This window comes from Molothrus ater, chromosome 6, assembly GCF_012460135.2.
Source record: "Molothrus ater isolate BHLD 08-10-18 breed brown headed cowbird chromosome 6, BPBGC_Mater_1.1, whole genome shotgun sequence".
NCBI lineage: Eukaryota > Metazoa > Chordata > Aves > Passeriformes > Icteridae > Molothrus > Molothrus ater.
The window spans coordinates 50938105-51226462 of NC_050483.2; the positions used below are offsets into that span (position 1 = coordinate 50938105).

General features: G+C 39.1%; 1 protein-coding gene across 10 annotated transcripts; it reads right to left on the bottom strand.

The window, feature by feature from the left end:
• Window positions 1-17913: 17913 nt before the first annotated feature.
• On the bottom strand, window positions 17914-176485 carry BEGAIN (brain enriched guanylate kinase associated). Of its 10 annotated transcripts, XM_054515207.1 has the most exons (11): window positions 176355-176485; window positions 173130-173259; window positions 131010-131038; window positions 128806-128895; window positions 91219-91308; window positions 77550-77711; window positions 75916-75972; window positions 71265-71331; window positions 27030-27137; window positions 23289-23372; window positions 17914-20026 (listed from the first exon to the last, which is right to left on the bottom strand). In XM_054515207.1, exons 2-11 carry the CDS (start codon window positions 173178-173180, stop codon window positions 18653-18655), a joined length of 2112 nt encoding a protein of 703 aa, XP_054371182.1. In that variant the 5' UTR covers window positions 173181-173259; window positions 176355-176485; the 3' UTR covers window positions 17914-18652. The 10 variants fall into 10 exon arrangements, with proteins under 10 accessions (XP_054371182.1, XP_054371184.1, XP_036240103.1 ...); XM_054515209.1 differs by lacking the exon at window positions 91219-91308 and having other exon boundaries at window positions 176355-176484; XM_036384210.2 differs by lacking the exon at window positions 128806-128895 and having other exon boundaries at window positions 176355-176483.
• Window positions 176486-288358: the final 111873 nt, after the last annotated feature.

Consider the following 288358-nt stretch of genomic DNA (forward strand, 5'->3'; position numbering starts at 1 on the left):
AAAGTTCGTTAGGCCATATTACTATATATTTACATACATAGAGATTATTTGTAAGTGTACTTTAAATTTGTGTTCCCTGCAATTGTATTACTTGATTCTAGAAAATATTTTATGTGCATATGTGTGTATATGTATGAAAAATAATATGTCTGTTCATCACATAAACCATATGTACTCCTAATCATGACTCCATATGTTTATATGGATTTATATGTTTATATGTATTATCTTGTATATAAACATTTATATGTTTATATGTATTATCTTGTAGTGAATGCTGTAAGCTTGTCTTGTCTTTGGTCTGGTTAGTCTGTAAAGGTGTTTTAACATACACAGGATAATTGTGCTGAGTAAATTGTCTCTATCATGGAATCCAGAAACTGTGTATGGTAGCAACTTCTCCTCTGTAGCATATTTTTATTCTTCTGACTTTTCATATTGGCACAAATGCAAGAGGTTTCTATCCACTTTTTTGCATGCTCAGTAAAAAAAGCTTTTTCAGAGAAAAATTTTCAGAACACCCTTGTGAACAGCAGATTTTAATTATTAATGAGCATAATGTACTCCATTGGTTTGTAGTTTATGTTCCTTATTGCCTGTAGTTAGACATAAGCCTGTACCAAGGCTGTGGCTCCAGTTTGAAGTCTGGACCAAGATTTTATGGCTGCATGGTTTTAATCACCTTACCAATGGCTATGACAGGCTTTTACATAGGGCATTAAATTTACGTGAGTCTTGCAATGAAAAAGCAACTTTTTCTTTGTTTCCCAGAATGCCCTTTATTTCTTGCTTCCTTGTTCAGCAATGAGCTGCTTAACAGGAGCCTGAAGTTTGCACTTTTCTTCACTGTGCCTCTGGTATACAAGCCAGCTGTACCTTTAAATAGAAACTTGTTTGGTGGTTTTGAGTTACTCCTAATTCAAGCTGTGGGATCCTCATAAAAGTCAGGAGGAGGTCAGCTGGAAGTGAAGTAGCCCTTGCCTGTTGCTAGGCAGGCTGAATCCCAACTGCACAGCATTTTCCAAGGGGGTGGCTCTGTGTTCTTCCCTCCTGGTGTTTTAATTCAAAATGTACTGTTACCACTTAAAAACTTTGGGCAGCCAGGTGTGTCTTATATGAATGATGGGCAGCACTGTAATTGTCCCTGTTACAACCTGGTATCTATCTCCATGGGAGATTATCTGTCATTTTGTTAAGTACAGCCTTGAGAAAGGCCTCTGAAATACATGGGAGCTCATGGTAGAAATGTTTTTTTGGAAGAGGCCTGAGCTGATGGGAACATTTCCCTCTCTGTGAGTGAGCTCTGAGGACACTCAGCCTCAGTGAGAGCACATCTGGATAGAGGGAAGGTCCTGAGAGAGAAGACTTTGGGAATCACTGCCAAGAAAAGTAACTGCATTTTGTATGATTATCCATGTTGTTGCTTAAGTTTAACTCGTGTTAATGTGTGATTTAACTCGTGTTAAGGTGTGATTCTGGTGTCTAGAATTTATCCCTCCTGAAATTATCTTGCAGGTATAAATTGTAGGCTATTTGAGGGGTGGAGAGGGAGACAAAAGCTTAAATTTGATTAAAGGTAGTACAGAAAATAAAAGAAACTTGAAACTGTTCAATCTTAAAGAATATTGAAGTTAGAATTGGATTTGTGTCAGATTTCCAAGATGGCTGGAGTTTAATTACTTAGAAGATCCAGTCAAAGGTTTTATAATGCAATGATATTATTTTCACAGCATTATCTTGTTAAAATCTCTTTCTAATATAGAACTGATTAAGACACAGACTGAAATTTAGTCATTGAAAATACTTCAGAAGAGTGGTGTCAATTAAGTTTTCATTATGATTCAAACACAAATTCTTCCTTGTTATCTTATGTAATGAACTGTAATCAAAAAATATCCACATTATTCCATCACTCTGCAATTACCAAATATTATTTGGGCTGCATACAAGGATTATTATGGTCAGATGAAGCTTTTAGAATGTAATAAATTGTTGGTTAATTAATTTTATTCATAAAATTGTAATGTATAAATTTTTGCATCTTGCTTTTGGAGAAATTCTTTTAGATTTATATAAAGGTCTCTAGGGTATCATATGTTAGAGCCAAGGCAGAGTTTTCCAGCATTTTGAAATGGTCTAGACTGTGTAGATAAAGAAGCCAGATTAATTTTAATCTATTTTGTACTGTACCAAAAAGTAATAATGACAGTCTCTATCACTTTATTATTTGCTACTGGAGCATTATTAATTCGGGGTGTCAGAGGATGCAAGCTATTCAACTGTCTTTATCTCAAAAACCTGCTAATTAGCAGACAGTTATTAGAATCATTGTGTTCACTCAGCTGAAATACTGTTGGTGAGTCACTATATTTCAGCTATTGGCTTCATCATAAAAATAAGGTATGGCATTACAATGGGATTACTTGTTCTGTAGGGGACAGGCAAATGTAAAGGTACAATACTACAGCAGAACAGAACAAAGCAGGCAGATCAAAAAATTGTGGGATCTCAAATTACCCATTATCCTTACAGAAGGGTTTGGCCTGCACTCAACTGAAAATATTTGCTCTTCTTTCTTCAGCTAGCCTTGATCTCAGTCTCTGAATCCCAGCTCCTCCTAGTCACTGCTTGCATCCTCACCATTTAATTTTCATTTTTTCTGTCCTTGTCTCAGCACCTTGTCTTCTCCATTTAAAGGTATAGCAGTCTATGTGCTTACACTACATTCATCTTCTCTTTTTTTTTACTCTGCTCTGACTTGAGACTTTCAGGCTTTCATTTTAGCTGTCATTAGAAAGGCAGGCAGAAATCCCAGAGCACTGTGCACTCCATTCTTGCCTGTTTTCCAGTTTTAATGAGGCTTATTATTTTTGGAGAGTCTCCCCTTTTCTTAGCCTCTCCTCTGTCTGCTTCTCTTTCTACCTTTGATTACTGCTCTACTGTCTTGCAGATCCTTTTTATTATATCAGTTCCTACAAGGTTTGCCTTGTCAGGAGTGCACTTTTGTGGAAAAAAAAAAACAAAGAAACCTCACCCACTAAGTCTCAGGGTTATTGCCACTTAGTGCTTTAGCTCACAGAGTTGCAAACTGTGTTGCCCTCAAATGCATTTAAGTGAGGAGATGCACTCTAAGACCATATTTAATATGTCCCAGCTGGTGGAACTGAACTGGAGATAGTTCAGAGTATCCCCTACTCCCCCAAATGCTTGTAGGTTAGATACTGTGATTTTAGAAGTGAGACAAACTACACATTTCCTCCTTTGGGCCTTCCTACTTGCAAACATGAACGTAGCCTCAGGAGCTTCAAAGAGTCTTTGGTGTTTTCCCCTTTCTTTGATAAATTTCTCACTGCTCTCTTCATTACTCACCTCTCTGTGCAGAGTGGCCACAGTCTGATGTTTTCACACTTCAAAGAATTGGAATGCAGGGAGTTGGTTTATGAGGGGGGAAAAAAAAGGCAATTTGATCTCCAGTAAGTTGAGCTGGCCATGGCCCAGAGCTTGATGAATCCTTCCACGTGTGCAGAATGACCCAGCTGGGACAGAGCAGCCTGGCATGGGTGGGGGTGATGGGTCTCTGGAGGGGGGTAGGACTCCCTGGACTGGATTTGGGTGGAGGTTTAAAGGAACTCAGCTTATTCACCTCCCTTTCCCATCCCTGGGTATCCTACATAAGCTTATTTAGAAGTCTACCAGAAAGTACATGGGCACTGCACAGAGACGATAAAGTTTCATCCAAAGGTAATTCTCAGTACATTTTCACAATTTTGCATAAGTGCCTCTTAAAATCAATCTAAAAACTTTTTCAGGAAGACTTTGGAGAAGGTTGAAGTTCACCAAGGTTAAAAGTGCCTGAAGTTATGCTCCAGACAGTTTCAGCTAGATCCATTTGCCTCCAATTTCCATCAGCAGGGCAGCAAAACTCAGGTATCATTCTCAGGAAGATTTCTACTGAGAAACTGTTTGAAGCGCATCCTAAGGAGAGCAGCTTATGTAACAACTTGTGTTTAAGTGTACCTTCTCTGGTTCAAACCAACTAACATTGAGAAAGCAATTTCCCTATGTTCAGATTAGTACCATTTGTTTACAAGCAAGTAGCAAAGAATTGCCTCTGAATATAATTTAGCTATATTTCACCATGAACTATGTTATTTTTATGTTTTATTGTGTAACCACCTCCTTTGTTGGTTTGCTGCTAAGAGTTGTAGGTAAATTCCAGAGCTCTTCCACCTCATGGTCCATAGGAAATTATTTAAGTTGAATATGAGGGAAAGAATGTCATAGCTTACACATATGTTAGAATTTATATATATATAATAGAGAAAATAAAATATTTTGATTAATTCTCTTTCCTTGCTTTTTTAATCATTGCTAAGGGAAGTTCTTGTTTTTAAAAACGCTTTCTTATAAATCAAGATAAAAGATCTGGATGGTTGTTTGCAATCTGGATGGTTAGTTTGCACATATTTGCTGTTTGTTTTAATGCGTGGAACTGCTTGAAATGTAGACATTAGTTCAAATCATGTATTGCTTTTAGTACAAAAATGAAAATGTTTATTATGCCATTGATATGAGACATGCAATCTGTGAACTGTAGGCGTGTCATGGACTAATTTTTCTTTGTTGTAACCTCAAACAGGTAATGTTTTGACCAGATATGTCGCCTCAGAATCTGGGCAAAGCCATGAAGTGAAATCTTAATCATATCCAAAGTCTCATCTTTACCTTTCTCTGGGCAGCAGCCTGGCTGAGCAGAACTTCCACTTGTCCAAGTGTCCCATCACCATCCAGGGGTAACTTCCTGGTCCATTTCAGATGGGGGAGCCTTGCTGCACTCATCCTGTGACCTTGCCAGAGCTGTGAAGCTGCAAGGTGGGACTGGGACAGCCTCTAGCTGATAAACCTGCCTCCCTCCCAGCTGTGTCGTTTGCTCAGGCTGCATTGCCATGCTAGCCACAGCCAAGAGCTTTTCTTTGGCCCGTACTGCACTTCTAAAAACCAACATAAATTTGCTGTAATTTGTGGCTGAGCTTGCAGGACAACTTCTCAGTGTTCAGTTTTTAACTCCGGCACTGCTGCAGCAGTCTGGTCACAGCTGCTTCAGTGACAGGTGAATTGCAAAATTCACCTGAGAAGCTGTGTACTTCCTTGGATAATTGGCATTTTGGAGCTTTACAGAGAAGGCAGTGGAAACAACATGTCATTAGTAAAATAAAGACAATGCTTTTGGCACTCCAGATTCTGGTATAATTTACATTTGGACCTCTGGTCTCTACTTCAGAAGAGCAATTTTAAACAATCTTTTTCTTAATGAAGTATATAATGTTTTCCTTGTTATTCAACATCATAGCTGAACTACCACATTAATTATGCATCTTTGGGGATTTTTGTTATTTGGTGCATTTTGAATATCCTTCAGGGAGAGGGAGGTTTGCAAGTCTGGCAAGGTTTCTCTGAGGGAATAAGAAATTGCTTCTCATATTTTTCCATTTACTTATAATAAGTTGAATACTGTCTTTGGTGCAATTGGACTAAATCCACTGGCGCAACAGAAAACGTGTCCTTTTTTTACAAAAGACAAGTGTTACCTGGACCTGGGCTTAAATGCTTGCATTTTGGCCAACAGTTATGGGTCAACATTTTCATACAAAATCCTGCATTCAAATTTGGATGTGCTCACAGAAATGAGTCAGGGGAGGCTTCGTTTAGATATCAGGAAAAGGTTTTCCACCCAGAGGGTGGTCATGCACTGGGGCAGACTCCCCAGGGAAGTGGTCACAGCACCAAGCCTACCAGAGTTCCAGGAGTGCCTGGACAATCTCTCAGGCCCGTGGTGTGACTCTTGGGGATGGTGCTGCCAGGCGCTGCACTGCGATTGTGATGGATTCCTTCCAACTCAGAATATTCTGTGACTCTCTGATTCTGTGTGATACTTGGCATGTGAAGTGGCTCCTGGACTTGATGTTCCACCAAATGAAAACTCCTCCTTTCCTGGTTTGATGAGTCTGTTTGGGCCTTGGCACTGCAGAGGTTTCTTTGCTCTTCACCTTATGTTGCTGCAGGAACATGTAGCAGGGAGCCCTGAGCCTCCTTTCCCCCCCTATTCTCTACCCTCCCATTTTCCATATATTTTAAATGATGCTTAAGCATTCCATTGGGAACTACAGTCCTAAAAAATGAGGATAATGACATTTTCATTGTGTTTTAAACTGCCTTTTACTTAGGTGTCTGTCAAGGGAGTAATTTCAGAGAAAATTGTATTCTTCATAATCTGCCCTGAGACCTGATGGTACCATTTTAATTTGAGTTAGGAAGCTTAGCTGTACTTAGCTTTTCACCAAACTCCTCTAGTTTAATAAATTCACATTTAGTTTTGCATTAATTATTCCTGAACTGAGATCTTCTTGAAAGGTGATAACTGAATGAAAAAATACAAAACAGTTTCATGAGAGAATTTGTCAGAGGAAAATTTTGGCAGTAATTTGAGTAAATTATAGAAAAAATATCAATGGAGTCTTCAGATATTTTCTAGAGGGATGTTATTTTTTTCCATAACATATGGACTCATCATTTGCTTCTGAAATTAATAGCTCTGTTTTTATTTTTAACATTCATAATTAGACATTAATTTGCTCTCTGAATGCTTACATTTCAAATTCTACAATCATTCCCTTTTGAACAAGTACTACTCTGAATCTCTGGGAGAAAAAATCATGAAGATTAAGTGTATTTGAAGTGTTACAACATTATCTGGGTGATTTATTTTTACATTCACGTGGGACACAGTCCCATCCATGAAGTCACTGTAAGAGTGCAGGAATTCCAATAAAGGCTTCCACAGAACATCACTGTGCAGGTCTAACCCTCACAACATCCTACACTAACCTCTTCTTTCTGCTTTTAAATATAGCTTTTGCAATACATCTCAAGAACTGTTTTTCATTGCCTCATGTTTCCTTGGGTGTTTTTCCCCTCTGCTTGTTCTATTTTTTATCTGTCATTCCTCAGTTACTCTTCAGGACAATGATTCAGGATGTTTTTGGATGCCTGTGGTGCACCTTTCTCTTCATGGGCACAATCACAAAGAAACCTGAAAGACTTTGGGCCATCAGATTTTTTTTCTGGCCTGTGGAGAGCATGCTGAAGTGTGGTGGAAGTATTTGTGGCTGGAACATTGTTAAGTACATATCAACACAAGAGCAGCATCCCTGATCCCTCTGTTTGGAATGCCATCTCCCATCATCAAACAAATAACATGATGCTGCTTTGTGAAGCAGGCATACATGAAACACATTCTTTCAGGTTCATACAGGTGTGGTGTTTAGTTTTTCAGAAAGTAGTCTGTCATCCAGGCAGCTTTTTAGGAACATTTTCTAGTGCTATGATATGTGCAACCAGTGAGATGATAAACTTGATTTCTCTTTGATACCTCTGCTACCTATTGGTGCATCTAGGATGTAAGTGATAGGCTTGAACCTCTTCTGCTTTATCCCTGTAACATCCTGTAAAGTTAAACAAAATGTATTTTTTAAATTGGAATGATTATAGAAGAGAAGGTTCTGAAGTCTTGCCCACAGGATGCCATTTCACAGGAGAAGGTGTCAGGGTGAGAAAAGCATAATGCATTTGCCACTTGTTTCTGCAGCTTCCCAGAGGTGGGGTTTCAGTTCAGATCCCATGTGCTGGGAGGCTGAGTGCCAGAGCAGTGTCCTCCTGGCAGCAGAGCCAGCTCTGTCTGAGCAACCTGCTGTGCCTGGACAGCTCTCACAGGGCTCCTCAGCACTGTGCAGGGGGAAGCAGGAACCAGAGGAGGCTGGAAGGTGAAAGTTTGAGTGTTCAGCCCCCTCCTGCACCATTAGGCAGTTGAAATACCCTTGTGGTGGCTGCAGGGGAGACCCTCCACTGGGCTGGCCACAGGTGTTTGTAATGGAAAGTCTCTGCTGCATTTGCATCCAAAGCTTACTTTGGAAATTGTTCTAGCAAAGTTTTGAGAATTGCAGAAAGGCTTGGGTTAGAAGGGACCTTAAAGCCCATATAGTTCCATCCCCCCTGCTATGGGCAGGGACACTTTCCATAAGACCAGGTTGCTTAAGGCTCCATCCAGCCTGGCCTTGAACACTTCCAGGGATGGGACATCCACAGCTTCTCTGGGTAACCTCTTCCTGTGTCTCACCACCCTCACTCTCTAGTAAAGACTTTCTTCCTAACATCTAATCTAAATCTCTCATCTTTCTGTTTAAAACCCTTATTCCTTCTTGTCCTATCACTGCAAGAATTGTTGTTCTCCCTCTCTTATATAAGACCCCTGTAAGTATTGGAGGGTCACACAGATCTCCATGGAGCCTTCTCTTCTCCAATCTGAACAGCTCCTGCTTTCTCAACCTTCCCTCAGGGGCTCCAGCCCTTGGAGAGTCTCCATGGCTGTCCCCTGGGTCTACTTTAACAGGTCCCTGTCTCTCGTGCTGAAACCAGGACATACTCCCCACTAATTGTGTGCTCCCCATGGTCCCAAGGCACAGGGGGAAGTGTTTATTTACACATCTTGATCCAAGATTCATCTAAGCCTGTGACAAAAACTGTCCCTCTGCAGAAATGCTGGGAAGCAGAAAAAAAGGTGCTATTTGGAGAAGGAAAGGCTATACACTTTATATACACTATACACTTTTGTAGTGCAGTCCTGTTTTCAGGAAGTGTTTTGGACACTGTAGTGCAATAAATAAAAGAAATAGAGCTAATAGGTTGCCTTGAACCTCTGTTATGAAGAGGGAAATAATAAGCAGATCTCATATTCCAGGAGGCTGAACACATCAAATGTCAGCCTGACATAATGACATCTCTGCTGTGGGCTGCACTGTCTGAGGCAGGAGTGCCTCCTGCAAAGACAGCAGCATCCAGGGGAACCAGTCCTTCATCTTTCAAGGAATTACACTGCTTAACAGACATTTGTTTCACACTATAGTGTTATTGTAGTTTTCTGGACTGATTATTTTCAGTGTTTAAATGGGGCTTTTATTTGTGTGTTAGCTGTCTGAATTTAATGTCTCTTCTGTTCCTGGGGTAAGAAGTGTATACCTTGCTTTTATAATGCAGCCAATTCACCTCAGGTTTCAGACCAAATGCTTTTGCTGGAGGATTGGAACTCATCTAAATTACTAATTTTAATCAAAATGAAATTGTCATAATGTAATTATATAATAATATATATGTATAACTATTGGGAATAATTCATATACATTTGTGAGCTGTATGGTGAGAAATATCTTCCTCCTATTAAAGATGTGGGCACACATGCAAAGATAAATGACTGGCCCAGCAAAAAATCTCTGCTGTTTTTCTAGGCAAACAATCCCAGCACAGCAGTCCAAGGGAAAATCATTTATTAAATGGAATGCTGACAAGGATCAAGATCAGTAGTATATCTACAGTTTATATTCTAATTTGTCCAAATTCCTGAATAATTTCAAAGTTATTTAAATGTGTAAGGCAGTTAAATGTGACAGTTCTATAGCCAGAGAGCACAGTCTGTGTCTTCAGTAGGTTTAAAATGAGCCCTAAAGCCTGTACAGGACTTGGTGTGTGGGAAGTCTCTAGAATGGCTAGAGGCATGAATTGAATGTACTGTAAATAAACTGTGGCACGAAAACTTTCACTAGTGCTCAGGGAGGAGAGAAAATGCTGATGAATGTTGAAACCATAAGATTTGAATGCAGTGGGTAGCTCCTGCCTGACACACACAGGGCTGGAGCAGAGAGAAATTGATTAATTCAGCCAGCACAATGAGGGAGAAGCCTGACTCTGACACTGCCATTAAATAGGAAAAATTTTGGCAGGTAAGTCAAGTTATGCTATATGGTTTTTTCATCACTGTTGTACATTTCTGAGGAGCTGCTCTCCTGCTGCCTGCTCTGCAGATGTGGTTCTGCAACATCAGGGGACACCACGATTTTCTCAGGTCTGCCCTGTGAGCCCACCAGAAAACAGAATCCTCTCCTGACTTCCAGCCTCTGCTTGGACAACAGGAAGCAGACTCAGCAATATTAATGGCAAACTGTAGCCTTGATCCTGAAGGTCTGGGAGGTTCCCAGGCTGGGTTGCTGTTTCTCCCTTATTTTCTGATGGGTCTGACTTCATTCCTTTGTCTGTTTGTCACTGTGCAATGCTAGGCTAGGATTGTGTACCCCAAGACATGAAATGGAGACATGCCTCTCTCTATCTTCAGCTCTTGCCTTACATTTTACCTCCTCTCACCCCACCAAGTATTCACATCTGTCCTTTGCACTTTGCGTGCCACAGATTTCAAAACCTGCCCAGGCAGCCCATGGAATCTCCATCACTGAGGTAATGAGGAAACACTGCTGTGTGGGTACAACTATTCCTGCAGCATCTGTGTAGCAACTGAGAACCTTAAAGGCATCATCTGAGACTGGTGCTGGTTCAGATGGGATCAAAACCTGACTGTCACCAGCCTCTGAAAGAGTAGCTGAGAAAGAGACTTGGCTGGTTGCTGTCTGGCAGCAATGTTGGAGTCATGAGGCTTCTCCCAGGCTCTTCCAGCTGTGCAGCTCCTGCAGGGAGTGAGTGTGCTCTGCAATGAAGTGGAAAGCCTTTCTCAGGTGGGGGAGAAAGGCTTCCTTATCACCTCCTTGGCAGCTGCACCAGTCCAGTCCAATGGGCTCTCCAAACAATCCTGCTTCTTTGAAGTCTTCCCTGTTTTGTTGTTTGCTTGGGTTATTTTTCTCCAGTTAGAGCTTTTTCTTCCAACAGCTGTGTGAAGCTTTATCTGCTCAGCAGGAGAATATCCAGAGCAATTCCTAAGTATCAGTGTCAAGATAATGTGGATGGCACTAATGGAAGAAGGTGCTGATGTGCCAAGGAAGTTTGTGGCCAGGATGCCTTTTTTTGAATAGAACTTTTTTTGTGTGAATTGATAAGCAGCTTTGGCTTGCAAGTGAGTATAAATATAAACTGCACAGTGTTGAGAAATATGATACATGCAGTGTCAGTGTCTGTGGAAAAATGAGGTGGATCCCAGCTGTTCTGTAGTGATTTCCAAATTCTGTATGCTGAGGCTTTTGCTCTTTCAGTGTAAGAAGCTTTGCAAGGAGAAAGGCCTAGCAAGGGAAAGGGAGAGCCCAGGGTAAAGGACTTTCTTCAAATGCTGATAGTTCAAATAGTTCCCTTCATTTCTCTGTATGATACATAGGTGTGAGCTGAGGTATTGTAGCCCAGGGGCTGACCTGGGAATAGGAAATGTTAATTTCACATCCAAAGGGGAAAAAAATACTAAGGGTAAGAAAATATGGTGTTTGGTAATGGTAGGCAATGTAATATGCATGGCCTATGTAATTATAATCAAGGGACTATTCTGTCAAGTACTGTATAATCAAATAATAAAAGACAATCCATCCTTCATAAGACTAAAGGATAAAAAGATAGAAGAATTATCCTAACTTTTTATAAGGATAAAATACAAATGTTGGACAAATTACCTCTTTGGTAGGGCTTGGGAGTTGTGTGTGCATTTTCATGAGTTGGAAGTTAGGTTGTTTGAGTGGGAACAACACTTTCTGTCTAAACAAAGCAGAAATTTAAAGCTCAAAATAAGGTAGTCTTAGAAGTCAGAGACAAGTGGAGTTATGAGCTGAAGCAAGAAATCAAGTTTAATTGGTGTCATCTAGAGTGCCAAAAAGTGCATTTCATCTTTATCATCAATAGAGAATGAAAGAAAAGTAAAAGGCAGTCCAAACCTATTTTAAATAAAATAATTGTTTGGGGTCCTTGCAAAGTGTGACTTCACTGGATTTGTTGTGTTCCCACAACTCGGCTTTCTGGACTCTGAAATCTCAGTAATGAGCTGTTTACTGACATTCTTTTCAATTAGACCATTTCTCCTTGAGTAGCAAATGTTATTCTGTTAAACTGATTTAGTTTCAGGATTGTTTTTCCCTACTGACACAAGTCGGGTGTTTATAGGCAGGACTGACAGCTCTAGCAAAAGCACCCCCCTATCACTGCAGCTTGCAAAATACAATTTTGCTTTTTCTCTTTAAAAAGAGATAGGGAAAAAGGGCAAAATTAGATTGAAAGAAAACAGCCTGTTTCTAAAAGTCTTTTCCTGGGACTTTTTCATAATGTACCCTAAAAATCAGGGTAATACAGTAAATGTTGTGACTGGAAAGTTTTACTGCATTTAGTGCTGACAGAGCAATCATCCTTCTCTGCCTCCATTCCCCTATGTATCCTTCCAGCCTGTCAGGAAAATCCAAGTTGGTTCCAAACAGCAAGATGCAAGTTCTCAGCTCAGTTACATACTTTCTTTGGCAGTGTATGTGTTCTCTGGGTAAAATATGAAAAAAACCCCAGTTTTATTGTAGACAAGCATGACTGTCTTAGAAGTAATTTGGCCTTTTAATAGTTTGGATGCACAGATTAAATTTTGAATTTTCTTTCTTCTAGTGTCAGCTCTTTCCTTCCTCACCTTCAGGCTATTATGGACTCTGAAAGCTCAGGTAAGTGGGGATGAATCAGAAAACAATGATTCAGTTCCTGTGCTAAGGCTGAGCTTGAGAAATTGAGCTTTTCTTCTTAACTGTTTCTCAAGTTATAGCATGAGCAAAAGGCCAAGAGCCTTAAAATCTGCTAAAACTAAAATAGCTAACTCCTTACTATCTCTCTGGGATTAGGCATGTCATCTTAGTGTAACTCCCAGGGCTTTGGGGATAAGAGCATTTCCCTCATTTTTGGAGGATAAAGAGTGTGAAATGCTGAAGGTCCATTGAAGTAAATTGACAAATTTAAGTCAAGTGAGCATAAATCTGGATTTACCTCCTTGCCAAAAATAATCCCACCAGAGTCAATACTCATGATTTATCAGTTAGAAGTGCTGCTGCTGCTGCTGCTGTTGTCCCCACTTCCTCAGGTTGGTGGCACAGTGGTTTCTTGAGGTGAGAGGTTTTGTGCTGTCTGGACATTCAGTGTAGGTCCCCCTCCTCATGTCACCCCACACAACTGGTCTCCAGATTAAGAGGATTTCTACTGTAACAATAAAATCTCTAACAAAACCTCTTGAGTGGGAACCTACTGAAATTTATAACCCTTATGTGCTGAGGATGCTTTTATTCCTTGTGATCTGTTTTTCAATGTCACATGTGAAAACCTGGAATGGGAAAGGACGCTGGCTGACATTGACGTTACAAATTTAATTATTCTGGGATTTGCTGTTGTTTCTCTTCTTCTAAATCACAGAGCTGTCGGTGTAGTAAATTGTGCTGTGGCTCTGCAGCTCATGCACGTCTGCTCTGACTCATAAATTGCAAAGCAAAAATTGAAATGGTTGAATATATTTAAATATTCATTCATTAGAGCTAACTTTAAAAATTAGAATTTTTCTGAATAATCACAGAGTATTAATGTATATCTATCATGATGGGTGTGTTGATGAGGAGGCACTTAACTCCCATCAGGGATATTTTCCAACAATTACATCTTGTATCTATGCAACTTGTTTTGGCCCTTGCAGATGGGGTTGTTCTCCCTACTCTGGAACTGTCTGCAGGGACAATCCTTGCCTCAGCAAGGAGGGCTGGGAGGGGCTTTACCACTCCCCACAGGTGTGGGATGTGGGGCTGGCAACATCCTTAAGGAGCTCCTGTCAGGCAGAAAGCAGAGGGCCCTTCTCTGCAGCACAGGGACTGCAGGAGCCTAGGGAAGAGAGAGCTCAGGGGCTTGGAAGAGCAGCATGCCAAAACCTTGGTGCCTTGGGCAGTAAGCTGGTGTCTGAGACCTTGTGGGGTACAGAAGGAGCAAAACCTTTCATTGCATGATTATTCAAATTACTCTTTTTAGCTGCAGCTAAACAAACCCTCTCAATTACCAAAATACAGTACAAAGAAAATACCAAAGAGAAAACAATGTGGGAGATGCTGGAATGAACGACTGGTTGCCAACGAATAACTGAATGGCCAGAGCTGTTTCTAACAATGAAGTTTGTTTTCAAAGACTTGGAGGAAAGATTGGGAAAACAATGAAAAACTCTGGTAATGTTGATCTAAGACCATGTAGACAACATGCCATGATTTGATGCACGCAGATCAGCAGGGAGGGTCAATAAAAGCTGCTCTAATCTGTGTAACCCTCACCTTTCCTTCAACTGCACTTTGGTTACAGGGGCTTGGAACAGCTCAGTGCTCATTGTAAAATGTTGTGGTGTTCAGCAGCAGAAAGGTGAGGAGGATTCCTTGAAGAGAATAAGAAGCAGTTAGTGTCCTGAAAGGAGTGTCTTCCAAGAGAAAAATCTGAGATGGCCACATCTACACAATTTAAGGAGACATATAACAATAGTCTGTAAAGGTTACAAGGTTGCAAACATGAACAGAGGGTAAGAATTTTATATGAAAGTCCAAAGGATGTCAATCAGTACTTTAAAATTAAACAAGGGGAAATTAATCTAAGGAGCTGCATAATCATGTTCTGTGATAGATTATGGATTCTTTTTAATTAAAAGTGCTGGAAGGGAAAAGAATTATTTTGATTAATTTTGTAGTTTGGGTGAAGAAGTTAGAAACTGTTGAGTTGAAAATAACCTGTGTTATGGCTTGCCATGATTTAAACTTAAAAAATTTTAGCTATTTTTAGACTTCTAAAAAGTTTAACAAAAGTGACCTGCATTATTCATACTAATTGAGATTTTGCACAGGTTTTTTTTGGGAGTGAAAAAACATCTCAAAAAAGCATTTTCTTTCCATGACTTCATAATAGTTTTGCACTGTTATTGCTGGTGAATTATAACCCATATCCCTAGTAACATTTTGTATTCTTTTCTGTTTTGATATGTGATTCAATATACTTGACTCTGATCTCTTTCAGCCCCCTCTGTTTTCCCCTTGATCGGCATTGTGTGTCTTACTCATTCTGCTTTTGGTTTTCATCATTAAAATGACATTTTTCATCTTCTGCTTCACTGCACTGTTAGAGACTTGCCACTTCTTTTACTCGCCCTTTCTGTTCTTTCTCATGGCAAATGAAATAATTAATCAAATAAGAATTCCTGCCATAGTTACCTACAAATCCTGCATATGAAATTTGATTTGGGAAAGTGAGGTTTTGTGGCAGCATGGAGCCACCTTGGCATTCTTATAATGCTTAAGAGAAAGTGGAACATTTTTCCATTCCACGTCCTTGGGTAAAGGTATTTCATGGTAAATTCTCAGCCACTGGAGTGGAGGGGTCTGTGGCACTTTGGCTGAAGATCTGTTGTTTTACTTTCTGGAGACACTTGTAATTGAATGAAATAAGAGTAGAGCTTATCAAACTACACCTACTTGAATGAAAAAAAGGAATCTCAGATCTTTTGAGAAGGATCTTTCAGGTGCTATTCTCTGTCAGAAATGTCCTACAGAACCTAAGTGCTCCTTTTTTAACAAGGATCAATCCCCTAAAATCTCAGTGCCTGTAAGTCTGTACAAACCAGTTGTCTGATGGTGCAGCAGAACTCTGTTGGCTGTTTTCAATACCTCCAATGACATACTTCAAAACTCATCAAGATTTTTCTGGATTAGTTCCTCCTGGTGTGAAAACTGAAGGCAAGAAAAAAATTAAGACACTATCACAAAGAAAATTTGAATCTATTGTGAAAACACTTATCATCATTCTGTCCTTATGCTTCAGATCTCTCCCTGTGGTTGTCTCGATAAATCTAAACTTATTGTGACAAAATTAACCCCAAAATCCCAGAAAGAAATCCTTTATTATAAAATTTCAAAGTTATTTTTTAAAAATTAAACTAAACCATAGTGTATCTGTAAATCTGAGAAAATGCTGGCGAATTATTGGAGCTTTTTCTCATGTTCATAGGAAATTAGCAAACTTACCATCAGTTTTTCTAATTAAGGAGAAATTTAAATCGACATATTAAAGCTGAAGAATTTTTATAGCTATTTTGATTGATTCAGTTGAAATTCATTAATATATTTTTCTGTAACAGAATTCATTACAGAAAAATGTTACAAGGTCATGGGCTATTTCACAAAAAACCCTGTACTAATTGGCTGAAAAGGCTGGGTTTAGTCTATGTTCTCAGTTTATGTATTAGTGCACATAAACTGAGAAAAAGAGTTAAGTCAAGCATAGAAGCAGACTTTGAAACTGCAGTAGTATGAAAGAATATAATAGAACAGGATATTAAATAATCAGAGATATAATATCTAGAAGAAATGTAATTTTGTATAATTGCCAAAGTAGCACTTTAGGTCAAATAATGAACAATATTATAAAAGGATTAGTCTGACACTGTGTTCCAGTTCATAAATGACACAATTTACTGTTTCATAGCTTACATATTTTCTTAGGTGAGATAACAGTTAATTTTCACCTCTTCCATACAAATCCTTATATTCATTGACCAGAGAAATTAATGTTTTTCCTTAGGGATTGTCTAAATTTTATATACCTGAATGAGTCAACAGTGAGGTTTTTTTCATATCTGTTTTCTGTCTTGGTGTTTCAAAGGGGAAATAACAGCTCTTGTGGATCTCCAAGTCAATTTACTGCAGGTCACATCCTGCCATAAGTAGCTCTTGGCCTTTGGAAACCTCATTGTACGTGTTTATTATCGACTTCATGGAATTATTTGCAGCCTGCCCTACCTCTCACACTCACTGTGAGCAAGTTTGGGAGCATAAAATCACAAGGCATGTGACAGTTTTGTACTGAAATGAGCACCACTTTGGAGCTATCTCGTGCCTTACCTGTGAGATATTATTTGTGACCATTATTCTCCACAGTGCTGCAACAGACCCTGGAGGAACTGCAGGGACTTGACGCCTGGTCTTCCAAAGAGCACAGCAAGTACTTGCACTCATCAACAATGGACAAATTTTATATTGTACATGGTGGAAATAGAGAGCAATGGGAGTTATTCATGCCAAGTGCACTGCATGTGTGGCCCCATGATGGAAGATACTTATGAGGGAAATGAACAGTTCTGTACTCCTGGTTTGTGGTCAGTTGCCAGGTAACTGCTTTCAGAGAATCAGCAGAAAAAGTATATTTTCTTAATACCTATTGAGTAGATCATTATTTTAGCTTTACAAGGAGCTAGTTTATATTTTCACAGTGATCCCACTGATTACCATCACGTACTGCACTAAGCAAGGTCTTTCCCCATACATTGAGCTGTCAAGAGTCAGTATTTAAAGTATAGGATATGTGAACATGACTTAAAATAATTATTAAATATTTATTGTTGTATTCTACCTCTCACCAAGCAGGAATACTGAAGCTGGGAAGAAAATCCTCAGGATTTCCCTTTCTCTCCTTTTTGTTTTTCTCCTCCTCTTGTTTTGCTCTCTCCCTTTTCCTCCTGTCCCAGTTGTATGCTCCATAATGGTGAAATGGTGAGAAACAGAAAAATTGCTGGAGGAAGTGCCAGAAGTACAGGTAAAAATACAGCTTCTTGGACTCAGGAGTAAAGGCTACAGATTTTCCAGACTTTCCTTAGGCTTCAGAAAAATCACTCTTAGAAATACCAAGCTGCATAAGAAGAAAGGCCTAAAAGTCCTAAAGGCATAAAAGATTGTGTCAAGTATGTGAGTAATAGAGGAGGAGCTTACATCACTGGTTTTTGAGTAATTTTCTGTTCTCATTCAGTATGCAGAACCCTGTCTAGTGAACTCAAGACTGTGGATAAACATTTTTTTTTTTCCTTGCTTACTTTCAACAGACTGATGAGAAGTCATCCTCCCACACCCAGATGCCATGGGCTGTGAACCAGTTAAACTCTGGAGCTTACAGGGAAAGAGAGACTCCTTTAGAAAGCAATCCAGTACAGGAGCTTTAGCCATTAATTTTTGCTGGACTGATGCCCCTCAGAGCAATTCCATGTTCTATTGAATGAAGGGAAAAACAACCCCAAAATATATCCACTGGTGTCTTTTATTAAGTTATGCAAAATACAGTATTAATTATGACACTGCATGCATTTTAGACAATATAAATGCAAGCCTACAGAAAATGTGACAAAGAAACCCTCAATTACTTTTGAGGTAGTATACAAGGAAAAATAGGAAAGCAGAAACACAGTGGATTAAAAGAACAAAATATTAGTATCACTTTGTGCATACATTAGTCACTCATAAATACATTTGTATGAAATTACTTAAGATACAATTCCATTCTTGTTAAAAAATATACTTCTTGAAATTCACCATTCTTGGTTTTTTTTTGATTTCACATGACATTTTATGGTATTTTATCAGGTGGGTTTATTTTTTTTTGTCACTGTCATCATGATTTTACCCTTTTCCTCCAAGAATTTAGGCACAGATGGCCTCATGCACAAAAATAAATAAGAAACCTGCTTGAAGGGAAAAGAATTCTGCTCAAATAGCTTAGGATAGTCTAATAAATACATTTTTGTTTATAAAAATATTTCAGGTTTATAAAAGAGGGGAGGGGACAGTCTCCCGTGTGGAAAGGATGTCAAGTGAAAAGTGCTGTATAACGTTTTTGAAGAGATTTTGTTTTAAACATATAGTACCGTTATGAATATATATTTCATAATAATCCTGTTTCTTAGAACCTTATTGTTCACTAGGAGCATCAAATGCTCTTTCCTTCCCTTTGTTTGCTGTCTTATTGCCATGTGGGGAGGTGCCTAGTTCAGAAGGGTTCCGTATAACTGTGCTTTTGTAAGGCTGTCCTTCCGACTCAGGCCAGTGCTCCCCGTCCGCTGGAACTGCGGCTGTTTGCTGTGAACCCCCGGATGGCTTCCTTGATCCATGGAAGACTGGTGCATTTCTGGAGCCTCCACTGAACTCTGATTGAGAGACTCTGCTGAGCTGTTGGGGCTCACATCCACATATTCTCTTTTCAATACCGGGCTATTTTCGATGTTTTTGCTACTGCATAACTGGACAGTGATCCTTTCGTTTTTTTGGTCCCTTGATTCTTTTGTTTTGTAAGTGGGCAATTTGTCCTGCTTACAGCTTGTGCTGATGTCAATGTTCAGGCCACTGTCTGTTCTCAGGAAGCAAGAATCCACAAGTCTGCTTTGGCAGATGTCATCTCCCTCTGAGCAGCTGTCTGCTTTGTAACTAGCATAGATAGGGCTTGTTCGACTGTCCCCCTTCTTGATGGGGCTGCTGTAGTACTGCTCTGAGAAACTGCAGGGCGACAGCCTGCCAGTGTTCCTGTAGGAGTACGCTCCAATGTCCTCCACACTCAGCTGCCTCCACCGCCCTGGCAAGTCTTCTTCTGAAAGGTGGGTGCTCCTGCACTCATTCCTCATTTTCTGGTTTGCCAGAGCCTGCTGTGGTGTTATGGCTGAGAAATGAAAAGGTTCGTTTGCATATGGGGGCAGAGTCCTGGTAAAAGTGGGCGAGTTCTCGTTGTCGTCAGCGAGCTCCATGTGCTGCGGGGGTTTGGGCTTGGCGAACCTGGGGCTCCCCTGGTGCTCGTACCCCGCGGGCGACTTCCTCTCAAACAGCTCCTCGCGGTTGCTCATGTAGATCGCCTGCTGCGAGGCTGTCAGGGTGTTGGCTTGGGCGTTCTCCTTCTCCTCAGACGTGACGCTGAAGCTGGAGTAGGAGCTGGAGGTTGGCAGAGAGGTGATGTACTCTGGGAAGGCTTCGTGGGAGAAGCTGGAGTGGAAACCATCTTCTTCCACAGTGCTGTCCGTGGAGTTTTGGGAGCGCAGGAACCCCACGTCCTTCACCTGCGTGTCCACACTCTGCCGCCTCTCCCTCCTCCTCTCCTCAGGGCAGTAAAGGGCCGTGTCACTGCAGTAGATGTCAGATTTGTATTGAGGTCTTTGTCCCACCTTTCCAGCAGGGTCCTGAAAATTGAGATCCCTTGTGGATGGGCTTGACAGGTGTGAGGACAAGCTGTGTGGGTCTGGTTTCTCCAGCACTTTGGCAATGACGCAGGTGGGAATGGTATCGGCGTAAGAAGTGTGGCACAAGGGGACAGAAAGGCTGCAGCCGTGTTTTTCCAGGTGGATGCTGACTCTTTCTTGAAAGTCAGTTGGCAACTGAAACATAAAGAGATGGCAAGGAGAGAGGAGAAAAGGGTACACGTCAATAGAGGTGTCAGATGAGTGCTGTTTATGACATTACATAGCTCACCATACCTAGTTCTTTATCATGGCCACAATCTTTGTGCATTTCTTGAAACAAATGTAATCAAATGAATTTTGTTTGTTTACTTAACATTTGTACATCTTCATCTGCTTTTGCTCATGGATTACACTGTGAAACTGAAATGTTCCCTTCCAAATTAATTCAGGTTGGATAGGAATGATCATAGAATTGCTCAGGTCAGTAGAGGCCTCTACACTCCTCATGTCCAGCCATTAACCCAGCACTTCCAGGTCTATTTTACTGATGTAAATAAAGTATGTAGTAAACAACAATCTTAAAAAGGCAGGAAGGGAATTACAGCCTACAGCAACACTTTCCAGACTGTGTGCTTGGGTGTGATTTGCAGTTGGAGTGTGGGTGTGCAGAGGTCTCTGTGGGAGTGAGGAAGGAGGAAGAGATCATATCTATTCTGTTCTTCTTTTGTCTTTCCTCAAGCTTATCTTGTCTACAACCCCATGCCAAATTGGCTCCTGCCCTCCAGCATCACCTTTGATAAACAATGCTGTTTGAAGATGCAGAGAAGCTGACTGACACTTAGAGAGGAGGTGCTGGCTGCTGTGACAGGATTATTCCTGTGCTGGGAAGTAGCAGATCAAGCTGCCTTCCTTGGCCCTTCAGCTGGACACTGCTTGTCAGATCAACCATCCACATAAATCCTCAACACACTGACAGACAAAAGCACCTGAATTCACATTGTGACTCCTGTGACAGAATTAATCAATAAGTCTGTTGTATATCAGAAATCATATAGGTTTTTTTTCAGAAAGTCAGGACCAGGGTGGTGGATGATGGTTCCACCTGCCATTCTGTCATGTGGACCAGAAGAGAGAGAGAGAGAGAGAGAGATGATATTCTTGGTGAAGCCTACTCAGGTATCACCAAGCCACACTTTCCTGTCAAATTTTATCTGCCTTGCTCACTTGAGATCTCTAACAATGATCAGAAAGCAATATGAGAGAGGTTGTCTCTCCCTATTTCTTGCTGGAAATCAGAATATTTGGATTCATGTTTGGAATAAGTTTTGAGTTTGTGATTTTGTTAGCTCCTTTGATATTCCTGTTGATTTATGCCACTTGGGAATTAATCCCTTCAGTGCTGGGCTAAACTGTGATTTACTCAGAACTTTGTTTTTATAACTAGAAATCAAGTTCCTCTTTACAAACTAGTCAATGGTTAACCTTATGACCTTAGCAATCTCACCTCCTCCTTAAATTTTTTCCTCTAGAGGAGAGAACACTACAAATACCTGCAGTTGTTCTCTCCTCTGTATTTTTGACACAGGAAATTTAAGGAATTTATAATAAGGAAATAAAATAAGGAATTTATTTACCTGCTCCTTGCCATGGTCTCACATTTTGTAAAATATGGAGATCCTTTTTTAATTTCATTGGGAAGTTTTTAAAGCTATTTTAATTCCCAAACCTCACTATGTTCAAAATATGGCATGTAGTGAAATGACATTCCTGTTATTTGTAGTAGGATGAGTGTTTTTTCAACCAACAGACCTTCCAGGATATTTTAGATTAATCATTATATTGCTAATTAGCTCATATGTCCTCCATTGGAAATAAATGATATTGCCAGTCTGCTGGCAGGCAGCAACATTAGTCATAGTAAGTACAGATGCAACAAAGATTGAATAAACAGGTTGTAAAATAGGCCTGGTGTAAAAAGCCATAGAAATGAGGAAAAAGAAATACAGTTAATTTAATGTGAAAATGCTGTATGGGGAAGCTCTTATTTTAGTATCCTGTAGCACCACTATTTGATCTATTTTATACATTTTATTAAGATTATGAAATGTGTTAAAAAGAATGTTATTTTGTGGGCACTGCACTGGAAACTGGAATTACTAAAATGATACTGCTATCACATTACTATGTTTTACTACAGTTTAGGTTTCTGGATAACATACAATAATTTATCAGGCAATATTTGCATTTTTAAAGAATTTATTGGCTGTGACAGCACATTCACACATGCTAAACTAATAAATGCCTTGGACTAATGAGTGGAGACTGCCTATATAACTGAGCATATAACAGTCTGGGAAACTGGGAGGAGATCTCACATTTGTGATAGTTCTCTGCAAATAAACAATTAAATGCTTTTAAGGTCCTAATTTGAACAGGTAGGGTGCTTTCAAGTGTGAGTAATGTAATGATAATTCCTTGATACAATTTGCTAGGGGAAGGAAAAAATAACAGGGCCAAGATAATGGTTAATTTGGAAGTTCTGTCTCTGTTGCATAAAATCTTTGTCTGGTAGACAGAAGAATCTTGCTCCATCTTTATTTGCCAGGGTTGTTCAGTGCTCTGAAGCCATCTACTGACTTAGAGATGGTTTTTACATTCCAAATTTAATTTTGCAATATTCCATTGCAGGATTGCACAAGAGAGGCCCTTTGGGGAGATGCTGACCTGATGGGACTGAAGAAGGAAAGGCTATTCCCTGTAAGCCTTCACTGAAGCAATATGTATGAGGAAGGTGCTATTGCTTTGTGCAGGGCCTGGATCCCTAAAGAACTGCCTTCTTTACTAAGATAATATTTGCCTCCCCTTTATGGAGCCTATTCCTCAAGCCTCGTTTCCTTGGAAGCGAGGATTATTAATTAAAGTTTACACCTTGGAAATCAATCATTCCGTGCTCTGGTTTCTTTAGAAAAAGATATTTGTTCTGGCACTCCATTTTAAAGTTGGGGTTTGGAAACTAGCTGGACTGGAAAATAGCTTCAGGAGGAAAATTGATTATATCAGAATCTCTGACGCCTGTGGCCTGTCATTTCCCTGCTCTCACCCCACTGCTCCTGCATGGCGTTCTGCATTCTGGAGTTCACAGCTCTTGAGTGTTTTACAAAACCTTTGCTTTACAGGCAATCAGTGCAGGCCCATCCTATTGGGTAGGAGAGGTTTGGGGAGAGAGTTCCTGCAAGTTTCATCATGGGTGGAACAAGATCACATTGGTGCTGTGATTTTGTCAGCACCTCCCTCGACTGCACAAACACCAGCAGGTGCACGAGACCTCCTGTGCCTTAAAGGAGGGTGTGTGGAGGAATAAAAGCCTTAAGGGCAAACAAATTCTGGAATTGATGCATGCAAAATAACCTGTTTTCCATACAATATTGATGTTATAGAACAAGTTTGGTCACATTACCTCTGAAAGTTTATGTGCCCTGTCATAGTTCTTGCTGCACTGGAGAAGCTGAGCAGCTAAATTGCAGTCCTTCCTGTAGAGCTCCTGGAAAAACAAGAAATAACCTCTTCTTTAAAGCTTGCAAAGTGCTTGTGGCTTTCAGCCTTTCTCCCATGCCTGATCAATCTTTTCAAAATTCACTTTGGGGAGATTTGGAGCATACCTTGATTTCTAAACACAATAAGATGCTTTGTTGTTTCTTGCACAACCTAGAGATATTTCCACCTTCGCTCTGTGAGGGCTGCTAAAATTACTAAGAATAAACTTTTGAGACCTGTTACAACAGAACAGTAATCTGCATTTCAGAAGATGGATATTTACCATTAAGAACTGAATTTTATACTGTTAACACGCATGGTACCATGAAGGCTAAAAAACCATGATCTTTTAAACAAAAAAGAAAATTTTTACTGGGTATTATCCAGTTGAGCACTAAAATACTACTTTAGAAAGGGCTAAAATAATCTTATGAGACTGTGGGAGAAATTAATTACAGAAATATACATTGTGTTGATTTTTTTTAAAAGGGAGACTCTTTCTCCTTTTGATATTTCTGGATGGTTCCTGGCTCCTTTAATATCTTGCAGAATGCAGCTATAGAAACATATTAAATCTCACTGCAAATATTTGATGCTGCAGAATAGAATATTTTCACTGGGCGAGAAATCACCGTGAGAATTCCACACAAGGAAGGAGGGAATTTAAGCAAGCTTCTTACACTATCTTGGTATTGAATGGCTCCCACAGCCTATTTAATGGGAAAATTCAGCACACAGATTTGCCCTTCACTTAAATTTGATTTAGCACACATGACTGTGTAACTGTATCCTTCAACCAGTATCTCTGGCTCCCTGAAGGTGGGAGCTGTATTTTGTTTTATCTTTTCTTTATCTAGTTGCATTGAAACCAAGGTTGGCTTCAGAAGCTGCCTTTATAGGTGGGTAGAGATGAGATATACAAAGCATGAAAGTGCTATGGGCACTGGGCTGTGTTAATCTGTAAAAGTTAGCATGTGTTTGTAGACAAAAGGTGTGGAATACTGATATAGTTTGGATTTTCTCTGATGTTAATGTCATAATTTTATTGCACACCGATTTTTATGGCTACATTAATTCTCTTAAAAACTCAAAAAGAAATTTTCTGTGAAAAAGAAAGTTCCTCTGTTTTAAAGGACAATTTTAAGGTATTCTGTAATAAGAAAAGCAACAAGATATTCTTGTGAGTCTCTCAGTGATGGGGATAGCTGTCCTGTGAACATTAGTTCATGTTTTTTCACATTCTAGGACCTTTAGACACATTTTTTTGGTGATTTTTTTAATCTGTCTTTGTGAGATTTTATAAATGCCCTTTTTGCTTCAAATGTACTGTATTCATTTATGTGGATCTTAAATTTTATATAAGGACACACTATTTTCATTCTTGAAAAAGAACCCAAGAATTCAATTTAGAAGTAAAATCTGTTCCATGTGCATGTGACTTGGATATGTTGCATATACATTAAACCCAATATATATTGCTGCACAATGTACATCAGAGACAGGTACCCCAAGTCCCATATGGCATTCCCAGGCACACAAAAATTATCTCTCTCCAGAACCTAATCCTTTCTTCAAAAGCTCTGTGCCTCTCTTTCTGCTCAGTGGTTGTCATGGAGAGCACGAAAAGCATTTCTGACACTTTATTTTTAGCAGCTTTAAAAATTACTACAGAAGAAATTACATGTGAGCTACATGTGCCACGTGTACTTTGTTCTCAACCTGCTGGGCCAAGCCATGTGACTGGGGTGACCTTCTCTCCTTCAATGTTTGCCTGAATGGAAACCAGCCATATCTGTGGCAACTGGAACAATAACTGGCAATTAATGCCAGAAGGGTTTCCCACAGTTTAAAATATGTTTTTGTATCAAAAGCATCATTTTACATTTCTGTCAGAAGAGAGAGGGAAAATATAATTGAAGAAAGAAATATTGCTGAGACAAAAACATTCTCCCCATGCAGAATTCTTCAGTTTATCACTTCTGTACTTATTAGGTATAATATTAGTGGTTTGTTTTGTAGTTCTTTATTTTAAAATTTGGAATATAACCTTTACTCTTATTAGTGATATTAGACAGAATCATAGATTATCCTGAGCTGGAAGGGACCCACAAGGATCATCAAGGCCAACTCCTGGCCCTGCAAATCCCCAAGAGTCACACCTGTGCCTGAGAGCTTTGTACAAACCCTTCTTGAGCTCTGTCAGGCTCGGGGCTGTGAGCACAGCCCTGGGGAGCTGTTCCAGAGCCCAGCCACCCTCTGGGGAAGAACCTTTTCCTGACATCCAACCTAAATCTCCCCTGACTTAATTTCATGCCGTTTTCTCAAGACCTGCAAGGGCAGAACTTTGTCCATGGGCCAACCCCAAGGCTGAAAATGTTGTATTGTTATTTGAGGCCTCTGGACCATATTCTAGTGCTCAGAGTAAAACTATGAGTACTGAAAACACCTCAAATGGGCATTGAAACCTGACTCCATGAAGAAGTATAAATGCATGCATACTTGAAGGGAGATTTCTGCAACTTTCTTCCACCTCTATTTTAAATTTAAAAAAAACCACAAACCTCCAAGTGATTTCAAGTGAATTAATTTGGAGTTGTTCCTGTGCTTCCAAAATCTGGATGTAGCCCATTACTTTTACCATGCTCCATTACTTATAGCTGTTAGAGTTATAAAGTAACTCTTTCAACTCAACTTCTATGAAAGTTAGGGGTCAGATTGGGGACTTTTTACTTCAGTTGGAAAGCTGTTAATTGCACAGGCAGAGTTCACATCAACAGGCATTTTAATGAGATTAAATGCTCCCAGCTATGATTAAGAGTTCATGTGAAATACGGGAAGATTGAATGTAAGATGCTGGAAAATAAGTACTAACAGAAACATGTCTTCTGCAGATGAATTTTTTATTAAATGTGGAAGGAATGGCACAATAATGAACTAAATGCCTGCAATATTCCTCTCTTTGCTGTCTTTGTAGGTTTGTCTCAGGAAGGATTTAATGAGCTTGTTGCCAGCTGTGCTACTCATGCCATTTTTCAGTAGTGTTTAATGAGATGGAGGGTGACAATTGCCAGAGATGTTCTCTGTTTTGTCCCACACAGAGACAGCCCCATTTTTACACGTGAACAGCTGCTGGGGAGAGCCTGGCTCCTGCTCCCTGCAGTAGTGGTCTGAGTGACCAGGCTGGGTCAGTCCTTCCTGCTGCAAGCACAGCCGGCCTGTGCTGCGCTTTTTGGTGAGCAAAGACCAAAAGATCAAAGAGCTGCATGAAATGTAGGGCTCTACTCTGTGCCTAAAATCCTTCTCATGAGGCCCCACTCCACACGTGTCCCTGCAACAGCTCTGACCATGTGCTTGCACCAATTTGCTGTACTGATGGCAAAATCAATGTGGGAATATTGCCATCTCTTAGAATATTTTTTTCATCAGTTTCAGGCTAGACATAAGGAAAAAAAATATCAATGAAAAGTCTCACCACAACCTCATAGCATAAGAGCTGGATTTACAAAATGATGGGAACAAACAAACAAACATGAATTTTAACTGTTGAGGTGACAGGTTACATTTTACACAAATATAAAATACTATTCTATAATTTCCATAACGGGAAGTGCAAGACCAAATTCGTTTCTGAATATAATCTCAAAATGAATAATTAAATACTTACATTGTCTTCTGACAACTTATCTATTGTCACCTTGGCTTCTATTAAGTGATTATTGAGTGCAATTATTTCATGGCTCAAAGCCCGTTTTTCCTCTTCGTAATGTTGACCCTGCATAGAAAATGGAGTAGTCAGTGTTTTTTCTACTGTCAGAATATTTCAGATAAAGGTCCACTGGTTGATGTCATTCTCAAATCCAGAGGAAAGCACAACAGACCAACATTTCTTTTTTCTTTCTTCCTGCCCCCTGTCTTATTTATTTTCTCCATTATTTTGCTTAGGAGATGAGGTAAAGTTCTTTAGAACTATGGAGTTCAGACTGACTCATTTAGGAACCTTCACAGAAGGCTCCAGTTAGCCAGTGCAAAAGCATTCTATTGAGCACCAATGATTAATACATCCCTTCTTAGTCACAGGACAGGGTCTCTAACATGGAAGGGACGGGAGCCGCTCTTTTACTACAAGAATGTTTCACTTATGCTATTATTACCCATCCGTATAAGGAAGGAAGAACAATATTTAAACAGAAAAGCAGTCGTGTTTGAGCCAAGTTCATTTTAGCTGTTGACTGTTCTGGCTGATTTAAAAGCCCTGATTAAGGTTGTTCATTTCTCAAGGTGAATGTTTACCTGATTGCAGGGTTAGCACTCATTAGCAGAACACAGCCCACTGTGGCATATCAGGAAAATAGTCTGATTCAAATTTCTTTCTGCCCACTAATTTAATCTTGTTACTAGTAGGATATAACTCTTTATTATAAATGCAAAGAGATCAGTGGAAAGAATGAAATGCCAGTGGCCCTTCCCACCTTTTGTTTCATTTTGATACTCAGTGCTTATTTACTGCTTCTTGTATCAAAAATCATTGTGTACAGTCGTTTATAACCCTGCCTCCAGCCTTACATTGGCGTTAAAAGGTATGGCAGCTTCTGGGTGCTCTGAGATCAAGGCATCCTCTGTGCACTCAGAGCTACAACAAGAAGGTTTCAAAAATATCTTGAGGGTGTTTTAGAAAGGTACATTTTCATAAGAGCAGAAAGTAGGGAAAACCCTAATACTTGTCTGTTTTGTTTAGTGAACTCAATCCAGGGACAAATTCACACTCTCAGTGGTGCTGAGCAATAGGACAAGAGGCAACAGGTGGAAACTGGGACATGGGAAGTTCACCTGAATATGAGGAGGAAGGAATTCTGTACTGTGAGGGTGGCTGAGCAATGGAGCAGGGTGCCCATAGAGGCTGAGGAGATATTAAAAATCACCCTGGACACTATTCTAAGAAAAGTGCTCCAGAGTACTCTATTTGAGCAGGTAGATTGGACTAGATCCCAAGTGGATCTAGTGGATCCACTTCACTAAAAGAGAAGTGGTCCCTTCCAAGCTCAACCATTCTTTGATTCTGTGGATGTCACTTCCCATTTTTAGTTGTGAAGGACTGAAATTTCCCAAATGCTATATTGCCAGGGTCACACAAAAATCTTCTATCAAGACACACTTGACATTGTCAGCTAATTGACAGCAATGGGAATTGGGTGTTTTGAAGTCCGAATGAATATCAAGGTTAATTATCCAGCTGCAAAGCACCAGCCTGTATTAAAGGAGGGTGATTAAATTGGAAGTGGCAGCTCTCATCCTAAGCTGCTATTTAAAGAAAAACACCTTCTCAAATGGTCAAAGCAAACCCACAGCTTGCTTTAAACTGTGCAGATATGATTGAAGTGTCTTTGTGAAGGTCTGGGCTGGCCTGTTTTAGTGTCAGTTTTCTGTGGACTGTCTGCTCCTGCTGATGCCAGCCCTCTGTCCTGACAGTCCAGGTCTGGAGGCTGGCTCAGGCTTGACACCTCTCCCCTTCTTGTTCCCATTGATCAGGCACTCCTGCCTGGGGACTTCCTCATGGAAAGCCAAAATGCAGCTTTGAGAGCTTGCAAGGCTCCAACCTTAGTGATTTTAACCAGACACAGGGCTATGTTTTTAATCAGGCAGAGCAATGTGGTTTTATATGAGACCCTTAACTCTCGTTGATTTTATAGTGAACTAAACAACCAGACACTTTGTAAACCTCCTGGCCATCTGTGCACCTCTAAAAATCTGTCTCCTTTGAGACTGTGACTGAAGATTACATTTTCAGAGGTATTTAGCTGTGTAATGAGGTAGACAAGTGACTACCTAAGTACCCACAAAAAATATGTCCCCTCAATTTTCGAAGTAATTTCATGCTTTTGAAGGATCCAGGTCCACTGAGTACAGACATAATCTTCCAAATAACCACTTGTATGGAAGATTTTATCAGTCCTTGTATGAAAAGTTGTCATACCAGGACAGCTGATTTGTAGAACTCTGTTGCTCTAAATCTCTCAGATCTCAGTAACTGCTGCTCTTGCCTAGCCAAATTGAACTTTACTCATTCTATTTTGGAGTTCAGGAGAGAACATCTGATCAAGGATTTATAGCTTTCAGGAGAGAAACTAATAAGGCAGCAGATTCAGGCATTGAAAGCACTACTTTCCACTGCATTTGAGTAATGCTGAATCTGAGTGAATTATGATTTCATTTTATTTCACTTATGATAACATTTGGATGACATTTCCCAGACTTTTTATCTGCTCAAGTGGGACTTTTAAAGGTATTCTATATTTATTGAACTGTAAAACTCGCCTCAGTTCAGATTTATGCTGTACAGGTCAGCAGGTGGACACCAAAGTAACAAACACCTCAGCAGTGCTGTGGAGAAGAGGGAGTAAGAAGGAAAGGCCAGTCCCAATCTTCTCCATCATTATTAGTTCACATCTTTCTCTTGAAATCAGTGTCATTGACAAGAGCAAAGAGTCTGTTTCAATGTGGCAAAATGAGGTAGCCTGAAGGTGGGCAGGACACTGAAATCCTTTGGCATATTGGCCACACACTGTGTGTCCATCTTTGGAAGTTCAGGGCTTCAGCCAGACATTATTGTGGCTCGGTGGTGGCAACAAGAGGACAAAAGCTTAATCCTGACACCACCCATGGGAGAACAGTGCAGCTGGAGGAGACAGGATGGTAGTGTTGGATCACTGCATTAGAAGGATTGCTGGTCACTGGGGGCTGCAGCTTTGAGCTCTCCACTTGCAGTCAAGCAATCATTTTCAGCATCAGATGGTCAGAGAGGCATGAAAAGAGGATGGGAATCATAATATCAATGCCATGATCATGAGTTACAAATATAAATGCTTATTTTACTTGTAACCACTTTTGGCAGATCCCTCTATTTCTGGTAGCTTATAGAGGCTTGGTCCTCCTACTCTGCCATAAGGCTTGTGACCCCTCCTCCCTCCTTTTGGCACTGCTTTCTGCTCTGCAGGTGCTAACACCCAATCTCTCAAAAGTCAGTAGTGAATTAAATCAGTGGTGTTATTGATTTGCCAATAGCTTGCAGCTGGGCTGAGGTTTCCCGAAGTCCACTCCAAAATGCCAGAGCTGCAGACTGCAGTGGCTGCTGGATCCTTGCTCAGAAATCTTTGTTGAGTCAGCTCTGTGCATCTTCTGCCCCCCTCATCCCCTGACACAGAGCCAGCACACGAGAACACAGCTCTGTGGTGTCTGACTAACACAAGAGAGCTACAGTCATGTGCCCACATCTGAGTCACACCAAATTTGTTCTGCTGGGTGAATCCAGCAGTCACAGCACCTAGGCCGAGGGCACCTTGCCCCTATCCTGGATTTAGCATGACCCTCAGTGCATCCTTACCAGATCTGAGGAAGGAATTGAATACCTGTTCTTCACAAGGGAACCAAATTATATCATAAAATATATAATCTCTGTCTGGAACATTAGGGCCTTTTTTATAATTTGCATCTATCACAGTGAAAACATCTCTCATCTATATAGAGATCCATAAAAATATAAGTTGATGCTTTCAGAAGTGTTTGGTGCCATCTAGTCTCTACATCTAAAATCTGTGATATAAGTGGGGTGAAGAGAATTTTGCTAGGTTGATTCAGCATGAAATAATTAATAGAATTATTTATTAATTCTAAAAGTAACAAAAGCTGGATGAAAAGATTTGCTTATCTTGCATATTAATGGATCCATAAAGGTTACTACTCTAGTCCTTCAGCAGAAATGGGCAGGCTAAAAATTCTCCCTCTCTCTGGTAATCTTTCAGCCTCCCTTCATTGCTCTCCAGCAGCTGGAGCATGTCCTACCATAGAGCAGTGTCAGCCCATTAGTCAAGGCTTGGCTGCTTGCTGTGGTCTCTGCTGTCCTGAGGGAGCTCTGGTGTGTAAAGTCCTTTGGAAAGCAGCCTCAGATTTGCAAATGGGAAGTGCTGGTCTGTGGAAACGTCAGACTTTTCAAACACGGCAAAGTAAATCTTGATGCTCCTGTAAGGAACATTTCTGTGGATGCAATTTCAATGCTACACTGACAACAATGTAATGGTAGTGCTGACCATCAAGACATTAGTGGGAGTACTTCTTAATAAGTAATGCCCAAATGACAGACAGAAAGAGAGGGAGAGACTTTTTCTGTTACAAATACTACCAGAGTGATACTCAGGTATCCCATCCTGAATGCCTTGATAGAGGTTTACTACAGTGGTTTTGGATGAGGAATACAGGCAGAATTTTGCTCCCTATTTTCTCTATTACTCTACTTGTCCAGGAGGAACATGACACTCTGACAGGAGAAATTCCCCACCTCTGTGGACCAGTGGAACACTGCTAACTCAGTACATTTCTCCTAGACCAGCAGTCACAGTGTTTTCACTGCTCATGCTTTGAGGTATCTGCTAAGAAAAGCAGAGGGTTGACTGTCCTGTGGATTGTAGTCAGCAAACAAGGGCTGACTACACAAGTGGGGATAAGCTTTCAAAACAAACTAGGTATGTTTTATGGTGATATTTTATAACTTCATTGCAATCATCTTATGAAGGACAAAACTGAGCAGCTGAAGATGACAAACAGGGAGGAGTGGTTGGTACAGCAGTGCCCAGGGACCTCACAGGCTGGAGAAATGGCCTGACAGGACTTCATGAATTTCAACAAAGAGAGGTGCAAAATCCTGCACCTGGGGAAAACAACCCCTTGCACCAATGCATGCTTGGGGCCACCCAGCATATCCTGCATCTTGTCAGAAAAGCATTGGGAGGTTCTGGTGGAAACCAAGTTGAGCACAAGCCACCAGTGTGTTTCCTTGCTGCAAAGAGGGCCAAAGGTTACCCTGGGCTGCATTAGGCAGTGCTGCCAGCAAGCTGAGGGAGATGATTCCTCCCTTCAGCGCTGCTGGGGCCACACCCAGAGCACTGAGTGCAGGTCACGTTTCTCAGTACAAGTGGATAAAGATTTACTGGAGAGAGTCTTAGAAATGGCCAGAAAGACAATTAAGGGATTGGAGCATCTCTGTTCTGAGGAAAGACTGAGAGAGCTGGGACTGTTTAGCCTGGAGAAAACACACCCTGAGTGGGGTCTCATCAAATGTGGATAAATATCCAAAGGGAAGGTGCAAAGAGGACAGAGCCAGGCCCTCTTCAAAGGTGCCCAGTGACAGGGCAAGAAGCAATGGGCACAATACCAGAGGCACAACACACGAAACTTCAGCAGTGCCATCTGAACATAGAAAACTCTTAAACTGTTGACGTTGACTGAGCACTGAAAAGATTGTGGAGTTTTCACTCCTGGAGATATTATGTCTGGACGTGGTCCTTAATGACCTGCTGTAGGTGTAGGAACAGGGAGTTTGAAGCAGATGATGCCCAGATATCCCTTCAAACCTCAACCATTCTGTCCTTCTGTGAGTTCTGTAATGTATGGCTACCACATCTCACTGGGCTGCTGAGATCACTGGGGTGGTTATGATATGATAGTTTAAATTTCTGTTGTTAGCAAATGCTGGTGTTTGCATATAAGTAAATGCTCTTATTGTTATGGAGAGATGATTTAATAAACAATTAGTACATCTCTTGGTCCTAATAAAATTGAGAACAAGGATGCATGGAATATGGTACAAGTTCACTTCTGTTTTTCCCTGGCATTCCATCAAGATTTCAAAGAGTTTGAAGTCTTGGTGTGTGTGAATGCCTGTCTTCTGGAGTCAGTGATGCAACATCTAGTTATTACTGATAATTACAGCAATCATGGAGGACGTGAGTGTGTTATCTACCATGAAGAAAGGGCCCCCAGATGCCCTGTGCATTCCCAGTGATAGCTCAATGATAGCACTTCAGTGATGAGTGAGGATGAATTTGTTTTATAGCATCTGTCAGTACATATCTTGTATTCTGCTGAGAAATTAATAAAAACAACTATTCTTTGTGGAGTGGAAGATTGGGAGATTATGCAATGATCTCTCCCAGCAGGTGTGGAAACTTTTCAGTGTTGCAGAGGGTACTAATGTGGGTTATTTCAAGGTTAGGTTCACTCTTCCTCCCATGCAGATGTGTTGTGGTCTCAGCTGAGCAAGGCAGTGCTCAAACCAAGGGACCTCTTATCTTGTAAGCAGAGCCTTAAATAGAAACATATGTGGTGGTGGGCCTGGCTAGGCCAGGGTTATAGCCAACAAGGCAAAGAAAACAAGAATGAGAAATGTGGTGGAAATAAAACCTTTTTTCCTCCTGTAACTCTGAAAGTTGACAGCTGCTCTATTTGCAGTACTTCCCTGCAGACCATATGCATAACTTGTTTTATCAATTGGCTCATAAAGAAGCAAAAGATGGTTTAGATTTGCAGGAATTACTGGATATTCTCTGCAGTAATTCCTGATTTTAAGCACGTTAGTTTCTGTTCTGCAGATCTTCATGTTTTTATGGCAGATGTTATGCAGGCAGATGTGCCTGTTTATGGATGCTCTGTGTGAGTTTATCTGCCAGTGAAGAGCAGTGGATATCCCCTATCACACTCACTTGCACTCATGGGCAGGAACTGTAATAAAAAGAGTGAACTGACAAGATCAGAAGAGCAAATAATAATGAAAAACTTTTCAATGAATAATGAGATTGTATCAACTGATACCACTTCACTACATGATCCTTGGGGTGCAGGATTTGGTGCTGATAATTGCAGCATGAAAGCAACATTTAATATACATTAAATTTTTAGTTTTACTTTGCATAACAATCTTATTTTGGTTTAACAGTAAAATGAGTATCCAAAGGAGCTGTTCACTTTCAGATTCACTGAACCCACAAGTCTATTTAAGAATGTGCATCTTTACAAGCAATAGAGGAAAAGAGCCAAATGTTTTGCAGATTTATGAAGTAATTTTTTATCAAGTTACAAACAAAACTGCAGGAATGTGCAGGGATATAGAGGCTGTGGCAGCATCCTGGTTGCACTTCATCATCTACCACTGTCTCATCTTTGCTTCCCACTGCAGTAATCCCCAGGACACCCATCCTTGTCTCAATACCTCTTCAAAATGCTAATAGAGCCTGGCTTTCAGGAATTCTGCTACGTTATGGTAAGGAGCAATGACTAATTCATTATATTTATCCTAAAGGATATTAGATATTTATTTAAAGTGATTTTCTGTTGCCAAGCTGCCAAGGTTGCAGACAAGGCTGCATTCTTCAGAGACAAATGTATGGCACCATGGATTTGAAAATACTCATTTTCACGGGCAGGTCAGAGAAAATATGTTGTTGATGTGTTTTTTGCCTTAGGCTTTACCTACTGCAAAAATCTATGTCATGTTGGAGTTCTTCCACATAAAGAAGATAGTGGCAAGAACATTATTCCAATGTGACAGGCCTTTCTTATGATGAACACATGGGATAAAAGGAAGTGACAGATGTATGACTCTTGGGTTGGCTCAGGAAGAGACTGGATTGTCTGTCCTTGCCCACAGCTGAATTCTTTTTTTTATTTTACTTTTTAACTCCTTCTAGGAGCTCAGAAAAATAATTTAAAATAATTACATGGTCACAGTGAAATGAAAGGAATGGAGACTTCAGCTGAGCTAGTGGTAAGGAGCAAAACATTTTGCAAAAAGCAAAAGAAGTTGTGTGAGTGGGTAGAAAAGGAGAAGTTCCTCTGCTGCAGGCCACACAAGGAAGGCTCTTCAGCCTTGTAGCTAGCTGTCACTCTAAGGACTGATTGCCTGCCACTCAACCCTTCTGGTCACAAAGGCTCCTCTGTGGAAATGGAGAAGTTACTGGAGACTGGATACTACTTAAATGAACTGCTTAGATCGTCTAGAAAGAGGAGGTGGCATTAATTTCTAGGAGTAAATAAGTAAAATGATCTAGGAGGAAAAATGTCATGTTCTGAATTTTGGAATAGTCATTCATATTAATTGCAGATTATTTTAATATGCAAGTGACTTCTAATTAGAGTTGACTACCTAAACAAGGACAATTTCCCAACCAAATAAAAATAATAAGGGCTAGATTATTTACAGTACTTCACTCTTTAATAATTTGTTCTGCTCTAGGAATTTTGAAATTCACATTTCCTGTCACCTTTTGACACTTCTTTTAATAATGAGTTGTTTAGAAGAAAACTTCAAGTCCCTTCCTTTCCACCTGTGACTAAAGGAATGGTTTATCTAAATGCTCTCTGGGGAGCTAAAGTATTTCTCTCTCAGAAGATTTTTCTCTGCTGTATCACAGTGCTGTGGCAAGGCTGACTTTTCCTCTCTGGGTTCATGCTTGCCCCTGAGTGCACAGAATCTGTTCTTGCAGTGGGGAGCTGTGATGAGCTGGGTTTGTGCCCAAGCCCTGCTTGGACCCTGCACAGCCCAGAGCCAGCCCAGCAGCTCTGCCCTCCCCCAGAGCTGCTCACAGGGGCAAACCTGCCATCATTGCTGCAGCAGTGCCATGCCTTGGGCTTCTCTCTCCTCACCACTCCACATCTTGGGCTCTTCCTCCCGTGGACTTTATCTTTCTAAATATGTCCATGTCCAATGTGTGCATGTCTTTATACTCTGTTCCCCTAATCTCTTGTATCTGTTCAATATACATTGAAACATCCCCTGGGATATTGATTGGGAAGATCTGGTAAGCTGTCTGAAAAATTGTAAGTGTAGTACAGGGAATAAACATAATGTACTTGTGTCTTTTCTGTGTGAATTAGTCTCTCCTTTTTTTATTAAAATATATCTCTGCTATTTACTTTGTAAAATCTCATGTTGGGTAAAGGTATTTAAGGTTTGGTGTTTCCCCCCCATCCCAATCAACCCCAGATCCTTGAGAACATTTTGAGAAAATCTCTATAAGCTCTTTTCAAGGCAAAGCAGGGGAGATCCATTAAAATAAAATACTCTGTTCAAATACCCAGCCCCTCAGACCCTGTTAAATTGTGTCTTTTTGGCAGCATCCCAATTCAAACTGCCACAACCAAGTATAATGACTACATTAAATAACTATTAAAAAAAAAAAGAATTATAGAAAAGGAAACAGCTACTATGCAAATTCCTTGAACAATAACAGAATTTTGCTTCCAGCCCTGCTAGTACTCATGACTTTGTCACTTTGTCTCTTAATGCAGTTAGGGGGGTTGGTGTTGTAGTTATTTTTAATATGAATTTAATTGTGGCTCTTTGGAATTGCTGAGGAGCCCTGCAGGGAGGGACAGGTGGGGCTGTGCCAGAGCTGCAGTGGTGCCTGCTGCAGGCTGTGCTCACAGGAGGCTCTGCTGGATGGAGCCTCCACATTTTATCCCCACAGGTGAGGACTCTGTTCCTGCTCACAATGTAAACTCTCCTGGCAGAAGCAAAGGCTGCAGAAGGGATTGCTTGCTGTAACTGATTGAGTTTTACTATAAGGAAGTGCAGCACTTCCTTCCCATCTGACTGCTGGGATCAAATCCAAGGAAAATTAAAGATGGATATATTTTTGTGAACAAGCAGATAGAAAACTCACTGCAGTGTGTTTCTTGTGCTGCTATTCAGGATGGTCATTTTAGCTGTTGCCCCCAGAGTTTGTGTAGATGGGAGAGTTTACCTTTTGATCAAGAGAAATGTCACAACCTTTGTTCCATGTCATAAGATCAGCTGCCTTGAACCAGCACTCCTCTCCTGTGCCATTTCAGAGCTTTGCTGAAACTTCATTCAGCTCCTTAATATCCTGAGTTGTACTGTAACTCCACAATCTTCAATATTTTTTTTTTCCAGTAGTGAATCAGGTGTGTTAAAAGGCCTTTGCTGCCACACAACAGTTCATGGCCCCATCAGCTGTGCTGGCACAACTTTGGCCATCCTGAAAACCAGACTGACCCTTCAAAATTGAAAAGCCCTTTGTTTGGGAAAGAAGTATTTTAAACTATTTTTTCCATTAAGAAAAGTGTACATGGATTCAATATCCTCAGTATTTCTCCATGGCATTCAGAGGTCTGGCTCACAGTTTAAGTATTTTCCAACGACATCCCAAGATTCAGTTTTCTTTTGCCCTGGAGCCTGGCAAAAATTTGAACACTGTGATTTCTTAATTCCATTTATTTTAGCTATTCATATATTTCCTAATAATATTAAGTCTCTCAGGTATTCTTTTCACAGCAGCTTAGAAATATTAATATCCTCTTGAGAAGAGGCTAAAGCAAACCTTCCCTTATTTATATGTCAGGGGTGTCATTGCCCAGGTCTAAGCCAGCCACCTTCCTGCCTTCATTCAATCAGCATAGAGACTTCTTCAAAGCATGAAATTCCTCATTGCATGGTGAACTTTTTTTTTTTGAGGAGCAGCTCTCCAATGGAGCCTACTTCTCTCCACTGTGTGATAAAGATGCTGAGGATAATAATGCTTCAGGCATACATGTGTAAAATAGACATCTAGCATGTAAATATTTAAAAGTAGGTAAAATGAAGCTTACTTTGAATAACTAGCTCAATGACACACAAACCATGTTTGACAGAGGCAAGGACTGAATCCATATCTCCCAAGACACAAATCTAGTAATTCATAGGAAGTTTGATTTTTCTGGGTCTGTAACTGTCCCAGGGAGGGGCAGCGTGAAGAGATTTTGCAACTAATGTGACTCTAGCTGAGAAAGGCTTTCAGTAAATTGATTGTAATGGCCTGTTTGATAGGAAAACCTCAAGAAATGAAGAATATGCTATTTCCCTGGACACCAGGAGCTCTATGCCTCTGCATGTGCTAACAGCTTTCTCCCTTTGAGCAGGTCTGGATCCTGAGTGTACTTCTTGTTTTGCCTGATTAAAAAGCTGTCTGATATTTAGCATTTTCTCTCTGTGAAGACATTTATATTAGACAGTTTTATTTCTCCACTGCACTAAACATGTGATCTGCCTGAATCTCTTGCTGAGGCAGCTTCTTTACTTCTCAGTCTTTCCAATTTTCAGACAACTTGAATGACTTTACAAACCCTCTAAAAATTTGTAAATATCAAAACTTCAACCACTGTCTTCAAACTGGACTTTCTTTTGTCTGAAACTGTGGCAAAATTATCATTCTGCTCTATCCACTTCTGTCATGGTTATACAAATACTACTTTTGTTATTTCTGTCATGGCTTGCTGCTGGGTGCTCATGTGGAGTTGTTCAACCAGCCTGAGTTTCAGAGTCAGTGACCCTTCCTGAGTCCCTCCTTTCCAGAGCACAACCCACTCCCTTTACTTATTTCTTTCCATTTTTTGCATTATGGTGTTCAAAGCACCCTCATAGGATTTATACTTTTAAATGTCTGGTGAAAAACATCTTTTAACTGAATGGGAACCTCTTATGGAAGGCACTGGTCATTTGAATTGATTTGCTTATCAACGTTCAACAACATTGCTAATCTTTTTAATCTCCTTTTGTGTTTACTTTTAGGACACTGTTGAAAACACAGGATTGTGCTGAGACCTGTACCAATCACTGAGCTGTCCTGATCCAGCCCTCTGAACAGACTCTTAAATGGAAATACCCCAGTGCCTGCTACTTTTTGAGGTGACTTCTTCTGCAACCCTTCTGCTAACTGCTTTTGATATTGTATCATGTTTATTTAGTAATCACAATCATATGAAGTGGTACTTCTCAATTCTTACTATCCAAATATATCTAGTCAATTGTCTTTACAAAAGAAATTGTGGTTCATTTAATGATTTTTCCTAAAAATATGCTGACTTCCATTACTTATACTCTTCTGATTTAATTTTCCAGTAGCTGAACAACATAAAGAGCGAGTTTGTGTTTTCTACAACCTCTATTTGCCCCATTCTATGCTTGACCTCTTGGATGTTGCTACAGTTGGTTCAGAATTATCTCTACATTCAGAATCTTATTTAAAATTAACATCAGCTTAACACATTAGAATGTATTTCTAATTTAGTTTGGAGTAGGAAGCTGGGAATCTGTCCAGCTGGTTCTTTTCTGAATCTTAGGTGGAAATTTATGTAGGCTCCTGTTTTTTATAAGAAGGATTTTGCAAGTGTTTGCTAAGACACATTGCTTAACATTGTAGTTTCCATTGAATTTGGAAGTTGGGTTGCAATCTGTAGTAAAAATAATGTTCAGCCTTAAAGCAAAGAGTGGCACAAGGGCTCTGCCTCCCACCAAGGGCAGCCAAGTGGGGAGGGGAAGGTGCTCATCTGTTTTCTGGCTCATGTGGCAAGGCAGGGACTTGAAATGCCATGAAACGGCCCAGTTAGGTCAGAATGAGGCATTTCCTTGCAAACCTGGTGCAAGGAGCACATTGAAGCTACTGCACACTCAGGAGGGAGCTGCTGCACCTTTGGACTGCACCGAGCCAGAGGGACAATGTGGGGGATCTTTGCCCAGCACAGTTGCCCTTGAGGTTTGAGGTACCCCAACAGCAGAAGCATTTAGTAAGTCTCTGGGTGCTGCATAGAGGGATTTTGGAAATTTCTTCCGGAAAACATCAGAGATTAAAACTGTCCGTAATGAACTTCTCTAATTTTGGCACCTTTGATTTCTTTTCTTAACTGTGGTGTCTGTCAGGTGCCACTGATTTGAAAGCTAATTGCTGCTTATAACCAATTCATTTACTTTCGGAGACAGCTCTCCAGAAACAGAGAAAAACAAAAACCCCAAAGAGAAAAATCTCAAACCCCAAAACAAAATGAAAACCCTAAAACTTCCTGCTAAACACACAGTACTAAAATTAATTTTTATCCTCTCTTTTGGTAATTTGGGTTATGGACACTGAAATAATTTGACAACTATTTCCTTCCTGCCAAAAGAATACAAAAAGCCCTGGGAGCCTGGGAGGTAAACTGTTCTCTGCCATTAAGAAAATGAGATTTAATGCCTTAACCAAGCCCTCTTGCACCGTGAAGGATACAGCTTTACTGGTTTATGGAAAACACAAGTATTGGGCAGGATGTCAGGCCCCTGAACCTACCAGAAGAGGAAGGAAAAGGGCTCAGAGTTGTGAACACACTGTTTAACCCTTAGGGCTTTGATCTTAGGAAAGAACTTTAGAGAGACTCTTTTTAATCATAGTTGAGGATGAAATGAGAAATAATTGACAGTGAATAGACTCTACAAAACTGAAGATTAGAAGCCAGACCCCAATGCACCACTCTACAAAGCCCTTATCCTTCTGGTCCTGTTGATTGTCTTCTGGTTCCTTAAGATGTTTCTTAATTATGTTCTAGGAACATAATTTCAAATTCAGTGAAACTTTTAATCAGCTTAGTCTGATTTTTGTCCTCATTGTTTATGACTTTTGTTTATGATTTGGTTATCGGGTTTTGTTTTCCTTGTGTTTACACATTGTTCTGTTTGAATTTATCCTCTACACAATGTAGTACACTGCACGTACTAGTTGTCTTCAGAATTGACATCTAATTTACTGGTCCTTTTTTTAATGCTTCCTGTCAAAACATCTTATGCTTGAAGAGTGAAGATATAATTTGCTTTTCAGCTTCTGAGGTTTATTTATTGAGAGAAATGTGCTAGTGTGTATGGACACTGAAGAGCTATGTTGATTCTCATTAGTGATAAAAAATTTATGTCAAGGCTTTAGACAAAATCTCTGATTGTTAAAATGGTTCTTTTATCCCAATTTTTAGCTCCATCTTTGAATCTTAACAAACATCCTTTCTATTCTGCCACTCCAAAATAAGAGAATGAATGCTTTCCCCAACCATGAGTATATTTTGGGTAGAGGCCAAACTTCAGGTAACCTGACAGCTGAACAGCGATGTTGGATGCCTCTGCACTAGTCTCAAGTTTCATCAGAAGTCATAAGAGCTGTACAAAGAGATTAGGAGATCCTGTTCATTCTGAATAAAAACTTTTAAAATCTTCTTCTGTAACGTGCTGTGGTAAGGAGACCTCTTGGTGTGCTCCAGAATCTAGCTCCAGTGAATGTGTAAAGTCATCAGCAAAACAACAGTTTGGTTCTCTCTCAATTTGTCTTAAACCACTGTAGGAAAATATAACTTAATATATATATTTTAATTTTTTTGAAGTATATTTTAGTCAACATAGGTAGGAGGAAAAAACTGCTTTCATTGAAGGCAGTAGAAGAGTTATACTATTTAAACCTCATCACAGCCTGTGCTAACTGGTTTTGTTGCTAAAACTAGTCACTACTGGAAGGTACAAAAACACTTCCTACCACTCTGGCAGGATTTCAAAGTCCATATTTTCCAGCAGATTAGATGGTTGATTCTAAGCAATGTCTTAATTGCTGTTTGATATCTAACAAAGATGCAGTTTAAGAGCTGGCAGGAGATGCCATGGCAGATTTTAGGTTCTCCAGATCTGCCTGTGTGAAGATCCAGGCATTCATAAATAATTTAGCCAACTCAGTCACAACAACTTGTTTTTTTAATAGTTTCTCTATACCAGCAAGAAGACCACTGTGATCATTCATCTGATCCATCTAGCTCATGTAATAAATATTTCAGTCAGCAATTCCTGTACTTGAAGAATACAAATTTTGTTTTCTATTGGTAAGTAACTGCCAGAAGAACCTGCAGAAAGCTGGCTGACACTTCATGAGGAAATTGTTGCCCAGCTGGGGAAGGCTGAGGCTGACACGTGTCCTCTGCTGTCCTGGCTCTGTAAGAACCACCCTGGAGGCATCTCAGTGCTCCATGTGGCTGAAGGTCATCATCACGTGTCTAGTCCTTGGGCTTGGCATCTTATGAGACCTTTGAGCTGTGGTGCTCTGCTTTGAATGAACATGAGTCTGTCCAGTCTTCCCTGGGAAGTTCTTGTCAGGGTTTACCCCGTGCCAGCCTCAGAGAGAAGAAAAGCTGCCCTTGAACAGTGGCTTAGACCACTGTAGGAAAATATAACTTGGGTCTTAGGTTATTCAGGGCTTTGTCATGAGGGTGGATGGGTGTCTGAGGACTATAGGAGGAATGGAAATGAAAAATGCAAGTCAAACAGTGAGATATTTAAGCTGTACAACATGTCATTGTCACTGTTTGTCACTGTCAGGTGACCATGGACTTGTTAGAAGCTTAGAATTGAAAACCTTAATGTATTCTTTATAGGAACAAAAGCCCCCGAATTATGCAGCAGCCTAAAATGTTCCTACTACAGGTGACTCAGCTTCTAAATGCATTATTTAAAGAGTCCTATGATATCAGTCTGCTGCTATGGAAGTGCTCCCTTTTCCACTGGTGAGTCTTTACAAATCCTCAATCTAATCACAATCATCAAAAAAGTCCTACAGAGAGACTTGTGCAGTTTGCATTCATCTTCATCCACCTTTGCAGCTGCCTCCAGCAGTGTTTTCAGTATACACCAGAACTGATGCTGACTCCTTTCTAATGAAGGCTGGAACCATATTTGCATTTCTAGTCTATGAAAAGACATTTCAAGCACACCTAAACTCTGCTGAGGGATTGTCTGGAAGATATGGAGCAGCATCAGAACAGCAGTTTAAGATGCTCACGTGCTCTGTGAAAAGGAAGGGAGAGGTGGAAACAGAACCTTGCAAGCTTGAAATATCTCCCAAGACAGAGCCCTGTGCCTTGTCTCAGGGCAGGGTTTTAATGATTATGTGATGCAGGTGCAGCAAAAAAAGCTTAAATTATGGCTTATCTTCAAGATTCAATCAGTAAACCACTGAACAGAAGCTGCACCTCTCATATCATTTGAACAACTTCTACTCCTCTGGAAGATCACAGAAAGGCCTGGAAGGAACTTCAAAGATCATCTAATACAGATGTGTATTTCTTTTTGTTGTTGTTGTAGTGTTGCTCAAATAAAGTAGCCTGAACATATTAAAATATTCAGGGATTATCTCTAAGGCTCATTTTACATTATTAATCTGTTACTGTGAGGTTTTTGTCAAATTGACACTATAAAAACTCTGATCTATATTTCAAAATACAATGGACAAATCAATTTTAAAATAGAATTTGCTTTCCAGGTTTAAAACTGAAAGTTATTACCCTGTGCTTATAGCATGAATGAGATGCACTACATTTCTTTCAAGAGAGGATTACAAATCAAAAATCTCATTGGGATAAATTATGGTGCCAGAGCAGAGCTGATGAGAGAACCATTTTATTATTGTACCACTTGTTTGGAGGATGAACAGGAATTTCCAAATTAAAGAATCAAGAGTGTGTGTGAGTAAAATCCCTCCAGCCTGAACCTTTTCATAACACTGATGTTAATTTCCCTCTTCTCTCAAATTTCATTTTTAAAGTCACTTTTAATGGCACTCCTTAAACTGGAAAGAAATATGTCTGGCTATTTCTACAGTGATTGCAGATGATGCCACCTCCTGACTACTGGGATGAAGTGTTGGATAAGAGTCAGAACAGAAAATGTGTTCATTTTTCAGCTCCCCAACTACATGAAACAGAACTTCTTGATGATATTTACAGGCCCCATTCTCAAAGTTACTCTAAATTACTCTGTATATTAACCTGAGCAGGATCCTGAAAGCCATATAGTTGCCCTGATATTTCCAACTATGGAAAACCAAGGGTTAACTGAATATATTTGGAAAGTGAATGGCATGAGAGTGCAGAGGAGCTAATTAATGCTTCTACCTTTTCAAATGCCTGTTGAGATCAGGACAAGAAAAATGTGTTTTGCCCTTTAAGAAAAAATTGAAAACAATGTCAATTATGACAGTAGTATTGGAAGAAAAAAAGCAGCTGCCATATGGTGCTATGGCACATACAGGCACTACAAGGATGGTTGTTCACCAAAATGAATAGAAATTTACTGATGGGATGTTACTGCTTTCCCTAGTATTTCAGAAGTGCTTGAGAGATTTATTCATGAACCAGGACTCCAGTAAAAAGCAAAATGCTATGTAGAGAAGAAAAATGAACAGATCCCAGGTTCAATGGGGATCAGCCTAAGCATACCTGAGCCAAATCCTATGTTCTAGTAGAAAGGAGCCTGGTTTTGTTTGTTAGAAGAGCCCTTTAGGATTTGTTCTTCGACATCTGCATCATTCTTTTGAATTCTTCCTCGAAACACGACTCTTGCCAAAGACAGAGAATTCTTTGACCTCCTCAGCTGCTGGAAAATCTGTCAGGTTTCTGATATGTCAGCTGATATTTATACATTTTGTATGAACAGAGCTCAAGAGTGATAGGTGGGGAGTGCTGCCTTGCATAGGAGATCTGTGCTGTCTCAGAGATGCTGATGCTTATCTACGTGTGGTTACATGGTCATGCTCAGATGAGGAAAAATTACTTTTTGTGCTCTATTTTAGGCATTTGTCTGTCTTTGTCTGGATATAACAACTCTGTATTAAAACTGAGTATGTTGGTAACTCTTGTTGTCTCCTCTTAGCCTTCCTCTTTGCTTTGCTGTGGTGGTGTTCACAGGGGTCCCAGGACCAGGAAAGAGACTAGAATGTTGACTACATGTCAACATTTCAGAAGGCTGGTTTATTATTTTATGATATATATTATGATAAAACTATACTAAAAGAATAGAAGAAAGGATTTCATCAGAAGGCTAGCAAGGAAAGGAAAAAGAATGGAATGATAACAAAAGCTGCTGACTCAGAGTCAGAGCCAGCTGACTGTGATTGGCCATTAATTAGAAACAACCAACATGGACCAATCAAAGATGCACCTGTTGCATTCCACAGCAGCAGATAATCATTGTTCACATTTTGTTCCTGAGGCCTCTCAGCTTCTCAGGAGAAAAAATCCTAAAGAAAGGATTTTTCATAAAACATGTCTGTGACACTTCGCTTTGCTCTGTCCCCCCACTTCCTCCTCTTTCAAACAACTGGCCTCTGTCACTTTTGCCTTAGCCAGACTCAGCCTGCAGCCAGCTGGCTTTCAGCTGACTCCGTGACTTCTGCAAAATATTCTTTGGATTCCTCTAGCTTAGATTATTTGTTGTAAGCCCTCAGCACACCTTTATTTTCACTTCTGGCACAGAACACGGTCCCTGAAAGAGTACATGATATGAAAGGAAAGCTGTCATCTGCTGCCGAGTCAACACACTCAAGTGTGTGAACCCAAGGACAGAAGTCCTACGACTGCAGAACACTTCCAAAAATTTGGCCTTTGTCTCCATGAGGCATGAAGGTCTTTGGAAGTCTGTCACTGTCCATATAAAGGCATTGAATACAGAGCAATGCTTGGAAACTGCTCCGCTCCCAAAGAGAACTGGTGGAGGCCAAAGGTGCATTGGGCAATAGAGGACCCCAGGAGTTAATGACTCTCCCTCCTGGCTGTTCCAGCTGGGCTGGAAGGGCTGACCCTAAACTGATCACACTTCAGCATCATTGTGATTAAACAGTGGAACTGATCCTAATAAAAGTTGTTCTAGTCCTCTGGGGATTTGCAACCTTTGTCTAATATTCAGGCTAAATTTATTAAAGGCTAATGAGTATCCATTTGTTATTGCAGCAGAAGTGTCGTTTAGTTTAAATAGCTTTTAGCCTCTGCTAAGTTTACAGAAACTTGGACTGATGAGTTTATAGGAAGCAGTCAGAATCCCCACAACCTTTATTCTCTTAGGCCACACAAGCCAGCATCTTTTAATCTCATCTCAGAAGATAAATTCTTCATTTCCTTGATTATTGTAGTTCTGTTACACAGTGAATTAATCTTCCTTGCATCTGGATGCCTGAGACTGCATATTGTATTCCAGATGGCCTCATCATGGTCTTGTTCTCTAAAAATGCCTCACAAGGGACATCTGAAACCAAATGATTTTTCCAACTATGATTGACTAATCAAGCCAGAATTTTATTGCTTTCTGGCACCTCCAGTGGGCAATCCCCAATTTATAGCATATTTTTTTCATTAGTTGAGAGCACAGTTCTGTCCTGCCTGTGGGTGGGAACATGTCTGAGCAAAGTGGGGAAGAAAAGTGCCTTTGCTGCTCAGCAAAGAGGCTGCAGCAGTGGAGTCACAGAGACAGTTTCTCCAAGAAATTGATTCGTGTTCTATCTGATGCTGAAAGTGCCAATCTATTCCTATTGACTACAGAAGCAACAAGGGAATTTCATGTTCCTAAATTTGGTGACTTAGATAGGTGGGCTGAGCCTGGCCAAAGATGTGCACTGCAAAATTTCATCCTCTTCCTATGAGCCAGGGGCACCCATTCTCTTCTGTGCTTCCCAGGTCCCACCAGAGCAGCACAACTGCTGGAACTGATATAGGACTAATTGTAGGAAGGCCTTATTATATTTGCTTTCTCTGATCATACAACTCAGTTCTCTAGAAGGACAGCGGTTCAGCTGCCTTTTCTCCTAGCATGATCACATCCTGTTTCCATGTGGTAATGTTCTGTTTTGTATCTTCTGTATGACTCTGCTTCACTTCTCTTTGGGCTATCCTGAACATCAATTTCTTCATTCTCTTTTAAAGAACTTACTTTATTCTTGTGCTACTATTTACACAGACAAGGTTTTTTGCTACATGTTTTGGTTTCCCTTGTGTAGTCTAACATGCCTTGGGTTTTGGTAATTATTTCTAAGATTTGTGACATACAAGTTTCTCCTTCCAAGACTCTCAGATTCTCTGTTTATTCAAAATATTACCTGCATGGAAGTTGTTCATTCAGTGAATCTCAGAAATGTTCTGTACAATTTTTCCTTTTAATCTGCAGTGCATAATCCTGTATCCTTGATTTCAAGAGCTTTCAGGCCTTTTCACATTCCAGATTGCTGAATTCCTTAGTCCAGTTAAACAGCCCTTTTAATTCTCCTGAATTCTATCAGTCTGGATAAATATTCCTTTCTGATATTCACTGTTAAGTCCAAAGTCAGATCTGCACATACTAAAATAAATCTGATTACTCTGCCACTTTGTTTCTGAGGTCTCTCTCAAAAGAGAAAAGAGTGTTTTTCTATACATTATTTCTATTTCAACCATTTGAGTGTTTCTCCAAGCTAGTACTGGTTGAGATTCTCAAGCTACCTTTCCTTGGGGTGGATCATATCCTCTTTACAGCTGCATGGACCTTCCCTGTGCCATGGTAGTGACTAAGCAACTTCCTTTAACTGCATTCTCTGCTCTCTGTGGACAACATATCCAACATTCTGATAAAAATTAGAGTCAAATAAGGAAGAAAAGAAATGAACTTGCATTCTGCTACACTTCTAACTGTGGCTGCAACTGTTCCCATGACAATCAGTGAATTAGTTTCAGTCTAACCAGTATCACACATTTCAATTTACTGGATTTTAGTTACTTCTGCTATTTTATTGGGAGAAATGTGGAAGAAAAATCTTATATCGTGGAAACTGTTCTTTCAGGCCATTCACATCACTGTGAGATGAACAATTTCTCAGTTCTCCTTCCAAGTTTATAAATACAGTTCAGACAAGATTATATCTCTCGTGGGGAGAGAATGAAATAAAAGATAGGTATTTTTTACCCAGAACTCAGTCATCTAACTGTGTGACTTGCAACTAGATTGAAGTAATTGCACTGAAATTATGAGTTGCACAACAGCAGAAGGACTTGGAAAATTTAAGGATTCATTTTTTAGGTTTACTGTGCTATCCACAGCAAGTGATTATCCCAGCTCTGATTTTTCTTACAATTTCTTACCCATTCCTTAGGTATATGTGTCATTCCTAATAGACCAGAGACTGAGAAGAGCATCTTTAAAACTCAAGATTTGAGCTAAAAGTGATCCTGTAAGGGCAAGGCTTGAAGCAGGCTTGTGTCTCCTGGTGGCATAGAGAGGATATATTTAAAATAAACCATGGGCTTTGGACTTTGCTTGACAGCTTATTTGGTTGATAGTTTTAATTTCTGATGTTCTCTTTTGTGCTCTCTGTCTCTTTCTCCTCCTCTTCTCCTTTGCTCCCCACCTCCTCCCCACTGAAATTAGAGGTAGAACCTTGAAGATCTGTATTTGATCATCCAGTCAAACCTCCCTGAGATGTGATTTCTTTCTCAGTTTGTGTCTTGGGATGTTTGGCTGAAAGTAATTTTATCTCCTTGAACCATGTTAAAGCAGATTTGGGATTTCAGCTATGCTTGTAGGAACTAATTAACAGGTCATAAACATGTTATTGGAAGGAAATGTTTACCCCTAATTTTGAAAATACGGTAAATCTGAAGATTTCTTCATCCTCACAGGAGGAAAAAAAGTTTGCTGCAACAGCACTTGTATGTACCTTTTAATTAGATTATTTAATCGAGATGATTTTGATTTGAACATTATTGTTTTGTATGGCAGTCTGGAGGGACTGATCAGTCTGAGATTCAACTTCCCATGGATATCCAACAACCCTTGGCTGCAAAGCAGGATGGTCTTGTAAACTACCTGGAAAAATTTCTTAAGGGCTGCCTAGAGCATGGGGATTAATCTTGAATTTATATTTCAGCTCCATTTCAATTCTTTAACTCTTTGCTAACTGAAAAACAAAATAAACCTTTACTGCTGTTCTGCCATTCTATGCAGGCCTCTGTGTATTTCAAGCACGTGGGAATTTATGTAAAATACAAGCTGGTGATTTAAATTGGGTTGTAGGAAGAGCACTGGGAAAGGCTGAACAAATAAAATGGAACTAGTTCATTCATCATTTTAACAGCATTTAGCTTGGCTCATAAAGAGAGTGGCAGCTTCTATTGCTCATACAAGGACTTATGCCACTATTAAAGAATGATGCCTCAGCTACTTCTGCTCTAAACTGCAGAGTATGACAAACCCCAGTGGACAGAATTCTATTTAATGGTTAGCACCTAAATGCTAACTAAAAAAGCCAAGTGCAAGGGTAGTGCTTAGAAGCAGCAATTGCAATAATAAAACCTGATTTTAGGGAGAACAATATTACCTTAGACAAAACCTTTGGCTCTGCATGTTAAAATGTTAGATGTATCCAGATTAAAATCTGTTGACTTTTACAAATTCATATTGCATTAAAACAAAAAGATGTAATAGGATTAAAAATTCATTGAAACATGACTTCTGCTGTAAAAATTTAAGTGATATGACTTAGTCACTGTGGGGAATTCTTGCTAGATATTCTCCTAAGTTTTCCCAAACTTGTCTCTGACTTTCACCAATCTCTGCATCCAAGGTTTTAAAGAATATCCTATCACATAATTTAGGCTCCCACAGATTCAGGACTTCTGCTGCAAAAATGAAGGATGAGTGAGAGAGGCAAACTCCCTGGTTTTGGCCAACAATGCCCTTTCAGAACTGTTCCCTCCAGAGAACTGCAGTGTAGAGAGCTCCTGCACATTTCTCCTTTGTGAAATGGGATCCCTGGGCTGCTGATGGATCCTGTAGTCTATTTTTGCTCTGAATCACTGTTGTACCTCATGGGAACTGTTCATTCAAGGCAGACGGTGCAGAGAAGTCATCCAGACAAGGACCCTAACGGCAAATCCCTGAGACACTTTGGTGCTGTTTCTGACACAGAGTGTTCAGTTGAGTCTGCAGTCACAAACTGAACACCCTTCTATTCTAGAAAACTATTTTCTACATGAAAAGCTGAAGTTTGCCCTTAATAATCTGACACTGCTTGAGAAAAAGAATTCAACATCATCCTTTTGGAGATGAAGCATCATACTGGGTAATTTTCCACTGAAAAGTAGTTTAACCAAAGCCTTTCTACCAGTTTTGTAAAAAGCCTTCTAGGCTTTTATTTTCTGTTCCCACTAAGTTAAAATTACTCCCTCAGAGAAGAAGGTGAGTGTCTGTCTATCTTGGATGTTCCCAAATCATATCAAACTCTTATGAATCTTTACTGATACCTTTATTTTTGTGTTTCCCCCTTGAGAATAGTTGGGGGTAGCTCCTAACTGGCTGCTGAGGCCTCCAGTACAAATGGAGTTGTAATTTGCTAATGAGCTATGTGGAAAAGGATGGGTCAGAAAAGGCTGTGGAAGGTGAATATAAAAATGGCCTGGTAATGTATCTAACCAGGGAGGAATGAAATACAAGCTTTTTATCTCTCACATTTGTTGTGTTTTCATGGTTCATCCTTCTGGCCTAAAGGTTGCATCAGCTTATGTTTTCCAAACCACTAAAAGGTTTAAACAAGAAAAGAACTGTATTACTCAAGGCAGGGGCACATCTACCCCACTATCTGCTTGAGAGCAGAGGTGCCCAGAGCGTGTTCAAGAGCAGACAAAACACAGAGTCATTATTTCCCAGAATATCCTCCAGACTGTAGGAATTTTTAATTAAATTACTTCCTTACTTATAGCTGATACTATAACAAAGTAGTAATTTCTTATTGCTTTCTTAATCCAGATATGATTTTAATATTCATAGTATCCTGTGGCAGAAAGGTCTTTACCCAGGTGCTATGTGGATAAATGCCTCCCCTATTTTATTTTGAATCTATCACTTGTCCCTGCCATTTGATGCTCTTTGGTTCTTTTATTGGTTATGATGAGAAATAATTTCAATTTACTTGTTCCTTGCTTTTTTAGGCATTTGATGTGTCTTTCCCAAGATCTTCTCTCTCTGCCATTTCTTCAAGAAGCTGGAGAGTTCTGTCTGTGTATTTGCATGGAACATGGTTCAGTATTCTCATCCTGTTGCTCTTCCCAGTATTTTCTTTTATTTTACATATTTTTTGAGGTGGAGGGACCTAAGTGGCATACAATCATCAGCTTATGGATGCACCACTGGCTTTTACTAAAGGGGTTAATGAGAAAGACAGGGACAGACATTTTAGTAGTGCCGGTTGTGATAGCACAAGGGGTGATGGTTTTAAATTAAAGAGGATAAACTCAGACTAGACATAAGGAAGAAACCTTTACTATGAGGATGAAACTGTCATAGGTTGCACAGAGAGGTGACGGATGCCCCATCCTGGAATCAACCCTTCAGTCAAGGTCGGGTTGGATGGGGTCTGAGCAACCTGATCTGGTTGTGGATGTCCCAGCTCATTGCAGGGGGCTTGGACTAGATGACTTTTAAAGGTGCCTTCCAACTCAAGCTGTTTTGGGACTCTGTGATAGCAGTCAGAATAGTTTTAAGCTGGTGTTTTATCAGAAATATCTCTTATATCTCAAGCCCATGAGTGGTAATAGCTGGTTATGAATCTCTTAGGGCATGTGTGAGGTTATTGCTGTTCTGACATGCTGTCAGTCACTGCTTGGAAACCCTTCTGGGGATTCGTGCCATCACCTTTTAGCCCCACCTGACTATCTCACTGTTGTCATTGCACTGATCAACTAATTTCTACAGGTCATCTCTAAATCCACACAGACCTGAGATTGAATCTCATTTTTTTCCCCTTACAAAATGGACTGCTTATACATTTCATTTCCAACCTCTCAACATTTCTTAACAAGAGAAAAATACAGATTTATAACCAACATTATCAATGAAACCATAATTTAAATGTAACCACTCATGTCTTTTGTACCTTTTCTACACAGAACATTTGTTTCAGGTACAGTGATTTTATAACAATAACAACTTCAATGCCTTTGTTCTGGCTTCCAGTAAGCACTGTAAGGGACATCACACATTTCTGGGGCAGACAATGTATGGGTATGGAGATATGGATCTGGAGTCAGCCAGTTCGCTGAGATGTATGATTGTGTCATGTCTGTCCATGTGCCCTGTCTGTGTCATGCTGTGTCTACTCCCTTCTCTTTTTATTTTGGAGAAGTTTTGTCTTTAGCCATTGAAGACATTGCTTCTGGATCCAGCAGTCTGTTTGATATCCTGTTCTGGTTAAGTACGCGCACTGCCAGCTTAAGGGTTTAATTTCCCTGTTTTGCATAGTGTTTGGTTGGAGAAGAAGTAAGAATAATTGGGTGCAATAATGGTCTGTTCATGCCTGCAAAGTAAAATGAACACATTCACAGGCTCACTTCCTTCTGCTGTTGGTGCAGACTGTTTTGCCCAGGCTGATTTGCAGTGGAAGCTTATCTCTAGGTTCTGGCTGTGAGAGGAAAAGTAAATAAGCCCAAGCAATTAGCTTAATGCTCATGCAGGTGCAAAGAGCCTGCATAAAGCCCTATTTACTCTTGTCTTCAAACCCCTTTAATCATCATTGTGGAGCTTAAGTTGTACATGAGGCTTTTGGGTGGTGTATTTCCCAGACAGAGTATTTGAGTGCTTCTATTTCACTATAGAGATCCTCAGCCCTAGAGACATATCTGGTACCAAAATAACTCTGAACACATCTTCTCAGTCCTTGATGGAATGAGCCACTTCAGTAATGAGTGGACAAGCTGTAGAGTCTCCAAGGTCATTTGAAAGTTTATAGTACTGCTTAGTAGCACTATAAAAAAAAATCAGATCTATGTAATTCTACATACAATAGATAAGTGTGACAAATGTAAAGTGATAGGAATCAAAACTACTGAAAAACATCCACACTACCTTGGTAATTAGCAGCACATCTAATGAAGTGTAAACCTTTGTGAAATCAATATACAACTGGGATTGTATTTTCTGTAATTTAATATTTCTTATAAAATTATTTTCCCCTAAATTCCTGGTGGAATTTACTTTTGTTCGCTTGCCCTAATAATATTTTAAAATTGAGCAGTTAAAATGTTGTTGAGAGGATTTCCCAAAAAAGCTGTATTCATGTTACTGAAATTCACAATAACTGGTTATTTCTTTCTCATCATCCTAAAAGTGAGGGAATTATCTATTAGGTTTAGATTAGTGGTGGCCCGAGGGGATAATCTCAGGAAAAAATTCTATAATATTTTCTGCAACTCAACTCTTTCTTTAAGGACAAAAACATCACAAGGCTATTGAACTGATGCTTGTATTCTCTGGTAAACTGCAACAACAAAAAAAGGCAATTTTAGCCCATTTATTAAGAAAAGCTTTAGGTGAAAGCAAATAGTTGAACAATGTGAACGCTGTGTACTTTATTTTTGGATGAAGGATTTGTACAATTGACTGAGTCATAGATTTTAGAGTTCAAAAATAATATTTAATCAGCTAATGTAATCTCATCTATAAATTAGTTCATTGAATTCCAGTCTTGCACTAAGACCAAAAGATAAGTTGGCTGAGGAACATCTATGATTTATGCAAGTTTATGTTCTTGTGTGTGTTTTTCTTTTTTATTTTTTCCCTAAACATGATGTATCTCAGACACAGAATGTAAAGGTAGATGAAAATATTGGGTATTTATCATCATCATCTTCCCTGGTCAGTCATCAAACTTTGACTCCATCTGCTACCACATGTCTCATTAGTGTACATGTTTTTCCCTTGTGTCTTCTCCTCCCAGACTGACAGAATAACACATTTTTTGCCCCCAGAGGGTATTTACAGGGAGGACAGAGAAAAGGGAGCTGGAGAAATAAGAGAGAAGAGCCATCATCAAGTAAGTCTTTCCATTCCCCCTGTCCCTTTAGGAATTTAAGGCCAGCCTCGTATCTGAGTATTGAAACTGGTCCAGACATCTCACTGAGGTGGGTGATACTGGGATTTTGGAGGAGTTGTAGATGATGGGATAGAAAGAGGTAAGAAAGTGTTCCTGGGGGATCTACACAAGGGCCTCAGGCTTCTGAGCTCTTACTCCCACTCCTCAGGAGTACAGGACTTCATCTCTCCTCACTGCCATGTAGCTGACAATCCCTAGCATTCCCCACAAAATCCCTCTTGGTCTCCCTCCCTCCTTTCCAAATTCCTGGGAATGCATAAGGAAGGTGGAGAGGTGAAATGGGAAAAAAAAGGGAAAAAAAGATAAAGGACAGGGAGGGGAAGAGAAAGGAAACTGTGGAGGGCGCCATGTGTAAGGCTTCCTGATTCTGGTACTACAGATAGTAGCAGGAACATATGGCCTCTTAAGGAGTGTATTGACCACTGTCCACATCCTCCATGGGCCACACCATAACTGCATGCCCTGCAAAGCATCTTCTGTTTCCCATGTTTGCACTCTTAGCCAGATCCCCAGCCAGAAACCTTCAAATTTTTTCTAGACTCAAGACTTCAGGTTTGGGTAATTTTACACTCAGTGGTATTATTTACCTAGAATGATGACTGAACCCTGAGAAAATGGTAATTTTGATGATTGTTTGTCAAGCAGTTGTTTTCTTCTAATTACTTTTACGTCTACCGTTCCAAGTCTATCCAATTCCAAACATGCACTAATCTATATTGTTCCAAATCTCCCCCACTGGTGCATTCTGGGAAGTGATACATCATGTGCCTGAAATCCATGAGTATCTCAGGCACATTTCTGGTGTAGAGCTGTATGTAAGCAGATCCAGGTATAAGGAACACTAGCAAGAGCACCTCACTGGGTAGCTGGTTCTATATTCAGGCCATGAGTAATATCTGAATCACTGTATAATTGCTTCAAAGAGATGCAGAAGCCAGCTGCTACGGAATATGGAGGGTAGTAACTACTGGCCTTCTGGGAGTGTTCGTAGTTCTGTACTTAATGTATTTTCCCAGTTACAAGTTCATGTTAACTTGACATGTGAAATGTAAGGTTTACTTGCCCATGACTTTGGCTTTGTACAAATATGTTCAAATTATCTCTTTTATTGGTAGTGCAAATGTAAGGTGTGGTTTCAATTATCACGAAGAAATTGATCTTGTAGACCCCTGATTGCTAAATCTTTTGAATTACTTGATTTGCACACTTGTTTTAAAAAAAATTAAAAGTTAGGGCAGATGTAGTTGAAAAACAAATATAAGAGTTGTGAGGTTGGAAAATGAAATTGTCCTTTTCCATCTTGGACATTTTTCATTCTTCATTATGGCAAAACAGATGTCTGACTTTCAGCGGAAAACCTAGATGATTTCTGACAGTCACTCATGAATAATCACTATTATGCTCAAGAAAAGGGTGAGGGTTTTGTCTAGAACACATTTAACACAGGCTTAATACAGCTCTGCTGAATTGAAAAGCAGTGACTAAGTTGGAGTTTTTCTTTGTGAGCATACAGCAGCTGCAGAGATCTGTTCTGGGAAGAAAATTTGGTGAACATGGGGAAAAGGTGGAAAAAGTCCAGGAAAAACAAACCTGGAGTCCATGGAGGTGATAGGACAGCCACAAATGGGAGCTGGAGAGTAAGACAGAGATTCTTCAGATCTGGTTAAGAGCTTGCAGTTCAACACCCACACTTTGAAATAAGAGGAAATGCTTTGCAAACTAGCATCTCCATAGGATAGATCCCTTCTATGGAATGCATTTTTATCTCTTTTTGTAGGAAAATTGCTGGTGAAGTCGCACAAGATAGCAGAAGAAGTCTTAGGCTGGATTTAGGTGAAGTAACACTAAAACTCTCATGGAGTGCAAATTAATTGGAATGAATTTAATTGGGACCACCAGTTTATGGGGATATCTCCCAGGGAACAGATTTAGTCTAATGAGAATGGATGGCAGTAGCTACTGATTAACTGGGAGAGAGTTAGCATGTGTTGAGCTTAATGGGAAGGGCTCTGGCAAGTCTCACAATGTGTTCAAGGCTTTTCCTAGCTCAGAAAGATAAGGACTGCTTTTAGTTACTATTGTCAGAAGAGATTTTATTTAGGAATGGATCCTATTCACACTGTTTTGCATGCAAATTCTTCCTTCCAACAGCAGATTACATAATAGTGATATAAAGAGAGAAATATATATTTTTGAAAAATCCAACCATCTCTCTTCCTGCAGTAAATATAATTAGAGATAGATATGAGGTACTTTAGCAGGGGAAGGAAAAGCAATCCTGCTGTCAATGGGCATAGCAGACAAGACAGGATTGACAGATGCTTGTGATATTTTAACAGCTATATTCCTAGACTTCCTTCACTGTCTGTATCCGTTTGGTGCTAAAAAATTATTCCTGCTCTGATCACTTTAGGGACTTATTATATGCTTAAATTTATAGAGCTATTGAAACCACAGCTAAATCATGTATAAAATTTTGCCTTCAAAGTTCCTTTGAGTCCCATGTCCAAGGCACATCTCCTATCCTTGCTTGTACTGACTTTTTGTATCGTTTTCGCTTTGAAACAAACTGTGATCCTCTAAAATTCTTGGCATCCCAATTTAATATAAATCAGAATTTCATATGCAGTGTATGATGTCATGACTATACCTTAATATCGACTGATGTTGCCCTTTGGTTATCCTTAATTGCTTGTATGAATTCACTTGAAGAGTTTTACTTTGAGTTAAAAACTCTCTCCTAGTAGCAAAATGTCCTGCTGAGAAAGTTTTGGTTTAAGATTTCCCTCTGTTTAACTTGGCTCATGCTTAAATATTTGTACTGTTGAATTTTAATTCTTTGTACTGTTCCCAGGGATCGAGGGCAGAAAAATCTGAGTACAACAATAATATGGATGATTGATACAGCCTCGATCAAAGTTGCCAAGTTCCTAATCTCAACATTTGCAATGTTAATGTTTTCTACAAAATTGTCAGTTATCTTGTCTATTATGGTATTAAATAACTCTGGCTGCCAGAGCCAAACTGTGCAGAAGTCAGCTACACAGTTATTAAACACATTAAAGTAGAAGATATCAAAAAAAGAGCCTTTTCCCTTCCTTCTGGCACCTTTCGTTTGTTGCAGGTGTTTGACTGTATTTCAGGAGTTCTAGTAGAAAAATCCATGTAAACAGATTACTCTCCAAGGTCCTGTTTTACTGTAAAGACAGTAGTTTACCCCACCATTCTGCTCCTTTTTCATTTCTACTGTCAATTCCTGTTACTTCTTTCCACTTCACAATCCAGTGCACTCTTCCAGTGTGAGGCCAGACCTCCTGCTGACAAACTGTGGTCACAGAGAAGCCATTCCTATTTTTTCCTAGCTATCATTTTCCAGACACCAGGCTGATTCCATTAAGGCTGTCAATCATCTGAAGACTCCTTGGATTCAACCCCTCTATCTGGACTCTGAGCTTTTTCTTCCCTGTCAGTGATGTCCTGCTCTCTCCTCAGCCCACTGTAAGCATGATTTCTTTACTTTTGTATCCACACTGTCCTCCTAGGTCAAAAACCAGTCCTGTTTGTAACTGGGCACCTACTGAGGCCATTTTTATTGTGTAACTCATGCTCTGCTTTCAGCTTTCTGACTCTGTGTGTTACCAGGAGAAAGGTACAGCACACATTTCTAATCTAGGGGGAATGTGAAAATACAGCATTTCCTACTCCATAAGAAGTGGTGTAAAATTGCAAGGATTTTCAGGCTTTTTCAGCCTATTCAAATTATTTGCCACAAAAAAATAAAAAAAAGATAAAAGCAGCAACCCCCTGTAGTGAGCCATCCAACCTACTATTCCCTTCAACAGCTGAATGCTGATAGAAATATTTCATACTCCAGAAGGAGAAATGTGAGGTAAGAGTTTGTGATTTGAATAGAAAGTAGGGATCTCATTAAAAAGAAGAATTAATCCGATTACTGAGTGATTTTCAACATGAAAAAGTTGCATGTGAAAGTTATGTGCCTATATCCATCCCCCAGAATTTTGCTATTGAATCCCATACAATATGTTTAAAAATAGCTGTTGAATTTATAATACAGGATCTACCTTGACACAATTAATCCTGATTGTGTAACTCTTCTTCTTCAGCCAAATAATTGTTTGAAAATCACTTGATGGCACAGTAGCCATTTAGAAAGACAAAGTAATTTAGAAGACAGAGTCAGGATTCTTGGTCTCTTAGCTGTGTTAGAAAATTTTGGCATCATGAGCAACAGCTTCCCATCCTGCAGTATTAGAGATCTCTGCAGAATTGCTGAGGGCATCTGTTGTTGGTGCAGGAGGGGGTAAGAGAGTCTGAGTAGGATGGGAAAAGATGTTTGGGCACACTGCAAACTCATCACACGCTATAGGATACAGCAACTCCCTTCAAAACCCAAGAAGCTGCTACAAAGCTGAGCTGACTTTACTGCATTTTGTAGAAGGAGGACTGCAAGCCAAGATGTGAGAAAGTGGAGAGGCTCAGAACATTTTTAAGAGGACCTTTGTAGAAACGATCTTTCTCTGAACTTTTCTACAACAGTTGAGACCTTAGGAGAGGATGATCAAAGCCCTTAGAGCTCATCAGATTTTGATTTAAAAACCTGCAGGCTTTAGGATATAGAGACACACTTCTGTGGGTGTGTAAAGTCTTTGTTCACTTCAGGTTAAATCTGAGCTCTACTCCATAATGAATACAAGCTTTTTTAACTGCCAGTCTTGGTAAAGGAACTGTTTTGTTTTAAAAATCACTGCTGGAACTACAGGAACAGCTAAACTAGGAATGACCAAAATATAACTTTCTAAGCCATTAACCAGTCCAGTTACAACAGAATATGTTTCGAGATGATACTTGTACTGTCATCTATATAAGACAATGTCCTCTCACCCCACTATGTTACCAAGCACTTATTGACATTAAACTTGGAGAATCATACCTGGGATATGACTATATTGTTTAGATAATCTGTGTAAAAAGAAAACCCTGTGAAACTCTCCTCATAAATGCCACAATGCTGAGCAGCTATCTGCTACTGCTGCAGTTCTTAATAGAACACAGTAAATATGAAAAATGTATTTAGAAAAGGAAGGATCTTCACACCCTTGAGAAAAGCTCTGCATACTTAAGTAATGATTCTTGACTTGCTTTTAGTCATTATGCTGCTATGCCCAGGTTGAAGCACAGTTTTCAAGAAAATAAGATTTCATGGCATAACTTTTTAATGTCTTGGACTATCTGCTCTACTTAAATTTTGGAGGTCTTTGTCTTTTGTCTTGTGGATTTTTTTTAGTTTTATTTTTTAAAGGATTCTTTTAAGTGTATTTCTCCTCTAGGACAAAAAGAAGAAACATAGATATACAGGGGGAACATATGGATTCATAGCTTTGAATTATGGAATATCATCACATCACAGGAGCCAGGTATTCATCTCCCATAACTTAAATTCATCTCACCATCTAAGAGAAAGACACTGGATAAAGCTGCTTCCACTCTAGTCAGTGGAAGAGATGTGCCCAAAGGATGCTTCTGTCTACATGCTTAGACACCTGTTTGAAGGTGGCAGTCATGCTGTAGAGGTGTTTCTATCTCTCATTGGAATAGATGGGAGCCTAGGGACCAGCCGAGTCCTTATACTTAATTAATAAGCCAGAAATAGGAGCCATGAAGCATAAGTTTTGTCCTAAGTTCTGACTACTCCTTCCTTGTATTAATTTTCCTAAACCCAATAAGCTCATTGACTTCACTTCCATTGGAGAACTAAAGCCAGTGCACACTCCTCCATGCCTAGGAAAAATATCAAAGTTATTGTTTAAATTTCTTCTAGTTATATCGACCCCAGCTGCATTATTATACCAACCTAGTATTTTACAGGTTATTTTCCTGCCCTTTACCTATTCTCTATAATAAAAGATATTACCTATCTTTTTCCTTCCTTTACCTATTCTCTATGTTTCAGACCTTATGACTGGTATTGACTGCTACCAGTTCTTTCTACTTGCTACTTGTACAGCTTCCATTTTATGCAGAATTTTTACTTCTTCTCCTAAAGATTTTTTAATTATAGGTTTCTAGTCTTTTATTCCTGGATGTGAGATTTGTTTTTAGCAAAACAATGTGAACAGTGATTGATAAGTGTCTAAAACCTTTTTTTCCCAGATGGCTTGGCTCAAAATAATTTGCAAGATTCACTCCTTTGCATTGAAAACAGATATAATTTGTTTGGACTTTATTCTGTATACCAGTATCAAATGTAACAAATTCATAATCTCTTTCTCTTAAGCTACAACTCATTTTAGTTCAAAGATGAGTCCCTGTATTTATTGTAATGAAGGCAAGGCGCTTCATGTTTAATGCATCATTTTCATAATCAGGAGATTGTAACTATAATTTTTTAACCACTGGTAAGAAGCTGTGTACTGGCTGTAAATGACCATTAGCATAGGTTGTTAAGGTAAAGATGACAGAATTTTCCCTCCTGTGTGCTACAAACAGCTCTTTATAGAGATTATGCACAACTTGTTGCAATGTTATAGTCTGTGGCAGGCTGAGACCAACATGAAATCTATCTCTGCTGTCTATTAATATTTGAGTTACATTCAGGACTACTATTTTAGAGTTGCCAGGCACAATACAGAGTGCTGTTCCCAAGCTCTGCAATCCATTTAGTCTATCCCAAACAAGCCATGCAAACCATTTTAGTTGCACAAGTCTTTTCTGTGAGCTGAAGTAATTTTCTGTCACCAATGCATATACACTGCTTCTAAATCTCCTAGAGAATTATTGCTTTCTTAGTTCTGGCATATAGGCAGCTGAAGAGGCCCTTTTTATACAGCTTGGTTGGTTTTATCCTTGACACCTTGTTTGTATGGCAAAAGAGAATACTTCTTCACCTTTCAATCCCTTTTTGTTACCTAGGTTGATGCCTGGCTGGTGTGGTCCACCAGTTTCACAGGCAAGTTTTTCCTATTAGCTGTAGATGAATACAGCTAAACCAAGCATCTTCTTTTCCTCGCAGCAAATGGATGAGGATTCCACAGAACCTAGATACTCCACCTAAAGCCATATGCCTTGCTATCAGCTCTCTTCCTGCTTTCTCTTCTGTTTTCCATCTAGCATAGGCAGGCTCTCTGAGCAGGACTTGTATGAATGGCTCCTGTCTTTCAGCAGTCTGCTGGGAAGGGTTTTAGAGACAAAAGAGCAAGCTGGCATTAACACCTGTGGGGGACAAACCATTCAAGCTCCTCATTCTAATCTCTGAGCCTTTAGAACTGCATAAATCGGCTTAAGGGAGGGTGTATGTAGTTAAAATGCTGAAAGAAGCAGGCAGATTTGTGCTTCTTTAGAACTCACTTCCAAAAGGGCTTCTAGCTTGTATTTCTTCCTCCTCATGGAATATATTCTCACTCTTTATTCTTTATCTCTGCCTATTTAGCCAAAAGAAAAATTCCTGGAAGTTGAGCAATAGAAAACTGAGCAAGACCATGTAGTGAGGATTTATGAAAAATCTCATTGCAGCAGATAAGGGCAATTACATGTGTCACCAAGGAGTAAAATAATCCCTGCTCAAATGGAATTTCTTCCCTTGATGTTGTATTTACAGAGCTCTTGCGTCACTGTAGCTGGGAACACTGGGATGAAGATACATTAATATAACAGCATGAAAATTCACAGAGGAGCAGAGCAGGTATTGGGGAATCATCCAACAGGGAGATAATTCTCCAGTCACCCTGAGAAGGGAAGAGGAGACAGCTGCTTTCCCTGATGCTGCACGGGTCTGGCAGCGTCTCTCCTGCCTGCAGTCTGCTTCCCTCCTCAGTGTGCTCTAGGAGGAAATGTGTAACTGCAAAAAACATAAAGTGAATAAGCAGAGACATTCAGACTGAGGAGGAAAAGATCTGCCTTCTCCAGCTGCTGGCAGGGGTCTCTCCTGGTTGCAGGGTTCCCAGGACTCCAGCCAAGGAGAGAAGGGAACCACTGCCCTTGGGATGTCTCTGGAGGAGAGTTTTGCTCGCTCAGCTTCCTTCTTGTGTCAACCCCATAAAGTCACATGGATTGAGCTTTACATGTCAGAAACTTTAGTGCAGCAGGTTTTGCAGCCATATTTTCAATTCTTTGCATTTTCTTACAAGATCTTGGAGATCTAACCAAACTAACTTCCCCACTGAGACACCTTTCATTATCATCTTGAGTTGGGTATTGAATGACTGCACCCTATTAGAAGAAATTCAATCTATCTTTATAAGATAGATTTAATAATTGGTAACTTAAACTATAATTTGCTTTCCTGGCATCTTGTATAGAAATCATAATTTTACTTTACTAAGCATCTTTTGTCTATTTAGTCACTGAAATATTTGATATTTCTTTGTAGTTATACTAGAAATTTGAAAGAAAAATAGCTAAAATACTTAAACAGGAAAGTACCAGAAGTTTTGATAGAAATGTTAAATAATCAGATAATTTGAGACAAAAACATGCCAATGTTGTACTGCATTCACTTCAATTAGTCCCTTCATACAAAAAAATATATTTTGGTACAAGACAGAACACATTACCACTTCAATATCACCCAATATTGGAACAAATTTCATTGAAATTACTACAATTGGTGTATAAAGATCCATTCAGTAAATTATGCTTTAAAAAATGCATTGAGAGACTTGGGCTAATTTTATTAGAGGTTTTAATTCAGATTCTCTGTCTAGTAGTTGGGTAACTGTGAAAGAACTATTTATTAATTTAAAGCTCATACAGCTGATTGATGCATGCTAATGCATTTAAGATTTAATAATCACATCTTCCTTAATTGAATTGTATTTGCTCAGACAGAACCTATAATTAAATCAAGTCTTTTGTAATCCTTCTCATGCCAGATTATTCTATGGTACATTGGGGAAGAATAGCCAAAAGAGTGAATTAAGGTAATTTAAGCTCATTGAAAAAAAAGCTGTAGTCATGTGAAAGTTTATTATATCAATAATTTTCCAAAATAAAGAGATTTATTCTTCCATAGAAATGTTTTGCAATAATTAAGAAGTGTATGGATGTAGTAAGACTTAAAGTACAACTAGAAAAGAATCAGTTGGAAGAAAATCCAGAAAATTTCTACAGCAGGTAGTGAAATCCTTACACCACATGACCAGAAAGGCACTTTAGACAGTTGCTCTCAAATGATTTTATGAAGAATGAAGATACCAGAGGGCAGACAGAGAAAACAAAGCCAAGATTTGCCTAAGAAATCAAAGAAGAGAGGAACGAGATAATGCTTTACTGGATACTTCATTGTGCTTGTGTATACATTGTCAACTGTTTCCAAGAGCCTAGAAAGGGTATTCCAAGACTATAGGATAAAAAAAGTGGTTTCAATGAGTGGGAAAAATCAGTTAGAGCTGGGGATGGATTTCAAGAAGACATGCCAAGGGAAAGACAAAGCAATAAAGGTATTTTTCAGGAAAGAAATGTATCTGACAGCTGAAATTTTTGTAATCTACTTTGCCTCTTTACTAAAAGAGTTGTAAGAGGAGGAGGATAGAGTTTAGGCATGCAAAGGTTTACTTATTGAGCAGCTTTTTGTGATTGCTGGGGACCTTTTGATAGGATAAAACTACAGCAACATAATTCATAGTGTGATGTTCAAGCTTGGCATTTTCTTCTTTTTATGACTGATCAGAGGAATTTAATAAATGGTTGTGCTACAAATGTATCTTCTGTGCCCATAAGATTTTAGAAGATCTATTCTAAAAAGCAGTGATATGGAAATAAGCAGAATCTTCTTCTCTGATAAATGAGGTGTTACCTCAAGTCTGAATCATTGACCTGATCTAATTTGTCCATCAGAGTTAAATTATAGAATTTATCCTTTGTAGTTAGCAATACTTGCTTCTGATTTTCCTGATTAAATATCACCTGCAGCAGAATCTGATTTCTGTCCTTGATTTCCCAATACTATAATTTTGTTAAAGATAACATCGTGGGGCTGTAGTGCTTTGTCTGAGTACTCTGATATCATGCTCTATGGCATTTCACTTCAAGAATGATTTGCTCTTAATGTCATATTCAACCTTGTATTAGCAAAGGTCTTATAAAGATTTGTTTCCTTGACTACCCCATGAAACATAATTCCACAGCTGTAAAAGGAAAAAGAAACTTTGACATCGGTGTTTAATTAATAAAGTATCACAGCGAGAACTTTGTTTAACAAATGCTGTCAAGGTTCTGCTTGTGAAGTAAAAACATGCTTTTCTTTCTGTGCAAGTGATTTGTAAAAGAAATGCAGGATGATTACTTTTCTTCCTGGTACAACAAGTACTGGTGTTGATTTTAATGTTTCTTCATGGGGGAAGCCTGCACTGGCTGAGCAGGGGATGTCGCTTCAGTCAGCACTGACAACTGCAGGGTTTGCTCCCAATGGGAAATAAGGCCAACCTACATGACATACAATGTGTAAAAGGACATTATGATAAAATCTTCTTACAACTGCACCTCCTGCTAAAGGTCTTGTCACAGTGTCATCTTGAAATATTCCTGAGGTTTTCAGTTCAGTGCATGTCCTGCATCTAACATGAGCTCAGGGTAAAGGCACCTGTCACCTCTCATTCAGCTTTTTTTGAAATCTGAGCAGCAAATTTAAATTATAAATAGGGATACTTTATCTAAATTCAATGAATGCCAACAAACCTGGCCCTAGGCTGGGGAAGGGTCCTGCCATTCCTGGCCTGGGTTCTGCTTAGTTGTGCTCTCTGACATAAAATATGGATGAACAGAGCATCGCTACACAGGCTGATTGCTCTTCTAAGCAGGAATTAGCTGGCTGCTCATCCTTTTCAAGTGCTCAGGAATTTGCTCCAGGCACTGAGTATCTTTTGTGACAAAAAGTTTTTTCCCAGTTTAGAACTGTTTTATTTTGCTGACTCAGGACCAGTTCTTTGGGAAACCAGCAGTGCTGAGGATTTGTTGTTTACAAATGAACATAATCAGTTCATTACCTAACCCCAATGACAGCAGGACAAACTTGTTAGAAGCCAGAGGGTAGTTTTACTTGCCATCAACTTCCTTGGTCTCCTACAGCATTGCAACTGTGCTTGGAAAAGGTGTCTTTCCTTTCAGCTCCTTAGAAGCCTCTCCAGCCAGCTAGGCAGCTCCACAGCCCTGCTTTCTACTGGCACTATAGATGAAGTTGACAAAATGTGCTTTTAGTATTTCCTTGTACCTATCATCTGCCACATTTCACATCAGTGGTGTGCCTTGCCTGGATAGAGTCTTTCCTGATAATAAAATTCTAAATAAATTATAGCTGGAGGGAATAGAGATGATGTTGACTGATACTAATTCCCAGAAGTCACTGTAATAGTATCTTCTGAGACTATGTTAGTGACAGGAGGCTGAAAGAAGAAATGTTTGTTTCTGGAGGAAAAAAAGAAAAAGAAAGAAGTACAGGATTAAATATTACACCTCTAGTGAGCAAAGCACATTATGCTGGGGGTACATGCCACTTGTGATAATAAAGAAAAGGTCTTATGATGTTGATGATCCTTCATATCTTTAGTACTGTTCTGTGAGCACAAAGTATGCAACCAGAAAAAGAAAATGTACTAATTCATCTTTCTTCATTCCTCTCTTGATTTTCACCTCACAAAAGTCATTGTCTTATCTTGATGAATTCTGCAATCTCTCACTTACAGACTAAAGGAAATAGTTTTGGACTCTGTAGATAAAATGCTATTTCAAAAAAAGACTTTTTTTTGTATTTAGAAAGGAAATATATTATGAAACAGATGATCTATGGTGACCTGGACTAAATGGTATTTACTCACTGACTACCAGTACTCTGCTTTTCTCTTTTCTTTTCTTTTCTTTTCTTTTCTTTTCTTTTCTTTTCTTTTCTTTTCTTTTCTTTTCTTTTCTTTTCTTTTCTTTTCTTTTCTTTTCTTTTCTTTTCTTTTCTTTTCTTTCTTTCGATAAACCCTGTCTTTACAATTTTCAATTTATCTGCAATGGGAGATAAGCAGTTGCTATTGTAAATTGGAACTAAGAAAATCTAGGAAGTTCTTTGATAATTTTTTTAGGCAGTTGATTTGGTTAGAGAAAACCTAAAAGTTATTTATAAACTTGCTTCTTGATGACCTTGGTCAAGACATGTCACTCTTCTATGCCCTGTTTTGCACATTCGTATGTGACACCAGCTTTTGTGAAGGACTGAGATTTGAAACGCCTGCTACAGAACAACTTTCCAGGCTTATTCTTGTTGTTGCTTTCCCTGCCATTGTGGTAAATTGGCAGATAATCACAAAGGACCGAGGCACTTACAAGAAATAGGTCAGAAACACCCACATCCCATAGATATTTCTGGTTTTTTATCTTCTTTTGAAAGAACAGATTTTTCTGTTCCCAGCTAGTCAATGTGGTATCCCAAGGGGTTGTCCTAAGAGACAAACCATGGAGATCAGGATGAAGAAAATGACTGAAAACCTCAGGTATTAGAAATGCATGTCATTGGCCAAGAGATAAGACATATGTTAAGAAGGAGCTTTGCCATCATGCAACAGAGACAATGTTGGAAGTGAGAGTTTATTGTCACTTTACAGCTTCCTCAGGTTGCTCACAGTTGTGGAAGATGTCCTACTGAGAGGAAGAGACAGAGCAGAACAGTCATATGCCTTTTGGAAAAGTGGAAAGTAGTTTCCAGAACAGTCTGTCAAGATGTCATATTCATGTAGAGCAATTTGGGAGCGGCTGGGCTGCCTTAGGTGTCTCTGGGAAGAGGACTGGGCAACTATCACCAACCACATAACAATGGAGCAACAATGGGAGTGAATCTCTGTTCAGAGAGAGTGAAAGGGCTGAGGATGTCTAAAAGGCTGTGTGCTCATGCTCATGTTCCCAAATTACCCAGGAGAATTCATTTATTTGACTGTAAAACTCATGAACCTACTCAGTCAGAGCTTGTGTAGTTCCTACAGGTGTTAATGTGTGTAGGTCCTATTGCCTATTTGGCAATATTTTTAACTTGGAATACGAGTGTGAAAAGAGTTGGTGAGAAATGGACATCTTTAGCACAAAGTGCCTGTAAGCATAAAACCATGTAGCCTCAAGTCCTCCTAGAAATGCATTTCTTCAACTGCTATTTTTATAAATGATTTGTTCCTGTGCCATTTACGGTCATTTCCTTCCATAGAAATATTATTTTGCAGTTTAGTCCACAAAGCACAAACCTTCTCTGGCTTCTGCCTTAACTAACCAACCAGTATAAATTTCTCTTGAAATTCACAGCTGTCTTCATTGAATGTGAGTAAATGAGCCTGCCAGGTTGAGCTGACTCTAAACTTTCTTGTCTTTGGGATGCAAATCCTTTTAAGTATATTTAGGCCATCTCTATTTGATTTTCATGGGACATGGGGGAGGGAGAGAAACGTCTTCTTCCATAAAGGAAAGAAAATGAAAAAGATGGGCTTGAAATCACTCTGTTCAAAGTCACTATCAAAGTCATCATGTTCCATTCAAGAACCCAAGGATGCTGGGCTTCTGTCTTCCTTATGTTTCTGTAAGAAAAAGGATTTCTCTCCATTGTTTTCATCTTTCACTTATGATTTAAACCATGTTGGGGTTGTGACTGGTAGGTATTGAGAGAGACTTGTGTGCATTCTAGTGACTGGTTCAAATTCCAAAGCCAAACAGCTGGTACTTAGATTTTAATGCCTGACTGAAATTTTTCATCAAATTCCTCACCACTTTCCATATTCTTTACCTTCCTGGCCTGGATAACCAGCAATCTGCTTCTTTTAAAAAACACTTCCCTGACTCAAGGTCTCAGAGCAACATTTAAAACTGCCCAGCTCATATTTAATTCATATTTGGACTTCCCCAACTGGAGGTGCTTAAGTAAATATTATGGCCAGCAAACTGTGAAACCCCAGATATTCAAGAGCTTGATAAATAACTCTTAATAACATAGAACATAAAGTATTTGCTGTACCTTTTAGTCCTCCTCCAACTCATAGGCATAGGCATAAATGGGATAAAAACCAGTGCAGTGCTCAAAAGGTGCAGAATTTCAGACATGATCATCCTTAATACAAATCCCTCTTTACTGCTTGTTTATGTAATAATTTCTTCCAACTTTATGGCAGTCTCACTCCCAGCCTGCCTTAATGTAAATGAAAAATCAGACTTTGGTGTATAATATTCTGAAAGTTGTACGGTAAAATTTAGCTGTAAATTTTGTACATTTTTTATTGCAAAAATGTAAGAGTTTTTCATCTTGACAGATCATAAAATGTATAATGCACTGTGTGCAGAGGGCTGGTGCTGGCTTTGCAGAGGTGGGAACCAGAGCTGATACGATCCAGCAGTCTGTCTATCAAACTTTGTAAAAAAGGCATATTTTAGGTTGTTTCTGGATAATAAGGTCTCCTGAGCTCTTTGGAGCTGGATTCCTGTGATCATGTTTTCAAGAACATTCAAAATGCAGATGGGGGAGGAGAAATGGGTGCAATTTTCATTAGCAGTAGGGTTTATTAAGCAGCTATTATTAGGCACCAGTTCTTCCCAAAAGAGGATACTGTTAAAAATCTGGCTTATGGCATTAAAGGTAAAACTACAGAACTAACTGCAACCAAAAGCCTTAAAACTTCAAAAGCTTTTTAAAATACATTGCTTAACTCTAGAGAGGATCATATGGAGAATAGAGCTGGATTGAGATCATATAAAGGATTTCTTGTGGCTGGGATGACTTACATAATCTACTTGTAATTGCTGTTTGTGAGCAGCAGGACCATGGCAGAGCAGGCTCCAAAAGCTCAAACAAGTGTAAAGGAAAGTGAAGATTACTGATGACAACTGGAACTAAATATCATAAAAAATTATTTGATTGAACAGTGCTGTGATGGAATCCCAGTGCAAAATGTGAGGACTCTGCTCAGTCTTTCCCCATCTCTTAATGGAGAAAAGAATTATTAAGATTAATTATTTAGACAGATAGCCTGTATATTTCACTCCTTAACCAGTTCTTATAAGACTAAAGAAATCTTCTTCAGTTGAAGACACTTACTGTGGTAAGAACAGGGGTTTTATGAGGCATTACAGCAGAATTTCAACTCTGTGTCACATTTCTCTACTGTTCCAAGTGTTTAGTCTTGCCCAGTTTAATACAGCAAGCTCTCCCTCGATTTCAGGATTGCATTTTTTAGCACTTAGCCAAGTCAGACACCATGGTTCATATTTTATATTTATACTTCAAGTTCTGATGTGACAGAAGTTTCAATAGGATACCATTTGCTGTGATCAGAAGTGTGCTTTCAAATATTTTTAAATATTTTATAGATTAGCACCCAAAAGGAAGAGCCTAGAAGAAAAGCAACTGCTGCATCAGCTTCTTTTCTGTGACTGCTGATAAATTAATGATTATTGTTTTAAATATCTTATACCAATAGCAGGCATGAAAGGCTTTAACATTCAGGATACCAAAAATGTTAGAAAAGGGAGGTTGCAGTGGAGTCCTGGATGAGTTGAAATGAGCAGGGAACAGTCACAGGGAGAGGGGGAACTGTGAGTCCCCTGTAAGGGCAGGGAGTAACTCACCTCCTGGGAGCATCCCATGCTATCTGCAGGCAAGGGGAGCAAGGAATCCCTGCCTGGGGGTCTTTCTTTTCCTGCTTGTTGAATTTGAGCCCACCAAATAGTAAAAACATGTGTGGGTGTGTGTAGGTGTGTATTCACATGTGTGTATATGGAGGGATGGGATAGGGGAGAGAGGGAGAAAGCAGACACATGGTTTGTATATTTGGATTTGTATAAGGGTAGAAAAACCAGAAGTGTTTGATTTTAGAATGACAAACAAAACAAAACAAGAAATACACACAGCTGTTCCTACTAAGCAGGAAAGGGAGAGAAAGGTATCCAAGAGCCCAGTCCACCATAAGCTGCTGATCAACCAGACCAGCTGTTATTTAATTTAACTGTCTCTGAAGTATTGAGGGCTCTTGGAGTGCCCTGAAAATCAAAAGGTTTGACTTATCTAAATCAGATATGGTACTTTCTTCCTCATCTTTTTCCTTTAATGGAGTTTCTATTTGACATTTGTTTTGGTTTGTTTTGTGTCTTCAGTTTCAATATTTCAGAAAGCAAAGCAGTCTGGAGTTAAGTGGTGTACAGAGCCTGATTGATCTTCTTCAAGCCTCTAAAGCTATCTTCAATGACTGTCATATTAGTGGGATAAAGAAAGGCACAGTGCTCCACAGGACTGGTTTTCAGTTTTTCTGTGCTGTGCTCTGAAATAATTTCTCAAGGATTTAACTGGATGCTGAAACAGCAGTTTAAAAATTCTTTGCTTTGATCTGAAATACCTGATAAAATACCTGGATTTTCTGGAGTCCTTCTTTACCTCTTTCTATTATTTTTATTTCATTTACCAGCCTGAGTGACTCTATTTATCTTTTGTGGTGCATAGGTAATAAATGTTGGACTACAGCTGAAGACAAAATCCTGAAGTGATTTATGAAAAAAGAAAAAGCAAAAAAGGACGAGTGGAGAAAAAAAGCAATAACTTGAGACCAAATGTTATTTATGCTTTTACAATGTTTGTTTAAATATATATTTATGAACAAAACTCAGCTACAGCCCAGCTAATTTTGTCCTGTTGTTAGCCAGTTGCAAAAGCTCAGTCCCCTATTCATTGTTAGCTGTTGAAATAGAATTCTGAAATAAGAACAATGACGTTTTCAAAAATTTGTTTATTAGTAAAGGCTGGTGCCTCTCCTGTATGCTATAGTCTGTGCCTACCTGAAATCCACAATTAATTATTCCCCCCAGTCCAAGCTGCTCATCCATGCAATTGCTACCTGAGATCTTTGGAAGTTCTAAACTGTCATTCTTTCCTCTCTAAACATTCTACTCACATTCATTTGTAGTTTTACCCCTAACAGTGAGCACAATGCCCCAACATCATCAGCAAAGAGCCAGGGCCCCAATGGCTTTGCCATTTCTTTTTGACATCTTCAAGCTATTTTGAACCAGTGGTGCTGTGTCTTGCAGTCCTTGAGCCCACAAAGGCTGCAGTATTTTCCTCACTTGGTTATTAATTGGCCTGTGACAGTGACATTGACATTGTGGTGGCAGACACATGCAGATTGGAAATTAATATACTGAGCTTGATAGTTATGAAGGAATTTAAAAGTCAGGCCACCCAAACTCTATTAAATCACTTAATAAAAGCTGAGTGGAAGTAGCTAAGAAGCATGAGAAAACCTTGGATTACCTTATTTAAATTTGATACTTAATGAAAACATAAATATTTAGATCCCATGAAGTTATTAACTAAATTAACCAAAATTATTTTAAAGGTACAATTTGCTCAGCTAGATCATCAATCTAGGCAATCTCTATTTAAATTGGTGGAGCTATGTCGTTGTACACAGCTTGAGCTCTTCATCATAATATCTTTTCTAAGCATAACTGCTTTTAGAGCTTGAGGGTGTTTTTGTGACAGCTACATGCATGTTTTTCCAATGACTTAAGAACCACAAAACCACATTTAATATATTAAAAAAAAAAAAGTAGTTATGATAACTTACCATTCTGTAAAGTTTATCCTCCAGATCCTGATTAATTCTTTGTAAGGCTAGGTAATTGTTTTGTATCCTAAAACAAAGATGATATCATGTAACTGAATGCATTGCTTTTCATGTTGTTTTTTTACCTGTATTTTCACATCAGTACAAAACCTTGGCTTGCACTACTCGAATTCCATTTGCTTATCACTCCTGTTACCAGTCAGTGGTTGCCTTTGAAATGCAATTACCACCTGCTTCCTAAGCAAACTTCCCAACTTGTCATATTTTCTTACTATATTTAGCAGCACATTCCAGCAGGAAGTGAAGATATGTTGGTAGTTCTGCACTTGTGTGCAGATACAAGTTACAGCCTAGGAACTTGCACAAGGTAATTACAGTTTTACATCAGGCTAGAGAATAGTATGTAAGAGAAGAAGCTTGAGCTCTAGGCTGAGGCAGCACAAAAAAAAGATTTATTGTGAAATTGCAGCAGAATCCTAATGACTGTAGCAACATGTGGGCATCAACATGTGACTTAGAACAGAATATTTCTTCTTTCAACAAAAGTTCAAGAAGTTGCCTATTTTTTCCAGGAAGTATATTTAGATAGCTTAACTGAGAAAAGATGGGTATTTATTTTTATCAGCACTTAGGGATTGAATGAACTCACAAAATTATGAGGCTTCCCTACTTATTCCAGAGCAACACACCAAAGAAAAGTTTCAGCCTGCACATCTTTAGGTTACTTAGATGGTATTGTAATGAACAAGCTGCACAGCCTGTGGGAAAACCACTGGAATTTTGCTAGTAGCTGTAGTTTTATCTCCACAGAACCAAAGGAGGATAGCTCCTTGCTCATTAGTACTCATCAGTACCCACCCATTAGTACACCTCAGCAGGATGTATAACAAATGTAAAGCAAATGTTAGAAGCTCAGCTGTGAAAACTTTGAATAAATCTATATGGCTGTACTGATCAATAGGTCAAAGTATTTTCAGCAGTGAGGAGATTTTAGGAAACGTGCAAGTGTTTCACTGTAAGAGTAAACTCAGATGTAATCCACATTTACACAGCAAAACACACTTCCTCTGAGAAGTCTGGATCCTGGTGTAGTTTCTGCAATTATCAGGATGGGACTGGGATTAAAGAAGTCTCTTTGTTTATCATTTGGTTAGGAGTGGCTGCTGAAACTGGAGTGATGTGTTTTCCAAACATGCCATAGCTGCAAATCAAAAGGTCCAGCCCACCCCTTCTTGGCAATGTGATGCTTATCTTGGCTTCTGTTGCCATGGAGATTTCCTTTCCAGTGAATGATAAGAATTCTCCATTCAGGGCAGACCAGTGGGTTGCAGTGCCCCTCTCAAGGGATGCAGAACTCTGGCTGGGTCTCCCAGCACTGCAATAACATCTGCTGACAGACCTGTGAGGGGATGTCTGTGCCCAGGACATCTGCTCTGTGGGTAATAATGATTAATAATGACATCCCCATTGGTGAACCTCCTCAGGGTACCAAGGGTCAGCCCAAAATCAGGGCAGCCATTCCAATATGCTTTGGGGCAAGTCTCAATGTTGCCAGCTTTTAGGGAGCTGCTGAGCAGAGACTTCCTTCCTGTGAGGAGGATCTGTGGTAAATAGTGTTTGCTAAGGTGGTGACCCAAATGGGCTGAAAATCTCTGAGACTTGAACTGTGAGACTTGGTCAATACTCACCAATTCTCATAGTGCTATTGTGTTTGTGTCCAGGTGACTTAAAGGATTGACTGAAGTTTACAATTCCCTGCATTGTCCATGCTCCTCACAGCATTACCGCTAAGCCTCTCTATAGACATTGATTTGTGCAGCTCTAGGTTTACTTGGGAGTTTCCCAGCCATTTGGCTGTCAACACAACAGAGACAGATTTCAGGATACTCTGCACCCATCTTTTCATGGTTCAGAAGAAAGCAGAGATGATCTTGATACAAGGAGGCTTAAAATGGCTTTGCCTGCAGCTACTCAGTAAAAATATTTTGTTTTGCTGGTAAGGATGCATGCCATGATGCAGGAAGAAAGGATTTAGAGAAGTAAAATAGTGCTTTCTGGCTGAGCCTAGAAGTGCCCCAGCATCTTCTCTGTCAGGGTTTATAGCTTTTGTCTAGTAAAGCAAAATAGAACAGGTTAAACTTGCTTTTCACCCAGGCAGTTTGGGGTTCAAGTGGAGGTGGTGTAAAAACTGATTTAAACATTAGCACCTGCAATGCCATAAAAGTTTGCATGGGTTCAAAAGCACTTGCATAACTTCCTGAAAGTAAAGGGGAGAAAAAATTTGGTTCAGGGTTTTTCTAGCCCAGGTGCCCCTGCACCACAGGCTGTTCTGCAGTGGTTACTGATGTGGACAGCTCGAGGGAGAGCCTGAAGGTTCCCTTTCCATAACTTTGAGACCATGAATAAAACCAGCAGTAATTGCTGCTTGGATAGCAGACTTATCATGGTAACAATGGGTTTGTTCCTCAGCTTCTGTTTTCATTTTTTCTCTTGATATGGATGACTGAAATGTTAATTAACATTAATTATTTTTCAATGACAACACTTCCACACCATAGATGGTGGTAGAGGGTTTTGAAGGAGTTTATACAATCTGTTTCTCACTATGTAGCTTCTTTTGCCTTTACCCATCAAATTTTTGCCTGTTGTATGTCTAGTTAAAAGTAGCCCATAAACTCTAGCTCTCTAACACATTCATTTTGGACTGAAAAAATGACCACCTCCCAGTACAATCAAATCAAATCTAAAAAAAAAATCCACAGTAGGTAGGAAGCTGAGCTCCAAAAAGTGTTTCTATTGAGAACAGTATGCAAAAGTAGTCAAAATAAGCACAAACACATACACATGTACACAAGCACATACACATGCACGTATATGTATAAACCCCAAATTGGAAATTCACTGTGCCAAAAGAAGTGTCAGCAAATGTAGGTGGCAAGGAGAGAAATGGACCCAGAAATACATCGAAGAAAGTGTTTAAGGGACAAAAGAGGAACAGGGTCAGATCAATCTTTAGACAAAACTGTAAGATAAAGGGAAGGGGAAATAAAAAGTAGGAAAAATTATTGAAATTGGAAAATGATCTGATGAGCAAATGGTAACTTAACCCTGTTTGCAGAAAAAATATGCCCAGACAGGCTGAACATTGTGAAGTATGAAATATTTTAACCTTGTAAATCTAGTCTTGAAAATAAAATGAAGGGTAGGCTTTGCTAGGCTGCAAAACTGCTATAAGGATAAAGTCATGTGAATTGATAACCTATGATGGTGTGTTGACGTATTTTTGTGTTGTTCATGTCATTAGGAGATACTCATGAGTGACTTCAGGTGCACGCATGTGCATCCATTAAACAAAGGTTTAGATTCCTGACCAAATGAGGGCCTAAGGAAAAATATTCTGACCATATGGAACATGTCAGGTGTCTGTGCTCCAACCCACCAGACAACAGCCCTAAGGCTGCAGATCACCACTGAAGAGGGAGTCTGCAAAAGCCTCTATTTCTCTGCTTCCACTCAATCTCAAGCCCTCTTAAGGCCAATAAATACATCTAAAGTAAGACTTAGTCTTGGGTTGACTTTCTTTAAAGAAGAGAATTTCTTCTAGAGTGTAGTTAGCTTTGAAAAGTGACTCTTGAAAGAGTAGCTTCTTGTTCAAAAAAATTTTATCTCTCTGTTATAACAAGTTATAGCAACATTCTTATAAAAACAAGATTCTGTTTTTCCTCAGGATTCCTGTTCAGAACACCCCTTCAGTCTGTGAAATGTCTTGCTTTTGGTGAAATAATTATATGTGTGGGCTAATCTCAGTGTTAAATACACGCTTTTATGAGTTTACTTCTCATGCCTTAAAATAACTCTACTTTCTGGTAAAAGATATAATGGGGACCTCATCAAGTTGCTACTGAGTGCAAGGCCTCAAGGAAGAAGTTCAAAGTGAACTTTAGAGTCCAGACCTGCTTCCAAGTTTGGATTTTGAAATTTTTTAGATTTTAACATATAAAAGCTGTGCTGACCAAGTCAGATAAGGGACCACTGTGAGGAATATGAAATCCCCTCTCTTTTCAGTCACTTTTCAAAGCTGAACCTATGCTTTACAGCTGTAATTCTCAAATCTAGTTAGCACTGTTCTCCCATTGAGAAAAAAAGAAAGAGGCCATCTCTGAATGTTTGTAGAGAGGTTGAAAACTTGACTATTGAGCCACACAAGTGACCTCCTCTCTTGAGTAAAACTGGGGAAGCCTAGCAACAGCACAGGCAGTTCTGGATAAATTAAGACAAAGACTTTCAGAAAGGTTTACAAAAGGATTGTCATTCAGCCTCTTGGAAAAAAAATAATTGCACTTTACAGAAAAGGAAATTTAATAACAGAAATGTTCTTCAGTGTACAAGTTGGATCTTGTTTCACAGGGCCTATTCATCTATGGGGGGATGAATTTCTCTCCCTGTGCAGTGAATAAAGGAAGAGACACATAATTGAAACTAATTCTACTTCTTTGTTTTTCTCACATTGATTTTCCTCTGTGACATGTTGCTGACAAGCTTTTGGATGACAGGTTTTTTTCAGACATTATCCTTCTCCAGGCTGACAAATCTAGATGTTCAACTTGCAGGATGCCTTGCTATTCTCAATAGAAACATTTTTAAAGCTCACCTCGTAAAATATTTTTGGCTTCCATTATGATATGTCTTCAGGGGAGTAATCACCTGCCTGAAACATAATTTTTAATATAAGTTTTCTTCATAATATGGTACAATGTTCCATTAGAATACTGGAAAGTCAGTTCTGCTACTGCGGTGTTCTGGTATGAGTGCTAGACTTGGCTGTGAGCCCCTGGCCTGAGTTTCACAGGGTGTTTAACTCATTGCTGCCCAGTGCAGTTGATAAGAGGCTTTCTACTGACCAGGAAGTGGGATGGACAGCCCCTCTCTGCTCTATGGCAGCTGCCCAAATTGATGCTGCAAGAGAAAAGAGCACCACTGTTCCCTGTCCTGGAGTATATTGAAGCAAAACTACAAGAATGAAGTTACTTTCAGTGGCTCTGCTCAAACTCAAAAAATAGGAAAAATATTGTTGACAAGAAAACTATATGGAGAACCTCCAGACTGCTCTTGATAGATGTGTGTAGATTTCAAAATCACCACAAGACCTGCATATTTAAGTCTCATTTTGAGAAGCATCCCCAGTTAGAGAAGCATTTAAGTTATAAGAGCACACTAGGCTGTTTCCTAATTTGAGATCTTACAGACTCATTCTGTTTAAAATTTGCATAAAATGCTTTGGTTGACTCAGTTTATTGGTGGTTTGTGTCATTGTTTTGGTTTGGCTTTTGCCTTCCACAAGGAATGAAAAATATTTCTTTGGGTATTGCCCTGGAATGATTTCTTCTGAATTTCATTTTGAGTCATCCAATGAATTAATCAAATTGTTCCATTAAGATATCAGTTTAAGAAAGACTCACAAGACATGCAAATACATTCCTGTGTAAGCGGATAATTCTAGTTTCGGAAGTTTTGAGAACAAATGCAAAAGTGGATATTAAGAATCATGATAAATTTCAGGCTAAATCTACAGACCATTTTAATCAGTGCCAGTAATGTCAGGAGCACAAGCTTAACATAGTTTATCACTAACATTAACTAGGTTCCCGATTTGCAGCAGCACTGTATCACAGCTACAAAAGTTTTAAATAATAGCTTTTCAGCATCATTCCATTCTGCTTGAGATTAAAAATGAAATTATTTGCTGTACTATAATGCAAAATGCCTGAATGTTGTTTCAATTGAACAAAGTCTCAGCTTTGAGTGATAGAGAGCCAAATTCTCTTCTCTTGTATCAGCACAATGAAGTCTAAATGAAGAAAATTTGCAAAGTCATGAAATAAAAGATTTAAAAGATTTATCTATATTTAGAGAGTATAAATAATAAATATATATATATATGTAGTGGGTTTATAACTTTTGTACGTGTAATGCCATATGGCACTACCCCACATGTATGTTTACATATAAATAATGTCATATTTGCGCATATATAGGTGCATTTCTATTTGCATATTTGCTTTTAGTACAAAGACATCTTACATATCCCATGTAAATACCTTTTTGTGGCATGCAATATATGTTCAGGTTAATGAAATCTATATATTAAATACAAAACACAATGTGTAATTAATAAATAAGTCATGCATGTTTCCAACTGTGTTTGCTTTTACATACATACATCTTCAATACAGTCACTCTTAAAATTCCAGTAACTTTTTTTATTTCAAAAAGTTCATTACTAACCTTCTCAGTTTTTCAGTTACTTTTTCAAGTTCCTCCTGAGCACGTCTCAATTCTATTTCAAGATACTGACGTGTAGAGTCAAACTCTGTTTCAAGCATTTCCAGCTTATGGGTAGTGTACGATAGGCGCTTTCGTAATTCCCCCTTCTGTTCTTGCAAAGTACTAGAAAAACAAAGACCACAGCTGTAGAATTTAGCTGCTCTCAAAAAGCTTTTCATGATCCACTCTTTGACCAGTTCCCTAGAGTATAGCTTGGCCTCCAGCCAGAAAAGTGTGCTTCATTTGTTTACTGCACTTTGAAAATCTTCTGATTCAGACAGCTGACTATCTTCCATCTGTCCTTTCTGGTGCATTTATTGCTACTATCTCATTAGCCAGAATGGAATACGTTGTGAAAGAATCTTCATTAAAATACAAAACACAGTTCAGAGTTTGGTTTCGCACAGGACCTTCCATTTAGAATTATCTTACCATACTATGACTGAAGCAGCAAGTCTCTATAGAGCAGCAACAATAAATTATGCAAAAATATTTCCTTGCCTAAAATCCAAATTAAAATTCAGTGGAGGAAGAAATTTTTGTCTTATTTGGTTCCTTTTTTGAGACCTTATTGTCCAGCATTTCATCTGGAGAATGGTAATTAATAATATAACAATTTGAAGTTTGTAGATCTTTCCCATTTTCCCCCACTTATTTGGGAGCCAAGGCTTTCCAGACTCAGGTGTAATCCCTAATTTTTCACAGTTCTTTCAGCACTTATGCCCTGATTGTAAACTATCTTCAGCTACAGTCTTACACAAAACAAAGCAGGAGACTCAGGAGAGCCACTTGGCATATGCCTTCTTATCTGCACAATGGAGTTTTTGTATCTTTGTCTATTTAGTTTGCAAGCTCTCCAGTCTTGTAGCATGTTTGCAGTTGAACGGCAGGATGGGATTCCTGCAGAGTTGGGATCTCTGGAGATGACTGGAGCTTGGTTCATACACTGCAGCCTCATTGTGGAGCTGATCTCTTGGCTCCAAGAGGGACCCTTGAGGCACTGTGGAACTGGGGTCTGCCAGCACCCAGACACAAAGTGCTGCCATGGGATGCATTGTGAATTGCCTTGCTTTTTTTTTTTTTTTTAATCATATGGTAAAAATAGTTCTTCATAAATGAATGGCAAATCTCGATTCCCTTTGATGTCAAGTGAGTGCTGCCATCAGCTGCAGTGGAATAATGTTTTGGGTCTTTAATTAGACAAGAGAGTTGGGAACAACATGTCAGTCTTCAAGGAACACTTATCTGAGCTGTCTGCAGCGTGACTGGCTGCTCCTCTACAAGCTGTGGTAGGAGCTCAGTAAGTTAATGCAAAAGCCTTACAATTGCTGCTTGCTTGATCCATGCAGCTCTGAGCTAGGAAACAGCCCAATGTTTGCCAACACGGCGCTCTATTTCAGTTGCACATATTGCGTGGTTGCAGTTATACTTAGATTACCCCTTGTGGTTAAATTCCCTTAAAATAATATACTCTAATTCAGACATTTAATGCAGCTCCACTTAATGTAACCATTTAATTTTTGTATTTTACTTGGTGAATTAAACTCCAAAGTTACCTAGGGAGCTGAGAACCCATGGTGCTCATTGATACATGTCCTCATTGATACATGTCCTCATTGATAATGTTACCCCATCATACCACCTTTCACTCGCTCTGCTTCTGGCCTGCTCCTGCTACTCCTCTGCTCATCTTGGGAAACAAGAGTGGTCAGTTTTCCTTCCTGTAGCCTGGAAACTCAGAATTTCTTCTGTAAAGTGGCAGTTACAAGGTCAAAACTGTTTAGAGTGAAAAGAGATATGATCTCAAGTCTTCTGTTGCTCTAAAAATCTAACTCCTAGGACTTGTACAAGAAAACAGACTGCAGGTCCTCCAGCTATGGTTTTGGATAAAAATGCCCAGGCTGAGGCTGCTGGACAAGTGCAGGTGATGCAAGTTAAGCCAGATCAGGGAAGGTTGGAGCATCCTGCTGCACTGGGAAGTTTTGGACACAGGGAGCACAACCTTTGTAAGGAAGAGGAGCTATTGGGGTACAAATATCATGGTAATGCCAGGAATGTATATGTTAGTAATAGCTGGAGACTACTTAGCAAAAGAGGAAAAAGGGGAAAGTTAATCACCTCCAATAACTTTGTTTTCTGCTTCCTCATGTGGGTACTTGCTTTAGGTCTCAGTTGAGAGAAGAGTAAGCAGGAGCAATGAAGTTGCTTCTGCATAGACCAGTGTGCCTAGGCCTGTCTATGTGGGGAAATTTGGGGTTAAAAATCTGAGTTCTCTGTAAAGCTTGATCCTGAAGTGGAAGGCAGTGCTGGTCTGGAATGCCAAAATGTGCTTTTAGATTCAGATCTGGACAGTTTGGTAGGTTTTTGCAGGCTGAAGCTTATGCTAGAAGGATAACTTCCAGCTCACTTTCTCCCTTGAAGTTCTTTGAAGTATTTGAATTCTTGAATTCTTAGCTTTCAGAATGAGATTATTCAATCCATTAAAAACAAGACTATTCTAGTAAGGTTCACTGAAACAGTCTACATACATGGACTCTTCCACATGATGTTTTGAGTGGTAAACCACAGGTGTAACTTCATTCAAAAAAAGAAAAAAACTCCACTGATTAAAGCATAACTCAGGCATCTTCAAAGATGAAAGTTGTTCACAACCAGCAAAACATAATTTTGAAAAGATCTACTCATTTCCACCCGTGCTGGAAAGATGGGGTGACATTTTAAAAACTCTCCCAAACCTAGGAAAATCTCTCCTCACTGTGTATTTTGAGTCATCCGACGCATGTTAAAACAGCTGATTGTTTTTAAGAGGATATCTAATTTTTAGATAGGGAATAATCCCTGATTTAGGATGGGATTTTTTAGGACACAATAGTAGATGCATAACAATGAGTCCTTATTAAAACACAAATTATTAGATGGAAAGGCAAGAATTTGAGAAGGAAAGAAATTATGTTCTGACACAAATATGCTGAATGGCAAAAAACCTATAGTCACTTTTATGGAAGAAGAAAGACGAAAGAGAGAGAGAAAAGACCCCAGTTGGGAAAGTGTTAAACCATCTGCTTTAATATACATCTTGAGTCAACCAAGTTCTGGAAAGAGAGCTAACTTTAAGCAATGGCACAATGAAACTTACACTCGTGAACGGCACAATAGGGAAATTTTCCCAAATCTTAGAGTGTAACCATTGAATGGGTACTAATAGCTGTAACACTGAGAGCAGATTTCCCAGGATTCCCAAGATGGCTTTGATTTCTGCATGATTTGATACATTACCAGTTTGAGGTAAACCCTGTTGTTTTCTCTTGATTTTGGTTCTATATGAACAAATGTCTGAGAAGCAAAGGCAAAGCAATGACTGAAACAGCAGGAAGAAAAAGAGGATGTAATGTATCAAATCCTGCATCTCTAATAACAGGATGAGAGTTTCAATTTTTGTTCTGTACTAATCTAAGGTATTTAATGAGATTTTTCTTTGTTTGTTTTGCTGGGGTCTTTTTCATATATCATGAAACAGATGTTCTTTCTTTGGAAACCTTCCCCTTACCATTATCTTCCAGTGTTATCACATAATGACATGCTTGGATTCTCATTCCTTATGCTGTGTTGTGTTTTTTGTTCTAGAAATCTGAAGTTTTCATGAGGAGGGCTTATTTTGTTCTGTACCATTGTAAATTTGATAGTGGTAATTTAATCAGAGTTGAAAAGAGGGAAAAGATGAAAAGTCAAAACATGGAGTCACAAAGTCAATCATTTAGCATTTTCCCTTTTCTTCAATCCAACCAACCAACTCCATAAATTAGCTGCATTTTGTTTCTGCTTTTCACATACCAGTTAATTAGAAAAGTTCATGGCACAATTTTTTAATGCTACTAAATCACTATATTTTGATTAATAATTTATGTCCATGGGGATAGTTGATCCCCACGGTTCTTTAGTTTTATATATATGTAAAGCTAAGAAAATAGTTAAATGGAAAAAAGTACACCCAGGAGAAAGGACAGGACTTATTTGCAAATAAAAAGTATTCTGGTAGTTCTATGTCTTAGAAAACACTAATCCTGTATTCCATGGTCTTCCTGAAACTCTGACAGCTTCAAGGAGTATGGAACTACAGGGCAGGCTCAAAGGTCCTGTAGATTATTCCACCTTTAGCATAAGGGGTTGTCTATTTCTTTTAATGATCTCTAATATTCTGCTCCTGTGACAATCAGTGGTCTGCAAGTCATTACCCACTTTGCTTCATTAAAATATTTCTTTAATAACAAGGACAGTAAATACAATATTAAATATTTAGACTAGTGAAAGCTTCCCTCAAGGGAAGCTATTTTCAAGGTTAATAAAAACAGGTCTTTAAACTTTCCAAAGTGTTATTTTCACTGATTAGCTCTGTTTATATTCATAAAAAGTATAAAGTAGATGAAACATATATTTGCACAGGAAATTGTGCTCACAAACATTATCTCAGCCTGCAGCTGTTGGTCAGAGTTAAGCTGTAGTGCTGGCTGGAGAAGCTCCAGGTGAACACATTCCCACTGGATTTCAGACAAAGCTGAGATGCCACATGATAAGGGCCTATTCTGAGGAAGGTGTGCTGGCAAACAAGCAGGTTTTCATTGTACCTGTCTGATCTTCTGCCAGCTCATCTGCCTGGCAGATGGGCTGATGACAAAGGAGTGCTGGCATGCAAAGCTGGGGCTGCTCAGTTCCCTGGAGGCCAGATGATTTCTGGAGCCTTCTGCCTTCAGGTGGCCCACAAAGAGGGAGCTCCCTGAACCTTTACTCCCTAGAGTGATGTCTATGGGTCTGCTGGAGCATTCCAGCAACCCCACTTCTCCACCTCACTGGCCAAACTGCTTCAGCAGCCCTTTCCACGTCTGCCTGCCAGTCCAGGGCTCTGGCTTTAGATGGTTCTGCAATGTTGTTTAAAACCAGAGCAAACCCTTTTTTCTGAACTGGGGAAATTCTCTCTGAATGGACTGATTACATTCCTTCACACTGCTCCTGGAGTGAAAAAAAAAAAAAAAAATTGATTAATGGTTTTAGGAGAGAAATTAGCAGTGAAAAGAATGTGAAACAAAGGCAAGATAGATGCCCATGCCATATATACTGAAAAACACCCATATCAAAGGTTTTGATTTCTGGCTAGGGAAACAGTCATTGTAATGCAGCTGTGGAATCCTAAGTAGAAGTAGTTGCATTTTGTGGGTAAAAAGCCTTTCTTGAAAGAAAGAATGTGTAAGAAGGAACTAACCTGGACTGGGTTTTGGATCTCTGAGTTTTGAACATGGCTTTGACAAAGGCTACACCACTCAAGAGAGTTAAGGCAAGACTGAGTTTGCCTACTACTGGTCATGTCTGGCTCCTGTTCTTAGTCAAGAGCAGGCATCAACAGGATGAAATTAATCTGACCTATTTTAGAAGCCTACTTTTAGATGAGCTGACGCAAATCTGGAAGTCTCCATTTCCGTTCCTTACAAAGGGAATCGAGTCAAGTATCTCAGACGCAGACAATCACATCTCATCAGATAACTCCCCCTCTTCCTGACTCAGTTCTGTGTGTATGACATGAGGTAACAGTATTTCCTTTCTTGTTTGCTTAGATGGCGTGGGGGCCCACAAAAATGAACCACTAAATGCTTCTAAATTGTTTATCAGATCTGCCTCATGTCTGTGATGTGTCACATTCTAATAAAAAACACTTCATAGGATCAGGAGTATGGAAGAACTGGAGAAAATTAAAAAAATGTATTCTGAACAGAATTTCAAAAATAATGTTTTCTTCTTTCACCCTGTGGGGTTTTGTCTAAGGAAAGGTCAATAACAGTTAACCCTATGAGGTGTTTTCTGTCAAACATTATAAAGATCAGGAGAGGGTCTCTGGGAAAGGCCAAGGGAGGACCTCTGCACCCAGTCATGCCATGCCAGCTTGGGCCACTGATGACAGACAAGGCAGGCTTTGAGGCAGCTTTGTGACCTTGGAAGCACTTTCCCAACACTGTGAGTCTGCTGTGGATCTCTGCAAAGACATGGGAAGTTTAGCTCAAGGAAAACAGCCATCCATACACCTGCTTTTGTTTCTGATTTTTGGATGCAACTGATCACCACAGAGAAGAATATCATCAGCCAGGCGAGAGGCACGGCTCTGGGAGACACCTTCCTGACCTGTGGCTCACACCCCAGGGAGCAGCAAGGTGGGAGCAGAGATCTCTGGGGATGTTCACAGCTGGCAGAAACACCAGCAGGTCCTCAGCACTACTGGGTTACTACTCAATGCAGCTGGACTGCATTGACAGCTTGATTTTGAAACTTCCCAGGAATTTTGGCTCCAGGAGCTCTTGATGACCCATGTCTGGTAGTCTGGATTACCCAGGATTTTTCATTCCAGCACATCTTTGTTTGATATGACTCTGGAATGGGTCTGCATGCTGCCCAAAGTAGAATTGCTGCAAGAATGGCACCCAAACCCCAGCTTAGGAGGAATAGCTTTGAGATGACAGTTGTGACATTGAATCTGACCCCTCAACAACATTTTTTCAAGTTGTAGTTGTTGGGAAATGAAGTCAAAGCGTTTTACAAGTGTTTTCTAAATTAATGAAAGGTTTTTAATGAAGCAGTAATTGGATTTCTATGTTAATCAAGTTTTGATTATGTGTTACATGCTGAGGGTCACCGTTTCAAAAGGTTAATGCCAAAACTATCTGTCTTGTCTGCAGTTTTTGTGTCTAAACTTGCACTTGCTTCGTCTGATCAGGAGGAGGATGGGATCAAATTACAAAGTCAAGATCCAGTCTGAGAATCCAGCTACAGACTTGAGATTACATATTTTATTGGGGAAAAAGATTACATGCTGCAGCTCAGACTCAGAGTCAAGCTTGCAAATCCCAATTTTCTTGCACTTTTTATTCAGAAGTTTTATTTGTACTTGTTTATGCAAACATGTATCCAAGTTCTGCAATAGGCATTTTCCTGTAAATTCAGGCTCACTCAGACTTTGTTCAGCTTACCTATTTAAAAAAAAAAAATTACCAAGGTCTGTCAGGATTTTTTCATTACAGCACATCCACCAATTTTCTCCATTACTTTTGAAGAAACTACTTATATTTGAAACTTTGGAGCATGAACAGTTTGCCTGTCAAATTGCATGCAGATCTCTCTTTCCTGTAGATATATACACAAACATTTAGAAAGATAACTTTTGAAGGAGTTTTTTTGCAAGTATTAAATAATTTGAATTTTCTTTGCAGTATGTGCTTTCAAAATAAACAACCTGAAGCTGGGTTTGGATTATGAGAAGGAAGGCCTGTACATATGTTTCAAAACAAATGTGTGGGTGATCCAAATCTGGAGCTCAGATAGTTTTGAAATGACTGATGGACACATAAAACAAGTAATAGAGTCCTTTTCTTAGGTTCCAGGCATTCTGGCAGAATTTAAACCAGAGAAGAGGGACCCTTCATTAAAAAATTTAAAGAGAGTCATTTGGAAGGGAGGTGGGGAAAGGAAGAGATGTTTAACAGTTGAAGTGCCAATGCTGTGGGATTGATCCTTAACATGAAAACCTATTTGAGGCACCTGTAGAGCTCATACAGCTACTTTAAAACAAATACATCACTGGATATTGGAAGGTAACTTTTCTTTACTTTGGACATGAGTACCTCACTCTTTCATAATTCACACAATTAAAAATTCAGACCTGACAAGATATATCACATGGTAAATGTGTCTAAACTGTACTGGCCTTATTCATAAGAGGCAGAAAAGAGTGATCTCTCTTCAAAATGAAACTGCATTATGCTTTGGTTATAATGACCTGACAGTCCTCCCTTGCATAAGGGTGACTCCTGTAACAAATATCAGAAGCCCACAGACACATCTATCCAACACGAGCATGAACTGTAATATCAGGTGATTAAGATACAAAAATTCAGTTATGTGTTGACATGCAAAAAACCCTTAGAGGACCATCTGTCAGCACTGAGTTGTCTTAAGTGAATGCCATTATTGTCAGTGAAACGTGACAAGATTTTTAAAATGTACTCAATAATAAAGGCATACAAGTTTTCCTTTATTTAAAGGTGCTATCCATAACCTAAGGCTCTGAATGGGTTGAATAGAAATGCCACAAATAAAATTTCACCTTTCAGAAATAGACACTAAAGGTGTTTTGATTATTTTAAATGAAGTTTTTCAGCAGACATTTTTGATTCCCCCAGTATACTGAAAAATACCAAGGGCAAATGAAAATGAACCATGAGAATCCAGACCTGTGACCAGGGAGTGTGTAAATGTGCAGGGCACTAAGCAAGGGTACAGAGCAGCCCTGGAGAAGGAAGAATGTGGATTTACAAACCAGCATGTGCACTGTCACTGCTTGGTGCAAGGGCTGAGCAGAGACTGGAGGGCTGAGCCAGCTCTCTGAGGACTGATTTAATGCCTCTGCTAACTTGATTTGGAGCTGGAATCTTCCAAACACACTTCTGTCTCCTGTTAATGAGATGACCATTTTTGCTTATGAGACACTTCTGAGGTTGAATACCTGAGTATGTGAGAAATGAATGCAGTGCACAGCAAAACAGCAGGAGTCCTGTGCCCAAATTCAAAGGCGACTAAAGCAGAGGGAAAGAGTGGAAGCAGCAGAGGTTGTTAGTATGTTAGCAACTTCTTCCAAGTTGCCTCCTAGTGCCTCTGTTAGGCTCTCCTTGAAGTGGAAACTAATTGTTTTCAGCTCTGGCAGGTAAACTCTTAGTAGCAGTGGCTTAAATGCAAACCTTTAGGCTCAGTAAGTGATCTTACAAAAGTTTGAATAAGGACTGTGTCTGTTCAATTTTTTTCTCTGTATTGCTAGAAAATGAAGGGATGGAGAGCTGGAAAATATGGGTCCAAGAGAAGAAAACCAGCATGGGATTCCAGAAGGAATACATGCTTTCTGGCTTGTTCTCTAGAAGTAGGAAGGACATGTTTATTTTCTTGCCATAATGAAGGACTCCGTTCATGTTTGTGCCCTGCTTCATATTTTCTGCATTGTTCAAATGTTGCCTAGTGCTTAGAGAACATCTGAAATGGATCAGCTGGTTAAACTGGGAGAGAAGGAAGGAAACTTCTGGTGTGGCAAACTTCAGACAGCATTTGTGCAAGAGAGCAGAATCAGAATGACCCTGACCCTTCCTAGGGATTAAGGGATATTCACTGCTTTCTGTCCAGACTCTGCTGTTCCCATGAGTCTGGAAGAAGGTTCACCCCTGTAAGAGCTGCTATTTCCTGGCTTCCCAGAGGCTGATAAATTTGCACAAAATGTTTGGGTAGCAGAAATTGTGAGTTGCAGTGTAAAGTTTCAGAGTTCAAAAGGTTAAGAAAACCAGCAGCAAAGGCTGACTCCAACAAATATGATGTAACCCAGGCCACTGAGGGGGGGGTTGGCTCAGACAGAAAGTTATTTGAAGTTGTTGAGCAGTTGTTGTCTGCTTTTTAATGTCTGTCAGAATCCTACCCTGTCTGCATTGCATCTCACTAGGGAATACAGACTACCAAGAGGTGATAAGAAAGGGGAAAAAAATAGTAAGGTATTGAAAAATTGAGGAAGCAAAATTAGAGGTAGACTTCAATTTGTGATTAGAAAGCTAAAGAGAGCTCTCCAGATGATTAAGCAGGCTGCCTTCAGTTGCAGTAGCTCTCCTTACAGCTTTGAGTGGCCAGCTTCTAGATTGCTTTGGTTTGTAGTCATGGATAAGCACTCCCTCTGGAAATTACTGAGAGCAGCCTGCCACATCAGCTCACAAGCTTATAAAGTTATATTTTAATTGTGTTATTAAACCTTTCTCACTCTTTTTTTTTGTCTGTTTATTTCCCCAATTCATCTGGATCAAGCTGTGCTGGAACAGAAGTGTGGCTCCTCCTGAATTGTGCAGTTTATGTGTAATAGGAATGTAATGAGAATGGGTGAAGCCCACTGGCCAGAAGCAATCTGAAATTGATCTTACTCTTTCTATTAAAGAACTGAGGTTGGAAGTGTGGTAGAGGAATACTGGAGAAATGTGCTCTAGCAGTAGGGATAGAATTTTGTTCCTATTTTATTTGGTATAAAACACCCAGACATAGGTTAATGGACAGAGGTTATAATCTCTGTTCTCATATACACTATTTCCTTCCTTTCCCAATCCTTTTCTCTTTCCTCTGATTTGAAATTCATCTTTGTCTTGCTCAAGGGACTCATTTAGGTGTGTTGGCTTAACACTTTCATCATAAAGGTTATGCTAAGCAGCTGAAAAAATCAAATGTACTCTTCTGGCTCGTGAACCAGTCAGACAGAATTACTACTGGGACTGGAGATGCTACGGCTGTTTTCCTTTATGAGCAGTGTATATTGCATTATTTGAGAAAATTACTGAATTCTCCTTTTAACTACATCTGTTACAGTTGTGTTCTGATCCTCTTTTGTGACAGAAGTCATGCCAGACAGAAGCTCCTGTTGTGTCTCTATCTTGAATCCATAGGTGCTTGCCTTTAAAACAGTGCCCATGCTTGGCAGATGTTCCTCCTAAAGAGCCCAGGAGGAAATGCTGCCCCTTCAGACACCTCCAGAGGTCATGGGTGCAGTCAGTTCTGCGGCAGCCTCTGCTCCCTGGCACTTGGCTCCCCTCACACACAGTCACTGTATGACATTGCTCAAGTGTCCTGCCAGAGAGGTGAGCTCTGGGCACTTTTCTGGAGGGCTTTCTGGCAGTACAATAGATCATTGGTTTGTTAACACAAGCAAGCAATTACATTAAATAAATTAGCAATTTGATTTAATAAATTGATTAAATAATACTCCTAAGCCAGGACACACCCAAATTCTCAGCTGTGCACAAGTAATTCAGGATCCTGAGGGAAACTATTACTACACATAGATTCATACACAAAGTGTTGAACAATGAGAGCTACTGGCTCATACCTGAATGAATTTATTTTGCCTGAATATTTCAAGATATTTTTAGTTTTCCTACAATAACAAATGATCCTCAGCTCTTTGATCAACTTGATATTACAGCAAAAGAAAAGAAGGAAAAAAGAGAAAGGAGTTGCCGTCTGTCATCTGTGGCTAATTATTTCAAGCCCTACCTTGTTTTAACACTGCAGCACACTATTTTGGGACTTGTTAACTGAGAAGCCTTCTACTCTGCAAGAGCATAAATGAGTTCACCTCTAGCAAGTTCCCATGGCTCAGCATGTTGTGCCATCATTTCACACAACTTTCCTCCCAGCTGAATGTCATAATTTATTAGTTCAGTATTTTATCCTGCTCCCCTGGTTGCACTGGCTTTTCAATGTAAGACTCTGGTTTGTCACCTTTTTTTTTCGTGGCTGTTGGGAAAGGAGAGGGAACAGGACTGCATTTTTCCAAACTCTTGTTACCAGCCCTGCACCTTGACACTGGCTCTTGGGTAGTTTTTGGAGTGAGCCAGCAAATGAAAGATCTCTCTGCAAACTTGGAGGGACCAAGTCAGGCAGCAGATGTCCATGGAAAAGCTGCTCACACTCTTCATGTGGAAAGCAATGCACAATGTGCTCCTTCAGAGGGGACCCAGGAGCCCTTTGATTCCACCTCCCCAGCAGATGTAGCACCCCAAGGACCTGTACAAGTGAGGAAGCAGATTCACTACTCCAGACTTTCCCAAAAATTCCTCTCGTGCCTTGAGATGTGGATTGCATAAACATAGGCCATATTTTTTTTTCTTTTTTTTTTTTTGGACATCTTATAACTGAACTACTTCAGCATTCTGGGTTAATCAAAACTTAGGTTTTTACTAGAAATCTCTTGCTGATACTGTTACTGCTTTCTCATTAGTTTTTAAAGGTTAAGGTGCATCAGGCTGGCTAAAATAGAACCTATCCTCATTTTGTAAATGCTGACACTTGTCATACTCGCTATTTTTCATTTTATCAAACGAATGTTTGGGTTTTTTATGAGTTCCTTCAGCCAGTTGGGATTTTTCAATATAACTAGAAAGCAAGTTTCCAGATATTGTTTTACAGTCTGGATATGTTGAAACATTGAGATTAAGATCTGAGTTACTCAACAGGAAAGAAACAAGCCAGCTTTCAGGAAATACAAAAATTTCTCTAAAAATTTAGATCCTTGTGAGCTTTTCAAAAAAGCATATAGGAAAATGAAAATTGTGTTTCAATGGCTATTTATTTTTATTTTTTTTATGAAAGGGGTAAATAGGTTGAGCTAAAATCTTGGATTTGTGCATTTTAAGTTGTATTACGCTTGGACATAAACTGTGGTATTGTCCTCTACAAGAGTGAGCGTTTTTTATTCCGTAAGTAAAACTACAAGTAGACTGTGGGGGTAGGAAAAAATTATATTTTTAGTGAGCCCTACGGAAGGACAACTAAGTATCATCCCAAGACTCAAAAATTCCATGTGGACATCCATTTTAAAACAGAATGTAAGATCGCACTTAGTGATTACACCATGGATGTGTGAATTTCTTCCGATTTTAAAAGATTTCCAAATATTCAACCAAGTTGAAATTAGGGTTGAATATTTTGTAAAAGAGTTTGATATGCCTGGATTGTGTTTCACTTCACTGGTCATCTCTTGGTTTTAGCAAGAACAAGCAGCAGAGCAAAGCTATTTTTGCATCAAGACTTTGTAAACCCAGGTAAGAGTAGAGTGTACCTGCAGAATCCTAGGGGAATGAAAAGCAGAATTCAAACCACTTTTCCAAGATTGCTGGGGTGTTTTTGCTCCACAGAGTGTAGAACGTGTGAAAAAAAATCAAAAAGAATCTCACTTATGTCTTTCTTACACTATCAGCACTCTTAGGATGAAATGTTTCACACATTATTATCTTGTATTCAGAGAAAATCAATAGACTGCAGGAACCAATCTGAAGCTTACTCTGTCTTTATTTTTTTAACCTAATCACTTTTTTACTTTGAAATATATTACTGTATTTCATATGTCATTGAAAGGTATAGGACTAGTGAATGAATTTCTTCTACATACCTGCCACTTGAAATAAAGTCAAGCAAAAAGAATAGACAGTGAATTCAGGAGAAAAGTAGAAAATAATTTAAGCAGAATACAGAAAACTGAGTCATTACTTAAACTTATACTACATGCTGCATAGAAATGTAAACCAAAAGCAGTCATAACTTAACATAACAGTCATCCTTTCAGTGTACTGTACCTATAGCATTCAAAAATCCTTAGTTCAGGAGACTCAAGATTAATGTAAACCTGATAAAGGAAAGAGAATATATATACATACCAGCAATCAAGAAAGGTGGGTGAACTGCCCAGATAACTGTGGTACCAACAGTGAAATGTAATGCACCTGCATTGTCAAACTACTCCATCAGAAAAAGAGATTCATTGGTATAAGGCAGCTGTGGATTTTGCAGCTTCTCAAACAACTTTCAGGTTTTATGCATGTTAGTGACAATTATTACAGGCTTGGCTGAGGCAAGTATCTAGAGTACTATAACAAACAGGTCTGCTGTTATATCCCTAGTCCAGAAAACACAGTGGAGCTGAACAATGAGAGACCACAGACTAACATGAAGAAATGAAACATTTTTACGGACATCAGAAAGTTAGAAAGAAAGCATAACTCACAAAACATCACTTATTAGTTACCTGTCCCAGAGTGTAGGTGAAGATTTTGCGAGCCTGCCCTGGAGAATTCTAGGTTGCCATAGGCAGGTTGGCACCCAGGAATTTCGTACCCTGTAGCATGAATAGAGGATAAACCATGGCTAGGTATGGCTCATAAGACATAAGAGTGATAACCCAGCTAGATTTGCTTTGTATCAGAAGTCTATGGCATAATTTGGTACTAATTATTGTTCAGGATATCTTACTTTAAAGCAGTGTTAAAATTACAAAACAGAGTGATGCTACAGCACACATATTTAGTAACTTGGCTGAATTTTTTAGGGCAGAATAAGCATTTACAATTGACCTTTTGATGGCTCTAAATGGGTGCTACTCCATCTATTTTGCTGCAGAAGCATTTGGTCTTAAGATTTGTGAATCAAGCCCTTATATTTTTGCATTCTGAAAACATCAGCTTAAACAAATTTGTGCTTCACTGAAAGAGGGTCATCAAAATTTCTTCTGAGCACCATAGTGAGAGCATTTTTAACAGTGTTAATTGAATCTGGGCTGAGGTTCAAGTCCTGTATACCAGGTTCTGTGCTCATCTACCAGCAGCAGAACAATAGCTGCAAAACATTTGCTGGGAAAGAAAAGCACAAAGAGAAGCAATCTGAACTAGCAATAGAAGCTATGAATAACACACAGCAAAAGCAGATCCTGAGCCCAGGAGAAGGACGAGGCAGGGAAATTAGCAATGAGAACTGTTGCCCAACATTAGCATCAAGCAATGCTGGTAAGATTCACAACAGTCTGTGCAGTCCTTAGTCAAGCAAATCCTCACTGAGGTCAAAGGTGGTTTTTCCTGAGTAAATTCTGAGTAAGGACTATAATATTTGGCCATGCAGAATACCTCATACAGTATTGCTCTATTCATTTTCAATATCAGAAATACAACATAACATTCCTTAAAGGACAAACTCAGTAAAAATCAGTTTTTCCTGACGCAAGCATATCTATATTTATGAACCAGAATCTTAGCATAAACTTTCCCTGTGGTCAGTGATCACCACACATGCAGAAAATCCTACCCTCCAGTATTCTCCATCAGTGGTTACTGCAAAGTAGGGACCTTCTGGGAAACACATGTAAAGATGAACACACCGTTACATACATGACATCTTTCAGGAGTGCTGCAGAGAGCAGCAGAGAATCTTAGTGTTCATGGGAAAGGATAACCCTGCTGAGGCTCTTGCCACTGCTCTAAGTCTGCCCCAGGTTTGGCTTCATGTCAAGGACTGCTGGCAGCAAGATGATGGTCTTTGAGACACCCTGAGGAAAAGCTGTAAGTGAATGCCAGCATGTTACTTTAGTTATACCACTGAGTTGTACCTATGGAAAAACATTTAAGTATCTTTTAACTTCCATATTGGACTTGGATTTAGTATGTGAAGACACACAAGGAAGACAAAAAAAAAAGCAAGGGCCTAAGTATTAAGTGTTGTCATCACATGAATTTATAGCAATATCAACTTTGAAATCAAACCAGAGGTGTGAATAAATCTTTGCAATATAACACCTCGATACTGTTGGTTCTGCAGTGAACTGTCAGTATGACTTTGGATTATCCATTTTTAACAGCTTTTTTAATGTTTTCAAACTGTAAATGTCATAATCAATAAGTGTGTACACATTTAATACACACAGTTCTGTAACACCTTACTGTGCATTTTCATTCTCAGCTATGGATATTAGGAGAGCAGTTGTAGAAATACAGGTATGGAAATGGTCTTTACCAAGACCTCCATTTTGTATTTGCGTACTTTTGGGTACAAAATTGTAAACTACTCCTAAATATCACCTGAGCAATCTTAATATTGAAAAAAAAAATCCCAATCAAACAAAGCAGTATATTTAGCCACAGATTTTTCCAGAATGAGCAGAGATTTTTCAAATCAGTACATTTTGCATATTTCTCTGCACTCTACTAAGAAACCCTCTATAGGAGTGTTTCTAATGAAAAACAAAACTTGAAAATCCTGAGGTGGCTTAAATGAAAACATTAGGCTTTTCAAGCCTGCAAAATTAATTCAATTTGGGCTCCTGGTGCAAAGAAGCCATTTGAGTGCTGAGAAATCTCTGCTGCCTTCATATCCATTACAAGTTCTCCTCCATGTAGTCTTGATCCAATATATCTCATACCTTTTGCTGATATATAGCAAATGGCTTTGCTCTAGGTAACCTTGACAATTTTTTTTAAGGCAGTGAGATGTTTTGACAGAGATGGGAGTGGTGTAAATTCCACTTGAGCTGTTTGTTCAGTGTGTTTCCTGTCATCGTTTTTGTAGTAAGTCACATGTAATTGCTCCATAAATGAGCTAAGACAGAGAAAAGCTCTCCTCTCTAAATGTGGTGGATCTTTCAAAAGCTCCCCAAAGGGATTTAATAACATCCTGTCTCACATAATCAGTGTCAGTTGTAGTCAGTCTAATCCTATTCTCTTATGCAAGGTCAAAAAATAATTAGTAATTGTAAGATTTATTTGCCTGATATTAAACCACAAAAATTAATTTGTCAGCCTCTACAGTTTACATGGGATATTGTTTTAGCATAGGCAAATAAGAAATCATCAAAACAGACAAACATTTTTGTCAAAAGCAACTGCAAATTTTAGAGGAAACAAAATGGGAAAAGCTCCCAGTTCTGTTACTGTGAGGTTTCCTTTCTGATACAACAGTTATAAGAAATATTAAGGTATTGCAAATAAGAAACCAGCCTATTAAAAATATATTGCAGTCACTCCAGACAATTAGTAGTTTACTACAGGAAAAATATCAGTCTTGAACCACCTGATGATAAAATTTTTCAGATTATAAATTTTTAAAACTACTTTTAATTGTGCCAAGGCAGGATAAAGTAAGTAATTTTTCTCTTGTTTCTCCAGAGCTTCACTTATACTTCACTGATGTGATTGAGACCGACTCCAGTGTCAAGTGAGGTTGGAATTTGGACACACCATTGTAATAGTCTGTGTTTCCTTGTCTTGTCCTGGAACATGCAGTATGTTACTTCAAATATTGTCTGTGGCTCATCTGGCAATAATCTACTTACAGAAATACAGAGAATTTGAAAAAAAAAGACATGGATTTCTCAGTGAAGCATGATTAACACTATCCAGAGAAGAACAGTTCATCATTTTTGTTGCCAGAAGGTCATTGGTCCACTGTGCCTAGAACAGCAGCATGCAGACTGCTGTACCTATTTAAGAAATAATTTTCTTAAAAATTAGGAAAATAAATGCAATGCTTCTTATGCTACCCTCTCCATATTCTATAGATGGTGAACAATATTTTTTTTCAGTTCTCTTTGAAACTGCAGTTGAATATGGAGGGGTGAGAATCTGTGAGAGAAGCCATTCCACAGATGCCAAGGTCAGTGCAGAAGGAGGGGCAGGAGGTGCCCCAGGAGCTGCAGCATGGGCAGCCAGGTGCAGGCCATGGTGAGAGAGCTGTGCCCCTACTGTATCCCAAGGGAGGGACTCCACACTGGAGCAGGGAGCATGAAGAGTCCTCCCACTGAGGGGGAGGGAGTGGCACAGACAATAAATCTGTGATGAACTGACCACAGCCCCCATTCCCATCCCCCTGTGACACTTGAGGGGAGGAGATAGATCAGAGTGAAGGAGGGAGGGGTGGTGGGAAGGTGTTTTAAGACTTAGATTTTATTTTCTCATTATTCTGCTCTGATTTTGTTGGTGATAAACAGATCTCCACAAAACAGGTCTGTTTGGCTCATGATGGTGGTTGGTGTGTGATCTCCCAGCACATGAGTCTTTCAAAATATTTTCTCTCCCCTCCCTGTCCAGTTGAGAAGGGAAGTGACAGGGCAGCTGTGGTGTGCACCTGGGGTCATCCCACAACAGGATCTATTTTACAGTCCACATGTCTATTTTACACATTTCAAATACAAAGCTGAAAGATTTTTCTGAAATGTGTTTTTAGAAGTTGGATAATTTTGTGGTTGCTCCACTTCTGAGTGGAAGACATAGAGAGTAGATTTAAGCAGTCTTTAAGCAAAAGTTATCCCAAATCTTACACCTGTTAAAGGGAGAGGGTTTACTGTAAAGCAGGAAGGAATGTATCCTGGTCTAAATTTTAGCTTAAAGTCAGTGATTTTTAAGACATGAAGGGGATTTGAAAGTCACCCTTAAACTGGGTTGTGCTATTATGATTTCTGTTCTTGCCCAATTTAGCCCTATTTTACCCCGCTACGAAAAACTTAAGTGCAGGAACTGCTATTTTTGCTTCTATTAACACCATGAAGCTATTTTAAGGGCATGCTTTTATAAATACTAATAACCTGAGATGAAACATTGAGAGAGCAAGCTGGGAGAACCACAGGGACACCTCAGAACATACTGTCACGACTCTACCTCTACATCCCGTCCTCATTGAGAGGGCACGTGGCTCTGATGCTGATTTAGCATCACAGGCTTGCAAGATGCTGTCAGCTGTGCTTTCCTTCTACCTACTTTCCTCCCAGTCATGCCAGTGTAGGTAACTGGCTGTCATCTCCACAGAACAAGGGGTGAAGCTAATAAAAATGTCAAACAATCCATTTTCTGTGAGGGGGTGGTGGTTCTATTCCTGGAGTTACCAGAACTATCCATGACCACAGCATTGAATAGTGTAAAACTGCTGCAGGGTCTGAACAATGTTCAGTTAGTGAATATTTTCAGTATAACTCCCTGGCTGACAAGAAGGGTCCTATGGAAGCATGCATCCCACCAGCTGGGGTATTTTGCAGGGACTGGACCAATAGCTCTGCAGTGCAGACACAGATGCCAACAGAGTGTGTGAGAATATAAGGAGGCTGGGAATGTCCATGAAGCAGAAAAGGGAGGAAGATGAGGACACCTGTAAGCAGGGAAGTTAATATCTATTTTATGACAGTATAGGAATACAGAGATGTTGCTCTGCCAGCTCAATTTTACACATTTTAGGAGAGGGTGTTTCTATGAAAAAGGCCTGCTGGCTTCCACACCTCTCAGTAACTTTCTGATGAGGCAAAAGCCTCCACTTTTTTTTAACTCATCCTATTTCTTGTCTTTTTTTTTGCCTCACTCTTCTAAAAAGCTCCTGCCAAGGCTTCTCTCCATCTCCAGCTTTGTCCATCAGTTCAATCCCCAAATTAGATGTTTCCTGTATGGCCACTGGCTCTTCTTGGTGCATCATCACCTGCTGCTCCTGGCAAGAGACCACTTCCATGTGCCCTCCTGGGAAGCCAGACACTAAAAAACCTTCACCTGCCATAAAGGGTTAGGGAGAAAGTCTTAGTCTTGAAACTCTGGGATCAAGAACACCTGACTGAGATTGAGCCTATGTAAGATCTAGTTTAGAAACTAATGCTTTTGAAGTGCACAACTTCGAAAGTTTATAAAAACCATAGAACTACAGAATGGTTTTGGTTGAGAGGGACCTTAAAGATCATCTAATTTCAACTCCCCTGCCATAGTCTGGGACACCTTCCACTAGACAAGGTTGCTGGAAGGCCCATTCTACCTAGCCTTGAGCAAGTCCAGGGATGTGGCAACCTGAGCCTTCTTTGGACAACCTGAGCCTCACCACCCTCACAGCAAAGAATTTATCCCTAGTATTTTATCTAAAATTATGCTTTTCCAGTTTAAAGCCATTCTTCCTTGTCCTATCTCAATGCTCTTCTCAAATGTTCCTCTCCAGCTCTCCTGTAAGCTCCCCTTAGGGTCTGGAAGTCCAGCAGATCCTTCTCAATACATTCCATGCCCAGCCTGTATTTGTGCTGGGGATTGCCCTCACCCACATGCAGGACCTTGCTCTTGGCCTTGTTGGACTTCATGAGGTTTGGGGCCACCTCCCAGCCCTGGGGCCTGTCCATGTCCCTCTGGATGGCATCCCTTCCCTCAGCTGTGCCAACTCCAGCTTTATGACAGCTTGGTGCTGTCAGCAAACTCGCGGAGAGTGCGCTGAATCTCACCATCCATGCTGATGGCAAAATGTGAAACAGGGTCTTCTCTATTCCTCACAGAGGTATTTCAGCTGGCCCCATGTTAAAGCCAAACTACTGGCTGCAGGGTCTGGAATTCTTTTGTGCTGCTTTTCAGGTGATCTCCTACTGACATGTGATCCCCCTTCAGGCTCTGTTAACAGCGCCAACATCAAACTGGTGGGACTGGGATGGATTGAGATTCCCCTTTCCACCAACTTGGCAATTAGCCTATGCTAATTATAACACAAATTCTTGACACTCTGGAAAGCTCCTTGAAATATTTTAGCTGCAAAGTAGGCTGGTTGAGGTCTTCTTAATGAAGAAAGTAGTTGGCTACTTTTTTTTGCTATGAGTTAACCCACCTTTTTTTCCCTGGTTATATTTTCTGAAATACCTGAGGCATTTTAACACAGAAATGTGGCTTACAACACTCCCATTGACAGAGTCAAAATTTTGCAAAGCATTAAGAAATCTGTCAGTGGAGCATTTTGGGTGGCCTCAGTGATCAGTAAAGCTGCTGGGTCATCACATCTCCCTTTCCTACCTATTTCTCCACCTAAATTTGTCAAACCATGTGGGTGGCCTTTTGTGAAGTAAATGTGTATGAATACGCATACACATGTGTGTATGTATATGTATGTACATCCTTTAAACTGACCTGTTTCAGGAAATAGATGAGGAAAATAGTGTGTAAAGGCTTTGAACTGCTATCCTGGGGCTATAAATATGTGAATGAATAATTATTACTCTATTAGGCAGGTTGACAGAGCTGCTGTGGTAGAATTGGAACTATTTGCAATGTTTAATTTTGTTTGTTGATGCCTTCGTATAATTGTGTTGCCAAAACACAAATTATATTTCATTCAGACCCAAGGCAGTCAGTTCAATAGAGGTGTATGAACAAAATATAGGGATTTATGACTAATGAATAAATGAACTTTCTGTTCTCAAAATGCTAAGATGACTTATTCTCTGTGTGATAACATAAACTAATCAGTTTTCCATAAATTTCTAATTAACAACAGGCTCTTAAAAGTATCTGTGGAAACAGCTCATATTTTTCCAAACTTTTGCTTTATTTCATTAATGAGGTACTCTAGTTTGTATATTAATATCCAATATTGGCTTTAATGTAGTGGGTTATTGCAACAAAATCCAAGATTGTGAAGCTTTGTCTGCTTGGTGACCACTTTTCTTGGTATCACTGTGGCTTTATACTGTGGCTATATGACTTCACATTTTGTCAGTCATTAAATGCATGAAATATACCAATAGATCTGAAATTTCATCGCTGGCTGAGTACAATGTTACTGATTATTAGATTTGCAAGAGAAAAAAGAAACAGGTGCAGAAGCACTCCCTCCTGCAACTGCAGAAAAATATGACAGGAATTAGTCATTCAGTATCTGCATGGAAATAATCATAAATTGTTAATAATATTTCATTTTGAGTCTCCTTGAGAAGCTGATCATCTGCATATTGTGAAAAACATCAGCTGTACTGACCTACCAGTTATAAACCATTGCTTTAAAATAAAAAGTCACTCTTTTAAGGGTTAGAGATCATCCTTTCAATATAATTCAATGATAGCCGATAGCTTGTATACTTTTAAAATGATTTTTGTTATTTCCAGTGGGAAGCAATAACCATAAATGCATTGTATAGATGCCAAAATATACCTGTTGTTTGTGGACATTTCCCATTGGAAGTGTACTGCTAGTGTTTTTTATATGTCTCCAGAAGGGTCAGTATCAGCAGTGGCTCTCCAATGCTGTCAGTGATAGTGCACAACAGCTTCTCTGAGTATTTATTTTTATGATGAGTTTTTGCATAATGGCAGGAAACAGCTCTCATGAGGAATGGCTTTCTGCATGCAGGAAAACAAATATCAAATTGACCTAAGGGCTGTTCTTTCCTCCATTTACATTGGGTCCTTTTCTTCAACCAGCGGAATAAGAGTTGTTTCTAATGTAATTAGGCCATCACAAATAATTTCCTCCCTGCCTTTTCTCTATCAGAAATGCTTTGTTCCAGTGTCCCAGCAGCAGATCCATTTTTTTCACCCTCTTTTTATGGCATTACTTCAGGCAGTCTTTACAGTACTGCAGCTGCCCTCTCTGAGTGCACTTAAAGCTTTGTTCCAGAGTGGAGAACTTTATGGGGTAGATGTCAGTAAGTATCAGGTTGAGAAGATTTCTATGCCTATGTGTGACTTTTTATCAATCTGAAGGACTTGGATTTGAAAAGATATTTTGGTTTCTTAGTATGGAATATTAAGATGCTTAAGGTATTGGCTGCATAAATTAGTAATATCTTAAAAGCTACCTTCTAAATCCTCTATTGCCAGTGTAATTTTCCTTTTCCCTCATTTTTCAACAGTCTTCCTTGGAGCCTCTAAGTTTGGGAGCTTTAGATAATCACTGACTCATTTTGTCATCTAGGAATGCAGTATGTAAGAGGTCTTTTCTAAATATATTGATGTATTTACTGCCTACATCTACTGTGCTTGTATTTATATTTCATACCTTTTCCAAAGTCTGCTGTGATGATTTTAAGTAGGGGGATGTGAATGTGTGAATAAAATCATACTGAATATAGAGTAGGATTATCTTTACTGAGAATAGAAGGTCTTTTGTGCAAAGACTTGTCTGTGCTTTCAGAGTTCCAGCAATCCATGCCTGGTGCCTCCAGAGAATCTAATAATTACAAGACATCCCTTTAAAACCACACACATTTTACATGGTGAGTAGAGTAAGGCTGACACTTAAGACTCAAACATACCATACCCTAAAGGTGTATCCTAAATTATATCTGGTGGCTCAGGAACTTTCATTTAGTCACTGAGTGCAGTGCTAAAATGGCTTTTAGGCAAAACATCTGTTTTCTAAGCAGGTTGAGTAAACAGTGATGTGAGGTGTTTCAGCAAGAGAAGGAACGTTGGCCTGCTGGGGAAAGGCAGTGATGGTTTTGGGAACATAATGCAGAATTTCAGTCACCCTTTTTCAAGAGAGAGATTCAGTCCAGAAGAGATGCACAGAAAAGGCTTTTTCTGAGACCTGAGGCATCTTAGAAAACAAACTCAAAATAAAGTTTGTCTAGATCAGTCTAAAAAAAGAAAAACTGAGTGGGGATATGGCTGATGCTGTAAATGTAACAGGGAAGGGCAAAAATTATTTCCTCTAAAGAAAAGTGGAGACTTAAGAAGAAATTGATCAAGATTGCATCTTCTACTGGAATTTTGAAGCTTTCTAATGATAGAACATGATTCTGAAACAGCCTTTCAATAAGAGTAGCAGATAGAGAACTTAGAAGATGGAGTATATGGCTGCCTGTAAATGCAGATTCCTGTCCCCAAATGTCCAGGTTCCTAAATGTCCTTTTTCCTAATCTGATTTTCACAAAAAGGCTATTGTTAAAAGATTTTTTCTAAAAATGGATCTCAGCCCTTTAAGATGTCAATCCCTGCAGTAATTGGTACTTGTGGGAGAACAGAATAAGGCACCACAGTAGTACTGCCAATGACTGGAGTCAGAAATGGAAGAAATGTCATTGGAAAAAACAGTCCTACCTTTCAGAACCTGGTGCAGCTAATGAATTTGTCATTTGATCTCTGCTAGCAATGCGTTTATCAGTTCAACACTTTTATGTGTTTACAATACAAATGCTCTGCTACAGAGCAGTTGAATTTACAATTGAGAATACTATGATTACAGAGATAATATCTAGAGAAACATTCCCAGGAGATGCTTCTAGGCAGCTTAAAATCAATAGACATGATGAGTATTTTACATCTCTTCAGACTTTGCTTCGGATTTGACTATCACAACCCTTATCTTTTACCCCTGAAGAGCATGGGTGCTTTCACTGTGGATAGATTTCTGTGTTCTTTTTGCTGAGAAAATTAAGCAGTGAGTGATCTGCTTCAGAAATCTGCTCACTGGAGAATTGGTAAATATGCATGAAAACAACTGCCCTGGAGTATAATCTGAGCTATTTTTATGTTACAGTTTGGTAGGTTAGGAGAAGGAATTAATTAAAACAAGAGAGATTAGACTTCAGAACTTGTTTTTCTGACTCTTCAGAAAACCAGTTGAGGCCTCCTCTTCTGCTTGCCACCACAGCTTTATATTATTTTTGCTAAATTCTGATTTTATTGAAGAATTTATTCAACTGTGACTGTACCTCTGGTAAAATAATTCAGTGAAATTTCCTGGGCTAGCTGGCATGAAGTTTGTCCCTTGTATATCCATGCAGGTTGTCGCTGTCCACCTTGCACTCTGTGGGGCTTTTTGAATTGATTCTTTCTAGTTTTATGTGCCTTTCATTATACAGGGCAGATTTTCTGTTGTCTTAGGGTACACTACATTCATTTTGCAGACACTTCTCTATGCCAGGCACTGTTCTGTTGGACCCTTGGGTATGTCAAATAAACAATACAGCTCCCAATATAGAGACAATCAGTTCACTTTTCTGTTGCTTGACTTGCTCCCTTACCCTTTTCCTTCTTCTCTATTTAAAGTATGAGTTTATTTAGGGAGAGGAAATCTCTTAGGATCATGGGACAGCAACATGCAGTGATGATGAATCCATATCTCAGGATGGGACCTCAAATGTAAAGAGGAAAAACTGAGAGGAAAATTCTGATGGGGGTCTCTTGAGTGGAGGATCTTTTGAGAAAGCAAGAAAAAGACTAAAAAAGCATCCAAGGGATGGCAGCCTGAAGGTGTCTTGAAACCATCCCAATACTCTCAGATCTGTTCAGTGTTATATTTCAAAATAGTTAATGGGGAGATTTCAAAATTATTTCATTATCCTGGATACCAATTTAAACCAGACAAATATCAGTGAAACATCTGAATCCAGAATAATGCAGGAAACAGCTGACCCAGAGGTAAAGAAAATGCAGAATTTCACTACCCTGTGGGTGAGTGCTGTTGAGGGAGATGGTAGGGCCGTGTTGAGGGCTGTGGAGAAGCAGATGTGGTGCTCCTGCTTGTGCCAGGACAAGGGGCCATGACCACTGCTGCTTGCAAGAAGGATGAGCAAGAGTTTTTAGTCTACTCAGAGCATCCTTTCCTTGGGCAGTAGCAGGGGCAGGTCCCTGGCAGAGACAAAGCAGAGAGCTGCCCCGGCAACTGCAGACTTTGTCTATGCCTAAAGCTGCCTCTGCAAATCCCATTCCATTTATTCCAGGGCTTGAAGCTTGTACTGTACCAGGCCCAAGGGAAAAAAGTGCCACAAAACAAAATTGCCAATTTTTGTGCAATCAGAGCACAATTAAATCTATTATGAATAAGTTAGCTCCTTAAAAAAAAATCTTAGCTGTTGTGGAAGGTGTCTTATTTAGCACTTAAAAGATGTATATGATCAGGTGAGTCTTATTACTGCTTGGCTAACTCCTGTCATGTGCTTCTTCAAACTTTCTCTTGCCAGAACAGGCTGTGTGGCAGAAAACAGAGTCAGTTTTCATCCAGATGTACATCAGTGAGTCAGGGGCATGAGACTGCTTTCTTCAGTGTAGACAATGTCTGACTAGGATAACAGCTAACTGATGTTGTTAAAATGGATGCTGTTAAAATTAGAGAAACAGAAATGCAGAACATGTAATGGTGAGAATCTGATCACATGGAATAGAGCTCCCAAAGGGAGGTCATTGAACACTAAAGGTGGGACAGGCTCAGAAGCAATACCTGGCTGAAGTGCAGGCCCTGTTTTCAAGCCATAAGTACAGAAGCATTATTCTCTCTAACCAGTCTCACAGACACACAGAATTTGGGGTTCTGGAGTGCCCTAGGAGGTTATGCAGACACTGATCTGCCTGAGGACAAGTGGCCAAGCTCCACAGCATTACTGGGATTTCTCTGCAAGGCAGGAAGTTCAGGTCCTTGGTGGAGCTGGACCCATTCATGGTGCTTCAAATCCCCCTATCCCACAGGGATGGGAAGTATAGAGTTAGCACAGACTGTTCAGCAGCTGTGAGCTCGTATTTTAAAAACCCAGTGGTAGTGGTGTATATCCCACGCTGTCAGTGATTTGAGCAGAGAGCACTGTTTTATTTCAAATTGAAGACCTTAATCTTGTTTCTACTTTTTCTCAGGATATACCCTTACTAGGTGGCTATTAGCTCAGATTTTCATGCCTTCCACTTGAGACTTGACAGTAGATAACCAGGAATACAAAGTCATGAATCCAGCAAGAAAGGAAGCAAAAAAATAAACTAAAATAAAAATATCTTCTATATCTCTCCTTTTCCTAACTATACTGTATTTCTCTCTTCAGCTGTTTAAGGACTCTGGGTTCCTTTTACAGGAAAGTACCTCTGGACCCAGGGATCAGTTCTAGAAGCAGTGCCATGCCTGTATTTTGTGCCCAGAATTCAATTTGGCTCAGGCAGCAGGAAGAGCAAGCACGTGTACTCTAGGTGCAGTACACTAATACTGGATAGGCTGTGCAAACAATTTAAATTTTAACACATTCCTTTGGACTTGGATGCCAAGTGCAACCAATTGTTAATTGGGCCAAAGGTTTGCAGCAATGTTAGCTTGTTATGGTACAAACATGGGAAGCAGAAGGTCTGGTCTGGGAGCTGGTCCCCTCAAACAAGAACACACAACATGCACAGGAAGCCAGAAAAGCAGAATTTCCAGTCTGGTAGTGGGGCCAAGACACCGAGAAATCTGGTTCCTGCTTGTGCAAGCCTTACTGGTCAACAGCAATTAAAGTGAAATTACCAGCTCGAAGGGTAACATTCTAACACCTCCCTGAAGGATACTGAAACTCTGGGCCTGTCCTCAAGGGCTTGCAAGACTACCATGTGGCCCATTCAGCCAAATCTTTAGGGCTGCGGATGTCAAGTGAGCCTGTAAATATCAGACTGTACTTGCTTTACTCTCGTGTAATTTTAGAGTCTCTAACTCTCCCCTGGTCCCTGCTAAAAGGTATCATTATCTCCTTTGCCAGAAATGTGCTACTGCTTAGTAGCTGAGTAATGGGGGTTGTCTCTACAAAATAACAGCTTTAGGATCCTGCCAGCTCCAGACCAGAGCTGCATCCTCTCGGCTTCTACAAATGTAGAAGTTATTGCATGAAAGCAGGGTACATTAAAGGATTGTCTCTTGCTTGACTTTTGAACTGGGGAAAGCATCAAGCCTGGTAAACAGACACCACAGCTGAGCTGATGCAAATGCCAGGAGTTGGGTAGCTCTTGATGATGAGGTAAGCAGTCCTCCCCAGCCCCCATCTGCTGGGTGGCATTTGCAGAAGCTGGTGACTACTTAATAATGTTATAGTCTGCAAGGGACCTCTGGGAATGTGAGATGAGAGAGGAAGTGTTTGTGGGAGAAAGAAGCACTGAATAAAGATAGCTCATGTGAGAAAACAGCAAGTCCTCAATTATCAAGATAGTGTATTCAGAACAGTTTGTTTTTTTCTTTTTGATCTGACATGTTCTCCTTGCTTTATAGAAAGAGAATTTTGGGAGCTGAGAGGCCACCTCCCCTCAGCTTCACTTGTACATTGCTTGTACATTGCTCATTCCTAATATCCCTTTGATTTCCTCCTGCATAATGAGAATTGAGAGTATAAAATTAAGAGATTTAACTTTCTCAGGTCCTTATATTGCATTTGTGCCGGACAAGATCATGGAAAGGACTGGAATTTCTGTACTGCCTGAGCAGTAACTATTCTGCAGGAAGGTTGACAACTTTGACCATCAGAAGAGACTGCTCTAACTCACTGCTAACCAGAGCCCTATTGCAACTAGTGAATATCTGATCTCTTGGTATTAGAATGCAGAAATTTCCTCACAATGTATTTTTTTTTCTATTTGTTTTGCCTCTGAGCATAGATAAACAGTGTGCTCCATTACTTATTTCAGCAGCTGCTAGTCACTTTCTATCAATCTATGGTCTTTCAGAAAGAAACTGCACTCCTCCAGTGCTACTGGAAGACTTAGGCTTGATCCTGGCAGCTGCATTGCACTTTTAGATGAGCAATCTTCTTGAATACTTACAGAAATATCCAGTCATAGCTTGTTCTAACAGAATCTTTCTTTTTTCATTCTCTTTCTCCCTTGCAAAGTGTATTTTGGCATCATCCCTGAACTTCCTACTGGCAACTACCTTTTTGCTGAGAAGTGACATCCTTTCACGCTCTAATGCCCAGTATCTTGTTCCTGTCTTGTTTACATGTAATCCACTTTTAACAGCTCCAGACATCTTGGCAGGAGGGCCAAAGCAGACTCACTAGCTGTATTTCTTGGCCTTTTGCTGATAAGACTTAGACTCGTTCTGGTCCCGAAGGACCCTCTGATGAGTATGGAAGGGAAATTTAAAATCCTATTCCTTTTCTTCCTTGCTGTGTTCCAGTGCAACAGGAACGGCAGTTCCTGCACTCTGGGGAATACAGACAAGCTAAACTGTTTGGATAGCAAGGGGGTGGAAGGGTATGGGGCCAGCAGTGCCCCATGTCTGCATTACTGGCTGACACCTGGGAGAGCACTGTAGGAGTCTAACCACAAAACTCTACAATTTCTCTTTATTTGCCTTTGTCTTAAAGGCACATTTTGATATCTTAGGATTAGTTTTTGCCCTGGTGTAGATAATATTGAAGAGACAATGAGAATCTGGGATTTCTGCTTTGATTTCATGTGAATTTTCTGGCCAAACCTATGGCCAAAGTTAAACTTTAATAGTAACATCTCATTACATGACAGAATTTTTATGCTCTTAGATGACTGCTTAATATTATGTACTTATAACCCAGCAGAGCCATGATCTGCTACCTTCTGACTCCTGAAGACTAATCCAGGCAGATGATCAACTCTATCACCTTATTATTCAGACCTGAGTTAGCAAAAATCCCTCACATATTAGGAAGTTCTGACAGTTGGCCCCTTTTTGATTGTTTTTTACTCTCAGTATATTACAGAACCACTGCAATCAACCATTTGTCTTGGACAATTACACAAAGATAAGACTATGGAAATGGGAAAGGAAAGAAGAAAAAGAAAAAAATTAAGGTTAGTTATGTTTTCAGCTAGCACATTTCTGGTTTATAGCATGAGTTATAAAGAGTTAGTACATTGAATATCAGTATAAAAAGAGGGAATAGGTCACTAAAACTGATGTCAGTCCTGTGCACCTTGTAGAAAGCTGTGTGACCACTTCAACCTTTGCTAGATACTTCATTAAGCGTTAAGGAAAACAAAATAAACAAATAATGTCCATTTTGTAAAGATTTCACATCCTGGTGTGAAAAGGCCTTTCATTTCAGTCTAGTCTTGCTTTCTGATTAACTCCCATGGGTAGTGTAAAAATATTAATAGGTTTTTCTATCCTCACTGTACTGATGTTCAATCACAAGCTTTTTCCAACTCTGCACTTTTTTAGAGGACAGTAATTCATTGAAGCCATTCTTAGCAAGTTGATGTCAATCTGATTACAATTAACAATACATTCCATTTCCATTTCCCACTTTCAAATGAAGTTGAATGATGGCAGTACAAGTCAGAAAAGGGATTTAAAATAAGCTGAGGTCTCTCTAGATTTCTATGAATACAAGGTTCATTCTTTTATGGTAGGCAGCAATTTTTTGTACATATCCCAACACTTTTCTGTTCATTTGGACCTGACAAGGTAAATGAGTAATAGAAGTGAAAAAGGAAAAGTAGATGCAAAGCAAATGCAGTTGTCTGGATTTATTGAGCCCAGTTGATGGTGTTGAAATTATTTTTTCTTATTTTTCTAGTAATTCATTTTGTTCAGGCCTGCTAGTGTATGTCAAACACAACATAAATGAATAAAGAAACCAACCTTTCTTATTCATCAATAGATAAAGAAATAAACCTTATGTGTCAATAAAAACCATGTACTCTAAAATTAGTGTGTCTACTGCAGATCAGAATAATAAATAGAGAACAATTTGTTCCCTTTTATGTAAATTGAATTTAACTATCAATAAGAAATATAGCAGCTTTTACTTAAAATTGACAGTCCCACTTATTTAGAAGATAGAAAAACATGGGTAAGAAAAACAAGGAGTTGGCAGGTGAACCACTCCTGTTGTGGGGAGGGAGAACACATCTGAAATGTTCTTGGGGTATACTCCCAGCAGCACATGTGGCAACCAAATCCAGGCTGTGATGATGGCAATGGGCCATGGGAATGCTTTTCTTGCAGTCTTTGACTAGAGAGAATGACCCCAAGGAAAGGAAACTCACTCCCAGCATTGACTCCCCATAGCATTTTCTGGGGACTGTCTGAAAAGTTCTCAAGACATACCATGAGGTTTCATCAGGCTGCAGAAGGAGGTGCCTGAGAGACCTCCTGAGCAAGCTACTGGCAGCCTGTGCTGCTCCAGATGAGCAGGCATGGGGAGAGGTCAGAAGAATCCCCATTTGGAGAGCCTGGACTGAAGCAGAAAGGTTAAGGTGTAGGAGACTGGATGCAAAGAGAGAAACCGAGCACACTCTCCTTTCTCCAATGATTTGCTAGGTACTCGTGCCTCCTTGGACATCACAGCTGAGATGTTTCTTTCCTGGGGCAGTTGTATCCTCACCTTTCATTTGTAGCCAGGGAAAGGAGCAGTGAGTGAGCTCTGTCATTCCATCCCTCCTAAAGCAGAGACCTGATGAGCCTGACACAGTAAAGCCCAAGGTCACTCGCAGAGAAACTTCAGGATGAGCACTCAACTCACAGGGCTGACATTACAGAGCCCTCAGTCACTTGTACCAGGCATCTCTTGGCTAGTGGTATTTCACTCTGTCTTTGAGGATTGTGTTATGAGTTTAGGTTTTTCTCCTCATTCCATTTATTGAGTGTGACTGGAAGTACTGAGAAAAATCTGAGATAGAGATACTTTAAGTATCAGCAGGCTTGGAACAATAACTCCACAGTGAAGCATCACTGGTGTGAAATACTCCAGTATGCTAATTTAGATGTAAAGCTGTGTTAGAACTTGGGTGCTTAAGGTCAGGGTGATGTGCAGAACCTTGGGTAAAATCTGTGGGTTTAAAACTGAAGTATTGGTGGCAGACTGAAAATACTTCTCTTATGGTACATGCCAGACATGAAAGTTTTAATTAAGTAATGTACCATGGACCTTTTATTTTTCCAGTTATGTGCTTTTTTTACTCTGTTTGGAAACTATACTCGTGTCGCGCTGTTGGCAAGGAAATCTCTGTATTTAACAAGATTAATGCAGTGTTGCTGGTTCTCCCCTGTGGCCTTAAAGCACTTTGGATGTTTGCAAATGCCAAATGAGCCACATGAAACACTTTCAGGTATATGCTGTGGCAAACAGGCTGCAAACACCATATTTGGGCCAAATTAGCACTACCTTGTTGGCTAGTGAATGAGTACATGGACATTATTAAAAAAAAACCCAGTACAGTGTGTTTACCTCTTTTCTATCCATTGGAGAATCCCGTACTCACAGAGGACAGATAATGCAACTTCTGCATAGCAATTTATAGCAGAAATATAAATTTCTGCTATAAGTAGAGTATGCCTCATTCTTGTACTTTACAAGTGAGATACACTGTCACAGGAAGTATTTGCAGAATATGAAGAGGAGTGGTTACTTTTCCCAATCTCTGCCATCTTTGACATTTCAAAACCAAAGCAAGGAAGGCAAATATTTGGACCCTAAATTATGAGTGCCTTCTGACCTGCTGTTTTACAAAAATGGGACATAGCAATGAATGTGTAATGGATACTCAGTAGTGAATTAGTACTGCTAACAGTGCTAAAGGTAAATGGCTTATTGCCTTCATCTCCCTTTTCTTATTGTTCAGGAGTAAAGAATCATCATGCTTGAAGGTAAATCAAATCTGCCTTCTATGTTGCACTGTGAATAGACTGTGGGTTATGCATTTTATCTCCCTCTAGGCTAGATAATCTGCCCTCCAATGTGGCTGTTAGGCCACTGCACTTAATATGTCTTTTTCTCTTTCTTCAGCTTCTCACCTAATCTCACAGACAATCTAAACAGCAAACAAGCCACAAAGAAACAGTTAGAGAAGGTATTACAAATTTTACTGTAATGCAAGACTGAAATAAGTACTTTGGGTCACAGGGATGTGCTCCCTATCGTGTTCCGTAATCCATTTAATCAACTGATCCGGATTTTTCTTAAAATTAATTTCATTTTAGCTTTTAGCCCCATTTTTATGGTTACAAATAGTCTTTCAACTACAAGACTAAATGTATACCTGCTCAGTTATTGCTCTTCTTTTTATTTTTTTGTACCCATGATGTCCTGGAGCTTAAAGCACTTATCTACCTCTCTGCTCACTCACAACTTTTGTCTACTCATAAAGGAAAAGATGGGGGTGAGGGGAAATGGCGTAGTCAGAAAAATTACTTGTGAATAACTGAAGTTTAAGAAGGAATTTCCTTGTAATTGAGATGATAGGTGAATTTGAAGATTGACCTTTTCATCTCCTTTGTTCTCCCTGTTGCCTCAAGTCAGTTGCATCTACTGATTTGTGAGACTTGGCTCCAAAGAAAAGAAATTGAAGAAATCCAGCTGAGGGAAACATAAGGACAACCTGCAAGATCACCCTAATATCTCAGGGATGAGGTTGGAGGGGACTGAGGAGGTCAGGACAAGTCTGGGCAGAAGGGCCTGACCAAGAGATATCTCAGGTGAACAATTTTGCTCTGTTTCTACCTCAAGGATTGATCTCCTTGAACTCTGGATGTTTTTTGCTCTTGTCACTAAAGCAGTTTTGTATTTTCAGTTAAGATAGAATAGTTATTTTGGTAGTTTTTTAAACAGGACTTGCTGATGGCTGCTGTTGGCACCTCGCTCCCTGTATTTCCCAAAAGAAGGGTGTGTTTGTTTACTGTCCTGAATACAGAGCACCAGTAACAATGCAATGAGGTTTTTAATGCCTCGTTTCTCCCAGTAAAGATGAAAGCACTGAGTCAGAAACACACAGGCTCAAAGTGCAGTGTCAGAGCTAAGATTCCTCTGCCCCTGAACTCTCTGTGCAGTGGTGGTGTGCCCCTTGCCCCAGGTGCCCATGGTTTTGCCATGTGTGCAGGTAAGGCCTAGGGAAGTGGCTGTGAAATTGAAAAGGTATCAGCAGGAATCATTTCTTTGAAGCAGGTTTTCTGCATAAACGTCTGCATGTTCCTCAAGAAGAGAAAGATCCATCCCTTGACTTAAGCTAAAGTGGTTCCAAAGAAGAAGCCTGTTCTTCCTTGTAGCAGAAACATCTGTGTTGTAAATGTCAAATCACTGCAAGATTTGTATTTTGATGTCACTTGTAGCACAGAATACAACTATTTTTCATTCAAATAATATATCTTGGCTGGGAAGCTGATAAGCAGTCTCTGAGATTTAGTTATCTTTTTCTTTCTACTCTGCAGATACTTTCTGTGTGATTTAATCCCTTCCAGTCCCAAGGAAAAGCTTTGAACTTCTCATGTATTCTTATGAGTTGCACCAAATAATCTGAAACAGATTTTTGGAGTCATGATCTTTGCTAGTGTTCAGTTCTCTGCCTTTGCTGGTCAAGTGAAGGCCTCCAGGGCAGGTTCAAACTTTTGACAGTGGATGGCTCTACTTCTGTGCTCTGGGTGACACAACTTGCCTTCATACAACTCTCCTTCCTAGTGGTGCCACTGACTTTTCTTTCATTGTTGCTCTCTGATGTTCATTAAGTTTTGTTTTTAATAGTTCACTTCATCCTCTGGCAGGGATTTTTATAGTGCTAAAGCCAAATAACCTTCTTTCCACTTGTAGTCCGAGCCCAGAAATGAGATGTTCACAGACTGAAAATGTTCAGCTTTGCATGTTGGGGAAACAGCATTTTTGTGAGGTCAAAAAGTGGAAAAGAATCTCCATTAAACAAAATTCAAACTAAAGGCCTACATCTTCCAAATCAGCATGAAATATGCTGTATGAAATATGCTGCCTGGGCTCATGGCATCTTGAACAGGGATTTTTAAGATTTCCTTACAATACTGTATGAATATTAAGATCTTTTAGGAAGAGATTTTGAAAAGCCTCTGGCTTTCCAAATAGGTGCTTCTTATAAACTGAAATTCATATGAAAAACTTACAGTGAGAAGGGTGTAAGAAGGCACAGTGATGGACAAGGCTGATTACACTATACTGGATGACCTATTGATTGGGCAGTGCATCCAGTTCAGCATGTTTAATCATTTTCCACTTTGCACAGGCTGCTTTATTGCCCTGAGCTGGCACAGCTCTTGTCTGCACATCAGGGTGATGGAATACAAGCAAAGGGTTCTGAGCAATTCTTGAGCTTGAAGAAACAACATGTACTGCAAGTAATAATCAGTTCTGTACTGGGTAGGTGTCTACAGGTTGGTGGTGTTGCTTTTCTTTGTTTGTTTCGTTGGTTTTAATTGTTATTTCATTTTTCAGTATCAAAACACTTAACAGCACTTAAACACTGCCTGAAACCACACTGTTCACATCCTTTCATAAAACATGACTGTCATCTATTTACTAGTAGTAATGGCAGTGCCTCAGCAGTGCTAGCAGAGATGATTGGAAAAGATGCCTGTGTTAATATGATAAATGCCACTGTTCAATTTCAAGCAAAAAAAAATTTTACACCACAACGTCACACATCAATTAATTTTCTCCCTTGCTCCAAGCTGTAGCTAATCCATGTATTTGCAGCACACCTATTACTGGACTATTTATAGACATTTTCAGGTTTGGTGTTTAGAAGGGTTTGATATTCATTTAACTAATTGGGCAAAATAAAGACTATCCAGTTTCATAAATAAAAGAACAAAAATGAAGAGTAACCATGTTATTCTGAAGTACTAGATGACCTGAGTTAAAACGGGATTCTACACAAACATTAATTATGCTGTGCGCTTCCTGCTGAGTAACTGTGTTCAAGAAAAATTGCTCCTTACATGTCAGTGCAAGCTGTCATTTCAGTGAGTATGTAGGGGTTTGTAATGGGCTGAAATGTGCACCCTGATGTTTTATACAAGTGACTTCCACAACTTTGTTCCTTTTAGGCTCTGAGAAAAGACTTCTGTATGTTCACAGGAAATGTGGGGCTGGCTTCCCTGGCTTTTTGAAAACAACAGTGATGCTTTACCTATGGGGGAAAATATTTTTTTCCCTGGGCAGTGGCTCTCAAAAGTTTGGTTTTTTTTCTTCTCTCATCTAAGTGCACACCATATTTCATGCATGAACATAAGGATATGATGAGATCTAACAGTGGCATGTGCAGACATGGAATCGGTCACCCAGATGACCATGGCTACAAGCACAAGTATGGTATCTACACAAGAGAAGTGAATTTGTGTGTATGTTCATGTCTGCCTACCTCTGTCCACAGCCTAAAATTCCTAAAGGAAAATAAGGAACTTGCCCCAGTCATTTTGATATTTCTGTATAGAAACACTTTGTCTCTTTCTGGTAAATGCTTTTCTTTAAACAATAGAGTTACAGATCCATATAATTATAATTGATTGACTCAGTGTTTATCAGAAATTATTCTGCTGGATGACATCTGTTACAGGATAAAAAAATAAATACTTCTGTCCTCAAATTGAACCACGTAAAAGGAAAAAAATACTGAAATTAAGTACATGTACAGTAGATACAGATGTTGTCCTTTAAACTCTCATTCCATCCAATGGGAATTTCAGTGTATAAAGACTGGGAGTCTATAGAATCATAGAAAAAATTAGGTTGAAATGTGCTTCTGAAGGTCATGTGGTCAAACCTCTTTTTCAAAGCAGATTCAGTCAGACCACGATACTTGAGGCCTTGTCGAGTCAAATTCTGAATATCTTTAAGGATGGGAATCTCATAATCTCTCCAAGCATTCTACATTACTCTTCCTCTCTCCTATTGTCTGGTCTCAGACCATTGGTACAACCAGACTTAAATTTGACCAAAATGCACACCAAGAAAAATGTTCCATTTAGAGAGGACCAAAACCAGTGGCACTCCAAAATTTTTGTCTCTTAGGAAAATCATTAGTGAGAACTGCACAAGAGGGGAAGGATTTGATAGCAAAGCACTGAATCTGTTAAAGAATTTCACACTTTAAGGGCTGCCTTGCAATTTCCAGTGAAAAGTTTTAGTGGAGTAATTCTTGCAACTAAAGCCCCTGCAATGGGCAGGAGCATCTTCAACTACATCAGTTCAGAGCTCCATCCAACCTGACCTTGAATGTTTCCATGGACGGAATATCTACCACCTCTCTGGGCAACCTCTGCCAACCTTTCACCAACCTGCTTGTAAAAAAAAAAAATATATTAAAAATTTCCTTTAAGGGACAATTTAATTTTGTTTAGCCTAAATTTAGCTTGAAACCATTTATCCTTGTCTTCTCGCAATTAATCTTCCTAAACAGTGTGTCCCCTTCTTTCTTATAAGCCTCCTTTAATTACTGGAAGGCTGTAAAAAAGTCTCCCTGGAGCCTTCTCTTTTCCAGGTTGAACAAACTCAGCTCTATCAGCATTTCCCTCTCCAAGAGAACATGTTCAACTTATGACTAATTGAACAGAATCAGTTTTCCAAAAGAGTTTATCTGGTGTTTAGCTTGCTTCTTCTTTTCTCCACTGACATTATTAATAGTTTCTGCCTGGCTTATGGCTCTTTTTTCCTACTGAAGAAAGGGGGGCAACTCTCTTATGGTGGAACCTCAGAGCAGTTGGCCATCCCATTGCATGACAGAGGTGATTTCTAGGATCCAAATCTGCAGACATTGGTTGTGGCACTACTAGAATAGGAATCAAAAAAAAATCACTGTGTGCTTGTCCTCTCAGTGCCTTTAATAGCTGCAGCACAACTGAGGGTTGGGCATCCTTACTTTTTTCACTAATGTAAAACTTCTCTGAATTCAATATAACTACACAGGACTAAGGAGGAGGCATGTCTGTAGCCTGCAGTAGAAAATCCAGTTTAGTCTTTGTGCTTTACTATCATCAGTGGTGTGCTGCAGGAATGGTCAGAAGACAATAATTCTTCCACCTGTGTGTTTTATAGGTCTTCCCAGTGCAGCTGCAGTACTTATTCATTCTCATTCCAGTCTTGTCGCCTTCGATATCCTTTTAATTTGATGCACGACACCTTCTCTGCCAGAGCAAAATGCCACAAGCAGGCAAGGTGCTCACTTCTGAGGAAAAGCAGCCTGATCTGCAAGTCACTTTTTTCAACCCCACAGATTTTTAATTTTTTTTTTAACTCTCTCAGTTGGAAAGATACAGCTTACTTCTAGTATTGCAAGTGTAAGCAGCTCTGCATAACATTAATTTTAGGGAGAACTTTTCAGAGGGTATTTTAGGAAGACTCAGCAGCTGGAAATGGATGTGTCTATAAGCACACAGACTCATGTACAATGTACCCAAGCCTGACACATGAATAGATGCAGTGCTGGTTCAGTTTTCCTCTTGGAAGCCATGAGAAGCTGGGGTTGTCTGTCTGGGAGCCACAAATAAAGAAGGAAGGCAGGTGAATGCCTTGGCTGAAAGCTGTAGCTACAGAAAAGGGACCTGGATTGCAGGATTCCCACTGCAGAACCCCAGGACCAGGTGCTCTCCCATGCTGTGTGATGGCTTTGGGCTTGGAACAGTCACTCACAGTCTCTCAGACACTGGGCTAGGGGTGCTGCAGTTGCTGAGCTTATTCATGTAAGTGCTGAATGTTTTGTTTCAAATTACATGCTGAAAATGTCCATTTGTTCCCATTTGAATATACTCCATTCAAACTTGCCAAGATTTATGTTCTAAAATGGGAGATGATGTCCCATTCTTTACAATCACTGTATTAGCACTCAAATAGTCCTGCTATCCAGCTGGAGAGTCCTTTGAACAATCACAGCACCTAAATATGGGAGATCCATATCAAGAATGCAGTTTATAATGCAGAACTTAGAGTCCAAACAGCACTTCTGACAATGGGAGCAAAAGATGCAAGGGTCAGAAAAAGTAAAATGCAGTTTCTTTCCATGTCAAAGCAAAGAGTACAACTTCAAATGTGAACTACAGAAACTGCTGCAATGCCTTATTTATCTAACGAAGACTGAAGTAACTCATGAGCTTTTAATGACGTAGAATCAAAGAACAAATATTAAATCTTATGCAATGAGTCATCTGCAGATCTGAATCTTCCTAATCAATAAACTCTCTTGTCCTACCTGCAACTGGTGTATTTGAATTAGATAAGCTTATATAGATAGCTTTCTATATCCTTACTTCATGTTGTCTTTTCAGTCTCAAAAAAAGCTCTTCACCACTCCCATTTTACAGATGAAAACTGAGGCCTAAAAATGTTAAAGGTAACATTCATACAGTCCTTGAAATCTTAAATCTCCTCTGAGAGATTTGCAGTATCTTTTTTGCATCTGTTTTTGTTTTGAGAGATAAAATATTTTTCTTAAACTGGACTGTTTCATAGACTTTCCTGTAAACTTGCTTCCAGCATGGATACAAAGTTCCCTCTTACTAAACAACCTTCTTGGTTTCTTTTACCCTTGCCTTTCAGACCTGTAAGGAGTGTGTGTGTGTGGTGTATCCCATGGCATCTCCAGATTTCTGCCAATGTCCACCTCTGCTTCCTGCCTCTCCTGCCTGGGTGCAGGATTGAATGCCTCAAGTTTTCCCACATGGCAGAAGACTCTCTTGGTTTTGTTACATCCCTCTAAATACCTGCTTTAGTTGTCCCTGCAAAAAGAAAGAGATCTGAAAGTCTTTTTGATTGATGTCTCAATCTGTCTTTTCATCTCTTCTGCTGCTTGTTTCACCTAGATTCTGTCACTGATGATTTGCTTTTAAATGTAATGGATAAGCTTTCCAACCATCCATCTCCTACTTTAACTACAACTCCTTTCCATGCATTAATGACTGAAAAGTTACATTTTCATTTAAAGTGAATTTGCAAAGCAACCTTTAGATAATAGGCAGTTCTAATATTCTGACATTGTTGAAGCTATTAGAAGAATAAATCAGAAGAAAATTCTCTTACTGCCTGCACAAAATGGGGGGAAGGATAGAGCAGAGGCCCCAATACTGTGATGCTACACAACAGCAATTACCATAAACTGAAAAGGGCATAGAAATGGTAGCTAGAATTGGGCTTATCTCCCTGAAGTTGAAAGGTGTCAGAAAGAGGGGGGAGGAAACTCCACTATTGAAACTGAAGTCATGGTAATTGCCTTCATCTCACACTGTTTTTCATTCCTGATTGGATGACCTTTTTTAATGCACAGGAAAACATCAGAATAAATCATTCTGAAGATTACCTGTAGAAACAGCAGTAAGTATTCTGATCTGAATGCAGCTGAGTCTGCTCATACTCATGGTGGATTTAGCTCAAATATACTTCTAATAATACTTTTCTTGCAAGAATATATGCAATGATGCTTATCCAGTATCCCCTAAGTGATGTTAGGAGCCTCTATCTGTGCAATGAGTAGCACTGATTTTGTGGGGATTATTTGTACTTCGGGTCAAGTTAAGAACAAGCCTTTGTATCTGGATCCTTCTTCACAAGGGTTTTCTGCTGTGGAGAGGAAATGAGAAGAAAAACCAGTCTTTTTGAAATAATTTGTGAGACAGGGAAGAAGTAAGCAGTTCCTTGAGCATTTTGATTTGGCTGAGGAACGTTCTGCTTTGGAACTTGTCCCTGCTCCTTGGCAGACTGAATCCCCTCATTTCAGAAACAGTTATTCTGCTCCTGGAGCAAGAGCTTTGCTCCCTTGTTCCATGTTCTCTGCCCTCTTTATCTTATTACAAAAATATCCCTGTATGTGGTCTCTTGGCTTTGACAGAAACCCCTCAAAGAACTTGGAGAAGTCACTTACTCATTCTCAGCCTTGCCTTTAAGAGGGCAGCAATACTTGCAGGAGCCTCAGAGGGTTCTTGAGAGAGGGATGACATCTAGAAGTGCAAAAGTTCCTTTGTTGGTCAAACAAACCTCCACAGTGAAAGCAATGATTTCAGATTGCTCTCTCTCACTGCTGAGCCTCTGCTCTTTGTTCAGGGAAGGATAGGCAAAAAGGTATGGCTTTTATTTCCTTTACACTACATTTCCAATACAACATTTACAATATGAATGCTTTGCATGCTGCTTTAGAGGGTTTTTAAAATGTGACTGATGTTCAAGTACTCGAATGCTCACTCACATCACTGTTATTATGCAGGTAAACAATGTCCCCACCTTCACAGGGCCAACGCTGCTGTACAGCTGGTGAGAATCATTATTAACTTGACCTTCCTGTCTGATTTGTACTTATGCATCTAATAATAAATAATCACATGTGGAAGAGTCAATAGAGAAATAATGTAACACACTCCTTTTAGTACCCTAATTCAGCAAAATAAACCATGAGAAGCATATCAGTAATGTACTATAGTAAGTGCCCTCAGCAGCTTCTGTATTTCAGCTGTTTGGTGCTCCAGCATGAAGAAAATTATTTTGGTATTTAGTTATATTGTTATCTAATAGTTCCCAGACAATATTCTATTTTCTTTTTGAAGGAACAGGCCTTTCCTTCTCTATCTCCCTTCCCCATTACAAAAAAAAAAAAGTTTATCTATGAATCATTCCCCTTGCCAAATCACCTTTTTTTTTTTTTTCTGTTTACTACTTTCTCAAAAAAGTTCACAGTTATTGAAAAACAGCTTCTGATCCACAGCTGAACTGATGGAGCTGCAGGAGACTCCCTCTTCTTGCATCTCTCTGAGAAAGCCACAGGAACAACTGGGCTGGCACAGGAGCACAGGTGGGAGGATCAGTGGTGACAGCACTGCAAACAGACACTGCAGAAGTCTCCTATGAAACCTGGGTTTCTGATCACCTGGGCTTCAAGGGAAGTAGGAAAAGTGAAAAGGATAATGAAAGAGACTGGCATTAAAGCAGATAGTAAACCTCAGTCTCTGAAGTTAGATGAAAAATAATCTCTGTTAAACTTGCATGTCCTTAGGCATGGAGTTTTCAGCTGTTTCTGAAGTAATATGGTGAAAAATAATAGTCTGAGGGTCAAAACTAGGGTGAGAAGGAGCACACTACTTCCTGGAAGCACTCAAGCTGAGATGACATAAATAAGAGAATAATCTCTTAAAAACTGCTGGGTTGCAAAATACCAGAGGCTAATCTTCTGCAGCATTAACATTTTGGGAGGGAAAGGGTGAAGCTCTTGATGGAACGGGAGGAGAATCCCTCCAGAAGGCGAATGGGTGGGAAACACATGAGAAAAACACACCAGACTAAGGAGAGGTGGGGAGAAAGGCTGGAGACTTCTGCATTTGAGTGTAGGTGGCTATGACCTCAATAAGAAAGACACTTCCCCCAGTGTCACCCTCGGTCTCAAAGTGATTTTTATCCCTCCTGTTCCAGAGGAACAGACTGTCATCACTCTTTTTTTCTGTCTCACATCACTCCCTCTGTGGTACTATTTCTTACAGCCTTAGCAGGAAGCATCTTGTTTGCATATACCTCTTATAATAAACAACATAATTCCTAGTTTACTGAATGCCTCCAGATTTTGTGCTTTCTCAGTACTGGCCTTGTTGCTGTTGTCCTTTCAAAGTACTCCAGTTTGAAGAAACCAAGATTTTGTCTCTAACTTTTTGACTGTAGAGATATTTTGGTTTTTGGGTTTTTTTTTTATTTACTTAGTGACTCAAGCTTCACAAAGTACCATTCTTACTTCTCACCAGCTGGTGGTCCATATGCCACTGCATCTCTACTTTTGTAAATACACGTTTGAAGTCATGCTCATAGATCAGACTTTTGGTGGTTAATATGGCAATATGTTAAAATGTCAAGCAATGCAGAATGAGTGAGTCAGGGGAAAAAAATAGAAGCAGTATTCTGCACATTTATAAAATTTTCCTTCTAAAGGGCTCCAAGTGGTCTGCAGACATCAGGGGATTCCTGCTAATCTGACAGGGTCATCACAGGTCTGGGATTCGGGATCCACAGCATCTTGATAGAAGCATCTCTGGGAGGCAGTGGCTCCCAGCTTCTCACTGTCGTCTACCAGCATGTTTAAACTAAATTAGGAACAAAAAATACAGTCTGACACATTGCCCATGAAAGATTGCCAGCTTCTAACTCCAACTCTTCATTACTCTGGAAAGAGTGGTGAGTGTTCTGTGAGGAGATGGTAATTTGTGACTTGGTGCTCAAAAAATGAAAAGAAAAAAAAAAAAAGGAAATCCTTTGAACTTTGACATTGCTTTAGAGAGCATCCTAATGACTGTGGCTGCAAATTGTGTCTGCAGAGCAGACCAAGACCATCAGAGGCTTCAAATCTCTGGACCTCAGTCCATATTTTCAACTCAGCACCTTCACCACCTGCATCTCAAGCAGAGGTACAATCTTTGACCTCTCATACTTCCTCTTTTCATTGCATAATTGCCCTTTAAATTTGGCAATGACTCTGCAAGCCAATACCCTCATTTCTAGTGCTGAAGAAAGCAGTCAGGGTAAGAGCAGAAAATGCAGCTAAGAGCTTTCTACAAAAGAGATGCCACTAGTAAGGGGGTAATAGTTTTTGTTGATTTTACTGATTCCGCTGTTAATAACAATGCCTTCTCTCATTGTGAATGTTGTAGTTAACCAGTCTCCAATTCAGAGGCTCACAACAAAAGTATAAGGAAACAATTGTGCCATAAATGCATGCTGCAGTTGTATGCCAACTATGGGTGCATGAATGCAGACTTATAGTTGGAAACATTCTGGATATGAATGACAGAGCATCACGTGAGTGATTTATTGTTTACATGAATGTTCAAAAAGTATAAATAGCATAGCTTTATAGAAAATAGAATGTGTTGTTTTCTTCAGTCTCTTACCATTTACATTAATCTCTCTGCAAAGCTGTAGTGAACTCTTCAGCTTCTGTGTGGTCTGTGCAAACCAATATGTAATGTAGCTAATCTATGCATAATGAGGTAGATAACACTCAAAAAGGAGTTGTGGTTCTGGGAAAAAATTGGAGTCCTCCAAGGATGCAGTAATGGATTAATTCAGTTAGTTAGAATTCAGCATGCAGCCATATCTATGCCTATTTATATCTCAAGATGTTTCCCAATATTGTGCCTATAGAGATGATGAATAAGGAGATGGGATGGTCTACAAATCCAGGCTGGCAATTTGATCAGAACTGTCTGCTCTGCCTGCCTTGATAATTAGTAGTTCAGTGCTATAGGAACCTTGAGATGAAAATCCTAATAGACTTTGTTTTTACTGTTTTAGGATTTGGAGTTCTCTTTGGGGGATGCAGATGAGAATGCAAAGAACTTCATAGACACAGCAGAGAAGTCCAGTCCACATTGTGTTACTGAAAAGCATTCATTAAAATTTTATTATCAAAATTGTAAGTCAAACTTTCCATGTTCACTGAGTCCAAGTAAAATGATGCTTATTTGCTTCACATTCTTAGGTTATAATAAAAGTTGTTTTCCACACTGGGCTATGGGAGGGTTATCACTGCATTAAAAAAAATGGTTTTAGATGAAAATAAATGTTCTTAAAAGCAAACTATATTGAGCCAAACTAGATTAACACTGTTTTTCTCAAACAGCTCCAAGTCACTGTGTGCTGGAATTAATGGGACATCTCTCTTGGAGGTTTTTTCTGTTACATTTAGATGATATTCAGTTCTAGTTTGTAAAGAAAACCCTCCAGAAGCTCACAGCATGTGAAGCCCGTCAGTCCCAGTAAGTGAATCTGCTGAGGCTTTATCAATTTAAAAAGCATAACACAGTTATAGGAAAGCAAGTTGAAGTCTACAGTTACTGTAAAACTCTGCATCAGCAGCTTTGTCAAGGCAGAGAAAAAAAATGTTCTTATTTTCAGAAGTTACCATTATCCAGAACTTTTGGCATCATATGCAATAGACAAGACAGCTTTAGTCCTCTGAACTGACATTTGTTAGCAGAGTACATGTTTAGTGCTATAATTTAGTGTATTTTTAGTTTTTCAGAAAAAAAAATCATGACTTTTAGGTTGTGATTTCTCTTGTAGATTGAGAAGGAGGGAAGTGGGGCAGGGAGGGAGGGAAGTTGCTTTGTTGCTAAACAGTATAGGTCAGCTAAATTTGGCCCAAAGAAACTCACGTCAGTCTCCTCTACCTATGACTCATTTCTTCCCTCTCCTGCTCGTATGGTCTGTTGCCAGAGCTACCCCTTGAGTTATACAAAGGACTAATTAACCTTCTTCATGGAAAAGCCAAGACTCTTGGTCCTTCCTTCACGTGGAACTGTGGTTGGCTGTGTATCTCCTAGAGGCTTCCTGCTCTTGGTGCCTTCTGGAGTGAAAGAGTTTAATAAAGAGCATTTGATGTAAAGACAAAACAATGTCAGCATCTCATGAAGAAATAAAACAGGCCCAAGCAGCCATGAAAATATGCTTTGGGAAGGCTCCACTGCTGGGAAAGTCATTTTGTCAAGGGGGCTGCAGTGGTTCCAGCTGCAGAGCAAGGGTACTCTTTTGCCTTCCACGAGTGAGAAAACAGAAAATTCCATCATTCTCATTTCCTCCATCAGCCCTATTTACCTGGGGACCTCTGCAAGCTTGTCAGATATGTAGGGGCTCCAGAGCAAAGACTGGAATTAACTGGGCTGTTCTAGACTACATTTTGAAGTGTGGGCTGAAAATCCACCTGGAAACCTGCCCCTCATACTCGCTGCACTGGGTGACATTGGTACAGCAGGGACAGGGATAAGCCAGGAAATGTACTTTTTTTTCCAAAAGGTTTGTGAAGGCTCAGAACTGAAGAGGAACTGGAGAGGTTCAGACTTGTCAGGGTCACACTGTTTCTGTGGCTTGAGACTCCAGATGTTTCCTTCACTGTGTGGCTCTGCCCAGAGCTGTGTTTGCAGGGCTGCAAGGAGATGGCAATGTGGGATTTGAGGGCAAGCTGCTGTGCAGATTTGGACAGAAATCACCCAGGCCAGTCATGCACCCCTTTTAGCAACAGCCTGTCTTTGAATTCATTCAGCATTGGGAAGAAGTAGGACAGAGGATCATCTGGGGATGTGTAAAAACTTCCTGGTCAGTTTTGTGACTGGGACAATCAAATTTTTCTGTGTGTTGAGGTATGATGTTGCTTTGCAAGTAATTACTTAAATATTATTGCTGCTCTGTCTTTCTTCACTCTGCTTGCATTGCTTTGGGCTAGTTTGCTGTTTTTCTCATTTTTACCCAGTCTTCAGAGTATTTGACTCAATCGTTCCTTCCTATTTCTTGGTCTCTTATCAATCTAAAACTGAATGCAAATACAAATAAAGGCATCATTTTTATTCATAAGCTGAGTGTCAAAAATAAACATACTGTTTATTTTGAATTTGAAGAGAACTGTTTCAGTGCTATAAATTGTTTGAATGTAGCCTCAAAAATCCAACTTCCCGACAGAAAACAGCACTTGCCCCATCATTAAGGATGAGTTTCTGTCCATGAATGCACCTTGTTAGTAGTTTCACAATGAAATGATAAGAATATTGGACAGAGTTACAAAATATTTATTTTTCAGCCACTCATGGATCTGCTCTAAATCTTGGAATTAACTTGGTACATCTTGGTCTGGACTGTTTCTGATTAACTCCTTGGAAATACTTCTTCCTTTTTACAAGACAGAGATAGGCTTCATAAAAAGAGGGAATCATATCTCAAAGGGCAAGTGACCCAGCAGTTACAAACTTAATTAAATATGCACATGCAAAGTCACATGCCACACATTTAGTGCTACTTAAATTGTATTTTCAAACACTCACATCTGTAGAATTTCTTAGCAGTAAGACCAATTATGCAGATATATAGGCAATTTCTTTTTTTATCTGTAGACTACTCTGTGCAGGTAAAGCATTGAATACTGTGTTAATTTGTGCAATACCTTGGTTAAACCAGCATACCTGAATTAAATAGTAGCAGAAAGATTTAACACTAGAAAGCAAGATTTTTTAAACTAGAAAGCAAGAAAAGAGGAGTGCTGATTGCTTTCCTCTTCAATTGGCCTTTCCTCTTCTTGCTTGCTGCAAGAATGAGCTCTTAGGTGGTATCAAGGGAAAAGATTAAGTAGCCATTCATTGCTGGGAATTCCAGTATAGTTCTTGGAATACCTTAAAAATAAAGCAGTTTCTTAAACTGATCCTTTTATCTAAGTGGCAGTTATAGCTAAGAGAAACATAAATTGAGCTATTTGCTTGACCTGATTTGTATGTAAGCTTCAGCGTTAAGGCCCTTTGCTCTGACATGGATATGAAACTGGTCTTGAACAGCAGGCAGCAATTTGGAGCTGCTGAGTCGTGAGAGTTTCTTGTGAACATGAGGGTCTTTGTAGAACAGCAGTGACTCCCTGAAGAGCTCAGTGTTCCCCAAAAAATTTGAAGCTCCTCCTTTTTTCTATGACATCCTCCTCCTCTGTCTCATTTTTTTGAAAGTGGGAAAAAATCAAGGTAAGGTGGTAAAAATTTGCATTTTGCTCTGAACAGCTGAAATGGAATTGGTGTAGTCATGATGTCCCATGACATCCTACATGATGTCCATCATGTAAGTCAGTCAGCCACTTCTTTGCAAACAACATGCTGCTCAAATACTGCTTGCCCTCTGAGATGCAGGTCTGCTGCATGAGTTGTGTGTGTATGTTCACTTGAAGACAACTTCTCAATTTTGGTTTTGCTGACATGGTGATGGTTGGGCAAGCTCACAATGAAAATTTAATTTTTCCATGACTTTCAGAGCTTAAAAAATGCATATATGGAGAAAGTCATGCTTTAAGGAACGATAGAGCTGCATGTGGCATGGAGGCCCTCACTTTTATGCCAGTCCAAACATTACTACAAACCAAGAAATGAGCAGTGACTCTACACTGTTCAGTGAGGCAGATCTTATTTCTCCTGGAAGAGCTGAATAACAACAGTTGTGCAGTTCACACAAGCAGCAGGATGATCATACACGAGAGAAATCCTTCAAGGAGCTACTTATGATCCCGCTGTTCTGCTGGAGGACTCTGTATATTATACAATACTCCCATTCTTGAATTCCAAAAAGCATGGTTACACCTCACTATCTACTGTCTGTTTTCAGCACATTGTACTTCATGCTAAGCTGGCTTTAGATCATCACTAAAATATAAAGACAACTCAGTCTTTTCAATTTTTAATATGAAAAGCTTAATAGTTTTGATATACATCAGATGCTTTTGATTTTTAGAGAACACTGCATCAAATGTGGTGATACAGGTTTTATTTGAATGCATTCTAAAGTCAGTTGTGTGTAAATCAAGAACTGATTGGTAAATTAAATTGCCTAAGCCATGCCAGCAGCAGCAGAGCTGGAAATTGCAAAAAGCCTGTAATAAAGTGTTGCAGATGAGTTATCTCCTTTCTTTCATCAGTCTGTGAGCTGTAGCAGCAGCAAGCATTCAAAATCTACTTGATTTCACCACAGAGCACACTTAAGTGCAGTTCACAAACTGCACTGTCCTTGAACCATCTGGGGTCCATAGCATGAAACCTCTTATGTTCTTCAGCTTATAAGATTGTTTTGTTACTGCTGCAGTGGCTGCCACTGTTTGCTTTGCAAGTTGCTGCTTTCAGTGCTCAGCACACACCCCTCAGTAGCTTTGGTAAAAGTCCTTACATAAACTGAAACCTAATTGCAATAAAGGGGAGGCATCCAATTTTCCCACCTTTGAATTTCTTAGAATAATGGATAATTGTGTCTTTGGAACTTGAAGGGGGAGAACCCAACAGCAACAAAAAAGAAACTGTTCTCTAAGTTCTGCTCCTTATGATACAAAGTTCTGAACTAATCACAAGCACTATAAAAAATGGAATTTTCTTTCCTTTTTTCTTAGATATTTGTCTGAAATGCCTCCTTTTATTTATTTTTCTTTTCTGAGAAGCTCATGGCATTGCTCAGTGATGCATTTTGCCTTGCAAGAAAGGGGTAGGCAGATCATTATTTGTAAGCTAGGCATCACTGAGGTCCAGCCTCTTCCCCATGACTCACTGCAGCTCCTGGCTGATGGCATGGCTCATCTACTCCTACCTACTTCCTTGGTCTCTTCAGATGTTTGCTCATCTCCCACTTGTCCCTGGAGGCCACTTTACACAACTCTACCTGGTTTCATTCAACTTGAATCTGTTCTGCCCTCTGTTTCTGTCATGTTCCTTGTTTGGTGGATGCTTTTGCTTCTCTCCGTATTTATCTAGAACTAAAGGATGCTATAACACAACACTTGTTACATCAGCTGATGGGAATGGTTCCTTGCATACTGACATCACTGCCTTTTAGATCATTCTCCCAAGCAGCAGACAGAAGCTCAGGGCACAGGATTGTAGCATAGCATAGCAGCAACACTCCTTCCTCAGCTGAAGTAGTGCTGGTTTGACTGATTAGCACAGGGAATAGTAATAGTGGAAATTAGGTGTGATAAGCTGCACAAGCATACTGTGCCTCTGACAGCACTAACAAAATTCTCAGAGGTACTGGAATAGGTAGATCAGCATGGCTCTGTGCCTCAGCCAATCCCAGTTCCAGGGCTGTAGCTCCCCTGGGGGCTGTGACTATATCTGTGTGTGTCCATTGCTCCCATTGCTATGTTTGACAACCACCAAACCCAAAGCTGAGTGTAGTCTCAGGGGGAGAGAGAGAGAGACATGTGCTTTAGCCACAGTCACACCCTGGATGGCAGCAGGAACAAACCAGCTGTGATGAAAACAGCATGGCAGGGCTGTCACTGCTGCTGGGGCTGCCCGGCAGATAAAAACAGCTTCCAAAACAGAGAGGAAATGAGAACCTGGTTTACCTGTTTGAATATATGTTAGGCAGCTTTTTTTATCCTTTTCCTTTTCTCCTCCATCTTTCAAAATGCACCCAAAATTCACCCAACTTGATGACTTTTTTACCATCACCTCTAGTGACCCCAAACTCATGGCCCTTTCATGCTAGCATTTCCCTATGCTCTATTTCTCCTGAGCTTGCCCCGTTCCATCTCTTTGCCTGTGTCCACAGCTGGGGTTTCACATCCCAGCATCAACTAGAGCCTGAAGACGCTGCTGAGCAGATGGTGGAGCTGCTTCTTGCACAGCCCTGCTGCTGTCCTGTGGCATTTTGCTTCTGTACAAGGCAGTGGCTCCCAGCATATCAGCTGTGGATGTGAAGACCAGACCTAGGGCAAAGTAAATCATGTTTGTTGGTTAACTTTCTGGGAAAATAAATCCTCCCCTTTGTGTTCAAGTATGTGGTAAAATTAATGTAGATACAGGCTGAGAGAGAAATAAGGACAAGGTGGGGATGGCAGGAAATTGCAGTGTGTTCATTAGCATATGAAGAGGGCTATATTTATACCAAGTGCAAGGAAGGCAGCATGATCAGGTGGGCATTTAGGAAAGTATTTACATTTCCAGAAAACCATGGCAGAGGCTTTTCCCTAGAACTGCATGTGCCTCTGATGTTCCTTTTGAAGAAACCCATATTCCTCCCTTACCACAGATGAACTCAAACATGCTTGAGAAAAGTCCAAGTCTAAAAATTCAAGAGACTTGGATCAAGCTGCTGACTTTCTACCAGCTGTGTGTGCAAAACAAACCACTTTGCTTTCATATGTTCTGAAACAAGGACTACAGTGAAAGGAAAATGGTACCTCACAGGTTCCTTGAGACACTTTTATCAGAGATCTCTGGGTACTTAGTTAAGTGCCCCTACTGATGCTACCAAAATAAAGTAATCCTCAGTTGAGGAATACCAAGATTGTATTGTAAAGTGGAAAATCAGCCTCCTTGGAGGAGCTGTGAGCCTGGCTCACACATGGTGATGATGTGTACTGTTTTGTGTACTTTTAGATATACAGTTCAGCCTGTAGTGGATCTTGAAAGCTTAGAACTAAGACTATTGATTTATACAGTTTCTGAATAGTCACTGAAATTTTAGGAGTGCGTAAAAAAAAAAAGGAAAAGCTTTTATTGAACAATAGCTGTCTCTTTAAGTGGCATTTCCTGTGGAGTGACATACTCTTCAGTGTAAGGAAGCTAAGAAGCTGATCAATGTTTGTGTATAAAGTATTTCTAGAGATCTGTTTTGCCAAACGTTACATCATCCCCACTCAGAAAGTTTGTCTATTACAGCCTTTATTTCAAGCAGGATGGAATGGAAGCAAAGAAAGAGTAGCCAGGAATCTGTACTGGAGTTGCAGTGGAACTGGTCTTGCATTTGCAATTTTTTTTTATTGAACCCATAGAATGGTTGTTCTATGGGTTCAATCTGAGTTAAAGGAATACTTTCCAGTCTACTGGCAATTCCATGTGCCAGCCACCACAGACATACAAGGTCTCAGGCTTGGAAGGCTTGTGCTTCTCTTGCATATGTGCACCAAAGATGGCACACTGCTGAGTCAAAATAAGATAGTATAGGTATGTTTGAAATTCACTATATTAACTAAGATTTTCAGTCCTTGTTTATAGACATGAAAAAGAACCAGATCCAAAAAACTGTATTTAAAAGGCTGGAGTCAGAAGTAATTAATGCTTAAAGTGACTCTATAACCATACACAGCCAACCTACATAAGTGCAGTTCCTCAAGAGGTTTGTGATTAGTAGTTAGCCTTACTCCTGCCTAATATATTGGTACCTTGAAATATTATAAACACTGTACTGCTAAGAATCATTTACAGTGAGAAGACTTCATTGCAAAAACTGATTATTTTCAAAGTTATAACACAAAATTGCATGTTTCTACTTCTAGAGGAAGGTGTCCCTGTGTCAGGCTAAATATTGACAACCTCCCACCCCTGCTTCCTACTTCTCCTTCCACACATAGCTCAGTGACAGCAAGCCCCTGCTGCAAAGGACAGCATGTGACATTGCAGGTCACAGCAGCTCCTGGGTCTGCAAGGGGAATTATTGCTGCCTTATGTGAGACGAATCACATTGCTCTGGACAGATTCTCAGTGAAGGAATGTGACAATCAGACTTGTATTAGTTTGCACTGCTGCTTGTGCTGCCTGGCTCAATGAATTTTATGGCTGAACAAAGCACAAGCTACCAGTGGACCAATTTTTCATTCACCCCTCTCTCTGAATGGGCCTGGCTGCATCAGTCCTTGGAGACACCCCAGATGGATCCCCATTCTCCTGGGCTGGGAATGTACAAAGCTCACCCAAAGACTTACAGAGCTGCCTTGATAAAATGTTTGGCCCTGTGGGCCCTCAAGGACTGTCATCTGTTCTAATTTAAAAGACTTTCTTCTCTTGAAGAGCACTGTGGAATGCAAACCTGTATTACCCTGACCCTGAGAGTTTTCAAACTGGCTTCACTGCCCTGTGGTTATGCATCTTCCTCCTGTTGTCCTGTTTCTTTAACAAGGTTTTTTACCTTTTTTCTCATTACAGAACCCCTTTTTCCTCCTTCTTTTGCAGGAACCTTGTACCCTCTGTGCACCCCAGCTCCACAGCTGGGGCTCTGCAGCTGTTGGTCCTTGGGCCAACACATCCCAGGTGATGTGGAATGCAACATCCTCAGCTGGTAGCAAAAAAGAGCGGGGAAGGAGCTGGGCATAGGAGATAGGGCAGAACACAATGAAGTATCATGTGGGAATGGCTTTTCCATATTACACTGCTTTCTGCATATAACAAAAAATACCTCTTTCCTCCCAGCCTGCCATTTTCCTCTCGTTTCTTTCTTTCTTCTCCTAGCTTCAGGTTATCTCTCTTCATGACCTCTCTGAAGCCACTGTGGTTAAAACACAGGGTAATTTGTTTTTTTACCTGGGTACCACACTTTGATAGGTTTAGAAAAAATCTAATTCTCTCCAGGCTATGAGTTTACCTTACTTAAGATAAGGACTCCAGATAGTTTCCTTAAACTGCCAAGGATTCTGTCAGTTTGCATCCAAGGGAATGAGACAGGAGCCTAGAAAAGTTTGGGATGGAGCAGTGCAGCTTTTGCACTGGGTCCTGCTGGAGCTGCCCCAGCCTGGCTTGCTGCTCTGCTTGGGAGCACAGGGAGCTCTGGAACTGGCCTTGCACCTGCTGGGCTGATGGGGATAAAAACCTCTGCCAGAATCAACTTTTGCACACAAGAATTTTTATCAGAAAATTTCTTTAACTCCTGAGAGAGACTGACCCTTCTCTTTGTTGAGTTAATAGTGAAGCTCCTGCTTCATTTCAGTGGGGCAGGGTCGACTTCTCCATCTGTGCAGTATTCAGGGAGTACTGAGGTAAAGACCGGCAAGCCTGACAGCTGCAAAATTGTGGTGTTTGGAAAATGGAACTTTATGAATGTTTATTCTCATTGTAAAAAAATCTTGGTTTTTTTTTTCCACTACATTCTGCTCATTCTCCTGGGCTCTGCAGCCCATTATTGCAAAAGAAGCAAGACTAAAAGCAGAGGCCAAGGCATGCTCAGGGAAGTATTACAAGGATTAGACTGCATTTGTGCACACATGCTTATCCAGCAAAGATGTAAATATATATTCACTTGCATCTTCCAAGAGAGTCATTCATGACAGAAGTGTGCGTACACTATAGGTTATTGTTTGGAATTTTTATTAGACACCAGTCCACATACTGAGGCACTTTCTCAGGCATTACTCAGGAAAAACTCACAGCTTTAACATTTTAGTTCTTAAATACATGAAAATCCAGAATACATTGCACAGTGCTTTTCTTTCAGCACAAAAGTTACAATATTTCTGTTGTCATGAGGCTCTACAAAAGTGTATAAGTGCTTTAAAAATACATTCTTAGTAACTTTTGGACATGAAGCTTCAAATCTACTGTAAGAGACTTAACCTCCTTCTCCTCAAAAGAAAATCAGGATTCTGTTTCCAGCCCAGAATTCATTAAACACTTGATCAAATTTCTGTTGTTTTGCATTTGCCCAACTATTTCTTGAATTCCAGAACTTTTCTGCATTTCTAATAACTCAGGATAGCCATTCCAAACTGAAGGAATCTAAAAAGTTTTTCTTGGACAAGAGTTGTCACTAACCAGAGTAACCGGATACAGAGAAGGAATTTAGGCTTGTCCAATAAAACCAAGTATGATCATGGCCAGTGTATTTGATTATGAAAAGAAATTCCATAAAGTATTTAAAGGGTAGTAAAAAGTTAATCTCTTACCTATCACTTTGATAATGTGTTAGTAGACAAGGTTTTACTAATTTTTAATTCATTTATTAAAAAGGGCTAAATGCTTTCTTCTTTCTTTTCTTTCTCAACAACATACACAAAAGCAATATCCCCCCAAAGCAGACTTGCACTAGGACATGAGATGGAAAACTTATGTTATAAAACCCATCTCCTTTTGCTTAAAGCAGAGAGATGTGCTGAGAAACTGGTACAGTATGACAACATTTTAAACACAGAGGAGACGAGATTTATCTGGCTGGTATACAATATAAAACAAAAATCGAACAACAATGTTGCAGTGCTATATTGAAACAAACCACATTAATTAGATACTTTGAAGTCAAGCCTATATTTTCTTCAGCTTTTTCATGAATTATTGATCCACTTTCCTCATTAAATGGAATGGCAGGCTCTTGCAGTAAATGGACAAGTGGCTACAACATTTATATAATCAAATACGCTCTGCATCTGGCAATAAAACATGTTTGTGTGTAAAACATGCTTTCTGAATTGACATCCCTGCAAAACAGATTTACTAGAACAACCACATTCCTTTTCTTTTGTCTGTAAAGCACAGCTTGCCTTGCATCATCATGCAATCCAGTATTCTACTCTGATCTCATTAAGCAAAATATTTTCCAAGAGCCTGTATTGTCCATTGTGCAACAGAACATTTCTTCTCTATAACGAGATGTAAATAAACTGTCTCACTTACCTTATTTTCTCCATTTCTGCCGCAGAGGCCTACAAGAAATCAAATAATAGGAGCAAGTGAATGAAAGAAAACATTCACTCTGCAGATTTATGCATAGTTAAGGCTTTCCGAATGCTTCTCGGCAAGTGGCTACAAAGCGCGGGCGAGCCAGCCCCACATCTGCATCAGCCGAGAGGAGCAGCGGCGGCTGAAGTGGGGAATGGAGCGGAGCGCAGCGGGAGCCCGGTGTACCCACGAGCCATGGGCACCGGAATGACTCAGTTGTAGCGCTGAGGCAGAGAACGGGGAGGGGAAAAAAAAGAAGGAGAAGGGAAAAAAAAAAAAAAAAGAAAAAAAACCCAAAGCAAACAGCAGCAAGTAACAGGTTACTGAGCCTCCTGGGTTTCCCAGGGAAAGTTGAATTGCGGTGCTACCCTCGGTGCGGTGGGCATGGCAGCGGGCTGGGCTGGCGGGGATTGACAGTGACTTCATCACACGTGAATTCGGAGCTCAATTCATCATCTTTCGCTGAGCCCGACAGATGGAAGGACACCAGCTCGCCTCCTTCGTGGGAGTTTCGAGTAATCAAATTACTTTCCTCAAGTAATGCACTATCTTGACAATTAGCATCTCAATGCACGGAGGCGTCGGGTTAACCCTTTCCGTGCCGCTGCCCCGCCTGCAGCTCCCGGCCCTGCCCCGCCGGGCTCCCGCTGCCCCCGGCCCGCGGCTCGGCTCTGCCACGGAGCGAGAGGCTCTGCCCGCATCCCCACAGAGCCGGCACGGTCGTGCCTGCTCACTCCATCAACCTGCCTCGGGTTCTCTTGCCGTGTAGATGCTGCCAATTCCTGCTTGTCTATAGCACGGAGATTCATTAATTTCTCCAGCATTACTTGTTGGCATAGTCTTGTTAACCCTTTGGTTACTTTTTTGTCATTATCTCGTGCAGATCCTAAGTAGCTGCTCCCATTTCATTTCAGCACAGCACCGGCACAGAATCTCATCAATTCTCCCAGTCCCACTTTATTGTAACTAAGGAATGAGCACTCAGAGCAATCCTGCAATCTCTAGAGCCAGATAAATCCCAGCATCACAGAATCTCTTATTTATACTGAAAGCATTGGCCATTAATCATGAGCACTTTAAACCTTATTGATTAATGGCTAACAATCATATTTGAGTATGAAACAAATTAAAGATTAAAAATAGAGAATGTAAATTTAATCAGTTAACCAGCAGGAAATTTATCAAACTGCCTAATAAAACATCCCAAATGACAAATTGTTGGTTCTTCATTGGGTCACTTGTCTTCCCTTTTTCTCATTTACTTTTGATTTGCCCATTAGAGAAGTTGTCAGTCAGGTTGGTGTTTGCACAGCAATTTCTGATGTCAAACATTAAGGATTTTAGCCATTCACCGTGACTTGATAGGCAGGAAGCCAGCTGCAGGAAAAACCCTCCTCAATTTCTCAGTAACATATGAAATGCTAGTTTACATGGTCCTTGCTATGTAAACATGTATTGCATACCTGCTGTGTTGGAACCACAATGTTGTGTGTGGAATCTTGAGATTAAAAATGTAACCCAAGGACCCATAATTGCTTACTCTAATTTGTGTCTGTCCATTGAATCCTGCATATACTGTAGTACACAGGAAATAGATTCAACATTGCTGATCAGAAAATTAATGACAGAGGCTTTCTCCCTGGGCATGAGAATCTACTGGCAGACCCACTGCTTTGCCAGCTTGGCTCTCCAGACGTGAGCTCTCCAACACAGCCCTGCTCATCATGTTCCTGTAATTTTTGGGGAGATGACAGTTCTTTTGCATGGTGCTCACTATTTCTTTGCCTTGAACTCTGGGAGTTGCTGTGAAGACAGGGTACTTAGAATGCCTGATTTTAGAGCTTCTATTGTGGCAATATCTGCAGCCATCAAGGGAAGATACCTGGCCTTGCTTTTGCCTAGTGTTTTGAATAATGCTGCACTCCTGGGGTCAGTGTGGGGGTTGCTTTGTGTGATTAAATCAAAGTATTGAGAAGAGGAGCTGTAGACTAATGTTTTGGTGATACTCATCTGTGAGCGCAAGTGAGTCATTGGCTGCCAATCCTGACAGGAAATTAGTAGGGAGAAAAAAGCTCAGCAAATGCCTAACACCAATTCAAACAAGAAAACTAAACCAAGCTGCAATTACTTTTCTTTCTTTTTTTTTTTTCCTGGTAGGGCTGGGATTTTTACCTCTCACAGTGAAAGCTCTTTGTTCCACGTAGTATGGCCAATTTTCCTTTGGACTATTGAGGATGTTCTACTCTGCCTTTCCCCGGCAGGTTGTGCAGTAAAGGAATGTCTCCTCTCTGATGTGGAAACTTTGGGGTCAGATCAAACCTCCCCAAGGAGGATGCTCTGCCCCAGGTCAGGGGCCTCTCTGGGCTGCAGCACTGCAGTGCTCCATTACATCTTTTGACAGGGATCCACTTCCAGTAAATAAATAGGAGCACAGGACAGGACTAGAGCCTGGATGTTCTTCAGTAGATTGCCCTAGCTTTCAGCCTAGGGAGTCAAATGAGTGTAACAGATATGAGAAGTGGTGAAAACAAAGACAGCAGCATCTGTAGAAACATGGCTTTCATCCCAAGCAGTTTATTTTCTCAGATAGCTGTGTCCCTTAGGAAAGTAATTTTTATACCCTTTTTTCCTTTTTCTTCTTTTTCCATTTCCTCCTCTTCTCCACATTTTTTCTTTCTTTTTCTTTTTTCCCCCCATAAAGCCTGAACAACTCACAACTATTTTAAAAATCTGTGGTTTTCTGAAAAAGTTCTGTAATTACAAGGTGACATTTTTACTAAGGCAAAATTACTTCCCCTAGCCAGATCCCTGCCATTGATTTAGCCTGTGGAAGTTTAGAGGTTGCATCATCCTCCCACTGTTGTCTATGAAGGCTCCTATCTGAAACCTCTTCCTGAATTGATTCAAAAATATAGTCTAAACAGCTCTGAATTGGCCACTTTAAGGACAAATCTTGTCCTCAAACTCTTATGGGACCTATTTCAAGCAGATAGACTGAAGTAAAGGCTGGTGCAAGAATGTCCTTAATGGTAAGTCATCCATAAATTGTTGCTTGCTAGTGTGTTGATTCATTTCAAGTGATTCTTGATGCCTAAACTGAGCAGTGATTGAAGCTGTATGATTTTTTTAATTAAATATTTTAAATTAAGATCAGTAATTACCTTTAATTATAAAAATATCAGATGTGATTTATTTACATGGGATTTTTTTACAATATCAATGCAGTATGACTAAAGAATTTATTTAATTGGCCTAAAAATAACAATTTTTGCTTTTAATAAAAAGTTTGGTCTGAGTAACTCAATAGACTACATTTCTATATACAGTCTCTTTACTTAAAATACTGAGACTTAAAATAATGAGGTTTGAACATTTTAATTTTTCAGACATGGTGAGGCAACTATCCCTGGAAGCACTTTTGGGCAATGACTAATAATATTAATAGAAACCTGATTTTTCCAAGTGTTTGAAGGAAGCAAATGTGATATACCAAAAACTACCGAGACTCACCTTTTTTGGAAATGTTAAACATTTAAAAGTACATTTTTGGGCAGATATTGAAATAGAAGTTAGTTACCTTTCTCTTTTTTTTTTAATTTGTTTTTTTTAATATAATCCTCCACTCCTCACTTATTCTAGACTGCAAGTTGACATTCTTTGATATTCTTTGAGAACAAAGTCATTTGCTGGCTTGAATGAAAACATGGATGCTGTTAATGGAAACCCCAGGAAATTTAACTGAGCTTTTCTCCCTCTTTAGAATATGGTTATTACTGTTGAGACAGCATGACAACCTCTGGGTTGTTTTCAAGTTAGCAGAGTGAATGAAGGATACTATGATCCCCTGATTTTTTATCTTTCCATATTTCATTAATGAGTCAAACAAGCTCAAGACAATGGCAGAATATTTTTAGTCATTGACATACAAAAAGCTTAGTGTAGTGATCCAGTTATTTGGGTTTTTATTATAATCAGGGGCTATAGTACTGATTATTGAATCTAAATATTTTTTAATGAAAAAGTCATGTTGATGATCTATCATTCTATTCACTTCACCTTGTGTTTACACTTTATTTCCTTTAAGATCCCTTTTTGAGGGATAAGCAATCATGGAATTTCAGATCTTTCAGATGTCTGAAGAAATTTTCTTCCTCTAAGATCTTGAGGTTAATTTTCATCCTTCTGCATCTGCCCAATGTATGTGTGAAAAAGAAGAAGTACCCTGGACGTGAATTTTAAATTTTACTTATTGTCTTTTGTTTTCTTGGAAAAAGCTTTTCATTTTAAAGGAAGGGACTGGACCCAGGGTCTGGCTCAGTGCTCACCAAATCCTCCCACTGTGTTCAGTGACTCTGGAGTTGCACATTGGCTTGTTGCTACCAGAGGTACCAGAAAAGAAAGTGTAGCAGGAAGTTACTGCCACTCATTTACTCTTACTGTTTACTCAGACTTGTTTATTATTGTGGAAGTTACTTTTATTTCTTTGTTGAGGAAAGCTGTAAATGAGAGCTCATTCACAACAAAAGCTGTCTGGATTTCTGGCACATTTGTAAACTGTCACATGTTTTCAATCCAACTATTTAACTTCAACATTCTTTTCTTCTCCCTGTTGTACTAGAGTTCTATTGGTAGAAACTACTGTGGTCCTTTTTCCTTTCTTTTCCAACATAGGACAAGAGTTAGAGATTGGATTAAAGAAAAATTACAGGACTACGTAATTTGATAGGATCAATCTTTAATTAGATGTTAATCAATTTTTAGAGATTTCTTTTATTGGCTTTAAAGTACCACTCAGGCAATGCCTGAAGAAAGAGTAAAATTTAATCTACAGAAACTTTAAAAGAGCTGGAAGAAGTGTCCATTTGCATTTGATTGTATTGAATGTATCTGATAGATGTTTACAAAAGAAGGATCATCTTCCTGTAAAACTCTTGCCTGAAATTTTCATGGAGGTACATAGAGAATTGAGTCCAAGCCTCCACAGTTGCCACTGTAATAGATATTTTGCTCAGAAAGCATGTGCTCCACACCATGGGCCATAAAACACCTCCACTATGCTCATCTGAAGGTATTTCATGTATGAAAGGTGAAGAGGTTTAACACTGAGGGAAGAAGGCAGAAGCTGCCAAGGATAACAGCGTTTTTCCTTTCCATACTATTGAACTTGTTGGAGCCACTCAAATGAAAAACATTTTCTCTTGGGAAGAGGAACGTCACATGTATTAGAAAGAATGGGAGGGTTCCATTAAGCTGTGGTGGGTTTTGACATTGGACACAAGGAAAAGCATGTGTCAACCAATTTAGACTTAGCAACCACAGGTAAGGCGTAGCAAATCTCTCCACACCAGCATCCTGCATTTTTCCAGGATTGCCTCCCTATCTGGGACCAAATTCTGATGTTTCTTGGGAAAGAAGAAATCCTCCACAGTAACATTAAGTTACAAACGAAAACTCAGAAGTTTGGGACAAACTGCAAACAGCAAAATATGGCTACGGACAAATGGACCCAACTCAGAAAACAAGAAGGTAAATTGTCTTTTTAATTCTTTGAGCAGATGATTAAGTTCAACATGCAGAATTTTTACACTGCATCGGAACACCAGTACTCTGTCATGCAATGTCCATAAGGCTGCTGGGATCCATCTTGAAACAGTTAGATTTACCCTGTTTTTTCTGAACACTATAAAATTGATTGAAATTAGAGGGTGATTTTAACCATTTTAAATTTTGTATGACCAGTACTCTCTTTGATCTTGTACCAATTTTATGTTTAAAGCTTATTACTCCCACCCTGTTTTTACATTCCCATACACATTTATGAAGAGATGTTTTATCTGAGCAGGAAAACAAGATGTGGTTCTCTGTTGTCAGAAGATTGTACTCATTTCCCTCAGTCATTTCAGTATACCTTCTCTGGATCTGTTCCAAATTACCGTAAATCTGATTTGAAAATGGGTGATCAGAATATACATTATGTACAAAGCACCTTGGCAGCACCTTGTATGGTGGATGTATGCTTCAGTGACTCTAAAGAAAATATATCTGCAGTGCATCTCAGGCTTGTCTCAGATTTCTTGTGGTTCTCTCTCATTTGAGGCTCACACTGTTTTACAGTCTAACACACACCTGGATCTCTGTTTCTTTGCTGCTGACAAATGATGAGCTCCACAAAATAAAGTATTGATATGGATATGTTGTGTTAAAATTCCATTACTCTGCTTATAAATAAACTAGTTCTTATATGAGCTTCCTAATTGTTGTCAGTACCTCAAAATGACTTTATTATTTAACCTGTTTATTGGCTCAAAGTCATTAACAATTATTTACAACAAAATGTGTCTAAAATATTCTTTGAAAGTTCCAATAATCCCCTTCCAACATGACAGTCTTCCATTTTAACATTTACATAGACTTTTCATTCAGATTAATCATCTTGAATTACTCTCTATTTTATAACTTTTAGACAGTAATTCTCAACTGAGCATTTTATGAGCTACTTTCTGCAAATCTAGATAGATCATGACTTGTTCCCTGAGTGTGAAATTGCTTCTCTTAACAAAAAGTTACTTTTGCAAAAATTGTCATGTTTTATGCCACCTCTCTTCATCCTTGATTGCTCAAGTTGCTTGACCATGAAGCCTTTGTTTCGCTTCATGTTACTTTTTCTCTTCACCACTTAGGATATATTTGTACCATTGCACACAGAGAAAAGTTTTGCTTCTGAGCTTGCCTATTCATGTGTCAATTAAGTGAGATTTTAGACTGGGGATTACTACAGGATTCCTGACATCAACAGAGTGAATAGTAGTGGTTTGCCTTAATTATGACGGTTCCTGTTAAACCTTCCTCATCCTTCCTCAGATATCCTCCAAATACTCCCTGTTCACTATCATTCATACTGAAAGATGAGGCAGAGAATCTCCTTAATGACTGGACAAGATCTAAGCTATTCTGAACTTCTGTCTGACCTTCAACATAAGTCTGATCTCACTGAATTTTGGCTGAAATAAACTGGGAAATAACCATAAGAAATAAGATAAAAAGAAATATTGGGAATTTTTCTCACAACAGGCATTTAAATTCTCCATGACACATCCTGCATGTGTGAACATGTATCAAATAGCAACATATTAAATTGAAACTGTAACCTAAAGGCTTCTCTTTTGCATGGTAGGGAAAACATAGCATTCTCAAGCTGTTTTATTTCCTAATATTTTAGAATCTTTATTTTGCTTCCTTAGTTTCTTTTTCACTCTGTAAAGTCTCAAAACCACATTCCCAGCAGGGGTAAATTAGCAGAGCTCCACTGAAGTGAAGTCTTGCTGATTTATATCACTGGAGGTTCTGCTTTTAAATGGCTGTTTCAATGAGTCAAGCTGATTTCTGTCATACCCAGTACCCCCAAGTAGCATGAATGCTGTAGTTTCTCTCAAAAAATGGTCCCAAAAGAAGCTACACCTCTTCTCCATGTCACTGGGCAAACCATCCAGTGAAACCTGAACAAAAGACCATTGAAAACAGTGGGCTTCCTGCCTTAAAACAATAGTTCAGACTCCACTTAAATTATTCGGTATATTTTTGCTCAATCTTATTATTTGAACCTGTGCATGTAACTACTGTGATTAAATGCTTTGTTTTTATGAAAACAGTCCTTGTAGTCATCAGCAGAGATGAGGATCCATAGTGCTAGGAGCTGTACAAACTCTTCAAATGAAAAGGAAATGTTCCATGACCTGACCAACTCAAGTAGGGACAGATATGTACAGTGATTTTGTTTCCTTTATGGTGCAGCCACACAGCAGCACTTGTGACCATGGATTGAACTGTTTTCTCTAGAGTTGTTCATCATCCTCTGATGCAGTAACATTACAAAAGATAAAAACAGTGAGGTGAAGCCACACTGCTTGCCCAACCAGTCCTCTGTACTCTTCAGTCCCATCCAATGTGACCCCACCAGCAACTGTGTAGCTGTAAATACTTTATGTGAGACTGAGGAGAAAGAGTAAAATGCAATCTAGTTGACTAAATTGACTCTATGTCTCCTAAACTAATGCATAACACTGCCAACTGCAGGTTTCCAGCACACATATGTGGCTGTCTGTAACACAGAATGTGGTAAGTGCCATTACACGCATGATATTAAAGCACTTAGCTACAGCAGTTGTCATTTTAAAAGCTCCTGTTTGTCAATAGATAATAAAAAGTGGTGTCTGAGACACTGAGACAGTCAGGAGTAACTCCAATGTCCTGGTGCGCTGACTCCTGCCTGGGTAGGTGTGGATTTGTACTGGGTGGGACCAAAGCTTGGCTCACCATGGATGGCACATGAATTCTAACATAGCTGCTCCTAGAAACTTCTGTGATTACATCTTTGTATCTCTACATATGTCCCTGCATAGTGAGGATGTTTTGTTCATGAATGTTGAAGATGGGAAGTGGGAGCAAGAGATGGAGTGGGAGCAGAACTGCAAAATTCATACATCCTACACTTGTGGAACTTTGTTTGTTACAAAACATGCATTTTGTGCTCTAACTGCATCCATACCTGTCTAGGTGATAAAAGTAATCATATGGAGACCTGTTGAACAAAACTTCACCTTTAAGTTCTGTTGTTGTCCTTAGTTCTGTGCCCTGTGTTCAGAACCACTCCTAAAGTAAATGTTCAGAGGAGGGCAACCAGAGTCCTAAGATGCCAGAATTCTTCAAAGCAAAACCAAGATTGCAATGAATAAAGATATTTATTTTTCAAACAGGGTAAAGGTAGCTGTAGAGAATGGAAATCTACTATTTTTTGTGTTCAGTGTGGATTAAATAGGAAATAATGGATTCAAAGTGAAGACAAAAAATGTAGAGAAAGTGTTGAGGTATTATTTTAACCACGGAGATAGTTATTAGCTGAGGAGATTTCCCATAGTAGCTGTGGCATGTTCTATAAAGACTGGAAGGATTTATACATAACTTTGCTTTCTTGGGGCAGGAGGACAGACTAGACACCTTTTATGGTTTTCCTGACTGTTCTGAGTCCATGAACTAAGGCCAATATAAATCAGTGAAAATTTTTCTTACAACAAATGGAGTTTTCTCTCTGCTTTACTGCCTTTGACATGAGTCAGTTCCCAAGGCACCACTGCTTCCCTGGGACCTGTACACTGGGAACTTGAGCAGGTCTCCTAAAAGTAGGACATTTGTGTTCATGACTTTTGTCACTTTTGAACTTGTCTATGGACAGGCAAGAGTAAACCAAACAAGGTGCACCAATACATCCAGGCAATGTCACAGATATTTCCTTAAATAAAGGCAAACTTCAAAGCTTTCACTTCTCCTGTCACAACACTGGTGGAAAACAGTATCTGTTTATTGATTCACCTTATTTTTCATCCTACTTCCAACCAACAGGAGTGGGGCTTCAAAGTCATACCAGTGGTGCTACATCTATTTCTGGAACAACAGTAATTCCAGGGAATAAAAAGCCATGGCCTGTGATGGATCATTTGGATTTTTGCCTGTAATTGTTTAAGAGAACTTTACTTAAGCAATAAAAGAATGAGGCCAGAGAATAATGCTAAGGAGATCTTTGATCTTCCTCCTTCAAACCAGTCTTCACCAAAGGAATAGGAACTTCCCAAAAGATAAAAAAAATCTCCCCAAAGCCAGAGCAGTCTAGAAGGGAATTAGGATGTTACTCGAATGAAATGAACTTGTTCTAGTCACAACTTTGACTTATGTGCCAGGAAAGTATAAATATGGGGAAGCAAAAAGATCATATTCCTAGAAGTGCTGTTGGTTGATGCTGCTTTTCTTTTTATGCCAGTGCAAAACCTGCCTTGCACATTTGTGCCCTCAGTTGTGTTAGTGTACATGCAAATTATGCACCTGTAAAACAGGCATATCTCAGCCCTTCTCTGTTAAATTGTAGTGTTATCTGCCATCCACATGGAGGTCAAGAAGTGAAGAGGGATCATCATATATTCCTAATATATATCTATATTATAGGTGGATGTATTTATATGGATAACTCACTTACAGCCTTAAGATGGTGAATACTAATTACCATAAAATTAATCTGCTAGGTAAGATAGGGCTTAGAGAAGTACCTGTTCTAAAGAAAGCTCGAGTTCCTTAAGGGAGTGCCAAGGCCAGGCAGGGTCAGTTAAAAGGCAGAAGAGACTTGAACTTTATTGTCCCAAGTTTTTAACTAATTTGCTAACTACTTCATCTATTTACTACTTTCTAGGCAGGGTATGAAAGTAAGAAAACTCCTTTTTCCAGCTTCCCTCTGCACTCCTGCACGAGCCAGCCAGGTTCTCACTCCAATATTGTCTAGGAAATTTCTTAAGCTGTAGTGATTTTTGTTTCTGCAAAGCCCCACTGTTACTGGTGTATGTCAGCATTGCTGAGTCCACTGGTGCCACTGTAATAATTTGAAGTATAATATAAGGTGAATTTTGTGTTGGACTTGGATGGTGTCTTAATTGCTACAGGGTCATCAGAGGTCTTTTTATTTTCACTTCACTGTGCATTAGTATTCTTCTCAGGGGTTCTTTTCTGGGAGTTTAAAGAAGTCTGTTCTTACTCCTACACAAAACGTGGAATTGCTAGGCTTTACTGTGGAGACATTAAATCAGACTCTGGAGATTCCTTTGTCAAAAAGGAAGCTGTATTGTTAAAATTACATCTGGCTTTTGCACGTGTCACATTTCACAGAAGCATTGAGCTTGTATTATCTAGTGGCTTTGCCTGCAGTCTTTCTTCACACAGTGCTATTTTTAGATTTTCATACTGTTGGAATTCAATAGTCTAGTTGTCAAGGCAAGCACAAGAAGATAGTTAAGGTTGAATTTGTCAATGATTCAGCCATGTTCATTGCTACTATTACTATATAATCTTACCATAGTGGGGGACAAATACCACATTTAGGACATGTAATTGCACGGAACTGTCAGGTTTTAGATTGAAATTATAAAGTGCTTAAATATAATTACAATCCAAGTTTGAGTCATTAGAGGGTAAGTAGAAGGTTATCAGAAGACTCTGGGGAAGCTTTGTTCTGAAAGGAGTGACAGTCACCCACAATGTGACTTCAGCTAATATTTTACCCTTTGTCCTCTCTCCTGCCACTTTTGTCCCCATGGGCGCTTTCTTTCATATAGTCTTTGTCTTAGTACTCTCCTTTGAAGGAGAAAAGAGCCAAGGTGCTCTAGCCAAGGTGCTAGATGAGGACAGTGAAGGATCAGATCAGAACATTGCTCTGTCCTGGTGCATGAGGAGAATTGAAGGCATTTGCAGTTAAATAGGATCAGGATTAAAATCCACAAAAAGGCTGGCTCCAGTCACCTACAGATTGGGGTTTAATATTGTGATGTTACACTGAATAATTGAAAAGTCATGAATGAGAAAATAGACATTATTCTTCATAGGTGGCTACCTTTGTAGCATATACCTATTTAAACCATGCTAAAGGCAGTGATCCAGTAGAGCATAAAACTGATACAGAGATCTGACCACAAGTGTTGTTTCATTGAAAATAGCATGCTCTTGTGCCTAGAAGAGCTCCTGGGTCATAAAGAATATAGAATTTTAAAAATCACTAGATTATAGACCTCAGTAATTTCCAAGATTCTTACTATGCTCTCTCAGTGACCACAATAAATGACTCTGATTTAGCAGGTATGGGATATTTCCTCTAATTTAGTTAATATTAAGAGATGGAGTCAATGTAAAAACTCCACTGTGGCACCCTGCCTCTGCCTGCACATGTTCTGGGATGTTTGGGTGCCAGGGAGACCAATGCACTTCTGTTGCAGTAGCTGTAGCCTGGGAGATGCCAGAGGTACAGGTGGTAAAGGATGTGGTTTGAGGGTGCTCAGGGTGCATATTGTCTGCCTGTAAGGCAATGGAAATGGTAGGGCTGGGGAGGGCCAAACTCTCCCTGTGAACTGACTTAAATGAGTTCAGCTCTTCCTATACTGGCAAAAACTTGTCACCGCATGGAAAACAAGATTCTAGATATCAGGCACCCAAGGTAATATTGATTAAAAAAGGATGCAAGGGTGCCATATTCTAGATACAAGATAAATACCTACTTGGAGAAATCCTAGGACTCTTAAATTTTCCTGTTGTACAAACTTTAGTTTAAATCACAATTTTTAAACAATAAGCCATAAACTTCAGTTGTTTGAGTGCTGTCTGGCAGGAAAATCCTGATTATTGCCAGTTTGCTCTTTGCAGTGTGGAAGATTTGCAGGATGAAACAGCAGTCTCCTAGCAACCACAGATCCTGTAAAAATCTTCTCTTTGATAGTTCTTAAAATATGTTAATGCCACTAGATATTGCAAAATAAAACATTGGGATCCACACCTAATGAAAGAAAGAATTTTGGTTTATATCTTCAGTCCAGAATAACAATGCACTAGTCAGCAACAGTTTTGACAGTGACTCAACCCAGTTTGGGTTCCTAACCATTTTTGTTTTGTTTAATTAGATCTGCATTACTAAATCCCAGTAGTGCAAATGCTTATACTAATAATTGTTTATATGAGTAGTCCCAGTGAACTTCATGTGACTATTTATGTGTTTAATTACTTGCTGGACAGAAGATTTACTGTCTGAATTTTAGTGGGCAATATTTTAAAGGACTGCTCCTCTCTCTTCCCCTGGTTATCTACAGGCATCTTATTAGGAGATTATTCTCTGACAATTTTTTATGCACATACTGAGAAATAGAGAATTTAAATCTTGAAAGCAAAGTTCAAAGCTCACATCCTTATGGGAGATTTTGATTCAGCAATTATCTTGTCCTCAGAGCATCTACAGAGTGCCTTACCCCTCCAAAGTGCAGTAAATCTTTCAGGGTGAGACCCTGGGAGCAGGAGAGAAATAAAAAAGGAGCAAGCATGTTAATCAATTCAAATGCCTACTATGAGGGACAGCTGCAGTGGTGTGCCAACAGACATCAAAAGGGCTACACAGATGTAAGCCAGCCCAGGATGCAAGACTCTGCATTTAATGTAGAATCCCAAAGGATTTATTCATGCTGCTGCATTGCTATTTTTAATGAATGAAGCAGGAAGGACCATAGTGCCAGGGAGAACTTATTGTAAGGCAGTGAAATTCCTATTTCTGAAAAATAAGGAGGAGAGTTCACAAATGGTTTTTTGTCCCCCCTCAACCATGCCTTTCTGAAGAGACAAAAGAATTAAACAAAGAACTGCATGAAATAGCTTCTCAGGAATCTCAGAATTAGCAAAAATTTATCTTCCCATATGGAGCTAAGCTATAAAGAACACATGCATGCTAAGTCTCTGTAGGGCAGTGGAGATAGTAGACAATGTACAGCATTTGTCATCCATTACTACTGATTATTGTTTAAGTGCCAAAGAATCTCATTAGTGTCATCTTTATTATGTTCATTATAGAGGCTTCACAAAGATGAAAAACACTTTTCCTTATTCCTCTTACAGGCAAAGAATAACTGACCATTTGTGGTCACAATATCTGCTTGGCTTATTTTAGAGTGAAAAAAGAGGTGATAGAACAGAAGTGAAGCATTTGAGAGGCAGTATCATGTCTGTCTCCTCCAGAGCAGCCCTGCCTGAGCTCTTGAGTGCAAGAAGGGAACTTTCCTTCTGTTGAAAGCATTTCTATTTGTAGCATATTGAAAAGAGCTGCTACTAATTTCTATGCATGCAATCAGTGGGTAAAGCTGGAGCAAAGTGGAGGGGCATTCTCCAGATAATGAAGTTCTCTGTAACTGAGGACTATGGCCTTATTTTGAGGAGTTTTAAGCAGGTATTTCGAGATCTTCCAGACCTCTTATACTGCTAAGAAATATTGCAGATATCTGATTGTGCCCTTGTATGGAGTTCTGACATTCAGAATCTTTTTAGAAGTTATTGCAAAGGCAAGGAAGTTTCTTTCTGTGAGTTCACTGGTGTGTGCTGTCTACAGATACAGCCACTCAGATGGCTACTGCAGTGGTCCCAAAGGAAAGCTTTTTACAAACTTTATTTATTTATAAGTGAGATTATAAGCAAAAAAATGAAGATTGTAAACAGACCTAAAATAGTTAGACAGTGTATTGCTATTTTTATCCTACTCTTCCTCTATTTTTATTCTACCCCTTAACTAGCAAAGAATGATGATGGAGTTTCATGACCGTAAAGAAATACCTTTTTTCTCTACTCAACAAGAGTTTGTTTCTTTATGCCTGCATCACTGTTTAGCACCATAGTACAGCTTGTCTCCAAGTCTGAATTCTTGTTATAAGGCAGACAGATTAGGCAAACTGTACTCTTTTGTGACCCCATATTATTTCTGAGCCACAGACCATATGTCAAGCAGTGCTATCGACCAAGGTCAGTCAGCCACTTATTCACATCCCAGGTGGCTGCTGTTGAGATTATAAAAAGGGGCTGAAATGTAAGGAGAGCCTATCAAAAGTCTACAGAGAGAAGAAGAATGGAGAGGTATCAAATAATGACAGCGTACACCTGCAAACTTGTCATGTTGCACTAAATAAATTTGTAAGAGAAGTATTGTGGCTTTGAAAATGTGTCTTCCAGTGCTTTGCTAGGCTAATGGTGTTCTGATGAATACCTGACAAAGAGTTGGGGAGCAGAGGTTCTCACTTTTCCCGACCTGCAGAGACATCACAGAACTGGCTCTGTCTCAGGAGGTCAACAGAAAGTCACCAAACACTGAGTGTTTGTAGAAGAAATGCTTTCAATATGGGCCAGGGAAGGTTCTCCCTTACTAAGTGTCAATGGAAGAGACTGAGCAGAGCCACATCCAAGTGACTTCAGCCCCAGTGTCCCTCTTAATTATTTAAAAAATACTTCTGGATAGATATAAATGGAAAAAGAGTGGGACGTGAGAGGATTTTGCTCCACTGGCAGCAGAACTGCTGTTCTGAGGGTGGGTTTTCTTTAGCTGTCATTATTTCAAAGGGGCTGGGCAAATTTTGAACTCCCATCATTGCTATAGGAGAATGGCAGGTTTGGGCATCAGAAAGACAAATGGGATGAACAAGAACAGTCATGCAAAGACTCAAGGATATTTCACAGGCTTGGAGAAACAAATATCTAAACGTGAACCTAATAAATTAATGAATAGTGCTTTATAAATAGTGTCACCATATGCTGGCTTTCCAGTCAAGGTTAAATGAAGACAAAGTGACTTTTAAGAAGTCAGCTAAAAAGGGAGATTGTGATTCAAGATGCAAAGAAACTTTGTTAGAAACCTTGATTCATTTCCTTCATCTACTTCAGATTTCCTTTCCATTAAGCTTCTCAAACCCTACTATCACCAAGATAAATAATTGGAGGTTTAGGGTGGAGGTTTAGGGTCTAAGTCTCCACCTATCCTACAATTTACAGTTTACCAGCATCATAAATATCATGTTTCTTCCTGTACATTTATGTCACAATCATACAGTGACAATTACAATCACAATTTTATTTCAGTTAGGAAAGCTGTATTATGCACTGATTACATGAAAAAGACAAGGATAATACAACTAATAAAGATTCAACTAGTTAAGCTCTATAAACTGAAATATATTTTGTATCTGTCAAAGGTTTTATTTTGCATTTAAATTGATTTTTTGTATCAAAGAGGGAAGATATTACTGTGGTTCAAGACTTCATCTAGTTTCACAAATCTTGCTTTTCACTTCATTCTTTGAGTGGCAATGGGACTATCCAGGAGATGGATTTGTGCCTTAGTGTTTCTGCATTGGTACAAGTAAAACAAAGATTGTAAACAAAGCTTCACAATATCACAAACAGGGAGAGAGGAAAGAACGAAGGACTGTGAAATCTTCAGAATCAAAAGAAGATGGACTCAGTTAAAAAAAACCCACAGGCAGTATCATATCTTTAAAACTTACTGTGGCAAGGAAATGGGGCATTAAATTAGATATAAATTAAACTGAAGGTGCATTTATGTTGGTAGTGGTCTTTGATGTTACAATACCGTTGTGAATATAAAGCTGTAAAATAATAGCCCTTGTCCAGAAATAAACAAAGAGAGGCTATGCATCTGCCAAATGCTTTGTAGTGAAGTAGAGGAATTTTAAGGCTGAGAATCTGCCTGAGACATTAATCAGGGATAGGCAGATCAATAAAGAGTAAAGCATATAAACACCTTCAAGATATGTAGGGGCAAATAGCATTCTCAGTGGACAAAATAGAAAAAGTCACTGGGAGAACTTCAGAGTAGAGAATTGTCATCTCATACAGCTGTACATTTCTTCTTCAAACAGTGATAACATGAGGAACTCAAGTAAGAGTACCAGAGAAACCATTATCCCCAGTGTGGCAGAATACAGAATCCATTGAACCAAAAAAATTATATAAAGCATAAAATAAAAGGGATTGAGATAATTAACTAAATTAGGGAGAGTTAAAAAGAACATATCTAGAAAATCTAGGAACAAATGGAAAAGATAAGGCTTAGCAGAAAAAATTTTGACATATAATATTTTGACATTTTTGAAGTCAACTTATCAAGAGACTTTTTTCACAAATACTGTAGGAAAATGTCAGAGCCAACCAAAGAAAGCCCTTCCTATGATATCTTTTACAACTGGGAAAGGATCTAAATTTACAGACTGAAATTCTGGCTCTGTTGATCTCCTGTGTGATTTTTGCTGTTTGATGCAACTGCTTCCAGCATTCCCTCCAACAGGCATATTCCTGTAGGATGGAGAATTCTCTTTAACTTCCAGTTTGGTATTAGTATTTATCAGTGAGAAGATGACATCACGCTTCTCTCTCTTAGACCAAAGGGAATAGCAGGGATGTGCCTGTAAGCCTGTACTTCAGACATCACTAGGAAAGGGCTGTTGGGATCATCTCTTTAAGGCTGCAGTGAAGCCAGTCTAGCATCCTGGCTATGACTACAAAGCCAAATGTACCCTCTGAAAGAAATATTTCGTGTTGCCAGGTCATTATTTCAAAAAGAAAAGCTGCTTTTTTTCCTCTTTAGAGCAATAACTGACACACATGAAATGAGCCAGTCAAGTTTTATAGGGAGCATTCATACTTTTTATTACACCAGTTGGTACATTTCTGAAAAGCAAAGAGAAAAGCCATGACATCATTGAAACTTTATTTGGGAGAAACAGAGGTTTAAACACAAAGAGTCTTCATTGTTGTTGCTTTCTTTCCCCAGGTATATCACTTGGCCAATAGAATTTCTCTCGTTCTGCAAATATTGCATATATCCTTATATTATGAAAGCTAGAATAACTCTGCAAAAATATGTGGCATTGATTTATATCCTTCCATATTTTTCTACCACTGGATACAGTTGAATTTGTCTTGGTGATGACCTAAACACTCCCCTCCTTCATAGTTTTCAACATCAATGATTTCCAGAGTTGCCCTTTGGAATTCAATGTTCCTGGTATTGTAGCATCTAAACGAAAAGTCCTACCGCTAATGTTGCACAAGAAAATGAATGAAGTGACATAGTGAGTGATTGGAGAAGAACTCATAAGTAGGAACTAACTTTCAAATTCCTGCCAGGTAGAATTTGGATTATGCCGTGCTGCCTGGGGATTTATATACTTTCAGATGAATGTCTGACTTCACTCTGATTCCTATTGATCTTTTCAGACCTTCAGGTTGTTTTGTGACAATAAGCTCCACATGCAACTTACTCTATTTAAAAATCACTTTTGATCAGTTTTGATCTTATTGCCTTTCTATGTCATTTAAGTCTTTCATTCTTGCTTTATGAAAGCAGAAAATGGAGCACCTGACAATCATTTTTCTAACCATGGTTTTGTATATGTTTCTGCTAAAGATAATGTGCTCTTTTTGCTGTCTCTTCCTAAAGGAGTCTTTTAACTTTTAGTTCATCTTTCCTACAAGCTTTCTTTCTGATTGTTGTTGGCAAGGTGATGATCAGAATTATTTTCTGCACTCTAGACCACAGTTATATGGTCAGAAACATTAAATTTTTTCCTGCCTGTGTAGTGTTATAACTACAGCAGTGTTCAGCAGATCTTACTAGTGGGTTTTCCATGAGGGGTTTTTTGTTCCTGTCTTTTCCCCCACAATAAATTTAAACTTCTTGTGACCAAGCACACTTGGATTGTCAGTACTGAACTTTGCCTTGTGCTCTATCTTCTTCCAGGTCTGTTATTTCTCCTTGAAATCTTTTATCTGCTGATTTTTCTGAATAAGTTTGTGCATCTTTAAGGGTTTTTCCTTCACTTTTTGTCTCCTTTCCCTACATTATTGCTAAAGTATGTAACATAAAGTCCCCTTTATGTTTAGCCTTTAACTTTTACTAACCTCTTTGAACATTTAGCCTTAAAAATTATTTTTCCTAGGTTGTTTTGAATAACAAAAAATTTTTACTTCTCTTTTAGTCATTCCTGACTTCATTCAGCTGGTACACATCCCCCTGGGACCTACCAAATGTGGCATATGTAATCTTTTATGACTTTAAAAAGCCTCTGAGAAGGAAAAGTTGGAGAATTACACACCAGTCAGCCTTGCCTCTGGTCTGGAATAGCCATGGAGCACATGTTCTTTGAATCCATTTCCACACACGTGAGTTTCTTCAGTCACAGGATAATTGCTGTCTTTCTTCAAAAGCCTGGAATTTTTTCAGTCTTTCTAAGGCTGATCTTGCTTTACTCTGTGCACAGAGGTGAATGTACCTCTTTAAAATTCCATCCCATTTAAGTTTCAAGTCCAAGGTTGTGTTAGATTCTTTTCAGCTAAACAGAACTCCTCAATCCTCAGTCGTCTCTGTTTTATGGTCTCCGAGTCTAAAAGTATGATCTTAGCTTCCTACACCTGGGTATATAATTTTATCATTGACTATTTAAATAATAGTCTATTTAAAGACTATTTAAATAATAGTTCAATAAGTTAGAAGTGATATCACTCTGTCCTGATACAATAGTTTATCACACTATGAGTATTTGCATTAACCATGAATTAATCATGAAAGGTTTTCCTTGCAATCACCAATGAAAAGGCTTAATACTCTTAGACTTGATTTTTCAGATCTTGTAAGGTGATTTCCTTTGAAACAATTCTCTAAAGAGTTGTTAGTCTGTTTTGTATGCACTGCAAAAGTGGTTTACAGCCATAGTATAGCTCCATACATTTTTCAAAAGAAATCATCATGTCATATTAAATCAAATATCTGTGAAAGACTGTTACAGCTGTTCTTTTAAATTCATCAGTCCTTCAGGGAACTTTGGCCAGAGTGTGAAGTTGACACTGTCTACAGGGATGGCAACATTACAGCATTTCTTATCAGAGTGATGGCATTTTATAGAACTTTGAAAAAAATGCAGTTTAATTATTTCCTTCCAACCTGCTGTGATTATGCAAGACTCAAACTGAGAAATCAGCTGTTACAATTATTTAGCATCATAAGCTGAGAGTCAGGCTCTGTGAGGACTTCGCAATGCCTTCTTTTGGGGGTGTCCTTTGGTCCTTGCTGCTAAGACTGGGGACTTGACTGAAGCACATTGTACTTCTTTCTGCACTGGTCAGCTGTGTTTTGTTTTCCTTCCCATTAAAAGATTGACAGGACAGTGGTAGTAGAGGAAATAGAAACCAGTCTCAAATGGTACAGAATCAGGATTACTGGGCACTGGAAGTTTACTTGGCTGCCAGGCTGACCAGTTCACAGGTGATGAGATTCCAGAGAAACATCACCATTTTTGTCCTGGGAATCAATCCCAAAGATACTCCCTCTCACCTCCAAGCAGCACCTGTCACATATATCTCATCCAGTTTGGGAATACATCCCAAGAATGAGGACAAGTGGTGACTCCAAGCACTGGTGAGTACTCTCCTGCCTGTTTGTTTCATTGCCTGACACATCAGGAAGCATACTCCCTCACAGTGAGTGTTTGCAAGATTAAGTTCTCAAGCCCTATTGCTTTGCCTTTGACTTCACATCTCAGTAATGAGTAGTTCCACAGTGGCTATAATGCATAATACATTGATAATAACAGCACATGTAGCATTAGACTTCCTACTTGCAGTATTTGTCATAATTCTTAAATCACACTTCATCACAAATAAATAAAACCCAGCGATAGATAATTTCAGGCTTTTATATCAGAAGTGCACAAAAAGCTATAGTTCTTTGAGCACTTGGGGTTTTTTTTTTCCCTGACTTCTCTTTTAATATTTTGAGAGGTAAAGCATTAATATAAAACAGTGACATGTCAGTTAACTTTTAATGTATTTTAATGGAGAGAGGTAGAAATGCATCACTGAATAAAAAGAATTTATTTGAAGAGCTGTAGGCTCAAGGTGAACGTGCAACACCCCATTGCACCAGTGGTAAATAAAAAATGCAGAAATATTAAAGGGAAGCAGAGCTGTGAAAAAGGTCTGCTAGATCAGGTATTTGGGGAAATACAGATGACAACTGGAAAATATTTTAAGGGTGCACCTATCATCTCTGAAGGCAATAGATAACAGTGGAAAGCAAGATAATAAAAAGGTAGATTTATTTCTCACAGTAACAAGTTCTGCTGCACTTCTACTTAAATTAATACTTTACAGTTAATCCAGACACAATAATTTAACTGCAAAACTGCATTACAGAGGTTTGAGTGCTGTACTTGACATAGAAATGCAAGATATTTTTAGTTCTGAGCTATAAAAGGAAAGTGCAAATATAGAAAGTCTGCAACGGAACTAAGTCTGAACCACAACAGCTTTGCAGGCTGCAAGTCCTGCCAGTACTGTCTGTTAGAAAAGGCACTGACTGCTGGAAGACTCAGGACAAACCTGAGACAAGACAGTAACACTTGCCATGACATGCAGTCATTCCACATAGTTCAGAGTTTTCAGGCGTTGACAGTGCATTGACATTCTACATGGACCTACTTTAATTTATTAATAGGAATAGGTTGCCCAGGGAGTTTGGAGAGTTACCATCCCTGGAGGGGTTCCAGTGGTATCTGGGTGTGCTGCTGGGTGTGAGGTTAAGTGGTTTAAAGGTTACAGGGCCAATGATGGGTTAATGGTCGGACTGGATGATCTTAAAGGTCTCTTCCAACTTTGATGATCCCATGGTTTTACGATTCTATTTTATTTTTGTTGCACCCACCCCAACTGGAACTACATAAGTACAAAAGCATAATTTCTGCAGGGAGAGAAATTTAGATGGTACACAAAGGCGTTAATATGTTCAAGATTTAGATGCCCTTAAAAAGACCAAGGAAGACAGCATAGCAGATTTACTTTTACACATCCAACACCTTTGTTGGAAAATCCTGTTATACTCGATGCTCAAGGAATTTCCCTAGAAAACACATTAGTGCTATTACTAATGTTTACAGAGTTGATGCCCTAATCTGGATGAAAAATAATGAGGTTATGTGATAATAGGGTGTAAGTAACTTTGGAAATAATCAGTCTTACTGGTTGGGAGCAAAAAATTATCAACTGCAATACAGAAATTTTCCTTTCAACAAGCTGAAGCAATTGAGAAGCTCATCATTCCCTAGTTAACTTAGAGGGACACATACATGTTTTTGTAAAATTCTGTTATGACTAGGAGGTTCATAAGCTATGCTAAGCGTGAAATAAAAATGTATTAGTGACACAATTCAGTGTCAATCTAGGTGCTCTAGTAAAAAAAGGAAAGTGTACAGTCATTTGTGGAAAGAGGTAATTATTTTGGTGAGTGTGTGTCTAATTTAGTTGATCTGGGAATGAGGCCTGCAAAACTGCCCACTGGAAAAGGACCGCTCACTATAAATAATTTTAGGAAACTGAGGAATGAAATAAACATATGTTCATGCCTTGGAGTATTAGGGCAGCAAGCACAAGATTCTGTTGTCCCTCAGTGCCTCAAGAGGGACTCAAGCAATACCAGACCTTTACCTTGCTGGTCAGATTGCCCACAAGGTTCAGAGACTATCCCGAGCTGGAATGGACCCATTAGGTGTCCAACTCCTGGCCCCGCACAGGACACCCCAAAGACCACAGGAGGTGCCTGGGAACACTGTCCAAACACTCTCATGGGCTTGGTGCTGAGTGCCCTTCCATGGGGAGCCTCTTTCACTTAGTTGTTTTCTCTCAGATATAAAGACTATATGATATTCTAACACTCATCATAATGTAATTATCTATTTAAATATCTATATAATTATCTATTCCAGGAAAAGATCCCATGTTTTCAGTTTCAGGCTACATCTTAAAAGTTTTTAACAAAAACCAAAGCAAAGCATAAACACTTCAGAATAGCAAGAACAGAAACACTCCTAAATATCATAGATTTGATAAGTACTACAGGGGGCTAGGAAAAATTTCCAGCATACATTAGAATAAGGATTCCTCATTTTTCTAAGGATGTTTTTGCAACACATCCATTTTATGAGAGGATCTTGAAACACTAAACAAACTGATTAAGAGTTATTTTTATTTTGCAGCTGGAGAAACTGAGGAACTGCCAAATTTGACCCTTACCCAAAGTTACACAATAAAGCAGTGGAGACAATTGTAAGAAAAGCCAATTTTATTCCCTATAAATCTGTATCTAAATTTACCTACATTTTACCACAATGTTTATCTGGAAAATAATTGTTGGCACAATAAGTAACAATCATTGGAACAGCTGTGGTGTTAACAATTGTTGTTCCACAGAAAGTAAGGATTTAAAAGACATTTGTTAGCCAGTTCATCCTACAAATTACAGCAGTGCATATGCACCTTCATAAAATTCCATTATAGCTTAAAGGACGCATACTAATATTTATTATAGCTATTAGGCTTCATAATTTTGAGAAATGTAAAAATCAAGATATTGATCAGTGGTACTAAAATAACTGAGTTACTAGAAGAGTTACCTCCTGTTTTTCTTCCGATGATGGAAGTTCATTAGGAGTGGGAAATACTCAATCCCTGCTTGTCATGATGTTTAGCTAATTATTGCATTATTAAATAGTGACTCAGCCAGAAAGGTTCATTTGTTTCTTCCTTCTCAACTGGAAGAACGTGAGAGCTAATGCAATGGGAAAGTGAAAGCTGAAACTTTCTTCTCAGCATCCCACTCCTTGTTACTCACATTTCCCAACATGGGGGAGAGATGTACTTCCTTCAAGGAAGGAAGAACATTTAAGATGTGAATGAATGCAAATACAAGAAAAGCAGGAAACCAACCAGAGCTGTCAATACACAATTTATAGAGCTGCAACACTGCTGGGGTAATATCAGTCAGAGATGCAATCACCTGTAAATGGAATTCCTGCAGACCTGAGCTCAGAAATGAGACATTAGCTACGTTAGTACCCAACACTTGTTCTGAAGGCCTGGTGGTTGAAGAACAAAGCCTCTTTCCTTCCTAGGTTGCTTCCTGCAATGTTAGTTTCTACACTCCAGAACGATTATGAGCAATATGATACAAAAAAGCTGCCAGTAGCTTGTGAGTGGAACAATCTCACTTCTTTCTGCCCTTGCCTATTTCCAACATAAATAAACGCATAAATAATAATTTGCCAACAGCTTCCCTCCTGCTGTAGGAAATGTTTCATGTTTGGTTGCAATAATTAACAGGCATTTTGTTATTTTCTACTACCATATGCTGCTTTTCTGCACTGTATTTGCAACACCTCAGACCAGATCCCAATTTTGCAGCACTAGGAGTTGAATGGCAGATTGCTTGTGGAAGGTGTGTAGAGAAAGGGGAAGGGGGGGAAGATCTTATGCACTTCCACCTTAACACTAGAAGAACTTGGGGCTGCAAAGGTCTACTTTTGTAGCTATCAGTGTAGCCATTGTAGCTTTTTGTAGCCATTTATTTTTAACTGGGGACTGAGTGGCTCAACAAAAGAGCCAAACTAATTTTGTTTTAATTATTTATTGTGTTCCAATTCTCATGACTGATTCTGTTTTAATTGTATTTTTAATTAACTGCATTGATTACAATGGACTGTACACTTCCCTCACGGAACTGCTGACTGGTTTAGCTTCCATTTTGTTTTCCTACAACATCACAAAAGGAAGGAAGAGAAGACAGGTTTATCCAGGGAAAATGAAGGGTCTTTTCTGAATTTTGCTGGTGAATATAGGCACTTGTGAAGTTAATTTTAGGAGGTTTTTGTTAGCAATTTATTAAATATACAACTCCATGTACATTTGTTAGCCATTTGTTACTCCATGAGTAACTCCGTTTTGCTTTGCATGGGTTGCAATATGGTGGTTCTGTTTCCTCCTTATGATAATTGGGCAATATTTTATCTTCTACTGCTGCTTGGGGATTGACTGGGTGGGAGTGGCAGGAGGGGAGTTCTTGGCACAGCACTGCCTCCATCTCTGCTCCCTTGGCATCCCATTGTGGGGCTGGGGACTCCCCTGGCTCTGCTGGGTCAGCCACGGGTACCAGGGACAGCTCCAGCCCCGTGTCCTGGGCACCTTCCAGTGTCACCAAATTCTGCTCATGCCCTCCAGCCTCTGACTGCTGCTCCTCTGAACAGTTTGCTCTCTTACCAGCACTCCCAGTTTTCCCCTTGCAAGCCTGTGAATCAGCCCTGACTCTCCAGAAATAGGATGTGTCTGGTGCTCCCCTTGCAGCACTGCGCAGCATCGCAAGCAGAGCCAAGGTCTGGCTGGCTGCTGGAGAAATAAGTGGTTGTGAACCAGCTTTGGAATCCTCAATAGCTGCTCATTTTAGCCATGTTCACACAGCAGGTTTTTTACTGCAGTTATCCAGGGATAGCTGCTCTTTGGAGGAAATACCTCTTAATTTTTAAGAGAGCAAGTGAACAGGCCTGGTATTTATTCCTCATTCTCTTTTGTTTAAAATTCTCTCTCTATCCAAGCAGGGAGCAGAGGGCTGAGACTGCCATATCCCTGATCATTCTTGCCCAGCTAACATCAAATATTAATGCGAACAGCTCATAAGCTTGACAGATACAGATGTGATTTGAATAATTTTAGTTTGTCTTTGCAGGTATTGAATTTACTGCCAGAAATTGAGAGCTGTTGGCCAACAGTGTCACAAGAGGCTCTGCAGACTAGTCTAGGAGCTAGTTGTCAGCAAGAGGTGCTCCAACACTGGTGTATCCAGCTCCCTTGGGTTCTTTCACTGTTAAGTTCTGAAGAAGGTTTGGAAATTCCCTTTTGGTAGTGAAAAAGGAAAAGGAGTTGGATGTAGATACACTGCTGATTTGAGAGATGGAGACAACTGTGGGATCTTTAAACAATTTTTGTCCATTCAAGGTACTGAATAACTGTGACACAGAAAAAAAACCAAAACACTTGAAGGCTTTTCAACTGAGAGTGAATTTCAATACAGGAAAGGTTTCTTTAAACTTGATAAATAGCTGCTTACTTTTGGGAAATCAGCATTTTTGGAATTTCAAAAGCATCCTCTCAAGAGTATTACACAGGGGCATAAACACACTACTGTAGATTCCAACTCAGATAAAGAATCAGAATTACATGTTTTATTTACTCTCTGTTGATAGAAAGCAATGGTATCTCAAAAGAAAGGCACTGCTTGCTAATAGCAAATAGTTTTGGTACCCCTGAGACCCTGGTCACAACTAAGGATCATGAACTTATCTCTCAATAAGACTTTCCTATCAGTTTTGCCTCTACCTTTTAATATTTCCCCCCTTATCTTCCCAGCTTAATTTTGAGAATATCATGTTTTAAACTCAAGATTTATGGCATCTACTTCTTCCTTATCCACAAGATGTCTTTTCCTGTCACCTAAACCTCCTGGCACTGAAGAGTTTCATCTAAGAAGGTCAAATTTAAGCTGCTTTGCAAAGAGGAAGTGATTGAAACAAATGCTTCTGCTAGTCAGTGAAAATACCATTTTTTTCAGCTTTACGAAAAAATATATATTTTATAAATATAAAATTCCCAAATGGGTCCTTCTTCTCCTTCTTTTCCTTCTTCTCCTCCTTTGACCTGAGGTCAAAGCCTAAAGTTCCTGATATTCTGAGACATGAGTTACGCTATTGGGGCAGCTAGGCTTAATTTATAGGACCCACATTTAGTACAAAATCCTTTTAAACCACCCTATAATTCATAAAAGTTTATGTTCTTTGAATTTGTTGGGATCAAAGTTTTAATATTATGTTTTCTGATGGGAGACCAAAACCCATGGCTCACCAAGCCTACAGAGGAAACAGAGTAATGCAAATGCAGCTTTAGCAGATTAATGTAATTCTGATTCCCTCTTTTCTGTCCCCAAAATGCTTGCTGTGGTGGGTTCATATTAATAAGTAAACTTTTATTTTACTCCAGTTAGATGTCAGAACACAGTGGGAGTGCTGGAGCAAAGTTACATCTATGTTTCTATTAATTGCATGCAGTACATCACTGAGCAGAATTTTAATAGAGCTGAAAACCTTTCGATGACTGGGAAAAAAATATCAGTCCCTAACAACTGAAAATTAAATCAGAGCAACCTCTGGCTCTGGGCAGTGCCTTGCACTTTGATCTTTTCTTGGTAGAGTTCAGAGATTTTAACTACACGGACCAGGAAAATGCTTATGTTAAGTATTGCATATGGCTGTATGAGAGAGTCGCTGCGCACCCAGGTCTTTGCTTTTATGATCTACCACAGCCATGCTATGGCAGGGCAAAACCCCACATTTTGCAAACATGACAAACACAGGCTGCTGGATGAAGGAAGAAATGAAAAATGAGTCGAAGCACATTTAAAATCTTTGTCATAAATAACAGTTGTAGACCAAAGCTGGACCAGAAAAGAGAGATCTATTAATCTTTTCAACCTCTTGCTCTTTCACCTTCCCTTGCCTGGCTTTGCAGTTTTCAGGCATCTCTGCTTATGCTAATTGTCCTAAGGCTGTTGTAGCTTCCAGTACTCTGAAAGTACCATTTCTATCTAAAGGCATTCAAAGATAAAGAGTACAATTGAGGAGTGTTTTTCAAACTCAAAGGAAGGGGAAAAGTCACGTTAACAAAAATCACTGGGAAAGGAACACTAAACATTTCTGATTGCAAGTTTTGCTTTCCTGTTACATGTGCCGTAATATCTTAAAATCAATGGGAACTGCATGGACTTAGATTTTTCTCTGTCTGAATAGTTGCCCCTCTGAAGGCAAATAGTAACTTTGGCTGGAAAATGATTTTGTTTTCTGGTTGGAGCTCTGAATCCTGTGTAGGAATTCACCATTGTTTGGTTTTTTTTTTCCCTTTATACAAATATCTCCCTCCTGACTCACTTGCTGCTCTCCTTCTCTAAAAAAGAAGGGGTGAGAGGGCAGAAAGGGGAGGACAACTGAATTAAAAACCCTAACTATAAAAAACTTCATGGTGAAACACTTAATGTCATTGAAAACACATTCTTGTTATTGGGAAGCAGCTCAGACTGTCTATTTTAGCCTGTCTTGAATAAATAGCTTATTCTTTTGAGCAATGGCTTGTAGATGTCTGTGCTCTGTGAGGAAGATTTTGATCTAATTTGTATTTGATGAGCTGGGAAGCTGTAAATGACCACATGCGTCATCCTGGGAGCGCTGTAGCTTTGCGCAGTGCTCGACGAGACCAAGGCTCCATTAGTGACCCAACGGAGGTGTTTTGGAGCAGGCAAGGAGAACTCTCTAAACACCATCTGCTCGTTCTGTTGCTTGTAAAACGATGTCACATCTGCTGCTCTAAAAACATTATGCTGATCTCTCCTACAGTACAAGGCTGCTGCGCTCCTCAGCTCTGGGAAAAGGAGTCAGCGCCACAGTACTGGGACAAGAGGTGTTAACTGTGGATGAAATTGCACATGGCCTGCTTGGCTTCCACATCTTGTGACCAAACCATAAATGTAATGGAAAAAAAAAGGAAATTAGAGAGAGGATCCAGCACTCTGCACTTAACTGGTGAAGCTGGTTAAATACTTTGACTGTTAGTTTTTGCTGAGCTACATCTTGCCCCTTCTTGGCTGCTGCTGGCACAACTAATACTATTGCATGCTTCAAGCCTAACATGGCTAAGTCTTCTCAGAGACTAGAAAATATTTGAGATAACTTAATTGGTGGAAAATGAGATTTGTTTGTGATTTCAGATGAAATGAGCTCAGAAGGTACTACCATTTCCTTTGGCCATCAGATTTTATAGCTTAGACTATTTGGCTGCCTAACACTTATGAGGTGTTATAACTGTTTTACTACAGTTATCCAGGGATAGCTGCTCTTTGGAGGAAATATCTCTTAATTTTTAAGAGAGCTAATTTACCTACCCTGGAAGCTCCAGGTGTACACACTGGTGTATACTTTTGCAATGCTACTCATTACTACTATACCCAGAGTGATCATTTCATAAGGGTGGTGTATAGGAAAGCAGTGTTGGTATCAGAGGAGAGAAGTTATAATGATGCAATAGAAATCCTTGGAAGTACCAAGGAACAGCAGCTCCACATAATTAAAGATTTAGTATTTGTCTTTCCACACCCATATGCAATTGTGAGGACCTGAGATTCTTTTTCAGTATTGCCAGACACAGGGACTGCTTTCAGGAATCTGCAGATGCAGGAAAAATAACAGTGAAGTTGTTAAGGTGTGTGTTGCTTGCAGTTCAGTGGCTATGCTCACTTCATATAATAATGAGTTTAAACTAGTAAGTCTTAAAATTGTTGTATTTGCCTGGTATCTCTGAATGGTGAAAAGAAGTGAGCACCATCTCCTGTCAATCAAGATTATGTTAAAAGAATTAAACCATCTATTTTAATACCCATTTTGACAAAAAAAATTTAGGCTACTGATGACCTGACGGTCACCTCCAATTTGCAAAGCAGAGGGGAACAAACTGTGCAGTGTCATGTGGAATACCATGGCAAGAAAGAGGCCAGGATGTCAGGAAAGGTGGCCGTGTGACATTTTTCACTGCTCTATGAGACTCATAAAGGGCCCTAATTATATGCCTTGGCATGTAGATATCATGCTAAAGAACTGAAACATCTGATGTAGTTCACTTTTTTACTTTCCTCTGATAGCCTAGAGATACCACAGCTTCACTATATCAGCTATTGAGGGTAGTTCAACATTGACCCACCTGTCTGGAAGAGCAGGAACAGACCAGAAAGTAGGACACTGGAAGAGTTTTCAGGTATTTGGCTGCTGGCTTGATCCCTGACCTGGGCAAAGCACCTCATTACCCTTTCCTTCTGGTCCCCCCTCTTACTATTTATTTTTTAGCATATTGAATGCATGAGTCAGTGAAACAATATATACTTTCCATTACAATGCATTTGGACCCAAATCTTACTTGTAAACATCACTGTACTGTAAATAGAAATGAAAGATTTGGTATTCATCCAAGGACAAAGCAAATGCCTATTTTTACATCATGGTGGTAGGCTGGAAGGGCTGAAAGAGGACTCAAAACCTTGTACAAAAGAGCTTTGACCTAGAGCAACAAAATCTTGTCTGCTCTTTCAGCAAGATTCTGTTAGTACTCAGGTGCCCTAGAAAATGAGAACCTAGAAACTGCCCTAGAAACTTTCCTTTAGAATGGCAGATTGGTGGCATTTTCTACTGCTGTGGAATTCTACCACAGCTTTTGCATGACAGTCTTCCTCTGAAAATCTGTATGCTTACACATTTTCTAGTTTTCACAGAGTATTCTGAGTTGGAAGGGAACAAGGACCTTTGAGTTCAACTCTTAAGAGAATGGAGCATGTGGGGATCAAACCTCTTCATGCCTGTGAAGTTCAGGTGTGTGAGGCTGTGATTTCTAAAGATGCTTGTGCACCTTCAGGAAGCCATCCCTGTGCTCAGACATTTGTCTTGCAAGAGATAATGAACAGCAGGAATCCTCGCGGACAACAAATAGTAATAGAGCAGCAATTAATAAAATTTTCCTTGTTTTTGTTAATGTCTGTGACACTGTGCTTCAGTGGCTACCTACAGGGCTCCTTAGGAATTAAGCAGCCTACCTGGATTAGAGATAAACATGAATCTTTGAATCTTCTCAATATCCTATGTAAATGTCTACTCTGGTTGTATTTCTTCTTTACAATAGCTATTGTAATAATGATTTCTTGTGAGAGGAATGAAAAAGGGTGTTATTCTACCTTCATCTGCATTTTATAAAGATGTCATCCTTTGAAGGAGGCAATTGCCCCCTTCTGTCTCAAGGGCTATAGAAATTAAATCCTTTAGGGCATACATTGCTTGAAATCAGAGTAAGAATGAATACTTTGTTTTCAGCTGGTTTTCCTAAGGCTACAGGAGGGAATTGAATTGCCTATATGGGGTCAAAGTTTGGCCCTTGAGACTAAATCACACAGGAGGGAGTACGACAGCACAGTGACTCTCCAGGTGGCTGAAGCACCAGTCTGAGCCAGGTGATGCCTAGGAAATAAGCAATTACCATTGCATCTGTATTCACTGGTGCAGTTTTCCAGGCCCAGTAAATCATTCTCAGACTTGAAGTTCAGAAAAGTGAAATGCAAGGTCCTACATCTGGATCAGAGCAATCCCAGGCACACCTGCAGGCTGGGCAGAGAACTGATTGAGAGCAGCCCTGTGAGAAAGGCTTTGGGGTCATGGCTGATAAAAAATATGAGCTGGCAAAGTGTGCTCACAGCCCAGAAAAACAACCATGTCCTGAGCTGCATCCAGAGGAGTGTGGACAGCAGGTCAAGGAGGGGATTCTGCCCCTCTGTTCTGCCCTTGTGGGACCCCACCAGAGTGCTGCATCCAGCTCTGCTGTGCCCATAACAAGAACATAGAACTGTTGGAACTAGTCCAGAGGGGGCCATGAAGATGAAAAAAGGACTGGAGCACCCTTTTCTACAAAGACAGGCTGGGGAAACCGGTGCTGTTTAGCCTGGAGAAGAGAAGGTTGCATGGAGAGCTCACAGCCACCTTACAGCAACTGAAGGGGCTACAGGAAAGCTGGAGAGGGACTCATTGTGAACTGCAGTGATAGTACATGGAATACAAGGTACAAACCAAGAGAGTGGAAATTTATTTTAGATATTAGGAACAACTTCTTCACTGTGAGGGTGGTGAGACACTGGAACAGGTTGCCCAGGGAGGCTGTCAATGCCTCAACCCTGGCAGTGTTCAAGGCCTGGCTGGGCAAGGTCTTGAGCAATGTGGTTTAGTGAAAGGTGTCCCTGCCCATGGAGGGGGGGACTGGGACTAGATGGCCTTTAAGGTCCCTTCCACTCCTTAACATTCTTAGCTCAGTTGGCTAGAGCCTGGTGCTAAGAATGCCAAGGTTACAGGTTTGATCCCTGTGTGAGCCTTCACTCAAGAGCTGGACTTGATAATCCTTGTGGATCCCTTCCAACTCAGAATATTCTGTGATCCAAATATATTAGGGTGTCTAGGGAATGATTATGAGGATTATGAGGAGTATATGGCTCCATAAGCATGGTAAATTCATGTGGAGCATGGCCAAGTTTCTGCCTCTCACCACCAGCCTCATTCCGTCTTAGTTTACAGTATGTGAAGTCTTAACTTCAAAATGTAGAAATGACATTATCCTACCCAAGCTTGTTTTCTAAGATAGCCTCTGCAGATTAGTAAGTCATTTGTATTGATCAGGTTTGCTTGTATTTATTTTGTATGATAAAAATAAATGTTCTTAGATGAGAAATGCGCAATTCCTGAGGGTATGTATACACATAGCTGCAATGGTGAGGTCAAAAATTGTTTCTAAGACCTCTCGCACACAGAATGTGTACTACCAGCAGTTAAATGTAAGATGGAAAGATACAGCTCTTCTAAGAAAGAAATTGATTTCCAATGACCAAGAAAAGTCAGTGTCTAATGTTGTGTTATATGGTTCCTTGTGTAGGTAAAAGTAGGTATGTAAATATGAGACATAGCTGGAAATTTGATACTCATTCACGTATTCCTGAAGTTACTGAAATGTAATTTTCAGGTTGATTCAAATCCTAAGGTGCTGCAGACTTACACAGGTCTGAAGTCACACTCCTGTATGATTATTTAAGAATTAAATTTTAACCTGTATTTTCTTCTTGGAAGAGTAATAGTGGTATATAAAGCTTTCCTGAAGGTACTGGTTACTTGGAACAAATGTATTTGAGATAAAATATGTATTAAAAGACACAGGCCTTTCATACGTGGTTTTCTTTGAAACATACCCTAAGAAAAAAATATGTATTGTTTGGATCCATCCACATTTCTCTCTGTATTGATCTGTCCTTTGACAGAGTCTGACAAGCATGCCTTTCAAGTTCTTAGAAACTTTCCATTGTGCACAACCCTTTTCAGACATTTCCTGCATTTTTCAGCCCACTGGACTGGTCATATCATTTCAGTCTGGAAGTATGACATAGTCTCGAGTTGCACCCCTTCCACTACATTGGTGTGGATTCAGAGGTTTGCTTTCATTTAATTTATCATTTTCCTTTCCTGCTTGTTTGTCCAGTGACTTCAAATTTAGATCAATACATAGAAATGAAAAATTATTTTATCCTGCTGACCAGCTTACTAAAATATTTAGACCACACCAAGGTCATGTCCATTGTATTTTGGAATTGCTTTCTACCTATCCTATCACAATTCCCCTTAACTTCAGTTACAAAAGGAAGCATCTTTTTTTTTTTTTTTTTTTTTTTCTGCTAGCTGTCCAGAAATTCCTCTGCATAACTCTACAGTGACTGTTGGGTTTTTTGTGAGATTTCATTTCAGCAGCCGCTGTTTGCAAAGCAGTAAGCACTTGCTGCAGAAATGGAACATTTTGACCAGTTCTGAGAAGTCTAAAAGTTGAAAATCACTTTAGTGGGTCTGGATCCAATCAACAGTAGCACAGAGGCAGTTGTGGACACCTCAGGGGTCTTCAGAAAACAGAAGAGACAGGAGGCAATGTCACAGCATTCATCTTCTGAGTCACACTTTTTTTATTAGGTGCAGCTTTTTTAATCTCAAACTTTCAGGCATGTTCTTTCATGCTCTTCAGGATGTGTTCTTATACCTCTACTATCCAGTTTTTATATTTAAATCAATGTAATCTTATAATTTCTTTCTCTCAGAGATTATCTTCAGCACACGAATAATAACTTGGCAACTAAAACATGGAACAGTTAAGCAATGTTCTCTATGAGCATTCAAATGAACATTATATAACCAAGAACCTCTAAAGTATCTTTACAATAATGACACCCAAGGCTATACAGTTATCCTTTTGCTCCTTGCTAGGCATGCTTCATGTGAGGACTTGGCACTAAATAAATTAGACTGAAGTCAAAGTTTTTTGCGTGTAGGAGACATAAATCTGTAGATGAGGCTGAACATGTTTTGCTCTTGTATTTTGCCCTGCCACTCCTTTATGTTCTCATGTTAAGCTCTGCAGTTGGAGGCATTGTTTGTTGAGGTAAAATGTCAGGTAAATACTGTGTTTAATTTAAGTGACTAGGTTTAGAGCAGACTGATTCTTCAGCTGGAGCAGGCTGATGCCTACACTAACTGTGTGGAATTACAGAGCACTGGCAGCGCTCAGTCAGTCAGCACTCAATCGGTTGGAAGTTTCAATCTGCACATATAATCAAGTCCACTGGAAAAGATGCTCTGACATGCTTAATTGAAATTTGAAAACAGCATATCCTGCCATGGGCTCAGACTGAAGCCTCTTCAGCCCTTTGTAGGACAGCTTTCATTGTGGAGCTGTGACACAACACAGTGTGCAAATTCTCTCTGTTTCGTTACCTTTCCCCTCTTCTCCCTCCAGATAACTTTGATAGATGGCAATTAAAACATCCAAGGACATAAAATCCTAAGCTCAGGTTGCTGAAGTTTGAATCAAATTCTTAAGACTGGGATGTTTTCCTATTTGCTGCAGTCCTCTGTGAAATGAAATAACTTTTTGTTTCTTTGTTTTTAAATTGAATAGAGTTTTTAAAGAATAATGCAGTTGTAATAGCTCCCAGTTTAGCAACATCAGTGTACATGTGTATAGTCTTAAGCAATAGTTCCTGGACCTTTATTGTTTTAGTGGAATTGCAAATACTACTCTGGAGACATACCAACATATTATATCAGTGCAAGGTTTGGCAGTTCAGGATTCCAGACTGTGCCATGCTAGCAAACAACAATTTCCCTTTGCTCTCCTTCACAGGCACAAATACCTCTTCCTCATCCAAAGAAAGAATCTCATAAGAAAAAATTAAAAACATAAATATTTTTTACCAGACCATAGAAGAAAGCTTCAGCCTTTTTTGTTTTGTTTTGTTTTTTTCAATTCTTAAGGTTTTGCTTGGGTTGTTTTTAGCACATCAAAATAGAAATTATCGACTGATATGTATAAATGTATTAACTGATATGTATTAATTCCAGACACACAAACATTCGTAACACTTTTGGGAGGTCAGAACCCTCAGTAGTATTTAAACACACTAACTGAGCATTCTTGTTTGGTGTAGAGATACCTGAGCAAGTTCTAAACTAGTGACCTTGAATACCTGAGTGGTCTGCCACAGTGCTCTCTTCACCCTTTTCTGAGGGTGCCTTGACTGCTGATATCAAGCTGACCTGATTATACACATGCTTCATTGCAGTGCAGGAATAACCTTCTTGTTTGACCTTGTAAAGCCATCTTCCAGACATCAAACTAAAAGGATTAAGGAATTTTATTCTGTTTTTCCTTCCTCCCATACCTTCTACAGCTGATTTCTTGAGCTACTAAAAATAAACATTCCCTTTTTGTTCCCACCCTTGAGAAAAATTTGTTTACATGGTAAGAGCCCACCCAGGAAGACGGAAACATTTTTCAAATAGTCATGCTAATGCAAAAGTCCTTGTCATATATCACCCAAAGAAAATATTTGAGAGAGCTCACCATGCTTGTACTTCTAGGAAGAGATGCAGATTTTGTGGCTGGCACTCCTTTGCTTTGTGAAATCATAATTTCTACTGGCAAGCCGGGTCTTGTTCTGCATGAGACACCATTATCAAATGACCTGAGAGAGGGACTTGTATCCAGGGACAACGATTTCTCTAATTTGTGTGGTCGTGCTCCAGCCACGATGTTGTCACTTCTCAGAGTCTCTAAGTCTACTTCTTCATTGGTCTTCCCATCTAGAATGTTTTCTTTCCAGTTTTCAGGAGACTTTCTCTTAATATGAAAATCATCTAGGCTTCTCACACTGGATGGAAAAGTATTTTTCAGTTTAGCAGCTCGGTATGCCCTCAGGCTCATGGGATCAAGCACTCTGAAAGTAACTTCATTAATAAATTGAGAGAATTTGAGTTTAGCTTCTATTTTTTCTTCCACAACAGACAATGAACTTGATGATCCTTGACTCACCAAGCTCAAGTCAGATGTAGAGGAACTGCTTTTCTTGTGGGTCTTCTTCTGCCTCTGGAGCTTTTGGCTTGTGTTTCCCACTTCTGCTGGATACAGGGAAGAGTGTTCCAGTCCGTGAGTTTTTTCACCCCCTTTCTGACAGTGCTTTGATCGATGGGGTCGATAGCCTTCATCCTTATTTTTGCTTTTAACAAAGCTTTTAGCTTCTGACCTTGTGCTGCCCTGTAACTCAAAGCTGTCCTCACTGGAGCTGCAGCGTTTTGAGTAACTGTTCATTGTCAAATCTCCAGAGAGGCTCCTCTCTGCATCAGTTCCTACTTCTGGTGCACATGCAGTGGTGCATGCACTGCATGCTCTTTCTTCATTCACCCTGCCACCCCCCTCTTGCTTGGCTGGTCTTCCAGGCACAGCACCCTCTGGCTTAACTGGGGAAATGGAGCCTTTCGACAGCAACTCCATTTACTTTCATGTCTGTGTGTCAAATACTGGCACTGAAAGAGGGATTCCCATAAATCCTCCTCTAACTTGTAAGACAAAAGGCGTATCTTTGGAAAGCATAACAATGCACCCACCACATTTTGTCCCATATGCACCCCAAATCATGCATATGTTTCATCATTAATTCAATAGCAAATTCTCATCATTTTAATTAACCATACTAATGAACAGAATCTATAGGACATGCAAATTTTCCAGGGTATTGAGTGTTCAGTGGATGAGCATGGGCTTTCATTGACCCAAAGCAACATATGATATATCCCTGTTTGTTGAACTGGAAATCAAACTACCATGATGTAGATCAATTCTCACTAAGTAAAGTCTGGGTTGGTTCTGTTTCAGGGCTTTTTAAAATCCAATAGTAGAGAAGGTCATGCTATATTGTTCTAATGCTACTAGTGTTTGCTGTTCTATTAAAAAGTTAGTGACAAATCTGCTAGATCTGCTAGAAAAGCAAACCAAACATGATTCGCACTTTCTACCTGCTTGTTTTTTGCCATAACTTTAATTCCAAAATAATTTTTAAAGGTTAGAATCCAAAGAAAGGTACAAAATTCAACATTGTCAATAAGCTTGGAGTAGTAAAGATAAGTTGTTTCAGTACCTTGTATGTGAAGTTCTTCTCATTTTTCACTGTCTTTATAGACAGGCAAGTCTGAACTGTAAAGTGAAGAATTCTATTTTTGGTTTGTATATACAGGAACCTAAGGAATAGTTTAAGTGAGATTAAAGACTATAGTCTGACTTTAAAATCAGTGTAGATATTTGTAGTGTCCCAATGGTGTGTTGACAGAGGAAATGACCAGAGGAATGGCTGAATGATAAATTTGAAAGAGTGCTTTTTGGTTTTTTTGCATCTCCTTACTTTAGCATAAGGGTGAAAGGAAGTGATTTACCCCTTTTTGTGTGGTTGGATTCAGACTCTGCTTACATCACTGTCAAATGCAGCAAGTGGAGAAAGAGAAGAGAAGAGACTCAAGCAGAAAACTGAGTGACCTCCCTTAAACACAAGAGCACATTTAAAAATATCATGCATAGCTGACAGGTCAACAGCAGCTTGAGCTGAAATGTAGTTACATGTGCTTTTGAAGCAGACATTTAGGTCCCTCATTACAAGGCACTTTACTTACTGCCTAGAATTTATTGTCTCCACTTTGGTAATTCCAACACTCATTTAAATCATAGTTCATAAAAGCTGCTGAAGTGTTGCAAATCTCTCAAATTAACATAGTAAGTACATTAATTTTGCAAATAACAGGGGAACATGAAGATCCTTTTAACACATCAGAAATCAATTGCTTTTACTGGAATTACTTTTTGAAATGCTTCCATATTTCTATGGGACTGTGCCATTCCATTGCATACTACAAACATTATCCTGATCACAGAGATAATGTGGATGAAAATGCATAAATCTTGCTCACACTGTCTTGTTTTAGATGAATTTATGCCTCTCTCACTTGAATGGGAATGCTAACACTTTAAAGGGCTGGCAAATGCTTTCAACTGTCAACAAAAAGATTTTCATGACCTTTTCAATGCAGTCAGGCAACAATACAACACCACTCTCTTCTTGCAAAGCCAGAATTCAGGGATTTTTCAGTATGTCCAATACAGAATTCTACGAACTTAATGTAGCTTTTGAAGCAAACAGGATTCTGAAATACATAGGATCTACGCTAATCCATCTTAGGTCTTTTGCCTTCCAGATCCATAAGAGCTTGGCAAAGTGTGAGTTCTGCAGTTTTAATGGACTTTATTAATAATGCCTGCTTCAGAAACAAAGAAAGACTCACTGTTGTGCCAGAACCTGTAATGACTTGTACCTATTTGGACAAGAGCTTTTTTATTCATGAGAGATTGGGCTCCTTTGTATATGAATAAAGCTATGTTAACTACAAGCATAAATTCAGCTATCCGTTGCTTATGTGCAAATGTTGAGGTATGAATTTAAAAGGTCTGTGTCACAGCCAATAAAAATGGATCATATAATTCTCTTTTATTGTCAGAAAAGAGCTCTTTTGTTCAGAGAGATTTTATTTGCATAGCAGTAAAATATATGTGTAGGTATAGACATAGATAAATGGTTATAGGCAATTTAGGTAAGGTACATAACATTTGTGGGTGTCATACTGCTTATACTGCTGCTTCCCTTTTTTCAGGTGATTTCTGCTTAATAACTCTAGACATATGACACAGACATACCTGGTTATTAAGAAAAACAGTTATCACAGCTGCAAAATTAGAAATAATTCTTCTTACTTAAATGATACAGATCGTTTCACATTAATCACTTTGAATCTTGGTCAGAACAGGTGCTAGCAAAGTTTGTAGCAACAGTAACTATTCCGTGTACTCTCTTGAGCAAATTCACCAAAATATTCTCTAGAGATGAGCAGACCTGCAGAAATTATTTCCATTACATGTACAAATAGAGAATCTGACTATTAAAACAAAATATGCTTAAAAATCTGAATGTTTGATATCTTGAACTTTTTTAAATAATTGATGTTCATGATTTATTTTCCATATGTAAAGTGACTTATTTTTTGAAGTGTTCAAGTTATTTTGCCTTATACATTTAAATTTAAAGACATTGTGGATATAGGGAATTTCCTGTTCCAATGCAAGCAGGTGTGTCTGTGAATAGCAATACTTTGCTGCAGTTGTCTGGGCTGTACTCTTGAAAAAAATAACTTCAGAGAGCTCAAATTCTTCTGTTATTTATTACTACAATATGCCTCAGCTAGGTGGATGCTTGCCAGATTAGTAAATTCTTCTAAACCAGTCATCTTAACACTAAAATAATCTTAAGAGAAAAAGTTGTGCATTAATTTTGCCCTACTCTGGAAAGGGTGGGGCACCATTGTTGGAATAAAACAGCATGTCTGTGCAAATCAAGTGAAAACTGTCTGACCTAAGTGAGACTTCACTGTAAATAAGATTGGCCTTTATCAGCAGCTCTACCATTGTCTAGTTTGTTGACCTTTGATCAACACCAGCACTTTGTTCTGTAGCTGCCATTAACTGGCCTTTAAATTAGGAAGGGGCTATATTCTTTAAATTAGGAAAAGACTGCATTTTTCTGTGCATTTCTGTGATACCCAATCTTGCATAATGTCACCCTGATCAAGGGGACAACTCCAGGTACCATCAAGACTCACTCATAAGTGAAACATTTCTAGGGACACAAGTGGATAGAGTTTGTAATTTTGTGTGTTGCAAAGGCTAAGATGTTCTATTCTATTTTAGTCTTGATATAAAATCATAAACAGAGTCACACTGATCCTTTCCTGGTAAACTGATTGTTGAATCTGGGACACTTAATAAAGGAATGATAGTTAAGATCATCGCTTAAATGGGACTTTCATAATGACTTAGTATTGCATTTGACAGGATTGAAGCATACCAGAATTTGTCTAGTAAACTTGTTCCTTAGGAAAACATCACTATTTTTCTAAATTTAGGCTTCTTTATATTCTGAGTGTCATTTTACAAAGACATTATTAGAAATCTGCATATTTTGTATAAACATGGAGCATAACAGAGTTGCCTGCAAATATGACTTGATGCAATGGAATATTTCTACAGACTATTGACTGAAGATTCTAAGTTAATAGCTGAAGTTTGTGGGAATTAAAAATGAAAAAAAAAATTAGGTCCACCCTCCCTTTTAAATAATATCCCTGTTTTTTAATCTTCAGGAGATGCTAACTTTTGCTAATTGTATTAAAAGCGAGTACAAGCTATCTTGTATCTGCTGCAGGATGTTGTTATGACAACTAGAAGTTTTTTTGTGCAGAGCTCTGGAAGATATGATCATTTTTGGGCCAAAGTAGACAATATTCAACAATTTTAGTACTAAGTTTTTCTGTATCTAAAAGTACGTCTTGATACATGAGCAAGAATATCTTCAGCAGATTATCTACAATAAAAAACCCAAATATGTATAAAGGTTTTTTACATTTTGAGATTCATAAGAAACTTTTAAGTTATTATTAAAACAAAAAAGTAAATTTGATTTTTAAACAGTATTGACTTTTTTTTTTTTTATTGCAAATAAGTCTGGTTCCAGAGCCTTTTAGAGTCAGTGAGTAGACTCCAAGATTTTGGATGAATAATACTATTGTCTGTGCTGCTCCTGCGGAAGCAAAGAATGAGCTTTCCATTATAACTATGTGTATTTCCTGTATTTGCATTCCTAGTTTTCATTCAAATTTTCAACTATTCAGAAATATTGCCTAAGCACCAGGGCCAAACTCAGTAGAATTTGTTGGAATAGCATTCTGTTCAAAGTTCTCAGTTTGCCCTAAAGATATGTACATCCCTCAGCAGATACTTCACTCTTAAAATAGCTTTATCCCAACTCTCCCAGTGCCCATTCTTGCTCAGATGTACTCTTCCCTCCTGCCTTAAATGAAAATTTTATCACGTCTTATCCAGTCCTCTTCACACTTAATGCAGTTAATTTTGAACTGTTTTATGGACCTTTCAGTTTTGCACTTCAGTTTACCCCTTTAAATAATGCAGATGTTCCTCTCTGGGTTTTCTTCCAACAGATGGTTTCCTTTTCTCTTTTTTTCTGTAATGGTTGTCAAATACAAATTTGCTTTTAATATAAGGTTGCCTGCACCAGTTTCCTCATCAAGACAGCATTTCCTTAAATTCTTCTCAGCATTATTCTATATAGTTGTTCTCCAGAAATTCTACCATATTTTCAAGTTAATAATTATCTATTTCTAGGATGCTAGGCCTCACACAGCAAAAATTCAATTTCACTATTTCTGTTTCCTTTTAGAACAAAAATTTCAAATGGAGTGGAGATGTAGTCAGTGTTGTATGTATTGGTTTTTACCTCACTAGATTCTGCTTGAAAGTGTTTCAGCCCTAAGGAGAATTTAAGCAGACATTTGCTCTGAGTCTGTAAGATTTAGCTGTCTTCAGAACCAGTAGAATGAAAATTCAGTTTATTTTAATGCATGACTTGTTATCAGAACAAGTTAAAGTGGGTTTTTCCTTTCTTTATCAGTTGTTGGTAGATTTGTAACATGGTATGACAAACAGAAAACTGGACCAGTACTGCCACCATTAAATCAGTCTGGATTCTTAAGAAATTGTGGGTTTTGTTGGCATGAAAAGGAGGTGAAAAGTTACTGTGGTGTCTCAAAGAACAGAGACTTCTGTTTCTGTGCAGGAATCTGCATGGTGGACAGTGTCTGCATTCAGCCTTGAATCTAAATCTAAAGATATACTGGATCTAAATTGCTCTAAATTCTCATTAATCAACCTCTCCACCATGATGAGTAAAACATTTATCTGTTTTACAACTACAGGGTGACTAAACTAAAGGCAACAAATTGCTGTGTCATCTTTCTTGTCAACATCCATAAGTCTGATTCATTTAATTTATGGCTGTATACCAGAAAGAGCTGTGATAGGCCTGTAAGAAGTGCTGAGCATTAGAGAAGAGATGGTTTTTTGGTATAAATCCTGCAACACCCTGAAAACAGAGCCACTGGTCTCTGGAAAATGCTACAGCTGCAGTAAAATTAGAGACAGACACCCAACTAAAATTCAAGCTATATTTATAGATTTAAAAATAAATGAAAAATTAAAGAGAAAAATGCAAGCATAAAATGTTTTAATATACCATTTTTTTTTCAGTTCCAGTACAACATTCCATTGGACACAGGCCCTTACTGCACTCGATATCATCCTGTCAGAGCACCTTCCGTTACTGAGCAAGCAGCCAAGTTGAAAGATGTTGGCTGTTGTGTTGGCTGCTCCCTAGCAGTATAAAATGGCTTCATGGGCACACATTACTGTGCACATCTTTAAAGTTTTTCAAAGATATACACAAGGCACTTGTGGCAACAGCTAATGACATTTGGCTACCCTTAATTACCAAAGGCCTTTTTCTCTCCCATAAAGAGAAATTTTACTCTCTCTGAGAAAAGCCAGAAAAAAGAGGCTGCAGACTGTATTTTTTTCCAAGTGTTTTTAGTGATATTTTATTTATCCATAGTCCAGACAACGGACTGCTTGGAAAAGGGGAATACAAAATTATATGAGGCTAATCTACAGTGTGAGGAATGGATTAGTGGTCTAGTTTGGCCAAGCTTAAGAGCATAAACACTACAGCTTTTCCTTCATGTTGGAACTTCTTAGCACTAAAAAGCTTGTGATATCACCTGTCTGATAAATTTTTGTCCCCATCCAAGAGAGACAGATCTTCCTAGCTAGAAGAAGTTAATAGCACCTGTGAATAACAGTTACATCAGAACACAGTTGTACATCAGATTTGTGTTTAAGCGACCAACCGCGGCTGCGTACCTTGACTGAGAATGAGTCCTCAAAATGCTCTCTATCCTCTGCCAACATCATCTTTTTCTTGCTCAGTTTCTGCTTTAGCCAGCTGCTCCATGAGCTCTTCTTCACACGCTGTACCGTTTTTGTGGCCGTGCTGTGGGATGGGTAGAGCTGTAGGTCATCTGCATTACACTAGCACCTGATTCTGTGTCTCCAGTTCACTTTGCAGTTGCTTGGTGAAAAGATGTAAAATAATTGATCCTTCTGAGAATACACAGATGAGGAGTCTTAGTTTCTTCCACTGCTCCTTGAAAATGTGTATTATTTTAGGAAAGTATCAAATCCCTTGAGCCTAGTCTTTAAACATGTCCTTCTTTGAGGAAGTCTGGCAGTGTCATGGGGTTTTCCAAATTAGGTACACCATTTCCCTCATTTTCCTCTCTCTTTTTGCTCTTTATTATTATTATTATTATTATTATTATTATTATTATTATTATTATTATTATTATCATCATTATTATCATTATTATCATTATTATCATCATTATTATTGTCATCATTACCATCATTAAGAAGAGGGGAAAAAAGCATGAGAAAATTTAAGACAGTAGGGAGGAAGAATGAGAGGAATGGAATTATTTTCTCATGCAAAATCAGGCTTAGGATAAAAATACAGCGCCTTCTTCTTCAGGTGGAATGAAAATATTTCCCACTCATTAATTATGTTATATTTTAAAATTAATATATTTTATATACCAGTTTACTTTACTTTAATCCATTCCTAATTTATGCTGGATGCCACAATCTGCAAGACCTTGTTGTCTCTGAAGCTAAATAATGTTCCTTACTGATCTAACACTACATAAATGATGAACTAAGGCTACCCAAAGTCTTTCCCATTGATGCTTCAAGGAGTACTGAAGAGATCTTTCAGTGCACCAGTGTTTTTCTTGTCATCTTTCTTTTATATCTGCAGGAATATGCAATTCTGCTAATTAAATGTTAAACATAGTGGGGAGTTTAAGACTGGAAGGTAAGTCTTTGTTAAGTGCATAAACCACAAAGGAATAAGATGTTGCTATGATATTCTCTCTCTTCTTTTTTTTTTCCCATCCAATGAGCTTATCCAAATTAGAGAATTATGTGTTAGACCAAATTATTCCAGAGCATAATACAAAAATTCACAGTTCTTTGTAGTAGGTCAAATCCTGACCCTCCCACATAGGGGCTTTGACTTCATAAGAGCAATAGGCCTGTACTAGGTTTGTTGGAGTTCATTACGATCGTTTTTTGCAGGATTAGGAAATCACAAAGTATAAGGAAGGAATAAGCCTTTTTACCTGGGCAATCCATCAGTCATGAAGCCACCATTTTGAAGGCTTTCCAAAGGCAGTTCTCTGTCTCTTCCTCACCCTCCCAGTCTGTCTCAGAAATAGTTTATCAAGGACTGCTTCCTCTAGTTGAGAAAGTGTAACAGCTGTGCAAATGGCCTGAGCTTGTTCGTGGCATTTCTGCTCACTGATGTCTCCTTTAGTCTTGTGGGGATGGTACCATAAATATCACTATTTACTGGTCTTGTTATTACTATGCTGTGTCTTCCTGAGATTTTGGGAAAGGATGTGAAATGTCAGAATAAACCTTTCCATTATTGGCTTCTAATTTATTAGGCTCTTCATAGCTGGCCCTTGGGAAGCTTAATGCTGCTTGCAAAAGGAAGGATATATTACTGTTCACCATACCTGGAACACAGTAATTCTGTTATCTCTGTTTCAGTTCTTTATCTCTGCATATACATAATCTGCCAAAAACTTCTATGTCTGTTACACAGTAAATAAGGAAATGCTTGTTCCAGTTCCATGCTTCAATATGTCCTGAAAAAGTTTGCTTAAAAAAAACTTGCCTTGCATATAAATGAGTTGGAATGGAAGTATGTTTTAAAATTTGTTGTTCTGAGTAATTTGAAAATAACTGAGAGAAATAAGTGGTAATTTAATACTAATAAGTGGTAATTTTAAGCTTGACTGCTGTTACCATGGGTTGTTGAGGGATGGATAACTTGAGCAGGAGGGAAGTATTTATGTAGTTTTCTGCAGGAGTTAACTAAACAGTGTGAATTTTTTTGCAGCACAATTTTCCCTACATAAAAAACTATGACAAATAATACTACTTGGAGGTATAGTATATGCTTGTGCTAAGTGTTTCCAGAACACTGGTTCTAGTGCTGTAATGCCTCAGATGCAGCTATAATATATTTCTGCTGAGGGCTGCAAACCTGCATGTTTGCAATCAGAGTTGCATGTCATAGGAATTGGTGATAAGCAGGTATGACTAAAGAACATAAAAAAAGGTCTGTTTGTATTTGGATATGTGTGTGTTTGCATACCAAATGTAAAAGTAGCCCTTTGCCTGTTCCTAACCCCTCTCTATTACAACACTTGCAATTTAAACACAAAGCAAAATATTGTTATTTTTTTTTCCTTCCACGGCCATAGTCCCACCTCATTCATTATATTAAAGAGACATGTCCATCAGAGCTGTTTAAATACTCTTGCAGAAAGCATGCTACAGTAAGTGCTGTTTGTTTTGGCTGTTTGTTATGTATTTCTGTTGTTTCTCATAGAAACAATTTTTTCATTTATACTCTGTTGGGTTTATCAATATTTGACTAATACTTTGTATAATTAGACAAAGTAATGCACTGCATGTATTTTCCTTCATCATTCAATACAAACCTGAGCTAGGTTTAATGTGTACATATTAACTTTATTAATATTAATGCCACTGCCTGAACATTTCCTTTCTTGAAGATATCAATTATTTTGATAATTTCATACTTAATAGCCAGTAGCATATTCAGAATACATATTCCAGTTTTGATGAGATCAAATAGACATGTTCCATGATGTGCATTATGCAAACAAAAGATATATAACTAATTTAAAAAAACCCTATCATGACAGTCAATTATAAATCATTTCATTAGCTTTCCAGCACTGCAGCTTTAGGAAGCTCCATCTATATAATTTGCTGTCTTGTACCTTAATGTATTAACTATTTCCTTTTAAAGACAGTAATGTCTGCCAAATGAAACAACAGAGCATGTTAATTCATATTTAAAGCAGGCATCCAGTTGTCATATTGCAGCACCACTAATTCAAGGCTGAAGACTTCTTTACTACCTGTTATGAATTTTAAATTAAAAAAAAACCCAACAAAAAACCCATGCAGTAAAGAGAAAGAAATACTTACTTGAGAAGGATTCTGCAAGCTCCGTTCTGCTAGTCCACAGACTGAAATGATGGAGCCAGATTTAGAAGTCTCTTATTAGGTGCATGCTGCTTCAACAGTTACAGCTTTTCTTTTTTTTTAAACTGAAAGACGGAATCGTTTTCTTTTGATGAAGCCAGCACAGAATATGCTGCCCACGTTGCTATGAGAGACTAAACTTGCAGAGCAAAGTCTGGCAATTTCAAAATAACTTACTGGGGGTCATTCACTCTCAACCTGCCACTGCTTTTCTGTGTAGTCATAAACTTTGGCAGCATCAAGCAAGATCATGGAATGTCACAAATGCAGGAAATTATCAGTTAGTCATGCACACTTGAGACTGAAAGCAATTGAGGCAGCATTGTTTGTGAATGTAGGTATGAAACCAAGTTAAGCCAAAATCTTTCCATTTGGAGCATCCACTGAATTCTCTTAAAAGGGAACAAGTTTCTGCAGTCAATCTGCAGTACCTGCTACTCTCCTGCTGCTTGGATGCTATGGCTAGAGCTCCAGAAGAAAAGAATGTAGAAACTGCCCCAAAGGGATTACATGAATGTGAAAAACTATGGGTTTTGTTTCACCTTTGATATTTTGGGAGAAAGACTATTAAACATAATATTTTTTGTGTGTGTACACAAACCAATGCAGTTATAAAGATATGTAATTATGGTTATAAAATCATCCATATGTATGGATATATAGTAAATATATGTATCCATATATTTACTGTATAAAACTATGCAGTTTTGGAGTTTCATTGATGTCAAACCATTACAATTATAAAGAGAGGTAATTATGGTTATAAAATTATTCACATGTATCTGTATATTTAATATATAGAACCACTCAGAGTTTTAAAGTTTTAGTGATATCACCATTTAAAGTATTTAAATGGTTTTTTAGGATCCTGTCTATGGAAGGACCAACACAAAAGGGTATGTCATGGTCCAATAGTCTATTATATCTGCATCTGCAGTATTGCACTGCATATATAAGTTTAGGCCTGCATTTTGAAACATATTTTGTCTTTTGCCCAAGAATGCTTTAGGATAGAGAGAGATTTCTGATGTATTTGTCAGTTGGAAATGCCTCTGAGTAGTCAGGTTTTGGCTGATTTGGTTTGCCCAGAAGACTGGACCTTTCACCCCTGACGAGGAGACAGAGGTGAGCTGTGATATTACCCATACTCTGCATCATTACCTTGCCAGCCTGAGGTGGGGAGATGGCCAATGTTTAGCCATACCCCATGCCTTGACTTGCAAAAAACCCTGAAGTGTCAGGGGAGAGGGAAGGATAACTGGCTACAGTTATTGAAGTGATTGAAGTGCTGCTTTTGAGTTCCTACCATGCATTCCAGCCAGAGTGGGCTTGCTCAGAATCTCTCCTTACAATTGCTACTTATCACCTGTCAGGAGATTTGGGTTTATTGCTCCCATTAAGTTTTGGTCACTGTACAATGTGAAACAACTTGGCTGTTCAAGGAGGCAGATCTTCACAGCATCCCAGGGGCAAACTTAACAGTAGCATCTTCCTTTCACCACAAAAAAACACAACTTGCTGTCAACACTTGCTTGTTGACAGGCAATGATTAATGCTTCTGGACTGACACTGAATTCAAAACTCAAAAGAAGGTTCTGGAATCTATCACTCATTGCTTCTAACAGCTGGTGCAAGGTGCAGATATAGAGCAGAGGTTTGTAGCTCATGACTTGTTTCTTCAGTAGTAGAGTGGCTCCTGCAACCACGGCATCTTGTAACAGCATCTCTACTTCTGTATCCATTCGTTTTAACCAATGGTGACATGGAAAATGTTTGTCTTCTCTTTATTCTGTTTGCTTTTGTGGTGTTTAGAGACTGTTTGGTTTAATATGTTGGTTTGGTTTTTGTTTTTTAATTTGTTGGTTTTGCTTTTTTTCCAGAGCAGTGAGGCCATTGGAAAATTCTGGAACAGTTTTTCCATTACAGGATCTTTTGACTAACAAAGTCTTCTCCTCAAACTCCATTGTATCCTAGAAGCAGGCTAGTGAGTTTGAACCATGTTTGAAAATGCAAATGTGTAGTGATTATATGTCAGGACCTCCATGTATGAGGAAGGGAGAAAGACCATTGCATTTCTTACGAAAATGTAACTTTTTTCTCATTGAGCTGACATGAGAGAAAACATGACTTCATTTGCAGATTTTGCTTTAGCCATTACCATATCTGCAACTGGGAGGTTAGAGAGAAAAATACTTGTCAGTGCTGTGTGCATATCTCTAAATCTTCTAGGCTGAAAAATGTTTTTCCAGATGTTATTGGTCAATTCCAAATTAACCCAACGGAACTCCAGTTCCAGTTACCAAATGAAAGTAAGTCAAGGCAGAAGAATTCCTCAATAAACGAAATGTCTCTCATGAGCTACAAATTACTTCTGTTTTTTCTACCTCCTTTTCCATTTCTTTGTCTTCAAGGATTGCTTTTCCTTTTGCACATGCTGGTGTGCTGTACCAAACAAACCCCTTGAGCAGAGTTTTCTCCTGAATCCAAAATCCTACTGTGAAGTCCTGTACAGGACACATGAAGTTTCTCAGGATAAAGGACTGGCACAACCACTGAGCTTGGAGAAAGATATAGGATTTATGATCACTGGTGTGGCTGAGGAAACAGTAAAATGATTGATTCTAAGTATATCTTGCAGAACACTGCTATTTAACCACTCATTCTTTCTCTTTTTGAAGTTTTTTTTTTTTTTTAATCCACCTTCTTTTCTCAGTAAAATTATTGCTAACAATAACCTCAGCAGCAGTAGGGAAAGAAAGTACAGTCAAGGCTCAACTTTGAATTTCAGCAGTAATGTGACCGAAGTCTTTGGCCTTGGCCTTTCATGGGATTTGAACTGATTTTAAAATTCATTCAGTGTGAGGGTTATGTCTCAAATGGTGAGAGAAAGAATCCAATGAAGCAGATATTTGTAAATTTGGTGTGGAAACAGGTAAAAGCAAAAGTCTAGGGCAGGACTAATCCCATCTCTCAGTTGGTCATTGATTGTACAACAGTTTATGGTAACTTTATGTGGACAATATTTTTATTGCACCGAACAGAACAAGGATTAGATCCTCCAGTACATTGCAGTTCAGCTTGGATGAATAACAGGCATTGCAACAGAAATACTGCCAGGAAACTTCAAGTATTTTCTAAGAGTCTATGAAAACTGTATCTATAATGAATTCAGGTAAAACATGTTAAAAGAGTCACAGCTGAACAATAATAGGAGCTTTGGAAAGTTCAGTGTCCAGTGTCTATTAGTGTCACCTTCTTTCAGCATAATGTTTTGAATCCTTGTTATAAATACCCTCATCACCTCAAACTGAGATATAAAATAACCAGAGGTTAGTAGCTGGAAAACTGCCCAGTGCAAAAAAAAATGTAACACTAAAATAAACAGTAGGTTTCCCTGAAAAAAATTGTTATAGAGTATAACAAATTCTTAAGAATTTAGAAATTTTACTAAATTTCACAGAATCACAGAATCGATTGGGGTGGAAAAGATCTTAAAGATCATGTATTTCCAACACTCCTGCCATGGCCAGGGTCACCTTACACAAGACCAGATTGCTCAGAACTCCATTCAACCCTGGAAGACTACCAGGTATGGGGCATCCACAACTTCTCTGAGCAACCTGTTCCAGTCTCCCAGCACCCTCACTGCAATAAATGTCCTCCCAATAGCTAATTTAAACCTGTCCCATGATGTATGTATATACATACACTTACATAAATGTACAAAATGTACAAGTGTACAAATGTAAACTTATATAAATGTACAAAATATGTACACCTATTTTGATTTGCAAAGTAATTAATTCTTTCATGGGAAAGAAGTCAGGAACACAGTAAAATGGAAGAGCCACTTGTGTTTTAATATAGGGTTTTTCATTAAAGTGATCAGCCTTTACAATGAATTTAACATCTTTAATTGGTTTTGCTTATCCTCCCTCCATTGAATGATGTAAGCAGGAATTTTGGAGAAATAAGCTTACCCAGTCCTTTGGTGAGGACCCACTCCTATGGGGAGTATTTTCAAATGCTAGGACACAAAATGACAGAAGGGGCTTGGCAATGGGCTTCAGAATCCTTCCCTGACGGTCCAACAACAGTTCAAAGTTTTCACAGCCCCAGGGAGAGAGAAAGGGGGCATTGATGTCCCTTTGCTAACTCAAAACCTACAGAGGAAAACTGTAGGGTGCAGCCAGGGCCAGAGGCTCCCAGAGGCACCTCTGAGCCCTTGCCTACCAGAGCCTTGTGTTTGCCCTGTGCTGTCTGTCTGTGTCTCTCGGCCAGCCTTGGGGAACTTCATATGTGGTTGGTGACTGGAGTGGATCACTGAAAACAGAAGTCCCAGGAAAGATTGGTCCTGCAATGCTTTATATTGGTGCAGCAGGACTTTTGGATAAATATAAAGTCATCCCTTAAAACTGACAATCTGGGTATTTGCTGGGTTTGACCTCAGTCTACAAATAACCTCAGCTGCTTTGAACCTCCATTTCTAAAGAAAAAATAAAAATGCCCAGCTTGTATCCTGGAGACCTAAGTTGTTCCTTGGCTGGGGGATTGTTCTGTCTTTCAAAGTCCTCTGGGATTGTTCAGCAAAATAAGTGTGTCTCATCTGGCTGCAGCATCACTGTCAAGTGTAATCGAATATGGGGAGAGAGGAGATAACCTTGAAAGAGGGGGTGTGCTGCAAAGTCAGGCAGTGGAAAGCAAGTTCCCTTTCACAAGTGCACTCCTCTTCCCTCCCCCCCACCACGTTTATCATTCTCCACACATAGCCTGCTATCTGCACATCAGTCACGCTCCACTCCCAGCAGCCTGGCTACTGCACACCTACGCACAGATTCCCACAGTCTTCATTCATTTCACATTTGTGTCAGCATCTAAACACCTCTATGGAAACCATAGCATGCGCAGAAAATTAATGTTGGTAATGAGAGCATTGGTGAAGAGTCCACTCTTCTCCTGGGAGATGGTCATTCTGGACATTAATAGGTTGGATTTTGTGTTCCAGTAAACCTCGTCACTTTTATTATTACAAAATAAAAGGTAAAAAAAAGGCAATTGCAAATGTCATATGTAATGACTTCTGAGAAATACAAACTTTACTTTTGTCAAAAGAAACATAATTTGATGGTGTCAAGCTGAGAACATTATTAAAAGTAGGGAATATAATATTATCCTGTTGAAGGCATTGACAACAATATAGCTTGGAGCATCTTGGACTTAACCTTGGGTCAGCAATGCTAAGAACATGACCTGTTACAATCTCTACAATCTTCAAATTTCAAAGTATTTTGTTAACTCTGCAGATAAAGCATTCTGCTAAACTAGAATGCTTTTGGATTTTATAAAGTATTTTTATATCTCTTTCTTTTTTTTATGTTGCTCCAAGGCTTTATAGATTTTCAACAGGATAGCATTCTTTATACCATCTGTAACCATCATTTTTCCAATACGTTGCCAATGTTGCTTTTCTAGTTATTTCTCCTACAATTGCCACAAGAAGATCCAGGGAAGGCAAAATAGCAAAATCAGACCCCAGATGCCAAAATGATTTGTGAAAATGCATATATCTGTTAAACTCTATTTAGACAGCTTTTCGCTAAGTATATTTAAATTATGGCCTTATGTCATGCTAGCTAATGTGAGAAAACACATTAGTCTTCCAAGCTATAAACATGTCTGGTTTCTAGAAAAAAGTTACTTTTTAGAACTGACATTGTAGAATTTTTCTAATTGGTCTTAATCTCGAGAAAAAAAGAATGCAAATTAAATAGTATGCAGTGTTATAAGGCATTAAAGGCAGGAAATATTACTTGTGATTTAGACATAATGTCACTTCTTGGTATGAAGAAGTTGATTGACTACTTCTAAAATAATTATTCTTGCTTGAATGCCTGAGGAAATATTGATTGCTTTAGAGTTGTGTTTCATCCCATGACTTAATACAGCTAGTGTTTTAGGGCCTTGTTTTGAACAGCCTGCTTTATTTAGGAATATGAAGAACAAACAGAACTTTCTAACTCACCAAGATCCCCCTGTAACCCTAACCTCAACCATAATCCAATACCCATCATCTCTGAAAACTGAAAATTATGTTTCAAGGTAGGTGTCATTAACATGCTGCTAAATGGGACGTGACATCCCATTCTACCATGGAGCATGGCAGTTGCAGGTTGGTAATAGTGTGGGCTGTTTTCTTTGCTGAGATGTAGTGTGTCTCTTCCAGGGATTGATGGATTACTTCTGCCAACAAAGAACACCAGAATTCCTCACTGGCTAAATGCTAACAGCACAGGATCAGAATTCTTAAGGTAATTCTCAAAGGGAAAATAAATTTTCAACTTTTTATGCCACCTATCATATTAATCAGCCCATTTTTAAAATTTATGAGTCTCATAAAATGTATTATCTTTTAAATATCTAACAATTTATTTAGATTTCTGATCATGGAGTCATGTGATTCCTGGATTTAATTTATAAGAAGAGGAATCTGTGCTTTAGAAAAAACACCTGCTAATGTTGCAACTGCATAGAAATGAAAGTAGGAAACCCCAAAATAAAGATCCAAAATTTATTTTAAACCAATTAATTAATTTGTACCATGCCTGACTCATAAAACAAGTTTTCATTAGTTGCAAATGACGCTTTGTTCACATTGCAATTTGCAGTTTAAAGACATTTCAGCACATGATGTAAACAGCATAACCCCTCAAAAAACATGAACCAGCTCCAAATAGAATTAATGTGTTGGAAAGTGCTGATCTAGACTAACCCAAATTGCTCTTGGACCTATTTGATTCTACTGAGGAAAAATAATAGCATCTGCTGCAGAATGATTAAACTCAAAAATGCAAGTTCTAGGTGATCCTCAGTAGGTGCATAGATACTAGAGATAAATTTAATAAACTTTTAGTAAGTTTCTGGCAATGAAAAGGCTCAAAATGTCACCATCCAAATGGTTATGTATGGATTAATGTTCAATTTTTAATCATCCCAAAAATTCAAGGATCTTCAGATATTTAGACTGAGTTGTCATTAAACTGGCAGAATCCCATTTAACTGACAGATATCCCATTTAGGATTGTTACATAAGAACACTGCTGGATTGCCCCTGATGCCTTATTGCAAATCTGCCCATAGTGCTGTGTTTCAAACTTCCATAATGAATTTGGCAAAGTTGTGTTTTACACAATAGTCTGTATTTCATGTCTTAACTGTTGAAGAATTACTCTGTTGCTGCTCTTGTCCTTGATGAATGTCCCTTCAGAAACATATTGTTTAAAGAAGCTTTCTTCTGCTAAAATAGCTTTTATTTCTGTCAGCTTACTCTGTCAGATCATCTTTTCTGTGCTGTCAAGAGGATTATAATGAGGTAGGTGGCATTAAATGATACAGAATAGAAATTCACAATCAGTCTGGCGAAAGTACTCAGGTAGTGATGAAGGGTTGCAGGGGTAGATAGTGGACCAACAAAACAGAGACTCTCATTATTGTATTTTCTGGTTATTGTTGCTGTATGTGATATTTTCCTCTTACCTTCCCTCTTGCAAATCATAAGAATTGTATTTGAGTATTCATGTTTATTTTGCTCAATAGACTTGTGAATCAAAGTGTTTCTTAGAGGAGAAAGTTTGTTTATGGGGAGGTCAGATTTTTACTTTGGTACCGTATATTGCTCCAGGATTTTGAGAGCTAATAACCTCTGCCCACATTCCTACTGGGAAAACAAAAATGATTGTCGGTCGTTATTGTCACAAGGTTGGATAAAATTATATTTTACATGGAATTTGCACCTTTGGGGCCTTTTATTCCTGCATAATATTTTGTGATTCTTGAGCTTTAAAAAGAGAAAAGAAAAACACTGAGGAAGAGAAGCATGCTTACAAAGTTCAGAGCAGCCACCCAGAGCTCCCAGGACAAGCATGTTATATGACATATAAAAATCTTATGGTAAACAGTAATTAAGAGGACTAATACTGTATCAAACTCTTGAATGAACAGAAATGGCTGCCTGTTGCAAATGAACTATTTTCAAAAGTGTGAAACTTGCCATAAGTAACACAGTAGACCACAGGTTAAGAGGGGAAATCTAGCAGGTAGCAGGAATTTCTTAGAGAGATTATCATGTGTGGGATAAAAGTTTGTATGAAAGAAAGCAGGAAGGATGGATTCATGAAGCTATTGAATTAAGAAAATGGATAAATCCTCATCCAGTCTAGCATACTTACAATATGCTGATGTTTTCAGGCAATTTTGATGAAGATATTTTGCTGATCTGAATGCAAATTTGAGTATTTCAGACAGTTTTATGATATTAGAAGATGATAATTTTCAGAAGTGCTCAATGTTACTGCTATTTAAAATTCAATCAAATCCCTGATGTTTCAGTGTGGTAGTAACCAAGCCTCCAGCACTGTAATTTTTTTGAGACCCACTAATACACAGAACTAGATGACTGTTGTCTCCTGATAGTGTTTGCTGACCTGAGGCACCAATGCTTTTCTCAGGGGACAGTAGCACTCCTTGCTTAACAATGTCTTTGGTCTTTTCCTTTTCACCCTTGGAGGAGGAGTTGCTTATCAGCAAGTTCCTGGGCCACAGTGACCATCCCAGATCCCTCTGGGTGCATATCTGATTTGGCCAGCAGTTTTCCGATGCAATCCGTCACCTTATTTTCCAGATGTCAACAATGTTCCTGGCTTGGAGTGTGTTCAGAGAGAAGAAACAAGCAAAATGCTGCTGAATGCCTGGAGCCTGGTAGATCTGAGTTCTGACCTGCAAGACTCTGAGTGACACAGTCAGCTCTAGCGGGTCATCCTATTCAAAGACACAACACTCACAGGAAAATGTTTGGAAAATTATATTTCCCACATGAATGGAATATATATCTCACATAAAATCCTGCACCACATCAAATTAGGCTGCTTCAGAGGAAGGCAAAGGACCTTACTTCCTGAAGCAATTTTCTCCATAGAAGATATATATATATTCTCCATAGAAGATACTCAGACCCTATATCCTAGTAAGCAATCAGGCTAATAATTTTACAATAAAATACAAGGTACTTTATCAAGTCAATTGCTACAAACAGGGAGGTGAAATATTTTCCCAAATTCTCCATAATATTTGTTGTGATTGGATTGTGGTAATAATGTATTTACAGTTACCTGTCTACTGTAGGATAAATAAATTCAGAGCAAGCAAAGTCAGAATTTGACAAGAATACAGGATATCTAGTTAATGCATTTTTATGTAGGTGAAAGTACAGACAGAAATACACTAGTTATAAAAGCTAAAGCACTATTTCTCAGAGCAATGTAGATTTAATGCACGCAATAGATTATGTCAGTAAGACAGGTTCCTGTTTTGCTCTGACCAAAAATTGTTCAGACTAGACCTACTGACAAACTACAGCTGCAGAAATTTCATTTTCTCTTCATAAGGCCTTCTCTTTAATTGCAGGCTAAGAAGAAGCTTACTTTTGTTTGCTCTTTAGCTAGTACTTCTTATGCAGTACTGTGCTTAGCAGCAGTTCTTCCAGACTTTCTCGAGGTGTCTACAGTCAATGATGGATGAAATTATCTCTGGGTAAAAGAAAAGGTGTATTACAGTTTATAAAATGGCATGGATTCTCATTAATTGCTTCCATGTCATCACTGTGCTCAGCATGGTTTTAATATGAGCCTTGGCTCAAAGAAAGAAGAGGTGTTACTTTTTCTATGAGTAACTTTATCTACCTCCATGAATTAGCATGGCTGTGCATCATGCTTTTTGACATTTATGCTTGTTCCACTGCCTGCCTAAGATGGTTTACCCAGTAGCTTCCCAGAAAGAACATTTAACAGTACAGTGCAGTGTACCTCCACCTCTGTGCTCATAGCACCTTTCTTATGAGGCAAAGTGTTCTGTTCCTCAGTGTTCTGTTCCTTAGGGAGAACTTTTGAGGCCAAACTTTTTCTCTCCCATGTTGGACATGGTTTAATCACTAATACCTCTATTTTGGAATACCCAATTCACTGAACTAATTGCAGAGCTACTTTTTCAGCTCATAGTAAAAGTACATTATACAATATTCTTAGCATAAAATAGCTTACAACCCTCTTACATAGCCAAAACAGATTGTTCTTTTGAAATTTCTTCAGAACCACTGCAGCTCAACAGCTTTTGGGTCCAAGTTCCATGGAAGTGATGAACAAAATCAGTCTTGGGATCAGGTCTGCAGGCTCTACTCTTGAAAGCAGAACTATATCTTTATACCAATAAACTAACATCTCTAGCACTGAGGCTGACTGTCACAAAATAGCTTTGTCCATACTCTCGATCTCTCTTAGTCTTCAAAACAGAAAAGTTATTTTATACATTATAGCTTGGAGTTTTTATTTGTCCATATTGATTCTCAGACTGTGTCCAGGATTTAGGCGAGGGCTAAATATCTTGAGTCAAAGCTGGGTCAGGCTATAATGTCATTGAAATGTGTCACCCTGTTTTTTTAAGATTTTCTAAGTCTTCTGATGTTGACATTCTTGTAGTGAACTTTCTCACACACTTTCTGTAAATAACTCATTGTTTTGCATTCCTTTATGGAGGAGGAGAGAGTTGATAGACTGTTAGTTTGACCAGTGTCATTGGAGAGGTGTCACTGTCACCCTCCAATCCACTGTTACTTTTGGAAAACTATAAATGTTGGAGTCAGAAAATAAACTGCCCTTTTTTCTTCACCTTAAGAACAGTGGTGTGTGCTTGTGTTCTTTCGTGTCATATAGTGACAGAAATGGTTTAGATAATTGTGTTTCATTGCCTAGGAATGTTTCTTCATACTGTTCACTAACCTGGCTGTGTCTGCCAGGACAGTTATATTTCTCATAATTGTTTATCAAAAAGCTGCAGGAGCTCGATTCTGTCACATTTCTGTTTCTTCTCCAATTTTCAGCTGTTTAAACTCAGCTAAGATAACAGCCTTGTTATTACTGCTCTTTTATTTCACCAAAATATGCTGTTGCACCTGTTTCCATTATGTCTGCACCTTGAATAATCTCCAGTGATCTCTCCATCCACTCGAGAGTCACAATCACATTGTGTTTTGGGGCTGTTTCCATTTTGATTTTACCTCTCTGGTTTCACTTAACTTCAACGCAATACAATGGTTCAACTAATTTTTTTTCCTGAGTGCAGTGCAGAAAGTATTCCTCAGTAGCTGCTTCTTTTACCTAACCAGCATCCACCAATTCTATGCTGCTGATTTTCCAGAAATAACACCCCTTTTATTTTTCGTGATTTCTATTCCTCTTTCCCCCACCTCCCCACCTGTATTTTTACACTTATCTGTTCTCCTTATTGCTTAGAACAAGTACAGTCTAAAATCAGTATGTTCTTCTTTTATTCCTTAGTCTATGGATTTGGAATTCTAACTTTAGATACCTAAGCTGGAATATTGTGTCACCACTATAAATACAGTCCATGCCTAGGAATAGGCTTGCACTCGGATTTACAAGTTTGTAATTACTGGCGATAAGTAAATCCCACTAAAACCTCATATGAATACTTTATTTTAAAAATTGCCATAAAGTTTATGAAGTATTTTTAATGCAAATTTCAGGAAGGCCATCTCAACTTTTTGAATGGAAAATGCATTACTTTATCTACAATGTATTTTAGAGTTAGGAAGCTCTGGAATGTATGCTGTGAGCTACACAGTACCATGACAGCAACCTTGCAAATCCTTACATGGCCCATAAAAATACCATTTTTTGCACAGCAATTTATTAGGGATTAATTAAGATTAGGGACCAAATTTGATGTTCAGTGTGTATTAATAGTCATTGCATTGTTCATTCAAGAATTTTGGCTATCTCAAATACACGGCATCAAGTATTCCAAATAAAAATGGTTTCAGCTGGAAATCTGACTTCATTACAAGCTTTTGGCACCAGTGAACATTGTATTTTGAGTTCTTCTCCATTTCTCATTTTTACTTCAAAAATACAGGTTTGAGGATTGAAATGGAAGGAATGTTTACTGGAGAAGCTTTGCTTTTGAAAGTGAAGGAGGAAGCAGTGAAGAATTGAGCAGGCAGGTGTTGGAAGGGACCTCAAGTGTTTATCTGGTCCAGCCTCTCACAGATGGGGAGCCTAGGTGAGATCATCTATCACCCTGTCCAATTACATCTTGAAAACCTCCAGTATCACTATGCCTAAAGTAATTTTGCACAACTAAGCTAAAAATTTTACTTTTAAAATGCAGTGGGTACTGGTCTAAGTTTTCTCTATTTAAAAATTTATTTTTAAAGTGGAAAATGAACTTTTATTTGTAACAAAACAAGCAGATTTTTATCAGTCTTGGATAACATTGACAGAAAGTCATAATCTACTTAAAGCTTCCATTCCAAAAAAAAAAAAAAAGAAAGAAAAATCATTCAACCGATAGGCATAAGCAAAAATACAATTAAATACTCTGAGTGCATTAGACAAAACAGAATGAAACATAATTAATGGTATTTATAATTGAGGTATAGAACCAGTGACTTTTTAATTAAAGAAAGAGAGGACCTAAATGTATTTGTACATGATAAAATGAACAGAAAGGGTAAAGGAAGGGAACAATGTAATTCTGTCTATTGTGCTTCTAAGGCTGCCTTTGTTTAGCTCAGATACATTGGCATTTTCTGTTCTGCCTTCCTTCCTAAAAGATCAAAGTCCTGTAAGGGGTATATCCCTATAGGTTTCAGGAATTTTATAAAGAAGGGGAAATTCTAGATTTTGCCTGCATCTACTATACAGACATGTGAGAGAGCAGTTTCACCTATTGTGGAAACTCCTGGTTTTTTCAATCTCTTTTACTGCTAGTCATCAATAAACCAGAGGAAGCTGAGAAGATATAGAATATTTTTAATATCCAGATCCTGACATCAAAATAGAGGGTTTGATTTTGGACCATTTTAGAGAATAGTTCTAATCAATTGTTATGGTTAGTTTGTGCATTATACTGAAACTGAATGTGAATAACCGAGGTGCTGGCAACAAGTCAAAGTTGAATGTACCTATTTTTTATTAGATAACATGAATGAATGGTTTCCAGCACAGCTTCTGAACTTCTCTTAAGAAAGGTCACTCACTCACTGCAAGGGAAATTGTCTTTCAATCAAGTCTCTCCCAGCTGTGGCTTGATTTATGTCTTATTGCAAGTATTAACTGAAAATGAAAAAATAACATAATGCCATAAAGGTGTTATTGGAAAATGGAAAATAACATCACTTCTATTATTGCTGACATGAAGCCAAGCTGATCTGTGAATAAAAGTCTTGCAGAGGATCAAAAGCTCACATTGTGCTGTTGCCACCAAAGACAGGCCTCAAGAGAGCATCTCTCTTTGTGGCTACTTTATTTTCAGTGTTCTTGTAGAAAGTCTTTTGTGGCCCTAGGAAAAATGAAGCCTCATTACTGGCCTAAATAAAAGTTCACAGTTGTGAGGATGCTTTTGGCAATAAGCCCCAAACAGATTTGAAATAGGGAAGAGGTGTTTGCCATGTGGTTAAATGAGAAGCCCTTCCAAGGCTTAGAAGGCAGAATGTGAGAGGGAAATGCAGCTGAGATGGAAATAAAGGATTAAATTCTGTAAACCAGAGGTGGCTTGGTAGGTAAGGTGGCCTTTAGAATTTGTATGTCCTTTCCACTGTTTAATGTGTGAGCCTGGGAAAGCCAGTCTTTGGTTATCCATTTCCAAGTGTGTAATTATCTCACAAAGATAAAGCCTTGCCAGATAATAGAATGCCCAGAATCCACAAAGGAGTTGTAGGAGCCCATGAACACGAGCTGGAAGAGTTATGACACACTGAGAGCAGAGAACCAGGAAGGTGCTGAGAGAGGTTGTTCAGTATGGGAAGAATGAAACCCAAACACAAGTATATACTCTGCTGCAGTCCATACACCACTACATTGCAAAAATGACTGCTATGATGTACCCAAACAGATTTTTTTTTTAAATAAGAAAACAGGTATATCAGGGGCTTAAAATGCTGAAATATCATCTCAAATGACTGATTTTCAGAGTTTGCTTTCTTAATTTCTTTTTTAAAGAGGCCAAATTGGAAAGAACCATCCCTATCAGTTTGAAGAAAATGCACTGTTTTGAGCAGTTTGCCATTTTTTCAGCCTTGTACCTGGGCAGTGTGGTACCTGAAAACAACATGTTCTGTAGAAGAGCAAATGTATTATCAGAACAAGCTGCATCAGACAAACCTTTGCTATATTGTTACTAAAACATGCTCAGGCTTCCCTCTCCACAGCACCTCTGTCAGACAGCTGGTGTCATCCAGTGACTCTCAAACACATCGACTGAATAAAATGAATATTCTAATCACTGTTTGGAGATATATACTCAGCCACTAATTCTTTATTGTACACTCATGAATTTTATTGAATTTTATTAGTCATAGTCCAAGCCATAGGGTTTGACTGAAGTTTCCTACTTGGAACTCAAAGAGTTTTTCATTCTAAAATGTGGGATATTTTGGTTATTCATTACTATTAAGGTAGGACAAAAAGCCTTACCTGTCAACTTTCTGTCCATGGGATCTTTACTAATTCTGTTTTACAGATGACACAAAATCTCTGGCTCATGTTTATAGACTGCCTTGTAATTTGTTAGTCCAAGATTCTATTCAGCAATAAACATGATTATCAATGTCAGATCTGTCAGCAAACTGCTGTAAGAGAGTTTGAGTATCCCTAGAATTGCATGATCCTCTCTTTTGTTCTCTGAAACACAAGGCAGAACAAAGGTGCAGAATGAAAGGCCAACATGTAGCTTCTTGACTGACAATGAAGTACCATCAGTAGAGTAAAATTCCTTTAATTTGTGGATTTGGAAGAAAAGAAAGGAGCTTACCATGATTAAGATCACTGTCAAATACACAACTTATCTTTCTCCCACAATTTATTCAGAGGAAATTTTCAGTGTGTATGGGAATATGATTAAAACTGATGAGGAAGACTGGGTCTATACTGAAAAATAGATTACTAACACTTAGCTTCAAACATGGATAATTCCTACACCCTGCTTGTACAGATGCTGACAGAGAATCTGACATGGGACTGATGTCTATGCAGCCACACAAGGAGATAAGAGACCAAAGTTGAGTGAATTTGACTTCCAAACTGGAATTCATCAGAAGTAGTAGCAGCATTTGAAAATTCTACCCGACTAAAGTTTTGCTTTACCGATCAAAAGTTGAGGAAAGAGTTCCATGTACATGCTATGTACATGAATGACAAAACTGCTTGTTTTTATTCTCAATGTCTTCCTGGCTAGCAGGAGTAGAGGAGGCAAATGTGGAAAGAATATATAATTTTCTGTATCATCTGTCCTTACACTTCATGGGATTTTCTTATTTACTAGTACAGAAAGAATTTGAGAGCAAGGTCTTGTTTGCTAAGATATTAATTTAAACATCAGGGTAATCTAAACTGAAATTGTATGTTTGGATTTCATATATTAAATGATAACATGGGAAGAACTAGTGATAGGTTATTTAGATGGGGACTGGTTTTGCTTGTTCATTGTAAAATTTTCCCAAACATAGCCCAACATGTACCCTGTTTGCATCTAGAATTTGTCAGGCTTTACTTTTACAAATTAAATGGATGCGTGGGTACATTAGCTTTGACATAACACCTAAAATCAGAAGGTACAAGTAATACTTTACACAGAATAAAAGTGGATCTAGCTGCTCAGATATCAAATTCTATGTTGAAACGAAGATATTTGCAGTTCTATCTTGTGGGCCACAAATTGTTGACTCAGAGATAAAAGAGAAGTTGTGTCAGTCCCGAGCAAAAAAGCTGAGTCTGTACACGAGTGGAACTATTTCTGTTTTGCACAGATTGACACAGAATGACATTTGTAGTTTCTCTTTGCTGTAGAACTTGAAGGTTTAAGAAGGAATTTTCCCACAAGAACCTATCCTGGCACTGGGAAAACGACCCTGCAGAAACCAAAACACTGTGCTGAAGAGACAGATTCTTTCTGTGCTGGGCTTTGTGTCACTGCAGTGACTGGTATATATTTAATGTGATCCTTAAAGACATTGCTTTGACTTAACTGGGCCTTAGCTGTACTGGACAAAGGTAATGTAGATTTGTGACATTGGCCTCCAGTTCTTTGGTATGCAATCATTAAAGATGTTAAAATCACTCTGTAGGGGTAAGTTTCAAACCCTCATTATTACTAATAAAATTTTAAAAGTACTGTCTGGGGATGTTTTATGTAGAGATATATCTGCATAAACTTCAAGCTTTGATTTGTGGGAAAGGCCTTCCATGGGTAAAGCCAATGGCTACAGCCTACAGAAAAACAGACTTTTCCCTTCCCTGCTCCAAACCTCTTCCTTCAAAAAGTACAGAGCGGAAAAGGGATATGAATGAAAAGGATCATAACATAAGCCTGAATTCCAGTTTGGGTTTTTGTTTTTTTTTTTAAGGTTTGGGAGGCCTTCCTGTTCAAAGAGCAAAGAAAGAATTTCAAGTGGGGAAAGCCTTGTAATTCTAATAATGTTGACATTCTAGCTTATCTAATTAATGCCTCTTTATGCCTGGGCTGTATGGTCAACTTTAAGTTAAGCAAAAGATCAGGAGCTACTGAAAAGCAAACATTTAGTCCTTCAGCAGGGAGCAGGAGGGGTAGGAGACATTTACACACCACAGGAACCTTGCAAAGAGACATCTATTCAGAGCTCTGCGCTGAGGGACTGCATTAGTGTTCTGTTTGCTGTGCATGGCTCAGAGCTACAGCAGCAGAGCTGGCTGAAGTGAGGAGGATGCTCTCCTGGGAGCAGGCAGGGTGAAGGCCAAGCACTCAGAAGGGGCTGGGCAGCCAGCACGAAGGCAGCACGAAGGCACATCACCACCACATCAGCAGCAGCCTCAGCTAAGCTCTGTTGGCAGGCCAGAGCTGACAGTCCTCAGCCATGAGGGAGAGTTTACCCAAGACTGAAAGCAAGCAGCTGGCCTTCTTACCTTGGGTGAAATAAACACGGGCAGGAGACCTTTGTCCTTTTTAATGCCTTTATTAAAAGTGGTCAGCTCTGGTGGGAGAACCGACGGGTCCGCACTCCCGCTGCCGCCAACTTCCCAGGAGTGACTCGGAGGAGGAGGAGGAGGAAGGGTGCAGCTGTGTCTGCTGGCCTGTGGGCAGAGCTGAGGGTCCATCCTCACAAGAGCATTGGGAAACCTCTTGTTCCCTTTTCTGGTTTGACCTTCAGGGCCCTGTCTTTAGCCGAGGTCCTCTTGGCTAGGGTGAGGGGCAAAAAAGGGTCTCAGCGTCTCTGCAAGCTCTGAACTTTGTTGCTCACGTCCAGACATCACTTTGATCTCTTAATTCTGTGTTGGCTCGTTGTTTTTGGGGTCTCTTTGGTAAGTTTGGTGGGGTGGTTTCCCGTGGCATGCTGGCTCCGAGGTCATTTGCACGCCCTCCGATGTCCCCTCCTTTCACTGTCCAGAAGGGTCATCCACCGGCAGCAGGCAGGGGGGCACTGACAAAAGGGGAATTCTCAACAAGAGGGAGTTAACAACCGACTCTTAACAGGTGATTCCAACATAAAGTTAACAAAGAACTCTCCTCTGCCAGCAACCAGCCCAGCTTCTAACTCCGCAACCTTTTAAAAAAATGGGTAACCTTTTTTTTACTCCTAACATTAGGTGTCCGGACTTCTCTCAGAGAAGTTCCCTAACAACCAGCTTTTTAGAATTTGGTTGCCCTTGATCTTTACTTTTAATGCTGCTCCTGTGTCCTCTAGGTTGAGGATGAATCCCATCTTTTGGGGTATGTAGGGTGGTGGTTAGTGGTATCACAGTTCTGAGGTGGATTGGCAGTTCTACAGCTGCAAAGTGCAGTGCTGAGATAGTCTCAAGAAAATGAAAATGAGTCTCTAGCCTAGGAAATTGCGTTTTCCTCAGGGGAACAAATGATTTTGGTTTTTGTTGCTGATTACAAAAGCAAGAAAACGTTTTTTAGAAATGGAAAAAGACCAGAAAGAAGGATTGCAGCCATACCTCCAAATAACAACCTATTTTCATCCTACCTAGGGAAACATGGTAGTTGGGAGATATGGGTTCATTTCCCTGTATCACCAAGGGGAACTCTGTGTCCTGTACCCCACCCAGAGCTGCAATGGAAGGGGAAAATTGTTCCTCCTTTCTCTAGAGATGCCAGCTCTCTTAGTTGTTTTTAATTTAAACTGAATTGGAATATTTCCAGGGTAACTGCATCATTAGTTGAGGATGCTGTTTTCCATAAACAAATACAGCAAGTGCCTCAGACTGAAAACAGTGCTATTCCCAGTGTAACCAGCTGTCCTCAAGAGTGCATGTTTGACACAAAGATTTCAGCTTGTTCATCTAAGCAACGGGAGAGCTATGCCAGTGAAAGGAAAAGAATATCTGCTCTTTATCCCCTCCTCAGCAAAGAGGTGAGAGGTGTGACAGGATGGAAGGTGGAGATGCACCCTGTGGATCAGGCTGTAAGGAGAAGCTGCCATGCAAACACTTGTGATGAGTTAACTGCTCCATCCAGGCATTCTTGGATGTGCAGGTGAGGAGAGGGGCTGCCAGCCCTTCTTACAGACCAGATGAAGAGTCTGGAATTCACTGTTTGCAGCTGGAATGCTCCATGCTGGCTAATCCAGTGCTGTTTTCCCTTGGCTCAGAGCTGAGAGGAGGTAGCTGGTGCTGTAACCTGACCAGATTGGTGGAATTTTCTTTGAATATTAATTCATACACAATCGATTATAAAATGTGTAAGTGCAAAGTATTATTTTCTGGCTAGCAAAGTAAAATAACTGTTGCTCTGAATTCTTGTGTTTCCAACAGAGTATCTCTTCAGCTACTAAATTAAAACAACATTGCTGGCACATGAGTGTTATTCTAATCGAGCTGTTAAAAGGTTTCTGTTATTCACTGCTTCCCAGTAGAGGGGTCATTAAAACCTTGACACTTTAGTGTCTAATTAATTTCTGCTTCCTTTTTCATTTAAGGCCATGTATTTCAACACCAGCAGCAAGTGATAGGTTTGCCTTTACACAATATCATTAGAGAATAAATTGCACCATGTACTTTCCTTAGTCCTAATAGTCTGGAATCTTTGAGCTAAATTAACTTGACTGTAATTGCAGTGCTGTGGCAGAAACATTACAAAACCAGAAGTTTTATATAGGCATTTATTTTGAAGAAAAATTCTGGGTGTTTATATGTCATTTTAAGGTAAAAAAATGGTGGTGGCAGAATACAGATTTTAATCTTATGTACTGTAGCCTAAACAACATCTGCTTAAAGAGTGTTTAGAATTCGTTGGCTGGAAATCTTCATGGGCAAAACTGGTTCATTGGCTCTTCTGAAAGTTAATCAAGCTTTCACCTGTTTGTAATGAGAAGATAAGATTAAGCTTTGGCTAAATGTTAGATGCAAGATTATTAGACTCAATTTCAGGAAGCAAAACACTCCTAAAACAAACTTTCATTTAGAAAGAATTCTGGTAAACTTGAAAAATATCAACAGTTCTTGAACAATGATTTTAAATTTAGTATCAGCACCTTTTTTGTCAGAATGTATGCTTTTCAGTGCCTGAAACACTGCAGAAATTTAGCCAAGGCAGAATCTTAAAGTAATTTGTTTGTCCATGCTCAGAACAGTTTGTACATGCTCAAGCAAGACTTCAGTTTTACTGGCTGATATGTTGAATTGTTCCCTCATCATTGAGCTCATGCTACACCAAAAATGTGACCTTGGTCTGCAATAACTGTTCTGGACCAGGATAAGCATGGCATTTAAGCATGGATCAGGGAAGCTCTGTCTTTTGCCATCTTCTGCAACATCTGTGCCCACATCTGGTGAGAGGGAAGGAGGAAGAACACCTGATGCAAAAGCTGCATTGCAGAATGGAAAGATGGGGAGAAGGATTCTGATGAAAGTCAGATGGTGAAGAAATTAAGTGAAATGGGAGTAAATTGAAGTTGAAAAATTTAAAATGAAGAAGCAGATAGGGAGTGATTGCATAAAGAATTAAGGTCATGTTTATAGCTAAGAATAACTAAGAAAGTGTAGTTTACACATGGAGCCAGTGGGCCAGGGTTTAACTGCTGATGAGAAGGCTGATGTAGGGAAGAGAATCTTGAAGAAAGAATTTGAAAGGTTTTGTAAATCAAAACAGGAAATATCGGTATATTCAAGTAAAATGTGCTGGCTCATTCTACCATGCCCCATTAGAGCTATCAGAACCTGAAGAGCATTTATAATTTTATAGCCCTCTAGGTTCAGCTTTCATTGAATTCAGCCACATCTGCAGCATTCAAATATATCTGTAAATCCAACCCCGTGGTGTCCATCTGGATACACCGAAAATGAGGAATGTAGAGGTCCTCTGTTTCATGTGTTATGACACAGGCTTTAATTACATGAATATATATATATTTATTTATACCAGAAAACACAGTTGTGTAACGACAAACAATTTCTGATAATTTCTGCTGGACTTGGTGGTTTTGGTGTTCATGTAGGCATGTACAAATATGTTTATTCCTTGCATCAAAACCTTTTAATAACCAGTGTGGTTAAGTTAATCTGCCTTGCAATATAGCTGCACTGTGAATATAAATTATTAAAAGGTGTTTGCTCCTGAGCTGTTCTTGAATTAACCTCCCCTATTTACTTGTCCATTATATGATCTCCACTACAGCACTGTGCTTCTGCTGTATCTATCCACAGCACATAGCCAAAGAAGTAAATTCTGGATCACTCACAAGCTGCCTGCTGGAGCAGCCTGCCTTTCCTCCATGGTAATACCCACAGAAGGGGCCAGGTTCTTCCTTCAAAACAAGAATTTCCTCCTGGCATGAGCAGGAATCATGGGATGAGAGAGCTCAGATCCCCAGAGGGAAGGGACTTGTTTTCCCTCTGTCTGAGCAAAAGCCAGGCATACCTGACAGCCTCTCAGTGGCACAGCAGAGAAGATAAGAGACTTTCTCTAATCAAGCCTTGATGCTAGTGTTTCTATTTTTGAGACAGGCTTATTCCCATTCTTGAGCTTAAATCAAAACAAAGCTGGGGTTCTGTGAAGCTAAATGGATTATATTGTCACAACCTCCTGTTCTAGCAGCATAACTCCTTGAAAAGGTTTTCATTATTTGATCTGAGATAATGACATCAGCTTATTACTCCAGTGTAGCAGTTCTTCATGTCTATAACTTCAATCTTTAACATTTCCAAAGGGCACTTAAACTACTTGGTTTGCAATAATTTTTTTATCTAGATTTTTATAGATAACATTTTTATTTTTCCCTGAAAACAGTACAGATTCATAATTCAAGAACTAATAATCACTGAAGGCTTTAACCACATTTATCCTTTAGAACATTAGTTATTTCTTTCTCAGTATCTCAGATTTCTCATTGACACTTCCAGGCCACATTAAATGGATTTTTTTAACCTGCACCTTTTTCCCAAGGTTTCATTTATCATTTTGAAAATCCTATAATTAAAGTAAATCCTGATTCTTTGCCCAGTATTTTCTCCAGTATAATCGTTTGGATTTGTAAAATTGCAGTGGGCAAGTTAAACACTATAATTAGGGCAGTGGAGAAAATGACTTGGTATGTGTCAGTTCTTCTTCCCTATGCTTCTCCTAGAAAAAAAATGATGTGACTTCCACAAAACTATACCATGGTCTGAATTATTTGCACTTTTTTTTGCTAGCTATAAGGCTAGCAAATTTCAATTGATTAACTGTCTTTTATCTGAGCTTTATTTCTCTCTATGCTGAATAAGTTCAAAATGGTTCAGACTTTCTCAGTATGTTTTTGTCAAAGTGTTAGATTGTATTATTTTTAAAAAGAGAGAGAGAGAAGTTTCTATTTCAATGTCTTCCTTTGCATTTTGAACTGTATAATTATTTTTAGTCTCTGGTTTGGAGTGTCTGAGGTCACTTGGTCTGTTCAGCTTGGGAAGAGGAGATTGAGGGGGGACCCCATTGCAGTCACAACTTCTTCATGAAGGGAAGAGAAGGGCCTGGCACTGATCTCTTCTTCGCTGTGGTGACCAGGGACAGGATTGAGGGAGTGGCCTGAAGCTGTGTCAGGGGAGATTTAGGTTGGATACTAGAAAAAGGTTCTTCTCCCAAAAGGTGGTTAGGCACTGGAACAGGGTGCTCAGAGAAGTGGTCACTGCTCCAAGCCTGAGAGAGTTCAAGCAGCATTTGGACAATGCTCTTGGCACATGGTGTGACTCTTGGGGATGGTGCTGTGCAGGGCCAGGAGTTGGACTCAATGGTCCTTGTGCCTCCCATCCCACTCAGCATATTCAGTCATTCTGTGATCAGAATTCATTTTTGTTGTGGTCTTTGATTGCACTTGTCAGCAAATCAGCCATGTTCCCTGGGTCCTCCCTTCCTGTGTAGTCCCTGAAGTTGAATGGTTTAGAAATCCTTCCATATCCAGACTGCAATTTTTCCCCCACATACTTTTTCACAGAAATTGTTATGCATGATATAAGATAAGAAGGAAATAAGACTTACTTTATTTTGGGTGAGGTTTTTTTTTCCACCTCTCTCAATAAACTAACCATAGTTCTAGTGACTTTTATTTTGTCTTTTCTACACTAATGATGGGAGCAGTGATTCCCACAAGCAAGATACATCACTTATTTTTGTATTAAACCTTACTGACACAGGAAGATACCTATATTCTGTTGTCACTAGGGAAGCATCCATAACTTTGTTTCCAACTCTTCTCAGATCAAGTTTGAGATTTTTAAAGGCATTATGTGTATAAATCATGTCTTAGGGATCATCTGTTTTTCTCATATGTAACCGTGATGCTCTTGCATCCTGTCTAGAGCCTTTATTGCCAGACCATCTCCCTGCAGCCTTTCTTTGCGGTTTTCTCGTGAGTGCTAGGAATAAGTCCTGATCTCCAAATTACCTGCCCATGGTTTTGTTCTATTATATAGGTCTCTTCAGCAACTATATGGTTAAAGATATCTGTAAATAAAGAGAAACACTGTCTGACCATCCTTTAAAAATATTTTATCTCTTTGTATCTTTGTGAAGCTGGCAAATATATCATTATACTGGCTGTTGATATCAGAAAACTGCAACACAAATTGAGTGATATTCTCTGGTTGTGTAAGACTGTGGAGGAGATGAGAATTGGGCAACAGAGTCCAAATCCTGTAGCATTTGCCACAAGATGGATTGTGAGAAGAGAAGTGGGAATGGTGCTGGGGTTTTACATTGCACTTGAACTGTGCTGTAATGAGTTGATGGAATATGTGGCAAGCTGAAAGGCTCTATCTTTATCCAAACAGTACCTATTGCATCCATATGACTTAGACTCTTACTGTTTAAAAAGACTCTTCAAATACAAATCCAGATGCTTCTTCTACTCTTCCTTCCTCATTTCTTTAGAAGAAAATTCTAAACCTTTAAAGTTCCTTGAAGAGGTCATTGGTGGCATGCTGCTACGAGCTTAAATGTCTCCAAAACTGTACAACTTTCTCCTACAGGAGTGAATACAAACTGACTCAAACAGCTACCAGTTGGGCTTTATTTTTAAAACTGAGTGTGATTTCTACCAGATTTATGGTAAAAATGTTCACACACAAATCTGTCTCAGATTAGTAGTGTCTTTAGCATTTCAAAACCTATATACTATCTTTACAAAATCTTTTGAAGGAAAACCTCATTAATCCCCAAAATGGACAAATTGCATTTGTCTTTTATTAATATTCATGATGTTTTCCAGAAACAACATGAAATTTTTTTCTTCATGGTATTTAAAGGGAATATGATTGTCTCAGGGATGATTCATGAACAAATGAAGTTTTTTTTCTTTTGCCAAGAAAAGTTAATACTCCTCTGTCAGAATTTTAATCTTCTTACACTCACTGTTTATTGTAATAAATGATGTTGCATCTTGTACACATTTTGCAAAATGATAGAATCACTGAATAGGAAAATTAGCCTCAATTGCTAGTGCCAAATGACATTCAAATGTTGATATCTGTGGGACAATTAAGGAATTTCAAGCTAGTACTCCAAAGCAAGATGTGAGGAACTCTGACTCAGTTTTGGTTGTGAAGAAATATGTGTCCACTGCTCTCTTCTCCGAAGCTGCATGTTGTGATGTGACATCCCTCCCTGTCCCACTCCTCAGGATGCACTATGATCTCAGAAATGCTCAGCCCCTGGGCTAAGTTCCTCTTGAGCTTATCCGAAACACTGTCTGTTCCCAGGAACATATACTGGCTAAAAACCTCCTTTTTTTAATGGAAAGCCCCTTGGAAAATTTTCTTTCCCAAGTTACAACCCAAGTGGAACACTGTTTTTGCTATCAAACTTCCAGAGAAAGCTACCATCTCAAATTTCAGCCAGGATGGAAGATTACTATGACCAAAGCCAATTGTCTTGTGAGCCTATAAAGAGAGGTTCTAAATGAGACCCTTTGAGCTCTCCTGGGCTGCAGCAGGCAGTGACCAGCCCTCTCCCTCTGAGAGGGATATCTCACAGGATGCTGAACTCCAGCAATGGAGCCTGGGCTGATCCCAGAACTCCCCAAGGCTCCACTCCTCTCCCATTGAGAAGATGCAAAGGAATATTCACTGAATGTTCTTCACTGTATTCAAGGGGAATTTTTCACAGGTGTACACCTTGTATGTTCTCCTTTAGGTCTCTGTGTGTGCAAGTGGGGATATGCTATAACAAATGCACTATGCATGTTGCTATCTTAGACTCTTAAGTATGTTAGATTTGTGAGTGAGGTAGGGCTGTAAGTTACTGTTGTGCTTATTGTAAATTCTGTAGAATCTTTTGTTATATTGTTTATCCATTTAGTGCTGTTAAATTTAGGTGCTGTTTAAACCTTTAGGCCTAAAACACTGGTCGAGTCCAGGGCTAAGTTTAACAAGGGGCACCACTCTGAACCTTGTAACTCAACAGGAAGGTCTTCCTTAAATCTTTTTATCATTACCCTTTCCCATCCTTACCCTTTTTCCAACCTCAGCCTCCATGTAGGTAATTTTAGGCTGATTTTAGATTGATTGATTCTAGATTGTAGTCTGATTTTGCTCTGTGTACCTTAGCAGTAGAGTGAACCTTGCCAACAAACTTGTCATGGTTTCACTTTAATATTAAACCTGCTTTTGCAAATACCTTGGCCAGTGTCTCATTTGCTGGCTGTTGTGGTCCTTTCATCTCATTAGAAGAGGAAGGATGTTGATTAGGGGCAGGAGAGTCTAACCCCTCATGTCAAATTGAATCGTTGTAGTGACACCTGGAAAGCCTCCATTTTGATGAATGCCAGGAAGCAAATTTGGGTTACTTTGGACTAAAGAAATGCAGAATCTTGCCAAAAAAAGGCAGTGTTTTAAGAACGCTCTTGCAGCATCCTTTCCTTCTTATAGCAATCAGGGTAAAGTTTCAATTGATTGGAGCTGTAGCAGAATGACATAAGCAAGGGATCAGCACAAGGAGCTTGGATTCAGGTTTCATAATCCTGAGTTCTGCACATAAGAGAGATGCTAAGGATTTATTTGAGGGGGGCCTTTAAAATCTCAGTGGGAATTTTGTCTGAATGAGAGCTAGGGAAAGCTTCAACAGTGGGATGGGATATAGGAACGTAAATAAAGAATGTAAATAAATCCCCAGACTGAGAAGGAAGCCTGTGCCTGTCAGACACTAAAATAACAGTTGCTTAGAGCCAGCTGAACCTCTGTTTATGACACAAAGATTAATAATGTGAGTGGCAACCAAAGGTGAAGTGATTCAGAAATCTAGTTTTCAATTTTTAGAAATATGGAACAGTCTGGATTTTACAGCAGCAGATGTAAGAGGGGAGGAGGAAGGGGCAGGGCTGTGAAGGAGCTACAAGATGCTTTTTAGATTGTATGAAAAGTGTTTGGCTGTGAACAAAAGAATGGCATTTAAATTCTTTTCCCCTTGAAGATAATCAGGGATCTGTAGAATTGAAAACTCATGAAAGGGCAGAACATATGGCATGAGGCCAAAAGCAGCTATGTGAATGTGTTAAATAAGCATCCTTTGTAGCCCATCTGTGAGGACATACGGACTCTGCAGCTTCCCAGCAGTCCTGGCAGGTCCTGTGCAGTGTGAAAGGAGGGAATGAGGCAGCAGGAAGATGAAGTGACACTGGTGAGCTGAAGGTTTTGTTACTTTAAGACTATTTTAGGATGGTTACAGCCAGTGTGATGGAGTCAAATCACTGACAGAGATGTACATTATTCAGAAGAATAAAGTTTCTTGTGGTGCTTGAAGATCCCACTGGAATTTGCAGTTGCTTAAGCTATCAGTAACCTAAATGTGTTCATGACTAGTCAGGGTTTCTTTTTCATCATGAATTTTCCTTTAACCCCCTTCTTTCTCACCTGTAGAAAGGTGTTTCCTTATCCCACAGGAGATCTTATTTAGTGAATTGCTTTGGACCTGATCTTCATGAAGTGTCAATGGCTGTGCTGGATGTCTGAGCATTACCAAAATTTGATCATGTTTTTGGAAACACATTGTCTACCATCATCATGACAGATGAGTTCCCTGCTAGACAAAACACAGAGAAACCTTTATAAATGTATTTTAAAGATTTTAACTTTTCAGTCACAATCTTTAGTTTTTTGTACTCATGTTCACACATACACACCTGTTTTCTGGGGTAAAGGATCCTTTCAACAGACATTTAGAACTTCTCCCTTTGTGTCTTATTCTGAGAAACCAATCAAATAGTCAAATAGTCCTGGCTCACTCTGGCTAATGACACCTTAGCACTGGCATTTCAACTCTGGATTTCCAACTCAAATGGAAAGTGCTCCATTGCATTCTCCATGCAGAATTCACCCTTAAAAAGAAATCTGAGTGCAAGCCAAAACCAGAAGACACAAACTAAGTGTTTGAGTTTGAAGCTGCAGCTGATAAATATTTTCCTAAGTTGTCTTTGTGATGGCTCTTGGTAAATTTAAAGAAACCTTATTTTTAATGTCTGAATTTTTGGTTTTTAAGCAAGAGCTTTGTATTTACTCTATGTTGTTTGTCCCAAAATGGAATTTGAGAAATTCAAGGTTTTGATGTCTTCTAGCAGCTTATAGAAATACATCACTGCATGTCAGATTTGTTTCTCAAAAGCAGAGTATAGTTCCTGGGGTTATTTTTGGGGTTTTTTGTTTTGCTTTGTTTTTTGGGGTTGTTTTTTTGTTTGTTTGTTTTGGGTTTTTTGGGTTTTTTGTTTTGGTTTGGTTTTGTTTGTTTTTTGTTTTGTTTTTATGGTCTTTGTTTGTTTGTTTTTGTTGGTTTATTTTGGGTTTTTGTTAGTTTGTTTTTTCAGGAGTTTTTTGTTTGCTTGTTTCGTTCATTTTTCTTGTTTTTTGCAGTTTCTTTCAGAATGCATCAGGAGTCTAATCAAATATTAAGTTATCTTCTTCACAGTGCTCAAGGCTGAAAATTCTGAGGTGGGGGTACCATATACAGAAAGTTCATGTCAGTGGTCAAAGCAATTAGACAATTTGTCTGATTTGTTATGTCCCTTTGACATAATTGATCCACAAATTATGGATTGTATCTGGACTTCTGAAAAGGTGACAGGAAGTCAAAGAAATTGCAGGATGTGCAGCATGAAAAAAGTTCTTCAACAACTCTAGGTTCCCCCTACATGATAAGATCTGCAGACAGCTGTCAAACCTGACTGGTCACAATTCCCTACCTACTCATTTGAACAGTTTTTCCTATCTTTCCTCTTTCTGCCAGATGCTTCAGATGTGGATAAGAGTGAGGGAAAGATGAACTCTGAAGGTCATCCAATTCAGAGTAGGCTATTCCCAGGCAAGGTTCTAGGCTCCATTCCAGTAAAGCTGGAGCTCCAAAATGGCACAGGTTCAGGTTCTCAGTGCTCAGCACTCAAAGATGGGGCCAGATGTGGCACACTAAGCATCCTCTGGCTTCCCGCTGCAACATTCGTGGCTGCATCTCTCAGAGGCTTTTCTCAAATGCTTTTTTTTACTCATTCAAAACCCAGGTTTTTTGGGCTTTTGGGTTTTTTTAAGAGACCTAAAAATATGTTTACCTGTCAGATAATCTGAAAATAACCCATACAGGCAATACTTATCATCTAAATCCAAGAAAAACATGGCAAGAAGATTTTGCTGTGCAGGGGAAGTGAGGATGAGTCTGTGTTTTCCAGTTGATTGATTATTTGATTAATTTCCATTTTAAACACCATATCATTGTGATTTCTTGGGGGCTTTTCCCACTCTGGTCATTTTATTGCTTTTTCAAACAACCAAATATATAATATTTTTTCTAATATGTCAAGCATGAGCAGCTGCTTGCCACCCTTGATCAGTGCATTGCTATGCTGCTCTGAAGCAATCAATTCAAATCATTACAAAGAAACCAACTTGGAAGAACTTGTGAGCTTTTTTAAAAAAAATAAATGAGAAATTTAAGTGAGTAAGTGCTATACATAGTCTCTTGTCCCAAGGGGCATTCAAAGAGAGAGTGAGTGCATAAATTCTACTTAGAAGAAGGTTACTCAGAATCAGATAACATGTAGATTAGAGATTTTAAATGGAAAACTTTACCAAGGGTAAAGTGCTGTGTAGTTCTGCCAATAAAAGCCCTAATTCGTCCTCAGGAAATTCTACCTTCGCTTGGAGAACAGGTGCACAGAAGGGAGAACAGAGGGTTATTTTAATTTCCTCAGCCATTTTCCTCATTTATTTCCTAAGTCTTTGTATCATTTATTTCTTGCAATCGATTTTTTACATGCAAGCAAAAAATTTTGGGGATGGTGGAAATTGTTCCCTTAATTTTTTCCTTGTCCCAGTTTTGCTGAAAGGTTTTGAGGTTTAGTTTTTCCCTGGTTTGTATGTTTGAAGTTGGTTTGCTTATTTTGGTTGGTGGGGTTTTCTGGAGGGTTTACTTGTTTGCTTTGGCGTTTTTAGAGGGTTTGTTATGTGTTTGTTTTTTGGGGGAGGGGTTTAAATAAGAAATCAAGTTCTGTTTTATGGCTATTCAGAAACCTTTCTAGGTTACTTATGCAGGCATCAGCAAGATGTTCTTTGAGGGACTAATTCAGAGAAGGAGCTTCACCTACAAGCCCAAAAAGGGTTGAATCCAGCCCACTTTTCTATCTTTCTTGACCAGAAAACAGAGGTTGCCCTCAGTACAGTAAAGTATACATTTCTGAGTACTCACAGACATAGAACTGGTACTGAGAGCTGGTTGCTTTGTTCCTGTCATTATTCAGAGGCATTGACTTGCAATTGCACCATTAGAGAAACAGAGAAATTTCATAAATTACACTAATACAAGAGGAAGAACAGAAGATTCACCATTGGCTATCCACAGCTCTGGCCTTGCAAATGTTGACTGCATGGGAGTGGGAGTGGCAGCCAGTAGTGGCCTGACAAAAAGCACCCATCCTCCTTGATTAACACAGGTCTTTCTGGAGTATGTTCCCTCCATGAAAAACTTAAATCTTTTGAGGTTTTAATAGTGGTCACCTTAGGAAATGGCTTTCAGCTCTAAGGATCCAGTGGCCAGAGGAAAAGGCAGGCCAGCTGTCTGGGTTTTTCTTTTCCTGCTCTTCATGGACGGCAGGACACACTTTTTCCTCAGTTCACTTCAAGTTTTTCTCCTTGAAACCACGAGAAAAAAAAAATCTACAGTTTTGTTTTGTTTTTTTTTTTCCTTAATGGAATTTAAGGTATCCAAGTTTTCAAAAAGAAAAGACCAAAGCTCTGGGAAGACCAGGACACAGATCAATGAAGAAAGTTTGTCAGATCCAACAGCTCTAAATGGTATCCTAAAAATGAGAAAGAAAAAAAAGTGAGATTGCAGATTGTTCACTGGTATAAAAATGTGGGAGAGAAAACAGGCAGAAAAGGTACCTAACAGTAATGAAGACGCAACATTCTGGCCTTCTTTTTCCCCCTGAAGAGAGTAGGAACACTGCCTTGGGACACAGAGAGAAAAAAAGTTTTTAGAAATCATTTTACACAGCAGCTTAAACCACATTCATACTGATTCTACAAACCAGAAAAAACTAGTCAGAGGTAACACTTTCCCCCATTTAAGCTCCAAATTTAGTGATTATGAAGTTAAAATATTTTTATGATCAGAAATGTGTAATTTAAAACCCAAAATATGTATTTTGGATTTTTGCAAAGGCTCAGGGTTTTTGGTGGTGATTTGGTTTTTGTTTGGTTTTGATTGTTTTGTTTTGTTTTTTTTAACATCCTGAGGAAGATGTGGTCTGTCAGTGTGGCTAGATTTGGCACATCATCTTAATGATGCATCAAGGGACCATTGAGGTGCATTGTACCAAAGATTCACATTCTCCTTGCCTGCTGTGAATTCTCTGCTATCCACCCTTTGGGCATGAGATAAACAGCATTTACTTCAGATAATTCTTTGCATCAGGATCCTGGTGTGTTTCCCATACAGCAACTGGAAAGTTTCACAATCTTTTACTCTCGCTCTCTCTTTTGTTTGAATTGAAAATTTATCTTCCTATGTTAAGCTACTGCCTTCTGTAGACCTTAAAATCTTCATGGAGAAAAGGAGATAAAAATTTAAGAGCCCAGAGTATGCACAGAATATTTAATTACCAATTTCTTTGTAGAATTGTCTGCAGATCTGCATTCTGGCACTAAAGTTAAAGGAATGTCTTTACAGCTAGGGTGCCTTCTAATTAAATTACTTATTTAGTGGCATTTCAAATATGGCAAAGGTTTGCCATATGGCTCTTTAAAGTCTTTAAATTTTGGGTGTCTGAGTCCCATAGACTCTAGCATACAATCAAAGTGATGACCTGCTCTGTACTTAATAGCTATATGACAGAAAAATAATTGTCTAGAATTATTTCCACTAAATTCATAGAAATAAGAGATGCACAAGTGCATAACGTGTCCAGGTTTTAATAAGACTAGCCAGTGCTACAGTAAATATAGTGAAAAGCGAGGCAAGAGCACGGCTGCAGTAAGAGAGGTCATGCATGTAGCAGGAAGATACCAGACAGGAGACTTGCTGTAAGTGTTGCAAAACAGTCTAAAGCAGTGTAAATACTTTAGGAAGCTTAAATCAATGGGGGAAAAGGAAAAATACATGAAAAAAAAGTGGCAGGTTATTTTTTTTTATTTTGGTGGTTTTTTAGTGAGCTCTTGACACCTTCTGAATTCAGACAGGTTTGTGAGATTTTGCATGATCAAGGGGTTTTACTGACATGTGAATAAAATGATTAACTAATTCAGTTTTGTATCATTTTTTAAGTTAGGAAGTTTAAAGGCATATATGGCCTAGATAGCACAGCACTCTCCTCTGGAACAAAATCCCCTTCTGTTGCTCCATTAAAACTAAAAGGATGTTTAGGTTCGATGGCTTTGCTCAAGCAGAGGATCTGACAGGTAATGACTTTCAACCATCCCTTTCATTGTGACTTTCTGCAATAGTATGCAGTTTTTTCCCTCTCTTTTAGCAGGGAAAATTGTGGGGAGGAGTTTGATGGGACCTGAGAGCTTATGCTTTTTGTTTGCTCCTGCAGGTCGGTCTGTAGCTTGCTGAGAAGGAAGCCTGGGAGCAGGAGCAGGAGCAGTGCCAAGGGCAGGGAGCTCAGCTGAGCTGTGGTGGGGTCAGCTCACTGTGCCCTTCTCACTCTCAGGCCAGAGGTGTGTGATGCCTGCTGACATGTGGGGAGGCTCCTGACTGCTCCCAGAGCTGACCCATGAACTCAGCTTCACACTGACATGGTTCTGAGGCACATTGTCCCTCTGTGCTGGTACGAAGCGCTGTCACCAGCCACCGCTTGACAAATGAGCACATCTGCTCCTGTGCACACAAAGTGCAGGATCAGGTCAAGCAATGCAGACCAGCTATTTTTAACTCCCTCCTGACATGATGTTCAGACTGTGCTTCTTGTTCCTGAGGCCACAAGGTGCTCCTCCTAAAAAGTTTCTGTCTTGTTTTGTCTCTAATTCAAAAGAATAGTAGGCCTTCATAAATAATAGCTAATATATTTGGATGTCTGTGGTAAAATTTTGGAAAAAAACCCTTAAATAAAATGCTTTAAACAAAAATTTATTCCCTTTTCCCTAAATTGCCTGAAATGACTATCATCACTGAAGACTTCTAGTCTAGATGACCAGCTTGGCATTGATGTCTCTAGCATAAATGACCTTTTGTGAGATCTTCAGCATTTCTGTGAAACCATTCTCACATTCAGTTCCAAAGCCTCAAAATAAAAGCACTCACATGCACATGGGTGGTGTTCTTAGCCTTTAATTGAAGCTGGCATTAATCTTCTCCTTGGCATTGTTGCAGCATACAAGCTGATATATTAGAAAATTGGTTGTTTACTGTAGCCTGCTCTTTGCAAGGAGAGATTTAGGGTTCTGCACTGGTGGCTTGTGTGGATGCTAATAGGAGTCCTTTTCTTCCACAGCAAAATGAACTCAGTTACATGTTTGATACATCAGAGCTCTGTCCTTCATCACAGGTGCAATCTTTCACTTGTGTTTTGCCATCACAGAATATCTGCATTAGGCACCTAAATTTTTAACTATTAGGAATCTATAGCCTCTAATGGTCTGGAAATAAAACTGGAAAAGAAAGCAAGCAACAACATTACTGCCCTTTCATGAACACGGTCTCAACCTTTGCCAAGACAAATTTGAAAAAAATCCAGGGATTAGCAGGAGTTCTGGGCTCTTGCCACTGCTAATCTGACTCAGAAAAGACAGGTATTCAATAAAGCACAATATGTCCTTGATTTTTCACTCAGAGATCATTTTAAAAAAGATTCCGTTTGATCCCCTTTGCTTCTGGTTGTTTTGATTTGGTTTGGTTTTGGTTTGTTTTTTTTTTTTCCTTAACAGCTCACAGTCTGTTAGTCTCCAGACCAAAAGGAAACCACTGTGATGATATAAATCAGACAGTGAGCTTATTGCAGATCAATTGAACATTTAATTTTTTTTCACATAAGCTACAAAATGTGTAGTCAGCTTCAATATCTTGGTTTGGAGCTAACAGTGGGTTTTAGTCTATAATCAAGGAGAGAAGTAACTGGTAGGTACTGATATTGCTCTAAAGAAACTACAGTGAGAACAGTGAATGTCAGAAGAACACTAACATTTTCACCAATGGTATAAAGGCTAAATACAATAAGGAAGATCAGCTTAATAATTTCATTCTTCCAGTGGACTGACAATGGATTTGTGATGCCTTCTGCAAAATACATGTGTGTGTTTATCCTTTGATTTTCTGCTATCTTTTGATTTCTCTATTCCACTCTGGTAAAACCTCACCTGTAGTACTGCACCCATCTCTGGATTCCTCAGCATAGGAAAGACATGGAACTGTTGGAGCAGGTTCAGAGGAGGGCCACAAAAATGATCAGAAGTTTCAAGCACCTCTCCTATGAAGAAAGGCTGAGTTTGCTTTGTTCAGCATAGAAAAGACTCTAAGGAGACCTTAATGTTGCCTTTTGAGACTTAAAGAGGCCTTGTAAGAAGGAGAGAAACAAACTTAGTAAGGCTCATAGTGCCAGGACAAGGGGTAAGAGTTTTAAACTAAAAGATAGTAGATTTAGGCTAGATACAAGAATTTTTTTGGTTTTTTTTTTTATAATGAGTGTAGTGAGATACTGGCATGAATTGCCCAGAGAGGTGGTGGGTGCCCCACCACTGGAAACTTTGGAGGTCAGGTTGGATGGGGCTCTGAGCAACCAGATCCAGTTGAAGATAGAATCACAGGATTGTTAAGGTTGGAAAAGACCTTTAAGGTAAATGTCCAGCTGCCAACCCATTACTACCACCATGTTCACCATTAAACCATGTCCTCAAGTGCCACTCCAACACTCTTTTTGAACACTTCCAGTGATGGTGACTCCGCCACTTCCCTGGACAGCCTGTTCCAATGCTTAACCACCATTCCTGTGAAGAAAATTTTCCTAATATGTAATCTGAACCTCCCTTGGTGCCACTTGAGGCCTTTTCCTTTTGTCCTCTAACTTGTCACCCAGATGAAGAGACCAACCCCCAGCTTGTGGCAACCTCCTTTTGCCTAGTGGTGGAGAGCAATAAGGTCTCCCCAAGCCTCCTCTTCTCCAGGCTAAATACCCCCAGCTCCCTCAGCTGCTCCTCACAGGACTTGTGCTCCAGACCCTTCCCCAGCTCCATTTCCCTTCTCTGGACACATTCCAGCCCCTCAATGTCCTTCTTGTCATGAAGGGCCCAGCAATTAACACAAGATTTGAGGTATGGTCTCATCAGTGCTGAGTACAGGGGGACAATCCCTGCCCTGGTCCTGCTGGCCACACCTTGCTCATCCAGGTCAGGATGCCAATGGCCTTTTTGGCTGCCTGGGCACAGCTGGCTCATGCTCAACTGCTGAAAACCAGCATCCCAGGTCCTTTCAGCCACTCTGTCCCCAGCCTGCAGCACTGCAGGAGTTGTTGCGCCCCAAGGGCAGGACCCAGAGATTTGCCTTGTTTAATTTCATTGGCCTTGGCCCATCAATCCAGCCTGTCCAGATCCCTCTGCAGAGCCTTCCTGCACTCCCACCTATTCTAGTGTGTCTGTGATGTCCCCCTGGCAGGTGGGTCACTCTGGATGGTATTTGGAGACCTAACTCAGACTGCTCTGTGATTCTATTCTTGGAGACCTAACTCAGACTGCTCTGTGATTCTATTCTATGTGATTCTATTTGGTAGACATGCAGATATATATTAGCAAGGCAGCTGATGAAAGTTTGAAAAATAAACATTTCATCAATCACACATAATTTTAACTTCTGAGTCTCTCAGAACAACTTCTGCAATTGCCTTTTCTGGATTCCTGTGTTTCAGCCTGGCTGTGTAGGAAAACACTGACAAGCAGCACACAGAGGGTGAGGCTACCTGGTGTTTTCCCTGTGTCAGTGCTTACTGTGGTGTGGAACAAGCAGCTTGTCACACCAGCCCACGTGTTGTATTTGCTTGAGCCAGGCAAACCCTAAGCTAGAATTCTTGTGCTATTACTCTGTTATACTCAGATGCTAACATGAATTTAAATGAGGTGAGTCTAACTCAGTCATAATGTAATGAGAGGAAAATAATTATTTCAACAAAGTTATGCCTTCTTCATAGTTACCCTGTAGAGTACAAAAAGTGCAAAGCACCCTTTGCTTAAATTTGATAAATTCTAGTAAGTGTAGACCTTTTCTGAAAGCCCAAACTCACTAATTGTATTATTCATAAGTCAACTCCCATAGGTATAAAACAACGCATATTACATCAAATAAAGTGAATCCCAAATAGAGAAGGGAATTAAAAAAAAACAACTAAGTTGCACCTAACTGTGCGTGAACTGTGAAATGTATTTTTAGATTAATTTTTTATTTCCCCTTGTCATTTCTGATCTTGAGTGCATTTGTAACCATCTTGTACCCATCACTTCTGTTCCACACAGCAGGTCAGAGATACAGACATCAACCTTGTAAAATTTATTTCCAATCTATCCTTTCTCCTGCTTCCCCTGCATATTAGTAAAAACATTTAATGAGGACAATAGCATTTCATTGGGAGAAAGCTGTCCAGAGTTTTCCTTATCATTCTTCTCAGATAATAGCACTTTTGGCTGCTTCTGAGCTCCCCATCCTTCCATTTTTGCACACTGTGGGAAGTAATTGTATCATCTCATCTACTTTTGTGCATGGTCTTGTAGTACAACTAGAGATATTTCCCAGGTAGCTGCTGCCAAGAGGTGTGATCTTGCTCTCAGCCACCTCTTTCTGATGCGATTATCAAAACTGTACTTCCTGATGGCACAGGGCATCTGATCCTTGAAGAAGCATGTTAAGAAGGCTAAATCAGAAAAAGATAGCCACTTTTTCCTCTTCTCTCTTTTTATTTACTGTTTAGGGTTAGTTCAGGTCTGGAAATTCAGGAGACTGATGTGAGACTGTCCCTGTGCACAGCAGCCAGACATTAAGTTGGCTTTGCTAAGTCACAAGCAGCACATTCAAGTGCCTGAATTATCTTGTTCTACTCTCAATGCTAAAGTGGAATTAAAAAAAAAACCAAACAAAGTGCTCTCAACTCCCATTAAGAACCTTTAAATATTCAAATGTTTAAATATTTAGATGACCTGAACTGCTTCTAAGAGGTTCAAAGTGAGGAATAGTAGTCTGTTAATTCACATACCCATTCCTATTGGCCTGAGCATCTTCTCTGAGTCCAAGGTAACATTTTGGTTTGGAGCACTTGTATGGTTTTAAAGCCCATTTCCTAGCAGTTCCCACTTCCAATTGTTGATTCAGTTCAGCATGCCTTTACATCCTATGTTAATGATAATTTTTCCTTTAAAAAATTCAGGTTTGATGTCTGAGACAGATCTGCTGTAAAGGACTCCATTAATTGCTTGAATGCTATATCAGAGGTAAGTTTGGCCAAGAGATGTAAAATCCATTAGGCGATATTCAAATGAAGAAAAAATTCTCACACTGGAATAAATTCAACTAAAAGACACACAGAATAAAAGGTAGAGAAAAGAATAGCACAAGTCCTTCTATATCCTTTGTATTTGTCTTCAAATGACACTATTCCACTTCTAAATTTCAGCTATTACTGAGGTAATGGTATTCAGATTGTCAGTGTAGTATGACAATTACAGTAAAGAAAATATCTCTAAATCTTCAGAAAAGAAATTATTCAGTCTAACATGTACAATAGCTCCTGCCAGAATAAGGGGAAATCATTGCTTTTATTCAAGTGACCTACTAAGTGCCATCTACCACATCAACCAATAAAACATTATCTCTTTATAACCCAGCCAGAAACTTGCTGTTATTATCACTAGACCAGCTACTTTGATTTGAAATCTCTTTTTTTTTGATGGAAAAGCTAACATCTTAGTGAATGCAGGGACGTTTACAGTGAACATGTGAGATGAAACCCACTCAGAGGCAGATTTACTGGGGAAGGATGGAAAGAATACAAACCCTACAACTCCTTTCTGACTTGTGCTCCCCTGCATTAGGGCTTGGAGCTCATAAGCTCCCACTGCCTACTCTGAATTTTCTTTGAGCTCCCTATATTTGATGCACAGCATGAGGAAGACTGAGATACCCTGTAGCACTGTGCAGAATCCTAAACTTCTCCCACATTTCTGTCCCACAGTGCTGCGCAGCCCCAGCAGGTAATGACCCAGTGACATGCCCCTGTCTCAATAAAAGGCTTTATTTAAGCAAAGTCCACAATTTGCCTCCTATAGTGCAGGTACAATTTCAGGCAATCAATGCTCTGCTTGAGGTACTCCTCCTAATTATAGCAAAAGATCATAAGTTCTTGTTCCCCCTGCAGCCTGGGATGTAATTCATCAAAACCTTTCTGTGCCTCCACAAAAACTGAGTAATGAATGGAAATGTTGAGTATTGGGTGAAGTTTTTTCATCTCTGATTTGTTACAGGAACTTTGTAGGAAAATCTGTTTCTATTGTTACAGTATTCATCATTAGGGCTTCCTTGGGGTTTCCTTCTCATCCTTTCCATTGCATATCCAAATTAACTTCCTGCGGGACATTGGATAGACTGTGTAAAAAGAAGTGAGGGCAGAATGAAGCTAGGGTAGAATAGAGTACTCAGTATATATCTCTACATATTCTTCATGTAGAAAACTACCTTCCTGACCAATTTCCTGGATTTCTGAGGGATTTGTCAAAATTACAACTGTCAAAAAGACTGAAGTAGTTCTCATATGAACAAAAAAATGTTTAGAGAAGTGGTCACCTTTAGAATGCATCTTTGCTCAAACTGTTGATTTTAATATACTCTGGGGATTGATGTAGTAAGATAGTCTGTTAGTATGATGAAATTCAGGATGGCTATATTATTTAGTGTTTCCTGGTGTTCCAGTGCCATTTATTTTAATGCAGCCCAGAATCAAAAGCTCATTCCAGCCTCAGGTTGTGGTACTCTGTGTTTCTGTCATTCCTCGTACTCTTGATGACTCATGGTTGTGGAGATTTCAGAATTTTCCCTGACAATATATTACATGCCTGCACTATACTTACTGCTAAAAAGTTCTCTTAATAGCATACTTGAATATTCCTTGCAGCAATGCCCACTGCTTCTTGTTCTTCCCACCATGGACATCTGACATTCTCTAGACATGTCTCTGTGGGCGTTTGAATAGAAGTCAGGATTTCAGACAGGGTTTGGATGGAAGGATTGCATCACATGTCTGGTGAGCTATTCCTGTTAATAGAGCCTAATGCAGCTCTCTTTTCATTGAAACAGCATGACATTGTTGACTCACGTTTGTTTGATGGCCCACAGCATACCTTTGACATGTTTTTTCCCAAAACTTCTTCACAACCAATTGCTTCTTGGTCTTTATTTGTGCTGTTGATTATTTCAGCCTAAATGTTGCTGAAAAATACCCAAAAAATTACCTACCCTGATGTAGATTGCCCAGCACACACTGCTGCAGTTTCAGATTAGCAATGCAAGTGCATTTTTCCTTGCTTCTGCACTCCAGTCCCTAGCTTCACATTTATTCCATGGAGAAGTGATGCCTATATCCTGACACTCATAAGTTTGGGAAGATGAGATACGTTTTGCCACTTGTTGAAGGTAAGTTTGGAAACTCAAGTCAGCTGTTTCCACGGAAACATCACTTAAACATATGAGTCTGCAGGCTCTCTTCTAGTCCTCTGATTAGAATCTGGGTGTTCTGTAGACCAAGTCCTTCTAGTCCAAAAAAATAAATCATCAGGAACAGTCCTTTTGTCCAGAATGGTCTGTGAACATAAAGAACACTTGTAGAGTTCCTTAATGGATTCCATCAGAGTTTAAAACACATCCCTACTAAACAACATTTTGTTAATTCACCTGGTTTAGAGCTCCCAAGTTGTCTGACTTTCATATCCTTTATTGAGCTCAGCTGTCACAAGAATTGGGCTTGGAATTAGAAGTGTTTGGACAATTTAAGAAAGTATTTAGCCAACATGTAGGGCACCTTCTTTGTGACAGTGCTTGCAGAGCAATACTGGAATCAGTGGTCATTTTTATGAACCAATACAGATGATGCTCTTGGTTTCTATTTTACTGATTAACAAACGATTCATTATGACTTCATGAATAGAGGTGAGAGAACACCTGATGGGTTGGCCTGAATTTTACTCCCAGTCCAGACACATATTGGCAACCTTATTCAACATTTTGTCTCTGCTACCCAGTTTTGTAGTCAGGCAATGGTTACTACACTTTGATGGCAACTAGACTGGCTAATTGTTGTAAGTTTTCATTGCTGTGGTTTTCAGTGAACCAAAAAAAGTGGTTTTTTTTGTTCCCAAAGAGAGGACAATTGCTTTCAGATTTAACTTTCCAAGGCATTATTGTATTATTTCAAATAAGCTTTCTGTCCACTAAATATTCTGCAACATTAATTGTCACTGAATATATTTAAGAAAGTAAATTCAGAAGGAATTTGAAGGCTGACAAAAGTAATTCACTTTAAAATGTGAATGAAGATGTATATATTATGTGTTGAATATTCAGCTATGAAAGTTGCCACAGAACTTCAAAAGTGTTGTACTTTCAAGTAAAAATTTCTGGGAAAGAATTAATCTGCAAACTGTTTTCATAATGCCCTTATGCATTTTCCTCCTTAAGAAGAAAATTTTTTTTAATATGACTGAAAAATCTGAATAGAATTCATGTGGTAAAGCAAAGACAATTCTCAGCCAGATGTCAATCCTTCTGCTAAATACCAGATTATGGAAGATAGAAGCAGTATGAGAAACTGTCAGAGGTTCAGAAAAATCCTTAATACAAGAAGGTATTTGGGCTCAAGATTAACTCCAACCATACTGAAGACCTTTGATTTTTCTTTCTATTGCCATGAAGCCCTGTGGGGGATCAGCAACTTATTTTAGATTTCAGATTTGCATTTTCATTGCTAAATGTCCTTTCAGCAGGAGCATTTCTAACATTTTTTCTAAGTACAATGTTTAAACAGTCTTTCTTGCTATAAAAAGGAGAATGAATTTAAATTTTAATAAGAAAAACCCACAGTGTGCACCAGCATAAAATTAAAGCTCCCCTGTGCTGCCTTTTGTCCTCTGGGTTTTTTTAGAGTGACTGGTATCACTCTAATATTAATTACCTTCAGTATTTCTTATGAATGTTATGATTAGGATTTACAGACACAATCTTTTTAGTGGACCAACAGTTTAATATAACTCTATAATTTTGTTATGTGCAAAGCTTATGTGAGGAAATGAATTCTGGAACAACTACAGGCAGGTGTTTCTGTATATTCAACTACAAAACCCAGCACATCATAGATTATTTTATTACAACATTTTTCTAAATTTGCAACAATTATATTTAACTGAGTAAAGATGCTGTTGGGCGTTGGCACAACATTGTTGTCTTACCTTTAATTATTACACAAAACCCAAAAATGACAATTACATTAAAATAGGCAGCCATAATAAAAGTATGACTTAATTTTTATCATCAGGGAAAAAAATTGAGCAATTACCATTCCCATCAGCAGGAAATACAACTTTTGGAGGCCTAATTCTGAAATGTAATGAACAGGAAAAAAGACTTCTTGGGTTTATTATTATTGAAGTTATTATTGCTATTATCTGTAGATCTGTGAGCACATCTGTGTTACCTTGTGAAACCCAGAGAAGAAAAGATTGCTTAGAAAAGAAATTACAAGATGTGGCAGAAAAGGCACAAAGAGAAAATATTTCTGCACTTATATAACTCTTTACAAAAGTTAACCAAGAATTAAATATGCAGCACTGGTTAAAAGGGAATATCTAAATCTTGATTTCTAATAGATACAGGGATAATTTCAGAGGTAATTTTACTACAGAGTTCAGGCTTCAGTCTGTCTTTTTTCCTCTGTCAGAGAAAAGAATCTCGCCCTTCTTAGAATACATGAATAAGATCTGAATAAACTTAAGCAATGTGTTGCTCCTTGGTGATTTCTAGCCAGATTTTCAGTTCTGTTTCTCATTGAATTCACATGAATTTTGAAAATCCTTCAAAATAAGTACCTGTGTATTCAGGTGTCCAACTACTTCCTGTCTGGCAGGAATACAAAGTTGTACTATTTAATGCATTTTTTTCCTTTTTATTTTTCCTTTGTGTGCTGGGATGCTAAATTAAGCTTAATTACCCATGGAGGAATTGCATTCATCGCAAATAATCAGAAACATAGAAACTTTTACACTGAAAAAGACCCCTAAGATCATTGAGTCCAACCATAATGAGTACCAATGAAAATTCTGATTGAAAAATTATGAAAACTTGGGTTTGGTTTATAACTTCATTCTTTGCACATGTCCTTGTGGAGATTCTAACTCTTACAAAAACAGTCACATTCCATCTTAGACTCCATTAATGCTGCCGAAAGTGAAGGAGGTAGGGGAAAAAAATTCTTTTCTCATTTATGTCTGTGGTCATTCACATAGTTTTCTTCATTCAGAATGTTCTGGTTGGAGATCTGTGGAGTTAGGTTATTAAAAGAAGTGTAGTCTGCATCAGCGCAGGACTGAGTTTTGACTAAATTTAGGAGGCCAAATGTGGTAGTTGTAAATCAGTTGGCCTGATGTGTAAGTGAAAGTACAATTTCTATGCTCACTCTGGCACTGCAGTTTAGCAAAGATATTTTTTCTTGTTTGTTGTTGTCTAATATTGACAGGAATATACTGTGTAAATGCCCTAAAAGTTGGATTTTATGCAGTAATTTTGGGGTTCACAATAGCCAATCACAATAGTCTTACATTTTTCTCTAGGAGAAAGTGTTTTGTATTTATTTAAATTTTGAATTGCATCATTGTGTTTGTCCTTGGTTGCTTCTCATTCAAACTCTGAAAACTTCTGATTTTGGTAATATGTGGTTAAGAAGAAAACTTTGACATCAGAATCAGTTGGCAATAGTAGTATATTTTTATTAAAAATGAACACTGGAAATATCTATTTCTCAACGTTTTCAGTTACCCTAATTAATTCTTAAATCTCACCATAAAGAGAGAGACAGAGAGCTCTGAGCTAAAACTAACCTTACTTCTTGACTGACCTGCTAGCAAAATATGTTATGCCAGACTGTCTATGAAACCAGTGGGCATTAATCACTTGTCTAATTCCACCTCTCCTCTTGTTCAAAGGCTATCCAGAACTCTGATACAACTGAGATCAAGTTTCAGCTGCATGAAAGGTTGACATTTTTCCCTTTCTAAAACGCTTTCATGTCAGCTGAACAGGTAAGAAGGCAATAAGCTATAAATTCTCATTAAAAGACTTTGATTGTCTCTTTGTTACGACTTTATGATTTTCTGAGACCTCAAGGGGAGTAGGTGTCCAGCTGTCCTCTGAAGCTGCAGTGCCTAGGACAGCTAGCTCCCTTAGGAAGCCCTTGCCTTGGTATGTGAAGTGACAGCGATACACATGCGATCTACAAAGCATGTGCTCACTTCAAATACCTTCTGCAAGCTTCTAAAGAAGTCATAGAGCCTTTAAACATATTCCTGAGGCTTGTTTGAATTTAAGGAATGTAAATCAATATAACCTCAAGTTGGCTTTATTTGCACAATGATCTAAGAGATTTCTTTTGGCAAAGAGAAAGAAATGACTTGTATTTCAAGAGACAATGGGCACATTTAATGGCACTTGGCATTTGCATACTTCTATGTCTGCAGTATGTTGGCAGCTTTTACTGTGCTGGAAAGGTCACTGGACTGGAACGAGTGGGTGATGAGGACAGAAGAGCTGGCTGTGAGCATCCCACATGTTTGACAGCAGGGATTTGGGTGCTCTCGAAAAGGCCGATATTGACTGAAGCTTCCAGGATGTGACTTTTACATGAGAGTGCAGTGGTGCCTGGGAAGCTTCTTCCATCCATAATGAAAGAAAAAGAGTAAATGTTACTTTCTACAGGGGTGAAAAAGGGGGTGAAAAAGGTGGTGAAGCCAAGCAGAAAAGACTGAATATGTTGTAATACAGGGTGAGAAAGAGAAGTCCTGATGTAACTACTCTTAGAGCTATGAATAATTTGAAGTTAATGAGCAGTTCATTTTTCAATTCATCCAATAACTCTACAGAAAATTTGCCTATGCTATACTGTGGCTGCCTGACAGAGATCTATCACATTTCAATTGCATTTCAATTTGTTGCAGAAATTATTTTTACCTGTAAAACTTCCAGCACTGTGCATGAAATAGGCTCCCCAACAAGGCAGTACTGTGGATCCAGTACTGTTCCTGTTTGTTATCAGTAAGGTAACCATTCAGACTTGCCAGCTCAGGCTGGCTTTTTTTAGGCATCTAATATTTAGTCTAAAGAGAGTATAGCTTGGTTCATATTGATGGAGTTCTTCTGGTCATTCTGTATCTAAATAAAGTGCTTGATCTCATACTCCTTGTTTCAGTTCTCATTCACTTCATTTAATATGTGTGTTCTCATGAGCTCCTCCTCATCATTTACACATGTAGTGTATGTGCACAGGTTCTGTGTTTCTTCTTCAACATGGCAGAATGTCCTTATTTATCTAAAAATTAATGTTAAATTGAACAAGGAAGACAGCTTTACTTGGCAAACGTGGGATCCTTTCAGATGAAATATTCACATCAAAGCATATAGAGATTTGTTTCCATTTGTTTAGACATCAAAAGTCTCACTGGATTTAAAATGCTTGTAAATTGTCTGAGCTTAAGTTAGGAGCTTGCCAGTACTGCCTGATTTGGGGCTAGTTTCTAAATGCTGTTTATTCCCAGTCAAGAACTGTAGATATGTAAAAATTCTTGTTTAGAAGAAATTCTTGTTTAGAAGAAATAATGCACTGATTTTTTTATATACATAATCAGTATAAAGGCTTGTGTTTAGCTTGGTTTGTAGTTCGAGTGGTAGCATGCATCCACTCTGGTTTTGTCCAAACATATTTGCTGGTCTCTAATAAAGGCAGTAATTTGTGTGCTCCTGAGAGCACTTGCAAAGAAAGCACATGATTACAGCATTCTTTGGAATGCTCAGCCCTATCAAGCCTCTCTTACTTCAAGGTGATTACTCACAGTAGCCTGATACCATGCTTAATGGGGTGCTTTGATTAGAATTAGGGGCAAACAATTGTGTAGAGGGGAGATGGATCTGCACTGCGCTTCCACCTGGGAGTAAGAGAGGTAAGGCCTAAATAAAGAAGGATGCATTTGGCACAAATGTTTATGTAATAAAGTCACAGGGCAAATAACAGCACTGATATTTTTGACATCTTAGTGTCAAAATAGTAGTGCCTAATTGAATTCAAGTTCCAGATATTAATGTGCCTCTCAAATGCTTGCATGTATTACAGGCTGTATATTCAGTGGCTCTTAGGCACTTGCTCATACCTACCCTTCATGTTTATTTGCAATGGGAGGATTTGTAGTTATAAATTTCCAGTTCTGAACATCCAGCACTTTGCCCTGGACAATGTGCAAAAAGCATTTCAGATGTGCAGCTTAGTTGTTTCAGACTCTGATTTTCAGATTATAACATAAAAAATATAGAAGAAAGAAGTAATGCTCAGTATTGCAGTGTCAGATCACCAATTCAGGCAGAAAAGGGAAATTCTTGTCTTGGGTCCAGTAAAGCCAGAAGTTCAAATTTATAGCATTTTGGTAAAGGAGGCTTTATTCTGCCTTGCCCCCTTGTTCCCAGGCAATCCTTCTCTTGGTGACTTTAGCTTTATCCATTTCAGTGGTTATTTTCTAGTTTATAAGGTGCTTGTAGCTTAGTGTACTGAAAAGAAGGAAAAAGAATGAAATTTACTCCCTACTACTCTTGAACTGGCATTCGCAGTATAAACCATTTTTCACTGAAAACAAGGAAGATATTCTTTGGAAAATCTTCAAGATTTTGCAAGGAAGCGCTAAGAAGAGCAACTTAGAAGAGCAACAAGCCTCCTGTGAGAGGAAGGCTTACCTTGTGAGGATGGATTGTAATTGGGAGGAACAGAAAACAGACTCCTAATATTCAGCTTTAGGGACCCAGGACATCATTACACCCTATTGCATTGAGTTGCATTATAACATGGGTAAATAACATTCACTTTGCCTTTGTCTTCTTTGGCAAAGAATTTTTTATAGTGAGGAAAACTTTGCATTTTTTTATTTTAATGGGGAGAACTTAAACGTTGTTAAAGTCACCCATAATGTTCTCTTCTTGCTATTACTTATGTTTTGCAAATATTTCTTCTAGGTAGGTTTGCTAAACTCAGAAGCTGTATTGTGATGGACTTCATTAAAAGTATTTCCATTTCATTCTTCTTTGAGAGTTACATTTTCCAGGCTGCCACTTCCACGGCCTTTGTTCACTTCAGCAATACAGAGGAGAGCTTTTTTTTTCTGTCCAAAGAATGTAGAAAAGCAGCTTCAGAGTCAGGCATATTTTGTAGTTGATTATGTACATCAAAATGTCTTCTAAAAATGAAAAAAAATACTATTTTCTATGGAAAGATGTTGATTTGCATCAGCTATATTCCTGTCCTTCATTAGCTAGATGAATTTTCCAGTTTTTCAGGCCTGCCTGACATTATACTAGCTAACCTTATCCTTATCAAGCACTCACAAGTATTCAGATTCTTCTTGTCTGTTGTATTTCCTACTTATTCCACAATTTATTTTCTACAGTAGGAATGTTAGTGTCCAGGACTTACATGGAGAATTTGCAGAGAATTCTTGGGTGTGAATTCTCCAGAACTACTTGCTTTAATAAAAAAACATGAAACACTGGTGTAGTATCTAACAGCCTCTTTATCTGCTAGTGAACTAAGTATTCTCTCTCTGGGTATGTTTATCACCTGCTTTTTCCCAAGCATAGGTTGTAAATATTTCCAATAGTGTTGCCTTTTCAGTATAACTTACAATTTTATCATGTCTATCAAGTAATGTGTGTGTTCTAATGCTACCAAATAATGTATCTTAGAAATTTGTATAAAAATTTGGAAGCTACATTTCCATAAATATTCATAACATTCTTGTCATTGCCAGATGTTGATTTTTCCCTGGTATGCTTAGATTTTCTCATCAGTTTTCTATATTTCAGAAATTCTAATTTATGCTGAAACCTATTTCTCCTGTTTCCCCTATTGTCATTTTCCATCCACAGTAATTGCTGCCTTCATTCATCCACTGATTTGTAGCTTTTTAACAGTCTCTAACAAAATTTTTTCATTAAAAATCCCAATTAACTTTAATATTCCTCCCACTAACTTTCATTAACTTTCTTGAGCCTTGATGAACTGTGTTTCTGTCTGTTTGTGTGTGATATTATCCTACTTACCTCAATCAACATCAATGAGTTATTAACGTTGCCTCCGATGCATCTTTCAGCATCGGTCCAGTGATTAAGTCATCAGGAGTTATCTTGTGAACTGAAATTACACTTGAGTTAAGAGATGATAGACTGTTCTACAGAACTGCATAATATTTTACTGTTCAGTGGCAGAGTGCCTCCTGTGTCTGCTTCCATAATTGAAGTCCTTCTTAATAAAATTTCATTTCTTTCCAGATATATAAGGATGGGTTTAAGGACTTGCTTGCCCTGTTTTGAGATATGAATCAGTAATCATTTATGTGTACTCAAGTTTCTATAGAACAGGTTTATGAATAACTCAAAACAATTCAGGGGCATTTTAATACAGAATACAGATATCATCCTCTACATTTCCTCTTTCCCTATCTTATTTTGTATCTGTTCTCTTCTTCTTAGCTTAGCCATAAATGCACAGGATTGAACAGAAAAGTGCTTAGATATTTATGACAGTTTCCTGCTGCTCTTGCCAGCTCATATTGAGATTTTATCCCTGATGGGCTGGCACACAAGTATTTTATACTCTGGTTCTCGAGAAATTAAAGCAAAAAGGTAGAAACAATAAGCTGAGTTTACCCACAAATTGCTCAAGGGGATGAACACAAAATTTGTATTTTGGCACACCTCCTTCCAAAGAGAAGAACCACAGGTTTATATGTCCAAGCAGAGCTAAAGAGGAAATAATGCAAACAAAAGTTGATTTCCGCAAGATAAACATTTCATTTGTTATGACATATAGTGTAGAAGAAGAAAATATAATGAATATACCAGGTCTGTGAGGTCTCCTGTATACCTGAATTCCCTTTCCAGTGTCTATTGATGCTTTACTGCCTCTGAAAATGCCAGTGAAGGGAGTCCATCAGTGTCTTTAGAAATGTAACCTCTGCTATCTGTTCTGAGCCAGTTGATGGCACCATGCTACACCTAGGTTTGTGCAGAAGAAAAAGATCTTGTTAAATGCTTATCAGGTTTTAGTAAGTGCTTTCCAATAAGACTATTTATCATAGCTTTATTTTTGTTTAATTAGAAAACTTGTATGGCACACCAGCTTTTACTATACCTTGTTTTAATGAAAAAGGCTGTTTATCTGTCAGCACTCACTGGAGATTGAATTTTCATTTGGCAGTTTTCATGACACAATCTGTATTCATTTTTCAATTACAGTTTGAGCCCCTGAGTTTGACTGTTGTTGAGATACACAAAAATTCAAGAGTGGACTGAAAATTAATTTTGGAATTAAAACCTGTTAGTATAATTCAGCTGTGAATAGGTTGAGTCCAAATTCTGGTGCTGAGAGTAGAAAAAAAGCATTTAACACACTGGGCAAGCAATTCATGATGGACTCAGAGCATAGAAAATTTGAAAATCTTATTAATGCAAATAATTATTTGGGCTTGATCACAACAGCAACAAATTTGCCCTTGAAATGTCATGCATTTGTGTATACAAAGAGGATACTGATAGCTTTCATCTTCTTACTTCAGTATTATCAGTCCAACAAGCTTCAGTTAAAGGGAGAATTCAATTTTGGTGTAACTTGACTTTTTTTTTGTATCCTATACTGAATGCACAAATATTCATGATCTAAAACCTTCAGCTGAGAAGAGATCAATGTCCTATGTTGTCTAGAGAGAATTAAATAATCTATCATTGCTACGGGGACAACTTCTGTTTAATTAAGTTGGTGTCTTCTGCAAACCTCCATGTGAGACTCTCACAGCCTTTAGAACTGCAAGAGGAAAGGAGGAAACCAAAGCAGCTGTGGAGTCCCCACACTGCAGCACCTGCCAGCTCTGGAAGGGCCATTGTGACAGGGATGGATGTGGCCCTGGATGCAGGGATGCAGTTTAATTCAATCACAGTTTTGCTTACTGGGACATTTAAGGACTGTCTGAGGTGTAACTCATCCAGTATGGGTCAGTCTGCTTAAGGTAACCACCTCCATGTGAGGGACAATGAACTCTATCTTCAAGCTTCATAAACGTGTCTCTAGCAGGGCTGGTGAGGAAAAAGCCTTCTCTGGCTTCAGGGAGGGAAGGGGGTCATAACTTTCAGCAGGAGATATAGTTCTGGTTTGCATCACCTTTATTGAGGACCAGTGTACCTTCTTGCTCATTTGCTTTCACAAACTCCTACTGATTTCTACCTAAAATATAACCTACCACCGAGGTTTTCAGGCTGCTAAGAGGAGGGTGAAAAGAGCATTGCCAAGAATAGTCTACCTGTGAAGGCTGACTAATCTTCCCAGTCTTGAAACTAGCTTAGTACCCACACAGAAGTCCAAAAGCCTACCCCATATTTCTGTAAAGCCCCTGGGGTTTGAGGAAGAGGTTAAGAATCTTCTCTCTGACTTCACTGTTTTTTTTATGCCAATCTGCTCAGGGTTTCTCTTCTGCAGGATACAGAACCCAGTGCATACGTTCTCCTTAACAGAACTCTGGCATTTTTTCTCATGTTTCAAATCCAGACCACTTCATTTCTGGGATAACACAAGGAGAGTAGATGGAGAAAAGTAATATCTGTGGACCCATACACACCTGCTTGCCTTTTCTATGAAAATCAGTATGACTGCCAAAGAGAGACATTGAGATCTGAGCAGGTTTGAATGTGCATTTGAACACCAGAGGAGGTTCAAAACAAGGAAGCAGCATAAAAATAGAACAAGGATGTTCTATCTCTCTTTGCTGTAAAGAGGCACCACAAGGCAGAACCATGACAGTAGATTGTATTCAAATTGATGCATACCAATGATGGCATAAAATCCAACAGTCATCTCAAAATTAAAACCCATTTCTAGAGGAATAAATGATTTTAAGAAACCATTGTCTTTTACATGTGCATTTCAGCAGGTAGGCAGAGAAAATTGAAGTGATCACAAAGTCTTAATTGATATCCAAATAATGCTTGCAAAATGCCATTTGTGTTGTCACAATACATGGTCCTCCATCAGGCATCCCTTAGAATGACAATGAAGGAGTTCTTATGGGAAGCAATATGTTATTTGTGTTCAGACCTGCCCTGTAGCTGCTGTGAGGGGACCTTCTGCCTTGCCTGTTGAAAGCTGAGCCACTCAGAGCTGTGCAAGGAGGCCAGTTGATTGGCAGAGAAATTATGGCTTTTCTCAACTGTTCTTCAGAGGCCCATCTGCAGCAAGGAATTGTGGAACAGCTTTACAGAACAGGCACTCAGCAATAATTTCTCCAAATACCCCCTACCAGCTAGTTATTTCTCCTAGTCTGGTTCTAATGTGAAGGGCATGGCTACAGGTCTGGTCCTGGACACAGCAGAGGCAGTTCATCATACTGTCATTCAGAAGTGTAATTTACTCCTTTGGGAGACTTTTATGCCTTTTCATGGGCTCAGCTAGAACATTGTCCTCCAGGTGCAAAGCACAGTATTTTGTTATTTGTTTCTCTGTGTGTGAGTAACAGTTTTGCTTGAAAAAAGGAGAGGGGAGAGAGGAAAACAGTGGATATAATGAGGGGAAATATCTGATAAAGTAGTAGAAATACAAAGAGAGAGAAGGTGCCACCACTTAGCTAGCTGTTCTGGAAAACAGGCTAAGGAATAGCTCAAGGCCTAAAAAATTTCACAACCTGGGTAAGCAGAAAACACAGGATGTGTTATATGCCTTCAGAAAAATGTCTCTTGACCTGAAACTCCAAACCCGTAATTATGCTGCTCTTTTAATGTAATAGCTAACCTAAGATCTTAATGTTCCACTCTTGATGTGAAAGAATAGATAAAAGATCTTCTAGAAAAGTATCAGCAGTGAGCATTAAGGAGGAAAATACCTGAATTCCTGATACTTTAAAAATTTTCTTTCATAAAGTAAAACGTTGTTGCTCTCCAGAGCTGATGAGTATTTTCCTCCTTCATCTGTCACTTGCCAAGAGATATGAAACATTTATTTTCCCAACCTTCCTGAATTGGTAATAAATTGTCAGAGCCAACCATTCATATCTGGTGGCTTTTTAAATAAAGGATTAAACCTTCAATATTTCATTTTTCTCTAGAATTGCTCTATAAGCTTGCTGAGAACAAGGTAATACGCAAAAGACTGTAAGGGAAAAGCTATTTGTCCAGTGTCAGAGAGATATGGGCAAGAACTTTAAGAGATATTTTATTTTCTCTCCCTCCTGCTCTGTGTGTCTATATAGATGTATACAGGTGTGTGGGAGAAGTGAGGGAGACAGACTGGCTGTCAGAACTGCCAGCTTTTGTTGAAGTTGTTATTGTGGACTTTTGCAAGCCAGCAGATTTCTGACAGAGTTACACTGTTGATAAGAAGCTATACAGGGGAATATATCTTGCTACTAATAATATGGGCATGCTCTTAGAAAAAAAGCCTAAATGCTAAGTAATGCACATGGACCTCTCTTGCAGGCTCCTTTGGGGGCAAACAGAAGCTGTGTGAGGATTTACAAGAGCAGTCTTTGCTCTTCTGCAGCATTCCTCAGCTTGGACACCATGTTGAGTTCAGTCTGAAAGTATCGAAGTGAACAAAATGATGATATAAGCATGGGGAAGAGGGAAGTGTTTAGCTACCTGCTGAGTCAAACCATGATGAAGAACATTTCTGAAAAACAGCATGTTGCTTTTGAAAGGTCACTGGAAAATGTGTCCTTGGGGAAGATACACAGTTTCTGCTTTCCAGCCTAGTGTCTGTCCTAAGGCACGAACACAAGAAGTGCAGGTTACTTCTGCATGTTTTTGTGTTCAAACAGCTCTTTGGGAGGTGCTCTCTGGTTCTCATTTGAATTTCAACCTTTCTGGTCAAAACAGAAAAGAAAGTTTACCTGTGTGTCATTTACTCTATTCTCCTGTGCTATTCTCCAGTGATGAATGAAATGCCATAAGTATATTATACAGGGCACAAGAAATGCAAGGAAAACCATTTGCCTCTCTGTTAAAGTCTATATCCCAGTTCTGTGGGTTTGCAGTGATGACAAACCTCTAAGGATGTGGAAAATGCTATTTCCAGAGATTCTCTGCTTTGTGTGCAGGTCACATCAAAGAGAGTTCCTGCTTTTCAGCATCAAGGGTGGAATTCCTTCTGTCATCATGAAATGCAATACTGCAGTGAAGCCATAATTTGGAGCTGTAAGGGCTAAGTATGGAGATGAAGTTAGAAAGAGCAAGGATTATATAAACAATCGGTGCATGAGCTGCTCAGATCTTACTGAGAGAAAATGATGATAGTTTCTTCTTCCAGATGCTGAGTAGGACTCATTTGCACACCTGCTTAATTCCACAGTAACAAGCATTGCACTGGTGTGTACTCAGCAATGAGCCTTTTGATGGAAGTAATGACTTTTTGTGGCTTAACTGTAGAGGCAACTGAAGCGTAAACTTGCAGTAAAAAATGTGTAGCTATGGTCTGGTAAGGACTGCCAAATGCCTTCCAGTCCTGTTTGGAAACCACAGTTCTCAGTCCTCTTCACCAAGCCTTTGCATTTTTCTAGCTATTTAATTGAACTTTAGATACCTGGAGACATCTGAAGAAAGAAGAAGATTATCATTGCAGGAGCTCACAGAAGATGGGGGCCTAATATGGTTTCTATGGAGATATTAAGATGTCTTGGGTAAAAAGAAATGCATTTCCCTACAACTCGTGTAGCAATGAGGTTGTATTGCAGCAGGCTCAGCAAAAGCTGCCACTCTGGCCTAGTCAAATGAGACCAGAAGTTGATCACATGGAAAGGGAGAGGAAGAGTGGTAGTGAAATATTTACCATGACATGATGAAACCATCAACAAATCCAACCTGATTTTCTGGAATGAGAAACAAGGTGCTGAAAGCTTCTCAGCTGTGTGGTAGTGGCACTTTGGCTCCTGGCAGTGAAATTGCACAATCTCCCTGAAATGCAGAGTAAGAACATGGAAAAAAGAGGTTTTTCAAACTGAGGAAAAGGGGCTGCATTGAGTGAAATTACTGAAGTTCTGCTCACATTGACTGCTCTGAAGACATGACAGTGGCTGGCCAATCATGAAGTGTATACTAATCACCAAAGCACAGAAGCCATTAGGTTGGAAAAGACCTTTGAGACCATTGGGTCCAGCCTGTCACCAAGCACCACCTTGCCAAACAGATCATGGCACAAAGTGCCACATCCAGTCTTTTCTTAAACACCTCCCTGGGCAGCCCATTACAATGCCCAATCATTTTTTCTGTGAAGAACTATTTCCTAATGTCCAACCTAAACCTCCCCTGGAGCAACTAAAGACTGTCCTCTTGTCCTATTTCTGGTTGTCTGGGAGAAGAGACTGATCATCACCTGACTACACTCTCCTTTCAGAGAGTTATAGAGAGCAATAAGGTCTCCCCTGAGCCTCCTCTTCTCCAGGCTAAACACCCCCAGCTCCCTTGTGCTTCTGACCCTTCCTCAGCTCCATTGCCCTTCTCTGGGCACACATCAGCCCCTCAATGTCCTTCCTAAATTGGAGGGCCCAGAACTGGGCACAGCACTCAAGGTGGGGTCTCACCAGACCCAGGTACAGGAGGATGATCTTTGCCTGCTCCTGCTGCCCACACTCTTGCTGACACAGGCCAGAATGGCTTTGGCCTTCTTGGACATCTGGGCTCACACTGGATCAGGTTCACCCAGTGTCCCAGATCCTTTTCTCTGAGCAGCTTTCCAGCCCCTCTGTCTCCAGCCTGTAGCACTGCAGGAGTTGTTGTGACCCAAGGGCAGGACCTGACACATGGCATTGTTGCCCCTCACACCATTGGCTTTGGCCCATCGATCCAGCCTGTCCAGATCCCTCTGCAGAGCCTTCCTGCCCTCAGCAGACCAACATTCCACCTCAACTTGGTATTGTCTGTAAACCTGCTAATGGCAGACTGGATCTGCACATTCAGATAATCAATAAAGATATTCATCAGGACTTGGGCCAACACTGATCCCTGGAGGACACCACTAGTGCCTGGCCACCAACTGGATGCAACGCCATTCATCACCATGCAAAGAAGCAAAGAAGCAACAGCAAAGAAGACTTCTCCTTCAGTCTTCCACCATACTTGTGTCTGAGCAGGATCTGCATATCTGCCTTTCCTTCCTGGAGAAAGCAAGCAAAGCATTGATGGATTTCAGACCTCTAACAGCAGCAAATTAGGTTTTATATCCACTCCCCTTTCCTCCTTCCAAGTCAGTATAATGCATCTAGCAACCAAATGGTCCTGGCTTACTGCTAACACTCGAGATACAAGAAAGGAAAATGAGAATTGTGTAGTAAGGAATGCCTCGCAGTCACAGCACCTCCTGATGTACAATGGCAAATGAAATTGAAACAGGTGGGATTGTAGCAATTGAGACAGCCTCTGCAGGAAAAGAGGGTTACTCACACCTTGCACTATTTTATGGAAGGCCTTTCAAGACAGCTGCTACAAGAGCAGTGTTTCTAATGTGTACAAATTATTTCAATAAGTCCAACAGTGCATATTAGAGACCTTCCAACATCTAATGGAAAAACTTTTACTTTTAAAGTCTTTCTCTTAAAAAAATTAACAATAAACACAGTTACTCCCTTATTCTTCATCATTAGGGACACTAGTGAAGTCCCAGGAGTCTTATTGCTCAGAAGAGCTTTGTTCACAAACACTTCACCTAATCAAAGTCATCTTTCTGTTGCATTTGTTTGCTGTAAAGCTGATCGCAAGATGGTGTGCTGTGGCACAAGGAGACACAAACCAACATCAGATATCATCTGCTTCAAATTCCTCCCTGAGCTCCAACATTTCTGGCAGCTGGAGCTCAGGGTTTGGTCTCCAGAGAAGATGTTTGGCTATTCCTGTAAACACATCTGCCTGCTGCCACACAGTGCTGTCTCATATGAAGATAGGTATTTCAGTCAGACATTCTACCTCCAGATCAACCAGAGAAAACCAGGAGGTTTTGTGCAAGATAACCAGGGATGTATATCTGTTGTTTTGCTGCTGTGATCTGCCTGGAAATGAACACCAGTGAGCTGCTTCCCTTTGTACTCTTACAGAAATAGCAGACAATTTAGAAGATTTTAAAAAGTGAAATCTGTAACAGCTTTCATAACAATGTAGAGCTTGTGGAACTGGGAGTTAAATCTCTGGATCCCTTTTTTTATTAAGTTCAAATATAGCAAAACTTTACCAGAATTCCTCTGTTCAGTAAGAAAGAAAAAAAATCCTTAAATAAGTATTTTTAGGTTCTACCACTCAATAAGATTTGTAATGTGCACCTGCCATGTGATGCAGAACCTTGAAAGTCAAGTAACACATCCATGAAGTGCTTCCTGTCAGATAAAAAGGAAGTTAAAAAAATCTAATTTATCTGAAGTTAAAATCTCATCACACAATCCTGTTTAAAGGAGTTGGAAATGAAGTATGCTGAGGATAATGTTTGCTTATCTTTGATATAGGTACATCGTGCCTGTGGCTGATACATGTCTTTATGAATACAACCTCAATAAAAAAAAGATATTTCATAGAAACCTGGTTATTTTAAGACTTTAAAAACATCCAAAACTACACAAACAAGAACCACATATGGCTGTACTATGAAATATCTTGACAAATACGTGTACACAGAAAGAGGGGATGCCTTATAACTTGTCCCAGTGAGAAACAAAGAACTCTGCAAACCAAAAGACTTAATTCCTCTGAACTATTTTTTTCCCATTTAAAAAGGGGCTCATGTGCCATTTGTTTGGTTCAGCTTTCAAGGGGCTTTATGCAGTTCTTTACTTTAGACTGAAATGCAAAGAGGTGAAAGGATTATGTTATTGATTTGGCTGGGAGCTCCCTTTCCACCCATTTTGTTGCTTTTCTCATCAACATGAGTTATCACGATCCTGTGGAAGGTGCATTGAATTTTAAACTCATCCTGTTAGGTGAAACATAGTTACTTCCAATGATTAATAGTTATTAATGCTGTAATAAATTTCTAACACTAATGTCGCCTCTGCTGCAGGATGAATTTCTCATGCATACATTGGGCTTGCATCAGATAATTTCCTGTAATTTGAGGACTGAAGGAAATATTAATAAGACTTGGGGAGGGTAGGAAGGGTGGCGAATTCTTTGAACATCTGACTAAGTTAATGGGCATGATAATTTTGTAAAAGCTTAATATTTGGCTCAGTATATTTTTTAAAATATTCCTGCAAGGGAAGTAAAAGTATTTGATGACAAAAGCTGTCAGGTCAGTTGATCAACCATTTTTGATCATACATCCTATCCATTAAAATATTTCTCATGCATCTGAGCATTGCAGCACCTGTGGCACTTGTTTTCTTTCCTGTGCATTCATAGTCAGCATTTTGCTGACAGCCTGGAAGCAGATGTTTTACTGTATCATGCAAGCCCACAATGCCTTTGTCAGCCCATGCTAGTTTCCTGGTACACTTGTAGATTTGCTGAAGAAAGATGAAGGAATAAAGAAATCCCCTTGAGCATCTGGTCCTTTTCCTAACTATGTCTCTGACAATTACCAGTAGCTGATGTTTATAAAACCACAGGATGTATAACTCTTAAATACTGGGTTTCTTTCAAAATGAATGTCAAAGTAATTCTGATGAAGTTGAGGACAGGGATATTCATTAATGTCCATGTTCTTCAGGAGCCCAGGCAATTAAAGGGGTCAGAGATAAGGAGATTTCAAGGGCCAGCAAACAGAGTTTGCAGCAAGCAGCTATTGCACTCATTGATCTCATTCCTCCCATTCCCCAGGGATCCAGGCAGGCTCAGCACAGTCTCTGGAGAAGCTAACTTAGCTAACAGACTGCAGCAGCTGCCTTTAAATTCCCATGGAAGTACAACTAAAGCTGTTTTCTCCTTCAGCAGAGGCAAAGGTGAGTTTCTTATCCCTCATTCAGAGCATAGGAAGGTTTTCTGACCCAGGTGGGTATGGGGCAGAGCATACCCCATCCTCCTCTGCTCTGCTAAATTTTGCTCCTTGATTAAGAAAATGAAAAAACCCAAACCAGTGCCATAGCAAAAAGAGACGTGAAAACTCCCCCCTTTCCTGCCTTGAGTTTCTGGGGAATGACACTACTGAGAACTGAATCAAATCTGTGGCCATTGATATGCAGATGTTACAGTCTTTCACTGCACCGGGACAAAGATGACTGCATTTCCATGTTGGTTTTGCACATAAATATGTAGATTATCTCAGTGCCCCCGCTTCCACCAAAATGATAGTGGCTGATATTCAAACAGAACACGCAAAGTCCACAAATAAATGACGCCTCGGGAAACAGGCTCTTCCCTTTCCTTGTTTCTGATTTGTTTTTCCCTCTGGTACACACAAAGCTCAGGCCAAACAGGATCCCTCTGGCTGCATGTGTGGGCGGCCAATCTGGTTCTCTCCCAAGGTGACAGCTGCTGGGTTTTCATTAAGGGATGTGACTGCCATCACCTGGTGAGAGCAGCGCTTGGAGTCGGGCCATGCCCGTGTTGGGAGCGTCCCTGCTGCTCACCAGAGCCGAGGGATGCTGCCAAGGGAAGGGTCACCCACTGCAAGGGAGCACAGCTGGGAAAGAAGACCTTTAAATAGCTCCTGCTGTCTGACTTTAAATACAAATGTGGTGTATTTGATATTATTAGATTAAATGAAAGACTATTCTGGCATTTATGCTATTGTTGCAGATTTGAAAGCATTTAATATCCTTATTTTTAATCCTGTTATGAGTTTCTGTGATAATTCACAGAATCAGAGCAAGGTAGGAAATGTTTCTATCTAGATCTACTTAATCTATAATACTTGGTAAGGTATTATTTTGGGAAAAAATGCATTCTCTTGGTGTAGTTTAGGTAAGACAACAAAAAGTATTTGAAGAGTGTAAGAAAAATTTATAAATGTTTATTTTTCATTTTACCTTGCATGATACTGCTGCTTTATGTGATTTTACAATGTTAATAATTTTTTTTTTAAAAAAAGCAACTTCAGTGAAGCATTTACAATCAACTCAAAAGAAAATTACTTCACTTATATATTTTTTTGGAAAATTTTGGAATGGTGGAATTTCCATTTCAAAACAGATTTCATAAATCTTCAGGCCTTTAATTGAAACATGAATTTTGCTCTCCACACAGGGCTAAGTCATGAATCTGGAACAGGAGCAGATGTTGAAAGAGCCAAGTGGGGGGGGGGCAGTTAAATTTTTCATATCCAGAGCATTAATTCTGTCAGAGAAAAAATAAGGGTTGTAGTGTAAGAACCAAATTTTGAATTGTCCTTTGGAATGTGTTTGCAGATGAGGAGCTTTCCGGGAAAGCCGAAATACAGAGCCCCTGGGATCAAGTTGATTCATAAGACACAAAATGGGCATCAGACACCTCAGCTGGATTCAGGAAACTACCTAGGTCCACATTAGTCTATCCACAAATAATAGAATGCTTCAGGAGTATGTTTAAAAGTTGATCTTAAATATTTATTTAGATGTGACCATTTTGTAAGTCTGAGCCTTTTCCAGTTCACACCTGGATGCTGGGAGGCAGAGCCTGCCACTGAAGGACACGCACTCCTGCAAATACTGAGGTCACAACAACAACCTGAGTTTCTTTCTCCATATGCATTTCTTGAGACCTCACCCATTAATCTAAAAAGTAATGTTGACTTCTCCACATCAAGGTTGGTTGGGAGAGTTTTGGTGATTTATACAAAAAGACTGTGATGCAACTAAGGATCACATGAATCTACATTCACATCACTAGGAACCAGGATTATTTATCCATCATAGAGAAATTAAATTTCTTGCAGTTATAGTGAATCCATATGTGGTTTGGCAGTCATCCTCAATTCAATTCAGTTTATGTATATCTTTTTCCTAAATGGAGGAGATTTCAAATAGGAGAATGTCCCACATCTGTCTCACCATTATCACCACAAGCCTTTTCTAAGGACCATGTTCCTCAATGTTCCCTTGACAACTTCTCTTTCATCAGTCTTTGGGTGTTTCTCATTTAACTCCTTGGACATACCCCTTATTCAATGTCATCCTTCATCATGCTTCTGAATGTGTATTTTCTGTGTTACTTGCGAGAGCCTGTGATGTGCTCAGCACAAGAGCATTATTATAACATTCAGATTCTATAGAAAATTCCTGTTAATTGTTAACTGTTCATATCTCAGAAGCAGCAGTACCCACCCATCAGCTTTAGTAGGAATTACTCAACTCACTGTATCACTGTATGGCTCAATATCCTGATAGAGGTTTAAATATTGTTACTCTGAGCAACACATCCCAAGTAAAATAGTGTAACAAATACAATCAGTGAATTTCGGCTAAGCAGCAGCATCTGTGTTAAAGGATTTTTACACATTACTATCCCAAAATAACACTAGTCAAGTAACATCAAACAAGTTTCAGAAAGTTAATCACTGCCCATTTCATAGCCTATCAATGTAACAATTCCTTCTGGGCAGAAAATTTTTCATTTTTTCTGAAGAACTAAGCCATTGCTGTCCAAAGCTATCACCACCCTCAGGCTTTCCATTCCCTCCAAACCACAAAGCACTAGCCCTAATCCTTAATGTGAATGAGATGAAATTCAGATGCAGAACTTCAGGCTTCTTTTCAGCCCTTAAAGTATTCCATTACTGTGTAATGTGTGTGTGATGTAAAGTATTCCATTACTCCAGTGAGATCTTTTGTCCTTCTTAACCCAAGACTGACAGAGATTTGGAAACAGTGGTTGTTCCACATGAGAGTCAAGACTTCACCACTAGGTTAGTGTAGCCACTTCTGATGTCTCAACTTCATTTGGGGAAAGGAAATTCACATGGGCGTCATTAGAAATTCTCTCTATCCCAGGTCATGTGCTCAAGGTAAAATTGTCTTTTTTTCTAAGAAAGAAATCACACTTCTTTGGGCAAGGATCGTGAACTTACAATGAGGGCTGCTTGCAGAAAGGAATTAATCTTTACAAGTTTCAATACTTTCTTTAAAAGTATTTGGGTCTCTGCTGGAGACACTCCACCATCTGACCCAACATGCAAGAGCCAGCCAGACTTTGCAGAAACTCAGTAGTGCATTGTGTCCCCTGGAAAGCAGGGCTTCAACTTGTCAGATGCCTTCTCCTGCTTTGAAAGCAACTTTTTACTTTTCCTCTGGGTCATTCTGTTCTGCCAGAGCTCATCAGGAAGATCCAGCATGGGAAAAGAGACTTCGTGTCCCTTCACAGCAGAAGTGCTAAGTAGGGCTGTGACTCATTTTAGTGGCTCAATTATGGCTTGTTCTTAAAAGTTCTAGTGTGGTCAGGATTTCCATAGTCTGTTCTACTTCTGAAGAGCTTGTGTTTATTCTGCCATTCTTTTCTGTCCTTCCTAATTCCTTTTCTGACCTGAGTAGTGTCACCATGATATTTTATGAAAAATCCTTTCACCAGGATTTCTTCTCCTGGGAAGCTGGGAAGCTTCAGCTTCTCCCCGTTTTGCTGCTTTGGAATGTGATTTGGAGAATTGTTTACCCAGCATGTGAATTGTTTTAATTTTATGACCAATCCCAGTCCAGCTGTGTCGGGACTCTGGTCAGTCATGGGTTTTTATTATCATTCTTGTCTAGCCTTCTGATGCATCCTTTCTCTTTCTTTAGTACAGTTTAAGTAAAGCATTCTTTTTTAATATAATATAAGATCATAAAATAATAAATCAACCTTCTGAGAACATGGATTCAAATTCTCATCTCTCACCTCGTCCTGGGGACCTCACAACACCACAGAGTAGTGCCACTAAGAATGTCATACAGTTCCCCAAGCCCTCCATCTGTGTCGACTTCAGGACTGACCGGCAGTTGCAAGTCTCAATTTCTTCAGCCTCTTACACAGACATATTGAGTGTATTTGACTTCCATCAGGACACCCATAACTGCAATGTTAGGTCAAGCAAAGACTGTACTTCTCATTGGCCACTTTCACTTCAACAATGTTATTTAGGTTCTTATCGAAGGTCAGTCAGTTCTGTATAATTTCTAATTCAATTACTAAGATTCTGCAGCATTATTGTCTTGACCAGCTAAGACAGGAGTGACAAACTCACCTTTGAGGTTGCCTTCCCTGTTAATCAGTAAAATTATGCTACTAAATTGAATCATGTAAACCACATGATTTTTTTTCTAGAGAAAATACATTACATAAGACAAACCTGTCTCTCTTCCCTGGACCTCTTCACATTGGAAATGGGAAAAAAATCTTGCCAGCTTATCCACATTGATGTTTGCACTGTGATGGTACCAAGAGTTAACAGCATGAGGAACTCACCCCTCCAAAGCCATCTCCCCTGTCGGCAGGAGTGAGGAGGGAAGGGCCATGGAGGAAAGTTACTTGAGTCATATATGAGATTGGAGATCATCTAAGTGCAAGCTAAGAAAAATAGCAGCACCAGATTGGTGTAAACTACAGAAAATTAGAGGAATTAATAAGGTCAAGGTAGCTGTAGATATACCTGGTTTCCAGAGGGGAATTAAAAGGGCACATTGTCAGGTGTAAGTAGAGCCAGAGCAAAAAGACTTTTGTCTCATTTACAAAAACTCCCACCGCAATCTAAAATGATGGATTTCAATTTGCACAAATGACCGTCACATTTAAAAGGTTAATGGAAAGGGTATTTTCTGCAGATCTGTGTTGGAATGCTGATTGCACCTAACAGATACACTGGTGTATGTAAAAGCCCTTGAATACAATGTTCACAAATGGCCTGTGAGTACTTTGGTATTGCTGCAAAGAGAGGAAAAAATAGAAGCCTTGTTTCAGAAAAAGTAGGGTCTTTTGCCAGCAAGAAGAAGTAATTCCAAATACAGGCTGTTAACTTTGCTGGGAAAAAAGTCAGAGATCTTCAAACCTATGGAAATCTCACCTTTTTTTTTTTTTTGTTGTTGTTGTAGCCACATGGGCTGGGGTTGGTGTGGAAAGACCCCCCAAGACATTTCTGTAGCAAGTAGGGCAGCTGAGAAAAATTATTGCCTGTGTAAAGCCAGAGAGAAGCTGAACTGAGGAGTGAAACTGGTCTTGTGGTGAAAGCAAGGAACTTTGGGTGTGCCCCAAAAAAACACCAAATACTATTCTGAGTCATGTGTGAAAGGAATATTGTGCTATAGAATATGCTTCTTCTTAGATTTATACAAAGAAATCAAGTTTTGCAAATAATTGCCTTAACAAAAGTCTGGTTTTGTTTGGGTCTTTTCTTCTCTTTTCTTCTCTTTTCTTTTTGCACCCCATCAGTTTCTGCTCATGAGAGCCACCAGAGAGCTCTGCCTCACTGTTCTCATGCAGGTAGAGAAGAGTGCAGGAGAGGACTGCTTCATTTTATATGAAGTTTAATACATAGAGCTGCATGTTTGGGAATGATAAGCACTTCCCATTTTACTGTGGCTTCTTTCCAGGTGCAGCATTCTGGGGGAAGGTAATACCAGTTCTGCCAGCCCACTTTGAGACGTCTGACATGCAGTTGCTTTAGCATTTCTGCTGCTTTAGCAAAGAGCACTTTCCACTTTGGCAAAAGGAGAGTTCTCTGCTTTCCCAGAGGGCTTTGAAAGACTCAATCTACTTCAGCGCAGAAGGCAAAGGAAATATTCCCCTTGACTTCAGTTAGAGTTGGGTCTAAGCCCAAACAAGGGCTGATGAATGAGCTGAATCAGCTGCAACTGTTCTCTGCTGGTGTGATTGCCATCTTTTATGTAGAGCTGAATAGGAAAGGGGATTGTGTTTTTGTCCTCCTTTCACTCCCTTCTGTATGCCTGCTCGAGAAAGCTCAAGAACAGGACATGTTTCACCCCAAATCTTAGTTCTTTGTTTCACTGCCAATCACTGACACAGAGCACCAGTCACCTCTGCCTCCTTTTCTTCTGCATTGCAGGCCTCTGTACTGCAGATCATTAATTACCTGTTCAGAGAGCAATTGCTGTGCATGTGCACTGTACCCTGCAAATATGTGCTCTGGCTGATAAAGAGTTTAAAACAGATTTCCAGTCACATAGTCCAAGTCTGTTTTTCAGCAAACCCAACTGCATTGTTCATTTTTCCAACTTTTTTTATGTTGGAATAGAATTCTTTATGCTATTGTTCTGAGGGCAAAGGGATTTGTTGTGCAGTCACTTCTCATATATCTGATATGAAAAAAGGAATCATTCAAAGGAATCATTCAGAGGAATGACCAAGACATTTAAAAATAAAAGTTAACTTTTTTGCTAAATGAAAAGAAGTATTTAACAACACATACATATTGGTAACAAAAAACTCCAAACCAAATCACAAGGCTTTTAAAATGAAATTCACAATGTTCTCAAAATGGCTTTTAAAATAAATTGCTATGCCTTGTAGTCCTTTCTCTTTTATTCAACAACAACAACAACAAAAAAATTGTAGGTGACTTAAAAAAAGTAGAAGTAAAGAAACTGGCATTTTTTTCACACAGCTCTAAATGCCCATCCACAATTGGTGGGAAGTGGTTCCATCTCCATTTCCAGAGCATAAACTAATTTTGCTTCCTTAAATGCATATTGTACCAACATCTGAATGGAGATGGAGATCATGAACTAGATTCCATGGTTGTAAATCCAAGTCCCTCACCAGTTCAAGTGGTCATTTGGACAATGCATTCTCTGAAATTCTTTTGCTTTAGCAAAGTGGTCTGGAAGATAAGATTTGCCTTTGGCTAAAAGACAACAAGTGTTGGTGCAAAACCTGTCACCAGTCTAAAGCTGGCCAGGTAGGGACAATTCTTGGTCTACATGGGCCTTTCTGCATGTAGAGAAATTTTGACAATTGAGATAGCACTTCACAAACCTTTGGGAAATGAATCAGACAAGAGTTCATTTAACAAACTCTGGGTTGTCTAACAGTCAGCAAAGAGGGAAGTTTTAAATTATCACCAGTCTGCTAGACGTATGTGTGTGTATATTCTGATATTTGATTGCCTTTTGACAATTTGGGTTGCTGAGTTGCCTTTTTTGGTCTTCCAGGGAACCCATTTTATAAATTACTGTTGAAAATGTAGTTGATCTTGTCTTATATTTAATTTTCTTACATAAGATAGTTATTCACTGCTCTTTCTTCTAGAGGTGTTCCCAGGCACTTGGCAATCTTATGAATTTCTAACCTGGAGCTGTGTCTCCCTGACTCTGATAGTTCATTGGGAATCAGTGGAGTATTTTCCCCTTTGCTGGAGGTAAAGACACAGTTAGAGTGCATCTTTACTCTGTGTCACTTAGTCTTCCATCTCTTTTCCAACTCTCACCAGACATTTGATGACTGTGTTGTGTCAATGTAACAACAAATTGTCACAGGCACTCAGCTGGCCCTGGCATAAGCAGAGCCATTTGATTCTCCTCCCAGCTGCAAGATGACTCCAAGCCAACCAAAGGCAGTAGCAGGTACTGCCCTTTTTTGTACTAGGCCAATGTCAAATCCCCATTAGCTCACTGTAAAATCAATTTAATTATCTGTTTGATGATTTGAGAGCAAGCTTGTGAGCAGGAATTAAGGGCTTTGGGATATGTTTCTCTTTTTTGTCATTTTGAAATCCTAAATTATCAAATGTGTCATTTTTCCTTTAGTTTTCCTTGTTCTTCCTTTTCTCCTGAATTTTGTGAAATACCTGTTAGTAAGGGTTGGGGTCTGGGGGATTGTGCTTTTTCTCCTCTATTCTCATTTCCCAAAGCATCAGTTTACATTTCTTGTTCAAGCACACATGGGCATCTGCACTGTATTGGTGGCACAACAGTGTAATTTCTGTGAGAATAGCTATGATTATGAGAAAGTGTAAAGCACATTTAGAAACCTCTTAGCTGTAGTAAAAATTGGAAGTCCAAAATAAAGACATGCCCTCGTACTGTGTGGGCAATGATGGATCCCAGCCCAAAGAGCCATCCAGCAGATTAACTTCTCTTGAAAAAAATTCCTCCATACTCTGAGTCACTGCTTCTTTCCAAAAAACCTGTGACAGACAAAACACTTATTTTCAGGCAAACAACTGTGAAAAATAAAACAAAGTAAAATAACTGATGACTACTTTCTAACATGAAAAGCATTCTTTTAAATGCAAGTTTATTCATAGAATGATAGAGTAGCAGATTGGAAGAGACCACAGTGATCATCTGGTCCATCCTTTCTTGGCAAAAGCGTGGTCTGGACAAGATGGCCCAGCACCCTGTCCAGCTGAATCTCAGAAGTGTCCAACACTGCAGAATCCACCTGGGGATTAATCCAATGGCTGATTTTTGTCATTGTAGAAAATTTTCCTGTTGTGTCCAATTAGAATCCTTCCCAGGAGTAGCTTTTACCCATTGCACCTCAGCCTTAGCCATGTGGCTCCTGGTAGAAAGAGAGTTTCAATCTTGGTTTTAGCCCCTCTTTAAATGCTGGAACATGGTGATAAGGTCTCCCTTAAGCCTTCTTTTCTCAAGGGTGAACAAACCTGGTTCTCTCAGCCTTTCCTCATATGGCAGCTTCCCAGTCCTTTCCTTTGAACATCTTTGTGAACCTTCTCTAGATCCTCTCCAGCCTGTCCACATTTTTTTTTGTGTAGCAGAGACCAAAACAGTACCCAGTATTTTAGTTTATTCATCTTAGTGGATTAATTAGCTCTGATATTTTCCATTTGAAAAAAATTGTTTTTTAAAGTATGTTATTGTCATTTTCAAACTTTTAAAGATAGCGAACTGTCAGGCACATTTGAGGAAGAGTATTTATGATCAGAAAAAAACCACAGCAAAGATGGCTGAGGATCATGACCATAGTTGGCTGCCTGGTCAGGGATGCCTTGGAGCAGGAGAGAAAGAGATGCCACCATGGACACAGAAGTACCAAAGTCAGAAGAGGCTCAAATAGGGTAGGAGAGAGATCTTGTTCATATCTCTCTGTATGACTAAGTGACAATTTTTATGTGCATAGTCTAAGATGTTGTTGTTCAGCTTATGTCCTAAACCAGCCTATGTGACTCCATCCAGCATAGCAGCTTCTCTCCCAGGAGCACCGTGTGGAAATGGCTGTAAATCACTTGTAGGTACATCATCTGTAATTTGGGAAGATTAGAACAGTCACTGCTATTTGTCATGTATTTTCATATCCCTTGGAAAGGCTGAAGCTTACACTTAAATATTTGGATGTTGATGACCTAGATGATTAAACATAGAAAAGCATTAGAATTAATTAGATACTGTATACATCCCCTCATATTGGCTGGTGTACTGTCCCCTGCTGGGGTTTCACAGCTTGGCAGTTGATCCATTATTGCAGCAGAGTGTATTTAAAGAGACATTTGTTCTAAAGAGACCTCAGAATGAGAAGAATTTACACAAATGTGCTACATTGCATAATTATAATGGACCAGATTGAAGTCCTCACTGCTCAGTTTTTCACAGGAGTCATGGTGATGGATTTCATGGCACAGCTCATATGAGTAATTGCTCAGCCCTGTGAGTAAGGGATCTGCAATATGTCATTCTATTATTATTTATCTAATTATAACCTTTGTTAACTTAATGTGCAGATTTGCAGTAGAACATGAGCACACTCCAGGAAAGTGTATGACCTAGAAAGAGGTTGTGTGATAACAAGGGAAAAAGAAGAAAAAAGAGAAAAAAAAATTGAGCAAGAGAAAAATGAGATAAGTTCAATCAAAATAAAACAAACAGGTAGGGCTAGGAGGATGCATGCGGTGCATTTTTCTGAATCTTATAATTCATAGGTATAAACTTGGAGAGAATACTTAGAATATCTTTATATAACTTAATTTCTGTATCACATCATATGATTACTTTTGATAAAAATGGCACAAGTACCATTGGCCTGATCAACATAATTTTAATTTCTTTTTGTAAACTGTCCAAATTCCCTTTTATTTCCAGGACTATTCTAGGACTTGGGTCTTCATGGATGAAAGGAAATTGATCCTGGCAAATTTTAAAAATATTTACTTAGAAAGCTCCAGAACTTTCTACATAATTATTTTTGTCTTGGTTTTTTGCATTTGCTGTTAACACAGAAATCAGTGGCAAATTTCAAGAAGCAGTGCTAATTATCCTCTGTAGTAAAAACTCCTTTTTCACTTGCCTCAAGCTTTGCTGCCATTCAGCTGTTAGGACTGATAGTTCTAAATGATGTTTAAATGCTTCTGGAAAGTCTAAGTGGCTTAGAAAAAATTAGACTGAAATAATTGTAAGGTTAAGAAAAATACCAAGCTTGTACTCGGTAGAGTCAAAAAAAAGAGTTACTTCTTGTCTGCAAATTACATTAAATTAGATAGGTGTTTGTTTTATGCTTTTTCTTCTGAAATTCTATCCAAATTTGGCTTGCTTTTAGGACTTTTTAAAAGTGCATTTCAGATGTAATCTGTAGCTGATTTGAACTGCAGTTTACTGAGCAAAGATCAGGACTGAGACCTGAGGAGTGTGAAATGAGGTCCATGAAATAGCTAGGCCAAAAGGCTGCAAGAAAAGATAATTTGAGAAGAGAGGGGAGAAAGGGGAATCAGCAGGGAAAACTGAGTCTTCTAAGCGAGCACGCTTCAATCAAGTGCATGGAAATGAGCTGGGAATCATCATTTCTCTGCTGTCACAAATATCTGTGAAAAAGCCAGTAAAGTGTCCGCTCCTCTCTAGCACTGATTCAGACTGAGAATGACAACCTAAGATTGCTATCCATTATTCCATTAGCTGAAATTACTGTCATCTCCCTAGTGGAAGCAAAGGTTCGAAACCTTCTGGCGAGTCACGCCCCTGTCAGCACAGTGCTGGCTGATGGCATCTGGGAGCCTGGCTTTTAAAGGCCAGGGAGTGAACTGAAAAGATGAACTTGAAATGACTTTGCTGAAGGTAGAATATGTGTGTCTGCTCTTGTTAAGAACTGCAGCATGAAAGTTTCTTTGAGTATCTTTCTTTTGGCACCTTCTCCACCTACACGGAACTCCAGAGGCAGAGGTGTGGGCTGGAAGCAGCCAGCGGAATTGACAGTGCTCAGTTTGGGAGCAGCTGTTCAATATTTCTATTATTCCTCTGCTGTTCAGTGCAGGAACAGACTTTTTTTGATAGCCAGGTTTTTCTGTTCACTCACTCCTATCCCTGCTCCAGGACAGATGGATCGAGACAGTGGAGGGTCTGTGCTTGCCCCATTCAGAGAGCAGCTTGTACTCATTTATTGCATGATGTTCATTTTAGCACCACAATTGATTGATTTCTCATGGATTTATTCTTTTTTCTTTGTCAAGTCATGACCATTTTTATAGTTTCAGAGCACATACAAGTACTATTTGTTTTTACTGAGTGTGAAATCAAAACTTGCTGTTTATTTGTGTATCCACAGCATGGATTTCCAGAAAATGAAACCACTGGTATGCTGAAAGAACTGTTCCCACATTCCAGAAGCAGTGAGAACTATTCATAGGTATGTATGTTAAATATCCATGAATAGAAGCACACAGCTAGTGCCCACTTTTGAGACTCTCAGTGTAAAGGACAAACATTCCACCACAGGATGTCATAAGGGCAGATACTCCAAGGCAGTATTCCAATCTCAGAATCTTGAAATGACCCTTACTCTGGCTGGAATCCCCTCTCTTCCTGATATCCAGCTTAAACGTCCTCTCTGGGTGTCAAAACCAAAACCTAAGAACTCCTCTCCAAAAGGAAAAATCCCAATGAGTCACATGTGTCAATTTTAGATTGCATTTCTATAATATACATAATAAATAAGGTGGTTTAGGGATTGCCTTAACTAAGCATATTATTGTGCTTTAACACTAATAATTAATATACTGTGCTTCTGGTCCAAACAGTGGAGCACTCCAGTTGCTTCTGTGTTTAATGACAGAGGGCAAAAGGGTACATTATGTACCATTGCTAATCACATGATTTTTATATTAATGTTTGAGTCTCCTTAAAAATAGAACTAGTGTGAAGATGGTGGAAAATGCACCATAAATTAAAATTGCAAAATGTCACAGCTTATTTAATCTTCCATGTTGAATAGCAGAGTGAGTATTTAATTAGTTCCACATAAGCAGTGTTTGTTTAGAGAAAATCTTTGACCTTGATAAATTATTGAAGAAATTTCATTAACCCTTTGACACGAATCGGGCAGCTGTCACACTTAAAGTTACATTGAAAAGATTTGCATGCAATGGAAGTATTGGCAGACACTTTCTGCAAGTTATACTTAAATAGTTTTTTCTATATTTAAGAAACTTCTAGATTTCTCTGACACACTGCCCCTGAACTCTGATCAGAATGGTTCACTGGACGTTGTTATCTTCCTGTACTGTTCTGTGTAGGCACTTTAGAGAATGCCAGATTTGAAGTGTAGCTGTTCAGACAGCTGAGAAACATGATTCTTGATTACAGTGCACATATTTTCAAACTTAAATAGGTTAGCAGTTATGTTTTGAATAATTTATCAGAAGAGAGATTTTCTCTGCACAAACAAGGTGTTGGAAAACACATATCACTTCTTCATTATTCAGCCACATTATTCAGTTCTCCAGAAGAGTTAAAACCCCCTTTTTCTTTTGCTAGGCAGTATGGCTATTGTCATCAGCTTTTGCAGTCACACAGCCCAGATACTGAACATGGGACAGCACAGGAAGGACATGGACCTGGTGGAGTGAGGCCAAAGGAGGCCACCAAGATGATTAGAGGGATGGAGTACTTCTCCCATCAGAAAAGTCTAAAGAATTGGAATTCTTTGGCTTGGAGAAAAAAGGGTTTGGGGTGACTCAGTTGCAGCCTTCCAGTACCTGAAGCGCACCCACAAGAAAGATGGAGAAGCTTTTGGCAAGGGCATGTAGGGACATGGGGAATGACTTCAAACTGAAAAAGAGTAGGTTTAGATTAGAGATGAGGAAGAAATTCTTTACTGTGAGGTTGGTGAGGCACTGGCACAGGTTGCCCAAAAAAGCTGTGGGTGTCCCATCCCTGGAAGTGTTCCAGGCCAGGCTGGATGGGGCTTTGAGCAGCCTGGTCTAGTGGAAGTTGTCCCTGCCCATGGCTGGGGTGTTGGAAATGGAGGATCTTTAAGGTCCCTTCCAACCCAAGTCATTCTATTATACTTTGATTTCTTTGAATTCCCATGTGGAACTTTTGGACAGAGATTGGTTGAATCTTGTATCTACATTTCCTGCCCTTCACTCAGTTTTCCAGTAAGCGATCCATAATTTGGTGGGTTTTTTTTTTCAGATAAAAATTTACATCTGAAGAATTTGTGAAACATATTGACTTCATATCAAAGTACAATTGCATTTGTTCTCTCACTGAGGAAAATTAAATTACACAACTGATGTTCCAGGAAGTCTACTTTTTGTTTCCTAAAATCTTAGGGTCTTAGTGAAACTCAGAGCTGGATATTCATCTGGGGCAAACTTTGCATTCATTTTCAGTACGTGACGATTAGGCACACAAGGTTTTTTTAGATTTAATTAATCATGTGGCTGTGGAGTTTTAATCTATATTTCAAGATGATACAAACCAAACAGGCTCATGGTAAAAATGTAAATGTAGCAGCAGACCCTGAAGCACTGCATAATCATGAATCAGGCTAACTTGCAAAGAATCTATAATTCATATTGTAGGTGATCATCATTCATTATAGTTTGTTTTTTTTAAGAGACTTACTGTATACTTCAGGGTTTGTCAGCACTTATATATTATAAACACAATTTATGAGGGCTTGCTAATTATTTCCAGAGGCATCAGATCAAAAAAAATAGCAGCAGACCTCCTTAAAGACAACTCATGTGGTGGTTGATTATCTGGTCCCAGTTGCCATCACACATTCAAAGTTGAGATGTATTTGTCTCTGCATTCTCTCTGTGCCATTTTCATAAAATCACCTGCTCATTTAGAATTGTGTAAGCTGAGAGTGATTTCTGTTGAGGCACTGCAATGACATTTTTGTGAAATTATTCTTTGTACAGTCAAGTAAATAGCTCTCTCTTCTTTTTTTTATGATACCTTTCCTTTTTGAGCAAAATACTTTCTATTTTTCACCAAGAACTTACCTACTTTGTGTTAGACAAGCAAAAGACACAGGACCAATATTAAGGGTAAGGTTTGAATTTCTGTTATAATAAAATACCCAACAAAGCCATGAAATCTGAATTCTGGTTTTTGGGGTGTTCCAAATCTAGGTCAAAGTACTCCATCTCTAGCCTGATTCAAGTGATTTCTGGAGCATCCTCTCATGCTAAAGCTAATGTCAGTCTCCTGTACATGAGTTTTGTGTATTGGCTCTGCAATCACCTGTGAGCAGCACAAGGAGGTTACCTCTGTTCTTACTCTAACTGCATAGACATAATCCTCCTGAAACAATTGAAGCTTTTCAGTACTGCAAGCACTCAGCACAGCCCCATTGAAATCAAGGTAACAACTTATAGTGTGGCACGTTCTATTTAAAGAATATACACTGGGACAAATCTGTGATTGATTTCAGTCTGAATCTGGGGAAGAAAAAGACCTCTAAAAATAGCAAAAAAGTTCCCAGGGCACAGAAATTATGCTAATAAACTTAACTGGAACAAAGGCTATTAGCTTGAAAGCAATTTGGAAATAGGTACTCTACCGAGGCACAATAATTAAGATAATAATGACACATCTGTTCAAAATAAGTTCAAAATGCTTTACCCACACCAAGTACAATTGATCACTGCTTGTTTTTCTTTTGCATATGTGCAAGGTCGGAAATAATTACAGGAGCCTAATCCAAAACTGGTGTTTCTCTATTGATCTGATCCATAATTATTTTCTGTACTTTTGTTTCTTCACTGTTTATTACCTAAATACGATTGTATTTTAAGCTTAATTAAATGTTAGAGCATAATACAGCTGATGGCCTTGAGACAGACAAAGGTTCTGAGAGCAGTAAGGAAAAGGAAGGGATGAAGGCATTAGGATCTTTTGCAAACTGGTGGTACTGGGAGAACAGGTCTGAGAGAAGGGGGAAAAGGTCAGCTTAAACTCAGTCCTTCAAAGAGAGGTCTCTGGGCTCTGGAGGAGGCCAACACAGGCAGATGGACAGATAAACAGATAGGTGCAGGGTGCCTTCCTCCCATCTGTCCATACTTGTGTACAGTTCTCCCTATAAAGAAAGTGCCTGGCTCTGTTGTACAAATATTACACATATTTTTTTGTGTAGTTTCAATTAGTGTGATATATCTGGGGGAATTTTTCTTCCCAGACAAAAGCTATACCTCATACCTAAGCAGAATTTCAGAGAAATTTTAGTACTACTTCAAGTCACCATTTTTTTGGTATTCCATCTTCTTGCCTTTTCTGGACATTTCAGTGTAGAAAGAAGAAATTAGTGCAAAACACATGTGCATATATATGTATTCATATGAATATGCATACATATTTAAGATAGCAAATAGTGGAAGCAAACTTCATTCTAAATGAAAAAGCTGATAAGACTGCCTAAGGACTGGAGAAAATAATGAAAAAAAATTGACAATCTGAAAGAGAAGCTCTTCTCTATGTATTACTTTCCTATGGATTGCAGGAAAATTATGCTTTCTGAGAGAAATCTTGGGGACAAGGTAGGAGGGGGAGTTGCCAATGAGCTCCAGTTGTCAGGATTCAGTAATCAGCTGTAATGGTGCTCTGAAAATTCATTTATCAAAAATTATCTTAAACAGTCTGAGAAACTCGTTCCTTTCCTATTATACTTCCTTGCTGACAGGGAGAGGAATAGTTTTGTGCAGCGTCCCAATTATTGAACATGTCTAGTGGTAAGATGCAGTTTCCAGTGTCTTATGGCTTTGTTAGATGCTACCCATTGGGAATAAATATTTTGCATGTTTTACTCCCACAAAAAAGAGGTCCAGCTTAATGGAACTTGCAGCTCTGCCTAATTTTAGGCACTCACCACCAGTGCTTGCAAGGTAATGCAAGGCATAGATGTTGTTTCCTAAAGGAAAATATCTTCTATTAGCAAAGCAGGATCCTCATCTCTACTGGACAAAGGACAGTGGCTGTCAGTTGGTTACTGTTGGTCAAATGCATGTCAATAGCAGAAATAATTTAAACTGTCATCAGGTGTAAAATAGTTTCTTATTGGCCATCACAATCATATTTCCCTCATCACAGAGGCTTTTAGTAAGGTGTAACCCTAAAAGCCAGCCCACACTGATCAGCACTGCAGGGAGCTCTTCACCCTGTGACAGGGAATTTGCTGTTTGTGGCTGAGCACAAGAAGTAATGACACCATCCAGCCCCAGGAAGGGTCACCCATTGCCCCACAGAGAAAGCTGTACAGCTGCTAAATGAAGATTTTCTGAATCATGAAGTAGTGGCCAAAACTTTCAGGTGAGTTGACCTGTGACTTGAGAGACAGATGAAGGGCCACTGGAGTCACAAATGCAGTGCAGAGATAAGGTCTGCTCTGACAAGAGGTATCTTATTGCCACCAGGAAACAATCCTAGTCTTGCTTACTGGCTGGTTTCAGTTTCTTTCTTAGGTCTGTGAGTATACTGGTGTGCTGGTTTTGGCTGAGGTAGAGTTAACTTTCTTCCCAGTGGCTGTTATGGGGCTTTGTTTTGTATTTGTGCTGAATACAGGGCTGGTAATAGAGATGTTTTGTTATGGCTGGGTAGGGCTGACACAGAGCCAAGGCCTTTTCTCCTTTCTGTACTGCCATGCAGGGAAGCTGGAGGTGCCTGGAAGGCTGGGAGGGGACACAGCCAGGACAGGTGACCCCAAATGACCAAAGGGATATTCCAGACCTTAAGACATCATTTGCAGTATATAAAGCCAGAGGAAGGGGGGGATGTGTAGAGTGGTGTTTGTCTTCCCAAGTCATCATCCCACGTGATGGAGCTCAGCTCTCCTGGAGGTGGCTGAACACCTGCCTGCTCATGGGAAGCAGTAAATTCATTCTTTGTTGTGTTTGCTCAGAGCTGCAGGGTGTCAGCAGATTTGTCTGGGTGCTTTGGCTGTGTATTTTAAGTAGAGCATGCATGGAAAAGAAAGTGATTGAGATGCAGGGTCGTGGACACGTGTGGTAAGGAGCTGCTGCTTTGAGTAAGAAGTGTTGGCTTTGAGCAGGCAGGAGCCCCAGCTGGATTTAGAGGTTGTATGTGTTGGAAAGGCTCTGGAGGCTTTGTGTGGCATTTGGGGTGGGGAAAACCCCCAAGTCAGAGTGCTGTAGGGAGTACCACACAACCCCTGTGTGTGGCCAGGAAAGGTGGTTTTGAGAATGCCAGGAGAGTTGCAAAAATGTGACTGTGGGAACCTCCCTAAAACGGGGGATCTCCCAACAGTGAGCAGTGCTTAAAAACCTGTGAGTTAAAAAAATTACTCTGTCAGGAGCAGTTTGAATTGTGTAGCCTTGGGGGCTTATCTGTGGCACATTTTGTATTACAGAAGTTGTACAAAGCTTGTTAATTAAATAATGCCCCTCCTATTGACTAAAGGAGACCGGTGATTACAATGTAATTTTTTTGTACGATACCTGAGTAAGGTTATGTCATAAAGCATGTATTTGAACAGCCCAAATGCATTTTTCAGGCCAGCTTTTGGGTTTTGAGTGTCTGAATTAAGCTGCTGAATACTTACATAGTATTGATTGTAGCACATGTATTTATGCATTTAGCCTTTTGAATTGAGCTGAGATTTTGGTCATCCTCATTGCAAAACACAAGTTTCTTGGGAATAGCTGTCAAAAACAGCTATTCTCAATAATCACTTTTAAGAGTTTTATCAGGAATTTGCTCAGTGCCTTACTGCAGAGTGACTTAGACTCCTAAGATCTGACCAGAATATTAATTTGGACTTGAATATCAAAGCACAGAAAGGACAATATATTCAGATTACTTAGGGCTCTTTTTTTTTTAGTATTTCCATAGCTGTAGAAATGTTGTGTGCCAGTTGTAACAGCAGACTCTTGGCTCCTCCATCTGGTTACTAACTACTATAGTGAAGTGTCTTACTAAAGGCAGCTCCAAAGGCAAAATGTGCTGTCAGGCCGTTTGTTGTGTGTTTTCTTTAAATCTTCCACCCTGATTGTCTTTATACTTGGCACAGAGCTGTGTCTAGTACATTTCATGCATTTTCATAAGGACTATACTTTGAAATAATGTAATTATATGAATATATATATATAAAATCTTGCCAGGCTGACCTATCATTCAGGAAATACTCAGGTTTTATTCAAAACCATATCAAGAGGGGATGCACTAATTTTTGAAGACTTAGTAATGAAAGCAGTGGGAGAAGCTGACACTGTTTATTATCTTGTGAAGATATTCAAAACCATCTTATATAATCATAAAACAGCCCTCCCAAGAGCACTCTTGAGAGATTAATATGGATGTTATGGTGCCTCGGGATAATAATATGCATTTTCAGTAACTGTCTTTGGAAGACTTCCTGTTAACAAGAAAGACAATTTTTTTTACTTCATGTTTAAATAATATGAGAGGCATGCATACAGACTTGGCATAAATAAAGGATGCTCATATTTAGGCCATTGCTATGTAACTGAATGCCCACGTGGTCCTGGACCCCCTTAAGAAGAAAGCCTGCAGGCTGTTTTCCAACCCACCATCACCCTTTGTCTTTCTCTGTGATTTTTGTAGGTTTATCAAATCTCTTGGGTCTTATTACTCAACATGCAGGTGCAAACATGCAGTAAACATTCCAGCTGCATATACTTAATCATAACTTATAGTGCTAGTCAATTGCCTTGTAAAAAAAAAAAGACAAAAAACCAAACTGAAAACACTCCCTCACCCCCAAAAAAGAAATGGCTCATAAAATTTTCTACCATTTGTGCAAACAATATAATAAAGACTTGAAGGATGGGTTATTAATATTCTGTGCTTAGCCATTTCATTGTATGAGGCATTGATTCAATAGGCTTCAGTATATAATTAAACTTGCAAGTTCAGAGGTTGTGGTAAAATCTGGTGTCTGCCAAACTACAGTAAAAATCATAATTACATTTAAGTAGTCTGGAATGACAGCTTTTTTACCCTGGAAATAGGATCAGTGAGAAATGTTTCTATGCCAAAGGTCCTGCTGTAACAGACTCACAATGGTCTTCCACTGCTCCACGAGTGCTAAAGTAGGACACGGTGATCTGGGGTAGAAGCTTTGTTATAAAGTCATTGTTGTCTGAGATATTAGGGGAGCTGATGGCTCCATGGACCCCAAAGTTTGTCTCTGGGCAGCTGGTCTCATCCTCTCATCCTGACAAGGATGAGAGAAAATGCTGCTCCAGATCCAAACTGAAATGCCCCTGCTACCAAGGCTGAAAGGATGAAGTGTGTAAGCTTTCATCAGGATCAGAGCTCTGACAAAGTGACACAGGAGTGCCACATGCACCTGACATCAGCAGAGATCTTTGTTCCTTTTTATGGAGCCTGAGTTGGCTACTGAGCTCATTCCCCACAAAACTGGAGATTAACGTGTAAAGTGTGGCAGAACACATACTGTAACTTACTGACCTGACCTGTCACCTTCTCACATTAAAAAATCTTAATAAAAGGTGTTATTCACTTTTATCTGTAAGAATTCAGGCTTTGTTTAAAAAAAATAGTGCTATGGCAGATGGTACCTCTCATATTTTAGGATCACATACTTTATTAATAGTTTGTTAACTATATGGCTGAGAGTCTGCTGTTTCACAGAATAAATTCCAGTGGATTTACTTATACTCTTTGAATTATTTTGTTCTCAAAATTGACTTTCTGGATGCATATAGCTTTAACCTAGACAGTTCAATTTCACAGTGTTTTTTAGGAGGTGGGATGAGCATAAATCAGGCCATTGAACCAAGGATGCTTCTGAGGAATGTAGTTCATTAAAGTGTCACTGGACTGGAAATAAACACTTTTTCAGTGTTTAAGAAAACAAAGCTTTTCCACATATGTTTTCCATTTGTCTTTTATTTTCTTTTCTTTTCCCTGTGGACAGACTATGACGGAAAGAGCCTGAGCCCAAATACTGAACCTGCTATTTCCAGGGAAGGATTTTCTCAGATGTTGCAGCTGGTTGCTCTTTTTGGCAGGCCAGGTGATGTGTGAGGGTGGGACACTCTGCAGTAACGCTGCACACACTGAGAAGCTGACAAGGAGCAGGATGCCTGGTGGGCTTTCAGACCCAGCAGCTGTGTGTTGGACATACTTCATGTCCTTTTCTAACAAGCACAACTGCTGTGCTGCTGAAAGCAGCTGTGCCAAGAAGCCTTTTATTTAGCATAGGCAAGCAGCACCCTCATTTTTATTCATGCCCAAATCAAGCTCCTGCTAACAGTAATTTTCTTTAATAGTAACTGCTCAAACCCTTCAGGGTTGTGGCAGCCCGTGGCCTTCGTTTCTAGTTCCTTGGGCACACTTTTTGAATACACAGTCATTTACCACTGCAAAGTATCTTTGGATAAACTTTCATAAACCACCTGTCATCCTCATCTTGTAAGTGGTCTTTTCACTTCAGTGGGACACTCTACTTCACTTTGTGCTTTTAGTCAACCTTTTTTTTTGTTTTTGGAATCTGTTTTCACCTAGAGGAATTGATTGGAATCAATTCTTCTTTTTTTAATTAATAATCATGTTAATGTACAAAAATCATGTAAGAGAATCTGACTGATGGAAGATACCCCATAATGTTTAAAGAGATTTTTTTTTTTAAGAAAGGGAAGAGCAATTTATCTTAAAAGTTTTATGTAGGCATCTGGTCAGAGACACAGTTTTTGGGAGTGCTTTTTTTGGGATCTGCCTGACATTTCATTCAGCTTGTGCCTTTTTTCCTCTTTTCTCCCCTTTAATATTTCTAGAATACACCCACAGCTCCACCTCCCACTGACTGGCCCCAGCATTTGAGTTCACTGGCCTGATCTATGTTGTATACTGTTCCTCATGTTCACTTAACCTTATAAATAAATAAGTATGTGAATAAATAAGTATATGAATAAATAAGTATATGAGATTGGTTTTTTGGTATCAAGTGCAACATCAACTATGCAAATCATTGAAGAAATATTCACCCTTAGAAAAATTACATATATGAAGAAACAATGTCAAAACACCATAACAGGATTTCTAACAATTACATTTTATACCTAAATAGCACAATGAAATGGCATGTGAAAGAAACACAAAATCCCTACCTCCTCCCCAGTTCCAAGTCCCCTTCCTCTCAACTCTACAAGTTCTTTGAGATTTCTTTACCACCCAGCCTGGGAAAATAACATCTTCCATAGCACCTCTTCTTCCTTTTTTCCTGTTCATCTTGCCTTTTCACTTCCTTTGAGAGTACAATCCAGAGGAATTCCTGTCTTTTTAAAACTTTTCCCTGCTCAAGGTTATGTTTTTCCCTATTTGTTTTAAACCCCAGCTGGGAGAATTAATTCTTAAGAATCATCTTACCCAAGTTAGAATATGTTAGCACCTTACTGGAATAGATTATGACTAAGCAGAAAAAAATTTTTTAATTTTAATGCATCTTATCATCTTAATATTGAGCTTACAGTAATAAGACACAGACCTAAAATATTTTATAGTTAAAATAAAAAATAACTGTATAGAGAGATCTGAATATATACAAGTGATATGGTATATGACCCATTGCACTGATACTGACATATTTAATGATTGAATCAGTGAAATTACACTAAGTGTAATTTTGACATTAGTGTCTACTATTTTGTTGTGTTTTATTTTCTGTAATTGGAATATTAAACTACTTAATTTATATTTAATATAAATTATTAAATTTAAACCTCAAAGTCTTTAAATATATAATATTAAAAGTGAACTGGCTTTGGAGAATTTTGCATTATAATCTGAAATTAATTTTGTGAGTTCTTTTTGGAAAATTCATTATTTAGAAATTATATATCCCTGGTGTTTCCATGGAAACACTTTCACCTTATGCTAATGAAATACAAATTATGGGAAAATAAAATCTTTTCTAGAAGAGTATTAGAAAATTATTTCTTTTGCAGCTTGGAAAATTTTAATGCAGATAAATCTCCAGTCTCTCAAAACAGCTGCTAGTCTAGATCCAGAAATGGGTCAGGTTCATCCTGTTCAATGCTGAATTCCAGAAGTTGGATGGGTTACCATGAGGGTAAACCAAATATGCTGTTTACTGGCAATGGTGTCTCAAAAGGTTGGGATTTTTTAGTCTGTGTCTAGGCATCTGAGCTCAGCAAGCACTCTGTCTATGCATGTTGCCTACTTAAAATAATATGGTTTGGGTTTTTTTGCCCTATATGACACAATGTAGGTAGCATTTATCCACTGTGATAATTTCATTCTCCGCAGCACTGTGGAGTAGTAGGAGGTAAAAGCTGGTAGGACTGCTCTTGTAATAAACAGATGTTGGGTTTATTCCTGGTTTTACCACAGCAATAAAGCACCAATCCATTTTCTTGCAATAAATAACAAAATTCCTTCTGCTTTGTGGTCTGGACCCACCGAAGGGCGAGTGTGGGGTGGCTGTGAAGTGGGGTGGCTGTGAAGGGGGGTGCCTGGTGGGCAGTCAGTGGGGAGCAGGAAAAGCACTGTCCCACTGTTCTTTAGCCCCTGCAGTAAGTGGAGCCCAAAATGCCTTCACCTGTGCTTCCAAGCAGAAGCTGCTGCTTGGGGGCTGTGCTGTGGGTCTGATGCTGGGGGACTCTGCACTGAGGGATGGCAGCTGGGATCCATCTATCTCTGCTGGGCATAGGCTGCCCAGGCAGTCCTGGCTAAGGAGACAGTCCTGTCACAAATATTTGCAGCCCAGTGGCCCAAATGTCCTAAAAAAACCTTTCCCAAAATAATCTTGGTCCTGATAGCAAGTGAGGGGGGGTGTGGGGCTGTTGACAGCACTTTTTGGAATTGGTGATTGACTTTTGTTGTTTGGTTGGTTGCTTTCTTTTTTTTTTTTTTCTTTTTTTTTTTTATTAATGAGGTCTTCTGTGGGTAGGACAGAAAGAAAAAGTTTTCTTTAAAAATTGTTTTTATTTTGGCAAATTCTTCCTTTTATCACAACACAAAAACCCCACACTGATCAGAAAATATCAAAGAATGTTGTTTTCTTAATCCATTTTTGTAGACATGCTGTCTCTGACTCTCTAATTAGAGTAAGAATTTACTCAGACTTTATTAGCCTTTATTTTGTCCATATGAGTGGTTTTGTCAGGCTTGAGCCCTTTGCAGTCACTTAGGTAAGAAGAAAATATGATCTTTAGCCTATTTAACTATTGCTCAATTATACCTTTCTTTTTGGTTGCAATGGGGACAAGGAAATTTGCCCTGAAAATAAGAAACAGTAATGGGTAGCCTCAGAGAGTTGCTTTTGTTGATAACAGTATTGAGCCAGAAATTTTCTGCCAATTCAGCCTCCTGCTGCCACCCACAGCCAGCTGTGTTTAGGAGCTCTTCAGCTGACAATAGTCAGAAAGGAGGTGAAGGATTTTTTTGTGTTAGGAGCACAAAGTCTGGAGAAAAATCCAAGTCGTAATGGATTCAGAGAAACCCAAATTTAAAAAAAAATAAATAAAAACTCACAAAGCATTGGTTTATGGTGTCTGGAGTTTTTTTCCATATTTATAGTAGCAGCAGCAGTTGTGTTTCTCCTGATCTTCTCTGTGTCCTGTAGTTTGGTAGCAGAGTATTTAGGCTGAGAGTTTAAATCACTGGAAAATAGAGCTTAGTGATTGCTTGGGGTCTTGGATAAAGCAGCTGCTGGGAGCCAAGTGCTCCTGGTACTGTGTGTGTTCATTGACCTTTCTGGGCCACCAGTGAGGCCTTTCAGTCCCTTTCCAGGCTGAAATGGAGCTGTGATGAAGTGCTGCACATCCAAGGACAAGCTGCTGTCCCTGAAGTGCCTTTTGCGGGGTTCTAAATAGATGGATTAAATTGAAATGGATGGATGTATATATTTATATGTATTACATATATTTACAGCTGTGGTACATTACAGCAAATGATTGGTGACACACTGTACCCCAAAACAACTTGATGGGTGGCAAGGTTGAAGCTGACTTGTGTGTAGAGCAGCATTTAACACTTGGGGAGGAGGGGAAGCATTCATCTTCACAATTGCCAAAGTTTTTTCTCTCCTCTTGTAGCATAACATTAGATATTTATTCTGAATCCATCAGAATTAAAACTTGCACAGGTCAGTGTGGCTTGACCTCATCTCACAGGGGGAGAGGGAAGAGCTCCACGTGGGCTGAACTCTGGTCTGTTTGTGACAAAACTGTGCCACTTCATGGGCAGTACACAGCTGTCTCCATGGCACAGTTTATGTCTGTTATGAAGCCTCCTGTGACTGAGGAATGCAACAAGAAAATGAACATGGAGGAAGAGAGCTTCAGCAGCCTGTCCAAGGCAGACACATTGTGCTAGAACATGGTTCAGCCGCATGGTTCCCAGCTTTTAGTCCAATGCTCTGTTCAGTTTTCCTCCCTGGCACCCACTTTGATCATAAGCTGAGGTCTCAGTCTCTCATTTCTGCTCTTGTGAGTGCCACTGTTCTTGTCTCCACTCATGGGTATGCATGTTCAGGATGACACAACAAGGTCATAGTGGAAATTTACTCCAAACACTGACTAGATTTGCTCATGTGTCAAGGGATGGGGGCCAGGGATGGCAAGGAATACCTTGGCAGAACCTGTCAATATAATTCCAGCAGGAATGGGTCTCACTTGACCACATTAAACTACTCTGGTTCACCCAATATGATATTCTGCTTTGACCTTTGGCTTTCCCCCATTAGAACTTTAATTGATTGGCTGGCTAATTACAGACATTTCAATCTGTGGCAAAGAGGAAGGGTTATAAATATCTACTCTTGGCCTGAAAGTGGTTAGTGTGATGAGAATACATGGGCTCTACAATTACCATATTAACTGAACCACATCAATATGCTTGTACAAAGCTGGAATGACAAAATCTTTGACATGGGTGGTTGTTTGACACCTTTGTCTTCCTGCAAAGGCAACATGGCATCATTCATTGATACAGTGAGGTTTCATTCAGTAGTTTTGGGGTTTTTATGGAGAGGTGCTTTTTGGTCTATTTGGAGTTTTTTTCTTTCTTTGTGGGTTTCTGTTTTGTTTTGGTACCCAGCTTGATTTGTGAGGGATCTGTCAAGATCACCTGATGAAACCTCCTCCATAAAATAATGAGATCTTACATATTATTTATGGTCAAAAATGTATTCTGAAAGTGTAAGTATCTGCATGTGTGGAGTATTTGTATGTGATTTGGATTTGAATCTGTGATGCTGCCCAGTCTTCATAAGTCCATTTTTTAGAGGATCTGCTCAGCATGTTTTCTATCAGTGCAATTCACTGTTCCCTCTGTAGGGCACATATGGGTGTGTACTGGTGAGTCAGGTTGTCAGGTTTCAAGGATTTACTCAAGCTGTGCTAGGACAGGTTTATATTGGATCTTAGGAAAACATTTTCACTGAAATGGTTGTCAAGCATTGGAAGAGGCTGCCCATGGAGGTAAGGGATTGAGTCACCATCCCTAGAGGCATTTAAAAGACATGCAGATAAGGCACTCAGGGACGTGGTTTAGTGCTGGACTTGACAATGCTGGGTTAACAACTGGACTTGATGATGCTAGAGATATTTTCCAAGCTAAATGATTCAATAATTCTATTATACTAATTAGAGAAAACTGAAAATGCAAAAAGTCCATTCACCAAAGGGGCATTTGGAAAAGAAGAGCTACAAATTTCTGAAGAAAGTCAGTCATGGGCATGGAGAGGAGGACACAACAGGTATCCAAGGGCTGAGTTAAACAGTTGTGCTTTTTGGTGATTATGTGCACCAGCTCCCAGTGTTGATCCTTAGAAGTCTGTATTTCATCTGATCTGTCTCTGTGTGTAAATGTCTGGAGGATGAATCACCAGTGGCTTGTCATTAGGAGATGAGGCCAGAGGGGAGTTTTAGAAGGGTGTCATTAGCTTTCAGAGACCCACATTGGTACATCATTCCAACCTCCATGTCCTGGAAATACATTGGGCTACAGTTTGGTTTCAGGGGACATGGGAATTATATAAACCTTCACTTACACTCTTTCTGCCCATCAGTGTACAAGCTACTCTTCATGGCATTTGGGATTGTACATTTCCCTCAGCTCCAGCTACTCACCTGTCCAAACAAAGAATTAATGTGACATGAATACAACAGAATTGTGCATGAAAATAAATTAATGTCCCTCAAGCACTTATTTATTGGTGCTACAGAGTTTCTAGTCATGTACAGCGACTAAAGTAATTTATTCTGCCTGCTTTTTTATATCTAGCATTTAATGACAAACACCACACTTTATTGCCAGCATTGTAATACAAGAATTAATAAATATGCAAAGTGATCTGCTATTGCTCAGAGTCATGAGTAATGAACATCTTGTATATCACAATGCAATGGCTGTTCTTGTTTATCAGTCTTTGGCTGCTGTACTACTGAGATTATTTTCTGTTATCCTTGCTTTGTATTTTACATTTTTGCCTTCTTTTAGGATTTCTTTCCTGTAAGAAAACTGCTGTGAATGTCTCTCTATTTAATAAGATCAAATCATATTAAATCTCCTCATTATTTTAAGATGTTTTGCATAGATGCTTGGTAACAAAAGATATCTTATGCATTAGTGGAGAGCAAGTTTTTCGATATGGAAAAGCATGTTCAAACCTGGACAGAAATAAAAATCTAAAAAAACCTGAGTAGAGATGGCTGAAGGTTAACTCAAGAAACATCAAGGTTTTTCCCCAACTCTTTCTCTAGGTCCTGCCCAGTTATAATCAGGTTCATTCTTGAGCTGATTCTTACAAAAACTAGTAATTAACAAACACCTCTTCAGAGCACAATTTTGACTGTTCTCCATGGGATCTTTGATTGATTCTGAAAACCTGATTTTCAGAGTAGAAAGTCTCTTCCTAATAAAGATTCTTTTTATACAACACAAAGGTATTTTCTCAGCATGATTTGAATTTCTTTACCACCCTACTTGAACAATTTTTTCAGGATGTATCAGAAGCTGCACAGAGTTCTCAAGTACTTTGCCAGATTTTTTTCCTCTTAACTGACAAAATAATATTTAGAGTGAAGCCTTGAGATCATGCAGACTGTTCAGTCTGTGCAGTCTGTGTTGTCCAGGGACTGACTTAAAACAAAAAATTTTCACTTCCAGTTTAATTGTCATGTGTATAATCTGCTTTTTTTCTGGATCTTTTTATATTTTCTTACTCCTTTCCCCTACTGCTATGTATCTGAAAGCAGTCTTTGGTGTGATGGTTCTTTAAATGCTTAGTAAATTTGGTAAACTGAAAATCTGTGCATAATTTATTTGGTTTTTTTAAAGTCTCTAAGGCACTTGAAAAGAGATCTTTTTATTTACCACTACAGTTGTGCAAACTGAAATATAATATTGGCTTTGCAGCAAACAAGAGTTGCTCAGGTATATGTAATACCTTCCTTACCTTAGAAAGGGAATTGGGTCAGGAAAAAATTTTCTCTGACAGGATTCCCTTATGACTCCAGGCTGCTGGAGCCTTTGGATAATGGGAAATGAATATCTGGACTCCAGCAGGGAAGGCATGGTTTGGGAATGACTGGCTGTAAGGGGAGGGAGAACACAAGCAGGTGGCCTGAGGTAGCATTCCTGTATTATTTTCAATTTCCTTTTCTTTAATTTTACATAACAGAATTGAATGCCAGGAACAGGAATTTTGCCTGAAGGTTTAAACAGATATTTTACCAACCAGTTGAGGTTTATCCAGTTTTCATCTGTATGGATAATGTCATCTTTAATAGTCAAGAATTTAAGCCTTACCTCTGGAGGAGGTTTGATGCCAAAATTCCCGGGGGATGGGAAGGGAAGAAGGCAGTGTGAGGATATTTTACAGTGAGTGTTGGCCTCAGTTAGAGGGTGCCCAGCCATGGATGAGCTGGGCTGCTGGCAGGAGTGCTGCAAGTGGAGGTGCCTGCTCATCCAGAGCTGAAGTTGTTGAGCTTTTCCTCTCTGAAACTCTGAGTTAACAGGACCTGCACTGGCAGAACGAGGGGCAGTGGTGCCTCCACAGCCAGGGAGATGGAACACACAGGCAAATGTGGGCTTGTGGGCTCACCAAATAATGACAGGCAAACGTGGGCCTTCCTCTCCCCAGCTGTTCCCTGCCCCTTCCACACTGAAACCTCTTCCACCTCGCCAGAGGCTTTAGGCAAGAAGAGAAATTCTGTTCGGTGTTAGTGGGGGAAAAGTCCCATGTCAAGTGGCCCAGCTGTGGAAGAGGAACCTGGAGGCTGTGGAAACTCCATCCTTGGAGAGATTCAAATGCACCTTGATGCAGCCATGAGCAGCCTGGTTTAACCTTGATGGTGGCTCTGCTTTAGCAAATGCTGGATCAGAGAACTGCTGGACACCCCTTCCATCTTATGTTGTTTTGTGGTTCTGTGACTTGGCAATTCCTGACTGCCAGTGGTGGGTCTGTCTCTGATTCCCTGCCTAAGGCTTTCTTTCAGAGGAAAGAGGTTTTTGAATCTGCTCCAGTCAGATGTCCAACCCTTCCTAAGAAAAATGCCAGTATTTGGTCACTTTGCACAGTGCTGCTTTTGTCTGTTTGCATGTTTTTCTCTATGGAGAATCCTTGAAATTCCCCTCTCTGGGTGTTTTACTTTTTTGTCTAGCATACAGGATCTCTAGAGTTCTGCTCAAGATATCTGTTGCTGACTGCTGGATTAAACCACTTTTTCTGTTGATCACTTTCCAGGGATAATCCTGCTGAAGGACAGGAAGGATTGTTGACATTGCTGAGTCCTTCATCGCCATGTGGTGAGGGGGGCAGCATGGACCTCCTAAACCACATGCATCTGGTTTGAGTCCTTCTGTAGGTAGGAGACAAGTGTCTGTGGGAATGCAAGAAGATAAGAGATGGTCCCCAGTTTTTCAAATGTCCTGGAAGCGGAAAATAAAATTAGTTGTGTTTGGTAAAAAGCAATTTCTGAAACAAGATAATGATGAGTCTTCATTAGAAAGAAAATAATACATAGAAACTAAAAATTACATGAAAATGTAAATATAACAGGATTATCAAAGCCATGTAGTGTTTGCCATGAAATACCAGCAGAGTTCAGAGGTGAAGCTGCAGAGTTGCTTACTGTGTTACATACCACAGTATTTTAGTTGGCATCAATGCAAAGGAATAGTAAGGAGCAAAAGCGACACCACTTAAAAAAAACATTCACATGCCATCCACGGTAGTAAATTTTCTATTCATACCAGGCAAATTATTGTTTGGGGAAAACAACAACAACCAAACCAAACCCAAAAAATAAAAGGAAAAAAAAACCACTCCCAACCAACCAAGCAAAAAACCCCCACCTAAAATCAAGATCTAACAAAAACAAAAGCCCTCCTAAAATCTGACCCCAGAAAAAAACTGAAAACATATGGATGCTTTGTTGGGCATATAGTTAATTAGGCATATAGAACAGCTGGAATGTCAATTGTAAAATAAGCAGTGTGTTGCAAATCTATTAATTTGGTGAAGAATGTTACTAAGATTCAGTTGATTTATATTTGCATACTCAATTTTTATGTCTGTATCTAGGCCTTCAAAAAGCATTTGACTGCTGTTTCTTTTTGAATACTCTTTTAGAACCCAAAATTTAACATGGGAAGAAAGAGAAGGTCCTTTTCTGGATTAGTAGTTATTTAATGGATAGAGCATTAGTGGATGGAAGGTATCAAAGACACCACACAGGGATCATGTGCTGTTCTGCATGTCTGTTGGTGTCCTGGGAAACAGATGAAAAGTGAGGTGGCAAAACCTGATGATGAGAGAAAATTATTCAGCATAGTCAGATGGGGATCCAGCTGTGAAAGAAGAGTGTTACACCAGTGACTGGGCAATAAAATAACAGAGGAAATTCAGTGTTGATTAAAGCCATTTGAGCTTTCAGGGAAAAATACCCCTAAATATACATACACAGCAAATATCTCTAAATTAGTGCTCACTATTACAGGAAGAAGTCTGGGAGAGACTTCAGCTTGTGCTCAGAAAACATCACCATAGAACTCAATTGTGATCAAAAAAGCAAAGTCAGGTGGTATAATGTACTAGGAAAAGAGTAAGGAAGTCAGCAGGAAACATGGTTATGCCACCATTCAAATTCACAGTGCACCTGCACCTTGAACAATATGTGCAACTTCACAGTTGCTCCCTTTCAGGTTTCAGAGGAAATGAAATGTAATAAAGATTGACAGCAAGGGTGATGGGGAGCTTCTGTGTAAGGAAAGCCTAAACAGATTAGAACCCTTTCCCTGAAAAATATAACAGAAAGCAGATGTTATATAGAGAATGTCATATAGGAGATGGGTAAGGAATACTTTTCACTGTTTCTCAGAACACAGTAACAAGGGAATAGCAAATAAAACACTCAAATATCAAGCTGAAAACAAAGGCAAAGAATATTTTTTTCCACACAACTCCCATTGCATGTCTATAGGATGCTGTGGATGCCAGTAGCTTAGTTGGGTTCAAAGAGCTGTAAAACATGGCAGTGGAAGGAAAATCCTGGTAGGCTGCAGGAAAGAGAAGACACAGATGCTGGTTTCCATGTTGGAGGGTATGGAAGGGTGTTTCACTGCACACTGTCCATGCAAAGACTAGGAAAGAGAACTGTTCTTATTCTGTATTGAAAATGGGTTCTGGGTTTATTCAGTCTGTTGGGGATCACACATTGCTACTGCAAGAAGAACTTTTGTATTATCATAGATCCACCATCAAATTGACATTGAGTCAATGCAACCTTTGCACTGATTTCAGTGTTCTGCATTGGAGCATCAGATGAAGCCTCAGTTCTCTTACAGGTATTGTAAAAACTGATGGGTTTCATGAGGGGTAGGATTTCACATAGGTCCCTAATATTTCTAAAGAATAAGAGGTGTTTCCACTAAAGTAGCTGAGTGTGAACCATGAGATTTTATGGGTTGTGGATAATAGACTGTATATTGGAAAGGAAATGGAAATGTCTTTCAGAAGCTGAGATCACTGCAGTTGCATTCTTCAGGATAGTTTCATTTCTTTCATCCACTGTCAAGAGCACTGTTTGTCAAGAACATCCTCATTAGGTAATGCTCTTTAAATCAACTTAGACCTCTGATGGAGCAAAGGTAGGACAGCAGTTATTGACTCAGAAGTCTGTAAATCCATCTTTTTCAGCTGATTTCAAACAGACAACTTCTAAAAGCTGATGGGAAAAATATTATGGGCCAAAGAGAGGTTTGTCTTCACTTATGGGATGTTTAATGTGCTATAAGAATAGTTGGACTTATTTAGACTTTAGACCTTATTACGGTCTTCGTGTATGGAGGCAAATGACTGGGACTCCTGGGCTACCATCTCTTGGGCACTAGCTGGATGAGATTCAGGAGGATGTAGGATTATAGGCATCTTTCCTAAGGCCTGCAGACAGCTGGGAAAGCACAGCTGTGAATTCTGCTCCCTGCTGGGTCCTGGAACTGCCCGTGCTGTGCTCCTGTTGAGCACTGGGAAGATTTCAGAGTTAGCTTTGTTTTGTTCTCAGCAGTAGGAAGTGTCTTCAATTCATAATCATGCCTCACACCTAAAGAGGGTGAGCCATGTTGTGAAACTGATCTGTTTGGGAAAATTAACAAATCTTAGTTTGTAATTAAGGGTATTAAAGCCACTTTGACTATAAATAGTTTATCTGGGCTAGAAGCCATCTCCTATTATAGACTTGACAGGAACAGTGCAGGATATTAACACAAAAGAAAGATCATTTACCAAGTTTCATTTGCTTAAATAATATCTTAAAATATTTTTTCTTTATAGAGATAAGTGTACATGTTTAGTATAATTAACATAGTAACAACAAGCTAAACCATTCATTTATACTATACCAAAATAGATAATGGAAGTTCAAGAAAACACAATACCTGTATTTTTTTGGTGGTGTGTGTAGCTTCTACAGTTCTAGATGAATTTGTCATCCAAGTTAGGCAGCTGAAATCAAGAATTTAGTCAAAGTTAAAATGCCACATTGAACTGAATCATGAAGACCTAACTTCCACTTCTCCCTAATGTAGAAAACCCAAAGGCTTTACACACAGAACCGCTAAAAGATTTGTAAAAATGACTTTGAATGCTTTAGTATTGTTTTCAAGCCTTTTCGTTCTTCCCTTTCCTTTTCTATTATATAAGAAAACTCAAACTACAATTATTACAAGGCATACTTCCTAATGTTAGGTAACTGATTAAACAAACAATATGGATCAAAGGAAATCCAATAATTATGCATCGAAGTCTGCATCTAAGCTTTAAAACCCCCATGTTTTAAAGCTATGAATTATTCACAACTCAAGATGAAATGGGGAATATTCCAACTCATGCTTTTGAAGTGTCGTCGTATTAATCTAGGCCACTTTAAGCACATCTATAGTCTTTTCATCTCTGGAGATCTCTGCAAGATGGTGGGCATGTCACTAAATTTCTGTTGGCAGAGAGTCAAGAAACAAGTATTTTAAAACTTACAGTTTATTACTATTGTGATTCAATTAATATTCAGGATTCCTAAGGGAGCTGTATGATCTTTTTTCTTTTTTTATATTTTGTGACTTCCATTGGTTTTTTTCTCCCCTCCAGTTATTTTATTTATGCATATTTGTTAGATGATTTTTTAATTACATATACTTATCCTAAGATATTAATTTTAACCTTTGCTTCCCTGCCCCCATTCTCTACCATCCCAGTCAGGCAGCTTCATTGTAATTCTGTTATTTAGAACATGCATAATTCATCAGCTGTGTCCAAGCTAAAAACTGAACACTTAGAAAAAATAATTGAGAGAAATCTGTTCCAGATGCAACTTTTTCAGTTGGTCCCTATTTTTGTACAATTAAAAAAAAAATAGAAAGGGAGCAGACTTGATTCCAGTGTTACAATTTGTGTCCACTTTCAAACTTTGATGGTCCTTTTTTTCAAAAATGAGTTATGTTTTCATTCAAAACACTTTTAAGGATACCCTTTGTGGTTTTGCTAGACTTTTCTCTTACCAGGCAAGTGCAATAATACTGGTAGAAAAATGTCCTTTATATGGGAGTGTGTCATTATAACTTTATCATAAGAAAATCCATGATTGACCTGTGGGCTTGCTGAATTTCAAACTGTAAAGAATACAGAACAGGAGGCTGGCCTTGATGCACACATTGATGCTGGGTGAGAAGGGCAAGATGGAAGTTGGTCTGTATTGTGACTCACCACTCAAACTGAGATGTGATCTGACTTTAGTGCCCAGCTCCTCTGGTCTAAGGAGTGTCTGGCTCATTTTAACCCTTTGACAAGTTTCTTCCTTCATGCCATCACAGACTGCTCCTTCCTGCCCTAGAATTAGCTGCATCCCAAAATTCATCCCAGTTTTTCCTCTTTCTCAGAGCTCCTCTCCCCTCAAGGTCAGCCTTTCTCAGATCCTTTTTCTTGGAACCTTTACCCCTACTCCTAGAAATACTAGATTTCTTTTTCTTCTTTTTAAAAGGAAGAGATATACTAGCTAATGGGGTACAATGTGCTAGGTTGGAAAAGGAGGCTGCAGGAAGAGTGCTGTAATTGGTGGCTTTCCCATCTGGACACTTTACCACACTGAGATCTTGATTTTTTGTCACCAGCTTCTCCCTTGCTTCTTTCTAGTGCTGTGTTAGAGATAAAACCTTCAGAGTTCCTTGATTTTTGCACGAGATTAGCACGTACTTTAATGATAGCATCTTATCCATAAACATTGCAGTGTGATGTTATGATATGCTAATGATCTGCCTGCACAAATTGGTGTGACCATTCAAAGAAAGTGAAGTACACTGAGCTCAGCAGCTCCTTTCAATATGGTAAGGAAAGGAACCTGCTGTAGCAGACAACTACATCAAGAGTAAAATAAGAGCCTCAGATCTGCTTACAATAAATGAGCTCTGTATAAAGGAACACTTACAATTCAGATGCTTCCTGTGTACTTATACAGATGAAATGAACCTTTAATAAATCTCAGTCAAAATACTTATTGATGTCCTTCCTCCAAATTCTTCATCAGTTTCATAGAGTTCAATGATATGATTTAATTTTCTGGGTAATAGAAATAATCTTTACAATTCTGTACATGAAGAAGTGTTCTTGAGTGAACACTCAAGCAATCCTCTTGCTTGCTCTGATTATTTCTGTGCAACCCAGATGTTTTTTTCCAGAGGAAGTATATATCATTTCTTCTTAGGGGGTGGAATAAATTCTGTTTCCATAATGCAGGTCATACTACAAACTGTGACTGGCCCCAGAAGCACATGAAGCTGCTGAAAGTGTTCCTTGCAAATCCCTTTCTATAAGTTTGATGAAAAGAACAAGGAAGGATCCTGCGAAGGAGAAACATCTCCTCCCTTGCCAAAGGCATTGTCACATAAAATAACTTTAAGGTGAGAGAATAACTACTAGGTGCTAAATGTGTTCAGTACGGAGGCTCCTTGGTACACAGCACACACTTTGTCAGGAGACACACAACAGAAAACCAGCCCAAAGCACCTATTGACTGCCTGAGGTTGCCAGCTGCTGATTGAGCTGCAAGGATGACCACAAGGCCCCATTCTTGCTTACAGGGCAGTGGGTGAAAGCAGTTATCCAGCCACCAAGATCACTAGATCTTCTCTGATTACTTCAATCTCTGTTTCAATTGTATTGTGTTAATTACTTCTACAATAAGCATTTAATTTTTCTGAAGGAATATATTTAATGTCCTAAGAGCATTGCAAAGAACTCATAGCTCCAAACACCATCACAGCAACTTTGATGAGAGGAGGCAAATTTTCTTCTTAAATGCATCAGAACTGAAATGCCTGAACTGTACACAGTTTGCCTGGACAGAAAGTTTCAAACCTCCATGGCACAGGCCAGACAGTGCTGGAACAGTACAGTCTGTGTGGTCTCTGGGGAAGTGAGCACATAGGTGGGTTACACCGTCATAACAAAATGTTTGCTGGAGTTGTTATGCCAGTTTATGTCAGATTACTTGGACAGTCAAGTTAAGAAATTTTGTTTTGTCAAATGTTCTAGTTCCTGTCTATGCAAGTAGATTTCAGTGTTACCTGAATTTGCTTTGCTACAAACTGGACTCATCTGTATTTCTGTGCCAAATTATCTCATAACACTCAGCTACTTCCTTATGTGGGATGACTCATTTCATGAATTTAACAGTTTGTGACTACATATATCTTTTGACTACTAGCCAGTCAAAAGAATAATCCAAATCTATGCAAAACAACTGAAGCCTGAGAGGTCTAGTCATTAGAGATGATCCATGGGTTTCTATATAACAAAAAATAAGGACACAAATCTGCTTTTTTCTCATAGTCTATCCATCTGAAGTTTTGACAGGGACAGATGTTTCTCTTGCTGTATGAAATTCTTAGAGATGACTTTAAAATATTGTGTATACAACTCCTAGGGCCTGGGAGGATCAATGGCTCAAAAGACAGCACCTTTTTGGAAGACAGAAGTCTTTCTCACATTGGAAGACACACAGAGTGTCTTTCTCTGAGCACTGCCTTTCTCTTGGATAGCACATGTTAAGAAATCTCGGCATTATGTGAATCATAGATATTAATAAATCGAATTGGGATTTTCTGCAGGGAAAAAAAAAAAGGAGTGGTTCTTCAACTTTATACCTTCTCTGCTTCTGCCTGACTCTAAGTTAAATATCTTCCTACTCACCTTTACTTAGGACAGTGTTTTCATTTGAAATCATGCCAGCAATACAAATACATGCATGCAAACTGGTTATACAATTTTCCTTACTTTTTGACTCACTCCTTTTGCTAATAAAATAATCATTAATACTGTGCCACGTGAGGTATCAGGTGCATTTTCCCGTTACTAATTTCTTGTCTTTTTGCATGTCAAGATATGGTTGAGCAGAACTCAAAAGCCGCTTCAGATTCTAAAAAAATACTTTGTGTCCTTGTGGATCTTTTCATCTAAAGATAAAGTAATTTAAAAATGTGAATTCTTTCAAGCTCCAAACTTCTTCTAAGTGACATCAGAATCAATGTGCTTATATGGGAAACAGAAAATCCACAGCTGTTGAATAACCTTAGTGAGGTACAAGAAAATCTGTAACAGAGCTAGGAATAAATATTGATGATAATTCTTGACTCACCTTTTTTGGGGAGTACCTAAAACCTGCCTTTAATTTTCTCTTTTTTCCCCTCCTGTTACCATGTATGAGTTATTTCTAGGACAGAATTTATTTGCATTTTCTGACTCTTATTGCACATATTTTCATTATTTTCAGCTGAGTAGATCTGGGCAATTCTTCTTCTGTTTTTCTTTAGGAGAAAACAACACATACACAAATGGTAGAAAAATAACTTTTGCAACATTGGAGATAAATAACTTCTGTAATAGCAATAGATTGTATAAATTTTCATTTTTAACAACAAAACAATGCTATACCAGAAGATTGGTAATACCTTATTAAGCAATTAAGGCTTTGTGTGATACATGCAGATATGTGTGCAACAAAATCTACCTGAATAGTACCTTCCCTCATGCTCTTGTCTAGTTCTGGTCATTCCACCTTCTTAGTGCCTGGTGAATATTTTGACACTTTGGTTGTTTGTATAACTTTTTTCCTTATGGATGTGTCTGTAGATCCATGAGGTGTGCCATGAGCATTCCTAAGTACTTAAGCCAACTGCCATGGAATGCCTTGCACCTGGGCTAGTAAATTAACCCATCCCTACAGAAAGGAGCAGCTGTGTGCTGACTGCCTTTGGAAAGGTCTCTGGTGTATGTGAACTCCTCAGCCATTCCCAGGATCAGCTTTGGAGGTATAAAATGTGCCAAAGGGTGTCTGGGACTAGCAGTTCAACAAATGTTTTAGATGTTACTGGAAATGCTTGAATTTCCTGGTATAGAGATAACCCATCAAGGAATGAGGTGAAATGCAACCTGGCCAACCTGAAAGATAGCTCAGTTTTCCTCAAAATGCACCTCACTGCTTTTTTTTTTTTATAACAAATCAGCAAGAAGCCTGCAGAGCAATATGATGTAGCTTTGGTAGATCTGAGGGGAAAATACGCATGAAGTAGGAGCAGCATATGTGCAGCATTGAACAAACTATAGAACAGTCACAGGATGTTGGTCTTCACAGACTGGATTTCCCTAAAAATGCAGTGATGACTCTTGCTCCTATTGAACTCCCATAAAACTTTAAATATTCACTAGTGAGATTTTATGCACAATATGGCAGCAAGATCTTTTAGGAAAGATAAAATATCCAAAGCCATTTGGCAGATGTCATTGATCTGAAATGTCACCATCATGCCATGACTACAAAGATGATCTGATGGTCCATTCTGCCTTTTGGTTATGATTCCATAAATGGTGCAGATTTTCCAAGGTATGTGGTGCTACACAGCAGGCTATTTTGAATGCAAAGCAATCTATTTCAGGTATCTGTGAGCTCTGAAATAGGACTGAGAAGAATGAGACTTGTCAGTGAGGCTGTGATCTTTATCTGGCTATTTGCCACACTGAGTCATGAGATGTGCTGCTGTGAACTCAGAATCACTCTTATGTGCACAAAATCTATTTAAAATGCTCATCAACTAAGAGAGCACTTGGGAAGCGTGTCTTCCTAGCAGATGCTAGATGGCCTCAGAAAGTCAGATTAGTCCCTGTGCACATACCAAGTTATTGAACTGTGTGCTCACAAGCTTTTTCTCTTCCCTCACAGAAGATCTACTTCCTCATGCTTTACATAGCTGATCCCTTCAGCAACTACTTTATTACTTCCTTTGTGTCCCTGCTTTGCAGTATCTGCAGCACAAGCCCCTTTATGAAGAAAAAGAAATTGTTTTCCATATGGAAATCTATGTTTCTAGTGACTTCTCTTCTCATGGAAATTTTTATTTCCCTTGAAAGCAATGGAAAGTTGATGAAGAATCTTGATGAAAGTGTCCAGCAGTGCAAGGGAAATTAACTCCATTTCACAGGGAAGTACAGTGCCTGATTGCCCTCCAGTTTGGGCCACCTGCTTCCTGAAAGACAAGAAACTTGGATGCCCTTGAGGAGTCCTTGACCAGGTCTTCCTAGTTTGGCAGCTGAGGTGGCAGACAAGTCATCAGGAAAACAGTGAGTCATGGATCTGTTAGATCTCAAACAAAAACATACTTTGAACAGGCTTCTTTTTTTTTCTTTTTTTTTTTTTTTTTTTTTTTTTGCCAGAGACCCATCATTTGCTGGGAGTTGCCTGGACACCTCTAAGTGCAAAATACTGCACAAGCAAATTCAAGTGCTCGATATATGTGGCTTTGAGGTTCATCCATTTTGTGAAAGAAAAGACAGATTTGAACAATGTTGCTCACCATCTTGTATCTTTTGGTGTGGATAATGAATATTCAGCATGTTGTGTTTCCAGGAACTTTGCTAAAAATAGCACTGTATCCTTGTTTGAAAAAGTGATGAGCATAACTGTGAAGAATGACTTGGATGCTTTTCCTTCCTCTTCTTCTGTCTTCTTTGTTAACTCTTTTTATCATAACACTTCTGCTCACCACCAAACTGCCACCTCCTCAGGAGACAAACCAGAGAAGCATGAGGGCACAGATGTGGAAAAGTAAGGCTGGAGGCAGGAGAATTTCAGGTCTTGTTCCCTCTGCTCTCAGCTTAGTGGTGGGACAAGATATATCTGAGGCATCTTTAGCTGTTTTCATCTAACCTGTTCATTAAACCTTCAGAGACATTGCTGCTCTTCCAGTGCTTAACATTACTTATATTTTTCATCATACATAAGTGCCTGAAAATAAACAGTGAACAAGAAACTAAATCAGTATCATTTCCTTATAACACTTTTTATTCTCACCTCAGTGAGTCCAGGGTCTATGAAATCCTCAGCCCTCTTGTTTCCTTGCACTGGATTCTCTCGTTTGTCACCTCTTTTGGTAAATCATTGGGTGTGATTCATTTGGTGTGAGTCTCCCTGGTCACTGCTGCCCAAGAGCAGCTTCCCTCAGGCAATTTACCTTACCTGAAATGGTTCCCTTGTCTCTTTTGCAGTGAAGGTGTCCTGTGATCCACCACTAAATTGTGTTCAGTTTATCTCTTAAACAAAACTCTCCCATCCCAGATCCTCCCTCCTGTTCTAATCTGCCTTGGTTACATTCTGCTTTAATTTGCTATAAGTTTATATTTGCTATTACAAGGGCATGGTTTCATTACTATAATTCTTTTTATTTTTATCCTGTTGACACTTTTTACCAATTTATCAGCAACTGCCAGTTCTTCTGATTTCTGTTTATTTAATTAAATTTTTATTTTCCAAAGGGATTCTACCAAGTCTCCAGAGTCTCTCTAAGCCTACTTTGGGAGCTTATTGCCCTTATTAAATAATTAGTTCTACTTTTGAGTTTGGAACTGTGCACTCTACTATTTCTTTCTCCCTTTCAGTCCAGTTCCATCTTCAGATTCCGGTTCAATTCCTTTTTATTTTTATGACCAAATATAAAATCAGATAACTGTAATATTGTAATTTCCTTTGACTTCTGAAAAGGAGAGGTTTTCTTCGCATCTTCCAATTCATTGGAAGTGGCCAGAGGGCTTTCTGAGATAGGAATGGCCCAAGTTCAAAATTTCCTCTGCCTCATACTTAGAAAGAATTGATTCTGGTTAAGAGTCATCAGACTACAGTGTCAGTCTCCCAGGCATAATGGATGTTCCACCTAAAGAAACTTAGAGGACAAATCAGTCATTCTAGCATGCTCTGAGATACAATCCTGATGCAGCTGGGTTTTTGGAGATGAGAGTTTCAGGTCTGTGTGGCTTTCAGGATCTGTTTGAGTTTCATCCTGGAAGTTTCACTGAAACAAACACTTTCTCATTAAAGATTTCAGTTTCAAAACAATAGTATTGGCCTCTGTGGGAAGGAGGAGCAGGCCAGGGAATCTGAGTCAAAACATTCCTAACCAGAATGATTTTTATTTAAACAGTATAAATCTACCTTCCAGCTATGTGCGTCAAAGGTTGGCTTCCACACAAAGAAGAGGAAGTGAAGTTGTTGTTATAATTTCAGATGCAATGTTGGAGAGCTCATAAAACAGTTCCAATTATGTAATGCAACAGATGTCACCAGACTGTGATGGATTTTTGTTGAGTTTTAAAACTTGAGGTGTCTGACTCTTGTTAAGGATGGTGAGCAGACAGGGTAGATAGGCAGGTAGGAAAAAGAAAGTGTACTCTGAGTTGTACTGCTTCTAAATTCACTCATTTAAATTAATGCACTTCTCTAACCTACTGGGATTAATTTTACACTGAGAAAGAAAATAAGGGTGTGCTTTGCTAGCTTTGGGTAGCATTTATTCTGAACCAGAGGTACATTCTTATGATTCATGCAGAGAAGAAATCTGGTAAACAAAGGCTGCATAAAATAAAGTGTTATCTAGGGCTTAGTGAGGCATCTGGCTCTAATTTTAGATAAGCTCCTTCTCTTGATGTCTCCATCTCCTCAAACAGTTGTTTTTTCTGCTTCTTTAGGATTTTTTTTCAATCTCCATCTTTTGTGGGGCAGCAGCTACACTGACACCAGGGCACTGTGCCTGAACCTTACCACATGCCCAGAGCAAGGCAGTTTAAGGACTCAGACTTGGCTTCAGAAGGCTGCTGCTGAACATCACAGAATTAGCATTTTACAGATGAAAAGAATTATGAAAAGAAGTGCCTTTAACAAAAAATATAAGCAGGGCAAACCTCTTGAGTTACATTTTACCTTGCTCTAAATGACAAGTTCCCATGAAGCAAACATTTCATATCTCAGTATGTGGCTGATCTGCATGGACTGACATAAAAATACAGAATGTTAGAAGTTTTTTACTCTATTGATATAATCATGGCTGAAAACATTTTTTTTTGTTAGCTAGTCTTCTGCTCAGAGAAAATAAATTTCACTAGGCAAACTGCATAACTCAAAAATTTGCTATTAATATATGTGTCACTTTTATTCAGTTCACTCCTATACAAAGTTAAAGTTGATTTATAAGCTTTAGTCTCTATTGAATATGAATAAATCAATTACCTTACACTTCATTATCTCTGGATTGTGTTTTTATGAATGATCATCTATGCAGAAGTTTGTGCTTGAACACACAACTCTGAGCTCAGAGAGAAGTGAGCCAGAACAGTAAGGGAATTCATAATAAGGCTTCACCTTGCAGCCCAGCCCTACTCAACTATAGGAATTGTGGCAATTTAGAAAGGCACCAATGCTGTTATAGGCTGATGAAGTTTTGGAGGGGAGAAAAAAAAACAACAAAAACCCTTTTTCCCTTAAGGGAATAATGTTGCAGGAGAAGGTTGAATGACCATCAAAAATATTACAAATGGAAACACCTTATGTTTTCCTGTCTGGCTTTATGAACTTTCAAGACAATACATTTTCTGTAAAAGTGATTTATAGCTTTCATATTATAAACAAAATTCAAGAAGACTCAGGAAATATTTTTGAAAGATCTAGTCAAAGAGTCATTGCATGAAGTCATTGCATTGCATCTAGTCAAGGAGTTATTGCATGAAAGAGCTGTCACCACTTCTTGACTAAAACCATGAGAGAATAAAAGATTAGATGCTCCCAATAGAGGATTAAAGCTGATCTGAAACATCATTAAATTAAATATGGGCCCAGTGAAATCAATTTCACTAACTTCAACAAAGAGAAATTATTACCTATTCAACATAAACATTGTATAAGTGTGGTGGATCTTTTCCCTTCAAATTCCATCCTAGGTTTTAGCACTCAAACTAGACATCACTGATAGTTACTTTCAAAAAAATGTTTGGCAGAAAGATCTCTCTGCTCCAACAATCTGCATATTTTTGTAATTATTTTATTATTTTTCTCCCCCAGCCTTTCAGATAAACACTGCAACTGGGTATATGAGTCTGAGAAGAGTTTGCCAAATGATCAGTGAAATTTGGGTTTTTTTCTATTACATTATCAAGGATATTGGTAAGATCTGCCTTATAGATAGAAGAGTGACAATAGCAGCTTCCTTGATGACAGCTGCCAGTTCACACATCCTGTGGTACACTGCATGTTGTTCCACTGCTGGAGTCCAAAGGAATTTCTTAACCTTTTCCAAAGTAATCAGGTGACATTTTCACAGTGCTTCTGTTTATTAGGATACAAAGCATCTTCGAAACATGCTCTTTTCTTAATCTTAACTACTGGGGGAACAGTCCTTCTCCAGAGGATTATATTATCCACAACATGACCTATATGTGGGCAAGTAAAGCACAAAGAAGGCCAGACACAACTCCTTTGTCAAAGCTGAATTCCCTATCACACCCCTCAATCTCTAGTCACACCTCATCTCCAAATTTGTCTCTATGAATCATCTTGAAAAGATATTTTTGATGTCTTACAGTATCTTATTAGTATTAGCAATATTAGTACATCCTACTTTCTATCCTTTTTTTTTTTTTCTGTTAGAGTCCTTAAGAGGAGCATTGCTTGTCAAAGTTTTGAATTTTCAAAGCCAGGTTGTGACTTTTATCTTTTGCAAGGAATAGATCTGGTCCTGGGACCCACCCATGCACTCTCCTCAGTCAAATAGTCAAGGAATTATTAATTCTTCAGTCTTTACTTTTAATTTCTCACTGATATTGTGAACATAATCAGATACATGTGGAAAATGAAAGACTAGATTATATTTAGCCTGTAAATTGAGTATGAGTTCTCCAGATGTTAAGTCCCTTTTTATAGTAACTGAAGCACCTGTTTATTTTCACAACTGGGATTTTGTAATGTCTTATTGGGCAGAATTATTTTTCATGGAAATCTCATTGTTTAGGGAAGTTATGCTGTTGTGATTCTTTTGCTTCAAATCAAATATATTCAGAAAATATTTCAGTTCCTATTGTTATGATTCCCATTAAAATGTAAAGTGTTAACAATCATATATATATATATATTTAAAAGCAAACAGTTAATATATTTCTGAGCATACTGAACTGGCAGGCTTTTAACGTACCCTGGAATCTTACTGTTCAGTCTCAGAGAGTTGATTTTGATGTCAGTCATCCCAGACAGGTGAATAGGTATTATCATCTCTATAGATAGGGAAGCAAAGACAAATATAGGGTCTGAAGTGGCACAGTGCAGAATAATGACAGCTTCCACTGGCTTCTGGAGCTGTTACTGCTCATCAGTTTTAAAGATCAAGTTATTTGTGTTAACTATTATACAAAAATACACTTGTTTTGTAATGAGCTTTGTCCTAAAGAATCACATGAAAGTTACTAAAGTTATTCCAGGAAATACTGTATTTCTCTACATCAGAAAATTCATGGTGTAAATACAACAATTTCATTAATATCAGGTGAGCATCAATAAAGCAAATTCTTTAGTAGCCTTTAGTAGATCATAATCCAAATCTCTCTGGCTCACCAAGGATGAGGCAAATGACAGATTTTAGAGCTCTCTTCAGGGATAACCTCTTTTTCTTTAATTTAAATGCCTATATCTATGCTTATTTTTGCTATGTCAAATACTCTTATATCTATTACAAAAACTAACACAGGCTTCAGCCAGCGCCTTAAAGATCTATTTCCATCTATGTCTCCTTTATTACTCAAAGGTTCAATAGCAAACAACAAATAGCTTGCAGTGCAGCAAAGCAGTTAACCAGTTGCTTAAATCCCAGAGTGTCTTATGCAGTTGCACTTGTACTTAAATGCTCTGCTGAAGAGGGATAGAGTGGTGATCTGAGGCCAGAGCACAATGCCTGGGGCCTCCAAAGTTATTAGCTTCAGCACCAGAATTAGAGCTCAAGTTCCCCATTCCCCAGGATGGATGCAGGTCACTGCAACTGTGCTTTACTTCTTATTGAAGTTGATTCTAATAATAATACTACCATTTCCACTGGGGTAACAAATCAAACAAAAATAATTGGAGGTGGGGAGAAACAGTTTCATATTTCAATTTAATGCATCAGCTCTTTTTTCTCCATGAGTAATTTACATTTCGTATTAAAGCAGACAGAGACTAGATTTTACAGATTTTTTTTTCTTTTTTTTTCTTTTTTTTTCTTTTCTCTTAGTTTTATTGCTGGGAAAGTAGAAAGAGGGTGTAATTGCTTTTGTTTCCACATAGCTGTGATAATGATCATTTTTAATTTAATAAAATTAAACTAGGAGTTTTTCTTATCATCTAAGACATTACTTCTCACAGAACTTGATGACAAGTGGGTGAAAATTTGTTCATGTACATCATGATGTAAAGATCACACAATGAATTATTTGATTCTTTAAAGTTATAACCAGTTAAAATCAAGACATTCTGAAAGAAATGTCAAAAGAAAAGGTTATTTGTTCCCAGCTGTTATTTAGTGCCTTAGACTCAGTTCATCTCCATAAAATGCAAAATAAAACAATATTCTGTGTCATTAAGGGATGCTTGAGCAATGTTACAAACTCTCCCTGCCAGCAGAGCTGCAGAGGCTCCGGCTCAGCTCCGTGCCGACGCGAGCGTGCGCGCACGGGCAGCAAGGCGGAGATCAATTACTCAAAGCTCGTGTGTCTGATGAAGGATGCTTAAACATCCATCTTCTCATCACCCAGATGGAAGCTGTGTGCTTTCTCTGGGATGGAGGCAGATTAGGCACCCATTCAGTAAAGCACTTGCAGGTGTGGGTTTGACAGGGCAGGGGGACAAGAAAGAAGAGAGAGGATTTTAAAAAGAATCTGCTAAAGATGAAACAAGGTACCTCATATCACATTTGTAAAGAAATGGCTTTTGGATTTTCCATCCAGACTACAGAATTCTTGTTAATAGCTAGTTGCCAAAACAGATGCCCTGATTAATGAGAACAGATGGATTTCTCCAGAGGGTCTGCAGATTTAGGCATTACTTTCACTAAATGAAATGCTAATGATCTGGCAGCGTGCTTCTCCGTGTGGATTAGATGCCAGTAATATTTTATTTGTATTTGGTGGAGCTGGAATGATCCCTTTTAGGCCTTCTTCAATATAAAATTCTAGTATTAAGCATCACCTCCAGATCCCTAAAAGCTATAAATAAGAGACAAATGCTTTTGCAGGATTTTACTGCTTGCAAACTCTTTTGGTAGATTGTACACTTCTTACAGGTTCTTCTCTTGATTTAGAGGAATGTCTGGTTTTGTATTTTTAATTGCATTTTTCCAAGGCAGATTAATCACTTGATTCATTCTGGTAAGAAAATGAGATTACATGAATTTTTTGCTGTTATATTCAGCACAAGCTTGTTTGCTTGATTTTTTTTTTCATCAAAATTTCCAAGTAAAATTAATCTGAAAATTTTGTACCAAACACATTTTTTGTGGAACTAGTCAATTTTGTTTCCCGAATCTTCCCAAAAATATAAGTTAGTATTGCTGGTGCTAAAAAAAAAATACTTTAAAAAAAAAGGTTAATGAATTCTGCTCTGAAGTATCTGACTCAAATCCCTCTCTTCTTCTGTCATCTAAAAATCATCTTTGGTGGAATGAAAGGTTTTGTTCTGTTATGTTGTTATTTTTCTGATTTGCCAATACGGTTATTTCAAGACAAATCTATCTGCACAATTCACACCTGCCTGACTATTATTCTGTCATCTTTTTTTGTTTCTGGAAAGACTGTGAGGAAAATAATGCAGAACTCAATTATTTATAAGGGGGCTTTAGGACTAATCTGTCTTTACAATAAAGAAAAAAAATCTCATTAATCTCATGAGGATCCCTAGCTGCTACTTGCTTTATAGAACCTGCATCTACAGCCTAGCAGGTACATAAGTGTCAAACAGCTGTTTTTCTGTTTCAAATAGATGTTTTTGCTAAATGTGAATTCCTTTCAGAATCATAAAGTAGCAGCAAACTCCTTTAGGAAAAGTACTCACTGGAGGTGGGTGTAAAAATTAGAGACCAGGACTAGAAAGTTGACAGGACTATAAAGCAGTATAAAAGAAATAAAGGGGCTTGAAATTTACAATCGTCATAATGACTGACTGGGAAATTGGCCACTGACATTTCTCCTAAAAAAAATAAATTTACATCTCCTCTGATCAGCTACTAAATACTGGCAGGGAGAAAGATGAGTCAATAATATCCAGAAGTGGCAGTAGATTTGGGCAGCAGGATCTGGAGGTCTCCAACCAGGCTGTATCAGCGCTGTAAACTGTGTCCACAGCTCAAAAGTGCCCACACAGCAGGGACACCAGAGGAGCTGCTGTGTGGTCTCACAGCACAGCCTGGCAAGGGTCACTGTTCTGCCATCCCTGTGCCATCAGGGATTCGCCCACTCTTTACTTTCTATGCTGTTGTTTCAGGAGTATAAAATTTGTGTCAGACTATCTAATCCATGATACAACACTGAGGAAGACAGGACAGCTTAAAATAACTTAAATTTGATGCAGAGTATCTTCAGTTTCCTTGATTTAATTAAAGGAGGATAGGACCCCACTTGGAGCAGAGATCTGATGATGACTTCCGTTTCATAATTAATTTTCCATGCCAGCTGCCTTGCCCCTTGTAAATCCATTTCACAGACTCTCCAGTTTCTGTTCTCCTCTCTTGTTCAGAGTTCTGTATGCTGTCTTGTCCATGAACTGTACAGAAATCTCAGTTACATTGTCACCATTGCATTCACCAACTATATTTGTTCTCTCAAAAATGCATCAGATTTGACAGGTTCTGGGTGCTATGAATTCAAGGTGATTGACATTAATTATATTTCCTGCCTTTAGTTACTTATTAATCACCTAAATTTCTTATTCACTTTTCTCCTTCTATGGAGTTGTGTAGGACTTCTGATCTGATGGGAAAAAACTCAGAATAAGGCAATGTGGGATGATGTGATTCCAACTTAGTAAATAGGCAGAAATACCAAAATCCTACAGTTAAACAAGTAATATTGCCAAATAGCCAGTGGAACTCCTCTGTTCCCACCCCTCATGGTAAATATACCAGTCAAAATTCATCTTCAGCTCTTCATTGGAACATCCTGGAGTGCATTAATATACAGAATGAAGGCTGGCTTTAAGCTTTCTGATAGTTTATAGCTGCAGTGCAGCAAGCTTGCCCACCAGAAAAAGGGATCTAGTCTGAGTCCTGTTGTATGTTATTCTCTTCATTAATCCATTGAAATTCAAACTCTTTCTTGCAAAAGTGAAATGTGAGACCCATTTTCATACTGGTGCTTAAGCCTTGCTAAAGGCAAGTGAGCCCTGTGTGTGACAGTGGGGAATGTAAACCATTTCCTTTATCTGTAGCACTCAAAATAAGTTAGGAAGTAGTATTTGTAGCTGAACTGAATGTTGCCATAAATGCAGCCATCCACACTGCTGGCTTTGCTGTCTGCCTCAAAAAGATAACAATAGATGAGCCTTGTCCGCATGATATTTATGCTGCATTAGCTTCCTGATAGATTCCACATATGTTTCAGGCCAGCAGGATGAATACTGCATTTTCTTACCCTCTTTTTCCCTCCCAGAAGGGAATCAAACTCTAGACCTCAAGCCTCTCTGGTGCTGGAGTCAGAGAGCACCATCCCACTGAGACAGCCCTTCCATGGGAGAGCAGGCTTTGTACAGAGGGAGCTCTCCATAGTGCTCCTGCTGAATGATGGAGTAGCCTTGGGGCTCTCTCCCATTTCAAATGCTTTGGGAAGGAATTTAACCCTCCCTGAATTTGTAGAAGCATTTTGTAAGAAACTGGTATCTTATTAAATTTTCTATAAAAGTGCCAAGAGAAAAACAAAAAACATTTATGAATGGAGAAATTAAACCCCTGAAAAGGAAATTTCTGGAAAGGAAGAGGAAGATTAATGTTGCCAACACTCTGTGGATTTTGTTTTTCTTTTTTTTTTTGTTTTTGGCACTGTTCAGCTCAATCTGTCAAATGGCCACCTTGTAGTAAACAGCTTTTTTGGCAAATTACCATAAGAATTAAAGAAAAACCTTTAAATTCCCACATGAAATTAAAAAGCACTCTACCAGATCTGATTTATTCTAACATAATCAGTGTTGGATTAATTTTATATACAGTTTGCATCAGGTTAAGATAGATGTAGCATTGAAGAAATTCTTACAGTACAGATTACTCAGGTCTCACTGTATATCAGATTGAGGAATGATTTCTTTGGTTTTGGGACACACTCTTTTGGGACACCTTCTGACACTGGTGGAAGGAATGTTGTGGTTTTTGATGTCTACAAATCCAGCTCAGGTCTTGAAAGAAATGTAGTGAAAGAGAAGCGTTTCTTACAGCCAGATAATAATGAAAGAAAAACTAATTTTTAAGCATTTCCATGATCACAGTTCTGTGACAACTGCAAACCCAATTTGTACAGTTTACAAGAAAGAAATTTTTTCTTCTCATTTTGTGAACTCATCCTGGGATTGGAGACCCAGGTGGATTTCTCCAGCTAATGCATTAGCTTGGAAAAAAATTACAAATATACAGGAGTTACAGCTTGGTTAACAAGTCTGCAAGTGATGCAAAAAGCAGAATTTGAGCCTAGCTCTCGTTCTCAAAAGTTTAATTGGCTCCCTTGGGCAAACTGTGAAGAAAAGAAACTGACATAACTCTAGAACTGAGGTGGCCTAAAAGCAGCTTCAGATCATAGAAAATGTCATGCTTGGCTCGGAGTTACTTTATTGGTGCACCTTCAAGGCAGGATTTTACACAACTTTTAAGTGCCCAAAAATATTTATTTCTTAGCAGTCATAGTAGAATGTTGGGAACAACATGCCACCAGTTCAACATGTGCAGGTTTGCCCCTTCCTCATCACCACAGGCATTATAGACAAGTCTTAGATGGACATATAAACTTTAAGGAAATATTGGGGAAGAACTATGTTACTCAAAATAGGCTGATAATTATTTTTGCCAAGCTCCTATTTTTACTCAGCTTTTTTTGGTCTTTTCTTTTCTCCTATCCTCAGGTTCTTATAGCTTTTCATGTCAGCATTCATCTCTAAAGACTTCGAATTACAATTCCCAAATCATTCCTCTTCTTCTAGCTTTTTTAATCTTACATGGTTTTGCTTTACAGACTCTTATTCACAGATTGACAATGTTTTTGACAGCAAAACTGAGCCATTGTTATATAACTGATATAGGGGAGGATTCACTGCTGAGAAAATGTTGCTGAATCTACTTTGTTTTTCTTGCTCTTATTCTTGCCTACCTTCCAGCTTCTGCTTCCGTAAAGAAAAGATTCAATACACACAGTTAGGCATGATTTCTTGAGTGCAGCTTCAATTTAGAACTCTGGATTTATGGTGAAGCTGGAGAGAACTTAATTCAGTTGTTTCCATGATGGGGCTAAATTGTTTTTGAGAGGGGGAATGAGTTTCACGATGCCTGGCTCGGAGATTATGCCAAACTATCGCTGAAATTGAGATGACTGATGAAGCAGGAGCTGATGCTGAGTGACAGGCCGTGCTCTAATTGGAGGAACCACATGGGCACTCGTGAGCACAGTGCTGCTGCAGGGCAGGTTGGCTGGCACCAGCTCTGCCTACCAGCCAAGGGCTGGCTCACAGTCCTGCCCAGGCTTTGTTCCCTTCCCTGATGGATGGCAGACTGCAGGGTCTGTAAGACTTGGAGGGGAAGCCAGCTTCTGCTTGGAAGCTCTGCCCAGAGCCAACTGGCATGACAAAAGAGCTGAATATAAATATCAGTGGTTTGTTACAGATGAACGATCCTTTTCAGGACAAGGCACCAAGTGCTTTTGTTTTTCCAAATGCTGACACTTTCCCCTTTTTTTTTTTTTTTTTTTTTGCTGGCTGGCATCTGTGGTAGTACCCAAAGATATCCAGATTTGCTGACTGGCTGGAGTTAGGTTGCTGCTTCTTGAATTGCTGCTCTCTTCAGCCAGTCTTTGTGGAGAAGAACTTTGGGTGTGCTGCTCTACTGGTGTTTATGGAGGTCTGTGATGAGTTGATGCTGGCTAGGTGCCAAATGCCCACCAAGGACCTTCTATCACTCCTGAGATGGGCAGGGGAGAGAAAATACAAGGAAAGGTTTGTGAGTTGAGGTAATGACAGGAACAGATCACTCACCAATTATGGACTCAACTTTGGGGAAAAAAATAAAAATATTAATCAAATCAGAATTAGATACAAAGAAATAAAAAACCTAAATCCTAAAACACCTTTCCTCAACCATTCCCTTCTTCCCGAGTTTAACTTCACTCCTGATTCTCCATCTTCTTGACCCCAGGGACACGGGGGGACAGGAAGGGGGGATGCAGTCAGTTCATCTCATTGTCTCTGCTGCCCTTTCCTCCTCATGGAGAGGATTAGGACCCCTCACACTCTTCCCCTGCTCCAGCATGGGGTCCCTCCCATGGGATACAGTCCTCGATGAACTTCTGCAAGCAAGTCCGTCCTATGGCCTGCTGTCCTTCACAAACTGCTCCAGGGTGAGTCACTCTTCCATGGGATGCAGTTCTTCAGGAACAGGCTGCTCCAGCATGGGACTCCCATGGAGGCACCAGTCCTACCAGCAAACCTGCTCCAGCATGCCCTCCTCTCCTCAAGGGTTCACAGCCTCCTTTGGGGATCCAGCTGCTCCAGCATGGGGTGTTCCATGGGCTGCTGATGCATCTCTGCTCCACTGTGGACCTCCACAGGCAACAGGGACACAGCTGCCTCACCATGGGCTGCAGGGGAATATCAGCTGAAGCAGGGGAATGTCAGCTGGGCACCTTCTCCACTGCCCCTGGTGTCTGCAGAGCTGTTCATCTCCAACTTGGAGCCTGCTGGTATTGGCTCTATAGGACACAGGGGAAGCTTACAGCACATTCTCACAGAAACCACCCCTGTAGCCACCCTCACTACCAAAACCTGGCCACACAAACCCAATACAAAGTCTAGGGGAGGAAGAGAAGAGTTAATAGAGTCCTTTTAATACTGTTTAGTCATGTAGTGTTCTTTAGAGCTTAGTATTCTGAAGATCCATCCAAATCCCAGCCAAAAAAAATCCCTTTTGTTATTTTCTTTTTTCTCTTTCCTTTATGATGTAAATGATCTTGTATTTCCAACTGTACCCAGACTACCATTAATGCAGATACAACTAGATGAGAAGGATGGTACCATGTTGCCATTTTTGAGAATAGTAATATTGCATCTTGCAATGCCTGAAATGTGTTGCATTCTTAATTTACATTACCAAAATCCAATAATAATAATTGGTCCATTTCTGAACAACAATCGGTAGCATCATGAGAAGGATAGATAACCAATATATTGAAATTTCCTTTTTGTACTGATTCTGATCCCACCAGGTTTGTGTTTGCATGAAGCCTTTCTTCAGGACAGAGGGTTTTAAGTATGGGTGTATACCTGTAAAAGATCTAGAAGACCTCTTCTGAACAGAGTCCCATTGACTTCAACAGGTTAAGGCAGCTCTGGACTGCATGACATTAATTAAAAAGAATTTAGCATAATGCCTTTACTGTGTTTCTTACTCATAAATTTCCTATTATATCCTCATAAACCCTCCAAATCTCCAGTACGAAATCAAATTCTTTGCTTGTCACAATTTAAACTTGAATTCAATTACTTCTGTTCCCATTTTGCCTGGATATTATAGTCCTATATGGACAATAAAATAAGGAAGAGTATGGTAATTACCATGCCCACAGGCAGTATGTCGGCCGGTGAGACAGGCAGTGGCTTAAAAGGTAGTCTGACTTTTCTTTAAGTGGCTTGTCTTTTTATTTGATGGCATAAGAAACACAGTAGGCTAGATTTTCTGCTAGGGTAATGGGGTGAAACTGTACCCATTTACAGCACCAGAGTTCCCACAGCAGCATATAATTTATAGTTTTTTCTGTTCACTGTTAGTACATCTGAAACCAAACAAATCTTTGTGAGACAGATGGTTCTTATTTTTGGAACAAACAGATTTCCTAAAACAAAAGATCACATTCCTAGTTTTCCAATAAAGGGTCAGTGTTGTTGTTTTGGGTCTTTTTGGCTAAGGTAATAAAAATGGGGACTTGAAGAATGAGGCAGGTTTGGGCCAAGTTCTCACGCTGTACCCTCCCTTGTACAGCCTTAACCTGGGACATGTATAAACTCTGTCTTCATTTAATGTAAATATTGCCTATATAAAGGCCCCCCTTAGACTTTCAAATTCTTTAAAAACATGTATGTTATTTTAACTGCTTCTTCCTTGCCTTGCTGTGGAGAAAGTAGGTACTGATCAATATCCTACGGCACATAGGAAAATGAGAGTCTACTGTGTGTGCCTCAGGGTTTGCTGGGTTTTATGCCTGTCTCCCAAACTGCTGAGTTATTCAAGATATTTCAAGGCCTGTTTCCTTTGCTGCTAGCATCTTATAATGGTAACACTAAGCTCAAAATTAAAAATCAGTCTCTAGGTTCTCAGAACAACTTTGTTACCTCAGTGTTTCCTGTTTTGTGGCATCTCAACAGCTTGACTCCCCTGAGGTAAGCATAATTTGCCTCTTGTGACTAGTTTATTTCAAACTGTGAGTTCCACAAAAAGGGAAGGAACTGAAGAAACACCAAGAGAGCTAAAGATCTTTTGGAAGTCATTTTCTTAAAAAGAGTAGGAAAGGGAATTTCTTCTGGGATATGCAGCTTGTAAGTGGTGAGTCACAGTGGAAGGTGTACTTCTCCTTCTGAGTGGTTGATGGTTAGGCACTCCCTTTCTTCTGTACTATGTGGTTTCCATTTGAGAGCTCATTACAACTGTAGCAGGATCACATAATGATCAAGACCACAACTTTACACACTTGGCTGAGCTCTTGGGGATTGATGATAGCTGATCTATGTGGAAAACAGTACCCACTTTTGGGCATAGTGCCCACAAAAATGTGGTGTCGTAAGCTAGTAGATACCATCCACTTCTGTGAGCTGCGGTGATACCATACCTAGGGGTTTTGGCTACTTGATTTTTGTAAAAGCAAATCTATTAAATTCGATTCTCACTTCCCCCTCTCACACAGAGAAGATTTATTTCAGGATGTCATTTGGAATAAGACTTTTTTTCTTGTGCACGTTGTATTTTTATCTGTTCTTCCTTTGTTCGGTGTGTCAACAATTTATTACTGGCAGGAAAAAAAAGTCTTATTCTGTATGGCAAAACAGCACAATTAAGAAAGATTTTTATTCATTTTTAGATGAAACCTAATTTTTTTCTTGGTTTTGCATATAAAATTGTCTCCTTTGCTTCTAATATATTATAATGGTACAGCTGGCCTCAAAATTAAAAAGCAGTCTCTATCCAAAAGGCACAGTCCATATACTGAGGAAAATCTGTGAGAAGCATTGGTAATAAGGGTCTCTTTGCAAAGTATTTTTTGCTTTAGTCGAGTTCATAACTTTGAATGCCTCATATTTCTGTACACAGGAAGAGTTCTGTGACAGAATTATTATCTTTAAAAATTGTTGGTCACCTGCATTGCCATTCATTTGAGAGACAAAATGATTGTTTCTACACTCTTTGTTCCCATATAGAAAATGAAAATAATTCCAAAACATATAAAGACCAATTCATCACAAAAGGCAGGTTTGTCTATTGCAAACATAATTTCTGCATGCAGAGGTTATCTGAGTATCTTGCAAATGGAGACCACAGAAGTCAACCATGACAGCAAGCCAAAAGCACTGTTAATTATCAGATTGTACATGCAAATCAGGCAGGTAGGCACATGATGATTCAGATTGGCACCTTGAGGACTCAGATGCTGAGGGTATGAACTGTAGCTGGAATAACGTGAGCTAATGTATCAAACTTACGAAAATGTACTAGTTAATAATTTACTATCCCTAAATAGACCTTCTCCAGGAGGAAAATAATTTGTACTCTGGGAAATGAGAATCCATTTTTAAATGCTTTTCTTTTACCGAATTATGCAGTCAGGGCAATAACAAAAGCTCAGCTGCAACTAGGCAACTGGGTGTGGATCTTTTCTTTTGAACACTTCTGCAGAATGATGATGGATTCTAGCCGCAGGCCACACTTTCTGTGTCTCCAGAACCTTGTCTGAAAGGGATCAGCTCCAGCTGCTCAGACAGGTTTCAGGTCACCATTGTGACTTGGTGTTAAGATGATGAGCTTTGTCCCAGAGAGATGATAATCTAATGGAAGGAAAAATGGATGTAAAAATTATCATTTCCTATTTCTGTAGGATACCCACCCAGAGAAATATACTTTTTTTTTCTTTTCTGTAGTGCCATTTAAGTACTTAAAATTATACTTTAAAGTGGATGAAAAGTAGTTTTTCTGATGTCTAAGTGATTCAGGACTGCAAGTCCTACTGGAGAGTAATTTCATAAGGATATTTCTCATCTCTTTAAGATAATAAACAAACCTTGATGATGAAAGCTAATACTTGTAGAGCCAGGACATTTAGTAGGACAGATATTCCTAGAGGGTGCGACTTAACAGACAAATTAAAGTTTTTTAAAACCTGTGACTTCTAATCAATACGATGTCTCCTGAAACATCATGTGCTTCAAATGCAACTGTAACTACAGAGCTTTCAGAATTTAATATGCAGACATTTGGCCGGGGCAAGAAGGCTTATTTTACTGCTTTTTAGAGAACTGATGCAGTTTCCTGACATGTTCAAGGCTTTGCTTCTATACATGACCTACCTCTGTGATAAAGCATGCAAGAAAGGAGTTGTGTTTCTCCTTCCAAGTGGCAGAACCTCAGGTTTTTAGATTTCTTTGTTTAGAATTCTGGCTTGATTCACTCTATTTTTCCCTCCTTCCACTAAGCCACTTATGTCCTAACAGGCAATCTCAGCTTCCATATCTTGAAATCCCCTAAGACTGTTTTAATTTGGGCATTTGAGTCAGGCTGATTTCATTTATGTCCCTTATGGATGGCAGAGCACTTTAATACAGGCTGTTGCTTTAGAACAGTGTGGTGAATAATATAAATAGCTGTTCAGAGAATATACAATAAACACTGTATCATTACTGAATTATTTACTTCAACCAAATATTAGTGCCAGGATACAAGTCAAATCAACGGTGTTCAACAGTGCATAGTGTTCACATAATATCTTAACCATGTAAGCTTAAAAATTGCTCTTGTCTGAGAGAAATACTCCAAGTGAACACCTTTTTATATGCTATAAAACCCACTCTATCTGATTTGTGAAAACCAGACTGTTTCTAATTACCACAAGCATTTTCTGACTCTTTCTTCACATTTCATAAATGAACTACAGAAGGGCTTCCAACTGAAGACTCAATCAAGCATCTTGATGAGATGAATGAAGAAAAAGTATCCATCAACTCAAAGCTCATATCTATAACTGAGCCAACTGAATTTTAAGCACAGCAGACCTCTGCCCATGTTCAGCCAGGGTTTGCAGCTATATTTGGTCCTTTAGGAACTATTCATTCATCACTTTGGTTCTTCTATTCACTACCAAAACACTGTCGAAGAAAAGAAACTCTATAAATAAAGATGTCTGTCTAAAGGATATTTTTCTAGTCTTGAAAATGCTGATTTCTTATTTTGCCACAACAATGAGGTGTTCTGTTTTCCCCAAAAGGGGCAGTTTGCTTTTTGTACCTGCTAATAAATTCCTATGTACCTTGGTAAAGTTGACCTCAG

Excerpts from the sequence above, each read along its gene's own strand:
- BEGAIN (XM_036384209.2), bottom strand. The coding sequence starts at position 166,574 with ATGAACAGTTACTCAAAACGCTGCAGCTCCAGTGAGGACAGCTTTGAG. Across the intron at positions 75,973-77,549 it reads GTAACTGAAAAACTGAGAAG|GCAGGTGATTACTCCCCTGA; the intron begins GTTAGTAATGAA and ends ATTATGTTTCAG. Across the intron at positions 23,373-27,029 it reads ATAAGTTGTCAGAAGACAAT|GAGCTCTACAGGAAGGACTG; the intron begins GTAAGTATTTAA and ends TTGTTTTTCCAG.